Genomic DNA, 288,358 nt, shown 5'->3' on the forward strand with positions numbered 1-288,358 from the left:
GCACCTCACAGATAATGGAAATATTCACCTTATATGTCACTTCATTCTGAAAAGGTATAAAATCAACTAATGTTCATGAACCTGGTCATACAATACAGTAAAGGGAAGCAGAAATCTGGGGAGAACGAGGCTGCAGGAAGAGGGGTGTCCGACTCCCCTGCAACCCTCCCCCAAGACGTGCACCCTGCATGGGCTCAACATGCGGCAGACAGCCCCGCTTCCTGCACCCGCCGCCACTGATGACTGAGCCGCTGCATGTAGCTGAATCTTCCTGCTCGCTGTGTTGTATGTGTCGGACTGGCGCTGACTGTTGGATGTGTACCGGTACCTTGTCATGCCCGGCGGAAGAAGGGGTCCAAGCCGGCAGCAACTGAGCCGATCCGCTTTGCCCTCACTGCAGACTCTGATTGCCGGGACGTGTGGCAATGGCACAGGGTTAAGAAACAGGAATGGCAGCGCTGTTTGGCCTCTCCGCCCCTCCAATAACCGCCCTGATCACCCCCGAGCCGGTGCGTCACTGCCGCATCCCTGACCTGCCGCTGGACGGGAGTCTTCTTTTCAAGTTCCTCTTCTTCATCTACCTTCTGGTGTCGCTTTTCATCCAGTACATAAACATCTATAAGACGGCATCAGGGAGACTTCAGTGGAAGCAGAGGAGCGGATCCCGGGACAGCGTATCTCCCGACAAGTAAGCAGATGTGCCGAACATCTGTAATCTATTCTTCACTGTGTTTTTCACTGCGTTTTTCACTTAAATGATCCTGTGTTCACTGTGTTCACTGTTTTTATTCTATTCTTCACTGTTCTTCACATCTGCTAACTTGTCGGGAGATAATATACGCGCGGAACAGTGAAGAATAGATTGCAGATGTTTGCATACATCTGCTAACTTATCACAAGACATTCTTTTTCAATTAAATAACACATTTTATTCCCGAACCATGGTCCCTTTGAAAAATGCTCGGGTCTCCCATTGACTTCAATGGGGTTCGTTATTCGAGACGAGCACTCGAGCATCAGGAAAAGTTTGTCTCGAATAACGAGTACCCGAGCATTTCAGTGCTCGCTCATCTCTAGTTAATACCCCTTGGTTGAATTCCCGGGTGAAGATGCTTATCATCCATCCCCTGTCTATACTTCTATCAATTGTCTAGCTATCTATCTCCTATAATCTGTCCATTTATATATCTCGCTTTTTCTCTATTTATTAATCAATCTTCTATTTCTCTACTACTGTATTTATCTCTCATATCTATCTCCTGTATATATAATCTACTATATAGTTCTGCATCTAGAAATCATCTTTCGTATTTATCTTCTATCGTAAAAATTATTATGAATAATTCTTTATTTGTATAGCGCACACAGATTACGCAGTGCTGCACAGAGCTTGCCAGATCAGTCCCTGTCCCCAGTGGGGCTCACAATATAATCAACCTACCAGTCATTTTTTGGGTGGGAGGAAACGAGAGGACCCGGAGGAAACCCACACAAATACAGAAAGAACATACAAACTCTATGCAGATGTTGACCAGCGCTGCAAGGCTGAAGTGCTAACCACTGAGCCACGGTGCTGCCCATCAATCTCCCTATCATCTATCTATCTCCTATAAAATTCGCCCATATTATAGTGTGTTTTACCATACTAAAGGAGCCTCTTCCTGACTGTGACTGGTCATAAAATAGTTTTATTTTGGGGCCCCACTTTTAGTTTTGCCCAGGGCCCCACTTTGTCTAGCACCGGCCCTGATGATTGGACAAGTGCAGGTGTGGGCAATTCCTTCACTATGTCATTCTCAATGAAGCAGATTAAATGCACTGTGTTGATTTGAGGTGTGGAGCTTGCATTTTGAAGATTTTACTGCGGTCAAAGGAACTTTCCATACAGGTGAAACAGGCTATCCTTAAGTGCTACCACATCATCTGTAAACCATAGAAGAGGTAGTGAGATGGCCTGGGCATGGCTGACACTGGGTCAGATGCAGCCGGATGAATTTAGAGGTATTCAGAGACATACTGGGACACATTTACCTACCCGGTACAGCGGAGTTCACGAAGTGCGGACTGTCCGGCGAGAATGCACTATGCTGCGATTCATTAAGATGGTGCGCCCGATATCCTGCCCGATATCCTGCTTCCCCTCTCAGGTCCGACAGAGTTCACCTGCTTCTTCCCGGTGCATGTAAGTGCTTGATCTTGCGACACAATTTGAAAGTTTAATCCTGCGCTCATTCCGGATCAGTCGGACACAATCCAAGCGCAAATCCCTGTCTTAGCTGCTCAAATCCTGAAAACCGTGAACAGTCTGACGAAAGTGCAATCCACAACCCTTAGTAAATAAGCCCCACTGTGTGCTCAATTCCAGCCAAATGCAGCTAAACTGATTGGTCGGTGTTTCATTCAGATGGACAATGACCCAAAGCATAAAGACAAAGCAACCCAGGAGTTCATTAAATCAAATAAGTGTAATATTGTTGAATGGCCAAGCCAGTCACCTGATCTCAACCCAATAGAGCTGCATTTCACATGTTAAAGAATAAACTTCAGAAAGAAAAGGCCACAAACCAACAGCAACTGAAAACCGCTGCAGTAAAGACCTGGCAAAGCATTAAAAAGGAGGAAACACAGCAATGTCCAAGACTTCAGGCAGTCATTGCCAACAAAATCTTTTCAACCAAGTATTAGAAATTAACATTTTAGATCAGACCCAGTCGCATTATATTTCCCAAAGGGGGTATAGAAAAAAGTTTGAAAAAATAACAAAATCATGTTTTTCTCTATTGCTAGAACGGATATAAAAGTAAATAAATATTATCATTAACATGTTAAGTATCACAGCATCCCAAAATGCCTAATTTACCAAGGACTATTATTCCCCTTTATGACCCCTTTATAGTACCCACGTGTCCAAATCCCCAATTTTTCACATAACAATTTGAATAATAATTTATAGAAAGTTCATAAAGTCCCCAATATATTCTGCTCGTCCTGCAATAAAATTATACTTCACATAGGGAAGTAGATTGTTCTCCTGAGTACATGATAAAGTTATTTTTGTCAGAATAGTGTAGAATTAAAATAAATAAATGTTAAATCTTATAAAACCTATACAAATGTGATCCTACTAACCCAAACAACAAAGTTGAAGCGTCATAAAATGTATTATTTTCCGTCAGACTTGTCAGGGGAGCTGACAGGTCCTATATACAGGGTGGATGATATGACATGGCTTAGTTGCTTGTGTCCCAGTGCTCCGACTACCCCTACAGAACTTGTGAAGGCTTTGTTCTGGTGCACCGGGTTACGCTGTCGTGCCATTATTTCCGTAGACATAGAGTTAGTGTCAACATCTGTAAAATTAAAGCACTTATCTTTCTGAGCAGTTATTGCGGCCACACGTTGTAGAAGTGACGGAGTCGTACATTGTGCTGTATCTTATTCAGATGATCACTCTGATATACAATAGAGAAGAATGAGCTCCATTATTGCGCTGTCACATTCTGCTAACCACACCACTCTGCCTACAAGCAGATATCATCGCTGCCACTCTCTAGTCATGGGGTTGGCATAACCTTCCCATTACTGCCGAACAGCCAGGTATAATTTCCATTAATAGCTAACTGCTCCATTCACAGACAGATGAAAGCAATTCTCCTCTCAGAAAAGAGAATTTGCTATTTAAAATGGCAAAGGTACCTAGATTCTGGTACAATGAATCAGTTTTTTTAACCATAGTTGTGCGCCAATGTATTATTATCACAAACATATGACAAATACTATAGCAGTATTATATTACCGACCTTGGTGTAGAATGACTCACAATTAACCTTCCATCATCTGAATGTTGACTTTTCCATAACTTGGAGCATTGTGATGACTATGTCTCTGAGAATGGCTGGTCTCATACAGCATAGTGCAGCTTTCTGCGCCCAGTAGCTCTTTGCCTCATGAAAAAAGTCATCAAATAAATGTCATGGGGTTTCTTTCACTCCCTGACATGCTCCATTTTGAGTGAAGTACATTGGAGGAAGGAGAACAGTTGGATTAAGATGGCCATGGCCCCCGGGCTGTATGAATATTACAGCCCCTACAAGTCTGCAATTCACTTTCTACATATTGTACTAGTACCAAGCTTCTTGGGGAATGGGGGTTGTGACTGCTTTCATTCTGTGGTTTGAGGACCTTCAAAGGTCCAAAAATGGCTTTTGGGTACATATGTATTGAGAGCAGAAATAGATGTATGAGGATTTCATGAGTGAATGTCCTTCTGAGTATAACATTTGGAGTGTGGTTTGGTTGGCTATGGACCCCTAGAAGGCTTGGTCCCTGGGCTACTGGCCAAACTGGTCATATTATAATCCACTACGGAGAACAGAAGACATCATTCACTGTTGTAATACCTTCCACTGACTAATGATAAAGTCATTGGCCATCCCATTAGGTCAAGTAAGTATACACTTTTTCTATATATACTATTTTTTCTATATATAACATCTGTTGAATATATTCCTGTACATATTCTGTATATAAAATAAGGCCCTAGTGCAATAAAGTACAAGTATATAATTGCTTCAACCTTATAGTCAGCTTATCCTCTCTTTTATTCTCTTCTACTGTTGAGGAGTCCACATGCAGAAAGTTGTTCACAACTGCCCCATTTTTATCAAGATTGCTCAACCAAACTGCTACAAGGTCAGGAGGCGCTGTACACATTTGCAAAAAAGTGGGTGTTATCCTGATCACTTCGTGTACCACGTGCATGATATGCAGATATTGAAAGGTATGACGTATGGATGGCTGTTATCTTCACATCTACATATAATGTACCGGTGTTGAGAATAACGCAATAAATCTCTTCTGTGTAAATACAATGTTCCACATGTCTGCACAAGTGGACATGTACCATGAGCCACAAGTTGACTGGACAAGGTGGGGGATAGCATTGCTCACCAGTCCCTTCTCCGGGGTAGTTGACCTGCCACCCCACAAATGTGGACAGGAATAGGACGTACCCTATCGTTAGCGGTGCAGCCGCCTGGTTGCCTGTGCATAATGTACGTCTACAGTGGCTGGAGGTTTTTTCGACTTTCTCACAGCCGTTTGTGGACATGTGCATGGAGCCTAACGTGTACTTAAATTAGTGCCTGGACAAAAATTGCTTATCTACTGTGTAGCTACAAGAGGTGTAACTTGAAGTCCCGGGACTGTAACAAGGAACGTTTCAACGCTCGGTCTTTGTCAAGACCAATTGTTGACATGTTGCGTGTATTTCTGATGAATAAAGAAAAAACTTGATTCACTGGATTACAAGGCAGTAATGTTGCTTTTTCCTCAATTGTATCTTCCTGGACCCATGCACCTGGGGACAGGCACCCACCACAATGTAAGTAGGCCCAGATTGGTCAAATTTGGACGTTTTTCTATACGGTAACAAGGGACTGCTGTATGACTTCTGGTCCAGTAGATGCATCCAGAAAACAGGAAGGGGGTTCCTGAGGGGCTGTGACAGGAACCGGAAGAGGAGGGATTAGTGTGCACGGAGAGATTTAAGAGACTGAAGTGTGTTGTGAATTATAGCTGGAAAACAAATGAAGGGAAGGACTTGCCATGTGCCCTGGTGTAGAAGACCAGAGAAAGCCAGCAGGTCACATCTATAAATAGGCGTGGACATGGAGGGAGTCCCCAATCCCACAGTCAAGCCTGCAGCATCACTGACTATAAAATTATTCATGCATCCCTGTTATTTTACATTACTTTCACATTTTTATAACAATTAACATTGGCTGTTAATTTTCCAGTAAACTTCAATTAAACCTTAGTACTGGTGTCTGTTGTCTTCCCTGCAATATTACAGGAACACAATGCAAAATCTGTAAAAGGCTCCCAACTTTATAATATGGTTTATAGTACTGGTCTCATTGCATGGCTAATATAAAGATGTCTAATGGTTTCCCTATGTATCCTGGGCCCAGGTTCATCTGTCCCCTCAGCACCCACCAAGTTACTCCTTATGGTAGCTGTCATAAATTATGGATTGGAATGCCCCCTCTCTGACAGTCAGAGAATTGGTAATTGGTTTTCTCTGTCCCTTCAATAGAATATTAATTGACCTGGATGTCATGACTCCAACTGGCTACTTAAGGATATGGCAAAATTATACTTCAAAGAAAACCTGGTCATAAATACAATATTTTAATATCTGGTCAACAAATCTGGATCAGCATCCTCTAATAGTCCCCGGATTGTGGTATTGTTATATTTGTTAATTCATGCTGGGAAATGTGATGGGCAGGTCTTCTTCTCAGGAGACCCTTGGGAAAAGATACTGTATAACAGAAATGAGGAAATATGTCCCTGACTTTCCATCTTCATTCTGTTGTAGCCATGCCCTTCTCACATGACCAAGGGGGCGAATTAGGTGGTTAGTTACATTTAGCATGACACCATTCAATTCTTGTTAGTCTATGGAGAATGCATTAAGCTTGTAGGACTTTTAAAGGGTTTTTGCGGTTTCTCCACCGCAGATCTCTATGCCAATCCAATTACTATGAAGTTCTGTTTTTTCTTTATTTTATCCCTTTTTATTTTACTGTTATGTATGCCTGTTATTTCACCATTTTTGTAACTATTAAGCATTGTGCCTATTTTGCATATCAAATAGTCCTTCAATAAGTTTTTCCTTGTGCTGTATACGTTCCCATAACTCTGGAGAGGTGAATTACCGCTAAGCCTTGTTACCTTGTGTGTCTTTGTATGCTAACAGTAGCTATAGGCAGTGAGTGTCTGTGTGCTAGCAGTAGCTATTGGCAGTGAGTGTCTGTGTGCTAGCAGTAGCTATAGGTGGTTCCAGGTGATCTGTACGGCACCTAGAAAAAAAGTGTGTATCTGGGTGTATGTGTGCGGTCCTGATGTGGGCGTCTCGTGAGCCGTAATTACAAATGGTGGCAGCAACAAGTTGTATGGAATAAATGGGTGACTGTATAGGGGTGCAGAGTGGCTCTGTGCAGTAGCATTCCATATGCTAGTAAGTTGTAGGGTGTACATAGTGTGGTTGTGCGCCCCCTGGGCAGTGCATGCTTGATGTGTAGTGTCTGAGATTTGGATGTGTTTTGGTTTCCCTTACATGAGAATTGAGTTGAGTAGGTGTGCTAGGGGAGTAGAAGTTAGCGTAAGGACGCCATTTTGTGTGAGTGGGTGGGGTTTAAGAGCTAATTTGCGTGGTTCCTGGCATAAGTGCACCCCATGTTTGGACTCCGGTGAGTGGGGTTTGTGACAGTAGCCATTAGGTGGAGTTTATGATGACTGGACACCAGTCATGATACCCTCCCTGGTGGCACACAATAGGTCACTTGCCTGTTGTAGAAGTCTGCTATAGCCTGTACCAGGTTTCTGCCCCACTGACCGTCCCGTTATGCGCACTTGGTGTGAATGCTTTGTGGGTGCTCTTCAGTGCTCTTATGATAAATTCCCCCTACTGTGTTCTTACGACCAAGACCACTCCTGTCAAAGCATCTTTTTAGAAAAACAGTACACGAAAATTGCTAAAACTGACAATCACTTGTCAAAATACATAAAGCTACAAAAACCCTGTGGAAAATATAGTCTCCTAACAACTGAGAAAAATGTTCCTGCTACAGAAAATGGTGATAAACAAAATTACAGCAATTACCAAAAATATAACCCCCCACTGATAGAATTAAATCCAAGTACTTGGGGTAACTGCATGAAGGATGTCAGAACATTATGTGATGAATAACTTCTCTGTAATTGTAAGTATAAGCAGCCCACAGACTGGGCACAGAGACTTTCTATGAAGATGGGGGGTGGTAGTAATCCCCGCCGTCTATACTATACAGGACCAATCTCACTGCTGCTACTTATATAAATCTTCCAACCTGGGAAATAACATGCTACGCTCTTCTCATTCCAGGGGTTACTTATCGGACGTCGCATCCGCACAGAGACAAAGGGGTGCCACCGGTAATGATTGGATTTTCTGAGATAAAACTTTACTGTCCGCGTCCCTGTAACCGGGCCGAAGAAGTGATGTGTTGATTAAAAACTGATCTTTATGACTTTACAGCAAGAGATACAATTTACACTTGCCAGGGCAGAAAATATATATGTTTTATGCAAAGGGTAAACCTGTGGATCAGACACCTGCGGACAGAGGCCTCTTCAAGCCTCCAGACTCATTTTCCATGAGCTTTCCGAGCAGTCACTAAATTACTGATCAGCACTCCAGCTTAATCCTCTCACTTGACTCTCCTGTCTCCAGCTTAGACTGTACCGATGCAAGCGACTGACTTCATCACTGCCTGGACAAGCTCCAAGATGGGAGGGTTTATTTCCCCCAATAACTTGTGTTCAAGCTAATTAACCCTTTTCTGATACAAAGAACATAAGATTTCAGTTGCTTTCCTACAAGAATGGCCTCGAAGAGTTTCCACGAATATCGATATTTTCTGTTACATTGTTGCTCACTTTCTTTCACCCCCCTCTACGCTATTTCATTTCTGACAAGGAAAGAGTTAAATATAGGGCAAAAATAACTGTATATGAAGAATATACTGTGTATGTCCTTTGTTCTGTCATCTTCTATAGTGTCTGTGAGACTGATCTTCTCTAACACAATGCACTTCTAGCACTTCACTGAATTCAAGACTACCTAATGCCGTCCTTGAAGAGAACCTGTCACCTCTCCTGACACGTCTGGATTAGTAAATACCTGAATTCCACATGAAATAAGAACTTGAGGTATCTATTCTCATAACTCTGTGTCATACTGTTACTTTGTTATGAATCAGTTTTTTAAAAAAATGTATAAATCATCTAACAAGTGGGTGTTTTATTTATCACAGAGGTGTGTCCTGCCAAGTCTTACATTGTCCGCCCTGATTGGTCAGTGTAAGGCTTTGCAGACATGTAGCTAACTAGTAACACCCAGCTGTCAATTTATTCGTCATATTCTATGCAATCAACAGCATTTGGCAGACTAGGAGTCGCAGAAAGTTCATTTGCATTGCAGATTAGACCCATTGCACCAAATACTACTCCAACAACAGAGCATGAGAAGTGACCGGTATAGCCAGATCTGCTGCCGGACCACAAGGCTTCAGAACTCCTTTTTACCGAAAGCCATAAATTTCTACAATAAATGGACTCAAGGAGCAGCCACATCAACTTAATTATCCACCTCTTCCTCCCCCCAAGGCATATTGTACGTCTTATTTCTTGTGCTACATCTGTCCTGTCAATGTCTGGCAGATTTAGTCCGCTACCAATTGTGCCACTTCTGCCACTTAAAAATATGACAGAGGCCTGTAATTGACATCATAGGTAGACCTCAACTATGCGCCAAAATGTGAAAACAAATCCAGAAAATCACATTGGCCCATATTTATCAAAAATAGTGCAAACTGCATTATGTGCAGTATGCCTGTAGAGGGTGCAGTGAGCAACAGATTCATGAAATGTGTCACAGATTCTGGCAGGATGCACCATTCTTTTCTGGTGCACTTTCTTCATTCTGCAGAATTGGGGTGCTGACACAATTGTGGTGCACGTCGGACAGAATTGTGGCGCACAATTCAACTGTGCACCGGAAGGCCCCTTTCGCAGCACATTTTTTCTGTCACAGTGCAGATGGGACACAAAACTGGTGCAAACACTTTATAAATACGTGTGCAAGCAGTTTGCACGTTCTTTCTTGTGATGAGTCAGATAGAAAACTGGCACAAACACTTTAAAAATCAGACAATGGCCCATATTTATTAAAGAATCAATTTGCAAATTATGGTGGAAACTATCAAAAGTTCATCTCAATACTTTGTAATATATCCTTTGTTGGCAATGACAGAGGTCAAATGTTTTCTGTAAGTCTTCACAAGGTTGGCACATGCTGTTGCTGTTTGCCCATTCCTCCATGCAGATCTACTCTAGACTATCACTGGGCAACACTGACTTTCAACTCCATCCAAAGGTTTTCGATGGGTTTGAGATTTGGAGTCTGGCTAGGCAAGGGCGTACCTGCCATGAAGCGAATTACACATATATATGTGTAATATGTGTATATATATATATATATATATATATATATATATATGAAATACGTGTATATATATATATGAAATACGTGTATATATATGTAATATGTGTGTATATATATATATATATATATATATATATATATATATATATGTGTGTGTGTGTGTTTGTATATGTGTATATATATGTGTGTGTGTGTGTTTGTATATGTGTACATATGTATGTGTGTGTGTGTGTTTGTATATGTGTACATATGTATGTGTGTGTGTGTGTTTGTATATGTGTACATATGTATGTGTGTGTGTGTTTGTATATGTGTACATATGTATGTGTGTGTGTGTTTGTATATGTGTACATATGTATGTGTGTGTGTGTTTGTATATGTGTACATATGTATGTGTGTGTGTATATATGTATATGTGTCTATATGTATATGTGTGTGTATATATGTATATGTGTCTATATATGTTTGTGTGTGTATCTGCTGTATCTATAAATGTTTATGTGTATATTTGCTGTATGTGTATGCAGCATTTGTACTACATGGCGGTACTCTGTATGCATTTCATACTACTTGGTGGTACGCTGTATCTATTTTATACTACTTGGTGGCACGCTGGATGCATTTTATACTACATGGCAGTATGCTGTATGCATTTTATATTACATGGTGATACGCTGTATGCATTTTATACCTCATGACAGCATGCTGGATGCATTTTATGCTACTTGGTGGCACGCTGGATGCATTTTATTCTACATGGTGGTACGCTGTATGCATTTCATACTACATGGCGGCAGGCTGTATGAATTTTATTCTACGTGGTGGCCGTCTGTATGCATTTTATACTACATGGCAGTAGGCTGTGTGCTTTTTATACTACATGGTGATATGCTGTATGCATTTTATACTACATGGCGGTACGCTGTATGCATTTTATACCATATGGCAGTACGCTGTATGCATTTTATACTACATGGCGGCACGCTGTATGCATTTTGCATTGCTTTATTTTTACACCAAACCAATATGACGGATCTAGTCCTAACACTTCCTAGGTGTCCCTGGTTCAGTCCTGGACTCAAGTGTTGATATTGTATGGGAAGTGTATGACATGTTCATAAATCATATAAAAGATATGTAGTGATACTCCAGGCCTCAGTAGGCCCCTTGGCGACAGACTCTCAGTAGGCCCCTCCGCCTCACAGCGGCATTAAAAATTCATAAACTAGAACAGTCTCCTGTTCCCTAAAATATTCCTTAGTCAATCATACCAAACAGCTCCCTCATGGTCTTTTTATATAAAGCCCCCCTCAACCCTTATGGGCACTTGCCAGGGATATGCCCAGTGCTGATGCCGGCCCTGAAGATATGTATCTGTAATACTGATGGACTGTCTTTTAGGAGGAACAAAAAACACATACTGTAAGGCAGGATTTTTCAGAACTTGAACATTCTACATAGACATGAGAGGAAATTTTGGGATTGATGAAAGTGTTTCAGAAGCTGGTTCCCTATTACCAAGGCTACTTGTGTCTTCATCCTAGTGTCCTTTACTTGACTCCATGATGAATTTATGTCCTCTATCTGCCTCCGAACTCACCCACATGAAAAAGCAGCATAGTGTGGAGGGCACTTTATAGGATGCCATGGCCAAGCCAGTTTTCTTCTTTCTGCAAGTCATGTACTATGTTTTATTTCTTCATTAGACGATACAATGAAGGATCTGTTCTAGGCCCTAGATGCTGTTATTATCTTCACACATTTGCGTCTTTCCTTTAGAGTAAAACTGTTGAATGAAGTTCAGGAGACATTTCTGTGATCTCTGTAAGGCTGGTCTAGCTACAGGGAGTCTTCGAGTCGCTGCCAAGTACATTGAAACACTAAACAACCTCCTCCTTCCTTCCAGGGTATCATGGAAGATTATTATTACCAATTAAAAGTTCTTTATATCATTGCAAGAATGGAACACTTTTTTTTATAATCCACTGTAACGGCTTAACATTAGAAATGAGCGAACATGGCATCTCGCAGCTTTAAGATTTTGGGCGGCCAGAAACAGAGCCAATCACAAGCCAGGAGACTCTACAGTACACCCAGCATCATGTGGTACCCTTACATGTCGATAGCAGTGGTTGGCTGGCCTGATCAGATGACCCTGGAATATACTAGCCCCTGCCCGCGCTGCTCGGATCATTCTCTGTATGGATGCAGTTAGGGATAAAGCTGCTGCTGGTCAGGGATAGCGTTAGGGTGTTCTAATAGATTACTGTTAGGCAGGAGTGATTCTACAAGAACCTTACTGTTAGGCAGGAGTGATTCTCCAAGAACCCAACAGCCCTTGTTAGGGCTACATTAGCAAAAAAAACAAAAATATATATATATATTTTTACAGTTTTTATATTTCTGTTTTGTCTATAAAATAGACTTTAATTTGAAAATGTTGAAACCGAGGGCTAAGGGTAGAGGACGAGGGTGTGGACGTGGGCATCCAATTACTGCAGGGGTCAGAAGCCGTGGTCCTGGGCGGGGTGAGACACCACCTGCTGATGAGGGAGCAGGGGAACGCCGCAGAGCTACACTCCCTAGCTTCATGTCTCAACTTACTGGGACTCGTGGTAGAGCACTGTTGAGGCCAGAACAGTGCGAACAGGTGATGTCGTGAATTGCTTACAATGCTTCAACTAATTTGTCCACCAGTCAGTGTTCCACGCAGTCCACCCATGTTACCCAAGTGAGCACTCCTCCAGCTCCTCTACCTCAACCTCCTTCCCAGTCTGCCCCTCTCCCAGGAAAATTTGGCATTTGGCGGGCATACGCTGAGGAACTGTTTTCTGGAACCTTCCCAGAGTCACAAACCACTTGTCAGGTTGCTGCTGAGCTCTTTCCCAATGCCCAGGTTTTCCACCGGTCGCAGTCTGTGGGTCATAATGACCTTCTTGACGTAGTGGAAGAAGTGTCTAAAGAGGTGTCGGACGATGAGGTGACACGGTTGTCAGACAGTGGTGAAGTTGTTGTCAGGGCAGGAAGTCCGAGGGGGGAGCAGACTGGGGGATTGGAGGATGATGAGGTGACAGGACCAAGCTGGGTTGATAGGCCCGGGTGATGACAGTGCTTCTGAGACGGAGGCGAGTCCTATACGAGAACAGGTTGGACGGAGAGGCAAGGCCAGAGCTGGTGCATCTGTTGCAAATGTTTCATGTAGTGAAGCTCCCGTGGCGAGGGCTAGATTTTCTGAAGTCTGGAGGTTCTTTAAAGAAACAGCGGATGACCGACGGACTGTGGTGTGCAATCTGTGCCTGTGCCACACCAGGATCAGCAGGGGTTCCACCACTACTAGCTTAACCACCACCAGTATGCGCAGGCATATGAATGCTAAACACCCCACTCAATGGAATCAAGGCCGTTCACCTCAAGCCGGGCACACCACTGCTCCTTCCCCTGTGTCATTTGCTGCCTCTGCTAGTCAGCCCCCTGTCCAAACACCTCCCGCGCGAAAACCACACCTTCGCCTCCACGATCCTCCACAGCGTCCACCAATGTTTCCATGTGCATTTCAGAAAGTCGACCACAGATGCTGCCACTCTCAGGGCAGCGCCGCCTCCAACTGCCCGCTCACCAACTGTTGTGCGACGTGCCCACGAGGTGGAATTCAACATTAACCATGTTATCCAGAGTTTACCAGCAGCGCAGAGCGATTGTAGACTCCTAGATGTCATCTTCCACCAGAACTGGTAGTCAGATCAGTCAGCTTCCTCAAGTCTACAATGAGGAGTGGACGTGGATGTCTGATATCTGTCAGGTGCTGAGTAACTTTGAGGAGTCAACACAGATGGTCAGTGGCGATGCCGCCATCATCAGCCTCAACATCCCGCTGCTTGGCCTGTTGAAAAACTCTCTGGTCAGCATGAAGTCGGAAGCTTTGCGCTCGTCACAAGAGATGGGGGAAGAAGATTCCCTTGTTGATAGCCAGAGCACCCTCAGGTCTGTTTCTCAGAGCATATCGGAGGAGGTGGAGGAGGATGAGGAGGAGAATGTTGGCGAGACAGAAGAGGGGACCATTGCTCAGTCCTTCACTGTTCAGCGTGTATGGGCAGAAGAAGAGGAGGAGGAAATGGAGAGTCAGGCCTCACCCTGAGCTGGTGCACAGCATTTGCTGCTTATACCCACCATCGGAAGTCGTGGGTTTCCTTTCATTTTTCTGGAGGGCCACCTACCCGCTCCTCTGTTTTGAAAACTTTTTGGACTGCCACGTACAGGCACTATCCAAATTTAATTGTCTTCATAGCAGCCTCCACATGTCGTCTCTATAGCTGCCTCCATACGTTGTCTCCATTGCTGCCTCCATTGCTACCTCCACACGTCGTCTCCATAGCTGCCTCCAAAAGTCGTCCACATAGCTGCCTCCATACATCGTCCCCTTAGCAAACGAGCTGTGTCCGGCAAAATTTTGGGTTGTTTTAACAGCTTCCACATCAAACTTGATAACTTTGTCGCCACCCTGCTGTGTTATCCACAAAATATACCGCCAAACTTTTATCATTTACCGATATTATTTCAGTGTTACTTGCGCATCTCTTTACGTTCCTCTCCCCCACCATAACCAGGCCAAATACTTATAAGAACAGTACTACACTTGATCTTACACAAAAGGTTTTTAGAAATGCTGTTTGTAGCCACCGCCTGCTTTGAAAATTACAATTTTTTCAAGGTAAACGCTTCGGGCCCCCAGGTCCATTTTGGGTGGGGAGGAACAGAGAGACAGGGGCTTGGACAGGCGAAAGCTCGCCTGGCAGCGGACCACCAGCCCCATCCCAAGATCCAACTAACATCGTTTTAACTGCAGCAACCTTTAACCTACAACCTATAACCTTTTACCTCTAAAATCTATCTTTCACTCCTCTTTTCTCACCTCCTTACATTAACCTCGGGTGCCATAACCGTCCCCATTGCCTCCACACGTCGTCTACAAAGCAGCCTCCACACACCGTCTCCATAGCTGCCTCCAGAGGTTGTCTCCATAGCAGCCTCCACATGTAGTCTCCATAGCTGCCTCCACATGTTGTCCCCTTAGCAAACGAGCTGTGTCAGGCACATTTTTCGGGTGTTTCACCAGATACATTAGGGAACTTCATCACTCTGTCGCCGCAATGCTGTGTTATCGACTAAATATACCGTCAACCTTTTGTTCACATAGGAAATCATTTCAGCGCTTCTTGCTCACCTCCTTTGGTGTCTCTCTGCCGCCAAAACCTGGTCAAATACTGATACGTACAGTGCTACATGTTATCCTCACCAAAAGGAATTTTTTAAAATGGTTTGAAGCCTGAGTCCATTTGGGGTATGTTGCCATGCCACTCTCTAGCCTGCCGCTGCTGCCGCTGCCTCTGCATGCCGTCCCCTATAGTGTCAGGGTCAATTATTGGATGTTTTAGATGCTATCTAGCCTCATTCGGTCACTCTGTCATGGCCATGCTGTTGCCCATAATTTTGGCATATGGTGCGATTAAGCAGCCTCAGAGGCATCCATGCATGCTGCCCCTGCTGTTTCCTGTCCATTTCCGTGGTGTTTCCATCCTTTTCTGAGGTTCCCAGGTGTTTGGCCAAGCTTCCCTGTGCAGAACCTTGGTCCCCTTGAAAAATGCTCGAGTCTCCCATTGACTTCAATGGGGCTCGTTATTCGAAACGAGCACTCGAGCATTTTAGTGCTCGCTCATCTCTACTGAACATATATGTGTACACATATATACATATACATTTGTTTCACCAGATAACACAATGCTGGGGGATAGCGGCTGCTGCATTACTTGCTAAAATGGAGTAGTTTCGCCACCTCAGGGTCCCCAGCTTACTGTAGGTTCAACTACAACCTCTTTTTATATATTCTACCCTTTCTCCACAGGCTATGGTGTAATGTCTTTGTTACTTAGGTTATTGTGTAATGGCTGTGGGATTTACTCCAGTGCTAAGTCTCCAGCTATTGCACATGCATTAGAGATCAGCCGATAAGGCCATGATTTTTGCAAGCCAGGTGGGTCAGAGATCAACCACTGCATAGAAAATGTTGTTTTCAGCCCCATAATTCAAAGGAATAATTGCCCACAGTGGATAGTCATACATCCCATACACTCCATGCTGTGCTGTATTATGCCGTTTAGCAAATCCACAAGAAACATGCAATGGGGCACATTTGCCCCACTGGTTCACTACGAACAGTGAAATCTGCACTATATGCAATTTGTCTGTGTAGTGTGCAGGGGGCACCAGATTCACGATTCACGATTGCTGGTGCACATTCTTAACAAATCTTTTGCTCTCTGCACTGCTCAGACAGAGTGCACCACTTTTTTGGTGCACCTTAAACATGGGGCGTGCAACAAAATTCTGTCTGACTTAGCATGTTTAATCTGGTGCACGGTCCCACTGAGCACCAGAACGGAGCCTTCCTAAATACCTGTGCAAGCAGTTTGCACGAGAAAGAATGTGCAACAGAAAACTAGCGCACTGCCCTTAGTAATAATTTTTCAGCACTTTGCAAACAAAAACCTCCTTCACTGGGTTCATCCCATTGCTTGTTCAAGCCTTTACACTGCAATACACTTGCTCAGTTAGCGCATGCTCAGTTACATACAGCCGGGTCCTGCCAGGAGGCGGTGTGAAGGAGAGTCGGCAGTATTGGGGCACTTGCGGGGGGAGAGACCGGGGGGGGCACGATCCACGGTGCCACGGTGGGGACACTTACACACCACGGTCATGCTTGACTGCAGTGTGTAAGGGGTTAAACACCGTGGATCTGAGTTTTTCGATCCCGGGTGTGAATGGTGGGTCTGGGCTGTGATATCACAGCCCCACACCTGCACCAGACTGATCCAATGTCCCTAAATCTTCTTCTGACGCGCGGCCATAGAAAGACGTCGCGTCAGAAGAAGTACCCTTAATGACCACCGTAAAAAGCTGATAGGGCAGTCATTAAGGGGTTAAGGATATAACCTCTGTGACTCATTTACATGAACTTTCATGTGTATGGGTGTTATGCTGTGTACTGCTCTCTTACTACCGCGATCTGGATCTATTCCTATAAGTTACTTGTTATTCACAATTGTCAAGGAAATATTAATCTTATATGTGTAAGATTTGTGTAACAATTGGGCAATTACCAACTTTGTTGAACTATATGACAATTGGCGTCTATTGAAGCGTCCAGGCAGCTTTAACAACATCCTGGAGATCCTTACCACCTGATAAACTCTGACCTGAGAATGTACTGTGGTGACTTCAAAAGCCATTTGGTCACCTCTTCTGTGCACCTACTCCAATCCCTACATCTGGATTGGAAACAAAGGACTGTTTAAATATTCCTGGACTCTCCACCTCATTAACACTTTGTCCAATCCTGAATGACCCAGTGGACTAATTAATCAATGGGAGGTTCTAAAACCTGAACTAAACATATTTCTCCCACCTCCAGGGATTCAGGATTTACTTTAAGTTGTAAGTTTCTGTTATTTTTCTCCCTTTTTAATTTAAAACTGTTTTGCCTTGTGTGTGTAATTTTATTTAGTAATTCATTTGTTTTTAACATCCTTTTTTTGAAGCTGTATGAGGTGTGGTTTATGCTCAATTTGTGTCCTAAGTGAAAGGTGAGCGTAAGTTTGAGTAGGCTAAATTAACCTGTACAGTTGCATCCTGAGTCACGTGACGATGTTACACAGTAGTGAACATCAGAAATGTCCATCAATGTGGTTATGAACATTTATGGTGCTTGTTTGCTTCAATTATTATCTGAGCTCCCTCTAACTGCAATGCATATGCTCAATTTATCCATTGAAATTTATTTCTTTACATCTCAAATCCATTAAATGAATGGAGGAAATGTGCAAGAACAAGGAGTATTAACCCAAGAACTGAGAGAGGATGGTAAGAGACTTAGGCCCCTTTCACACTTGCATTTTTCACACGCGTTTTCTGTGCGTGTTTTCGACGTGCAGAACTTGCATTGCACTCTGACCCATTGTAATCAATGGGTCTTTTCAGACGCATTTTTTTTAACGCGCGTTTAAATCTCGACATGCTCTACTTTTGCAAGTCACGCGCGTGAAAAATGCACCATACAAGTCTATGAAGATGCATCAAAAACACATTGGGGCAGATTTACTTACCCGGTCCGTTCACGATCCAGCGGTGCGTTCTCTGCGGTGGATTCGGGTCCGGCCGGGATTCACTAAGGTAGTTCCTCCGCCTTTCACCAGGTGGCGCTGCTGCGCTGAAAAGCATCCGGATGCCCTGAAATTCACCGACCCGGACCAAGTGAAGGTAAGCGTGTCCCAAGCGACACATTTTCCGTTTTTAAATGCGGCGGTTTTTCCGAATACGTCGGGTTTTCGTTCGGCCACGCCCCCCGATTTCCGTCGCGTGCATGCCAGCGCCGATGCGCCACAATCCGATCGCGTGCGCCAAAATCCCGGGGCAATACAGGGAAACTTGCCGCAAATCGGAAATATTCGGGTAACACGTCGGGAAAATGCGAATCGGGCCCTTAGTAAATGACCCCCATTGCACTCTGAGACACGTGCAAGTGCAATGCGTTTTTCACGCATCAATTGCCATAGAAAAGATAGAGCTCAGTCCTGAGTCCATTTCACGCGCATTTTCTGCGCGTGAAAAATGCATTGAAATTGCATTGAAAATGTGCATGAAAAACTGAGACAATTAATTAATTAAGAGACAAATAATTAAAAACTGGCAACTTTCATGTCATTTGGCTTCCTGAATGTCATGCTTGATTCTAAGGGGGCTGCCTTGCAAAGTAGCAAAAGAGGCGTGGTTTTCCTAGAAAATGTATTTGCATATTTCCCAGAATCCCCTAGTGGAGCATCAATGGCTAAAGGTCTCCACACGCCGGCAAAAAGGCCTAGTCAAAACCTTCTCATTCAGCTAAACCAGTTCCCTTCACTGCACTTAAGGGACGCAACCATGCCAAAACCTTTTGGAATAGATATACTGGTTTGGTTTGCTTGATAGTAATGGAGCTGCCTTACTAAGGAGTAAAAGAGTCTTGCATGTTTAGGAAAAACTTGCAATTTTATTGTAAAACAAGACCAAAGTTCTAGTAAAAATTATTAAACAGACATGAAAGAAATAGTAAAAATGAGGTAGAGAAAAAATCTCTAAGTAGTTGTTTTCTCAAACATACCAAAAAGAGAGAGAATAGAAAGTTTTGTGTTTCGAGAGTCTGGGAAGACACGGTAGCCCCCGGGAGCCAGCATCACCAGATCCCTGCATTTACATATACAGCTCAGGGCTTCTCTGCATGTCTTCCCAGTAGAAAAAGGAAACTATTTTTTGCTCACCTGCATTGCCTCAGTGTTCTGAAAACCTGTCATAGAACAAATATAACTTTCTCTCATGGGTTCTCCATCCCATAGAACCAAAAATCAACAAGGCCCTGGCATCAGTAAAGTGAGGGCTTTAAGGCATAGCTGACATTCTGCTTAATATGAAAGCTTAATCTGCTTGTAGACTTCATGCATTCAGAGTCATCCGCATAGGCACAGGCCCTAACTTGATGCACCTCTTCCAGCCTTCCTCTTGATGTACAGTCACACCTCCTTCATCCAGTAGCCCTTCGCACACAGTTATAGTATGTCCCCACCCACACTAAGGCTAATTTCACAGAAACGTGTGCCCGCCATACCGTAGTGCCCGCTGGTGCGTCAGCGCCACTGACCACCTCCCCTCTCCATAGAGAAACATGGGGCATGGCGCCATATTATGGGGAAAGATAGGACATGTCTCCCGGCTACGGAACTGTATGGTGCCGCACGTTCGAGGCACCATACCGCACTGTGCGCCCATTGCCGTCTATGGGGGACGTATATACGTTGGCCATATACACGTCCCCCATTGTGAATGTAGCCTAGGACAGAAGGTTCTGAAATATTATTACGGACCTTGGATCACAAGCTAAGAGCTACATAAAGCTATAAGTCTTTCAGAGCTCGGAGAAGACATGATAGAAGCTTATGTTGCTGACTGGTGCTTGGTGTGGGCATATATACCCAGTGTCGGACTGGGGTTCCTTAAGCCCACCAGAGAAAATCAATCTGGGGGCCCACTCTTCATTATCCCCCAGGATATACTCTAGCAGCCTCCAAATTGTGTTGTTTTCTGATTGACCTCTGGGGTTCATTATTGGATTGAGCCAGGGCCCACCGGAGGATCCTCTGGTACTCTGGTGGGCCAGTCCGACACTATATACCCATCATGCTGCAGTTTATACAACAATCAATAGTATCTGCATCTTTAAGGCGGAAGCACTTTTTATTATAAGATGACTGAAGCAGGGCTCTTTTTCAAAGCCTCTTCCCGGTGTCCTCACTGAAGCAGAAAACAGGATGATGTTTCACTGTCCATACTTACCCATCAGAAAGCATCAGAGCAGTAACAGACAAGGACTTTTCCGGAATGTAGTTAAGGTAAGTGGTTTTATTATTTGCATTAGGGGACATACTATGTATGTGGTAGTGGAGCTATGCTCTATGTATGAAAATTCAACAAGGTGCTGTATTTATGTAATGTAGCTTGGTTCTGGTAATAGATCTGTTCTGGCACAAGTTGTTAACAGTAGTATTGCAGTACATGGTAGGAACTATAAGACCATCTAGGACTAAATTACCCTAGATGGTCTAAGAAATAGTGAAGTTTTTTTTTTTAAATGTAAAAAAATGATAAAATATAAAAAATTCAAATCACCACTTTCCCAAGAACTGATATACAACATAATGAACAGTAAAAATCACAGACATATTAGGTATCGCCGCGGCCCAAAATGCCCGATCAAAATATAAAAACGGTTATTGCCGTTGTGGCCTCCATAAAGGGAAATGGCGCCCAAATGTCCAAAACGCGACTTTTACACCATTTTACATCACATAAAAAATGGAATAAAAAGTGATCAAAATGTCACACAAACCTCAAAATAATAGCAATGAAAACGTTGGCTCCGTACACTAAAGTATGAAAAGTTCTTAGCGTCAGAAGATGGCATAAATGTTTTTTTCTTTTTCGTACACATTCGTTTAATTACTACAGCCTATTCCTACAACCCAATAAAACCTGTATAGATTTGGTATCACCGCGATCACACCGAACCAAAGATTAAAATAGAGGTGTTATTTGGAGTGCACAGTGAAAGTCGTAAAAACTGAGCCCACAAGAACGTGACGCATATGCGTTTTATTTTTTTTCAATTTACCACATTTGGAATTTTTTTCCAGCTTCCCAGTAGTCGGCATGGAATAATAAATAACATCACGGAAAAATTAAAATTTGTTATGCAAAAAATAAGCCTTCACACAGCTCTGTACACGGAAAAATGAAAGTTATGAATTTTTGAAGGTGGAGAGCGAGAAATGAGCAAAAAAAAACCTGCGTTTTTAAGTGGTCAATTCACTGAACTGTGTGGTTTTGCTAAAAAAACAATGATAACATTATGATAATGATGTCTCTCCTTTGGCTGCCCCAGCCCTTCTATTCATACCATAATTATGCACTGCTCCAGCCTTCTCCTGCCCAGTATAAGCCGAGAATATGTCATCACTGTGTTGTCTCTGACAGGCAGAAGTAATCGATTGCTGCACCATCCCCCAACTGTTGTGTTTGAGTCATCCAGTTCAGGCAGATCCGTGTAAGTGGAAGTAATGTGTTTATGTATGGCAGCCAGGGCACACAGCTTTCTCAAGGTCCTGAATTTTATAATTGTTTTTTGAGCAAAACCACTCATTTCAGGGATTAAACAAGATACATTTCTGCATCAGTGTAGCTACAGAATTCTCAGGGTATGTTTGGTTCACAATGCATAAAAACAAATGGTAGGTTTCCTTTAACTGTGGAATCCTGTTGGGTTACATGTCTTCTTTTAATGGCCCCCACAAAACTGAAGAAAATCATTACTGTGGTTACAAAATATAAAATTAACATGATATTAGGATGAAGCTGAGTATATTGTTACTTGGCATTAATTATTAGTCATTCTGTGTGTATATAACTCAGACTCCAGGTAGTATTTTGTCACTAGCAGATGTTGACGTCTCTGACCTGTTCTCATGATTCACCTGCATTAACACTAAGGAAACAAGAGTCTGGTATCAGAAGTTTTCATCAGGAATTTATGTTTTTAAAGGTATTATTTTGACCAGGAATAGGCTGTAGTATTTTAGGAGTAAATACACTAATCAGAGAGAACTTACAATACAACATTAACCCAATTCATCTTCATGTTTACAGTGGGTACTGAAAGTATTCAGACCCCTACAAATTAATTTGTTTCAATGGAGCCAATTGTTATTTTAGCTGTGTGCTTAGGTAATTGTCTTGTTGGAAGATGTACCTTTGGCCCAGTCTGAAGTCCAGAGCACTCTGGAAGAGGTTTTCATCCAGGATATCTCTGTACTTGGCTGCATTCATCTTTCTTTCAAGTGCAGTTAGTCGTCCTGTTACTGCAGCTGTAAAACATCAGATTAGATAATCTAATTTCTCAAAGTCTGGGAGTCCTTCATGTGTTTTTTCCAAATTGTATGTGGCTTTACAGTGTCTTGCACTGAGGAGAGGCTTCTGTCAGCACACTCTGACATAAAGCCCCAACTGGTGGAGGCTGCAGTGATAGTTGACTTTTTAGTTGCCTTTTTAGAACTTTCTCCCATCTCCATGCTGCATCTCTGGCGCTCGTCCACAGTGATCTTGGGGTTCTGCCTTGCCACAATTCAGTCTCTGAGCTACTTGGGCAGTTCCTTTAGCCTCATGATTCTCATGTGCTCTGACATGCACTGTGAGCTCTTATATACACAGGTTCTTAATCAAGTCCAATTTAATTAAACACAGCTGGACTCCTCTAAAGGAGTAGAACTATCTCAAGGAGGATCAGCGGGAAATTAAACTTTGATTTGAGTCAACTTGAGAATAGAACTGGCTAACGGATGGCAGGACTATACCTATGTGAAAAAGGGAATGAAGAACTTTTGTAAACAAAACGTTGGGTTTGTGCTAAAAACCCCTTATACAATGTGGCTATTATGTTTTTCTGTAGTTTAATTACAAAATTATTCATTTGTAAATAAATGACAAAAAATCAATGATACATGATTGTTCCATGCTGCTAATTTTCAGGATTTAATTGTGTACTTTAATAATGGGGATTGTGGTATACGGCTGTAGTTGGGTTGGGTTGTGGTGACACCTAGTGGATGCAAAATTTCAAGCAGTCCACATAGCCGCACACCTATACATAGAATAGCCCTATGCCTATGCCCATGTCCTGGACTGAAACGCGTCGTTACTGATAAAAGAATCCGTATATATCTTCACGATTACTTTGTGAAGTTGATTCCATCTAAGCGCAGCTTTGACCCACTCCAACTTCGAGTTCAGCATTTTTCCCACAGTTCAAAACTACCTGTCGGCTTACTCCTGGACGGAGGAAGGTACAAGAATCGAAGACTTGCTACCAGGAATTTCATTATATGCACATTATACACTTCTATGTACATATGTTTTTGCAATACTTCATGAGGAGAGCGCCCCTGTCTTTTGTTTGGTCTCTCTGACTTTCACTGGAGGCATAGGGTCTAAAGGTCATAGACCCCCTAGCCCCCTGTCTTTCACAGGTCGTTTCACTAATACATTTGAAAACCATGCATCCGTTGGCCTGTGGCCTACAAGTGAGTTTGATGTATCAAACTGTTACCAAACTCACATTGTGTGCTTTCAGCAAAGTCTGTCCCAAACGTTCAGAAACCAGAACTGAACTCAGCATGTCAGTACAGTTCAGTTTCTGACCGTTTAGGCGGGAGATTTTAGCAAACACATGACGCAAGTTTGATGCATAAATCTCTCTCGTACGCAAGAGGCCTTACCAAAAGCTTGTTGCATTCATTCATTTAATTTGCCAAAAAGTGTAATAGACTTGAGACCTGCCTCCCCCAATTTAAGGTAACCTGTCACCACATTTTTACCATAGAGCTCTATTAACGGATACCCTTCATTTAGCTACAAATAATTTCCTATTCATCCAAACTGAGTACAGTGGCTCCTCCCCCATGCCTTCTTCTCACCAATTAGCACTTCAAGCCATGTGACCAGGGTGATGTCATCTAAGGTCCTTTACCCACTAACATACCCCATGTATGTATCTGATCCCAATCACAGAACGCCTACATGGAGAAATAGAAGTCCATAGAGGCTGTTATTATGTGACCAGATACATACATGGGTTCATTTGCAAATGTTAGTGGGTAAAGGACCTTAGATGACATCACCCTTAGATTACATAAAGTGCTCAACGGTGAGAATGAGGCATTCACCAAGCCAAACAAGCCATGCCCACTTTGTGTCCATCTATATTTGCCTTTTAACATGAAGTTGATTTTATGGGATGTGAAGAGGACAATTTTGAACTTAAAAAAAAAGTCGTAATTTAGTTCATAGAGCTCTATGGGAACCTGTCAGCTGTAATTGTGAACAAAAATTTGGTGTCAGATTCACCTTTAAATTCCTTGTTGCCTGATAATACAGGGACAGATATCCGTGCATGGCTAGCTGTGAGCAAGTGTGTAAATAGACCTTTGAAAACAAAGCCACAAAAGTAAGAAAACAACAGGTTACAAATTAAGTATAATTTTCAATTTTATTTATAACAATATTTTGTGTTATTTAAGTTGTAAAGTAATCCAGCAAAAATTATTAAAACTCTTTGTAACCCTGCCTCCCTCAATTCAGCCCGATAAAACCTCTTGAAATGAGTGCTTTTCAGATTTAACAAATAAAAATACTGCATGTTAACATAATGTACCATTTAGAGAGAGTGTGAGAGAGAGAGGGATGATTTACTGTTAATGTTCCAAAATGAAACTAAGCAGAGAAATAGTACATCTAGAACAAGGCCCCCTTGGCGCAGAAGACTTGTTGAAGGGAGTTGCTGGCATTTCCGAAAAATTTATGGAATGTGATTCAGTCTGTCTAATGGAATAAGCTCCGGCGTTACCCAATGAGGAAATGAAATGTGATGACAGTGGAATAAACTTTAATATGTAGTAAGGCTATATAGTGCAACAATATTATCTAAAACAGATTCTAAAACATGATGTGGTCTATAAATCAATGGCTGCTCTGCCTCTCGTTGGTGGAAAGAACATTACCACCATGTGAATGGCCTTCATGGGATGTAAAAGTACAAGATGGTTATATCTTATTGTCTTGGAGATATTAGCATGAGGTTTCATGTTTTTTGTGTATTTTAGGTCCCAATTCCTATATAAGTTAGGAATATCATGGCAATACTTCTTCAGATCTTATCTAGAAAGAAGCCTTGTCATACTTGTAGATGTTGACCCAGATAATTGGGTGCCGAGGGTCATGTTGAGATGTCATCTGTAAGATATTGAATTATTTTATCGTGAAGACCATCCACTAGATTTAATATGCTTATAGCACAATTCTCATACCAAATATGTGCAAACTAACCCCATAATCTTCCTCTGTGGAAAGACCATCATCAATTGCTTTCCACTTACCACGACCTGGTCCCTCAATCGTGCGGCCATCTTGACCGGACTATAACCTTCAACGTCTTTTATGTTGCAGGAGTAAAATTGAAAAGCACAATGAATTTATATAAGAAGCAAATGAAAGATGTAAACAGAAAATTATGATGCCAACTGCGAAAAATAATAGCGCCCATCAGGTCATCACTGTGATGCAAGGCCACCCAGGCACTAAAAGGTTAGTGATCAACTGCGTTACAAACGTACACAAGGTTAAAGTGTAGCCGACGCATGCACACAGCGGAGGTGGCCATTTTGTGGGTTGCACTACTACTCGTGTAAAGGCACTCTACAGTAAACCAAAATCTAGCTACATCACACTGTGCAATGTTACTAGCTTCTACTACACTGATAGGCTCAATATTGGACCAGTCCAAAAATAGCCATCACCCCTGTATGTGTGTCATAGGTCCAATTTAAAAGTGCAGTGCCACAAGGAAAGAAAAAACAAAAAAAAACATTCTTAATAATTTAAGAGATCACTGTTAAGGCCCACCTAAGCCCTTTTTTGTGAGCTCATCTCCTATAGTGTAGTATGTGAACATGGTGTAAGAAAAAAAAAAAAGAAATCTCATCTTTACATAAAGACAATGTAGACTAGTGGGGATCAGAGTGAGAAAGGAATAGCCAGGGTGAAAGTGAGATCCAAAAATGAACGGATCATTATTATTTTTTTTTTTTTTAAAGGACGAAAACATTTGGGGGTTACGAAAGCATAAAACTTATCACATTTTGTAAAACCGCTCTTTAAACAGAGAGTTAACCATTTTATAGCCAAATATCAAAAACACTGTTACATTGAATGTTTTGTTCTATATTGTTTGCTTTTAGGAACTTTGGGGAAGCAAAAAAAATATTTATGGCTAGAAAGAACCAAATATAAAAGGAAAAACGGAACAAAAGGCCCTATGAAGGTAATGTTACTGGAAGCAAGACTTCGCTTCTTCTGGAGCACATTCAAGGGTGGGGGAGTCTTTTCTCCAGCTAAGGTTGTTCTTTCGGCTTTCCAGTAACCAGGCACAATATAATCTATAGAAGCAGCTCTTTTCGTGTCATGGAAGGTGGACGCTGAGACTCATGGGTAGCCTTTCATGTGTTCAAACAAGACGCCATAATTCCAGTCCAATGATTGGCAATGAACATCTACCTGTTCGGCTGCCGATTGCGGTGGCAGTGATGGGGTTGATCCATAAGATGCACGCAATAGGTAAATGGCATGAAAGTATATGCTGCCCACCCCACTTCCAAAAGGCTCAAACAAAAATATCATCACACTCTCTTCATCAAATCATTTAAAAAAATAAAAACAATTTAAAAGTATTATGTACGGTAATGCTGTAGCTAAAACATGAAGCATGGAATGAAAACACAATCAGAAGAGCTCGCTCGAAGCGTTTCCCTCTCCGTTACTCTGTACCGTGCTGGTGACCTCTGAAGTGGATAAAATTACGTAACAGTCTTGAATTAAAGGCCAGCCCTTGAAATAATAAAAGCACCCCCTTTCATGTGTGTGGACGATTCCTCTTCTTCTGAAGACGAGCTGCCTTTCTCGCTTTCTCCAACCCTCCCATCAGCTTGACAAGATCTGCGAGCCGCTAGTGTTTATTGCAGAGTCCTGTTCCAGGCAAGTCCCGAGCACATATGGGCAAAGAGGTGAAGGTTTCAGACAGGTTCCAGAAAATAATGGCAAGGAAAAAATATATTTATAATACTGAGATCAATATAAAAGTAGTCCTTCATTTATACACTTTATACACCGTTAGGTTGTGTGTGTGTTTTCTCCATAATTTTTAAAAGTTTTTTTTTTTAACTATTTTTTGTCTCCTTTTACTAAAATTTTCACCCTACGCCAAAGGGTCTGAGAAGTCGTCTTCTCCTCCGCGGGACAGCAGCTCTCGCTTCTCATCCGTGCTTGCTAGAGAGTTTCTGCTATTGTGAGCTCCCATGTACAAAGTGGCATAGACGGGGTTAGTGAAGTTTGTAGGCTAATGGTGAAAAAAAATATAATACAACACAGGTTAGGATTACAACTTACAGTAGTAGCAGACAAAAACAACTTAGCAGTTGTATAATGGCTCTAGTGTATAGCAGTGATTGCTGGGGGAGGGTGGATACAAATTTAACACCAACGCTTCATGTCATGCTCTGAATATGTATAAGGGTACATTCACACAGCCGCGTAACGCTGTGCGCAGGAGAGGAGGAGGTGGTGACCCCTCCCCCCCTCCATAGAGAACAGCGGCGCACGACCGCACACATGGGGAAAGAGAGCATACTCTATCTTTTCCCTGTGTACGGCGCGGATTGGTGCCACACATGTGTAGCACCATACTGCCACCGGGCCGCCATTGCCGTCTATGGGGACGTATATATGCAGCCAGAAATTTTGTTGCCGCATATATATCCCCCCAGACGGCCGTGTGAATGTACCCTAACATTGCCCAAAAAGTAAATATAAATAAAATAATAAGGTTAAATTCACATCGGCATCAGAACTTCTGCTCTGTAGAAGAAGCAGTAAAAAAATGCAGGACAGCAAGATGATGGACACCATTAGCGTCATTTTTGGGCTACTTTGTGGCTCCATGGCTTCCCTTATTATTCAGAGCAGCTGAATAAAGAGCGAAGTGGAAAGCATAACCTAGAAAAATTCGAGTAGAAAAAGGCAAAAGCATGCTCATCTTAAATGTTTCATTTTTAGGATGAGTTGGGTGTCTTAGGCCATGTTCACAGCCACCAACAAAACAAAGTTACATGAAGGCGTTAATTGAAGTTAAACATGAATCCACTAATGCAGCTCTATTACCTTATCTGGATCTAAGGTGAAGTCGGCATCCAGGAGTTCCCCTACATCATCATCTGGCTCTCCTTCGTACATTTTGTAGGTTGGATTGCCAATTTCTACATTCATGGCTCCATTGGTCATTCGTTGGTGCTGGAAACCTTTCGCTCTGGGGAAACAATATTATACGTAATCCATCGGAGGTTCAAGGCAACCAAGAAAGCAGCCATCTTTACAGAACTTATATATTTACATAGAGTAAAATCAATTGTATCGTATTCATAATGAACTCTTAGTTATTCTTACCCGCTCATTCGATGTCTATACCACAAGAATATTCCGACTCCCAGTATTACTAGCAGCAGTATCAACACAATTGGAATGATAATGGAGGCCGTTTCTGAAAGAGTCAGATCATTTATAAAAAAACATTAGTCTACACAAATATTTGTGAACAATAGCTGCAAACTCTTTACACTCTACCAAGAACAGTAGGACAGGGGTGCTTGGTTTCTGGGTCAATCTGCTATTCATCAATAAATTAAACTAATATTAAAAGTCAATTTTTTATATTCTCCATTGATTTCCAGATTTCTGCTTGCCGACAGTCAAAAGGAAGTTTCATTATTTACTTCCTGTGGATACAAACCTGAAGATGGTCAAGTGATGTCACTCAGGTGCACGGCTCCTTATATTACACGTCTCTGAATTCTCTGATAATCCCTGCACCTGTGTGACTTCACATGACCAGGGGACGGTTTTTATCCACTGGAAGTAAACAATGAAGGCTCCTGCAGAATGACACTGATGTAGAAAACTGTGAATTGATACAGAAATATATTTGAAAATTGTGCAATATTTAATTGCACAAACAAATGTCAATTATTTGCAGAAAATGGACAGCCCGTTTAACAAAAAAAATACATAAGAATCAACAGAATCACCTATACAACATCAGACCATAAGTTAGTCCCAAATGAAAATATACTTACGAGAGGATGGCTGTGTTTGCCCCACAAACAGTTCACACGTTGGACCGGTCATCTCTGATGTGCATCTAGCAAAGAAATTAAAATATGCTTTATCTGACCATTTAAATACAGCATATTAAAAGGATTGTGAAAGGGCCTGGGATCCGGTGAATTGAAAATTGCACGTTGACAAATGTTTAAGTGTGTACCTGGTCTTAACTTTTCTATATAGAAAGTATGTACATACAGCTTCCAGATAAACACGTTCACAGCTGTGTGTACTGGAGTCGATTTTTGTATACAGAAATCTAAGTACTGAAATGAATCAGATTTATGTTGCATTTCCATTATGTGCAAACCCTTTAAAATGGGTTGTCCAGTCACAACAAGTTAGTGGATAGTCCTGTGGATAGCGGCTAACCTGGTCATTGATGGGGGCTCTCAGTAAATTGGCAGGTCAGACATGCATGCTGCCGCTCCATTCACTCTCTTAGGAAGGGTCAGAGTACGGCTCTTGACTATCTCTGTAAGGGCTATTGCGATGAATAGACCCCCACCGATATCCACCCCTGTGGATAGGGGCTAACTTGTTGTGACCGAACAACCCCTTTAACCTATCACTTAGCGTTACTTACTGGCATTCTGGCATCTCTGTTATCCTGTTGATTGTACATGTTCCTCCATTCTTACAGTAATTTTCGCATGTCAAACAAGACTTTGCAATACGCCCGTCCTTGCACCTATACAAAAACATAACATATGATTTGTCTAGAGTAAACTATCCTCCTGTTCCCAGGAAAACCTCAGATGTTTACCAGTTATTTTATTTCCCTGGACATGTTCAACTCAAGACTTACGTGCAGAGAACGTCCCCATTGATCAAACTACATTTGCCGTCTTTGCATCTTGCACATCGTTTTTTCTCGCAACGACTGCCTTCATGGAGGGGAGTACAGCGACAAAGCTTGGTTCCATTTGCACTGAGTTGGCAGATTCCACTATTCTCACAGTATCCTGTGCATTTTTCTACAAGAAGGGAGTAAATATTCACATTACATGATATACACATGGTCGCCCATGCTACTTGCAATCTCGTGACAACAGTACAAGAGGCTATAAAGGACAAAATACCATAGTCAATGGAGATCAATCTAGCACATAAGGCCAAGCTCACACTTTTGTTCATCAGATTCCATTTAACTTTCCGATAACGGTGGAAAAAGATAGTGCAGCACCATTGTATTTGGTGCAGATCCATTTTTACCGCTTGTTCATTGACTCTGTGTGGATATTGGATTGATACATTCCCCTCAATGTAACATCCACGGCGCGGCATTGAATAAATACTAAATTGTAACCGACAGGCAGAAATAATCGATGACAGAGCCCTCTTTCTGGACAGTTGAGTTCAAGTCAATATAAGACTGTTAAAGTGAGACTGTTCCACAATAAGTTTACAATTTTTTTTTTTTTAATTACAAAAAATACATAAAAGTTCATGACCCCCTCCTTTCCTTAGAACTGATATAAAAACCTAAAAGAGTACCGCGCTAATGAATATATTTAACCCCTTAACACCGCAGCCCTTTTTCGTTTTTGCGTTTCCATTTTTCACTCCCCACCTCCAAAAATCTATAACTTTTTTTTTTCCATATACAGAGCTGTGTTATGGCTTATTTTCTGCGTAACAAATTACACTTCAAAAAAATATCAAATGCCGTGAAACTGGTAAAAAACGCATTTGTGCCTTATTCTTGTGGGCTTTGATTACGGGGATAACAAATTTATATAGATTTTATAATGTTTTCAAACATTTAAAAAAATGAAAACCTCCTGTACAAAATTTTTTTTTCGGGATTTTGCCATCTTCTGGCGCTAATAACTTTTTTATACTTTGGTGTACGGAGCTGTGTGTGGTGTCGTGTTTTTTGCAGATTTTGATGACGTTTACAATGTTATAATTTTTAGGACTGTGTGACCTTTTGATCACTTTTTATAGAATTTAAATTTTTTTTTAAAAAATGGCAAAAAAATGCAATTTTTTACTTCAGGCGCGATTTTTTTTCCGTTACGGAGTTAAACGCAGTGAAAAACGTTATTATATTTTGATAGATCGGGCATTTTCACGCGGCGTTACCTGATGTGTTTATGATTTTTACAGTTTATTTATATTTATATCAGTTCTAGGGAAAGGGGGGTGATTTGAGTTTCTATGTTTTTTTTTATTATAATTTGTTTTAAAATAGGAATATGTAGTATATAGGGATTTTACTCCGCATGGGTTAACCCGAAGTAGCCTCGGGTCTTCGGAAGACCCGAGAATACCATGGTGACGGGTCGCCCATGCGTCGTCGTCTTTTTGAAGCGGGAAAACACCGGTAAGCTTTTGCGGCAATATGCAGCAAAGACTTACCAGCTATGGATAGGGCTCAGCCCGTGAGCCTTCTCCATGCACCCGCACCCGGCATGTGACGTAATACTACGTCACATGTCGGTAAGGGGTTAAGGTGTTATTTGGAGCACACAGAGTAAGTCATAAAAACAGAGCCCACAAGAAAATGACACAAGTGTGTTGTTTTGCCAATGTTGAGGGTTTTTTTTTCCCAGGTTCCCAGTACGTGGCATGGAATATTAAATACCATCAATTGTAAGGACAATTTGTTGCATAAAAAACAAGCCTTCATAAAGCTCTGTACACAGAAAATTATAAAAATTATGGCTTTTTGAGATTGGGGAGCAAAAATTGAAAACAGAAAAATGAAAAAAGGGTGTGACATTAAGGGGTTAAAAAAGTATTGTTAGAGCTTATAACATTATATAAAAAATGAGACACTTTTTGGAACTATCGTCTGCATTTGTTCTATTTGCAGTAGAGCATCTGACTTTGTAAACCTGAACTTGGAGTTGCAGCTACAATGTCACCTGGTGGAGGAGCAGGCAAGATTGATCTGGCATAAAAATTATGGGGACAATGGGGGTCATTTACTAAGGGCCCGATTCGCGTTTTCCCGACGTGTTACCCGAATATTTCCGATTTGCGCCGCTTATACATGAATTGCCCCGGGTTTTTGGCGCACGCGATCGGATTGTGGCGCATCGGGGCCGGCATGCGCGCGACAGAAATCGGGGGGGCGTGGCCGAACGAAAACCCGACGTATTCGGAAAAACCGCCGCATTTAAAAACCGAAAATGTGTCGCTTGGGGAGCGCTCACCTTCACCTTCTATGGGATGGTGCATTCCGGGGCGTTAAGATTATTTTCGGCGCTGCAGCGCCACCTGGTGGACGGCGGAGGAACTAACATCTTAAATCCCAGCCGGACCCGAATCCTGTGCAGAGAACGCGCCGCTGGATCGCGAATGGGCCGGGTAAGTAAATGTGCCCCAATATCTTTGGACAGTTACGTACTGTATTGACACTTGTCTCCAATGTAATCAGGAAGGCAGCGGCAGTTTGGTTGGTTGCCAAAGTTGACAGAACAAGAAGCGTTGTTCTGACAGTAGTCCGGAGTGCATACTTGCTCCTGGCATGTGGGACCGGTGAACCCAGTAGAGCAGCGGCATGTTGGTAAACCTAGGAAATAAAATTGGCAGAAATAAAGTTAAATATTCTGTATGTTTGGAGCTTATGTTAAGATTATTCATTAATCTGGTGACCGATACCTTTTAATAATGGATGTTCGTATCCAATCAGACATACGGCCCATTATCACTAATATAGTCTTGGAAAATCCCATTACAGCGAAGGGAAAAAACTCACAACTCCTTTGCTTTTGAAATTACATTGTTTTTATTATACGTAGGTTACCTGTTCGTGATGGAGCACAGTTTCCTCCGTTCTTGCAGTAATCCTTACACTGGTCAATCTCACACCTCTCTCCGTGATAACTTGGTGAGCAGCGGCACTTGGCTTGCTTTCTGGCATTCAGGAAGCACTGTCCTCCATTCAAACACTCTAAATAGCAAGTATCTGGAATGGACTCTAGAGAATAAAGAACAAAAAAATTAGCAAATTAAAACATAAAAGCTGAAATGTGTAGCAGGTAGTTACTTACACATCCCACAGACTTACCATCAGGAGACTGAGTGGGTGACGGGATAGGCACACACGTTCCATTGTCCAGTCTTCTTCCATTCGGACATGTACAGACCGGTCCACTGGGACTCAGCAGACAAAGCCACTCACACTTTTTCCGGTCACATGGATTGGTCACTAAAGGCAGAAACAGAATATGATTTATACTGCCTTCCCTGAGGGTATAATAGCCACTAATAGGGGAGAACAATCTGATTGAAAGGGATACGACTCATGGGAGTTCCCATTCTGACTAATGGAGTGGTCAAGTATTTGTCCCGCCACTCCATTCAATACAATGGGAGCACTGTAGAGCATACCATCTCCAGCACTTCTATATATTATCAAAGAAAGTGCCATAGATCGCCAAGCAATGTACAGTAGTATGAAATGGAGCGGCAGGTTGAAAATGCAGTTTTATATAGACTATATATTGCACTGCCTGCAATTTATTCTGGTCAAAACTAATGATAAAATAACATTAAATTCCTGGCTCAGCACATGGGGAATAACACTTTCTGCCCATTCCATAACAACTTTCTTCTTTGATGTATATCTTATTTGCAGTCCTAACTAAGCTGCTGGGTGGAGACCTAGCTGCTGTGACTTACTGCTCTGCACTTCTATACAAGGAACATCTATGTAATCTGACTTCATAGATGCAAATAAAAGTATCAGTGATTTTCCGTCCATCTTGCTAGCAAGACAAATGTACAGGTGAAAGGCAGATAAGCCAAGTAAGTTGATAAAAAAGCCATTTCTCTGACATGCACTTGCACTGTTTTCCCAGTAATGTCTGTTGAAAAGTTTGTGTCCATTTAAAGGACATCTACCACCAGGATAAAAGATTAGAAACCAGACATACTGGTGTGCGCCCCCTCTGGCAGGATCTGCTCTTCTTTTAGCTTCTTATGCCCTGGTTTTTCCATTTAAAGGAAACCTACCACTTGGGATAGGGCTTATAAGCAGCACATGCTGTGCACCAGCCCAGGGTGAGCTGGTGCCGGCGCTCATCTCCGTTATGTTTTTAAACTGTTTTAAAGTGTTTTAACAGTTTATTACTGTTTATATCCTTACTAGCTTCCCCGCACCGAGGTCCGTGCTCGGTGCACCATGCGCGCTACCACTTCCTGCGCCGAGCGCGGACCTCGATGCGGGGAAGCCAGTAAGGATATAAACATTAATAAACTGTTAAAACACTTTAAAACAGTTTAAAAACATAACGGAGATAAGCGCCGGCACCAGCTCACCCTGGGCTGGTGCACTGCATGTGCTGCTTATAAGCCCTATTCGAAGTGGTAGGTTTCCTTTAAAAGAAGGCTTTTAAAATTATGCAAATTAGCCAGAGGGCTCCGGCCTCCATAGGTGTTAATGGACCTTGGTGCTCCTCAGGCTCTTTTGTATCAACTTTAAAGCCTTTTTTTTCTTAATAAGGGTATAGGAAGCTTAAAGATGAGCAGATCCTGCCAGAGGGGGCACACACCAGTATATCAGTGTGCTTGGTTTACCATCCTTCATCCTGGTGGTAGATGTCCTTTAAACCATTGTTTATGTACAGTATAAGTTTCCTTTCTCTCTAGTATCCTTCCTCAACTACAATTTGCAGGATTCCATCTTTACCTTCAGGTTGTTTATATTGGTGATACAGAACAACATCAGTGACATGGTTAATTCCCCAAGTAAGATTGGTTACTGGGCCATGTCCAAACTTGTGCACTTTAAAAATGAGGTTATTGATGTATGTAACTCCATAGATGTAATCTTCAAATATATCAATGCTGAACGGATGAGTGAGACCTAGAAAATCAGACAGAGCAAAGATGTTACAAGTTGTTATCAATTACAGTTACCGATTACTTGAATCTATTACTTGTAAATATAAAAAGCACTAAAGGGTAAAAAGCATACAACAGTATGATAAAACATTTATACATACTTCAAGGATTGCTCTGGGAAAGAGACAGGTCATTTGTCTGCATTTTGCTCCCAGACATTTTACCTAATAATTTAGCTTTACCGTGTACCCATCCAACGATTCCCCATAATACACTGCTCCTTGCAGAATTTAGTATTATACAAGAAAGGAGAAGAAAACATCTTAGCACAAGGTAAGTGAAGCACTTCCCGAGTTATTGTTCATTCTCTAGCTTTTAACTGAGGAAAGTGCTTCATAAAATGGACTTGTATCTCAATCCATTCTACAGTATGATACATTTACCTGCATCTTCATGAGAACCTAGAGAACGCCCTGACCTGGAAGTAGAAGCCAAAGCCCAGAACTGATGCATAACCTACAGGTGTTTTTGTGGTCAGGATATACTTGTTACCTTTCTTGTTATTGATCACAACCACAGGATCGGTTCCATTCAGACGGATACTGCTGATAATGGATAACTTGGCATCAGCCCAATAAAGGCGCTCATTGTAGTAATCCACAGCCAAGCCTAAAAAAAAGCAAACAATAATCTTAGATTTATACACTAACTGTATATTTTATGGGCATCTTAAAACCTCTGACAAGTTTGATGACGTTATTAGGTCTCCACATGCGTATCAAACATATTATAGGTTGTTTCTTCTAACCTCGTGCAGCTTTGAAGGTAAGGCAATTGGGAATGGTGACTTCAGGAGCTGCTCTCCATAAATCTCCTTAAATTTGGATGGAAGAGTTATAGCCAAACTCTATCCATAAGACAAGGTTATGAAAGTATCATTTCAGGGGGACTGACCACTAGGAAGTGTTGTGATCACTAGAACAGGGTCTCCAAAGCATCTTGTTCCTCATAGCATGAGTTTCACACTTTTTATACTTTCAAAATGCATGGAGTGGCATATTACATGTGTGACCAATGCCTCATACTACAGACCACGCACATTATTGAATTATACGAAGTATTAGCATGTTATAAAACATAAAAAAGATGTTATTTTCTCCTCACTTATCCTAATGCTCTGAACCTACGCATTTCAGGTTCCCTGCTTCTTATGAAAGACCAAGTGAGGAGAACAAGACTTCTTTTAACATTTTTATAATGTTAACTCTGGTTAACTCCTTTAAATTTAGATTGTTATATACAGAATAGTAATTCTTGCATAGTGCCCTCCTATCTTTGCATTGTATACCTGTAGGCCACTGAATGTTCTCTTCTACTAGAGTTTCCCTCATAGTACCATCCATGGCTGCGGTTTCAATTTTCGGGTGGTTTCCCCAGTCAGACCAATACATAGTCCTGGATGAAAGAAGACATTGTTACTTAATATAATCAAAATATTTTCAAAATTCCATTCAAAAACTAGTTTCCCCATTCATTACCCTCTTAATGGATCCACCACTATGGCATGGGGTTCATCAATCATTCCAGAGATTAAAGTTTTCCTGTGTTCTCCCTTCATCTGAGCCACCTCAATAACATCACGGCCAGAATCGGTCCAGTAAATATTTCCTGCCACCCAGTCAATAGCAATACCTCTGGGCATCTTGAGACCAGGGATCTGGGAAGGGGAAGACATTAAATTAATACTCTAGGATACAAGATTTATGGCACAGAGCAAAATAGGCCGATAAGACAGAGGATTTCATTCATCCTCATGACCAACAAAAAGCAAGTTTTATACTCACATCCAGGTCAGTCACCCCCACATCAATCTGACGCTTGTTGCGGTTGGAGTTTGTGGATGAGGAAGGAGTATGAAGCTCTCGATAAGAGATCTTCCCAGTGTGCCAGTTGCTCCAGTAGATCTTGTTGCCCTTCACATAAACATCCATGGCATCAATGCGCACATTTTCATCACCCCGGAAGGTCTGTTCATATGCAGAGTTGGGATTGAATGGGTAGAGGCTTCTGATCTCATTATCGTCAGCAATATAAAGGACTTGATTGGCTCCTGTAAAATCCAAGACAATAGACAACTGAGGATTGCAAAGTGACAATGAACAAAACTTGCCATCTATAATGGTACAATACCACTGAGCCGTGGTGCCTGGTAGTAGCAACTGTACATTTGACAAATAAAACTTGGGCATCATGAAAAAATTTATGCCAAATTTAACTGGCTTCACATGATGTCACCATTAGTGACCATACCCTAAATGAAAACTTTTTTCACACTTACCATCGGCTTTGCAGGTGTGATTGGACTTGATGAAATTCTTAGCACATGTGCACAGGTATGAACCCTTAGTGTTGTTACAGATCTGTGAGCAAGTACCAAATGTCAGGCACTCGTTCACATCTACAAGACAAAAGGGAAACACTGGGTTCAACTGGAAGGATTACTGGAAAGAATCCATACATACTGAATATCACATATGTATATCTATTCTTCTGATACCAAACCTATCTTTTCAATATCACTGTCACCCGTCATGTTACGTTTCCAACACCACTAAAGGAAGATTAACCTCTTCATGACTGCCATACGGCTACATATAGGTACTATTTGCCCATATCCCATGCAGCTAGACAGTGGTCATATGTTCTGAACTGTGGCACCTAGAAACAAACTTCCTATTAAAAAGGAGAATCTCCCCTCTTGTCATTGTGTTTCTAAGTGCCACAGAACCGGAAATGTCCACTGTTAGAAACAGTCCCCTGTTAAAATTGCAGTCAGAAATTTAAAGTTGCAGTAAAAAGAACATTTGTTTCACCTAGAAACACAACCCGATATGATATTAAAGGGAAGATTCTATTCTTTAACTGCTTCACGACCGCCATGGGGCTATATACGTCCTATTTGCACATGCCCTATATGACTGTTCGTTCGACTGTAAAGTATTATTATATTTTTATATCTCCCCTATGATTTGTAAAGTGCTACGGAATATGATGGCGCTAAATAAATAATCATTATTATTATTATGCCCTAATCAGATAGCACACATATACACGTAAAGTGTATACACATTGTCTTACTATAAGTGGTCATATTTCCTGAACCATGGCACCTACAAACACAATTCTGGTGTCCCATTTAATATAATACATGAATATGAATTGTGTTTCTAAGTGAAACAGAACCACAGATATCCACTGTTATAGTTGCAGTAAAAAATGTGATTTTTAAAAACAGATCTCAGGTCCTGACTGTTACTGTAAGAGTGGATATCTCCGGTTCTTTCTCTTTCACCTAAATACACAATCCCGATATGCTATTAAATGGGATGAATGATATTTAGCTGATGGCAGAAGGAGCTGCAGATGACACTTTGCAAAAGTACATGCACCCTCTGCCTTTGTACCTGGGAAAGGCTGATGGAGTGACACTTACATATTTATAATTTATTTTGGTAAAGGTTTATACAATTTTACTGCTTATTAAAAACAACTTTTACTTATGTCTGCTAATTCTATAAACAAAAATAACGGTTAAAGGGGTGTTCCAGGAATCAGCAAAATTCATATACAAATGAGTCAGTAAAATATAAGATAATATGTAATTGGTTGTTATTTAAAATGTTGCTTTCCTTAGCAGATAATGCTGGTGACATACCCTGTAATGAAGAATTAAAATGCTACTGGCCCTTTAATCAGTCCGTTAATTTCCTCTGCGTGGAGCAGACACAGGACAGAAGATGGCCGCTGGTCACATGTCCTGCACCTGCCTGGGCAGGTCATGTGATCACTACTAAGTTTGGCTGTAGTCGGTTGGTTGCAGTGCATCAAGTATGGCCAGTGTTGTGGTGATGTGCCATGATGGCAGTTACACATCATTACTATGGTAACAGAGCAGGACACAATAAAATGGAGGAGGAGTTACTGAGAACTAAAGGATCTTGGGAGTTGTAGTTTCCAGTGGCGGCCATCTTGGTGATAACTCTGCATAGTTTAGAGAGGCCATAAAATTTTTGTGAATCATAAAATCAAACTATTTAAGCTCTGTTTTGTAACTACTGACATTGAGTTTTGTTATATTCATTTATTTATATCATCATGGGTTTTGTGTATCAGACTTTCATATTCCTGGAATACCCCTTTAATAAAATTATTCCACCAAGCTAAAGCCTCACGTGTCGTGGGAAAAAAAAAAAAGTAAAACATTTCTAAAGCGATTCCAAAGATATCGTCATTTAAAGAAGACCAGCACAAAACTGCAAAAATTGACCTGGACATTCAGGTATCAATGACCCTCGGTCACGAGGGGTTAATATGAAGACCTTCTACACATTCATGAACAGGTCTCCCTGCTTACCTCTGCATGCATTGCCCGTGGTCTTCTGGAAGCCATCTTTACATGTGCAGTATACGCTGGTCTGTGTCTGGATACATTTCATCTCTTCTCCGCAGATGGTGCTATTGGAATGGCAGCCATAGTTCTTTGTATCTATGAAGTAATGAGAAATTCTATATATACTTTGGTTTAAGGAATAAGGATAATTATTTGTGATTGGGAACAAATTCTCTACACAGACGTTTCCACCATTAGCTTGAATACATTTCTCATGATACGAGTTTAATCTAATATCGCTTTGGTACTCAGAATCTATCCAGTCTTTATGGCTATTGGGATCATCTCAGAATTTTTTTTTTGACACACAAGTCTCAGATAATTAGTTCTATTACCAACATTTCTCTATGTGCTACAAGACTGTCAAGAACATAACTCCACTTATTTTATTATAAGTGGTCTAAAATGTGATCCATCAAGGTTAAAATTCTCATTGATTCATGTATTTTCCTGTAGTCTAATGAATTCTTATTATTACACACATTGAAGAACGTGGAGTGGAAGTGACACTTACTATGAGGACAGTTTTCTTCATCCGAACCATCTCCACAATCATCAAAGAGGTCACAGAGGAGGCTGGAGCTGATGCACTTGCTGTTCTTACACTGGAACTCCATCTTATCCAAGTCACAACTCTTAGGCTTATGCAAGTCTAAAAGAGCAATTGAAACATAAATGGGCTACAGGTCCTGTGAATGTCATTAAAGAAGGTCCTCCACCATTTTATTACACACGTGAATTCAGAGTAAAGTTATGTAAGTGCTTTACAAACTGATTATACACTTTGTATTCAAATTATAATATTGTCTGATACACAATTGTAGTTTTTGTAGAAAATTTTTTTTTGCACTTTTGAGCACTTTTTACATTGAAATCCAAATGGTTGCTCCTTTACCAAGCAAATACTTCTAATAAAGGAAGGGGAGCAGAGAAATGGAAACCAATGAAAGGAGAAGGGGATTAGAGGTTTGTTCATTATACTGTGTGTGCATATTAGGTGGGTAGGATAAGGGGCAAGACAAAGGGTGTGGAAAAGGGGTATTATGGAAAAAATAGGTCCCTCTTTCTTTAATCCAGAGGTTGGGAGGTATGTGAAGGTCAGGGGGATCCAGCACTGACCCTCTTGACCGCTGTAATGCTCTCTTTCTCTCCTGGGTGTCCAGATATGGTTATTACGTACAGGACCGGTAGTGATGTCAGAAGCATGTAACTGATCACATGCTTCCTACATCATTCAAGGTCCTCATGCTGCCAAGGATGGTGCAGGAAAATTAAATTAAATTAGAAGTTAAGGACTGGGACAGGGTGAGAAGAAGAGGGGGTGGTAATTGTGTGTGTTTCTGTGTATAGCAGTGCCCAGTGTTTTCCTTACGTGTGTATAGCATAGCTTTGTATTTGTGTTGCTGTGTGTGTTTCTGTGTATAGCAGTGCCCAATGTGTTCCTTATGTGTTTGTGTGTGTATCAGAGCTGTGTGTGTTTCTGTGTATAGCACTGCGCTGTGTTTCCTTATGTGTGTGTATAGCAGAGCTGTGTATGTGTTTCTGTGTATAGCAGTGCCCAGACAGCGAGTGTGTATGTGTGTACATATCAGTGCCCAGTGTATGTAGCAGTGTGTTCTTATGTGTGTATAGAAGTGAGAGTGTGTTCCTATTTCTGCTCATGTGTGTTTGAATGAATGGATGTTGCAGAACTATTTATGTAAATGTATGTATGTAGCAGAGCTATGTGTGTAAATGTATGTAAGTAGCAGAGCTGAGGGTGCTGTGCTGTGCTGTTGTGTGACCAACAGTGATATTTTAATTGATGTAAAATATATATTTTTGGAAGACTAAATCTAGGGTGTGTCTTCTAGTAAGGATTGTCTTAAAGTCTGAAAAAGATGGTAATTTCTCTGTGTACAACATGGAAAATCCAAGGCCATCAACTATATCAGTAGTGCCATTTCTCCAGAGTTAGGCCTCATGCACACAAACATGTGCATATTACTAGACAGAGATGGCTGTCCTTGAAACAGCGGATAGTACGCATCCCCAACATATGTTTGTGTTTAGTTGGCTTGACCAAAAGAGAAATCTTGTGCATGACTGCTCCCAGTCCATGATGCTCCTAATGAACATCTCTTGCATTGCTGTGCAGCCCTCACAAATGTTTGTTATAACCAAAGACAAAGGATATGTGCACTATACAAACTTTAGCGCTTAGACTCAATCCTATACATAACCGGGGGATTGTCTGTTGCTGGTAACTTTTTACTCTGAAGAGGATGGGGATTCTTTAACAGAAGTTCTTCTCTCTGAAAATGCTCAATAAAGACTACTTTTCTTTTCCTTCAACTTAATTTATCTCCCAATTCCTAAAAATGTCTTACAGCATTTCCTTTTTTTTCACTGGTACTCACCACAATTCTCTTCATCTGTGCCATCACCGCAGTTATCAATCCCATCACAGATGCGAGACACACTGAGACATACCCGGTCATTCCTGCAGCGGAACTGTCTGTATGGAGGACAACTGAACTTCACTGCAAGAAACACAAAAAAACCCTTTGTAAAATGTCTAATTATAATGGACACTAAGCAATCAACCGAATTTCCTTTAAAATGACAAAAGCAGCACTTAAGAGTAGTCTCTTTTTACAATGGAGATCATTGCATCAGTTAATAATCTCCAATAAGGAGATGGTTGACCTGCTTCCGGTCCTGATACCATGTCTCTTTACGGTAAAAATGGGAATGATAAAGTTAATGAGTACAAAATGGAACAAAAATTCTCTCCCCATGTGGCATCACATTACTTACAGCATTCTTCTGGTTTCTCATCGGAGTTGTCACCACAGTCATCTTCTCCATCACATCTCCAAGCCAAAGGTTTGCAGAGAGTGTTGTTACACTGAAACTCGTCCATGGGGCAGGTTCGGACTACTGAAGAGAGGCAGAATTCTTAAGTATCTGGTAGTTATTGTAGCCAAATAAACACTCCAGATCTATTTTATTTATGGGTGATACCACAAAAGAAAAGAGAACAAAGTATGGAAGCAGTGTCCACAAATAAGCTGTATATGGTTGTGCATTCATATACTACCAGGTGAAAGGAGCAGCCTTACCTCTTGTGCTACAGTTCACTTCATCACTTCCATCCATACAGTCAGCGTCGGCATCACATCGCCAGCGGTGTGGAATGCAGTGGCCATTTGAACACTGGAATTGGTCGAGCTCACATCGTAATTGACAACCTTTCTGTTTAGAGAAACCAAAGTGTTTTGTAAACTTTAATGCAACTACCTAATGGCCTTCACTAGCCGGCAAGGCATGTTCTTTGGCAAACATTGGTAAATACAGATGTATACGTGTGCAATATCTTGAGTTCTTACCTCATCTGATCCATCAATGCAGTCATGATCTCCATCACACTTCCAACGACCAGCAATACAACGGCCATTGGCACAAGCAAATTCACTTTCGGAACAAGGCCTTGGAGCTACAAGGAATAAAAATTACATATATTTTAGTACATAAGTTTCCTATCATTCTAATCTTTGTACCTACAACTTGACAAGTTTTTCCCTTGGATGTAACTATAGACTAAGGGATCATGCAGACAGGTGTCAAGTTATCCAATGTTGATGCTTCTTTAATGCTGATCAACAGACATTAGACTGGGTACAATAGTAAAATAGGGGGCTGCACATGAGGGCTCTCTGCATGCGCCATGCATTATGGTTGTACTTGCAGCTTCAGAGCACAACATATCAAGGCAATTGTCAATGTACAGTAACAACTAAGTAATGCATGAAAGTTCTGGTAATGGGGTTCACACATTGAGATAACCCATTGTTCAAATACTATGTTGTTGATCAAAGGTGTCCTCCGATCCATCCATTAATGATTGTAATGGACAGTATACTGCAGATGCAGGAGGACCAAAAATGTAGGAAAAGCAAAATGTTACCGTTAACTTATTCACTTTCTACTGCCCTCATGTGCATCATTTCATGACACCCGTGTGCCTGAGCCCTAAAGAGCAAGTCAAGGCAGATGTCCATTGTTCTGTGGAATCTACTCAACTAATACTTGATATTACAGGTCCCTGTGATCATACTGAAACATAACTCCAATGATACTGTAAATGGATGGGTAGTTTGGATAATGTGGGGTAAATATCTGTCTGAAAGTATTAAAACATAATTTAGATGAATATTCATATGACTTTGAGGGGAATACCGTAGTATTAGGGAAGAGAAGAATGGGATCTGGCCAAGGTTCTGAATGCATATGTTTAAAGGGGATTTCCTATATTAACATTTATCCCCTGTGCACAAAAAAGGGGATACATGTTTGATCGCTGGGGGGGCCTATCCATCAGACCCCCAGAGATCATAACAGGGGTCCACGAGGGCCCAATCTAAATGTATTGCTGGTTCACAAACCCGTCTAGAGTAACATTTACTATGAAGAGGCAATAGATGGCTGGAGTGCTGTACCACTGAGTAGGCCCTCCAGTTCAATAAGTACCCATGTTTGACGACAGAGGGCGTTCCTTAGGGAAGTTGGTGTTATCTTCGTGTGCTGCTATTATCAAACGACGGCAGGACAAATTGCAGACTGATTGATTGGTTAGTTTGGATTTGGCAGCCATTTGAGTAAGACATGTTTCGTCTTACTCAATGAATGGAAAAAAACAGTATTGTTTGGTTTTTCTCTTTTTGTTTTTTGGTGGGAAAAATTAGAGGAGACAAAAGCAAAGTTGAATGCTGTTTATGGGGACACTTGCCATCTATGACCACAGTTAGATATTGGTTCAAAGAATTTAAATGTGGGTGAAAATACGTTTTTGATGAGGAACAACCAGGACGCCCGGCAGAGGTGGTTACCGAGGAAATCATTTAAAAAGTCTGCGACATGATACTCGCTGATCGGCAAACGAAAGTGCGTGAAGTAGCAGAGGCCGTAGGTGTGTTAACTGGAACGGCAATTAATGGTTTACATGATAAGGTGGCGGCTGCATTTGGCGAAAAAAACGGTGCTGTTTCAACACAATAACGCACCAGCACATGCATCCGGAGTTGTCGCTGCCAAACTGCATGAAGCCGATCTGGCTCCCTGCGACTTTTTCTTGTTCCATTACATGAAATGGCTCGCAGGAAAAATTTTTTGCACAAACGAGGAAGTCATCGGCGAGACAGAGGCGTATTTTGGAGAGTTTGACAAATCCTATTTTTGGAGGGGTTAAAAAAATGGCAGGAGATGGGAGAAGTGTATCTTTCTAAAAAAATGTTTTTGAAAAAATGATGTCTTCATTTCTAACATGAGTACTTATTGAACTGCCCTCGTAAATCTATATATAGTGATAAAACCCCTTTAATTTATTGGTAATTTTTTATAATCATAGTACTTTCTCATATACAGACCACAAAGAATGACCAGAGAACGGAAAAAACATTTTCGCACAATGCAATAATCAACCAACCCTCTCAAGACAATAAAAATAAGAATTGTATAACATGGTCTTATGATGTCAGTATACTGCAGAATAATGGAGCGTTTCCTGCAGATCTGTATGACCGCAAACAAGAAAGGAAATTATATTTTCTGTGAATATGGAGGTCAGCAGAGGTCAGCAGGACCAGGTGATTTTGGCAGGATTTTAGCAAACCTTTATGATCGCTTTGACTCTGTTATTTACAATGCAGCTAGCTACATAGGGCCAACCATACACAGGGCAGACTTCATAATATAAGATCCAATAGCAAAAGTTTTATTGCTCTGAAACTCTGAGTAACACTAGCGTTACCAAAAAAAAGACAACATATTAAAGGGGTTGATCGGATGTTGAAAAAATGTCTGCCTTCTTCCAAACAGTGTGCCAAATCCAACCATGGTTTGTGAAGCTATTGTAGCTCAGCTGTTATAAAGATGAAAGGGGCTCTGTTACAATACCACACACCAGCCATGGTCAGGAAAGGAGCACCCCATAGGTAGACATATGCCACAGACAATTCCAGGTCACCCTAAGAAAATACAGCACCTTAAAATAATCAGATTGTGAAGTAGGATTCTACTTATCACAAAAATAGAAAAATTGCGGACTTCTTTAACTTTTATCATAAAAGTATATATCCAGAATGTTATACGAATTAAATCCACTAACTAAAACAATTCGGTGGAGATTTATCAAAACTGGTGAAGGTGCAGGTAACGAGTGCACCCACCCAAGTTGGAAAGTTAGAGACAAGGTCAGACTGGATGCCAAAGACACCTGCACAATTTTCCTGTTTCGCTAGTATTGGTAAATCTCCCCCGGGATGTTTCTTGTTATGTTGGCATTTCTTTTTTCCCTTCCCAGGATTTTTAGGAGGCATGCTTGGGTTTGTACTGTTAGGGAAACACCACACTAAGGGTAGAGAAGAGGGCAGGATGCACACAGCAAGGGGTACGGAGGAGCAGTATGGTTAGTCGGTGTTATATGTAGAGATTGTTCTGCACCTACCTCTGGATGCCCCAGGGACGACAGTGTTAAAATGGAGAAAAACATAACATGAGGTGAAATGATACCAACACAAATACACAACATGTGAGAACAAGAGGTGAGCTGCTACACTGGAAGAACCGTCTACGCCCCAAGACTGATGAAGAAGGAGAAAGATGGATAAATAGTTACAGGAATGACTGATTAGAAGGAAAGATGGAAAAAGGAGAATGTTATGCAGCGGACAGTAAACATGACCTCGGAGTGGGCAGAGGAACATTACAACACAAGCTGCCAATAACATCAGGCACATTCATTCATAGCATTGCTGTGGCCCAAAGCAACCAACCTGTATGGTGACATGTGGACACGTAATGGCTACAAATTATTTCCTAGGCACAAGCTTTAATAAATGGCCCCCATAGCTCAAAGTATTCCAAAAACAAAGATATCAAACCTCTACTCATACCAATTTATTAGACCTGTTCCTATGTGTGCTCTAGTGATGGACGTCTCCCTGCATCCCTAACACAACAGCTGGAGAGAAGCTACTAAATGTTCAATACACATAAATTTGGAGTAGCACATACTGCAAGTCTCTTCATCCGAGTTATCCCCGCAGTCATTGTCATAGTCACACTGCCAGCGACCAGGGACACAGCGGTTGTTCTTACAGCGGAACTGATAAGGTTCACATGTTCTCTCATCTAAAATCAGAGAAACAAAAAGAGGGAAAATAAAATCATAACAAGTCCGAGACATGTGGAGCCTTTAGCATGAAGACAGAATTAGGCTAACTGTAGAAAAGGACATTAAAATATAATAACTTTATTGGTATTCTATTAAAAAATACACACACAACAAAAGTAATGGGGCTATCTGTGAAAAGAATAGTCCGACTAAAATAGGCTGGATAGGGAAATTCCTGGGGGCCACAGGAGATGCCCAAGGGTGCCGTGTACACAGGACGTGTTACTTAGGAACAGTGTGTTGTTCTCCAGCACTCTTATGATCTGTGTCAGAAATTCCCATTAACCCAATGGAAATGCACACAAGTGATCTCTCCATACAATTTCACTAGAGAGTATAATCACTAGTACAGGTCCTTTGTCATAAATCTGCCTAACGCGTTTCCCCACTGACGTACATACAGCGGTTCATCAGAGGTTAATTTTAGACAATGGATGAATGAGATGAAACATCCGAATTGCAGAGGTCTACAATCTGATCGGAGTTCACCTCCTTGCAATTAGTGTGCAATATATGATATAGGGGGTCTCCCTTCTTATCAGCTGGCAATGAATCAACTGGCCGCTGTCTGAGTTTTGCTTTGAATCGGACTAGCGTTGTCTAGGATTCACTATTATCCACAGCCAGCTATTATAGAGGATCACCCAGAATTACTAAGAAGACATAACACTTCACTATAAGGAAAGATACAATGTGCTCTATGATTTCCATACCACATTCTTCTTTGGGCTCATCTGAACTGTCACCACAGTCATCTTCTCCGTCACATTTCCATCGTGCAGGGATACATCGTCCCGAATCCTTACACCGGAACTCATCCACCCCACAAGTCATCTGGGCTGAAGGACGATACAACATTGCTATTTGAGTATTCACAGATAAACATCTACAATGGTTTATGTGTTATTTCCCCACAATAGAAGATAGTCTTCAAGAAAGAGCAACTAGTAGTTAAAGGGGATGTAGCAACTTTGATTGTTAACCTATATCCTGTGCATAAGGGATAACAATCTAATCAGTGGGGGTCCTGTTATCAATAATTGAATGGTCCTGCCGCTCCACTCAAAACTATGGTAGCACAGGAAATGTCCAGGGCTTGGGTATCTGTGGCACCCTCACAGTCATTGGAGATGGCCACATGCTGCGCTCTGGAATTTCCGACAATCCAAATGAATGGAGTAGTTGGAAAACTGTTCAAACTGCTGTTTCATTCACGTAGGGAGAACTAGATTTCCAATGATCTATCAGACCTCCACCAAAACCTTTAAGGTACAGAGTAGATGTAGTTAAAGAGGGAGTATTGTCCTAAAAATGCAAGTACTTTTGTTTCCACAACAAGTATGAAGCCATCCCATATTACTATAATTTGATATCACTGCAGCCATAGGGCAATATCAGGATCAATGCCAATGCACCATTATAAAGCTCTGTTGTAATTTGCATCACAGCTTCTGTTCTTAACAATGAGATCAAAAGATTCAAAAAAACCTTAAAAAAATATCAACAAACAAGCCCTTACTGCAGTTATGAGGTTCATCGGAGGCGTCCACACAGTCATTGTCCCTGTCACACACCCAGACCCGGGGGATACACCGTTTGTTAATGGCACACTGGAACTGATTTGGTGCACAGGTAACTTCAGCTGAAACAGTGAGAGAAACAAGAAGAAGTCAAGTGTCCGATATGTTAAAGAAACAGGCAAGGACTAAATGGGCACAACACCGTATCGGGGGCTGTGACAACTAGAAGTATCTGAATGGACAGGAGATGGACTATGCTTAGGGTAAGGGTACTCACGACAGTCCTTTTCATCTTCTCCATCACCACAGTTATCCTGCCCGTTGCAGCGGAAGATGCCAGGTATGCAGCGGTTGGTGTTGGTACACTTGAACTGACTTGGTAGGCACACATGGACATCTGAAACAATAGACCGTAATTTAGCTCCAATATAAAGAAAGGATCTCTTGACCTCAGCTAATACATCATACAATCATATAATGATACTGTGGCGCCATTCTGAAAGCCATGTAATCCTGCTAGAGTAGCGCAACTAGAAAACGTCAACCCTAGTCTGTCTCAAACTACAATCTAAATCTAAGATACAAACTACACAGTCTTGTACTAACCGCAGTTGAGTTCATCCGAATTGTCCTGGCAGTCATTGTCCCCATCACAGATAAAGGCGGGATTGGTACATATTCCTGTGGAGCACTGGAACTGCCCTGGGCGACACTTAAAGTCAGCTGTAATAAGAAGGGAAGAGAAGTAAATCAGTAAAAACAAGGAAAAGAACTCCATATTATGTGTGTTTACAGGCAATATTATTCATGAAGATTTTTGTTTTATCTCTACAATTTTTCTCACCTCAGATAAACCCTACTTAAAAAATGGTCTGATCAAAGCTGACCACAGGATTAGGGATTTTTTTTCCTAACTCCTTCACTCATATATACTCGAGTATAAGCCTAGTTTTTCAGCACAAAAAAATGTGCTGAAAACCCAAACTCGGCTTATACTCGAGTAAAAAAAAATATAGGTTTTACCAGGTTTTTGTGGTAAAATTAGGGACCTCGGCTTATACTTGGGTCGGCTTATCCTTGAGTATATACACTAGGCTGATTGTGCGTGTTTGTGTTTTATAATGGGGAGAGGGAATGGTGTACAGTCATTACTCCTGGCAAGTTTGTTCCTCAGGGGTGGAGTCAAGAGACCGCCATATACATAATATTATCAGCAGGTGTCCCAGTAGCTGGTGGTTTGGCCACATTTTGTAAAATGTGTATGGACAGCAGAAAATGGGAGTGTACATACGGCAATCTGAAGGCTCATCTGACCGGTCTCCACAGTCGTCTTCTGTGTCACACTTCCACCAGAATGGGATACATTTGTCATTTTTGCAGACAAACTAAAGGTAAGGTAATGTACGGTTAATAGCAGAAGAACCCACTCTTCTTTAATCAATATTAGCAATAATACAGAAATAAATATATCATACATATGCATTTTCCTATTCATATATTCATGCATGGCTAACTTACCTGACTGGCAGTGCAATTGGACACACAGTTTTTGCCATCTGCTCCAAGGTAGAAATTGGAGGGACAAGCGCACTTATGTCCTCCAGCGGGTGATAGAAGACAAAGGTTACTGCAACCTCCATTATTAATTTTGCAGGGATGATCAGGAACTAAAAGAGGAAGACAGATCATAACTGTCACACAGCACATAAGCGCCCCCCAGTGGTGAGCATCTAGAAGTGCACCACAGCTCAAAAAGTTGTAAATGTATTGAAAACTAGAAAAACTTTTCATTATACAAACACAAACATTTACTTGCAGAAAGTGGAAAACCCTTTGAACTACAAAGACATAAGAGAGCCCTGCAAACAGTAAAGGTTATTGGAGCTGTACTCACCGTCAGGCTGCCGGTACAGGTGATAGATGTGTATGTCCATTGGTCGGTGAAGCGTGCTGATGAGCATGGTCTTGTTGGCTCCGGTGGTTTTGTGCGCTCGGTTAATTGATTTGGTTTCCCAGTCAGTCCAATAGATATAGTCTTCAAAGAGTGTAAGAGCAAATATATGTGGGATATCTTGACTAAGCACTGTGGAGAGAGAAGGTAATACAATTATGGAACAACTGTATACACTGACGATAATGAATAGACTGACAGATTAAGGGCCAAGTCCTAATGACAGATTAGGAATATGAAAGCCAAGTTCTTTGTTAAGTTAGGAAAATTGTTACTTACACAAAAAAACCTTATCATAAAAATGGACAACCATCATACATAGTCTGGTAATTAAAGGGGTTGTTCACTTTCAGTAAATAATTGAAATAGTTTGTGTAAGGAAAAGTTATACAATTTCCCAATATACTTTTTTGTTCTAGAATTGGGGTACACAGCACCAAAGGTATAGGCCCAGCTGCTAGGAGGCTGACACTAGGTACCTCCAACGTTTATCTCTCCAGGACTAACACTCAGTTGAACAGACCTTGCACCCTGGACCTGTAAAATTGCCCATCTGTCCTTCATATCATTACATTGGAACTTCATCGGAAATTATAACAACCCGAGATGAGTGACCCTTCTCCTGCTCCTCCTCCTTTGTTTCCCGGTACCATCTTCGACAGAATTGGTCTGATGCCTGTCTCCGTGGTCCTTGATTTAACTTTTAAAGAATTATTGCTGTTTGTAATTTTGAAATGTACCTGTAATGGATTTACTATCACACACTTGTGTTGTCACTATATGAAAGAAATGTTTTTTGACTTATCTGCACCATCTACGCCCATTACCTGTCATTATTTACTAGGTGTGACGGCTGTGGTTTTATGGCAGTGGGGGTCCCCACAGACTGTACCTCAACGGGGGTTTGCTCTGTACCTATAGGTTAACATGATAAACATGTAATTTTAACATCTATATGAATATGCGCTATGCTTGTAATCTGTAATTGTGAGATCTCATGCTTTTTGTCCTCTTGACTTTAGTTTCATGCGCCGCATTGTGGATATACTGTATTTACATAATGAGAACCTTCGTATTTAGGCGTCAAACATTGGGACTGTGCGACTGACTCTTTCACGCATGTGCGCCCAAATTCGAACTAGGCGCTCCTGTATACAGCGCTTCTCAATTGTGCGCATAAAAATATTTTTTGCTGCTGCCCGTGTGCCTAAATTTGAGTCAGGCGCTCCTGTACACAGCGCGTGCACATAAAAATATTTCTGGCGCTATTTGTGTCGCACACGTAATTACAACGTCTGACACTTCCGGTGCAGTAACCGGATGTGAACTGAGCAGCCCGCAGGTAAGGGGACTCCCACTGCTGTTATAAAAGCCGCCACACCGACTCAGCTGATTGCTCTCCCCTGATGAAGTCACCTTAGGTGACGGAACGCGTGGGGCATCACGACCCCCTGGCTGTCTCTGGTGTTGTCTGGTAAATTACCATGATTTTGTATATATATGGGTGATACACAGTGCCTTATTCCTTATGATTGTTATGTAGGAAAAGTTTACTATACTGTTGTGTTACCATGCACTTTATGTAGCTGATTCCCTTTGGGAGCTCTTATTGTATATTCATCAACACCAGATAAGATTTGTTGTAGCCAGGGTGGTTTTCTTGGGATGACTTGGACATTTTTCATCCCATTGAGTCCTGTTTGTGTACTTGTTACACGTTTTAAGTGTTTTTAAATTGGTCAGTGTTTGTCAAAATTGCATATGTGTAAATAAAGTTTGATATTTTGTTTATAGTTTTGTTGTATTGACACGCTTTCTTCTTGTATACAATTGCTGGCATTTTTGTGTCTATAAAACAACCGGTGCATATTGGCTGTGCAGGGCCCACACCCTTCTTTTGTGAATTTGTAGGTATAAAAAATGGTGGTGGCTCCACCTCAGTGGTCTATACCCTCACCACAGGCCTTATGCTGATCCGTTTTTAGCCTAGCGTCTGTAGGAGACAAAAATGACCTGCAAGCCGGTCTGCTGCTTCTTTTGTTATAGGGCCATCTTTCTAGCATCCAATAACTGACTGTGCCTTTTCAAGATCCAACCTTCTTTGCTGCAAACTGATTGTCTATCTCAACCGTCAAGCAGTGCAAGAAGCATCTTGTTCCCTAAGCTGGTTCAAGATAAATGATTTTGCCATTTCAGCAGTCCACATTTCAACAGTCGACAATTGGATGGCAGATTACTTATGCCACACCCAGTTGGAACAGGGTAAGCTGTCCATCCGGAGATCTTCTGCCTACTTTGTAAGAGGTGGGGACGATGGACGCAGACTTATTTGCCTAATATCTCTATTACAAGCTCCCCGTTTATGTGGCCTAGGCAAGGGATCCTCAGGAGATCACAGTGGATGGCTTGGTTGTCTCCTGGATGCAGTTCCGGCTTTACCTCATGTCCTCAAGCAGATAAAAGCAGAGGCCCCGGATTAGCTGCGCAGGGCTTGGTATACAGATCTGTTGTTTCTCCTGGCAGATTCACCCTAGAACCACTTCATCCCAAACTGATTTCCAATGGTCTGGTAGTCCACCCAAATTTACCTTGGCTGTGTTTGATGGCATGGCTGTTGACACCACAGTGCTAATAAGAATTTAACTTGAATTTAGTTCTGGAAGCTCTTCAATTGCCTCAATTAGAGCCCCGGTGGAAAGTCACCTTGTGCTTCCTTTCTTAGAAGGTTGCCTATCTGATGGCAATAACATCTTTATTCAAGGTTTTAGAACTGACCACTCTTTCTTGTTCTCCCTACCTGGTGCTTCATAGGGGCAGGGTCGTTTTGTGCCCTGTAGCAACCTTTCTTCCAAAGGTGGTATCCACTTTTCATCTCAACGGGGACATCGTCTTGCCCCTCTATTTGTCCATTTCTATCAAATCTGCAGTAGATTTCTCTACATAAGCTTGATGTGGTCTGGCATATCCAAACTTATCTGGCTGTCCCTCAGCCCTTCCAACATTCGGATTCCCTGTTCATGATGCCTGAGGGTCCGCATGCTTCAAAGACCACTATTTCCAGGTGGATGCGGTCATTTATCAGGGAAGCCTACATAGCTCATGGTCGTACTCCCCCCTTTTGGGTCACCACTCATTTTACCTGTGTGGTTAGAGCCCTCTGCACCATTTGGCATCAGGCTTCAGTTACACAGATGAGGAATGCTGCCACCTAGACCTCTGCCCATACTCTAAGTTTGATCATATTCATTTCCTGGAGTCTGCCTATGCCAGCCTGCCTAAGGTGCTTCAGGCAGTTATGTGCTTGGTTGAATTTATTTTATATTTTTTGCTCCTACTACTGAGGTTGAGGATATAGCTCACCGGGTGTCAGACACACCTTTTTTCTCCTACCTAGTGACAGCCACCTAGTAACCGGGCCTATACCCATGGTGCTGTGTCAATGTAGCAACGAGAAACAGATTTACAAAAGTACAAATATCCTAATTTCTGTACCAATTCCTCCTCTTTTTTAAGATCTCTGCTTGCTGTCCTTCTATAGAAATCTTATACTTCCAGTAGAGAGAAAATTGCCTATGGTCAAGTAATGTCACACAGATGCACGAACCGTTATTATGACATGGCTCTGATTACCTTCTGTGATAATAATGGCTCCTGTATGTGCATGTCCAACACAAGACCATGGACAGATTTATATCTACTGGAAGTAAACATAGAAAATCAGCAAACAGAGATCTAGAAAACCGTGCAGAATTGATACAGAAAGTATATTGGAAATTTTTATAACTTTTAATATACTCATAACTTTACATAAACAATATCAATAATTTGCAGAAATCGGACAACCCATGAATGTATTGGCCGCATATAATGGAATCTGTATACCAGATATTTAACAAATAAAGCTGAAAACTTAAAGGAATAAACTATTACAAAACATCTAGAATAAAAAAAAAACTACGTAACTTTTTGAAAAATGTTGATAAAGGATTTTTCAGTTGTGTGTCTACTTTGGTTACAGAATCGGTGCTTCCATGTGTCCACTAACCCTAACTTTGTAGGCAAGCAAGAAATATGGGGCACATAAAAGTGCAGGATCAGACAATTTAGTTTGTTTGTAGTCTGTTACCATGCTAATAGATTGTAAATAAAAACCATTTTTGAGAAATGCTTAATGCATCAGTTAATATACATCGGCTAATGTATGTTCTGCATGGCTATAATAAAACATATCCTAATAATGTTTCATAATTAAGGAATTCTGACATTGAAAATACCAGGACCATCAGAGGACCTCACCTGTGTGTCGTTGGGTTCCATCAAGGTTAGCAAACTGAATGTAATCCTCTCTAGCATCAGCCCAGTAAATTCTGCTGTTGACATAATCCAGTGTCAGGCCATTGGGCCATGTTATTTTGCTGTCCACAATGACACTGCGGTTGGTGCCATCCATACCGATCTTACCAATCAAAGAATTGTCTCCCCAGTCTGTCCAATACAAATAGCTGAAAAAGCGCAATATAGTAAAACATCATATTATAGATCTTCAGAAATCATCAGCATAAACTCACAATCCCATAACACAACACATATGCAAACGCTTCTTACCCATGTTTCACATCTACAACAAGAGCACGGGGTTCCCTCAGTCCAGAGTTAACCAGCACAGTACGGTAAGCACCATTTAACTTGGAAACCTCAATAGTATCTCTTCCTTTGTCGCACCAATACAGATTTCCTCCAACCCAGTCTACAGCTAATCCATCAGGGTTACTAAGTCCAGTACGATGAAGGACCTACAATAGAAATATGGATCAGTTTTGTTATTTGCTATAGAGTATATCCTATTTCTGCACAGTTTATTGGAGTTCTGTAAAGTCTGGAGCCTATTAGGCTAATGGGGTTCAAGATGGTTAAACTTACTTAAACTCCAAATCACAGATCTAGCAATAAAGGGTTGTCCATTTCTTTTAAAAAATAAACACGTTAGTTGATGGTTCAATTTTAGAAATTTTGGATCAATCTGCTTATCTCTTTTCTTGGTGGTCTCCACATTTGCCATGACACTTTAAGCCACAATTTTTCCAAATATGCAAAACGGCAATTCGGGAGAACCAAAGTATGATAATAGGTCGCAGCCAAGAATGATCTGTTATTGAGGACATATCCAATGAGTCAATAATCTTCAAAAATGTAGACCACGTTTATTTATTTAGCCTCCAAAGAAATCAAATCCCTCCCCTTTTTATCAGCAAAAACATCAAATAAGTCTAAGGCCGAATTCAACCGACAGTATGGGTGATGTATATACACGGGAAAAAGATGGAAAGCGCATGCACAGCTGTGCAACTCTATGGAGAGGGGGCACCCCTCCTCTCCATCATGCCGGACAGATGCCCGCATGGCTACGCCCGGCAGCTATACATTTGTGTAAATTCAGCCTAAAATATTGCCTTTTCTTATTTTCTGTAGTCAATGTATTGCCTTGGGTCCTGTCTTTCAGCCATAGAACAATGTAATATGTGTAAGCTAACAAGCTGAACTTTTTAATAGTCTACCTGGACATTGCTCCCATTGATGTGCATACGACGAATCATGCTGCCCTGAGTGGTGACATCTGTCCAGTAAATCATCTGTTCTCTGTAATCAAAATCCAACGCCACTGCATTATTCAGGCCCTGTATGAAAGACCAGTGAGATTTGATAAAGGGAATAATCTTGGAATAAAGCAAGAATAAAAAATGCAGAACAGACGTCCATTGCTGTTAACAAGAGCCAACATAATTTAGACGGGGCTCCGCTGTGTTCAATCTATTACATAGACATTTTAAAGCTGGACACACACATACTGAGCGCCTGCCAATTCCAACGGATATCACTGCTATACAGTGCCAAAAACCATAAAAAAGAAAATAAAAACAAAACCTGAAGGTTTCAATCTGTATGTATGAGGTCTGTAACCGACCACACGCACTGAAGATCATAACATTAAAAAAAAATAATCATCCATATTGATTCACTGCTCCCCCCAGTTATATTCTCCCTGGGTCCCTATGGTTCTTGTCTTTCTCCACACCGGAAATGCCCACTTGGCCAATAACTAGCAACATTGGTGCCCTGCTGCAGACACTGATTGGCCGATCGGAAATTTCCTGTGTTTGGAAATGGGACCAGGATGAAAAGACCATTGGGCAGCATCAGTATAGGAGTGGCAGTACTCTAAAGACAAAAGTATCACCCCTTTAAATCATACATTCAACTACATCTCATTACAAATGTAATTGAATGAGGCAAGGTGAAATGGCCAACACGGCATTTAGCTGTTATCTTTTATCTCTTACTTTAATGGCTTTACCAAACAAAATAAACTTTCCAGTAGATTGGTTGTGAAAGATTCCATTATCTGCATACTTACACTTGGACATGAAGAAGAATATTTATATAGTGCAGACAGATTACGCAGCACTGAACAGAGTTTGCCAGATCAGTCCCTGCCCCATTGGGGCTCACAATCAAATCAACCTACCAGTATGTTTGCAGATGTTGTCCTGGACTTAAGCCCAGGACCCCAGCGCTGCACGGCTGTAGTGCTAACCACTGAGCCACTGTGCAGAGTTGCAGAACCTAAAAGAGGACTGTGGAAGGACATACATGTACACAATATACTTTCCCTTACCTGCTTCAGTAACGTGTAATTGGTGCCTCCCAGACTTAGTTTCCGCAAGTAGTATCGGTTGGCAAAAATTAAATATGGCTCTTCCACTGTTAAAAGAGAAATGTAAAACCTAACCACAAATGCAATAACATGATTTATATGGTGTTCTCTAATGACATTTATAAAAACCGAAAAACTAAATTTTATTGTATGTTTTCAGGATCTAGGAAGTTAGATTTGCTCACATTCAGTCGAACCGGCCACCTTGCAGCTTGTACTGTCATTTGCTCGCATTTCATAGCCCTCAATACACAGACAGCGGAAACTCCCAATAGTGTTAATACACCTTTGGCTGCAAGGGTAAGTGGTGGTGCACTCATCAATGTCCACACAGGTTTTACCATCATCCTTCAGCCTGAACCCAGGACGGCATCTGCACTGTACGGGTGACAAAATAAATTGTGAGCTATAAGAAAACCGAGTTAAAAAAATGCAGCAGTGTAATTCAAGTTTATTGTACATGAAACCCTAAAGGAGTATTCACAACTTGTAAGGTCACCCTATATCATTAGGATGCACATCAAATTATAATCTGTGGGTGTCCAACTTCAACCAGAATGCATAGCAGAAGAATTTTTACAACCGAGTCGGAATCGATCCAATAAACCCCTGAAGGGTGTGGCTTTTTTGGGCTGTAAGGTGAATACTATTTTTGTTTCCATTTCAGGTTTAATAGTTTTAAAGATCCATAACTTTCTAAATGAAATGTATAAATAGTAGATTTTATTAGGTTACCTAACTCTACTTATATTCGAGTGTGTAAAAAAACCAAAATGTGTACTCACCTTCCCCGGCTGTCCTCTTCTTTCCATTGATGCTCCGGTTTCGTATCTCAATGCGGTGGCATCGCAAGCACCATAACATCAGCCACTCACTGACATGAGTATGTGCTTATGGCGGCACACACTATGATGTAAGTGAGCGGCTGACATCACAACCTGAATGACAGCCGCACGCGGAGACACGGAGCCAAAGCCGAAGCATCAATGGAAAGAAAAAAATATAATCAAATACGCAAATCAGCCTCTGTGTTCAGATTGAGGTCCAGCAGAGGTTCCTGGTCTTTGTTGATCTTTTGCCAATATGTTAGTGCTTTAGCCAATCATTTGCATCGGTATAACACTTTCTGTCATCACATAACAATTATTGGCTGAAGTGGTGACATGTTGGCCAAAGGTCACAAATCTTCAGGACCAGAAGAGAGCCTCTGCTGTACCACTGGCCAAATGAAGAGGTGAATACGTATTTTGTGAAGGTAAATCTTCATTTCTATTATCCACAAATCTTATTTGCTTTACAGCCATGTTGTCTGCTTCATATTTAGCTTACCTACATATAAATGAGGAAGTAGCCTAACCAGCAGTAATCAGCATAATACAAGAACAAATAATGTAATGTAGGCAATAATATGTATGTCTGGGATATCTGCCAATAATCACAAGATGTAACCACTTTTATTCTGTAATGTCTAAGGCTATATTCACACTGCCGTTGCCCGTACCGTAGCGGGCAACGGCAGTGCACGGGGAGAGGAGGAGGAGGTGAGCGCAGCTCACCCCCGCCCCTCTCCATAGGAAGTTATGGCGCACGGCGCCGTACTACGGGTAAAGATAGGACAGGTCCTATCTTTTTCCCGGGTACGGAGCGGTACGGTGCCGTACGTGTGCTGCACCGTACCGCTCCCGTAGGGCGCCGTGCGCCCATTGTCGTCTATGGGGGATGTATATCGGCCGTATATACGTCCCCCATACGTCAGTGTGAATATAGCCTAAGATTAACTTGCTCCATGTTCTTGATCATTTGAATTCATTGTATTAAATGTACTTAATTGGATCTCATCCTGTTATACCTGTTGGAGGTCATTGGGATCCCCCGGATCAATCAAACCTTACAATATTTTACCATGTTAACCCTCAATACTTTTCCATGACTTGATGTGTACCTTATAGCCAATCTTCAGGTCCTCACACTCCTGACTGCAGCCACTCAATCTCTTGTTCTGACACTCATTGATAAAACAGTTGAGCTCATCGGAGCCATCATCGCAGTCATTGTTGTTGTCACACATGAGATGCTCTGGGATACACCTTCCGTTCTTACAGAGGTAGAACGTGTCATTGCATTTGCCTTCTGAAAAAAGTAGTAGGGAAATAAAATTTTCTATATATACCAACTCTATGCCATTTAACTACTATACTGTATAAAAAAGCAAGAATTCAACAATTCCATTGTTCAAAACCATAAAGAAATTCACATTACTAACATCTCCTAGGCTTACCAGTGCTGGTACAACGTGGATTTTTCGGTGCCTCATCTGACTTATCATGGCAGTCAAATTCTCCATCACATTCCCACTGCTTGTTTCGTAAGCAACGGCCATTTGCACATCGGAACTCTTCAGGACCACAGGTAGGGAACTCTACATTTACAGAAAGAAATAAGAGACAGAACGTAAACTGTGCGTACATCAAATTGTGCTTTACCTTTACCGTCTTACAAGGATCTAGTAGAAGCAGATTAGACAGCATGCAGCAGCTTACCACACTCCGGAGACTCATCTGACCCGTCGCTGCAGTCAGCATCGTGGTCACACACAAACTGCTTAGGAATGCACTGCTGGTTCTGACACATGAATTCTTTAGAGTCACAGGTATTGTTGAACACTGGGATAAAAGAGAAATTGACTTTAATAAGAAAGTTTTTCTAGATCACTTAAAAATAAAGGTCTAGTAGTGTATCCAGGGGCAATCGCTACCAAATAAAATTTTGACATGGTTTTCTCTTCTCTATCACTTGGCTGAGTGGAATACTTGGGGGAGTCACGAGAAATATAAGCTATTCAACCATAACCATTTCCTGAATTATATTTCAATATATACATAAAGATATACATAAAATAATACTCCTGTGTGAACACTAGTCAAAACTGTGGCACAATAGCACAGTGATCATTACACAGAATATGATCAATATCCATACATTATAAGGGAATAAAAACCCCAACTTAAAAAGCTAATCTTGATCATACATTTTATCGCAGTTCTGGAGTAAAATATATGATAAAAGTTGCAAATTGTAGAGCATGACCATTTTTGCACCCAAATTTGAGGCTTTTGCACATTGTTGCCCCTCACACCTGCTTACCAATAAATGGGCATGTCAGGAAAGGGCCTCAGAGAAAGGAGAGCAGCCTCTTCCTGACCAACAGATTTATAGTATTTTTTGAGAATTATAGATCAATTCTATATTGAGTTCCCTATGTGTATGCTACATCACAAATTAGACCCAACTTCACCCAGGCCCAGGGAGGTGACATGTGTCTCAGGGAAGCGCCACTGTTGAAAAATGTCCCCACTTTGGAAACAATACACTCTACATATTAAAGTTTTTAAAAAAAGAATTTGCAGGTACAATAAGCTGACACTATAGGGTTACTGACCACAGCCAGCATGGACACTTTCATCTGCTCCATCTTGGCAATCTTTGTCGCCATCACACAGCCAGCGCCGGGGTACGCACACATGGGTACTGGGGCACTGGAAGGCTTCAGGGCTACATGTAGCAGATTCTAAAACACAAGTAAAATACTGTTGTCAACATTTGCAGTTTAAAACGAGAAAAAAAAAAATTGGGTGTTGACTTACGGCAACGGATGTCCTCGTCAGATTTGTCCCCACAGTCATCAGATCCATCGCAGACCCAGTGTTTGGAGATACAACGGTGGTTATTGCACTCAAACTGCATTGAGGTACAAAACTTGTCTGAGAATTAGAGAACAAGATATAAGTCTAGACATTTGTCATTAACCGATGAAGACAATAGGCTGTATCTACTGTTTCTAAATAAATGTATAATAAGGCAACCTAGTGGCATCCAATTAGTTGCGTTTCTTGGATTGGGCCCTTGAATTACACACTGCAGTTCGGATACATGAATTACCCCTTAGAAACTCCTTTTTTTTTTTACTTTTGCATTCCAAATGGTCTTACTTTTCTTTTGACTTTTTGGGCCTTGCTTATTATAGTAGAAGTTTCCAAAGATAATATTCAGATGTACATACCATTTTTTTACCAAAATTTTCTAAATTAATAGTTTTGTCTGCTATGGACAGGTGGATATCAATAATGTGCACTTGATTTGTAATTGTTTTAAATTTTTTAACATAGTTAATCATTTGTATACATAATTGGTTTTCCTTTTTTAAAATTTAGTTTACGATTAATTTGAGTCCAGATAAGTCAAATATCTCCTAATTTGGAGATGCCAAATAGAACTACTAACACAGAAGACCCAGGGAAGCCATTGTTAGGCCCATCCCAAAATTTTTTTGAAGGTGATAAGGACAATATCAGATTTAAATGGATCAATATACTGTATGTAAGAAACAACCCATTTAGAAGTCACTACAACCCCTCCCTTTCTTACCGCAATGGGTTTCATCCTCTCCATTCTCACAGTCATTCTCCTTATCACAAGTCCAGCTCATAGGTATGCAGCGTCCGCTTGGACAGGCAAAGTAATTTACTGGACACCGTGGCTTGCGAATACCTAAGGAAAGTTGTTACCGTTTTACTTTTCAAAAAAATAGATAAATAAAAATAAAGAAGCCATTCGCCATGTTGGTGGCTTCCTTACCGAAGCACATGTCTTCAGTAGAATTCATTTATAGCTATAGATTTTCATGTATTGATATGGTATTTACCTGGGCAGTTCATCTCATCTGTGAAGTCACCACAATCATTGGAGCCATCGCAGACCCAGCTGGGGATATAGCAGAGAGAGGTCTTCTCACACTTCTGGAACGGCCCTCCTTTCACACCCAGTTTAAAGAAACTGCTGCAGTCAGTGATGTCTAGGGTACAATAAAACAGGAGTAGTTAGGACGTTATAGAAATATACACAGAGATGAGTATCCAATAGTTTAGTGAGTAGACCTGACTGTGCAAACATATACAAACACTAAAAGAATGGTCAGACATAAATAAAACAAACAAAAAGGTGAAAAACCCCTCAACTCCATTATTTCCCTCTACTAGCTACAATGAAGATGGCTTTATAGTCATAGCCCGAGTACTAAGACCCTAATGATCTCTACCATGAAGGAGCAATAGTACCCAACTAAGTGCCTCTAATAGGCTCCTATCCGAGAGAGAAGACATGTTGTACATGCTCACAAAAAGTCTGTAGAGGAATTTATCATTGTCACATGGCTTTAAAAAGCTGGACATTATTTAGACTTTTTGCAAAAAAAAAAAAAATAATAATAATGCAACTTTCCTCCAGTAAAAGGGTTATCTAAAATGTGGAATAACATAAATAAGGACATATAAGGACAATCTAAATTTATCAAATAAATCTTAATTTTGCTGCAGGTAGCCTTTAATGTCAATGTAGCGAAACGGACTTCAAAAAGTCCAATCATAATAAAATCCCTCAATCTACCCGTTTGGTGAAATGGTTGTGCACTACAGTGCTTCTTCACTCTACGGCATTAAATTCATGGCAGCTGTGCCAGTATACGGATACCTTCGGAGAAGTATTTAATGAGTATGTATTGATCTGTGCAATTTTACTAAAAAGGCCGCTCATACATACACACTCAGATTTTTTTGCCACTAACATATCCTATCTGCGGTTATATCATTTGGGTCCTATGACCGCTAAATAAAAGCTAACAGAACACTACAGCCCCCCCACCCCCTGAATCTGAGTGTGTGTATATGAGTTTAATATATGTGCCCAAGGCACACAAGTGTGATTGCGGTTGGATACCTCTTCTTAAGTGATACAGCAGAGATAGAAAGTGAGATTGTCTATATTCCAACCTCCCTACTGTTGATACAATTACAGACAGTCCCCGGGTTACATACAGGATAGGTTCTGTAGGTTTGTTCTTAAGTTCAATTTGTATGTAAGTTGGAACTGTATATTTTATAATTGTAGCTCCAGGCAAATTTTTCTTTAGTCTCTGTGACAATTGGATTTTTAAAAATGTTGGGTTGTCATAAGAACCAGGAATAATAATAAAGCTTAATTGCAGACAACTGTGATAACTATTATAGTTCTTTATTGTAGCACAAGGCTAAAGTACATTAAATGACCAATTACCAGAGGTCCGTTTGTAACTAGGAGTCGTCTGTAAGTTGGGTGTTCTTAAGTAGGGGACCGCCTGTATAACGTTATTTATCAACAACATTATTGAGAGAGAACAACGTTGTATCATTTTCACTAGATACAATTGACAAATGGTGACTCAGGACTGACACCTGCTGTCTCAGGAGAAATACTTAGAACCTGTCTGCGATCCAGTGATACTTTTCTCTCTACATATTGTTTCAAGATAAAGTTGACACTGTATAAAGTAATACACCACAATACACACCACTCATGCCACTAATATATGAAGAACATATATCTCCACAATTGTATTGATCACTCTAGGTCCTGGTGATTGTAGATTTTTTTTAAAAAATCACAGTTTTTGTAGTGTTATTCACATTATAATTTTAAAGAGAATAAATAAAGATAAGCTTTTATATACATGCACGTTCTGTCTTGACCAATGGGCCTCAGTGAGGCCATTTTTGTAAAATTACCCAGAAATAAATGTGGACCCAGTCAAAATATATCCGTGTAGTTGTATTGATCTGTGACACATGACTTACTGCAGTTCATCTCATCAGAGGCGTCATCACAATCAATAAGTTGGTTGCAGCGGCTTGAGTTACCAACACAACTTCCATCCCGGCAGCGGAACTCTTCTGGGGCACATGAGGTCTCTGTAATAGACAAAATGGGTGAGTGGTAACGTACAGTAAAAAGAGGTTAGATACTGAGAAAAGTCACTTTGTAGCTTTGTCGGACACAACATATAGCAGGAGTAAAACAAGGGTTGGCCACTGGCCAGGTTGGACATACTCACTGTTGCAGGCTACCTCATCCGAGTTGTCACCGCAGTCATCTAGACCATTGCACCAGTTGGCAGTAGAGATGCAACGTCCATTTACACAGTGGCGGAAACCCTTCTTACAGCGGCGGTTAGCTGTGGATAAGTGGCAGCGTATTTCATGACTTTCATATTGGCATCTAACATGTCATGTAACAAGCAGTATGATTTTTAGAGCCTGGCTGCGGACCACTGGTGAACGGATATTTAAATGGGATGCATTAGCAGGGCGAAATATTAAACTATGATCCCTGAACATTGTGTTCTGTATACAATATGTTGTTCCTGCTGGACTATTTGTATTGTTCAGGATTAAAGCACTTGTTAAAAAGGCGCCACAACTAATCATAGGAACATGGAATGGTGAGTCCAGCAACCAGGCACTGGAAACGACCTTTTTCTTTCTATGGTAACAGAATCACTTGAAATAAACAGGTTTTAAAGAACAAATTTTTTTCCCCAAGTGCCTGATTGCTGGACTCACCCTTCCATGTTCCCATGATTCGGCACAGTTTCTTTGTGCACCGGCATCTTTTTTTGGGTAATACAGGCAAGTGAAGTGAAAACGAATTTTTCATTTTTCATGTACACAACTAATAATAACTGCACATGCACCAACACAGTTTTGGGATATTCCTATAGGGCAGATTTCACAGTGAGTGCAGTGACATTTTTGAGTACAAAAATGATCTTCAGAGACCTTGAAACACATTGGGGGAGAATCTTTATGCCTGCTCTGCCATTTGCACATGAATCTCCTACTCCACTTTTTGGCTTGTCCGACCCATATGCCACTTTGTTAGGGCAAAGAGTGGACGGGGAGCGGAGACTAGCAAAAAAACTCTGCCAGTTTAGACGTGGTCTACAGGTCGAAAGTGGTGGAGTTTGCATCCATAACGCCCAAGGGGATGGAGCCTCATTCAAAACTCCAGTCTGAATGAATTTCTCCACATTAGTAGGTGCTGATGGAGTGGCTTAACCCCAAAATATTATATAGAATAAAGAATTAAACAACAAACTTGGTTACGCTGCTTCTGTGCTGAAATAATCATTGTATGTCTTGTGCAGGATCACATCACCACATATATCTCCGAAGATGCTACGCATCCAAAAAGAATACAATCAAAAGGCAGACATTAGAAGTGTATACCCACCACAGTATGAGTGCTTCTCATCCGCCTTGTCTTTACAATGGGCCACAGTATCACACGTCAGGCTGTAGTTTATGCAGTCACCATTCCCGCACTCAAACTCATCATGAGGATTGCAGGTGGAGTTCGGGGCTGTTAAGGAGAAGACATAACTGTTAATATAATATATCTGCGTATATTAATACTATGTCTACAATATATCCCCCCCCCCCTATAAGGAGGCTGCAGCCTATAGGATTCATTTTAGTCCATTCATTTCCATTATTAAAGGGTTTTGCTGCCTTTAAGGTAGATCCTCAACATCAGATTGGTGGTGGTCTGATACTCAGCAGCACCACCATCCATTAGTTGTTTAAAGATGGTGTGAAGAACACCATGCATTCTGTTCACAGGCCGGTGGTGGCCATACTACAACTCACTCCTATTTCAAAAAATGGTTTTATGGTCCCAGAAAACCTCTCGATAAATGACTACAAAGGGTTGGGCAAGGTTTTCACTAAAGATCTTGGCCTCCTAAATTTGCCTTGTATCCAGAAGAATGTTTTGTACTGGAAGAAACTACTCTACCTTTACATGTGAAGTCATCCTGAAGTATCCGGTCCCCTCGGCAGGTGCAGTTTACCCTCCCGTCAGCAGTGAGCAAGCAAAGGTCTTGACATATACTGGTGTTGGTGTTGCATGGAGACAACTCACCTGGGAAAGAAACCAAATTGAGACTTATTAATATTAATTATTATTAGGAAGGAAGACTAGACCATGCACACAAAGCCTGGAAGAATCATAAACAATCCTCTAAGAAGGGGTGAAAACTTTGATGATCATTTCAAAGGAAATCTTCACTGATGTAATGAGTGTGACCCTTACTTGCACTTTGCTTCTGCTTTTTACAATGTAATAAACTTCCTTCAATAACATTTGTAAATATCCCTTAATGATATAGTTTACAATCCTATAGGTGGCGCCAAGTACAAGGAGCTCACGGCATGGAACAATTTTCTCATTTTAGGAAACACTTAGGGCATAACCCAATCAACTTCCATCACATCCACTTAGATATATCAATATGTGCATATCAAAAACATAGTTAGGCTACATTCACACGATGTATGCCCGCCGTACCGTAGTACGCCGGGCATACATCGGCGCTGCGGAGAGGAGCAGGGGATGAGCGCTGCTCACCCCCGCCCCTCTCCATAGGGAGATACAGCGCACGGCGCCGTATCACGGGAAAAGATAGGACATGTCCTATCTTTTCCCGGGCTACGGAGCGGTATGGTGCCGCACGTGTGCTGCACCGTACCGCTCCCGTACAGGGCCATGAGCCCATAGAAATGTATGGGGGATGTATATCGGCCGTACATACGTTGGCCGTATATACGTCCCCCATACATGTGTGTGAATGTAGCCTTAATGTAATAGGGTAGCAGTCAAATAAAAATGCTGCTATAGCCAGTGTCTCATCTTGTCGTTACTCTGTGATTGGCCATTACTTTCTATACACTTGGTACTTACAGCTGTTTGTATCATTGGCCACAGCTATGATGCCCATGGGCTGCTGTGGTATGTCGCCTCTCAGGAGCTTCAGGTCGGAGCCATCGTATTTATTAGCTCGCTGAACTGCTCTTCTAACCCAGTCAGTCCAGAAGATGTAGTCACCATACACGGCTAGACCAAAGGGGTGCACTGGGTCAGACTTCAATATCCACTGAAATAAGAACGGAGTTATAGAAATGAGGCTATGATATGGGAAGAGATCTGCAACTTTAATAATAAACCATTATACAAGCAGGAGGCCCGATATATAACTAATAGTCTTACTGAAATGTATATGCTACAGGAGAGATGTCTGAAACAAAGGGATAGTTGTGATATGCTGGATTTATGGGCCAGTGCATTATCCTCAATGGCGTGCAGAAGTAAGACCTAAGAGGGAGGAGTGAATGTCTCAACTTAAGACACTTACATGTCTGTTGGTTCCATCATATTCACAGCGCTCAATCTTGTCCAGGGTGGCATCTGAGAAGTACAGCTTCTCTGCCCTGTGATCAATTGCCAGTCCATTCGGGGTGCGGATGTCACGGTCTATGATTATGAGCACATTGCTGCCTGATAATGTAGCCCTCATAATACTGGGGTGCTGCTCATTCCAGTTGGTCCAGAACATAAAACTGTTAAAAAGATATATATATAAAAAAATATTACAAAATGTAACTAATGGCATCTAATATAGTCACTTCAAATCCTTAAAAGACCTTATTCCTATAAAGTATTAATGTAATTTTTTTATAGATTATATGAAATGCAACAGACGGCGCATCAATTATTTAGCCAATACATGATTCATTATACTGTATTGTATGTGCGTGTCCAACACAAAATCAATCTTCTCAACTGGTGTAACTTTGATTTATGAATGGATTAAACATAGAATTTGACTTACTTTTGACATTCATCCAGGACAAAGGCACGCGGGTGATCATCTCCAGACATGGTCACTACGGTCTCCCTCTCAAATGCCCCAAAACGGCTCTGGTCAACAGTGTGACGGGTGATGGTGGAAGTGGTATAACTGGTCCAGTACAGGGTGTCCCAGCCACGATGGTATGCCAGCCCCTCTACAGATCCCACATCTGTCATAAGGGAGAGATGGGTTAACAAATAGCACAGGATTATTTTGGAGGAAAACAAATACAAAGTTTTTATCATTCTAAATATAACACCTGAAAATGTTATCCTATATATATCCTAGGCTGAATAACCCTTTAAATGAACGATGCATAACCTTGCCGATTGGGGCCCCCTCTTGCTCCGGACGCTGCGTTGCCCTTGATCCTAAGGTAGGCACATACAGCCAGCGACAGAGGCCAGAGCAGGAGATACCCAGGAGTGGTGAGTACATATCAGACATACTCACTGCTACCCGGTCTCCTGCACCAATGAGCATTGCCAGCGTTCAGGCCGCATTTGGCCTAAGGTTTGTGCTTTAAAGGACATCTACCACTAGGATGAAGGATTGTAAACCAAGCACACATACATACTGGTGTCTGCCCCCTCTGGAAGGATCCACTCTCCCTTAAGCATTCCATGCTCATGTTTTTAAGAAAAAAAAAAGGCTTTAAAAAGTATGCTAATAAGCTGGACAGGCTCCAGGCTTCATTGACAGCTATGGAGCCTGGAGCTCCTCAGACTCATTTGCATAATTTTTAAAAGCCTTTTTTGTAAAACCCAGGGCATAAGAAGCTAAAAGAAGAGCAGATCCTCCCAGAGGGGACACACATCAGTACATCATTGTGCTAATCTTACAATCGTTGATCCTGTTGGTAGATGTCCTTTAAAACCACTATTTAACATATGCTGCTAACCAACAGAGTATAGAGCATGTAGCCAGTCACTTACTCTCCACTACAGTCTTGCGTCCTGTGCCATCATTGTTGATCTGCTGAATGTTTCCAAAATGGATATCACTGTAGAAGATACGTGTTCCTCCTTTGTCACTTTCCCGATAGTCAAAGGCCAAGGCAATGACGTTCTTCATATGATCGTGGTCTTCAAAGGGCTTAACCGGGGCATTAAGGCTGCTCTCGTCAGACAGATGTATACTCTTTAGTATGGTGCGTTCTGAATACAGTAGGTAGCCATCATACTCTCTGCAGCTCAGGCCATTTTCTGCAAGCATGCCATGGGCACAGGCACAAGTACGTTGACCTCCGCCTCGATACAAGCACAATTGTTGGCAGCCACCATTGTTTTCAGCGCACACATTGGTTCCTAGAATGTGAAACATAAATAGAACTTGATGTAAATCCACGATTCAGCAGATTTCAACTTTGTTTTTACACACAGAAAACTGAGCACATTTAAGACCAAAGATGAAGTCCACAATTTTTTTAAAATTAATTTGAGAAAGACAATTTAAAGGAAAAAGGATATCAGGGGCACGGATAGAGGGTCCGATCTTTAAGAACTAATGGCGTTTATGACCATTAAAAAGTAACTAAACTTTTAACAAAACCACATCAATAAATAGTGCCGAAGACTATACATTGTAATATACTTTATTAAATAAATCTTCCTTATTAAGCAGTTTGTGTAAATCAATTTTATGTTCTGTATCCACTGACAGCTGAGAGAAGCCTGATAAAGTGTCTTATGACTTAAAGAGGACCGGTCAACACGAAATAGCCCCCCACCAAATGTGCCCCCCAATGACCCTCTCCCTAGCCCCATTTTTTTTAAATTTATGGTCGGAAAAATGGTTTAAACCAGTGGTTCTCAACCTTTCTAATGCTGTGACCCCGCAATACAGTTCCTCATGCTGTGGTGACCCCAAACCATGCAACTCGCAGTAAAAACACAGTAAAATTGCGGCTCCGATGGCTTTAGGCGACCCCCGGTTTTGGTCGTTCGACCCCCGCTGGGGTCCCGACCCACAGGTTGAGAACCACTGGTTTAAACAGATCCAACTTCTTACAAAATATATTGCATAATCGCTGCCGGCTTGCCGCACTAACAGCGGCGCAGGGCTTATTCACATGGCCGGACGCGCTGCACTGACAGTGGATGCGACCGCACCGGGCTTATTGATAGTGCTGGCCGAATGTTAGATATATTCGGCCGGCACTGTCAATAAGCCCGGCCGCAGCCGCTGTCAGTGCAGCGCGTCCGGCCATGTGAATAAGCCCCACGCTGTTGTTAGTGTGGCGCGGCCACATCGCAGAGAGCCGGCAGCGATTATGCAATATATGCGATGCTTCTCCTATAGGTCCTAGCTGACAGGGGCGTGCTGGGGGAGTGTCGGCCGGCCCCCTTATGAATAAGGCCGACTGCAGCCCACGAGATATGAGGATCCAACCTCTTATTTTGTAAGAAGTAGGATCTGTTTAAACCACCTTTCCGACCATAAATTGAAAAAAAAATTGCTGGGGAGAAAGGGGCTAAGGAGAGGGTTATGGGGGGGCACATTTGGTGGGGGGCTATTTCGGGGTGACAGGTCCTCTTTCACTCTTTACTAAGAGTCATTGCATCGTCTAACCAGAAAGCTGAACCATCAATCATGCTCTTGGCATGGAAAGAGTTAAATATTAGCCTCCTGATCTTATTGTCGGCTTTGTTCAATTGACTGCTCACTACAGGAGAAAGGAAGAGCAGAAAGATGGTACAGGGAAATAAATTTTCTCATCAACTGATTAAAAAAATAGCAAGTAATCTGTTATTTGACAGGAGATTGCTTCTTAAAACTGCAGGTTCATAGTATCTCCTCATAAAAATAATAAATTGACTTGGGATACTGTTAAGTGGCCCGTAACACCTGCAAGAACCCATAGAGGGGAGTACAGTAGGTTTATAGAATGTCCTTATATGGAGGAATAAGTCTGTACTCTGTCGGCTTATTACAGATGTATATTATTTACCCTTCTGTCGATTTTTGTTGAACACCTTGATGTCCTTAAGTTGTACTCCAATTCCAGTCCTGAGAGATACAGACTCTGTAGCGTTGTCTTTTTGTCCTCTCTTAATAGAGCCATTAGCATGAGTCCTGCAAGACAAGAACACAGCATACACATCATATAGCATATATGTATAGAAATTAGAATGGTTACCCGCTTCTATATTACTCATATATATCTCTAGTCATTACTAGGAGCCCACTCTGACAATTATTGGTAAGACCACTTCCTGCGTGATAATGGGGGATGTGTGCCAGGATATGCCACCAACATACATGCCAAGCTCAGGGCTGTGTTATGTAGAAGATGTATCCTCCTGGCACATAACTGGTAATCACTGATCATGGCATATGAAAGGAGTGAATAAAAGATGACAAGTCCTTTCAATAAGCCAATGACTTGGTAAATCTTGCACAAATTTCCTCACATCAATGATAGAGATTAACATAGACTGGGAAGGTGAAATGGACTTGACAAGTAGAGAGAATGGATTAGAAGAAACATGGGGACATCTGCGAGAGTCCTCACCTGTCACTCCAGTAGATGTAATCTTCAAAGACAGACACCGAGAACATGTCCATGTTGTTGTTGGACAGCACAACCTCCCTGTTCTTTCCGGTTTCTAAATCAATTCTCTCAATTTTATCAGTGCGAGCATCACACCAGTACAGCTTTCCTTCCTGCAAGACAAGTAATGCTGAGATTTATCATCTGAAATAGGTTGAGGTGTCATATGACCAACAGGAGCAGCAAGCCTACATGTAGCTGAAGACTAGCATCTTGTGAGCACTATGGACTGTAGATCTTAGCCCCAACCCACATTAAGCTAAATAACGATTGTTCGGAAAAGGTTTTTCTTCATTTATTATCCAACAATGATCACTACTGTGATCAGTTTTAAATTAGAAAATTAGGAATAGGTGTATTATATTATGCAAATTATAAATAACGGGAAGCATGAAGGAAAATCCAGCAAATATCATAACTAATATTCATGCTTCCTTCATTCTTGCAATAGTCGCGCAAATACTAAATCTGGTGCAAACAATTATAAATAAAAATGGTAGCCAATATAGCAATGCGGCTCTCAGATTTTCCTGACCACTGCAATTTAGCACAATGGCTATAGCGATATACACTAACACTATTGGGGAGATTTATCAAAAGTGTGTGAGGGCAAAACTGTACTAGTTGCCCATGGACTCCAATAAGACCTCAGCTTTCATTTTCCCACAGCAGTTTATAAATTTAAAGCGAAGCTCTGATTGGTTTATATGGGCAACTGGAGCAATTTTAACTCAGACACTTCTGATAAATCTCCTCGTATGGGTATAAAAAGTGATGATACCACTCGTACCTCATAATCTATGGAGACTCCATTGGGCCAACTGATGCTGACATCTACTAGGACAGTTCTCCCACTTCCATCCAGGAAAGACCTTTCAATTCGAGGGAACTGACCCCATTCAGTCCAAAACAGATATCTAAGAAGTAGAAAGGGAAGGAAAAATTAGTAACATTGAAAGGGAAAAAAACTGTTGAGACTGTTCAAAAGGTTTTTATAGGGCATGAAAAACAGATCCTACTCCGTAAGAGTTCATTCAGCTGGCCACTGAGCCAACTACTAAGTGAAGTAGTGACTACAATCCTCTGCCAGCTATTAGCTGAGCAAACATTTCCTGTGTATCAGTTACCATTACCATTTGTTAAGTTTATATGTCCATGTTTTGCCATTTTTCATCTATTTTCACAAACCGGTACACCCTATTAATACTAGCATTGAATATTATCGAACGTTACCCTTTCTCCGGATGCACAGTAATGGCCCGGGGCTTGTCCAGTCCTTTAGATATCACAACATAACGGAAGGAGCCATTTAGACGAGCCACCTCAATAACATCAAAGCCTTGATCTGTCCAGTAGATGTTGCCTGTTAAAGAACGAGTCGCAGACAATGAAATCGTCAATAACAGAAAAAATTAAAAATTAGAATCCACCAAATGGGATTGTACAATAGTTATTGGGGCACATTTACTATGGACCTTGCACCAGATTTCTGTCGGACTTTGCACATTCTTTTATGTGCAAACTGTTTGCTCATGTATTTAAGAAGTGTCTGCATCATATTTGTGTTGCACACAACCATTATGTGTTGCGTGAAGAGTAGAGCAGCTGCAACACAAAAAATTTTCGTCACTGAAAGGGGTGTTCCCGTGCACATTTATTACACAAAGATCGACAGAATCTGGCGCACCCTGTGCAGTTTGCACTGTTTTTAGGAAATGTGCCCCAATGTCTGGTAGTATGCAGCGCAGAGACATGATTCTGTAATAGAGCTGCAGTTCTCATTCTTCCAGTCTTTCTCCATGGCATGCTTATAACACAAAGTCCTGATATTTTCAATTCAAGTTCTATCCCCTCAGGACTGTAAGATAAGCACAGGGTTTATGCCAGGAGCGTTCCTCTAAGGGAATAATAATAAAAAGCTGGAAAATCACAGGAATATCATTTATCACCAAAAAATGTCTGCATCCAGACAAAACAATAATCTACAATTTGTTTTCCTAATACATTAATCTTAATCTTTAGCGAGAACGAAAACCACCCCTAGAAGGAGCTATCAAGCTACATTGCATACTGTTATGATACTCTTTAAAGTATCAATACTATTCAGAACACTGGTTAACTGTCTCTTATGGCCAATCTATGAAAGTGGCTGTACCAAGTTTGATGGTTATCCCCAAACTACCAATTGCAGAGCATAGCACTGTGCCATCTCCAACACTGCTACTGTCTATGGGAGAGCCAGGAGATAGTGTTGTGCTCCGCACTCCCAAAATATTCAGATCTCCAATGGATTTGGAGATCTGCATCTGTGCACATCCTCATAAACCTACCAATCTCTATGGATGGTGAAAACATTTGCTTCTGCCAAATACAGAAGTAATTTACATATTTCCTAATAACTGTAAATTCATAAAATATTTCCATTTCCAAATAGTGCCCCATTGCTTACAGCTTAATATTTCAGAAGATGTTTCTATAACTGTAGACAATTTATAACAAAACATCCACAAACTACAGAAGTCACAGTGTAACATAGGAATAAATGTTTATTGGTTCAGTTGATCAGTATTTTATGGATCTGGCACCATGAAAGAGAGAAGCTATAACGTAAGTTTTTAACAGAGACAAGAGTCATGAGAGTAGATTGGTGCACAATACCAACCTGCGATCCAGTCCACAGCGATTCCTTCCACTCTCCCAATGCCATTAGTGACCACGTCCTCTCGCCAGGTCTGGTCTCTTTTGGCTCTACTGATGGTACTGAGTCCCATGTCCACCCAGTAGATTGTGTCATTTTCTAAAGAATCAATACATTATTCATTATTATAAAAAGATACATATATACACACACACAGACACAGACACACACACACATCGGTCAGTCCCTGGGTTACGTACAAGATAGGTTCTGTAGATTTGTTCTTAAGTTGAATTTGTATGCAAGTGGGAACCATATACTTTATAATTGTAACCCCAGCCAGAATTTTTTTTGGTCTCTGTGATAATTGGATTTTATAAAGTGTTGAGTTGTCACAAGAACCAGGAATAACAATAAAGCTTCATTACAGACCCCTTTAATAACTGTTATAGCTGTTTATAGTAGCCTAATGCTAAAGTAGAGTAAATTACCAACATCAAGAGGTCCGTTTGTAACTAGGGGTTGTCTTTAAGTCGAGTGTTCTTAAGTAGGGGACCCCCTGTATATATATATCACTGTAAACACATATGAGATCGGGCCGTGGCCCACCCCTGTGCACTACCGTTTGTAAACACAGCGCTAGTGGCACGTGTAACTGCATCCTCAGTCACATTCAAGGCAAAGATTTGGGGATATTGAATGCTTCTTTTCCTGACATATGTATCAAGCATCCCCCTTAATATGCATTAGGGTTTTTTGTGGGATCAACTGGCATGTAATAGATGATACTTGGATGAACTAGGACACAGGTCACAATATACAAAAGAGATGACCTTACCGGCATGGAAGTCCATCCCAACGGCCAGAGATGTGCCAGAAACTGGTACCAGAGCATCAGACTTATCAGATGGGTCCAGAGGAATGCCTCGTATCCCTTCATGTACAGAGTACAGCAGGAAGGAGCCAACTCCTGTAAGAGAGTGTTACGTACAATATATAAATGTTCATTCTTATGTTATATACAGTATCCTGTACAGAGACAGAAACGTTTTGTGTTATTGGGCTGCGAACAACTGATCGTTTTTTGGGGGCTTTTTTTGCAGTCCATGCATCATCATTAGAAAGCTGTATGTCCACAAAGACAGTAGGTGTGTCACCCATTTGTAATTTAATTTTGTGGATCTGTAAAAGAAATTTTAGGTTGGCAAATGAAGTCATTTAGCTTGTCCTGACCCCTCAAAGGGTCACATGATTGTGTCATCTATAATAAGATCTACAAATATGGGCGGCTCGAGGATGACGTCTGTGTGACATCCATTGTTTTTGTGTTCCCATTTACTTTTATGGGAGAGCCTGAGACGATGTAAGTAGGCAGCACTCACCCTCACATGTCTGCTGTCCGGCCTTCAGGCTATAGCCGGCAGTGCACATACATGATCTTGTGGTAGCGGAGGTAGGAAGGCACAGTTGGGAGCAGTCTCCATTATTAAAGGAGCAGTTGTTGGTTCCTAGAATAAAAGTATTATGGGTAGATTAGTGAACAAGTATGTAGAGTAGTTAACCACATCCATTATAAAGGTAAACCCTTGTACCCATAGTATAGATAATGGATCAACACCCCCTTCCTACCTTTCTGGATGTCCTCATCATAAACCTTCATGTGCATGACTTGGTTGGTGTTTTGACGCAAAACTCTGGGGTCCGACCCATCTTTCTTATTACAAGTTCCCATTTTGTCAGAAGCATGGTCAGCCCACCACAGCTTGTCACCTACGGAGAACAGAAAGTCCTGGTGATGATGTACAATAATGGCAGTAGGATTGCACACAAGATGAGGCTTCAAGGAGGGGATTTTAAAAGCAACATCAAAACATTAATCTTATAAAGGTTTGTGATTAGTAGAATTAAAATATATTTGTACATACCCATTATAGCCAATGCTGTTGCTTTTCCCAGATAAGTTTTCATGGTAAGAAGAACTTCCTTTCCGTTCCCATTAAGGCCACATCTGTTAATGGTCCCCGCTCCAGAACTGATCCAGTAAAGCTTTTTCTCAAGGTAATCAATTGATAAGCCTGCAAAAGCAAAAATATTATTTATATATTTTTTGTCTCTGTGACAATTGGATTTCAAAATTTATTGCTGCAATGGGACCAAGGATTATCAATAAAGCTTCATTACAGACACCTGATCACTGCCCAGAGGTCACAGTGGGCAGAGAGGTACGTCTGTAAGCAGGGGTCGCCTGTAAGTTGGGTGTCCTTATGTAGGGCCTGTATTTGCATTTTAAATCTCTTTTAAAGAGTTAAATACTTTATTTTTTTATTTGAATTGACATTGTGAATGCAAAGAAAGTGAACTAGAAGGGGAAATGTGTGTTAAAAACTTACCAACTGGTCCCTTCTCTCCAGTAAAGAGGACTTGTTGCTCTGTGCCATCCATATTAGCCATGCTGATGTTGTCACCATCGGTCCAGTAGAGCTTTCTGAAAGAACAAATCAGGTTATTTTCCATCCAGACTGGCAGATTCATGTAGCCAGAATAAGATGAGCCATGCCCATCACACCAAGACATTTACCAAAAATAAACGCAGTCACAAACCACAACCATTACTCACGATTACTGCTGGCACTGCGGCTACGAACATAGCAAGAAAATACCCACCGACGGAATAGCTTCATTTACTCCAGAGTTACACAGGCTAGACTAATGCACAGTCCTAGCTTATTCCTTACACAATATGAGCTCTCATGTACCGCAGGTGGAAGAGCACCAAGATATCATCTTTCACACTACTAATCAAGGCTGCTATTTTTACCATTTCAAGTAAAGGAAGCACTAACAGATAAGGTGCAGACACCAATGGAAGCCATCAAAAGAAATTTTTACAGGTCTGTTAGACTTCTGTTATCACCGTTTTAGAGATAGGCGATAATAATATTGTCCAAAAGTAGGTGTGAACTGGGGCTAACATGTATGCACACCAAAAAAAACATATATGCACACTCTAACATACCTACTACTAGATAAGAAGAGGTAGAGAGAGAGCAATGGACAGATAGCTAGAGAAGGGTAGCACTCCAATTAAATACCAACGTTTCAGGAATCATGGAATTAAGAGACTTCAGAGATATTATTTCAAATCTTTTATCGGAGTGTTGCTTTATTTTTTTTTATTTTTTTGCTATTGTTGAAGGAAGGACCTTTTGCCTGGTCCTTTTTTAGTGTGTACCCTCTACCACCATCTGTTGTGCTGTTTGGACTTTCCTAGTGTAGAGATAGATAGAACAACAAAAAATGCATTTTTTCAAAGCAAAAGCACTGCCACCAATTTACAAATCTTTCCAGTAGTTTCAAAGAAAGTATCAGTCTTGATGAATCAGGAGACAATTCTACACCAGGTATAGCCTTCTCATGTACATGTTCAGCCTTGAATGGGCACAGGGTGTAGGGAGTGCGCAGGAACACATATACATATACACATATATACATACATACACATATATGAGATGGTGCTGTATGCTGTCAGGTTCCACACAATTAGGATCCCAGTGATACATTAGATAAGATTAGGTACATAAATGTCCAGTGAATAAATCCAAACATGGCATTTTCTCATCGTTGCTGAATCGAATAGATCCTCTAATCTCCTCTTATATAATCTGAACATGAGCCAGAAAAGAAACATGAAGCGCCCTCCCCTCATCACTATGAAACGTGTAGGTATGCTATTCCTCTATAAGTTTGGCAGCTGAAATATATTAATAAATCCCACATGTCCATAATATAATGTGCATAATATGTGCAGTTTTTCTTGCTCTATTCATGCTCTATTCATTGAGGTTGGATTGTGGTATGATCCGCTAAGCATCATTTTCTTATAAGCAGCGAGTGAATTCCTGGATCCGTTTTGGGGTCTGCGTGACATTATCACCATGTATGATCCACCGTTTCCTCGCATTAACTTCCCGTAATGAACCCAGCTCTCCCACACACATGGCTCTGCTTATTTCCACATTACTGGAAACTACTTTGGTCCACCCCCGCATACAGGCCGGCCAGGGACAGAAAGTAACCCGACATAGTCATATTCTCCTGTGTAATACTGGCAACGCTTTACCAGAGCAGAGCCCCAGCAGGCAGAAATGCTGAACTGCAACAAGTCTGTTTGTAGAAATAACAGCGATGAGTTAATAGTGGAAAAACTTCTATGCATGCAATGTCCAAGCCAAACTGTGTACAACCTCCTGTGGACTGCTCTGGGACTGAAAGTGTTTGTTGAAGGCTTTCATCCTGTTCTTATAATAAAAAATCCAGCTTTTTCATTCAAAGTCCTGGCCATGGCCATTGAAATATTCAACCAAGCATCTGAAAAGCAAATCTTGCTATATCTGACCCCATAGCTTCAACTTCTGACGTTATCTGCCTGATCAACATTTATGGATTTATATGATCCTACAGAGAACGACAAAACTTCCAGTAAAAAAATTTTTTAATTGATTTATGAAATGTATAAAGTTATTATAAAAAGTTATCTGACATTCCTGAAATAATGGAAGAAGCTTGGTAGAAAAAGTGAAGGACCTTACTTGGCTCTGCACATCATTAGGATTTACAGTAATGATAAATTCTTTTTTATCAAGTGTGGAGGCAGCTGCCCAGGAGAAGATGCCAGTCTCCTAAAGCAATGGCTCCAGATTTGTTCAGATAAGCTTAAGTTATCATTGACTCCTAATCATCTGAAGTTTTCAATACAGTTAAAACTTTAAGCCTTCATTTTTTTTCTGTCAAGTTCTTCCGATATCATGATAGAACTCAAGGAAGCAGAGGCTGTCCTAATGCCAGGCATTCACCTTATGGACACTCCATCTATAATCTATGGAACGCTATATCATTTTCCTCTGTGATGAATCCGAGTTTATATCTAAAGGCCACCAGCACCATCCAAGGCCTCCGAGGTTTTGGCTGACCATCTGGGAGCCTCCTGACTCTCCTTAACTCAACTTATACAGCAGATTTTTGGAGAGATGGAATTAATCTTCCAATCCAGCACGTAAGCAAAGTCACAAGAAATACTGGAAGATGAAAGAAAGTTGAGTGGACAGTTTCCTCATATATGGGATTTAAGGGAAGTAAGGAGGCCATGGATAAAAAATGTAAGAAGATTACCATAGTCACAGTGCCTGGATCTATGAGTAGGTGTCTAAGATTTATCATGAAGGATTGTGCTCCATAGGGAGAAAAAAGTGAATTAGGCAAGTAGCAGAACTAATACTGGGATTGTTGACTATTAGAATGTTGTTTTACTGGATAGGTATCAACCCAAACACAATAGGTATTAACCTAACAAATATTGTCGTGTACACCCAGCTAAGCTAAAAGTATCCATGATCCTGTGAACAAAAGCAGTTTCCAATACCTATCTACTCCAATTACAATGCTTTCATACTCCACAGTACGCTCCTATATAGAAACATACCCTTCCAGGGGATTCACCACAAGGCAGTGGGGTTTGTCCAAGCCCTGGATGACGGCATTCTTGAAGGACCCATCTAAACGAGCCACATTGATTTGCTTCTTATTAGCATCATAACTTGTCCAATAGAGGTTCCTTGACACCCAGTCAACAGCCAATCCCTGAGCATTTGGTAAATCTGCAGGTTGAAAAGCAAAATAATAAAAAATACAATTCATTAACTATAACCAAAAAAAGTAAGCAATTAAAAAATATTTTATAAGTGAAGAGGTTATTACCGGCAGATACCACAGTCTCTACCCCAGTGCCATTGATAAAGGCTCTCTTGATGGTTTGTGTCCGGACATCAGACCAGTAGATACGTTGCTCCATGGCATCATAATCTACTACAGTAACATTATCGATATCAGGGACTGTGAAAGAGATTATGTAGTTGTAATATGGGTTGTCAATGTCAACTCCACGGATTTCCATCTGGCGGGCATACAACAAGAACCTTCTGGATTCTGAAAGAGATAAAAAAAAAAATAAAAAAAAAAGATCAATTACTGTCTACATTTAACCCTTTAACCATGTTAAAAAAAACAGGTCCCAAACATGTAATTGCTTTTGTGTTTGTAACCACTATGCGTTTTGTATAGTACAGGAACATTATAGCTGTCTGAACATGACCCAACACATATAAAACCTGCCCAGTCAGGACAGGCCACATCATAAAATTCCTAGGAGTTTGTTAGTAAAGGCTGTGACTTCATATGCTTACCAAGACAAGTCTGTCTGTCTGAAGACAACTTCATGAGATGAGGGCAGGCGCATGAGAAGGTCTGGTTGTAGTTAATAAGGCACAAGTGACTGCAGGGACCTCTACCCTCATTTGCTGCACATGGATTTGGAGCTACAATTAAGGAGAAATAAAGTAAGTAGTTGGAATAAGTACAAGAACATTCATCATAATGATCCGATCTGTGAAGAATAAAAGCACAAACTTGGTTACAAAAGGGCCGATTCTTACCTAGGGGTTGGCGTGAGGGGTGGTAAACCTGCAGGTCAAAAGGCTGCGTGTTGGTACGTTGTACAACCGTCACATTGTGACCAGTCCATTTATTTGCCTTTGCCAAGGTGTTTGTTCTCCAATCAGTCCAGTAAACTTCACCACCATAGAGTGTGACAGCAAAAGGATGAGATAAGTATTCGTGGCCTTTAAGTACTTCAATGTGTCCTGAACCATCATACTTCGCAGAGTAAATTGCATCTGATCTAAGGAGTGAACACAGCTAAGTAACCAACTCCTAAAACACAACTTAAGTTTGACAGATCACTTAGTGCTTCAAACTAAAAGATGAAGTTACACACATACTTGTAAAAAGGCAAATTATTATAGAAATTGGAATTGTCGGTTGTGTAGGACCTCACATCACAAATGTCAATGCACTACCAAATAAAAGTTCTGAAGCAGTGGCCCTCTTCAAGATCAAAAAATTATATTTATATTATAAATTTATGGCATTGACTGGTCTAATATTACATAATATATGGCAAATAGTTGAGCTGTACCTGGCATCGATCCAAAGGATGCGCTCCTCTAGGTAGTCCACAGTAAGACCATTGGGCCACCCTCCTGATCCAGTCTCTTTATGAATAGTCCTGCGCCCTTCTCCACTCATGGAAGCAGCTTCTATGCGAGGTAAACTGGAATCCCAGTCAGTCCAAAAGAGAATTCTATAAAAAATGGGAAATAAATTCATATAAAAGAACAAAAAATGAAAATATACAGGACCTACAACATGTGACTAGTTCTCTGAAATACTTGACATTGCACTCCACCAGCCATATCTGCAAAAGACTCCACTGACATTGTGGTTACAAATTTTCTAAGACTGAATAAATTATTTTTTAGAAGTTAAATAACACATTTGCCATTACTTGTAGATACGGCAAGCACAACAGTAGTGAGACCAGTATGGCGATCCCCGTTATCAGCCCTACCAGTCATGTCAATACGACAGTTTCTAAAAACATGCTTATTTGTATAGGTCGTTTAGCAAATATGTGAAGTTTTGCAATTCTATTAATTGTTTTAAATGATTAAATTGTTTTAAACACCATTAAAGTTTGACATTTTCACTTGTCAACAGAAAGTAAACTAAATGAGCTTCCAGAATAGAAGCTGCCCCTTGAAGGGACACTGTCACCACGTTTTACCCCATTAAACTACTAGCCCCCTGGGGTAGTCTATGAAATGTTCTTTCTAGCATCCATTTTACATAAAACAAAAATAAATAAATCAAGTCGAAAGTCACAAATGAGATAAGAAGAGTCACTTTTAGAGGCTAGAGAGGGAGTCTCAATTCAGGAGCTCTGACCTTCAATTCTATAGGCCTGAGAAACATTGGGAATTCCAGCAGCAATTAAAGACCCCATTCCTGTCTATGTCTTTAACTGCCTGTACCTGCAGTTTTGTAGTCAACCGAACTAGAAGGTTCTTGGTACTATAGAGCCAAAGATAAGTGCATCTAAATGGAAGCTTCCACTCCAGCCTGTAAAAGTGACTCTTCGTAGGGGATAAATGATTTATAACTTTATTTTCGTGACTTTGGAAGTATTTTTCATTTCATACCATACCTGAGGGTGCTAGTTTAGACGGGTAAAAGCTTTTATACCCTATAGGCACATACAAATATAAAAGCAAATCCTAAATTCACACAAGCAATCAGTCCTAGCACAGAGCACAATGAGTGTCTGCAGAAACATTTGCCAAGTGCATTAACGGATTTGCTTTTTGCTTGTGAACCCCGTGTCACTTTCACCATTACAGCCGACGTCTCTCCTAGTTTATGTGTTTTCAGTAAAGCTTTGGCATTCCATTCGCATTCTGTTTCATAACACTTCCAAGAACCTCCCGCTGGACTGATCAAACACAACTATCAATTACAGTCCCACAAGCTTATCTTTGGACTCTGTCACTGGAAAAAAAATGTCAGATGAGCCAAAATTATGCAGAAACTCGAACAGTTAAACCACAAGTGTCTGCAGAGGACTGCGCCTTTCAGATAAAAGCAGCTACAATAGAAAAACATATGGCTCTTTTCTCCATTTTCCATGAATGTCATCCGATAGCTGAAAGCTGTACTTTGCAAACGCTTCAAAGGAATCATTAGAGTATGGAACTAGTCATTTAGAGCAATAAACGTGCTACTGGATACCACAATTGTTGGTCTTGCACAGGCAGTCCGAGAGAGTAATACCCCTCAAGTGACCCTCTTCTCGGACCCGATTCTCTGTGTGCTTCCAACAGAGATGATCCAACGCCTTGATACATAAAGGTCTGTCTTCTTCCTCACTATCTGATTTAGTTAATTTTTTTGTGGCAATGTGCTTTTTTTTTGCAGAAAAGCAGCACAATTCCATTATTCCTTTTTGTAAGAGCTTGCAGACCACCTAGCTCTGGATATTTGTACATGGTTTCACACTTAATCTTGCTATTTACGACTAAGTTGAGCAGCACCTAATCTTGCAGGAAAAAAAACTGAAATATTGTCTCCTACACATTCCGTTTGTTAATAAAAAGAAAAAATACAAACCCATTGCGAGGATCTAGGGCAATAGCACGAGGATGTTCAATGTCTCCAGCCAGAAGGGTTGTCCTCATTGTACCATCCAATTTGGCCACCTCGATCTGATCCAAGTTGCTCTCTACCCAGTAGATATTTCCAGCAATCCAATCTACAGCCAACCCTTCAGGGGTGGCCAGGCCATACTGGATGATGACTTCAAAACTGGTAAGGGCTAAAGATGGAAAAAGTGATTCAATATTTGTAAGAATGAAACATCTTGATGTTAAGGGGTCTCTTCTCTTACATGGCCAGGCTCTCACCATGTAAATCTAGTACATATACAAGTGTAGTAGGAGTCAGGTGGTCCATGTATGTGGGACCTTAGAATGGGGTATACAAGGAATTGGTCAGCAGTTTTGACCATACAAAGCTGCTGCCAATGTTATTTATTGCCCTGGAGAGATGTGTAATAAGAACTCTGAGTGCGTTGTTAGTAGCGACAGCTCCTACAAGGGCTCTGGAAGGTATTTCAGCCTGAAGAGCTTTCTGCTTTCTGAGGAGAGTGCACATCTCTGCAGGGTCTATACCTAGCACTGTCTGCAGTTTATTATGGTCAAAACTGATGACTAATTGTTACTAAAACAAGGATGCGCCCACCAATTGGTGCCCACCATTAAAATGTACTAAAAATAAATATTTTACTATAAGTTTGAAATGTTTAATTCAAAAACCATTAAACTTTATTTAACATTTATTAATATTATTTGTGAGGTAAACTGAGGAGAAGAGAGAAGACGTTAGTGCAAAGACAAGCATCTTCACCATGAGCTTCAAAGTTTAGCACCCTCTGATACACCAATGGCTGAAATAAGTACCAGATTGTTACTAGACTTTTTAACGAAGAATAAGGAAATCTTCTATGGCAAACAACCTAATATTTCTCCTTATTGGATTCAAGAAGATGAGCACCAGGTAAACATCCAAACACATTTTTTTGGATCGTGGAGCCTATACTCTATTATTTAAGCTTTTTAACAGAAACATCTGGGTAAAAATATATTAGCTCTGACACACAAAGATACAAGAAACATCTACCGCAGGCGACGAATAGAGGCACAGTAAAAGTGCCGATATATATGTGAGCCCCATTGGGGACAGGGACCAATTTGGCAAACTCTGTGTATTATAATTATTATTATTATTATTATAACATGGTAGCCATATGCCTTCAAGCCTCCAGGTGTACAACCCATGAATCTGGAGAGTAAGTGTCTGTGTCGGAGAAGGAATTACCAGAACAGTGGATGTCTGTGCAGTAGACCTACTTACATACCACTAAGTGAGAATTAGCATTTTGTTTTCTCAGTATCCTCCTCTTTGTAATTGCCATCAGACTATAATTAGCATTAACAGCAAAGCTCCGAATGCTAATTAACTCTTGTATCATGATGAATGTTTTCCGGCTACGAAGGGTATCATTAAGAAAAGCACGATGTGCAACCCAGACCAGACAACTCTCTAGGCGGGGTGTTTAACTGTGGCACTAGACATACATGCTTCATTGCTGAGGGCACATTAAAAAAACACTACTGTATAAAAATCACTCAAGTAATCTTCATCTGCAGGCCAAATGTTATAGAGATGGAAGCCCAATGTGTAAGCAACATGTTACAGAGCAGGAGGAGCTGAGCATAGCGAGTCTCTATAGTGTCTTATCTGCAAGTAGAGTGCTATAGAGCAAGGGGGCTGGCAGTAGAGGGACATGCTTCATTGCACTTAAAAAAAAACACTACTGTATAAAAATGACTGAACTAATCATCATCTTCACTATAGTGGAGTAGATTATACATAGCAGAGACAGTGATCATGTAATAAAACCTTATTCATTGGACATTTTGGTGGGTGTCTTAAAGAGGTTGTACGGTATTAAAATTGCAAAAAAATTATGTGAAAGAATAAGTTTCTATTACTATACTAGAAACAAAAAATAGATATCCAGTCTGTAACAAGCTTCTTGTTTATGGACTGGCCATATCGTTTCGAAGGATTTGTCTGTATTGGTACAATTGGCAGCATTAACATGTATGTGGGTCTCAAAACACTTACTTTTACTCTAATTGTGTATGGATTTCTCCATGCCTGATACCTTTTGATCTAAAGGGTGACAAAAATGTCTGGCTGTAGCTATTGGCAGTAGCTTCTGTTACTCCTTCCATCTGATCAAGCTGAACATACACCTGTATAGAGCAGGGGCTCAAAGGATGAGCTGATGGGGAATCATCAGCCTCATATTATGAAGTTGTAAAAGTTTACATTATTTCTCGAGAAGAAGGCTCCCAGGTCTTCCAAGAGTAAAACATGGAAGAGGCAACAATCAGATACCTCAAAACACTTTGGGGAACATTTATCAGTGCCGCTACGCCAGTTTTGTTTTTTGCAAGAATTGTCATTATTTTGCATTATTTTGTAGTTACGCCATCTGCATGTGGGCATGGAGGTGAGGTGGAGGGGCATGGCCACCAGCAGAGAAGGTTAGCAAAGGGCTGTCCTGCCCCGTGTCTACGCACTTTCTAAAATCCTCCAAACATTTGTTTTTACGCCTCGCGTCCGGAGTAGTTTTGAGCGGCGGTGCGACTGCCTGCCGCATACATTAGAAAGGCTAAGCCTTTTGATGTACCTACCAGGACAGGGGTGCAGTGGCCTTTATCATATGTCGGTGCACAAGTGTATAATAAATCCCCCCATATGTTTCTTCAGTAGACATCCAGCCTTCTTTATGGTTACCTAGATGTTTACTATAAGTGAGACCAGCTCACCAAGCCACGTGCCACTTACCACCACTGTCAGACAACTTCCCACGATAGATCTTATCTTCTACTACATCAGTCCAGTACAGGGTACTCTGGTTCAGGTGGAAGTCAAGGGCAATGGTGTTCCTCAATCCTGGTACAAGGACGCTGTAATCTCCCTTATTTAGATCGATCCGGCGGATTTCATGGCGGTTTGAAAAAATGATGAATGGTTTAAAGGGATCTGAAGGAAAGGAGGAAAGAAAGGAGTCAGGAGTATAGATATCCATCACTTGGATACTTGGTGTTGAGTATTTTGCCAGATTTCATTTATTTTATAATCACTTGTAACTTACATCACATTTTTTATTTTCTCTGCTTTTAATACTGTTTAACATATTTTAGGATAAAATCTAATGATGTTTAAAGATGAAGTATTAAGAGTCCTGTCCATAAAAGTAAGCCTGGCAGCCATCGCTCCTACGTAAGCACAGGCCAGATGAGGTCCACTGAAAATATTTATGTTCCAGAAGATCATAGGTGGGATAAGGTCATGGAAGATGTATATTGGCCGCCAGCGCTTCCCACAGTGTTTTTCAAGCGGTTGAAAACACAACTGCACATTTCCAGTGTAGTCCAAGTGCCATAGCCTCAATACAAAGCCTGGGGACACCCTACTAATGGGGTTATAATTCCTTCGCAGAGAACATTAAAATATAGACTATAGTCACACATATTTGGATTGGGAATACATAGTTTTAGGATGTTCCAGAACAGATAGGGTTACAAAGGCAGGGAAATCGGGAATACAAAAGGAAAATGCTTTGCACATCTTCTGAGCAAATAAAAACCCTTGGTCTTGGCACCCAGTCTTTCGCACAATGGGGCTATTATAAGGGTCTGTTAATATGCTGACTGCGCCTCGCTGAGGACGACAAGAGCTGGATGAATGGCTGTGTCACTGTTTCCTTTGGCACACGTCTGGAGCACACTGAACTCATTTGGATAGGACTGGTGCTCCCAGGTCATGGGATAAACAAAGATGCCACATGTATAGAAATGGCACTTTGCTGGGTGCTGATGTCCTAGATTCTAAGCTTAGGATGGGGAGGATTCTGTTTACCTTCCCTTCTTCAAGACGTCTTAAATACCACAAAACCAGAAAGATTTTACTGTGCAGATGGGTTCATCGCCCTAGAAAGCTCACAGCTGCAGTCTGTTTTTCTTTTTTTTTAAAGGATATGTAAAATTTGTCATACCTGCAGCTTTAATAAATAGTATATTGGTGCAAATTTTTTGCTTTAAAGTGGAACTGTAACCAGGGAAATGTTTTTTATTAGCTGGCGACAGGTTTCAATAGCTTATGCTAGGATTTTATAAATGGCATTCACAAGTTTATTTCACATCACCTGGCTCACTGCCAGCAGCTTGTGGCAAGTCCCTGGAGAGGGGACAGCTGCAGCCTGTGTGTGCCTGCTTCAGTCTCCTCTCCCCCATGCAGCCCCTTTCCCACTTCCTGCCATATGCACTGAGCAGGCAGGGGAGGGAGGGGGATGGTGTGGAGATGAGGAAGAATGTATGAGGATACACAGGCACACACAGGCTGCAGCTGTCCCTTCCCCCCTACCGGGACTCACCACACACTGCTAGCAGGGAGCCGGGTAATGTGAATCAAACCTATATAAAAATATAGGGATAATAGGTAATCCGTCAAAGTGCAGGATGATCAGTTACACGTTGGGGTCACTTTAAGTTACCAGACATGTGTTTCCAGTTTAGGGTTATATATACAGATGAGTCATTATGGTTTTCAGAAGTATACCAAAATATTCACTTACAACAATTATATTATAACATTCACTAATGCAGCTTGTACATCAGCTATTCATAGTTTACTAAATCTTTGTAAGCCATAATCATCCTACACCTTTAGGTTCCAGGGGATACCATCTATGCTGATAACATGGTCGCATGTTCACATTGTAGCAATCAAAGTAAATTTTTTTTTTTGATGATTACGAGTGCTGCCTCTTGCTTGAGGTTTCCTTACACTTAGTTAACAGCATTTGGTAATATGCTTTACAGCAGTCTCAAGGTCATGGGATGCAAAAATCTTAGTGCCATTCTTTATGGTTAATGGAAAGTTTCCTAGGCATGCTCTTGGCACAGGTGGGAGTAGATAAATAAATATATGTTTTGCAAAACAACGTAATTTAAACAGACAGGTAATTTTCGGGTGAAAATATTACAGGGTTATTTGGATGATAAGGCTTTTAACTTAGCATTTCCGCATTTTCAGGTGTTTCTGCCCCAAACACTACTTAAGGTGTGATAGAGCAGTTTGTGGAGGCTTTCCTTTTGCATTCCCTTTTGAACACCCTGGCCTTTAGATTGCTAACTGCAGAGGCTACTGGGGCGTGGAGTAGCCTGGCCAGGGACTGGGAGCTAAGGATAGTGCATGTGCAGTAGCCTCTGCAGCTAATTTACATATTACTAAAATAAAGTTATTAACAATTTAGGTTATGTTCCAGGATTATTAAATTTCAGATTAGGGAAGAGACAGGCAGGAGGAACTTCTGGGCCAAAGTTAAATTTTGTCTAACCCAGCTAAACCAGTTATATCCGGCGGAGAGCATCGGGCCACCATTTTGGTTTTACTAAGCACCTCTTAGTTATAAATTCCGTCCAATCCCTACATTTAAAACAGGCTTGTGGTGATATGTTAACTGGGCACATAAAATGGATGTCAAAGAATGGCACAGATTACTTAAAAAAAAAAAAAAAGTGTTACTCCATGAATGCGGAAACCTTAACGTATATTGCCAAATGTAAAGCAATCAGGAGCTTTCATGACACATATAGCAGATGTTTGGACTGCAATTCACCATAACTTGGAAATAAACCGATTTAATGACATTGAACAGACACTGTGAAAACCTTGAGGGGAATTGATAAGTTCCAGTGGGTGGTGGATGTCTAAAAGCAAAGTTTCGTCAAAGCATTCAAAACAACAACCAGAGGAGGGATACATTTTTCATGCCACGAGAAAATATCATAAGATTTCTCCATCTTCTGATCATGTTGTTCTCTTACTGTGTTTTCACGTGTTCTTGGCATTGTGTAGTTTTGTGTACCCTGCCAGTCCAAACTATGTACATACATACCCAAACTCTTGCAGGAATCATGATCAGGTTCCAGAATCCAGCCGTCATAACAGGAGCACTTGACGGTAAACTTCTCCTGCTCACACCTCTGGCTGCAGCCAAGGTGCTTGGGACAGTTATTCTGGATTTGGCATGTCTTGTTATCCGGACCAGTCTCCATTCCCAATGGACAGGAACAAACAATACCTTCTCCGGGGGCCACAGTACAGTTGTGGCTACAACCACCATTGTTCAATGAGCACTGATCTGTTCAAGAGAGAAGTGTGAGATATTACAGTCTAGAATTGGGAAACCACAATTCAATGGACTGGCATGTCTCTAGTTTAGGTGTTGTCTATTAAGCTCTGGATTGACTGCTTTATATGGCAGAACCAAGAATATGATCCAAATTTAAGACCCTCTTAGATAATGCTACAGTCATGCAGGGAATGTTGAATTAAATAAATTCCCCGGCAAACACTTAAGTAAAATTTTGACAGCTCCTTTGGCAGTATCAATCTTCTCATTATGTCAGGGTATAATTATTATAAAAATGAAGGCCGAAAAATTACTGAAACTACATCCAATCTCCTGCCTAACAATAGATCACAGAGAGATCATAAGACAATGATGGCGAACTCAGAGACCGAGTGTCCAGCTTCTCACGCTTCCTACAGTCCCAGGCAGCCCAGAATAGTGCTGGCACGCCCGCCCCTCTCCATAGCTATACATGGTGCACGTCGCCGTAACACAGGAAAAGATAGGACATGTCCATTCTTTTCCCGGGCGTGGAACGGTAAAGTGCAGCACGTGTGCTGCACCGTACCGTGTGCCCATTGCCGGCCTGAGGGGGACATACATACGGCGGCCATATACATGTCCCCCAACGGTTGTGTGAATATAGCCTCTGTTAATCCAGAACGGAATCAAATCCCTATTAGAAGACCAAGTCTAATAGTGCTACACACATGCAACAGCACATGAAACCAAGAAGAAGAAAAACATGTGTCAAGTAGCTGCAGAAAATAGTAAATACTTTATTCAAATACAAACAATAGAAAAATCAAATGGGGCATTGCCTGGACTCCCCTTGGACCTCCACTTCACTCGGGTAATCTCTTTATCTTCGATTTTTGTATGCAGCAGTTTGGATTACACAGTCCATCTGGATTTCCAGTGGATTACTCATTTTCCTCCTCTTGTTTTGCAATGTGCGAAGGGACGACCTCATATATATCATCTGCCCTAATTGGCTATTGTTATTACTTTGGATTTATTAATCCCTGCACACTGTATTGCATTGTATTGTGTTGTATCATATGTTTTCTGCATTTCTGCAATCCATTTCGGCGCATACTGGGGTACACTAGTGATTTTTCTATATGACTTCAGTGATGTGTCCTAGGGGGTCTTGTCGCATGACTTCACCTGCCATGTTCGGTCACGAAAGCAGTTGGTCTGCTTTTTTTCGTGTTTTAATTGGTTATATATTGTCTGTCCATTTTATTTTTCTATTATTGTTTGTATTTGAATAAAGTATTTACTATTTTCTGCAGCTACTTGACACATGTTTTTCTTCTTCTTGGTTGAATATAGCCTCTGGCTGAGGAGATCTGCGTGACCAAAGAAAGAAATCTGGGTGCCACCTCTGGCACCCAAGCCATAGGTTCGCCACCACTCTTCTAGTGCATGCTGGGTGGCATACTTGTGTACATTGTGTATAAATCCTATTATTCAGAAATGGAAAACATGGAAAGAACGATCCAAGAAATCTAACTTACCACAAAGTTCTCCTTCATCGGAGTCATCGCCACAGTCATTGTTGCCATCGCACAGCTTCTCAGGAGGTAGGCAGATAGAGGTGTTGTGCGCACATGTGTGAGAGGGAGGCTTACACACCAACATATCACAGTTCTCTTCATCAGAATGATCCTCGCAGTCTGTATCACCATCACACACCCAGGCTTTACTGATGCACCTGGCTGTGGTAACACAGGAGATATTAGCACTAGAAGCCTATTGCAAGACTCAACATACAGGTTATCTGTTAACTGGTCCTCACCAGAGTCCTTGCAGCCAAACTTGACATTGGGGTCACAAGCTTGCGTCACGCCATCGCAGTTCTTCTCATCACTAGTATCCATGCAATCTGTATCTCCATCACAGCGCCACCGGTTAGGAATGCACAGGCCATCAAGCCGACACTGAAACTCATCAGTATGGCAGCCACCGGGTGGTCTGGTGGCTATTCACATACATGGAAATAAAATTCAAAATTTTAAATAGCTTCACTGAATACGGATTCATGAATTAATTTATACTGCAAAGTAAGCAGAAGATTTTACTTATTGTGCATGACAACACACACAACGTATAGCGTTAGCCATACATATTACGATACTTATCTGACTATAATCAAATTATATATTTCAAACTTAATTGGGTTTTCACATCTTCTGTTTTTATGACCTATCCACAGAATATCCAGACATGTACTTATCTCGAGAATGGGGGATCACTGACACCCTATGTTTCTGTCCATATGCTTGGCTATTTTCCACACTCCCATGGACATAAATGGAGAGTGACCAAGCAATATGCAAAGGAGGTCAGCAGACCCTTGTTCGAGAGATACGTGCAAGAGTCTGCTGATGACCCTGGGAATATCCTGAGAATACGTCATAAATATAGACAATGGGAATACCCCTTTAATTCAGGCTCCAACGCTGTATGATGAAAATATGAGATTTGAGCCACTCACCTTGGTTAGTACAGTTGGCGTGTGTCTCATCGCTGTAGTCCCCACAGTCATTGTCCCCATCACATGTCCAGTGCTCCGGGATGCAGCGGCCACTGTTACATTTGAACTGAGTACTAGAACAGGAGTGACTGCAGCCGTCCTCATCGCTGTTGTCTCCACAGTCATTGTCTGAACAGAAAAAGCAAAAAAATACATAAATGGCATTATCCCTACCAAGAATCAACACCGTAAACCTGACATACAGTCCTGAATTCACTGCAACAAGGATCCTCCAAATATTGAGTAAGAGTAATAGAACAACAGGAAACAATGCAAGTTAAAGCTGCAAAAGGAAGAGGAAGAAAAGAGTAAGCAAAGGACAACCAGGTTCAAGACTATTCAGTATAGATCCTCAAAGATCTTGGTCGAATTGGTCGATCTTCTGTGTTTTATATAACAGAAAACTCAGTCACTCCCCCAAGGAAGCAAAAAGTGAAAGCTGTCTGGAAGCATAGCGGACTCTTAAGCAGCAGAGATCCAGATGGCAGACACAGGATAATTTATGGGAGTCACGGTTTAGGTCATATTAGGTTATTAAGGCTCTGATCACACATTTTGTCATATTTGAAATAGCACAGAGTGCAGTACATTTCTTTTCATTAAATTGACAACCACTGCAGAGGAACCTGACACAAGCTATTATTTGTCAGTCGTGCCTGTAATGTTATTGTGAACAAAGCCGTAAAATTGCAAAGCTGATCCCGCCATCTTCCCTTAAAAAAAGTATAGCAAAAGCTCTAATATCTACATATAGGTAAAAGAACACAGAAACTGCATAGATCATTACATGCACCATATCTGTAGAATAACATTGTAAGCTAAAATAGGCTACAAGTAAAATGGACTTGAAATCGTCATCAATATTCTTTTATTGAGTGTCACATATTGCAAAGCAATCTGTAAAATTTTGTCCCACATGGTTGATCATCCATGGCAGTTTCATTGAATTAGTCCCAGAGGTCATGGCATGCAGAAGTCATGGGTATTAGGGTAAAAATGGAGCCAAGCCCTCCTATAAATGTAGACCACACTGCAGATTGCCTTTTAGGAATTAAGAGCTAAAACTCCTGGTATCTTAAGATTAAAAATGTATGGGTGTGGTTTTGTCTAGAGAAACATCGCCCCTCTTGGGGTGTGTAAGGCATTGTAGCTCTGCTCCATTTAATTTAAAGGAAACCTATCATCAAAATCAAGTACACTAAACCAAGGGCACTTACTCATAGATTCGGTGACTGTGGTAATCTTAAATATTTAAATCATGACCTATTTCTTCTGCTGGGTGTTACCAGAGTCATTTCTTGCAGAAACTTTACAGGCTGTTACACTGTGCATGAGCACTCTCAAACAGTCTGCTGAAACTTCCTTTGCTGCCTGAGATTACAGCAGGCAGAAGGGGAAGGGAAGTGAAGAAGGATAAGGGGGCAGTGTAACAGACTGTGAAGTTGCAGTACGAAGAGGCTCTAGTAACAACCCCCAGAGCCCTTGTGGCTTATAAGCATTCAATTAGAAAATGATTTTAGAAATAAGGAGGCCTTAGATAACAAATAGAAGATTACCATAGTCCCTGTGCCTGGATCTATGAGTAAGTGTCCCTGGTTTATCATGATGGATTTTAATAGCAATTTTATTAAATAGAACCAAAACACAAAACCAAACAGCGCTTTAAGCCAGTTGCCCACGAGTAGGTTGGTTTCCGACCAAACAGCAATTAATAAAGGTTGTAATAAATGTATAGAGAGCTGCTATGCTTTGTTTCTCCAAGCCAGAAGCAGCTGGAAGACCGGAGCTAATAGGAGCCATTAATGCAAATGACCTTTGATAAGAATAAATGAATGAACGATGATTGCATTAATGATGATTAGAGCCGGGGGTTAATTTGATGCATCAAGCTGCTTAGCTAAGGGTTTGCTTGTCTGATGACCTTCACTATAGGATGTCAGAATTCGGGGTCTACAGCTTTTATTCATAGTGTACGAGACACTACTATATCCCTGGCTGGCTGTATGGTGCATGTTGACCTATGCACTAACCGGTAGACTGTGTACAGTTCTTTTCGTCAGAGCCATCCCCACAATCCTTTTCTGAAACAAAGAGAAAGCAACCAAAGACAAGACATACGAGACATTAAAGACACAGAATGGAAGAAATTACAGACACAAACATGAGACAAACACAAACTGCACAAAAATGAACATATAGCAACGACCACAGACTTGTTTCCTTTAGTCCTCTGATCAAGTTAATGTGATGGAGCAGGGAAAACATTTTTAACCAGTTCTGTTAGTTACATGTAGTCATGGCACAAAAAAGACAAACTATTTAATATAACATATAACCTTATTATCGTAACCTAATACTATCATAACCCATATGCCCAAGTGCCCTTATCCTGTGCCACAATGCTTGAGATTGTGTCATCGTGGAGGACATTCTTCTTTTGTTGGCATGTCATAAGTTAGCGTTGGGATACTTCAAGTGCCAATCGGTAGATATCCAACCGGTTGAACACTAACCCCCCTCCCCCCCCCCCTCTGTATTCTACCACCATGAGTCTCATTCACCTCTGATGGTAGCATCTGTGACCTATGTTGTGAAAGCTCAGATCACACATCATCTTCACTGTGTATCTTAATGTTGGGCCATCCACGTAAAGGAGTCTTTGTAATCACCCACTGTTCTAACTTTAAGGCATGTCTAAAATATTTGATCCACTTTATTAGAATATGGTCTGAAATACATCTTATAAAATGGTCAACCGCTTTTATCAAAGACGATTTAGAAGCTCCTGCATGAGGTAGAGAGTAAAGGAAATTATAGTCAAGTTAACGATGACCCTATAAGAACATTATATGATATGCCTAATAATTAATATACTTATGTTTGTCATTTGCCCCCAAAGAGGACAACACAGAAAACAACTACACTTACCATTATCACAGCGCCAGTTTATGTTGATGCATCGGCCATTGGTACAGGTGAACTGAGTAAGAGGGAAACAGGTTGGGTAGGCTGTCAAAAGAAAAAGTGAAAATCTCAATAAAAAATTAAGACCAAATAAACGGAAATGTAGAATTTTGATACTGATGACTGATCTTTGCGACGGGTCATCAATATAAGATTGGTGGGGGCCGAACACTTGTACCCCCATAGTCAGCTCTGAAGTTGTATCACTCTTACAGCACCGAGTTTTCTTCTTGGTAACCAGACACAACACGGCTGATGGCTTATTGTAATGCCCACCTAGAACATTAACATGGCAGCCGACATTCCAAGCAAAGCTACACAGAAAACCAACACTGTGCCTATGGCAACATTGACATCCAATGTGTGGCCAACAATACTAAACTACAGCTTTACAAAAGTAATAATAGAATTGTGGAGTTATTCTGGAAAACCACAAAATCAGAAATGGTTTATCTCCAAGAAACATGTACTTACATCAGGAAACACTTCTGGAGAAAGCAGTGTAACAGACGGTGGTCAAAGATTGACATATCTGGCCTAGGAAGAGCGTCCAAGACACTACTACACTGTACTAGCAACTGTTTAGGAGGTCATGGAAGTGTATATCAAAGTTATGTTTGATTTAATAAAAATTATTATATCCTATCATCTTATAGCCAAAGTATGTAATCCTACCCTCCTCTAGGCCTGAACCTATAAACTGTTAATACAAAAATATGCCTTAGGCCCTACATATTATTGTGTATTCTTAATTTTAAAAAAATGCATAAAGGGGATCCCTCATCAATCATCTGTCTTCAGAGAGGAAGTCAGTATTCAGTTTCAGTTTGCAAGAGAAGGTAGGGGATTTACACAATTGTTTGTGGTTCCAGAAATCAGGGTTGCCCTAACATTGGTGGGTTCTAGCCAATTATCCAAGGCCAGTTGTTATAATAAGCAGGATACTTGCTAGCATTCTCCCTCTTGCTTTACTGTCCTCCTCCGCAGTATGCAGATGTAGCTATGGTAGAACCATTGGGGGGAACCTTGTTTGGTGCCACGAGATAAATACACACCTTATTGTTATTGTGACTATTATCCCTTATCGAATCCAAATATAATTGGGTTTGACTGCAGGGCCCCAAAATCATCACAAGAAAGGAATCCCGTTCTCGCAAATTGATGGAATGGCAGTGGAGCATGCATGCTTCCACTCTATTTAATAATATGGGAGTGCCTTAAATTGCAGAGCATACTGTGTGGCTTTCTCCGGCCCACCCATTCACTGTCTATGAGAGCACCGGAGATAACTTGGCACTTTCTGATTATGAGCTTGGCAATTTCCTACGCTTGACTGGAGTAGTAGGATGAATGCTCATCTTCCTACTCAATCAGTAAGGATTATCATGATCGTCGTGGAGGTCCCAGAGGTCAGAATCCTATTGATCAAATTGTTAAACCATTTCGAGTGGATAGGGAAGAACAATCAATTGTTCAATTAATTATTTGGGTCAACCCTGTGTGATTAAGGGCTGTTCCTCAAGGAAGATAATACAAAGCCGTATATTATCAAGAACACACTTTTATAGGAACATTCCAAATAATGTGTTGATGGGATGGATGGATGATTGCATTATTAAAAAAAATTAGAGGACTCAATCTGCCCTCTCCTTTACTGAGGACATAATGATAGGAGAAGGAATCGGTGCAGTATAACACTTTTATTTCTTAACAGGAGCAGTTTTAAATAATAATCTGGAGCTGTTAGACATTGGATCCATTACACAGCATTTATGTTTCTTTCCAGTGACAGTCACATTGGTATAATACTAGTCCAGCAGTCTGACTAGTTACCGTATTTTTCAGACTATAAGACGCACCCCAGATTTAGGCTTCCAAAAAAAGGAAAAATCCATTTTTACTCCAATTAAAATATCCCTGTTGGTGACACTAAAGCATAGCACACACAGCCCTGCATCATCCATACAGTTACACACACAGTCCTGCATCATCCACAGAGTTACACACACAGCATTGCATCATCCATACAGTTACACACACAGCCCTGCATCATCCATACAGTTACACACACAGCCCTGCATCATCCATACAGTTACACACACAGAGCTGCATCATCCATACAGTTACACACACAGCCCTGAATTATCCATACAGTTGCACACACAGCGCTGCATCATCCATACAGTTACACATACAGCCCTGCATCATCCATACAGTTACACACACTGCTCCCCTCTTCCCGTGCAACATGTCCCCATTCTCGGCAGTATGTGGTGATGTAAGAAGCATGTAATCAGTCACATGATTCTGACATCACCGCAGGTCCTGTAGTACACCTGGGAGAGGAGAGAGCAGTACGGAGGCTCTCCTCTCTAGGAGATCGGGTGTAGCTTTATATCAGGGCATCACCCGATCTCCATTACAGCGGTCAGGAGGGTCTGGCAGTGCTGGATCCTCCTGACCTTCGGTCTATAAGACGCAGGCACCTTTTAGCAATATTTTTTCTTGCTAAACAGTGCATCTTATAGTCCAAAAAGTACTGTATTTTCTCTTCTTCCCAGTTGGTTTTCTAACTGTATCATCTGTACAAGAGATGAATAATGAGTCCATCCTCTCATTACTATTTCATCACCCAATTCCCAATCACTGGAAATCCAGTCCTTATTGAGTGCCATATTACTACTTTTTTCTCTCCAACTTCATTATAACCTCATACAGAACCATATTGGATCACCCACACTCAGCACCATAAGTATCCTCAATTCTTACCCTATAATAAAATTCACACATGTAATCCTTGCAATCAGCTGACAAATAACTCATCCATCTTGTGCGGTTATATTGTTATATTGATGCAAGCTACTTGTACAGCTACTCCCGAGTCTCTTCTAAACAAGTCTAGTCTCCTATATTCAACAGAATTCCCCATTTGTGCCCATCTTGTGTCTACAGTTGAACTATGATAAAGTACATTCTAAAAGTCCTGAATATATGGGCTAGAGTCCACCATTAATCCATTAATCTCTCCAAGAAAAGTAACCACAACGTGATGGATTGTCTTCCAGACACATTTTGTTAAATGTTACAGCAAATAGTTATAGTAAGAGAAGGGAGGAGACATTGTGGAGAAGACATCCATAAAAATGAATGATGAAGACAATCTGAACACTCTCACAAGCACTCCAGAATACAGATAAACCCCGACAATGTTTTCATTCCAGTTTAGCAGCTCGATAAGATAGAAAATTGCGCATCACATTGATTTTTATTGTGAATGCGGAGGCTCTACTAGACTGGTGAGCAAACTAGTAATTATGCAAAAGTATTAATGAGGCCAGTTTAAAAAAAATCCTATACAACCACTCAATTACCATGACAAAAAAAAAAATTCCACAAGGGATTGTTACTTCTCCAATTCAAAGGTAACATCATATACACACATATCATATATATATATATATATATATATATATATATATATATATATATATATATATATATATATATATATATATATATATATATATATATATGGGAGGAGTGGAGTTGTGACTTATCTTCTTACAGTTTATAACAACATGATATATATATACATCAGGATTAAATGGACAATTGGGAAAGGACATTGGGAAAAGTGTAAAATATATAAAAATACATAAAATTCAGTTATGGACGATTTAGATGGCCCTTTTGCCTACAACCTTCCCCCACCTGACCTATGTTAGTGTTACATGAATGGATCATATGACTATGCTTCAATATCTAGAACATGTCCCATTTAACTCCATCAGCATTCCCACTTGGCCAAGTTTGACATCATAGATGGGTTGAAGAAGCAACAACTCACCACATGTAGAGGATTCGTCAGAACGGTCACCACAGTCGTCATCCAAATCACAAGTCCAAGAAGTTGGGATACAACGGCCACTGGCACATGAGAACTGGTTAGGAGGACATGTGCGGGCTGTAAAGAAGAAGGATAATGTCAGTGATTGCAAATATGATCCTTTTTTTTTTTTTTTTTTACTTCCAAAAGTAGTGTACAACTTAAATCAGGTGACCATATGGTTCAGTCTAATGCTTAACTGGCCAACAATAATCTTGTCTAGGAGAAGGGAGAAAGTCAGTGATTTATCTCCCCGATAACAAAAGCTGCCTAATTTTCCTCAACATTTGCATCTTGGAAGAGTTCAGAGTTACCCATCATCGTTAGTTGGTCAGACAGACCTACAGAATAGTCAGGTTCATCCGACATACATCTAATGATTAAAATGAGCTTTAGGAACCAGTAAAATATAATGTCTTGTCATATTTAAGGTTTATATTCACCTGAGCATGTAGAGTTAGATTCATCTTCTCCATTGCCACAGTCATTGTCACCATCGCACAGCCAGCGGTTGGGAATGCATCTGTTGTTCTCACATTTGAAGCGGTCAGAGGGGCAAGTGTGTTGATCTGGATAAAGGCAAGAAAGTTTTTGAGGAAACATCTGAACCCTTCTGTACAGAGATGAGCATGTGTGAACTATTAACTAGAAATAACTATACATGGTATAGAAGATGTGCAGAGTATACTTCACTCACTGCTTGAGTAAGGTGTGCTTGCGGTTAGCAATGGCTACTTACGGCATAAATCAGGAGCCTCATCACTGTTATCCAGACAATCATTGTCTCCATCACACTTCCACCGTTCCTGGATACACCGGCTGTTTTTGCAGGCAAATTCCCCAGGCTGACATTGAGGAGGAGGGATATATGATGGGTTGGCTTGAAAAATAATAAAATATAGGGATGAAAAACTTAAAGAAGACTGCAGTTATGAGAAATATTAATACTGAATGAAAAATGTATTAAAAAAATACCAAGGTTACAAACTTTCCAAAACAAGCATTTCTGTTCATTTATTCAATATACTAAAACATAATGCTATGGATACAAAGTAATTAATGTTAACCTTCCGGAAAGACCACTAAAGCGGAACAGCATCTCCATTGACCATTTTGTCAAGAAGGTGTCTCTTTTCAATCAAGGAATAACTAGTGCACAATAAACCACTCCAAATGTATCATCCCCTGAATCAATAAGAGGCCGCAATGTCTGCTGTTTATTAGGCTTTATTTATGGATCTGGGTCAGTGCTAAATGAAAGGCTTTACTTGAATTGGGGGCCAAAGCGCTGTCAGAAGCTTTCAAAATATTCCAACCCAACATCATGGACAGCTATTTCTGCATTCTCAATCAAGAAATACATTCAAAGGCTATTGGAGCCAAGCAGCGAAACACAAAACAACCTAAAAGTTAAGGAAAAAGTGAATTTAAAATGGAAAATAAATGATTTTACCAATTGCATAATTTTGGGCCATTTTTGTAACTAAGGTCTATAAAAACTGAAAAATAAGCCTCGTGATCTAAAAAATGGTGAATGTCCACGAGGGAAATTTCTGGAAACCGTGAAGGGCAGAGAATTAGCAAACAATGGAATACAAATCGGGCCTTTAACCTCTTAAAGGAATAAAAGTATGTGGTACCTTTACAGGTGACATTGTCATCATCCAGAATCTGGTCTTCAGCACAAGCACATCGCCTGCCTCCAGGCACTGCCAAGCAAAGGCTACTACAGCCACCATTATTGACACGACAAGCATTGGAGCCCACTTAAAAACAGACAAAACATAATTACATAAAGCATCAAATATTACAAAAAAAAAAGATAATATTACCTGCTTCTCTGACATAATATAGTGATGGTTACTAAATAAGATAAAAGGCATGAAGACCATACAAAGCTTTAACAGTTACGCAATGGTATAACCTATAGATTTTTCTTTTAACATCATTTTTTTTATGTGTTATCATTATGGGGAGAAAAAAAATTAACATTTTGGAATAAAATTATCAGATGGTAAGAAAAAAATCAAAATCAAGTAGTTAGACAAAGAATTTAAAAGCCAAGCTATGGTCCTTAGAGCCTTTTATCTACATGAAACGTATATATCTTACAAAATGAAAACACCAGACTTAAAATTTTAAAAAATGCAGAAAGGAGCAATCCAATTATGAAGATGTTATGTTTGGTGTAGTAAAAGCACAAAACAATTTGTTGACAAGAGGCGTAGGGGGAACACTCCAATCCAGACAGTTTAAGAACAAAGCTGTGACTGAGAGGCTATGACAAAGCATAGCTATACATTGTTCTCAAAGCCCGGTCTCACTACTCCTCCGCACTTGGCCCAACACTCAATTGTCTCATAAAGAAGGCTGCATTTGAGCTTCAACAGTTAGTGTATACCCACCTTGCTGCTGCTGAGCATCATACATTCTAATTTCAAAGATTGGTGGCCTCTCATTCCTCAGCAGGGTAACTGTTTTTGTGGCTTGATCTAACCGGTAAATGCTACCACTCCTGTACTCTGTCCAGAACAAGTAGTTAGCATAATGGCAGAGACCAAAGGCATGATTCAACTCAGAGCCTTCATAAACTGCCTAAAAAAACAAACCAGAAAAATACATTTTAAACAATAGATTTGATAGACAAAAAATAAAATTAATGGTAAAAAAAGTTCCTACCTTGCGGCCAGTGCCATTGAGGTATATCATTTCAATACGGTCATAAAAGGCATCTACCCAGTATAACATTTTTTTTGGGATGTCTATGCTTAGTCCGTTAGGCCAGAGAACAGCCTTCGATGTGACAAAGACGTTCCGGTTTGAGCCATCCATCCATGCCCTTTCAATCTTTCCACGTTTGCTATCTTTAGGATCTTCTTCCCAATCGGTCCAGTACATCCACCTTTAAGAATCAATGTTATCTAAATGTCAGTAATCAATGTAAAAATGATCCCACAAGCAAATTTAAGTAATCAATAAATGTTATCTTACCCATTCAGTGGATCTACCACAATGGCTCTAGGGTGAGTCATTCTGCCCTCTACTATGGTTTTCCTGGTTTGAGATGCCTTCTCTAAGCGAGCAACACATATTGTCTTCTTTGGCCCATCATCTGTCCAGTAAAGATTGTTTCCCATCCAGTCTACAGCTAAACCTTCCACATTGTGGATACCTTTGAAAGGGGAGAAATAAAAAGTACAATTTATTAAAGAGCAAGAAAAAAAGGAATTAACTAAGTAATTAAATAGTAATGTGTTATATGCAACCATACTTGAGAGACGTTTGTGGCCCATTTCACCTAGAGCCACAAGAAGAATAGGACCTGCCCTATCTTTTGTGGCACGCTTGCCCATCTCGGTCACTCACCACGACCGTGCACAATAGACCTCAGTATACGGTTGTGTACATGAGGCCTAAAAGCATAAGTAGACACTAATTAGAAAACTATCATTAAACAAAAAGTAGATAAGGAGAGGCTCTCCAGATCCATTTCTGTAATTGCCCAAATACTGTGGTGCAGGCTATGCCAAATTTTTCGGTATGCCAAAATTCCTTGATACAAATAAAAAAAAACCTGATCCAAATAATATTCCCAGATATAAATGTGGAAATCTCGCTGAGCCAAAATGTAGCAAAGCAACAACATTTACTCCATGTATATCTATTTGCCCCGAATGGACTGTGACGGCAAATCCAGATAAAACAATTAATTTTATTGTAAGACTAAAAAAAATACATATATGAAAAATGAGTATGGGAATTGAGAACCATTTTCCAAATTGATGAGATTCTGTTCTTGTGACCGTTGGGGATCCCAGCTGTGGGACCCCTCAGACTTGAGTACAACCCCTTTAATTTGCTTCCCAGTCAGAAATAACATATGTAACTATATATTATATCCTCTGTTTCTAGGTGCCCTAGCTACTATAGTGCAACTTTGTCTATTCTAAAAAAAAAAAAAAAACTCAAAGGTCAGAGTCTTCTTCTGAAATGCTGATGCAGATATACGGTAAGATATGTCCTCCCCATTATCCTGGACTAGGACAACAGAGGGGAATGACTGTGACACACAGCTTCCTTGTAGATGACAGACATTTAAGATGGAAAAAAGGGCACATGGAATATTCATGTTGAATGTTCAGTCAAATTTTTCTTTTGGGCAGAAAAATCACATTCAAAAATAATTTAGACCCCCCACATTACAATTTTTCATTACAATTATACAATCATAAATCATGCATTTCTCAAACATATTCCATTGAGCTATCTGGCTGGGGAGGGAGGGAGGCGGGCAGAAATGCCAAAATGAGCTGTGAATAATTAGCAGGCGACGGAGCCAGAAGGGGCTCATCTATTGTCGGTAGCGGAGGGAATGATGGCCTCACACAGCAGATCCTGGCCCATGTAATAATTCCTACAGTTTGTTTGGAAAGCTGAGACACGTCGTAGAATAGAAAACATCAATAGAAAGGACAAACAGATGAACAATGGAAGATTTATCTCAAAAATGTTTATGGCGGTTTTACTCCTCAATACAAAATCTTCCCCTGGAATGAAGGAAAGGACAACGTTCCCGACTATAAATCAAGTCATGTTATTTGCTTTTCCTTTCAAAAAAGATTAAAAAAAAAGGAGCAGCAGGCGACATCCACAATGTCAGGCAGGACCATCGCACCTAGTTAATTATACCAGGCTGGACAGCTCATGTCACACAGAACAGAATGCTGAAGCCTTCGGGAATTGGGGGCTGGAGATTGGAGGAGAATGATTTGATTTTTTTTTTTAATTTCCAAGTAAGAATCAGACTAGAAATACAATCCTGCCAAAAGAAGACTTCTCCTACTGAAGACTAATAATCAGGCAAATAAAACTGAAGAACCCTCATAAAACAGAATGGCCATCACTGATACTATTGTGAGATTTGCATTCTTGGAAATATTTCAAATTCACATCACTAAGCTAACCGTCACCTTCTTGGAGAATGTTTTCACGACCAGTTCCATCAATCTTCTGTCTTCCAATCAAAAAGCTTGTGGTGTCCGCAAAATACATAAACCCATACTCTGCATGAAAGTCCAGAGCTCGAGGGTTCATCAAGTTCTCAATTGGTATCATGTGTTCATCAGGAATATTGGCTCCCATATCCATCCCTCGGATGATGCCGGGGCGTCCTCGACCATAAACCAGAAAGAGTTCGTGTTCTGGCTCTAAAACATGAAAAGATGTCTTAATCTTGTGTTAGGAAATTTCTTATGTACACATGTTGGAACTATTAAGCGTCTTCCTAAAATAATCTCCAAGATTTTGGCACATACACAGGGTAGGGGCCTCCATGGTAGTAAATGGTTAGGTATTTGTTACAGATTTGACAATGGATCTGTCAACAATGATTGCATCTGACGATGAAAGGATTCTCTCACACATAGTGGAAGTGTTAAACTCTTGATGTACATTTTAAAGTCACAGCTAAATAAAGGATCTGTTTACAGATTTTGCACCAAAATCTTGATTGTTAGGGTTGTTTCACACCTGTAAACTTGATGCGTTTATTGGCCAGCCTCAACAACATGAGCCCCTCTCTGCTAAACAGAACTTGGCATATACATTTGGGCTAATAAATTCATCTGAAACACGGAATAAGGTGTATACAGTAAATTAAGCCACATGAAAGTAGACATAAAACAGATCATTGAGAACGGATGAGACTCTGGAAACTTCCTACCCAGTAGTAAAATTAACATTTTATTGTCTATCACAAGTCCAAAATAACTGGATAAATTATTAAAAACTAAAACATATTATTATTAGGAGATAGAGCAGACCTGGGCAATGTGTAATACATCCAGCCCTCTAATTATCTCTGACCGGCTGGTGATGGTTGAATAATTTGAGGTCCCTACCCCATTAATAAATAATGATGCAATTAGGTCCTCCATATTTTCACTGAATCATTGTAATGTTTATTTTTTTAATGTAGGGATAGGTTATATACCGAATACAGTATATAGGTATTGGGTAGAACTAAATATATTAGTCCAGCCCCCTAAAACTATTGCAATTTCTCATGTTGCCCCATGGGAAAATTAATTACCCACCCCAGAGACAGTGTCAAAATACATTTTTGACACAATTTTCATAGTAAGTACACCAGCCTCATCAAGTCAAAGTTTGTAGCATGAAATCTGGTGACAGATCCTCTGGACAGGATTATCAGACCTGTTCCGGAAAAATCTGTGCCTCCAGCTTATTTTTAAGGAAAGTCTATTTCATTCTTTAACAAAGGAAAATATTTACACTGATAAGTTAGGCCGCGTTCATGTCAGCGACGGAGACTCAATAGGATCTTGTGGGCAACATTGGCATCAATTATAGAACAATGACCAAAGTGTAAAATCAGGACAAAGGCAGCCCCCACATAGATGTGAACACTGACGTATTATCATAGGCAATGTTCTAACATTATTGGTCAAACATCTTTTCCTTAAAATCCCAAACTTTACAGTTTTTACACATTTCGGTTTGTCTAATGTAAGAACAGTAATAAAAGCAAAACACTAGGGTTAAATATACATTAGAGAAAGATTTTCATTCATTGTTAAAAGTATTCTATAATACTAAATATATGAAAACCAGAGATTAAGAGAGATTAGATGGAGTGCATGTTTGAATAACAGGGAACAGAAACTAACATGTTTAGGAAATGAAAAGTTAAGTATGCATGAAAACTAATGTCAATCTCCCTCACACACCAGATACGGAGACATATTGCATCTGCCCGAGTGGAGCTTACTTTTGCATGACTTGCCATCACTGCCAAGACTGAACCCTGATCGGCAGCGACATGTTCTGGTTTTGTGATTGCTGCCAAGAAGGCAAATATCTGAGCATCCTCCGGGCTTCTTATACTGATCCAGTTCACAGGCGTGGCTCCGGACTGGAAGGAAAGACAAGAGATCAGGATGATGAGGGACATTATAAGGTCTGCAAATAGAAAATGAAGATGTAAAGAGACATATCTCCATTCTTTCAGAGGAACGGTGAATTGGTTTTACACCACATTTACTGTATCTTGGGCAGTATTTATTATAATTTGGGTAAAAACGCAATTGGATACATATTTTTTAAACTAATTTTTTTTTCTGATTAAAGATTTTTACACTATTTTTATTGAGGCTCAACCATCTCACCACAGTTGCAGTTAAAGGGGTTTTCAAAATTTTGAGGACTGATCTTTACAATATCAGATGGAAGGGGTCTTAAACATGGCCAAATATCAGCTGCGAAAGCGTAGTGGCCACACTATGTTACTGCAGATTGACTCCCATTGACACCGCGGGGGTGAGCGGCGCTCTCCCATGGCACTGCCGTGTGCCCGCAGTGCTACGGTACAGCAGGCAACCGCAGTGTAAATATAGCCTAAGAGAGTTTACATTCACCAAAACTTTGGAGATTTAATGCTTTTTTTAAAAAAAAGTCACATGAATCTGAAAAAAAAGAAGACTGATAAAAAAAAATAAACAGAAAGTGAAAGAAGATCAATTGCCTTTAGCTACAAAGCCAAGTCTGGTAAACAAGTTTCAACATGTTCCCGTTGTTTTTTTTCCATAGTCCAGCTGTTTGAATTTTTATGCAACAACACACCCTGATACAACAGTCCCCGAATGTCAAAGGAGAACAAAGGGAATCTCTATCAGACGAAATAAGTTTTTATTAGTGCCACAAAAATGTTTACCGTACACCTTTATATAAAGGTGTTGCTAAAATTATATACATAATAATACACATTTCTAAAATTAAAAAGAAAAAAATCATTGCATTGCTCGAAGAGCATTAAAAATTATCAAACGCAACCTCAAAATGTCACTGCACAGGTAGCAGAGAGAAGCACAAAGCGTGTTGATGCCGACTCCCCAGATCTAGGTTAATGGGATGGAATGATACTTTAGCATCTGGATGTGCTTATTCTTTAATGCTTAGCAGAATGTGGGTCAGATTTACAGTTGGAGACTTTAACGTGTCATACGTATACCAGCGGTGTTGTGTGTGGCTACATGCGCTGTCCTACACCTCATTCTCCTTGTTTAAAAGTTCATTTACAGATTTTACCAGGATGTTCTACACAGCGATATCTCAGAAGACAAGACATTGAAAAGTCATTAGTTAAGTTATTAGTGTTGTTTCTGTGTTGTGAGTCAAGAGGTCGTACCGAGTTTACATGTTGCCCTGTTTATAGGGGATAATAAGACGATCAGTGAAAGTATAACTGCTGGGACCCCCAGTTATCTGGAGAACAGGTTACTGTCCTTCAGTAATTGACAAAGCAGCAGATACATTATGCGCCCTGACACTCCATTCAGTATTATGGAAATATGAAATTGGATGGGAGTGCTGTGCTCATACTAACTGTCTATACAAGTGCTGGAGAGAGCCAAGAGCTGAGCACCATAATTTCAACACTCCCAAACCACCAAATGGAGAGGCAGGAGGCATGTTCAACCTGCTACTCACACAATAATGAGAACCTGTCCCCCTCTCCGGCTCCCGGCTTGTCCCATGCAAACTTGGTAGTTTAAGCTTTGGGCATAGACATATGTATTTTTAATCTACACATGTAGCAAACATATATTGGCTAGGGCTGTAGGGCTTATACAGTGAAGGGTCAAAAGTATTTGATAAAAAGCTGAGCCATCACTGCTGGCCAGAGGCAAGCAACGGCAACTACCTAAACTACTGTTGTGGCAGGTGCGAGTCAGTGGTCAGGTATGGTACCGCCAGTTTTTGCTTTTAAAAAAAAAAAAAAAAAAGGTCGGCTGTGACAGGGGACACCATGGGAGTTGGGTATAAGTAGATTATTGTTTAAGCCCAGCCCCTTCCCCCCACCATACATCAAATTATTTTAGTCTCTGGACAACTCCTTTAATACACACTTCAGCAAGTACACTCCCAACATTTTACAGAAATAGAAGAGATCTCTGTATCATAACTCACTATTATGCAGAGCAGATAGTTTGGTTTTCATGGCTGTGGTCAATCTGAGAAGAGTAGATGCCACTCAGACTATGATTCTCATAAAAAAAATCATGTGAACCCAGCTTTAAAGGGCATCTACCACCAGGATGAAGAACTGTATGCAAATAAGGGCCGAGGGGCTCCAGACTCCATAGGTGTCAAAGACGCCAAGAGCACCTCCAGCTCATTTGCATACAGTCTTTCATCCTGGTGGTAGATGTTCTTTAAGGTGTCAGTTACATTTAAATGAAGAATATCCACATCTCCATCATGTTCTTATTCTTACCTGTTGGTTGTCTGCGTTGGTGATAAATGTGAAGTGCTCCACCCTTGTCCACCCTAGTCACTACCTGGTGCTCGGAACTGTTAAAACGGTTCACACGAATCACACTGGTTTTTTGTTGAACGTTGGCATGGTCTGTATTGGTAGCATACAAATAGTTCTCAAATACGGTGAGACCATATAAATGTTCAATCTGTGGAAAAAGACAACAAAAGACACAACATTAAAGAGCAAAAAGTAAAGTGTGAAATAGGAATCCTGCTGTTTAGGAGAGCACAATAAGTATCTGCTCTTACAGATCTGATACATAACAGTAGAACACTTATATTTATTAAAATAATTTACTTTCCTCCAATTACATAATAAAAAGAATAGACAACACAGACAGTCTTGTATTGATGTGTTCCACATATAAACCCCTTAAGGACGCAGCCATTTTGTAGCTTAAGGCTCAGCCCGATTTTTTGGATTCTGACTTGTGTCGCTTTATATGGTTATAACTTTTGAACACTGTTACTTATCTAAACGATTCTGAGATTGTTTTTTCCCCACATGTTGTACTTCATTTTAGTGGTAAATTTTGGCAGATAAGTTTTGTGTTTATTTACAAAAAAAAAGAAAATATGATACATTTTTTGAAAAATTTGCCATTTTCGAAATTCAAAATCATTGCGTTTTAAGGCAGATAGATTTACCACCTAAATAAGTTGCTGAATAACATTTCCCATTTGTCTACTTTACATTTTCATAATTTCTGAAATGTTTGGATAATTTATTTTGATGTCACGCGGCTTACAAATAGAATATCGCTTTTCCGGATTTTCAGAATTGACTATTTTGGGGATAAATACAGTTTTGAATGAAATTTTACATATTTAGCATCAAAACCCCCTATATAACCAACCCATTTTCAAATCTGCACCCCTCAAGCTATCAGAAACAGTTTTTACGAAGATTGTTAACCCCTTGAGATCTTCATAGTAATTGAATCAAAATGGAGGTGAAATTTAGAATGGTCATATTGTTCCCTTATACGTTCATTTAGCCCTAAAATTTACATATTTCCAAAATATAAAAAGAGAAAACCCACCATACAATTTGTTCTGCAATTTCTCCTGAGTGCAGCGACCCCCCACATGTGGCCGTTACTTGTTTTATGGGCGCACAGCGAGGTGCAGAAGGGAAGGAGGGCCCTGCAGCTGCCAGGATTTTAGTTTCCTCATTGGCCCCTTTTGAAGGCTATAAAATTTTTGCTTTTCCGTTATTTGGGCCATGTGATGCCATTTTTTTTTTGCGGGATGAGATGCTTTTTCCATTGTTACCATTTGGGGTATCACCTATTGTTGAAAATTTAGGAACTTTTTTTGAGGGCAGGAGTAGAAAAGCATCAATTCTGTACTGGATTTTTTACTTTTTTTTTTTTTGTGTTCACCGTATAGACTAATAATCATGTTATCTTTATTCTATGGGTTGGTACGATTACGGGGATACCAGACATGAATATTTTTTCTTATGTTTTACTAAATTTGTCAAACAAAACCCTAATGTGGGGAAAAATCTATCATTTATGTATTGCCGTCTTCCAAGTGACATAACATTGTCCCTTTTTTGGCTACGGAGCTGGTTGATGGCTTGTTTTTTGCGGGACATGTTGTACTTTGCACTGTATCATGTCGGAGTACATATGGTTTTTTTATAGCATAGCATATGGTATCACATTTTATAGCATTTTTTGTGGGATTGAAAAGGTAAAAATCATAATTTTTGGAGGGTTTATAACAGTTTTTTTTTACGGCGTTTATCGTGGGGGCTCAATAATGATTTACTTTTATTCTACGGGTTGTTACGGACGCGGTGATACTATATATGTGGGGTTTGTGTTATGATTTAGACATTTTTTTGAGTTTTATGTCTCTTTATATGTTTTGGGGGTTTGGGGCATTTTTAGTGATTTATGACTTTATTTTTTTATTGAATAACTTTTTTTTTTACTTTTTCACTTTTATACCATGGGACATGAACAAGCAATCATCTGATTGCTTCTTCATGATAATATTCTGCAATACCGATGTATACACTTGCATAGGCTGGCACTGTGCCAGTAAGATGATGTCACAGACGCCATCTTACCGGCAATTCTTTCAACGGTTCGGGGGGCCGATCGCGGGGGAAAGACCCCCCAGATGCATGTTAGATGCCGCGGTCGCGCTATCAGTCACAGCCGGCACCCAGTCTTTCCTGATGCTGGTTCGGCTCAGATCTTGAGCCAAACCGGCATCAGCTCAGCGTCCGATATATCGGACGCTGAGCGCTAAGTCACTGAGCTCAGCGTCCGATATATCGGACGCTGAGCGTTAAGAGGTTAAAGGACATTACCACCAGGATGAAGGATTGTAAACCAAGTACAGTGACATACTTGTGTGTGCCCCCTATGGCAGGATCTTCTCTTCTTTTAGCTTTGTATGCCCAGATTTTTTCCAAAATAAGGCTTTTAAAAGTATGCAAACAAGCCTGAGGGGCTCGATAGGTGTTAATGGAGCCTGGAGTCCATTAGGCTGATTTGCATAATTTTAAAAGCCTTTTTCTTAAAAATAAGGACATAAGAATATTAAAGAAAAGCAGATCCTGCCAGAGGGGGCACAAACCATTATGTCAGTGTGCTTGGTTTACAATCCTTCATTCAGGTGGTAGATGTCCTTTAAGCATTTGCCACACCAATCAATATACAGGGAACTGTTTGTACATGTATTATATGCAGGTGACTTACACCAGTATATACAAATCCAATAAATAAGTTCAGTCTAAAGCTAGTGCTTTACATTGAAGAGAAGTGTGTGTGTATATATAACGTTAAAAAACTTCTAATCTTACTCATATTGTACACAGCTCCCTAGGTGATGGTGAGGCACCCATTGTTAAAGAGCCAAACCCATGGTACAACACAGATTTCTGGGAGTTTTTTTCTTTATTTTAATTCACGTGGCATCTGCCTTCAATTTTTTTTTTTGTGTTTCTAAATTCATGAAGAGATATTAGTAACTCAGCACTGCTTGCTATACAGGCTAAGTGAAACACCATAATATCCGGCCTTAAAGGACATGGTCTGAGAGGTTTTATCCACTTGACAAATATTTTTAAGTTTTGGGATTTGATTAAGGGTCACTATATGTCAGGATATACTGGGCCAGTCACCAATTTCTATGACACTATACAGTATCCCCAGAATACTGTCCACCAGTGGGTATCACATGACTTATTGCTTTATTAAAGATATCTGACGAGGTACAGACTCCAATAAAAGGAAGAAAAACAGTCTAGGACAGTGCCTCATAAATGGAGCAGATGGAAAGCAGACTGCTACCAGGAGAAATCACAACACAGCAGTCACGCGATACAGCAATACAATCGCTAAAATTAAAACCCGTGATAACATGTGCAGATCGTTAGCAAGACAAATATTTTTAGTATTATAATAGGTTTTGTGAAAAATAAAAAAAAGGTAGCTACCATTAAAAGATACTGCAAACTGCATATAATGACCTCTCAAGTACTAAAACAGAGCTCTCACTTACCAGCAGTCCCTGAATAATCGTGTGCCTGTTCTTGCCTTCATAGTCAACCACTTCAATATAGTCCAGGTACGCATCAGCCCAGTACACCAAACGATTCACCAGATCCAAGGTGATGCCATGTGGGAAGACAATCTTGCTGTCCACCAGCTTAGTTCTGTTGTGGCCATCCATGTCACATCTCTCCACCTTTGGGATCTGCCCGTAATCCGTGAAGAAGACCTTCCTGTAATAGACAACTCCTTATTACATACATCAAGTCCGTAGTAGCAACATCTAGGTAACGTAAGGTTATAGGCGGTGTAGGTTTAAGCTTTACATTTGAAGTCTCTAAAAAGCACAGTGCATAATACAATACAAATGAGAGTACTATCTATCCATCACCAAAACGCGGCCATCACTGTTCTCAGCTGGTGTTAATTACATGCACATTAATCTAATTGTAACTCATCAATGTCTGTAATATACTATGCGAACCTAGCAATAAAGTCTTAATGAAGGAGAACGTAAGTCACGCTCTGGTGGATATAAAAAAACCCCTAATACTAAAAAATGGGAAAGAGGGCTTAGATTAGGTTTGCAGTGGTTCTGTTCACATTTGTGCGGTCAATTAATAAGATTTGACACTGATGGCGCTTTTCTTGCCATCAAAATGATAAAGACATATTGGTGGACCCTATCCCAACCTACCCCATTGTATGTAGACTGCCTGAACAGATTACATCAAATGCCAGAAGGATGGTAAAAGCTATGGCATCTATTTAAAACATGAGAACAATTCACAATTCCTTAAAAATATTATTTAAAAAAAAAAGGGTATGAATGCATATAAAATTTTAGAAACAGGTTTGAATCATACATAATAGGCTACTATATTTACCATAGATTACTTCACCTACCATAATATAAATTCAACAAACACGGCTTGTTCTAGAGTCCTATTGCTAAATATTCACTTCTCCCCTATTAGAAGAAGGAGCCCAATGGAAGCAACACAAATGTCAGAGTTTAAAAGGAAGCGGTCACCATATTTTCATTAACAGCACTATGCTAGTTTCCTAACTTTGTAATACTCCCTGGTCCCCTGCAAGAACAAGCAGCGAGTCCCAAGCAGTGTGTTATTTATGTGAGGCAGTCAATCTCTCAACTCATGTGTGCCAGCATGTCCCTTCTCCCGCCCCCCCCCCCCTGCTGCTCCTTTGGGAGGGTTCCAGGTATTCTAATAAAGTTTATTTTCTGGGGTTAGGAACTATGCTTTTTTTTTTTTTTAGCTAAAACAATATGGGCAAGAGTTAGTACAATGCAATAGGAACCTGTCATTAAGTTTATTAGTGAAAATCTGGTGGCAGTTTCCCTTTATAGGTTACCTCAGCTATCATGAAATCAAATGTCCAGATTGTATACATAAGGAATAGCACTGGTTCTATCCATTATGTGACCCGAGATCTACATTTTCCAGGAACTTCCCCTCCACAGTCTCTGTCTGTAAATTTGCTGTGTGCTTTCAGCTACAAGGATAAAAGTTTGATCCTGAGACTCATTTCTCCCGTGTCACATTTTGTAAATATACGAATAATCCGTCTAAATAACTCAAAGCAAAACCAGAACTAAATTGGTAAAAATAAACCTTAACGCTCTCAAACGTTTAAACAGGTTAGGTTTTTACAACCCCTTTATTGACTTAACTCTAATTATAAAACAATTATAGGACAAAAAAAAAAAACTCCAAAAAATATTATGCATTAAGTATAATTTTAATGCTTAATGCAGTCGGTAAGGGGAACTGTCTACTTCCATTACATTATTGCATGCAAAGGAAAATTTTCCAACTGCAACTAAAGCATCTATAAATATAAGATAGGCTCTAATAATTGGGAATAAGCTGGGAAGTAAGGTCACAACCTAAATTCAGCCAAGTGTAACATACATCAGAGTGACATGTGGCTCTGGCTAGTCCATGATTTGGAAACACTCTTCACGGAAATTAATCACGTTTTTCCGTAGCAATGGAAAAAAAAATCCAAAGACTTAGTGAAACAAAGAAATAGGCTTTATCTATTTAATTATTTTCCTACAAGCAACTGCCCTTACATATTTCTATGTAATCTTATTTTAATTTATGTGGCCAAAACTTCACTACAAAATCTAGCTAGCTACAAGGGAGACAGATCACAACACAATCAGAAAAAGGCTAGAAAATACTAGTCACAGAGTAAAATTTTCCGTCACAACATTGCTGTGCAGTTAATCGAGAAGAAAATGACCCTGAGCAGTCAGATATTGTGGGCAATGCCCCCATCGGGCACCCTCCTAATCAGTTGTTCAAGACTGCTGAACTGTGAAGCAGTGCCGAGAGAGAGGAGCGGCACAATCTGTGTATGATATGATGGCTCCAATGATGTGAAAGTCCTTGATTTTCTGTCCTATGGCTTCTGTGTCACATAGTGGGAATCCTATTATTTTCATTTATATTCAAGCCCATTTTATTCTAGGCCACTCTATAGGATTGTACACAGAAAATAAGAGGAAAAATACAAGTACAATAAACATTAACTAAAGTCACAAACATTAGTCCATGGGCAAAGATGGACACATTTCTGAAGGTTTTGTGAAGGGAGAAGTGATATTGAAGGTTATAAACTTTCTTAATGGGAACCTGTCAGCAGAAAGTTCCCTAATAAAGCATTACTAAGATGTTGGCAAGCTGATTAACACCTTTAGGATGTGGTAGCATCAATCAGAAAATCAATTTTGAAATATATAATCATGAAATAAAGTCGGAGAGATGGCAGAGAGAGTTCAGTACTAAAGTCAAGCTCTCCCAACCTCAGACCGTGATTGACATCTACCCAAGACTTCAGTCATTCCAGTTATAATGTCCCAAAATGCTGGACTGTCAAAAAAGTGAAGATGACATTGTGAGGCAGCGACTTCAGCACCTTGACTCTGACTTTATACAACCAATTTACTCTGAAAAGATTTCTGGATGAGGCCCCCACATTGTGCCATGAAAGAAAGATAATTTGAAAGGTGTTGAGATATTTGACAATATACTGAAAGTGGTTCATTAGGTCCATTTTTTCTAACAGGTTCCCTTTTAAGAGCTATATTTTAAGGTCACATATTGAAGCCTTTAAAAGAAGGTGAAAACAGCTTTGGATAAAAGCTTGAGAATGGAGATATTCAGGAAAAGTCTTGGAGATGAAAACATGAGCAGGAGAGATTAGGGGAAAAGCAGGAGGTCTTGGGTACACTAGGAATGCCATGTGGGTAGGTCCCACAAGATTTATAGAGGTGACGCAGATGGCTCTGTAACTCACTGTTAATATTTAATATTTGGAACTTAATGTTTGGACCATGTCTGGCCAAGGACAGGATTTGCAGAGAGGAGAAGTTGTAAAGCAAAGAATGGAAAGGTGTATAAACCATGCAACAGAATTAAGGATGGATTGAAGAGAAGAGATAGTTTTAGATGGGAGGCAAAACGCAAAAGAAACGGGTATAGGACTGGTATTTCTGTTGAATAAAAGACAAGAAATAGGTGCACTTGGTGCCCCAGACTGTAACTGTTCCCTTTTCAAGTATATGCGGCTTTGGTAACAACAATAGGAACCAAAATTATTTGCAGCTACTCTATAGGTACCATCATCAGAATATATTATACTTTGTGTACCTTAACCATCGGCTGACTTACAGACGGACCTCTTGGTACTTTAAGCATAATCAAAAGGTGCCTGCATTGTTCTTATGACAACCCTAAATTTTGAAAATCCAATTGTCACACTTAGTATGTAAGTCGGAACAGGGTTTTTTTCTAATTCAACTTAAGAACCTATCTTGTATGTAACCTCCTGTACACTCCACATATTCTACAATTCTAGACTTTAGATTTCCACCATGAGATACACCAAGCACCATATCTGTGGCCAAGCTGATAATCTCTGATGACTATACCACGGTTCCTATGGGAGGAACATACAAGCATTTCGAGCACCGCAATTTGGAACATAAGGTTCTTCAGACTATTTTGTAAATCATAATAAAAGCTAAAAGACCACCAGATGTTTTCCTGTGAAGCAATATTGTTGAACATCTTTGTCCAGTTTCGAGAATTAGAAAAAACATTTCCCAAGTACTTAAAGTGAATTAAAAAAAGAAGAAGATCTGAATAAACGGCTTATGCTGAAAGTTTTGCAGCGCCACATTTTGTGTACACTTACAAATCTGCTTGCATAAGCAATGTAATAGCGAAGGAAAACATATTTTCAAACTCTAAACTTATAGTTTTGATATATTTTTAGTAAATATAGGTTTGTCATTGTGCATAGAAGCCTACAAAGGTTAAAAACATTACAAAGTAGAGAATTCATCTTTTATGGGGGTTCATGGTTTCTTTCTGACCTAGGTTGCTAAATAAGAACATTTTCTGATTAATACTGGAAATGTTTGACCACATTTCTATTCTAGGCGGCTTAGCTGTGATTCATTCATGTTAAAAAACAAAAAGAAGAAGTTATTTTGAGGTCATTTGTCTTGTTTTGCAATTGCTTTGAGTTGCTCAATGTTTAATTAATTTATTATTTTAAAATAATAGAATGTAAATGTAAACTCAATAGAACTGTTGAACATGTTTGTAAGGTTATGTTCAGATCTCGTCTTTGCCCTCCGTTGTAAGCACACTCAATGTATCCGTACAACGGAAGGTAGCATCCTTGTCTTTAGCGAATCCCTACTGAAAGTGGGAGGGGCAGCAAACATCGGCAGCAGCAAATCATGTTGTCTCAGTATATGGACAGTTGCGTCATATACCCATATACACATGTCTATATTGAAGCGAATCACTAGCTCAGTAATATATGACACAAGACTAGAGATGAGCAGACCCAATGGTCGAGGTTCATCCGCCTGACCCGGGTATATCCCCCTGTTCAGTCATAGCCATGACTAGATATGATGGACGTTAATTTGCCCCATTTGGCTCTTCGGCCGCCAATTCCAACCATTATGTCATCATTGACATGATGCAGGTCTGTAAATCCCTGGCATGTAGCAGGTTTAGTTCTCACACACATATTCCATAAGGTTATATACAATATACAAATACTTCTGTAAAATATAAGTAGGCATCATTGTAGTGGGAAAGTTCTCAGCATGAAGTGAATTTAGTGGATTAGGGTAATACACATTGATAGACATCCCTGAACTTGACATACTTCTAACCAGAGTAGCTGCTGACCTCTGACCTCAGGCCCACTCCAGTTCTTCACACAACTACAATGAGGCGTGAATGAAGGCATTTACTAGAGCATTCTGACAAAGTTCCTTACCCCACGGTGGGATCCAGAGCAATGCCCTTAGGATTATACAGCTCCCGATCAAGAAGGGTGACGCAGGTGTCACCATTTTTATTGCACACAAAGATTCGGTCATCAATGTCATCTACAAAGTAGAAGTTGCCCGTCAGCCAGTCTATAGCCATCTGTTCCACATCTGAAAGATAAAAGAAGTTGTCAAATACATAAGTCTGCTTCATTTCACGTCACACGCTGACAAGCTGCAGTGTTTATATGCCTTGGTCCTTGTATAAAGAATATGTGTAGAAATATGAACGCTTTCCATAGAATAGTAGCTAAAATGAAGAATTCACCTACTTGGGAAAAAAAGTGCGAATTTCAGAATAACAGATTAGAAACCTCAACTTTGAGAATTGACACACCGCTTTTTATCTTGTTCTTTACTGCACTTCCCTGGGTATTTTTTTTCCCTATTTTTACAATCTATATCTCGATTTATTTCTTTTTGTAATCACTCCATCAAGGGTAGTATTATATTAGGACAGCAAACTTGTTTCTAAGGAACCACGGTGGAGACTGCTCCTGATCATTAGACCAGACTTGACTTGGTCTTAAGCAGTCAAATCTGGCAAAAATCACGGTAGAGTAGCAGCCGAAGACTTAAAATCTGGTAGAGGGAACGCTGGTGAAGGGGGGGGGGGGGATAAAATTAAGCCGCCAGGGATTTTAAAATGCCAGGTTAATGGTTTACATAGTTTATAGGGTTGAAAAAAGACATATCCATAAATTTCAGCAATCGTCACCGTCAATGTTGTTTAGATGTAAAAAGGCATCTAGACCCTTCTTGAAGCCCTCATATTTTTTGTATGGACCATTCATATATTTATATAAATTAAAAATATCCCCTCTTAGTCGTCTCCATTCTAGACTAAATAAATCTAGTTGTTTTAATCTTTCCTCATAACTAAGACCCTCCATACCCCTTATCATTTTTGTGGCTCTACGTTGAACCCTCTACAGCTCCAGGGCATCCTTTTTATGGACCGGTGCCCAGGTCTGGACAGCATATTCCAGGTGAGGCCGACCAATGCCCTGTACAGTGGTAATATTACATCCCTAGCCCGAGGGTCCATACCACTTTTGATACATGACAATATTCTACTGGCTTTAGAGGCAGCTGATTGACATTGCATGCTGTTATTTAATCTATCATCTACTAGTACCCCCAGGTCCTTCTCAACAAGGGACTCTCCCAGATTTACTCCCCCAAAGACATATTTTGCCTGTGGATTATTTGCCCCCAGGTGCATAACCTTACATTTATCCATATTGAACCTCATTTGCCAAGTCGATGACCAAACACTCACTTATTCCAAGTCATTCGGGTCTACATACTTTGTGTATTAGAAGTTTATGAATATTATCTATTCATTGAGGAGACACAATTGTTCCATCCTATTAACTAAATCAATAATAATATTTTTTAGTAATTCCTATAGAAGAATGTTAAAAAGAACTTGGTAGAATAAAGTAAATAATAAAGAATAAAACAAAACAGAGTGCAACCAAAGGCTAAAAAAAAAAAAAAAAAAAAAAAAATAATCAGGTGGCCTGGAGTAGATTTTGTAACACAGCAGCTTGCCTGTTCCACCCATGCTGACTCAGAGGCAAAAGAATTGCCATTTTACTAAGAAAGAGCCAACACATTTCCAAAGAAACACTCTGCTATTGTTACTAGCGTCTGATATACGACACAAGTAACAAGAACCAGAAGAAAATAATATGTCAGATATTATCATATGCAGATGTTCAGAATGCTTACTAGTATGGACAGTCATCGGAAATCTAACCACTCACATGTCACATCTACCAATATAATCTCTCCAGACCTATATTTAGCTGAACCAATACTATATAAACATCACACAAACACATATAGCCTCAGCTCATATGGACTTATGGGTAACGAACCATCTTGTCTTGATCAGGAGGAACACCATTATATATGTCTATCAAGAAGAAGACTGTACCAAATGCAAACAGCTGTAAAATGTAAGATATTAACTGCAATGCGATTCCTCCGCTTGTGGTGCCGACATATCCCACATCACAGACATTAGGGGTTCTTAATTGATATTCCAGATTATTGTAGGAGTATGAAGTGAATTTAACAGATGTTCAAACATCAACCTGCTTCTATCTCATGTATATAACAATCTTAAAGGAGGACCCGTCACCCCCACCTGTACCAACTCCAACTATGCATTTATAAATAGGTGTACTCCACCACAGATGGAAGTTTTCCTCCAACCCTCATCATTCCTCATCCATTTATGCTGTTGGTTTTACAACCCAATACACTGCATTGGTATTAGTATATACCAGTCATTGGTTGCAAAGAATCGAAGTTGGTATAGTTGACAATGAATGAATCATTCCATACCGTTCCAGCACGGCCAGCCTACCTGCCATTGTAATTTGGAGCAAAAATATGGTATCTTAAATCTCTGAATTAGTTGATTAAAATATTTAAGAGAATTTGAGTTTCCAAAGAAGAGTTAAAAGCCTCAAAACTAAACATGGTTGCTCATCCCCTACATACATTCTCTTTCAGTGTAGAACTCTTAAAGAAAATCTACATTAAACCAAGCATGATAATTCAGGGACACTTACTCATATATCCAGACATTGTGACTGTGGTAATCTTCTTATATTTGTTATCCATGGCCTCCTTACTTCTAAAATCAACTTTTAAAATTATGCTGATGAGCCAGAAGGGCTATGGGTATGTTACAGTGGCTTCTGTGCTCTGGCTCCAGAAGCTACAGGCATACATGATCATAGACACATCCAATAAAGGTGTAGGGTTAGCCCTAATTATGACCCGGGACAATGCAAATTCTCAATACAGGCAGTCCCCAGGTTATGTACCAGGCAGGTTCTTTAGGTTTGTTCTTAAGTTGAATTTGTATGCAAGTCGGAACAGTAAATTTAACAATTGTAACCACAGTCAAAAATTTTTGGGCTCTCTATGACAATTGGATTTTAAAACATTTTGGTTGTCATAAGAACCAGGATTAACAATAAAGCTTAATTGCAGACAACTGTTACAGCAGATATTTATAGCTCAAGGCTAAAGTACAGTAAATTACTTTATCCAGAGGTCCGTTTTTAACTAGGGGTCGTCTGTAAGTCAGGTGTTCTTAAATCAGGGACCACCTGTATTGCGAATGCAAAAACATAGCATTTCAGCAAACGGAATGATTGGCAAACACGTGACTTGACACAAGAAGTTGACTACAACCGACTTCTAAAATACGTTAGAAATGACTCAATCCTACACATTGTGTAAGCGACTGGTGAACCCGATCCCACATCATGATAATGGTAACCAAAGTTAGCATTTCACTCTACATTATGACTAATGATTAACAATATATTTTGTCATCTTCAATTGTAGCACATCTTAAAATGTGTTAACCCAGCATTAGTCCTGCTTGTTATGATGCCATCAATGGTATAAAACAAATATCTTAAGTCTAAGAAAGCTGAATTATTTAGGACATTTGCTTTGGAAGCATTTGTCTATGAACTGATGCCTGGGAGTGTCTATAGGAATACCAAGAGGCAGTGAAATGTGAGTAATCTTTCTAAATCGGAGGCATATAAAATTGATTTGCATGACAGATCAGATCAGTAAGCCAAAATCTGTCCAAAGTTTTTCCTTTGTAATGAGCACACGTATAAACAGGACGTGTGCTCGGCAACTTAAACATGTCAAGACGCAATGCACAAGATGGCATCTACTCCCTTCCGCTGTCATAAACCCGTCATATATCAAACCTTACATAAATTACAACAAGAGAGAAATCAGCATAGGGATTCCTTTCTCCGATAAGGTTTACTAAAGAACATAGAAGATATATATACTGTAGCACCAAGTCTGGTCTGCCATGGGGTATAGAGTGGCATTCCCAGATAATGCCCAACACGGATAAAAAAAATTGCTGTTGGGCAACTGCTAAAGAAGTTGTGGTAGAAATTTACAGTAAATGACAGTTTTACTAACACTTTAATAGCAAGTACTGTGCAGAAAGAGATGGAGGTAGGTGGCGGCTTCCATAATGTAATTGGATTATAAAATCGGTCCCTTTGAATATTTATATTAAACAACCTGAAGAGGGAGCGCATAGCATCCATCCTTTTTACACCATGTGTAACAACCACAGACTTGGATAAATGTAGAGTCACACAGTGTTATATTCTGAAGAAGATCTCGATTGTTCATAATTTACTTCTTTGTAATTCACAGTATACCGGTAATTCTTTTGGTGTGTCTCTCTTGTTTTGCTTTATTTCTATGTCCAAAGAGTTGCAAATCCAAGCATGTTGTCCCCCTCGTACCACAGCCCCTTGTGCATATTTTTTATGCATTATGGGGCGTTCCGGTGTCCTAAAATGAATGCTTTAACAAAAACAGTTTTTTTTTTTGGGGGGGGGGGTCTGGGGAGTCCAAAAAATATATTTATCTCAGTTCTTGTTGTTAAAAATGAAAAAAATAGGTAAAAAAAAAAAAAAAAAAAAAAAGGAAAGCAGACAAAGGCAAACTATTTTCAGTATGATGAACATGCAATTAAGGATATGAATTTAGAGTAACAGTTCTAGCCCTAGTGCAACAATTTAACAAAAATGATCCCTTGTGTAATAGCATGTATGGTGATATTTTTTCAAAGCCTTTTCATTGCTCCTTGCACGCATATAGCCAGAAAGAAGTGTGATGCACTACTGTAGGTGTTCATTTTGCAATTGACCCTATCAGCGACTATCTTCTTAATACATGATACAATAAGCAATGTCTAGCAGTCCAGCTCGGATGTAATCATTATTAACACTCCCAAGGGAAAACATTGGGGGAGAAGCTGCCCAGTAGGAAAAGGAGCCAAGAACATGTTGTTCCAAGCTGCAGTCTAGCAGTATGACACATGCAGTCACATGTACTTTATGTAACATGTATTAATCTCTCCCTGGACATTTGGGGTCAGACGTCCCGGCGTGAATACCAGATACCTTAACTGCATAAATAGAACCTGAAAACAGACTCCTAATGCACCACGGATGCACCAAGCTGTAATAAAGGGTCCGGAAATATGGGTCATCTCCTGGTAGCCTGCAATGAAGTTTCTGGAATGTTTTACAACCAGCCCAGCAACATAGGACAAACTTCAGCTGTATTCCCCCCTTCCCCGGGCCAAGGCATCACCGGCTTAATAGACGACGCTCGCCGTAAGGTTTTCGGTTACAGTGCTAAGCTGCTTTTCTGTTAAACACAGATTATGGGGGCTAAAGGTAGAAAACAAGAGCACAGTTCTTAGAGAGATTTCAGCAGTGTGGACAGGTTCCAAGAAGTTGGTAATGACTTCCATAATTAGGTGTCTGCCTGGACAGGAATATTCTAGATAACGTACTCAATATATGCAAACAAACAAGGTCTAGGAAGGAAATGAGGGCATTAAATGTAATCTGCGGATACCGGGCTGCCTCTTTATTAGACAAAAACTAGACGCCACCTCGAAGAATGACCCGACTATCAACTCTGTTGACTCTCCTGGACAGTCTTATCATGCTTTCCCACTCGTCTGGCGTAGAGAGGAAGCATCTTACAGAAATGTAGAGAGTAGAAGTAGGGAACATATAGTCAGAATGTAGTGAAAGTGCCAAAAATATAGGAGTGTGTGCCGAAAGCTTTATAATTGCCAAATAATACCTAAAGAAGCTTCAGGTGGAAAAGATGAAACTATTTTTTTAACACTTAATACAGAATAAAAGTTATATTTTAGACACCCCTTTTCCTATACCCCATTCAATATCGTCACTTAAGATGGTGCATACCTGGGGTGTCGTTTTATCTTGGTGTGTACAGCAAAGATAAAATAACTCTATCCTACAGTTTTCTCATAGTTTTGCAGAAGATTTTCCCTATTGATGTGGACATAAAAAGCTGAGTGTCAAAACAGAGCACAATTTTAACTATGCTGTTAAAAACTATGCAGTTTTCAATGTTCTACAAACATTTCCCAGTTAAATTTGATTGCTGGGGGTTGACTCTTCCAGTAGACCAAACCCTCACTGAACAGATTGTTATCCTGTGGATATAGAATAACATGCAAATATGGTACAACCCCTGTAACAATAGAAAGGGCAGGGATCTAACTTAAAATGTAATTTAATCAGAATTCCTCCAGTTCTTTATACTGATGCCCATAGACTAAATAGCAGTATTTGGTACTTTTACAGCCACAGTGTACCGACAACCTTCATGACCAATCATGTTAAGAATAAAGGCTGGAATAACAGCTCTCATCTCTACTACCTTAGTCACCTTGGGCAATCTGTACAATTCTAGCTTTAAGAATACTTTATGATATTTCCCATATTGCAATATTTAAAAGAAATCTACGATCAAAATCCATCCTGATAAACCAGTGATACTTCCTCATAGATCCAGGCACCGCAACTATAGTAATACTCTTCTTTTTGTTATCAAAGGCTGCCTTCAACTTTTAAAATTAACCTAATGAGCCAGAAGGCCCTTCTGTGGTCTAGCTTCTCAGACTGTCACACTGTTACACTGTCTCCCCCTGATCCCTCCCTCACCAACCCCCTATCTTATTGAAGTTTAAGTTCACAGCGGGATGTACAGTGTCCCTAGATTTACAGACTGTGCATGTCTCTCCCACTGTGTACTAAAACTACCGCTGCTGAGAGATTACATCAGGCAGAGGGAGGGGAAGGGGGAGTGCTGAGGGAGCATGGGGTAGACATTGTAACAGCCTGTGAAGCCAGACCAGGTAACACCCCAGGGCCCTTCAGACTCATTAGCATAATTAAGACATAATTTTAGAAAGAAGAATGCCATGGATAACAAATAAAAAGATTACCACAGTCACGATGCCTGGATCTTTGAGCAAGTGTCTCTGGTTTATCATGATGGAATTGATAGATTTCACAATACACTTGGACTATTACAGATGAGGCTTATCATGTCCACTAAATATAGCTAACGGGATGCTACAATTTTCTGAATTCTAGAATTTTTAATTGACACTAAATTTACAGTGATCACATACTTTTGGCATCTCATTTACATAAAAGAAACAGGATTATAACCTTAGGGGAAGCAAAGGGTTAGGCTTGCACCAATATTATAAATAACACATTATAGGTAGGGTGTCTGGTACAGTTTTTGCACCAGTTTCACGTTGTGCCTTTCAAACTTAATATAATAACTGAATGCACCTCTTCTGGCCAAGATGATAAAAATATTCTAAACTTGCTATAATTGATAAGAAATAAAACACTAATTTATGTCACAGCACAAGAACACAGTGTCCTGATCTACACCACAATGTAGTGCAGGGGAGTAAAAATCAAAAACAAAACTCCCAAAAACTGGTTGGTCTTCAAGGGGAAGGAGTCAAGTAATTAGCACTGCTCGAACTCTTAAGCTGTACAGTAACCATGTTGGCTTTGGTAAGCAGATTTATTGTACAGAGCGTGCCTGCGGTACAATGCAAACCCTTTATGCCCCAGAGAGTTAGAGAATTTTATCCCGGAAAGAATCTGGTTTGGAAATCATGGCTAAATTCCTGAAGTTTAGCACCATGATGGGCTAGGGGTAATTATAGACATACTTACGCAGATCTAAGTATTTTAAGGCGTGGATCAGCAAGTAATACTGAATAAAATGAATCTAACAATATGAAAATGGAGATTACTGTGGCTCTAAAGTAACTAACAAAATTCAATTAGAAGGAAGTGCTACAAAACAGTAAATCATGTCATATCAGATAATATAACAACCATGTAATAGGCAATAATAATATTACCAAGCTGTCAGTATATCATTCTTCATTTATATTTACATTAGCAGACTACTAGTGAAAAAAATAAATTATGAAAATAACCATATAAATATTACAAAAGTTTAAAGGACATCTACCGCCAGGATGAAGGATTGTAGACCAAGCTTACTGACATATACTGGTGTGTGCCCCCTCTGGCAGGATCTGCTGCTCTTCTAGCTTCTTCTGCCCTAGTCATTTGCATAACCATTAACGTCTTTTTTTCTTAAAAACAAGGGTATAAAAAACTAAAATGAAAGCAGATCCTGCCACTCCCCCTGGCCGGTTGGCATGCCCGCACAATGCTGCAGAAGACGGCAACGTCACCCGGCTCCCCTTCTGCTTCTGTTTAAATTCATTTAGAAGCACAATCTTTATATGATATTAAAGGGGAGATTCTCCTCTTTAAAGGGGTTGTCCGTGACTTAAAAAAAACAGCTATGTGTTTCAAGGGGCACAGCATGGAGAGACCACGTGTTTGACATCAGGAGGGACCGAGGAGGCGAGTGTGTTTATATTTTTAAGTGGACCTGGCCACATAGCTGTATTTACAAGTCTCGGACAACCCCTTTAAGAGGACAACAGAATGTGTTCATAGGAGTTACACTTTAGAAGAGATGTCCGCTTGAAAATGAACCCCTATGCAGCCTGTCAGCTGAAAGCCAAATGCTCGGTGAACCTGCATAGAAGTCCAAGTGGCTGTCGGAGTTTGCCATAGCAACTCAGAAATATTGATTGTTTTCTATGGGCAAGATTATATGTTCACATATGGTCTCAAACAGACCATCACAGGGATGCAAAGTGCACTGTCACAGGCTAATGCCATCTACCCTGCGGCAACCAAGAGCTTTGCTTTGTGCACCAGATCTTTGTTGCGCAGATGAGACAACCTCGACCATAAAAACGTGACCGCTTGTGTTGTAAGCCTGAAGTTTTCTGCGGAGGATAATTCTTAATCTTTTAATTAAAACAACAACAACATTAATTGAAAAATTAAATTACATTTCAAGGATGAGGGTTACAGTTGACTGGTCGTTGTTCACAATTTACCGTATTTAACCAGAGACAATTGTATGATGACCTGGAGATGCCTTTTTACTTCATGGGTGTTAATTTGGATTTGTATCAAAGAAAAGTGGAAGCAGTCAGTTTTATTTTTTTACATAGGGGTGTAAATGGCATGATGCTGAAAAAGTTAGCTAAGAAAAATGCTGAAAGCCGTAAAACATGAAAAGTATTGGAGAACCCAGCCTAAAGCCAAAAGACTGGTGACAAACCACACATTTTTCCAGGGTCTTAATTTACCTGGGGAAAAAAAAAGAGGCCATTCAACTCTAAGGCTACATTCACACGGACGTATGAAAACGTCCGTATCTGTACCGTACCGTACCGTTTTTTTTACGGATTACATACGGCCACATTCATTTCAGTGGACAATACGTCTGACCATTTATATTGCCGTTGTTAACTCCATTCCGTACCGTACCGTATACTGGCCGTATAAAAATATAGAGCATGTCCTACTTTCTCCCGTATTTCAGTTCCGTATGCCCTAGAAGTCTATGGGGACGTATAAAATACGGGTTACATACGTGCTGCATACGGATGAAAAACGTCACGTATATACGGCCCCTAAATACGGGACTGGAGAAATCATACGGTCGTGTGAATGTAGCCTAATAGTATAAAATGTGAAGGTAACATCATTAACATACTTTTTAAAAGTTGATTTTAGAAGGAAGGAGGCTATGGATAAATATAAGAAGATTACCACAGTCACGGTGCCTGATATAGGAGTTTTTGGTTTATCATGATGGATTTTAATAGTAGATTCCCTTTAATAGTTATCCCCCCCCAATATATTTTTAAATCATAAAGGTTGTCTTACACAAATAAAATGTATACACGTTTATAAAATTCATGTGTATAGCAGTGAGGCTGCCAGCTGTAGGATTGAGTTAAACATGATATCTGGCTCCAGTAATAATACCGGATTATAGCACATAACTCCCTATTGCTGGAACAGAGTATAAACAACAGTGCAGGCCCCATACAGAACAAGCAAGAAATAGTGAAAGGAATTGTAGAAAGCAACTGGAGAAAACCTTCTTCCAAAAACAGAGCCACAATGGAACCTGGGTAGGGTGTGGTATTGAAATTCTGTCATTTTTTTTTTCCCTAGGTGAGAGGCAATACCCGTACACACCAGTGTCATGTGTGGCACCGTTTTTTAAATAAAGCCTAAAACCCAATTAAGTGCCACAAATTAAGAACTTGATAGATCCAGGATTCTCCTGTCAACAGACAGCTCCGAGTCCAAACAGCCCTGAGATAGTTCACTACTAAATGTCCTGCCATCGTCTGTTTTGGCTGGGTTCACGTGTGAAGCACTGAAATGTACTCTAAATGACTAAGCTTAAGTTGAAATCATCGCCTAAGTCTTCGGCTGCTGTCTGTACAGATTGTCTCTGTATTCTGCCAGTAGCACGCAGACCAATGACACATCCAAACTGGCATTTAAGCAATCGCCCAGGAAGCGCAGCTGGGGAACCCCTACAGCCCAGTGCATTTACATCTCAAAAAGACTCATGCACTTCTTCCATCTTACAACCATACTATGAGACAATCATAAGCACACTATCATATATAAAAAAAATACAACTATAATGAAATAACCAAATACGCCACTTATAATAACACATTTCCAGCATATTTTATGAGTGTCTTTTTTTGGGTAATAAGCTGCTGGAAATTCTGTACCCAAGCAGATGACCTGAGGATCGTGACTTTATAGACTTTTGGGTACTCAAGAATGTTGATAAAGTCTAAAATTCTAAGAAGAAATTATGTATTTAGTGTCCATTCACGGTTTTTTTCCCAGCTTATAAGCTTTCAGCGCCATTAGTAATAGTACACAATGGGGTGGATTTACTTAGACTGGAATTTTAAACGCCAGCCTACATTGTCCCCCCCTGCCAGCATACCACATGCCGGATTTACCAACAGGCTCCCGCCTCTTAGTAAATCTAATAGGGGAGTCCTACGCTCTGCCCTGCTTTCTGCCAGGTTTGACTTGTTTGGCGTAAAAAGCAGGTGAAGTCTCCTATGTTTTTTGATGGAGACTTCAGTAACTTTGGCAGGTTGGGTGTTCTTGTCCCTACCTGTTCACCGCACACAGCAAATGGGGTTTGCCCCATTCCCCCCCCCCCCCCCCATTTTCTTGAATACCGGTATTCTTTAGGTAGAATCTAGCAATTTATAAATAAGTAGACAACTGGGTGTTATCAGAAGGTGTACAGTCTGATGCTGACCATCGCCCTTTTTGAGAAGGAGAGTAGTAACACCAATTTGTCAATTTACTAAACAATACTCAGAGGAAGGTTGGGAAAGATGGCTTCTGAATTCATATTTCATGGGAATACAGTATTTACTTAAAACATACATGTCATGAGGGATGGGATTGATCCTTTCTCTTGAGGCCTTCATTTATAAAAATGTATAGTCTTCAGTATGTACATATGTATATATGTGTTGGTATATATCTATATATTGATATACAGGCAGTCCTGGCTTAAGGACACCAGACTTACAGATGCCCCCTAGTTACAGACAGACCTTTCCGCTCACTGTGACCTCTGGTGAACCTCTCTGTATGATTTACGCTGTAATGATCAGCTGTAAGGTGCCGGTAATAAAGCTTTATTGATAATCCTTCTTCCCATTAAAGCAAAAAATTTGTTTACTCTGGAGTTACAATTATAAAATACACAGTTTGGCTTACATACAAATTCAACTTAAGTACAAGCCTATCTACCGGGGCTGCCTGTATATGTAGATAGAGGTAGATATTATTTATACACACACACACATACATACATATACACACACATACATATATATATATATATATATATATATATATATATATATATAATTTTTACAAGCATTTTTCACCAGCATTTGAGATGATGCAAAAAAAAAAAACCCAAAAAACTGTAAAATGAACATATATTATATTAAATTAAACAATGGAGAGAATAGGAGAGAATTTGGAAAATGTCCTACATGAAGCAATGAATGATGATGGTTTTGTGTAAGAAATCCAATACAGTGCAGAGTCCTCTTTTGCCCTACAGAAAACTAATGAAAGCTTAATATATAAAGAGACAGAAGCCTTCTGCCGTGTTGTCAGTAGAATAAAATGTTCCATTCTTTTCGAGACATTGCTTCAGCATGGAACATGAATCAAATCTGACCGGTCCCACACACAACTCCCTTATAGGGTAAAGACAATAAGAAGAGAGTTACATTTCCACTGCACAGTCTACTAAGAAACCTATGGCAGGTATACCTCTAGATGTCCAGCTTATGCATTACCTAGCGTCTTCTCAATTCCTCTGTATTCCAATAAAACACAATCCCATACCACTAAAATTGTTGATGTGGTACATAATAATTTATACTCCCAGATGACTAAAGCCAATATTGCTTTCCAAAATTGTAATACTGGTTCATAAAGACAACTTTTTTATCTCATAGAGGTGAAGTAAAAGAACATTCTAGAAACTTTATAGAAATTACAATTTAAAGCAAAACTATAATTTTTTTTTCTACAACATTAGCGTAGAACACAATGGGGGAATCTTTTAGGTAATCTTTTCATGAGGGGCTATATTCAGCTCCTCAGAAAGTAAGTCCTATTAAAGGAAATCTACCACCTGATGCCATCTGCATCGAGCCAGATGACATCATAAGTGACGGGGGCTGGGACAGAGGAGGCAGTGGGTGGGTTAGAAGGGCCCTTAAGCCTAATTTACATACACATAGAAGGCTTTTTATCGATTATCTATAATAAAGGAATGCTGGGGTTAAGCTTTTTGACCTCTACAAAACACTGGTGGTGCTTTATAGAAGCGGTTAAGTCAGGTGGTAGATTTCCTTTCAGTTTCTTGAATTTATAGCATGGACCTTACTATCACTTTCTAAATAAAACAAAAGAAAAAAGAATTAGTATGAACTTACGGTGAAGACTTAGTGAAATGTTGATGGTGCGTTCTTCTGTAAAGCCCTTCAGATTTGGAATCTTGGCGCAGTTTAATGTTGTTTGGGATGGGCTGTCTCCCATGTTGATCCAGCACACCGTCTCCTCAGCATAGTTAAAATCCATTGCTGTGGTTTGCTTGGTGCTGGTTGGGTTAATTCCTTGTACCGGTGCTCCATTCAGGTAGGTGGCCAAGATGTTCTGTGTACTGGCAATAAGCAGAACTGTGGGCCTTTCCACTGGCTCTTAAAAAAAAAAAAGAAGAAAATGCTAACATTTTAATAGCAGCAACTTGTAAAACATCCTGAAAATATTTGAAACATTCACAAAAGCAACTTTTTACTATGTTTGCAAAAACATAAAAACTGCGTCTAGTGTGAAAGCATGGAATCTGAATGATTAGGGTATGTTCACTTTTGCATAAACGGCACAACTAGGAACATCCATGGAAGATTCCATGAAAAGTCACACCACAGAAATCCAACAATGGGGCCTATCTGGAACCACTTATGTCTTTCAGAATATAGCTCACTTGTACCATTTTTTCCCCCTCCCACTACCCCCCCCCCCCCTCACCCCCTGTTTTATAATCAGAGCAAAGTTTTTGAAAAGACATTGGGGCAGATTTATCAAGCAGTCTGAAAGTCAGAATATTTCTAGTTGCCCATGGCAACCAATCACAGCTCCCCTTTAAAATATTCATGAGCACTGGTGAAATGAAAGCTGAGCTGTGGTTGGTTGCCATGGGCAACTGGAAATATTCTGACTTTCAGACTGCTTGATAAATCTGCCCCATTATGTCACCAGTAAACTAACTCTTACTTTTTTAGTTTTAGAGTGTGGAATATTTTGACAACTACTTAATCCGATTTGTTTGTACATGTTGCGGTTTTGAAAATGAATAAAAAGATTTCAAAAGATAATACCTAGTGTAATGATACATCTAATTCCTGGCTACTAGAAGGAATGGGGGTTACAAATGATGGACATACACACAACCTAGGCCAGTGGTGGCGAACCTATGGCACTGGTGCCAGAGGCGGCACTCAGAGCCCTTTCTGTGGGCACCCGGGGCATCTCCCCAGAACATCAGACAGGACTCAAAGAATCTTCCTGCAGTTCCAAGCCACTTAAAAGATGCTGCTTTCGGACATATTTTGAAACTTGCTTCTCTACTTAGAACTGTAGGAAGAGGGAGAATGAGTTGACAGGGCTGAATTATCTTTGGGAGGACCTCCTGCTGGCCTCACAATTCTCTGTGTACAGGGGGACACTGGAAAGAAGCTAAAGTGATGCAAATTTTCCATCTTTCTACTGTGGTGCTGTCCTCAGGAGGCCAATATGATTGAAAGTTATTGAAGAACAGGGAGCAATAACTTACTGCTTTAATTTTTGGTTGGCACCTAGTGATAAATAAGGGGGGTTTGGGTTGCAGTTTGGGCACTCGGCCGCTGAAAGGTTCGCCATCACTGACCTAGGCTCTTGGAAATAATTGATAGGTTGATCTTCCACTGAAAGTAGATATTACAAAAGAATGATTGTAGTACCAGAATCTTCACTCTATGGATGTACAATTATACAGTTGTGCAACACAGCGGCCATGCTCTACACTCCACGCTCTACACATGTGTATTAGATGTGTTGATCCTTCACCAGATCGCTCTGAGGAGTCTACAGTACTTTTAGATGAAACACATAAAGGAAGTGATGGTGGGCCCTAATAGGAGAGGGGCAGTTTGGGGACTGCCCTTGTAAATGTGGGAGTCATGGGGAAAAAGTAAGGACAGAAAAGGGTTTCCCCAGTGCCCTGCATATACCCATTTTGGCTCCACTTGGTGAGTAATCATTTCCGCTTGTACCAATTAATCTACATGGGCTTATTGGAAACATGGCAAGATATTATTCTCTTTTAACATGAAGCTGGTTTCGAGTAGGAGAATAATATGTGTTTGTGGATGTAGGATGTATTAAGGGCTACATATACATATCCATTTCGGGTGTACCTAGGTTTGCAAACCCATTATGCTTTATAGCGATGGGTGCAGATAGAATTTTAATTTATTTTTCAATAAACTATTGTGTATCTTAATCTGTACCACTTAGTTTAATGTTGTATTTGAAGGCAGATATTACTGAAGTTTTTTTTTTTTTTTTTATTGAAAAAATTCTAATAAACATGTACAATACCATTCCTCAAAAATACATATGTACAAACAAATAAATACCATATAAATTATACAATATTGCACATAGTACTAAAGTGCGATCTAAACTTATGAAACCCATACCGCCCCCCTACCCTCCCACCCCCTCCCCCTCCCACCCTACCAAGAGGATGATGGGGAGACTCGAGACTGACCATCTAAACCAGAACTAAGCAAGAGAGGAGAAAAAAAAAAAAAAAAAAATATGAAAAGTAAATAAAAAGAGTAAAGCATAAAAATAAGATAAAAAAATAATAATAATAGTAATAATGACAAAAAAAACCTGTCTTATATACCCACACACCAGATCTTCTTCCATTTATTTATAAATCCACCTCTTTCTGCGGTAAGTTTCTCGTAGCTTTTACATTTTTGTACCTCTGCCATAAATTCTCCGCAAGACGGGGTTACTGCACTACCCCATTTCCTGGCGATAATCAATCTAGCCAGGAACAGAAGTTTGTGGACTATCAACCTTTTCCTAGACTCATCTCTCCCCAAGTCTATGAGACCTAGGAGCAGAACCCGGGCTGAAAAAGTAAGTCTCAAATTGTAAGTACCATTTATAAAGTCCAGTATCTCACTCCAATAGTCCCTCAACTTCTGACAACCGAAAGCTACATGAAGAAAGTCCGCATTCTCCAGGGGGCACCTCCGACATCTAGAATCGGCCCTAAGTTTCATTTTGAATAAACCCCTGGGCGTATAATATAACTGGTGAATAAAATTAAATTGAACTATCTTATGATTCCAAGACTGAGAGGACAATCCGATACCTTTATAACACAGTTTCCAGTGCTCTTCCGATATCTCCCCAACTTGCATGTGCCATTTATTTCTCGAGGGATGAACCACCCCTTTCGCAAACCCGTGCATAACATATTTATACATCTGTGAAGTCACCTTCTTCCTAAGACTAGTGCTAGTCAAAAATTCTATTCCTACATCAGTGCATAAGGTAAATCTATCTTTACACCTCACCGCATTAAATGCGTGCTGCAACTGCATAAATCGAAAAAAACTCGAATCCATCCCTGTGAAACGATTCCCAAACATCATATAATCACATAATTGAGACCCATCCAAAATCTGTGAAAAAAATCGAACCCCCTTCTTAAACCAGTGCTCACTATCTGGAATAGATTTAAATTCATCAAAGTGAAAATTCTCCCATATTGGGGTAAACCACAAAATACCCTTTATACCCTTTAACTTTTTATATGTTCCCCAACATCTATCCAATAACTTCGCCATATGAATATTCTTATAATTGTTAAATCTAAATTCCCCACTTTCTAACAAAGAGAAAATGGAATCCCTGCTTCCCACACTAAGCTCTATTAACCTACCATAGGCACTGCAGTTCTTTCTTATAACTAAAAAAGCAAGTTGGGAGGCCAAAAAATAACCAAAGAAATAGGGAACCCCCAGCCCCCCATCCTCCAGAGAACAATAGAGAGAGGGCAACCCGATCCGGGCCCGCCTTTTCCCCCAGATCAAATCTCTGACCAAACCTTCAAGAATTCTGAACAGTTTCCCGGAGAGCCAGATTGGGGACACCGCTAGAGGGTAAAGGAGCTGTGGGAGGAGGATCATTTTGACAATAGCTACCCTATCAGCTCTAGAAAAGGGCATTTTTATCCACCCCGAGATATTCCTTCTTAACTTATTAATGAGCGGGGTTATGTTTAATTCCACAAACCTCCCAAAATCCCCGGAAACCCATATACCTAAGTATTTAAAGGAAGCACCCCTTTCTAACCGGGAAATAGGGAGGTCTTCCTCTCTTCCCACTCCATCCAACGGTAGGAGGACTGATTTGCCCCAATTGATCTTTAATCCTGAAAAGAATCCAAACCCATCCACCAATTTAATGGCCTCCTTTATAGAGTCATCTGAACTCTGGATCGTCAACAAAATATCATCCGCATAGAGCGAAATCTTGTCCCTCTCTCCCCCACACCCCCAGCCCTTGGGATATTACTGAAGTTACACTTAAATTTTGGATCTTTTTGAGTCACCTTTGCACACATAAAATATCAATATGCAGTCCCTCCTTTTAACAGTGAATAAGAAGTCACTTATAGAAAAATGGTGTTCTAACCAAAGTAACCACAACTATAAAGGAGTCAGTCTATCTCATAAATCAACGAAGGCCAAGCAGAGAAAGAATTTAGAGAAAATATCCAATCAAAATGTGTCTGCAATTAAGATGTATTGATGTATTGTTAATTCTGGTTCTTATGACAACTCAACATTTTTAAAATCTAATTGTCCCAGAGACCAAAAAGAATTTGGCTAGGGTTACAATCATAAAATATAAAGTTCCGACTTACATACAAATTCAACTTAAGAACAAACCTACGGAACATATTCTGCCCAGCAAAGGATTCTGCCCCATTAGGCAGTTATTTGTGAAGATGTTCTCATACAAAATTGGTTTATGAGAACTTGCTCTTTTAAATCATGGCCTCTGCTGTATTAAAAAAAAGTAAATTTCCTAAAGTCAACCTAAATGGGAGCATGGGGTATGCTATGGTAAAGCGAACATCTGATACCCACATTATTGGGATCACAGCCTAGCCTAGCACCTTAGGCTGGTGACCAACATGAATGTATCTTGGATTAATATTCTTATGTATTTATCTGAATTTTACTTACCGTATATACTCGAGTATAAGCCGACCCGAGTATAAGCCGAGTAGTATACAGCCCTGCCCCGTGTGGTATACAGCCCTGCCCCGTGTGGTATACAGCCCTGCCCCGTGTGGTATACAGCCCTGCCCCGTGTGGTATACAGCCCTGCCCCGTGTGGTATACAGCCCTGCCCCGTGTGGTATACAGCCCTGCCCCGTGTGGTATACAGCCCTGCCCCGTGTGGTATACAGCCCTGCCCCGTGTGGTATACAGCCCTGCCCCGTGTGGTATACAGCCCTGCCCCGTGTGGTATACAGCACTGCCCCGTGTGGTATACAGCACTGCCCCGTGTGGTATACAGCCCAGCCCAGCCTTCCCCCGGTAGTATACGCCTGCCCCCAGTAGTATACAGCTTGCCCCAGCATTAAAAAAGAAGAACAATGGCGGCGCCCTGCAGAAGAAAGAAGACGGGCGCGGAAGCCTGAAGACGAGTCGCGCGGACATGGGGGGAGCAGCGCTGCACATCGGGGCCACCGGAGGGTGAGTATATACGTTTATTATTTTTTAAGTATTTTTAACTCGTATATGACTGATGTATAAGCCGAGGGGACGTTTTTCAGCACATTTTTTGTGCTGAAAAACTCGGCTTATACACAAGTATATACGGTATTTTTTTCCTACGGTTTGTTGATATTTTTTATAGTAATAAAATATAATGACCACAGGCGGTGAGGTACACAATACTTACGATTCTTAGCTTTGCAGGACTTATTGTCAGGCTGTAGCAGATAGCCCTCTACACATCCACACGTGTAGGACCCTTCCGTATTCTGGCATGTCTGACTGCAAGTCCCATACAGCGTACATTCATCAAAGTCTGGGGAGAGAGTAAAGAGTTACAAACCTATATAAATGGTGGAGCATCAATGCCTATAAGACTCACACGCCGATAAGGAGTCCCCGTAAGGAGAAGTCTTACCTCCTGACTCTATATAAAATACAATTTCTGTAGGTCTGTTTAACGCATAAACTTGTTTGAGAACGTATTTTAATTTACTCCATAAACATTGGCTTCTGCAAAGGAAATTACTAAGCACAACAATCTCATGAAAATAAACCATGAAAAGATTTCTAAAAACTCTTGTTGCAATCGAAGTCTATGAACGAATGGCCATGTAAATATAAATATATATTAATAATATTTTTTTTAATTTTTATTTAATTTTTTTTTCTTTCTAAAAAAAAAAAAAAAAAAAAAAAAAAAACAAACAACAGTCTGTGGGGGTGGGAGGAGGTTTGTTATGTTTGTTTTTTTCGTTAACCAAGTGATAATATCCCAAACACCAGAGAAACCCATCATGTGGGATATTGTGATCACAAGGCACTTTCAATTCCTTCTTATTTTAGTCTCTTGTTGCCATGGATTGCACATATGAGTAACCGATTTTCTCACATTTAAAAAAGGGAAATCTTTCAAGCTCCCCACTATGAAACTACGGCTATCAGCAAAATGTTATTTTTTCCAATACTCAGCAAGTTAAAGAGGTTTTTTAAAAGCCAGATAGGAGTGGGCTCAATAGTTGTTATTAAAAAGAAGACGAAAAAGGATTAGCACCCAGATTACAACCACTGATCTCACCATGCTGGTTTCCACTTCCTGTTTTCAACTTGACACAACAGGAAATGACTGGGCATGACTATGCATGCTGGATGCTGTGACTCAGGTACCGCAAAATGATAGCGAAGTGGGCATTCCCAGCCACCTCGGGACCCGCTCCCCTCTAAAGAATGCAGTCCCCTTCTCCCAGCAAAACAGAATGGAGATTTGCTGCGTATGCGGAACCTTTCTTCATTCAGCTCTACGGCAGCGCTGAAAATACCGAGTCTATTTATTATTTTAATTTATTAATGTTGCTTGAAAGGAGAGTCACCACACATAGCCGCAAGCTCTACATTAACCCCAGCTTTGGGCCATTTCTTCAGATGGGTGCTTGTCTCAGAGCAGGGCATCATAGTTACGTACGGTAATTAGTAAAAATACGTCCATCAAGTTCAACCGGGAAAGAAATAATGAACACAATTCTACATGATTATATCAACATAAAAATGTTTAACCATTCTGAAAAGGAGCATTACTGACCTTTACAAGACTTTCCATCCTCAGCAAGCTGAAAAGAGGTGTTACAGTAACATACAGGTCCATTCACAGTCCGTGCACAGTGGTGCTGACATCCAGTTATGGTGCAGTTGTGAGCATATTCTAGAGAGAAGGGGGCACATAATATAATATTAGATTATCAATAAAAAGGCATAAAACAACAAGATAGACAAAACGGTTTACTAAAGTAATAGTCTATACAAAATACTTGTTCCAACCTCCTTTTATATGGTTCTAATTTGGTCCCAGGGTTGGAAAGTCATATCATATCATTGAGGGGCATACTTGAAGCTCTCAGGCTCCTGTAGTCAAGCGTTTATTACGACAATAGCATTCATCTCTACCATCCCGTATCTGGCAGGACTGTCCCAGATTTCAGGTATGCACCGGCTCCTTTGTCCCTCTTTTCCTGTCCCAAAAGTTGGCAGGTATTCCACAGCCATTGGGTTAAATAAAGCCAAAGCCAATTATGGAGTTTGAAGGAATGGAAACATAAAGGTAGAACTTCCACTTGCAATACTTGGTTTAGCATGGATATAGAACATGGAAACCTTCACACTTTAAGTTCAGGAAGTCCCCGACTTAAAGCCACTGACCCCTCATTACAGACGGACCTTTCTGCCCACCATGACCCTAGGTGAAGCTCTCTGGAGGTTTATAAATTTACTGTCCTTAAGTCCAAGGCTGCAATGATCAACTGTAAGTCTGCAATAAAACCAATTTTTGTCAACCCAAAATATTTGAAAAACAATTGTCACAAGGAGCAAAAAACTATTTGGATGGAGTTACACCTACTGAATATACCAGTTCAAACTTGCATACAAACTCAACTTAAGAACAAGTCTAACTTTTACGTTACTCAGGAACGATCTGTATGATTTTGGCTAACTAAAATAAATAAAAATAACCAGCGCTATCATTTTTCAAATTTGTTTTGAAAAATTTAGTTGGTTTTGGTTCTTTTTCATAAAACAATTCCTAGTAGCACCGTATAGTGTTCTAACGGCAGATCTAACCAAAAATAGAATCAATGGGAAACCCCTCAATTTCAACACACGTAAGGCATTTCACTCCAGAATTACCGTAAATGACAAAAAGAAAAAAAAAATGTTGTATTGTAACCTCCAAACATTTCTTGAGTGAGAGGTATTCAGCGCAGCGGCACTACAGCACACCCATAGTATGTAATAGTGATGCCCGAGGGTTTATTTATCTTGTCCTTGGCAGGTAACTCATCATAAATGAAGCAAGGGAGGAAATGGCTTCATCATGTCTAGCTCTCAGTGTACACAGAAAATAAATCTCCCTGGGGTTCATATGCCGAGCGTTCCACATGCAGAGAAGTTAATTGGACAGATTAATTATTATGTGCAATGATCCCATAAAGTGTGACTGTTCCGCAGCTAAAGTAATTGCCACACGCATCAGCCTTTCTGACTAGCACTTTTTACATGACTGGCAAGGGATTAAGGGAAGGTGGATGAACTCAAAGCAGGTCCCAAATCCTTTATCTGAAATGGAGGCCAGATTTTCATTATTTCCAGACAGCGGTAGCCTGATATACATCACTGGGCTGTGCTGGTGGCGTCACCATTTATCTTGGTTCAGTTAGTTTACAAAACAATCATTCCTCAAAATTGCAACAAACCCTCGAGACCAAAAAGGTTTGGAAAAAAAAAAAAACCTGCAATGCAAGAGTTTTAACTTCCTCCGGAGTGCTAGCCTGTACAGTATACAGATGACTCGTGTCTCACTAGTCACTTCCTCTGGACCACCACAAATATGTCTCTCTACGTGGTAGTGTACAAGGAGCTGACCTTTCCTCAGCATCGGAACCATAAAATAACCGCATCAGCATGTTCCAGCTTTCCACGGACGTTAACCTTTCACCACAAACAGCAGGGTCTACACACGACTTTCAGTATTTTGTATTATTAGCCAAGTTTCCAATTTTTGCCCTGTTTTCACAGAACCCACATGTTTTCCTGACAAGTCTCCATAAACAATAATTCCAGTGCTCATTTCTCTTCAAGGGAACCTGTCGCCAGATTTGATCCCATTTACCCCATCTCAGGTAGGGTATGAAATATCCTTTCTAGGATGCGCTGTTTTATGTGATCTATTTATGTGATATCTCTCCAGTTTACCTGAATAAAACTCTTCTCCAAAGTAATGTGAGAATGAGGTGAGAAGAGTCATATTTTGCCTGAGATGAGTTAAGTTTAGAGGTTCAGGGAAAGCGTCACTTTAGAATCTCATCTTTCAGATCACATCAGGCTTGAGCTACAAAAATGTGAGTTACAAAAATGGACAGACAGTTAAACAAAAAGGTGGGAACTGGTTCTTTATCTTCCATTAGCATCTGAAATGTGTCTTTAACTGTCTGCATCTCAGGTTCTGTAGATCAAGCCTTATGCACTCTTAAGGACAAGATTTATATCTTTAATTTGAGACCAAAGACTGTTTTAGGTACTAGAGAAGCAAAGTTAGGGGGGTCTGATGTGACAATCCACCTGCTGCCTATCTCAAGCCGAATATAATTATTCTCAGTTCATTTTTACATGACTTTGAATAAGTAAACAGTATTTCTTTCTAGAAAGGACATTTCATCCCCTACCTGAGGATACTAGTAGTTTAATGGGGTACAATCTATTTACAGGCTGTGGTTTCATGTGATCAGATACATACATGGGGTAGATGTTTGCAAATGTAACTCTCTCAATGCTCAAATGCTCTCAATATTCCACACAGCAGCATGTTCTAGCAGTGAGACCTGCCAATCAGGAACAAGGGCAATGCAAGTAAAATTTACTATGCAGGACTCACATCAGGTTAGTTGATGTTTGTAATTTTGCAGCCATGGAAAGGAACCATCAGGGATATGGGCAATGCTTTTTAATCATAGTTTTTAATGTTTTATTTAAGTTTATTTAAGTATTATTTTTTGGGGGTGGGTTAATATAAATGGCAGGTTCCCTTTCAATTGGCTTTTTTCTAGGTTTTGTGCTCTTAACTAGGTAAAGCCGGATTGTGGAGGATACTAAATTCTCCACTTAGCATCCATTTTTGATTCATCTGTCCATTTTTAACAGACAAACTGATGTTTTTTTTAACATCCATTTAAAAAAAATGATTATTGTTACAGTAAACTTTTTGACACTCAATCGTGTATCCCAACAATCAACCATTTTTTTCCGGGTGGCACTCTAATGCTATTCAAGCGCTGACCTCGTCTTGCACCTAGCATATAAAAATTGCAAAATAAACAGAATTGGTGAATGATGAATCAGAGGTTTCCAACTGTGTATATTGTGACAAACCAAACTCCACCACCAAACATGCTGACTAAACAGATGCTACCTCCAGAATTGTGAAGTTCAAAAAAACTGAAGATACTCATCATGGGTGATCCTGAAACTGACCAGAGACGGGTCTATTAGATAATTATTTGAAAAAAAAATCTCTTTACAAACCTTTGTACATGACCATCACCAACTACAGAAATATACACTGTAATATCCAAGATATTATTGGTAGTTAAGGGCTTCAGTATGCTTCTGGTCCCAGGACAACCTTGTCACTACAGTTCCCCTCGTCCAAAAGTAATCAACTGAGGATAGTGGGGCGTGGATTAGCCTCTCGGCGCAGTGTGAAGAAAGGCAAATCCACGCAGTGTGAAGAAAGGCAAATAGCCTCTGCGATCCCACCTGCCTGCGTGGGCTCAGTCAACACCCTGGCTCTTCTGTAGCTTCCGGATCCTTCTTAGTTCTGTGCATGCGCAGTAGCTCTAAAGGAGCCAGACCACTAAAGAAGAGTGAGGGTGCAGGTAGGTGGCATCGCAGAGACTAGTGGGTCGTGGAGTAACCTTTGCTCCCATTGGCCGGGGAGGCTACTCCACACCCAGTAGCCTCTGCCAATAATTAGCATATTAGTTTTATAAAGTGTAGTTTAGTTTAGAAAGTGCATTAGGATTTGATAAGAAAAGCTTAAGGCTAAGCACGTTACTAACAACCTACCATCAGATGTACCTTTAACTATTGAGGAGCATTTTAAAACCTAATAACACCTAAACTGAAGGCTTTACCACTGGATATATGACAGTCTGTAATTACAGATCACTGGAGATGTGTATCCTATAAATACAGTGCAATATGCATGGATGGGGGAGGGTTAATGGAAATCTGAACTAATGACCCTAGTGTCCATTTTTATTAATTGAGTCCATAGATGGTCAAGTATTTTACACTTGTGTGCCAGCCAAGTGTACCTAGAAATGATTTTCATTCGCTGGCATTTTGTGCTGTATGTCAGAGTCTCCATGAATTTTACATTGGAAATAGTGGATAAAACAAATGTTTACCTTGTAAAAGAAAGACTACAGTGCAAGGGAATTAGGACCATCTCCAGCTCTCTGGGACATCATTAAAGAGTAGAAGAGGAGGATGTTCTCCGAGAACACAAAGTGGCCATTGTGGCAGGCCCGGCAGCTGAGTGCCTCTTGCACTTGTACTGTGTCAAATCAATGTAGCCCGGAGAGGCCTGATGAATCGTGATGAGAGGGATGGCCACGAATCATTTGCAATTCTTTCATTTAGCTTTCTGCAAGTTCACTCCGCCATAAAAAGGAAAGTACGATCTCTTACAGGAAGAGCTGCTGGCTGTGGCCCATTGCAATTAAAAGAGGAATAATTGGTAGTCTCAAGGGGTGCGGAAAATTCAGGGCATGTTATCAGCACATGGAGATCAGTGGATCTTAGGGGGACAGATATTAATCCCATACAGCATGTGTGAAGCATGTATAGACAATATAATTTTCCTGTACTATTGGATGTCAAAATCTACATTGCCACAGAATAGGATAAAAAAATGACTAATATTTGGATAATTAATATTATTATTGAAAATCCATGTGATTGAAGCCAGTATTATTCTAAAAATACTTTTATTGATGGCTACTGTTGGAGCTTCTCCTGGCCACCCTTCATTACTAGATCTTTAGTAACAGATAGTGGAGATACCCAACCACCTAACTGATTCAGCGAATGAAGGAGTCGAGAGAGAGAACTCCTAAAGGAGGGGTTAATGAGAGGGTTGAGAGACAAGCCGCTTCCTTACTCAGGAATTCTCTTTAGCAAGTCACACAAACACAGCTAGTGTCCCTTTCAACCACCTCAATCATCCTTTTAACTCTTTACACATGAGATTAGACTGTGTAAGAGTTAAAGGGTGGTTGAAAGACTTTGGCTGTATTGTGTGCCTAAAGAGAATGATGAGGGAGCATATTTTTCTTCAGTGAGCCACACAAAGCCACCTTCTCTCTCTGCCCCCTTTTAACTCTTTACACATTATTATCCAGCTCTGAAAAGAGATTACACTAAGGGAAATATTCTGTAGGCATGCAAAAAGTTAATATTTAGCCTTCTTATCTGTTTCAAGTGGACAGACATTATAAAGCTTTTAGATATATCTCTCCAGGAGAAACAGCAGAGAAAAATTCCATAGAAGCTTCTGTACTTAAAAGGACACCTTTCATCAGGACTCTATCACTATTTCTGTCATCTCTAGCTGTTGGAGCAGCTCACAAGGATCCATTCCAGCCTTTATCTAGTCAAATCATACATTAATCATTCTAAAATCATATTTTCTTTATTATGTAAATGAGGCTGGTCACATGGTCAGAGGCAGTGATGTCACCGCTGTTCCTCCTCCCGTCTCCTCCCCCTGCTCATGTCTGTGTGTAATGTATAGTAAAGCATTGCTAGTGTCTGTGCTTTATCTGTTGACATGCTCTCCCTCCTAATACATGTGAGAGACACAGACATCAGCTACACAAGTACCTGACATGTTCTGCTATAACATGGCTGCCTGAAGCTGTTGTATCACTCCTATACACACACAGGCTGCAGAGGCTGCCAGCACCAGGAAGCACACGGAGAAGCCATTACACAATTTTACAGGCTGTCAGTCATGTGTATAGGAGTATCACATACACACACAGGCTCCACGGGCCACAAGCGCCAGCACCAGGAAGCACATGGAGGAGCCATTACACCATTATACCTCACATCATTATACAGGCTGTCAGTCATGTGTATAGGAGTATCTCATACACACAGGTTGCAGGGGACGCCAGCACCAGGAAGCACATGGAGGAGCCATTACATCATTATACAGGCTGTCAGTCATGTGTATAGGAGTATCTCATACACACACAGGCTGCAGGGGGCGCCAGCACCAGGAAGCACATGGGGGAGACATTACACCATTATACCTCACATCATTATACAGCCGGTCAGTCATGCACTGGGGGGTGTGGCTGTTCCTCCCACTCATGAATAAGCTGGACAGCATGAATATGATAATGACTCATTGGACATCTCACAGGTCATTTGCATACAGCTTTAGGACCTGATTGCTTAAGTTTACAGGCATGTAGAGAGACAATGAAGGGATCAATAAATAAATACTTACCAAACACACACACAACATCACTACAAACAAAGACTGTTACACAAGTGACATCAAAAACTACCCACATGACTGATTTCAGGAGGTGAACAGCTTAGGCGAGAAAGTGGCCATAGTGGTCATGGCTTGCCAGCACCTCAACTCAGACTGGTGGGAAGCACCAGAGGTAGAAAGATGGGGCGTTTCTACCTTTGTCTCAATTTTTCATTTGGCTCCCATAGCAGTCAAAGGGGGACCTTTCCACATACACTGCAATCATTATAGGGGTTGACAATTTTACCTCATGTTTTTTTGTAATGTGCCAATACGCATCTATGAAATGTTCTACAATTTTTTTTTTCAAGTGTAAAGAAAAAACCCTGGTTCAGAAATCTTTTACCTCATCAGTTGCCATTCCTGTCCGTAAAATGGCTGAAAATTGAGGGTCGTCTGATCACGGTCCATGACTTATCTACCTTCCAGGACCTTATAGAAAATCTACCAACAAAATCCATTGTGATAAACCAGGGACACAGGAATAAGACATCCTTAACGAGAATCTACTCACAAAATGTCCTGATTTACCAATAAATAATCACCCTAATATCCTGCCCCACATATTATTACACAAAACATGAGGAAAAGTGACCAATCCCTTTAAATTGGTGGAATCTTCTGACATCTCTCATATCTCAAGTATAAACCTAACCACTGACAATATTGCAGGTAAAATGTGCAGTAGTCCTTTAAGAGGTTACACAAGGCATATCTTATTACCCATCCAGCAGAATAATCGCTTGTTTATTACCCACAGTTCTATGTAATCTATGAAGTGGTTTTAGGAGCTGATAAGGATCCCTTACGGCATGCTAGGATGAAGTCACAAAGATTTATTCCTTTAACCATACCCACATCATTAATCACTCTCCCTAATAGTGTATTTATGCCAACTTTTATTACATGGAAACATGTGGACCTGGTGCCAAACAAGACGCATAACAACCTGCTGTAAAAAAAAAGATGAGGTGCTGTCCAAAACCACAAAAGCCACAGATAAAACAAGTCATTAGAAACAAAGGATTTTCTGATGGTACATTCAAGGAAGACTCTCTAGAAACAAGCCCATGGGCCATGCGTGTAAGGTGCACTCCGAGTCCAACCAGAAATGACTCAGCTTTAACCAAAACCATATCAAAAACACTGAAGACTTATTTTAAAAAAAGTGTGCAACAAAAACTGCGTGCCCTCTAGATTTAAATGATTCCATGGGCCTCCTCATTACCATTTTACATGAGCAAAGGTTGGTGAAAGATGAAGCCAATTTTCCACTCATTGCAAATTTATTCATAAATTTATCTTTATCAGACTAATTAAAAAAGAAAAACATATTTTTGACTAGCTAGAAAAAAAATCATAAATTCTATTCATCACAAATGATTACGAGGATCTATCAGGGATGAGCTGCAGCGACACCAAAAAATTTATTTTGGAGCAATTTGTAAAGAAAAAGGAAGGGGCTGTGCTGTGTCCCATGAAGAGACCTCACACACCTGTGCACCAGAGTGCTCAAAGTCCAGCTACAATCCCAGAATACAAATGAAGTCCTGCTGCTACTAAAAGCACACAAAGAGATATAGTTAAACAGATCTCCAGGAGTGTTACCTAACACTGTGTGCAGCTTTGTATGGTGACATCTACTGAAGTAGATGCTGTTGATATGTCATTGTTGATCATACAACATATTTTGTCTCTCACTTTATTATATGGTTAGGTTGGATTTATTTTGCTTTTTATGATGTGTGCCCAGTCTTGATGGTCATCAAAAAGATATCCTGTCTTGGTGGCCGTCAAAAACAAATCCAGTATTGTGGCCGTTTACCAGATATCCAGTACTGGGGGGCCAACTAAAATTTGTCATGGTTTATGGACAAGAAAAGAGAATGTTTTCAGTACAACAAATTACATCTGGTAATTGTCTATTGATGCAGATGAATAGCGCTCAGCGCACGAGAAGTACTTTACATATAATACATTCAGGTGGCAGATTGTATTCTCTTCCATACAGCCGGCTAAAGTGTCTTTCAGGTAGAAAAATTTTTACCCTGACAAAGACTGGCTAAGCAATCAGAAGAGAAAGAAGTCCATTCCACTCAATGGGGGATATGTATCACAAAACGCTTCTAGTTGCCCATGACATTTTCCAACAACTGTTTATAAAACTAAAGAAGAGCTCCGATTGGTTTCCATGGGTAACTAGAATAGTTTTACCTCAGACATTTCTAAAAAATCTCCCCCCATGTTACCAAAGATGTGGAATATACTGGACAGCTGGTCCAATTCTGCACTAAAATTAGAAATATTCTTAATTATGATTATCACAACAAAAACAGAAGTTACTGAAAACCATCAGTTGATTTGATTTTTTTCCTTTCAATAAACCCTAGGGTGCCTAATAGCTCATAGAGTAAACAGCAACACTATAGGCTACTGGTGGTCATATCAACTAATTGCCACCCACTTCCCTTCTGTTTAGGAGCAGTAAAGTTTGATAACTGCACCTAACAGGTTAACTTCTGCAATCGGCACCAGCATAATCCAGCAATACAACAGACACCTTCCCTGAAGCCTTTGCGCCATCATTATGCACCCTTAAAGGAAATCTAGCATTTGATTTCATGCATTACAAACTAAACATACCTTGAGGATGTTGTAGCTATACTGATGCAGAAGCATATCTTACATATCTTGCTGAAAAAGCAATTATGACATTCAGGATTGCATGCTTCTTCCAGACAGGACTAATCAACCTGAGCTGGATGATTCATACACAGCAGCTGGGGGACGGTGCAGTGTTTGATTAATTCTGCCTGTCAGTAATTACATCATTCTCCTGAGCAGTGTAAGAGGAAAAGCACTGGGCCAGGCAAAGGAGCGACAGAGACTCATTATTTTTATCATTAATTGTTTTTTTCAGCAAAACCACTCAGTTCAGGGATTAAACAAGATATATTTCTGCATCAGTGTAGCTACAGCATTCTCAAGGTATGTTTGCTTTACAATGTATGAAAGCAAATGGTAGGTTTCCTTTAAGGCATGTATGTATGTCGTGGTACTGTTAAAGTGTGAAGGAATTGATTTTAATATTTTATATGTAAATAAATATATTTCGATATTTCTGCATTTATATTTCAGCTTTTTATTTTTAAAAGTTAACAGACAGCAAAGTGCATAAAGAGATCACCAAAAAGACCACCTCCTTGAGCAATCTAATTCTACGCATAGAAAGATCAGAAATGTAAAGGGTTAAATAACAAAATTATACGGAAACATAATCCACAAAACTGTATATCAATATGTTCACCGCCTCTTGCTCTATAACATGCTGCTACCCGCTAGACTGCATTTTTATGTGACTACAATATAAAACACTACCTGCAACCCCTTATGAGGGAGCTCTCACGTTAAATAATAAGAAATGGAACAAATAGAAATATCCTTATCCAGGCTTTTTGTCCGTCTTGTCAAGGCCATTACACATTTCAATCTTTCAATTCAAGTGCCATCAATGGGAAAAAAAGGAAAAGAAAATATGAGCACACCCCTTACCCCTACAAAATGGTCCTTCATCGGAGCGATCTGGACAGTCTGGATGGCCATTACAAAGCTTACTCATAGGCATACAGATTTCCGTGCCTATACAGTTATGTTCGTTGGGTTGACACTTCGATATCTTGCTTTGTGGACCTATTTTGATAAAAATGGGAAAGAAAAACTAAATTAAAAGAAATTAGGTCATAATTAAAAAAATGTAAAAAATATTTAAGTTTAGAAAACCTGCTAAAATTGGACATAATAAATAGGAAATGTTACAAATTGAGCAGAGAGTGGCCCAATATTGATACAGAAAGTAAATAGGAAAAACGTATAATTTTTCAGCATGCAAACAATAACAATAATTTGCTGAAATGTGAATAAGCCTTAAAAGTAAATTTAACCTGGTAGATCCTTTGCGAGAATCTATTTGATCGTAGATTTGGCACAAAGCCGTGCTTCAGGCACCGAAGTGCTTCCCTTTGGACAAATCTTGTAAAATGGTGGCTAGCTACTGCAGTCATTCATCCCAGAGCTAAAGGAGGGGGCTGGTCGAAGGATTTGGGAGTTTATGAAACAACTGAGCTTTAGAGAACTAGAGGGGTTATTAACCAATTTCCAGGACAACTGTAGCAACACTGGTAAGGACAAATATGGTAGATTAGGGGAGGAACCAAATATTTTCAAAATTTAGCAAAGTGAACTCATCTCTGTCATTATCGGACACTTGGTAGGCCCCAATACATACTAGATAATCATAATTGTACAAATGACACCATGGTAATGGAACACTAACATCCCAGAGGAAATACTTAAAATTTGTACTCCAATTTTCCAACACAATGCATCCCCTGTACATACAGTGCAGAGATGAAACAAGAGCTGGGCATATAGGACCAAGTCTGGTACAATAAAGAATGATGAACATACAAGATGGATGATGATTGTGCAAAAAATAAAAGTGATAAAAGTCAAAGAATGAAAACTCTCATTAGGTTTGAACACCAAGGGATGAAAATAAAAGGTGCTAGTAGAAGGCGTCGCACAGAAATCCCAGCTGAACCGCAAACCGCTATTTAGCATAGTTTCCAGACAGCATCTTCCCATTCATATAGTCGCCCCACGCTCCCTCCCTCTCTCCTCATATAGGAAGTCTCCACAGAAAGTATTGGGAAGAGACTAGATACCCCGTGTATGACAGGTCAAGGATACAGCACCTGCTGCCTTAAAACAAAAGAAAATGCAAATAAAGAAATCTGTACCAAAGATATGAAAAATGGATCAAGTGATGATACACAAAATTAATAGCTATGAACACCAACTATACATAACTGTCAATAATAATAATCTTTATTTATATAGCGCCATCTAATTCTGCAGCTCTTTACACATTCTGGAAACATATACAAATATAATATTAAATTACAGAGTAATAACAGTCATATAGAACAATAGGAGTGAGGGCTCTGCTCACAAGAGCTTACAGTCTATGAGGATGATGGGGAGACACAAGAGCTTACAGTCTATGAGGATGAGGGGGTGACACAAGAGCTTACAGTCTATGAGGATGAGGGGGGTGACACAAGAGCTTACAGTCTATGAGGATGAGGGGGTGACACAAGAGCTTACAGTCTATGAGGATGAGGAGGTGACACAAGAGCTTACAGTCTATGAGGATGAGGAGGTGACACAAGAGCTTACAGTCTATGAGGATGAGGGGGTGACACAAGAGCTTACAGTCAATGAGGATGAGGGGGTGACACAAGAGCTTACAGTCTATGAGGATGAGGGGGCACACAAGAGCTTACAGTCTATGAGGATGAGGGGGCACACAAGAGCTTACAGTCTATGAGGATGAGGAGGTGACACAAGAGCTTACAGTCTATGAGGATGATGGGGAGACACAAGAGCTTACAGTCTATGAGAATGAAGGGGATTGACACAAGAGCTTACAGCCTATGAGGAGGAAGGGGGTGACACAAGAGCTTACAGTCTATGAGGATGATGGGGAGACACAAGAGCTTACAGTCTATGAGGATGAGGGGGTGACACAAGAGCTTACAGTCTATGAGGATGAAGCGGCTGACATGAGGTATAAGAGCTTGTGTAATGGCCCAGCCATTCTTTTTCAGGTAAAAATATAAAATAATTAATTCATTACTGGCATATGGAGATACACTGGTTTAAGAATATAGAAATTATATACATACACACATATAAAAGGGGACAGCAGCACCTGTTCTAGACAGGTGACTTGGGTGTTAATCCTGGAAACTTGACAGGGATAACACGAGGAACACACAATGCAAAGAATTGGCAGCACTCCAAGATTAAAGGTGAAAAATTAAGATACTTTTATTTCCATGTGTGTGTATATATATGAGAGAGAGCGAGATAAAGATAGATAGAGAGAGAATTCTGAGTAGAACATATGAAGGTTTTGGCATTAAGCTAAAAGCGGACACCCTCTTTACTATAAGATGCTTGAGTTTCTGACACCTGGAACGCCCGGGAGAGCGGTGGTTCTTGTACATGGCGCAGGTATTACAGCTCAGCCCCCTCACAGACATCAATCACAGCACTTGCAGTACATTTGTGCAGGTGTCAGATCCCCAATATCTGATATTGATAAGCTCTCATAAAGCTCGGCTGATCAAATATTTTCAGGAAGGAAAAAATTTAAATACAGTACTGTTGTAAACAGATAATATACTCCAGTATAATCTTTAAAAGAGGTTTTATAATATTTCTAATAAATGCCGAGGTTACATACCTGAATACACACATAAATCCAGAGAGGCTTACAGACATTCTGAAGTCTGGTCCATAGGGTGGGTGCAGCTTATAGTAGCATCAAGCACTATAGTATTGTCTCATAGCACTACTCCTGCTCTGTGTTCTCAAAGCATTACATTTTTTTAATTGTTTATTTTCCATTAATTTACATTTCATCACATTTTGTGTACATCTTGGTGCCGTTCTCCAATATGAGTGCCTCTCCCCTCTTTGGATACTATACTGTCAGGTGAAGGAACATCAGTGGCATAACTAGACCGGCATGTTTTCTTCTGTCAGGTGTATAGACTAACTTTTGTACCTAATCTGAGTAGACACAGATTTTTTTTTTTAATACCTGCAGACTAAAAAATGTGAGGTCTGCATTGTCTCCTGCTTGACCACTAGATGGCAGCACATATGACAGGTGGATACTAATATAGAGTTATAGGGAATCTACAATTAAAATCCATCATGATAAACCAGGGAAAATTACTAATAAATCCAGGCACAGTGACTATGGTAATCTTCTTATATTTGTTATCCAAGACGTTTAAAAAATTATGCTAATTAGCCTGAAGGGATCCTAGGGCGTGATCAGAGTCCCTCAGTGCTGCAGCTTCACAAACAGCAACAATGAGTAAAAGATGTCTCACCAACCAGCAGGAGGTGTAGGGGGATGGGAAAACTTCTCTTATCAACTGCCTGTGAGCACTGAGGGGCTCTGGTAACACCCCACAGAGCCCTTAATTCGCATAAATGGTCATGGATAACAAATATAAGGAGATGACCACAGTCACGGTGCCTGGATCTATTAGTAAGTGTCCCTGGTTTATCATGATGGATTTTGATGGTAGATGTTCTTTAAAGCTAATGCACTTAGCAGCATTTAGTAGGTTACACCTTTTGTTGGTGGAGAAATAGTGCACCAGCCTATGTCTTTGTTTCCTGCTATTAATAACAGATATGTAATGAAGCGTCCATCAAAGTCTATGTGGAATGGATGGTTAACAGATGGCTTCCACTTAAAGTTTCTGTTATGTTTTCCTTAAACTGAGATTGTAAAGATAAATCCAGACACTGGTCTGAACTGGGTCTCAAACAGCTAAAAAGACAGAGGAAATGCAAAAAAAATAAAAATAAGGAATATTCAGAATAAAATTAATAAATACATTTACTTTACCTATCAGACACATTGACATTACTGTAAACATTTGTGTTTACAAAACGCATCATAAACGCAGTGTTATGATTGAGTTAACATATGTGTTAACCAAAAGCACATGTTAACACATTGTTAACGTGTTCATTAGCATCGCACTTGCATTGCATTTTGTAAACGCAAATGTTAACAGTAATGTAAATAGGCAAATCACCTCTCAGCGTTTCATAACACAACGTGTGACCGCACATCTAATAGGGGGCACACACATAACAGCCCTCATCTATGTCCTTTAAGTATAGGAGAACACATTAGAAACATTGCTATCCTCAGACTTTCATTTCCCAATGTGCTCGGCTCCAATGCCTGGACTTGTCCGCTCCGGGCTACACATGTTTACATGGATAATGGTTTGCTATTTAAACTCTTAAAGAGAGAATAGAAACTTTTTTCACATTTACACAAGTCATAAAAGGGATTGGGCCCCGCTGACACACATAATGTCCTGCCAAACACTCTGTACATAGATTGCGTGTCACTATTGACACAGCAGAATCCCCCACAGCAGGTCAAAAGGTAACCTTTCCCCTCTCCGCTAATAAAGTGCCCATATGGTCCACCACCAGCATAGGGATCTGCATGTGGATACAATTTCACAGCCCGGGTTTTCTGAATTACACCCTGGGTCATTCCTTTAGACAGATCATTACACTAAATCCAATCCACGCCATACAGTAGGCAAGGTAGTGAATGACCAAAAAAGAAGAATTTTCATGTGACAATAATAAATATTCGCCAGCCCTGTACACATCATGGTGGTCACATCCAAACAGAGTAATATGAAGAAGGAGGAATGAGTGACCTGCTCGCAAGAGCTTACAATCTAAAGCGGGTCTACAACCACATTTGTAAAGTAATGTATAACCAGTATCGGACTTGATTCTACCTACTGCTAAATGGGAACATTGCATTCATAATTTTAGCCTAGGCTGAAATTATGTGTTTCCAACTGTGGTAATCCTCTTAGATTTATTATCCATGGTCTCCTTCTGTCTATGGGGTGGTGGGGTGTTACCAGAGCCCCTCCATGATGCAGTTTCACTATGCAGGAAAATGTTAGCCCCTCCCAATGTGTGAGATTACAGCAGGAAGAGGAAGTGGAAACCTGCTCCTGCACAGTAAACCAGCCAGTGAAGCCACAGAAAACACCCAGAGAACTTTTGGCTCATTAGCATAATTTTAAAAGTTGATTTTAGAAGGAACGAAGCCACGAACAAATATAAAGAGATTACCACAGTCACGGTGCCAGGATCTAGGAGTAAATGTCCCTGGTTTATCAAGATGGTAGATTTCCTTTGAGGGGTCCCATATATTTTGGCAGCCAGAGGACTCCTTATATTCTCATTTATATTTTAATATACTTATTATTGACAACATGAATATCAAACATTGTGTATGTCTGACATTTATGTTATCAATAATAAGTATATAAAAATATAAATGAGAAAGTAAGGAGTAAAAACTGGTTAAAGGGACAGTTTAATTTTACCTTCATTTAGCTGAAAGATTAATATCCACCGTGTTATGTAGTGAGATTTCTCTGGGACAATTACAATACTTCTCTGTTGTAAAAGCCCTTCATGTGATGTGGGGAGCACTTCCTGAAGCAGATTACATGTGTAGTGTCAGCTGAGTCCTCAAGCTCAGAGATTTGCCACCTTAATGCCGTCCATAAATTGCATGTTTACAGCCAGAAGACTGAACTTTGTTCTAATTACCTCCATAAGACGTATATGTTCTTAGACCCCGGGCATAGAGATTTCTTCATATAGACTGGATTAATTCCATCATTGTAAACATTCCTGTTTCTACTAAGCAGTGGTCATTTAGGGAAAGCCATTTTCTTGACGTGCTCCAACATGCGTCTCTTGTCACATTGCAGAGACTAGAACAGCTGGGTGTAGAAGACGCTACAGATTTTCTTTCTCCTTCACTTATTCCCCAACTGTGTCCATCCAGCAGACAGCGGAGTCAAAGTGTGTCCTCAATGTGTGACAAGCATGTCAACTCATAACATGAGGAATGCTCAGCAAATTCTCTAACGATGCCATAAGCACCACATTTCTTACAATACTGGAGGATACATCTGGTGCTTGTTTGTCTCCAGTAGCTTTACACCTTCTACAAAAATTGTAGAAAAATTTTGACACAACATAAGTATAGAATCCTTAGAATATTCTGGATTTATATAGAGCCATCAAATGCTGTAGCACTTTACAGATTCTGGGTAACATATACACATAAAATAAGACATCACAGATTAATAACAGTAATGTGAAACAATAGGAGTGAGGGTCCTGCTCACAAGAGCTTACAGTCTATGAGGATGATGGGGAGACACAAGAGGTATAAGAGCTTGTATAATGGTCCAGCCATTTTTATAAATAAATAAAAATGCTGCTGCTTGAACCAACCATCAGCCACCATTTTATATAGAGAGTCCCAGCAGAGAAGCATTTTTTGGATAACAGACAGAGGGAGTACCCAGAGTTAGTTAATAAAGAGTTAAAATTGTAAGCAGTTAGCGAGTGTGATGTGCCTGCCTAAATAAATGAGTTTTTAGAGCATGTTTGAAGCTTTGGGGGTTGGGTATTAGTTGGATAGACTGGGGTAGAGCACTCCAGAGAATCGGTGCAGCTCTGGAGGAAAAGTCCTGGAGACGTGCGTGGGAAGTTCGAATCAAGGAAGAGAATAATCTAAAATCACTGGCAGATCGAAGAGACCCTGCTGCTTCACCCCCAAACCCTACCATCTTGTCAGGCTAGTCCTGAAAGTTTATAGTAAGAGGAATTTAGCCAAGGGGTTTCGATTTTCCTTTCTGTACATTGCTACAGAATTCTATCATTAATTGTAATTCTGCCCCAGTGACTATGGAACCTGTCACCAGGAATGTCATGTTTAGCTGGTGACTGGATACATTATCCTATGCAATGCAGCTTTTAAAAATTACTCTGAATCATTTAATTCATTTATAATAGTTTGTTTTACACTCCCTGGCTCCCTGTGTCCCCCTGAGTCCCAGGGGTGAGGCAGCTGCAGCCTATGTCAGTCTCCTCCACACTCAAGCAGCTCCCTCACCCCTTCCCACTTCCTGTCATGTGCATTGAACAGGCAGGGGAGGGAGGGGGATGGTGAGGAGAAGAAGAATGCATGAGGAAATAGGCTCACCGGAAGATTCATCAACGCTTCAATGCCATCTTTTGGCATAAATGCGTTGATATCATCGCAAATTCTTGCATGCCGCAAGAATTTTCTATTATAATAAAGCCTACACCACCTCAATGCCATGTCGGTGTGGAGGGGTGAGGCAGCTGTCGGAGTGGGAGGGCAAGGGGTATTCCTATGTACTTGTTTTTACACAAAACTATGCCAGGTCTGACCTGACATTGTTCGCCCGGCGGCCACAACACCTACAGGATACATAGATAAGTGTATTAGGTGGGACACAGGGGGACATACGTGTGCCAGCATATGATAAATTTCCCCATGGACTGCGGCAGCTGTAACCCCCCTAGGCCTCACAACATGCTGCTAGCAGGGAGCCAGGTTATGTAACATAAACTATTATAAACTACTGAAATGATTCAAAATCCTAATAAAATTATAAATAAATCAGCATACCATAGGCTAATGGATCCTGTCACCACCTAAAAATCGCTTCGCTTTAAATGAGCACAACTTTTTTCTGTATCTTTAAATACATAGAACTTTGATCAGAAAAAAAGGAATGACCTGCAACAAACCCGTTTTCACAATGCTGATAGTGGAGTTGTCCAAGTATTGTCATATGTAGCTGTGTTTGAGCCAGTTGTTACAAAGTTTTCACCAATATGCTGTTGTATGAAGACTTGATATTTCCCTATACCACATGTCTGCTTGCAATCAGGGAACTGGAAGATACATACAAGCAGCTTACTAACATATATAACAGTGAGAGAAAGTTGAGGTAATGTGTAAAATACTATTAACGTGGCTGGAAGTATGAAGAGGGTGCTACCGCTAGGAGAGTGCAGGGTGATCTAATCTAATGACAGCTGTACCCCTGGGCCATTGACAAGGGAACGTCTCCTCTAGAGGAAGGACAGTCTAATCATCACCAAAGCCAGGGATTCTTTACTGTAAGGGCAGTGAGACCGACTCAATGCCACAGAATGTCGTGAAGGTTGAGATGATCACTAGGGGTCTGGATGTGTGTTCATTTGGTTTAGCCTCTTGTTTGTGTCCGAGAGGACATTAGCATTCACTGGTCTTAATACATATATTTTATACATAGTTTATACGATTGAAAAAAGACACATGTCCATCAAGTTCAATCAATCAAAGGAAGGAATTGGACGAGGAAGGTTTTTAGGGGAAACAATTCTATTTAACATATCAGTCAATGTTATTTAGATGAAAAAAGGCATCTAGACCCTTCTTGAAGCTCTCTGCTGTCCCTGCTGTGACCAGCTCCTTAGGCAGGCTATTCCACAGATTGACAATTCTCATAGTAAAGAAGCCCTGTCGCCTCTGGTGCTAAAACCTTGTTTTCTTCAAAGAAAACATCTCCCTTCTTAATCGTCTCTTTTCCAGACTAAATAAATCTAGTTGTATTAATCTTTCTTCATAACTGAGACCCTCCCTACCGCTTATCATTTTTGTAGCTCTTTGTTGAACCCTCTACGGCTCCATGGCAGCTGCTTGACATTGCATGCTGTTATTTAATTTATGATCTACTAGTACCCCCAGGTCCTTCTCAACAAGGGACTCTCCAAGATTTACTCCAAAGGACATAGGTTGCCTGTGGATTATTAGACCCCAGGTACATAACCTTACATTTATCCACGTGGAATACTGACACTTGTCTATTTTATGCATTTATTTATAGATTCCAATCACAATTTTTTTGGTTTTGTCTGAATGATCTGTGGCAGATGGTGACAGTTTTGAGCCAATTTTCACATAACTTTAGAACAATTTTTTTTACAAGGAAAAGGATGAGTTTTCACATAAAAGAGGGAATTGTAGAAAGGTGTAAAATCTGGGGAAAGGCTCCCTTTAAATAGCTCTGCTTGCAGTCAATCAATAATCTGTTTACCAGCTTAGCTGGGCCTATTGTTCTGGGACCTATGTTTAAAGGGTATCCACAGGATGGGGCCTAACTCGCTGATCGGTGAAAGTCTCAGTGAAATTATGAGAACAGGGATCACCAAGACCCTCTCCAATCAGCAAGTACGGTCCTATCCTCTTGCTAGGGCCGAACTTGATTTGTGGGAAAACCCCTTTAAGCTAGATATATAATATCAGATTAGGGGGTCCAAATATAGCAACACCCATCAGATAACTGAATGAGTCTTTCATGCTCTGGAAGCACAGCTCTATATCTTGTGAAATGGCCATAAAATTGTAGTGAAGCTCTTCCTGAATTAAAGGGGTTGGACACTTTCCGATAAATCCCTGCCCTCTGAATATATACAGAACTTCTGGTTTCTCACACCTTCAGGTCTTTCCTAGTGGTGTCACCAACTGCACTTCCTTCTTTCACAGTATATCTCAATGAGAGTCATAATCTCCTTCTGCAGCTCCTCCTATTTATCAGTGCTCAGACATGTAAACACCAATCCACGGAGAGTCTGCAGAGAGCACAAATATAAGTATTAGGACTGCCGAATCACTTAAAGAGGACCGGTCACCCTAAAAAAACGCACTAAGCGCTGCTTTCTAAAGTAAGCTGCTCCTAGTATTACCCCAGGTGTAGCCTCCACGGACCGCCCCCTTATGAATACCACGTCTGCTGTGAGCTTGGTCCAACTTTCTAAAGGAACAGGAAACCCTGCCACATCTGGGGTGGCGCCAGGAGCTGCTTACTTTAGCTGCTTTTTTTAGGGCGACAGGTCCTCTTTAATGAACATTTAGGGATTATCTACAAGGCATTAAAGGCACATGAGCAACTAATGTAAAAGTGTAGCCAACCCCTTTAAATGGAAAAAAGTTGAAAAAACCATTCACTGCCACATAGCTCAGCTTCTTTCAATGCTCGATTAACAATACAGCAGCTCTTTCAGTAAATTGATATTGATGACCAAATCCAAAACTAGATCACTTATAGTAAAAGGAACCGGTCATCAGTTTTTCACATTTTAACCCAATGTAAACCAAATGTAGCAATATTCTCATACGAAACAATTGAGTACCAACGACAACCTAAAACTTTATACCCTTATCACTACCTGGCAAGAGGGCGGTTTAAGCCACACATCACTTGCAAGTGATGTAGCCAAAAGTGAGGGGTGAAGAGGTAGCAGATAGACTCCGAGACTCCCACAGAATTTGTGTGTCTGTCCTGGAAAGGTTTTAGGAGCAATGGATTTTTATTCTAAAAGAAGACTTTAGACCAGTCTGAATATTTCCACAGGAACATTGATTGGTGAACATTGGGTGAAAACCTGATGATAGGTTCTCTTTTAATGTAGTGAAAAACCAAAACAGATTTTGTAAGCCAAATGTATTGGACACACAGCGGCAAGCCCTTCTACAAGAAACCACCACTGTGGCATGTCCAGGGCTTATCTAATCCTATGGATTAAAGAAGTAACTTAAGTGACTGCAAAAGGATATATTGACCGATAATGGAAAAATGTTATTAGAAAGTGAATAATCTTTATTTGCTGGAACCACTATGCACCTTTAAAGCCACGGCAGGCAGTCAGAATTTAGGAGAAATGTCCATGGGAATGATGAATAACTGTGCAGTGTATAGCGAGGGCTGCCGCCTGTTTGTTTGTTGTCCCATATTTATTTTTGACATAACGTGCAGTTCCCGGTCCACAGCCTACACGTAGCACACTGTGGCTTTGTGCTCAGCACTCCGTCACAGGCTATGGCCGGCAGATTGCTCGCACCAAACACCAGCTAACATGAATGAGACACTGTGAGATGGAGCTTGTGAGGACTGAGGTCTCTAGGGTGGATACAGCCACCAATTACCAAACACACAGACAGGCTTAATCATGGACTTTCTTCCCAGGGAAGGGTGGGACCAAAGGCTATCTACTAATGAATGACCCCATTAACTTCCAGCTTCTTATGTGCGACGCCCTCCTCTAAAGGTTCCACCCCTTGGCCCAAGATAGTTTATAATATATATCACTTACATGAATATATAATGTGATACGAGTTATATAAAATATGTGCAGAATAAGCCACCACGACAGCCGAACCAGGCAGTAGTAAACCAACTAATCCATATATCCCTCTAAAACGGACTGTCTGGGGTGAGCTAGGAGACCCCAATATACATAAGCCCATGAGAATCCGGAACCATGTGGCGACCTGCATGATGGAAGGAGCTGACGCAAAACTGCCTGACATCTATACTGTAATGTAACCACGCTTGAGTATTACACAATTGTTCCACGGAGATGCAGGGACTTCTTGTATTATCTAGAACTATGATGCCAGGACTCGCATCAAATAAGCAATGTTTGGTCTGTGAAAGGCGGCCACCACACAGTCCTAGATTCACTGGCCAAGCATATTTACGTACTTCAGCCCTAATATGGGTGTCCCAAGCCATCAAACATACATCATACAACACAGGTTGATAACGTATAATGCATGTATAATAAACTTTGTACTCTCCAATCAGTAGAGCCTGTTAGACAATGAAATCTCCATTGTACAATTCCCTTTTCTGTGAATGCTCACTCTTTTACTTTTAAAAGAAAAAAATCTCCAAAGCTATACGTAAAACAGCAGAGATGAGCCATATTTTCACTAGGCATGAATAAGAGCGCTAAACGCTTGAAATGCATTGGTTTTGGACTTCACAGAACTGTTCTAGTAGAGCTCACCTTTCATTGTCCCACAACTGTTTATTCATTTGAAGCTGCGCTCTAATAGGTTGCCATGCTGTCATACACTTATGATAAATATCCCCCTATGTCTGTCTTTGGGGCCCCACCACTGTCAGATTAATTCAGGTGGCTTTGGCCTTTGATCAATCTGATTGTAGTGTTTTTATGCTATGGGGGGTTGTTTACGACTGTTGCATTAAAAAAAATATATAGAAAAATTGTGTCACAAGTCGCAAAACATAGACCTTAGTGGGGACGCAAACGAGGATGCAGTGGCAAAAAGATATTATATATACATTATTATAATTAATAAATATATACTGAATAAATTTGATATACAATACGTTATGAAAATATTCTCATCCTCTCTTTCTTTTGCCCCACATGCAGGACCCGTGCGGTGGAGGGTCTCAACAAACTACTGACTGGTGAGCTGAAAAATGTTCCAGGGGGAGTGTTACTACAGAAGCCCCTTATCTTCATATTTCTGGGAACTATAGAACTGGTTTCAAGATGAGAATCTCATCATTCAGATCCCATCAGGCTTGTCATTCTATTGGTAAAGAACCTGAGATACAGACAAAAACATAGGCAGGATCTTTGTAACTGCATTTCTAATTTTCTAAACATCTCTGGTGTTTAGCTCACAGAATCACCAGCCTGCTGTTATCTGAAATACTAGAGTCTTATCTTTAACGTGACACCAAAAGCACCTATTTCTGGTTACAACCAAAGAGGGGGGCATCTGAATTGACACTCTCCCAGCAGCCTCTGAACATGACTCACCTTAGGCAAATATGACTCTTCTCTGACCATTTTCACATGACTTTGGAGGCGAGATTTCACATAAAAGTGGAAATTCTACAAAGGAAATGTTATACCCTACCTTAGGCTGGTAGTTGAATGCGGTAAAATCTAGTGAGAGGTTCCCTTTAATTTGATCACCACATTGATTTTCACTCTATAGACATTTATCCGCCATCCTCAGGCCAGGCAATAAATGAGTGAGGGGTAAAGAGAAGGAAGCCACATTGTTCACAAAAAAATGCCTACAAATGCCCTAAAATACCCCATGCTAATGGAGTGATGCGTGCTCAACCACCTCTTCTATAAGCTCAGTAGACTGAGAGCTACAATCTTTGCTCTCCAAACCCCCCCGTCCCCTAAATTTGTATCTATGCATGATGGACATGGCATCCACTTACATATTTCAGGAGCCTCGTCAGATCCATCAGGACAATCCTTCTCGCCATCACACCTCCAACCTTTTGATATGCACGTTACCTGGTCCTTGCAGGCAAAATGTTTAGGGCTACAGGTTTTTGGAGCTGAAAGACAAAATTCAATATATTATTATTATTATTATTATTATTATAGGGAAACAAAAAATAAAAAGCTGTAAATATTATGAAACCAAATACCAAGCTTTAGGGCATAGTAGAAAGACAGCCGGATCTACCCAATGTGCCCCACAATAGCTTTGCAATCTGTCAGATTGGCACAATAGCATACAGGAATGGGAAAAAGAAAGTAGTTCTTTGGAAAGTCTTAAAATTAAGTAAAAAGGAGCACACATGAACAATTCCATAGTCCATATGAAAAACTAGATGAAAAGCAATGTTGGAAAAGTCCAGCACATGTGTCTGAAAACTCAAATGCCCTTCATTAGTTGAGAATCAGCAAGTCTGACCACCTTTATAAAAGCAGACAGTGTGGCATTCAAATGCACAAAGGAGAGATCGCATTTCCACATTGGCCCAGACTTTAAAGAAGAATGCAGGTGGCTTTACACGCATTATAGACTTCTGTATAGGCGTTTTTGCAATCTAAGGCCTCTTTCACACGAATGTATTATAACGGCCATGTGCTACCGGAACCCTGCTGTTTTCATAGGGGCAACATTCACTACAATGGACAATACAGTGATCCATTTAAGTGGCTGTATTGCCCACCGCACTGCACTGTAACGCAATAAAATATAAAGCATGTCCTATTTTGTTCTGTATATCCGTTCCATACACCCCATAGAAGCCTTTAGTTCTACCATCTGCTTTAAAAGTTTACCAAATCTTTGTGCGCTCCTTTCTAATTTTTATCTAAAATGAAGCTACAACACAACAGAAAATTTTCTTAGGGAAACATAAGCGCATTCATAGGTTAACAATTGTAGTAAAACTCCTGTATAAACTAAACGTTCAAAAACAAAACTTACAGTTCAGATCTTTGTAGAAGAACAAAGTTAAGGAAATACTATTTACATTCAGGAAACCATAACCTCGCTTGTACCAGACTCCCTATACTTCAAGTGTTTTTCTATGGTCTCCGCTGTTAAGGAAATTCCACCCTTATCAATAATGCACTGTAAGCCATTCACTGCCCAGTGATAAATGACTGGGAGACTGAAGTACAGCCTGAACGTGGTCTACAATACATGAACCTTCATCCAATGGCAGCTTCTGGCTTGTTTCCCTACACTATCGGTGGCAGATTATAATTTTACAAATGGGGCTATTGTTAGAGCTCTGGTGTCACAGAGGGCCTATTCTATCACAAAGGTGCACAAGTACACTAGAGGTGAGGGTCCAAGAGGGGGTGTATAAAATCAAGATAAAGGCAGTCCCCGGGTTACGTACAGGATAGGTTCTGTAGTTTTGTTCTTAAGTTGAATTTGTATGCAAGTCGGAACCGTATACTTTATGATTGTAACCCCAGGCAGAATATTTTTTTTTTTCTCTGTTACAATTGGATTTTAAAAATTGAATTGTCATCAGAACCAGGATTAACAATAAAGCTTAATTACAGATCTTTAATAACTGTTATAGGTGTTTATTGTAGCCAAAGACTCAAGTACAGTAAATTATCAATTACCAGTGGTCTGTTTGTAACTACGGGTCGTATGTAAATAGAGTATTCTTAAGTAGGGGACCGCTGTACATTTCTAAAAAAGTACATGTATGAAGAGTAGATGTCACAATACTAATACATGGTGTGTCTGCATGATAAAGGTTTATTAGATGGGAATCAGATTTCCGATGTTTGCCGGGGGTAAATAGCCAGTCCACTAGATCTTTCCTTAAAGTTGGCTACAGAAATGAAGGGTGTTTACAATGCCTTGCAAGATTTGGTAGATATAAAAGTAGGGTGGCACTATTCCATGGTCATGTTTGAGTGTGACGACATACTTCTTTCTTTGTGGCAAGACCTGACAAGCGAAGTGGGGTGGTGCTCTGATTCCAAAAAATAGTGTACTTAAGTCCCAATAGTAGTTTCAAAAAACAGTGAAAACGGCACTCACCAATCTTCTTCCTTAAAATGTTGTCTTTATTGATGCATACTCACAAAAACTCTTAAAATACAGACGATTAATGGCAGGGGTTAGGGAGGACACAAGTAGATTCACGAGACGACCAAACACATGACAGCTGTTTCGCGCTCACAGCGCTTCATCTGACCTGTTTGTTAACACACTAAAGGTAATGGCTATTTAAACTCTTGGCTCCTCCTATTTCCCTCCCTTCATAAATTCCTATTGGTGCAAAGATCTTCACTGTTAAACTTGAATAGCATATTGCATAAATTGTATATGTGTACTTCAGCTGCCGCAACTATCTAAATATCGCTGTCTCATTAAATGAGAACATATTATTTATTATTATTAGTAATAGTGCAGGAACCCGTCTCTGTTCGCTCATATGAACACGTGATGCATAGAGCTGCTCTGCCAACCTCAAGATGGCGGCGATTCACGCTATGTGCTGTCACGTGCCGCCAACCAGAGGGCGTGCATGGGGCTGGGCTTGTCGTAACGGGGGGCGTGTCCGTCATGACGCGCAGGTTATACACTTGCTGTATGTGAAAGTTTTCTTCTTAAAGTAAGTCATATTGTATCTGTGAGTGCGGCCATATGCTGTGTGTTTAGGTACTGATTAAAGGGAAAAGAACGCGCATACTGGGAGAACGGAGGGGCAATGGGTGGAATAGGAGCTAAAAGTTGGCCTATAGCCGTGACATATAAACAGTTAAAATACTGGTAATGTAGTGTTACCATGGGATGGGAGCTAACCTATTGGGGGTATCTACACCTCCTTGGTTGCTCTTCCCAAAGATTATCTCTTAGTGCAGTTTAAAGTTCGAGAAGGACAAAGTAATGTTATTTCAAAAAATCTGAAATCAGGTAATGGTTCTGACTCTAAAGTGGTCTATAGAAAAACGCTCATGTCTAATTTATCATTTAAACCTGCAGGTCCCAGGGCTCCTGTCTTTAATATCCATCTACCCTCTTTTTGGAGGAGTATGCGTTGCCTGTCCCCTCCTTTTTTCATGACAGGGACTCGTTCTATCCCCATGACTCTGAGGACTCTTGGGTCTGAATTATGGTCATTCCTAACGTGCTCTATTAGTCTCGGAGCACCATTCCCTGTCTTTATTGATCTCAGATGCTCCCTAAATCTGACATTCAGTTTTCTTATGGTCTTCCCAATGTAAAACCTTTCACATGTACATGCGATCTTATAGACTACAAAGTCTGTTCTACAGGTGATCAATTGTCTGACTCTGATCTCCTGTCCTCCACACTGAACCGTTTTGGCTTTCACGAACTGCGAACAGTAATTGCAACTCCCGCAGGGAAAATTGCCCTTTGGGGTGTTTTTCTCTAACCAATTTTCGGTTTTCGGATCAAGACCACTCGTGACTAGCTCTGATTTAATAGTTCTGCTTCTACGGAACGTGATGAGGGGACCTCTCTTGGCTATTTCATTGAGCTCTCTATCCTGTTCTATAATGTACCAATTTGATCTTATGGCTCTTTTAATTATTTCTGCTTGGGGAGTGTAGGAGAATGAGAATGTAAATCTTTCTTCTTTTCGTCTGGTATTTTTTGTGTGAGTGTCTCGGGTTATCCGCTTGAGGCTTCTGTTATTTTCCACCCTTTGGAACGCTTCTTCTATTAATGTATCTGGATATCCTCTAGAGGATAGCCTCTTTTTCAATTCCTCTGATTGAGTTATGAATCCCTCATCTGTGTTGTTAATGCGTGATATTCTCACGAATTGACCATATGGTAGGGCTTTTTTGATGTAATATGGGTGGTAGCTCTGGTAATGAAGCAATGCATTTTTTGCTGTATTTTTTCGGAATACTTTTGTCTCAATACCAGACTGTTTTACCTCCACCAGGACATCAAGGAATTCTAGGCGTTGTCCACCTATATTATAAGTGAACAACATGTTCATTGTGTTATGTCCATTGAGATATTCCACCATGTCCTGGAAGAGTTGGTCTGATCCCGTCCAGACGATGAAGACGTCGTCCACATAGCGTTTGTATACGCGTATGTAGGCTAGGTAGGGGTTACTCTCTGAGATTATGTATTTGTCTTCAAATACGGCCAGGAAGAGGTTCGCATAAGTGCATGAGACGGGGGTCCCCATAGCGGTCCCTTCTTTCTGGCCGTACCAGATCCCATTGTGTTGAAACGCATTATGAGTGAGTATGAATCGTAAAGCTTCACATACAAATTTGGTGAAGCCTGCATTCTTATTTGCTTTGATTAATATATTTTGTATGGCTTGTATCCCTACGTCGTGGGGTATTCTCGTATACAGGCTTTCAACATCTATGGACATTAATTTATCACCTGGTTGCCATTGTACATCTTTAATAATGCTTAAAAAGTGCTTAGTGTCCTTAATATAGGAAGGTATGTTAGACAATGCTGGTCTTAGTAACCAGTCCAAGTATTGAGACAATGGTTCTGTTACCGAGCCTATGGCAGCCACTATCGGGCGGCCTGGGGGGGCTTCTATGTTCTTGTGTATCTTGGGGACAAAATACCAATTTGGTTTCTTTGGGGTGAGTGGTAGCAATTTTTCTGCTATTTTCTTGGAGAGCACACCTTTCTCCACGCTCTCTCTCAAGAACGATCTCAATTGGGAGATATATTTGGAGGTGGGATCCCCTCTAAGTTGTTCATAGGTTTTTTGGTCCCCTAGTAATCTTGCTGCTTCTTTAAGATAATACTCTTTAGTCAAAAGCACAGTCCCCCCCCCTTTATCCGCCTGTTTTATTATTAAATTTTCTTCCTTCTTTAAGGTCTTTAAAGCAGCCCACTCAGCTTTACTAGTGTTGGGTTCATCTTGTTTGTACAGAAGGGATTTTACTTCTTTTGTAACTTGTGTTTTGAAGATGTCTATTATGCTGCCGGGTTGCGTGTGGGGATTAAACCTAGATGGAAGGCCTCCTCTAAAAGGTGTTATGGACGGGGGGGAGGAGGAAGGTTGTTCTTCATCTTGGTCAGTAAGGAACATGAGGCATTCTTCTTCTATTTCTGTTAATTTTTGCTCGATGAAAAACCCTAATGGGCTAATTCTAAGGGGGATTTCCGCCTCTTCTGGTATTGTTTCTTTTCTTTGCATCTGAGAGAACATTTTTTTCAATGCTATCTTTCTTGTACCTTTAAATAAGTCGATTTCGAAATCGACACTGTCAAAAGTGTCCGTTAGACAAAAGTTGAGTCCTTTTTGTAGTAAAGTTTGGTGTGCCTCTCCTAGTTGTACTTCTGATAAATTGGTGACTAGGTTGTTTTCTGGTTCTATTGCCAAGATACTTTTTTCCGCTTTGGACGTTGTTTTCTTATATTTTTTGGGTCTCCCTCTTCGTGTGCCTCGTCGTTTTTTTGTTGTTGTGTTTTCTCCACAGGGGCTTGTTCCTTAAATTCCACATTCATAGATGCTCCTTCGTCCGAATAACTCGATTCTTCATCCGTCGTCCAGTAGTCTTTTCTCTCCTTGTTCTGACGTTTCCTCTGCGCTGATTGATTGTATCTGCTAGATCTTGGTCTCCTCTTAGTGGTCCAGCTGAAGATTTGGTTATCCTCATAGTCTTTTTTATCTCTCATGAATTTATCCCTTTTTCTTTCTTTAATTAGGGCTTGCGTTGGAACTAGGGATTTTTCTAAGCTTTTCATGAAGGTGTCGGTCTGCTGTACAGTCTGTCTTTTACGGAGCTCCAATTTCGCCTTACATAAGTCAGCTGTCACTGTCTCGTATTCCTGAATGTTACGGGTCAGGACTAATTTCAACAGATTTTTGGCATGTTCATGGTGTAGCTCCTCCCAGGTTTTTACGTATGTATTGTCATCTGCAAATTGGGAAGGTGGTCTATATGACCTCAGACCCCTTGGGACTCTACCACTTGCACTGTATGATTTCAGTGAGTTCACCGTCCAAAATAGCCTGACTTCCTTTTCAGCTAGTGTCTTTGTCTTGAATTCAAGACTTCTGGTGCTTATAACTTGAATGTCCTCTCTTTCATTACACTGCACAAAAAACGAACTTGCGTCCTCCCTCCCCTGTTTAAGCAAATTTTCTTCGTCTGGTCTTACATTCGCCATATCTGTGTCTGATTCACTATTCATTATCCTTTTTGTCTAATGATCCTACTGGGATGTGCTCTACCCTGTTGGAAAGGAGGTTGTATCACATGCAAGATTTGGTAGATATAAAAGTAGGGTGGCACTATTCCATGGTCATGTTTGAGTGTGACGACATACTTCTTTCTTTGTGGCAAGACCTGACAAGCGAAGTGGGGTGGTGCTCTGATTCCAAAAAATAGTGTACTTAAGTCCCAATAGTAGTTTCAAAAAACAGTGAAAACGGCACTCACCAATCTTCTTCCTTAAAATGTTGTCTTTATTGATGCATACTCACAAAAACTCTTAAAATACAGACGATTAATGGCAGGGGTTAGGGAGGACACAAGTAGATTCACGAGACGACCAAACACATGACAGCTGTTTCGCGCTCACAGCGCTTCATCTGACCTGTTTGTTAACACACTAAAGGTAATGGCTATTTAAACTCTTGGCTCCTCCTATTTCCCTCCCTTCATAAATTCCTATTGGTGCAAAGATCTTCACTGTTAAACTTGAATAGCATATTGCATAAATTGTATATGTGTACTTCAGCTGCCGCAACTATCTAAATATCGCTGTCTCATTAAATGAGAACATATTATTTATTATTATTAGTAATAGTGCAGGAACCCGTCTCTGTTCGCTCATATGAACACGTGATGCATAGAGCTGCTCTGCCAACCTCAAGATGGCGGCGATTCACGCTATGTGCTGTCACGTGCCGCCAACCAGAGGGCGTGCATGGGGCTGGGCTTGTCGTAACGGGGGGCGTGTCCGTCATGACGCGCAGGTTATACACTTGCTGTATGTGAAAGTTTTCTTCTTAAAGTAAGTCATATTGTATCTGTGAGTGCGGCCATATGCTGTGTGTTTAGGTACTGATTAAAGGGAAAAGAACGCGCATACTGGGAGAACGGAGGGGCAATGGGTGGAATAGGAGCTAAAAGTTGGCCTATAGCCGTGACATATAAACAGTTAAAATACTGGTAATGTAGTGTTACCATGGGATGGGAGCTAACCTATTGGGGGTATCTACACCTCCTTGGTTGCTCTTCCCAAAGATTATCTCTTAGTGCAGTTTAAAGTTCGAGAAGGACAAAGTAATGTTATTTCAAAAAATCTGAAATCAGGTAATGGTTCTGACTCTAAAGTGGTCTATAGAAAAACGCTCATGTCTAATTTATCATTTAAACCTGCAGGTCCCAGGGCTCCTGTCTTTAATATCCATCTACCCTCTTTTTGGAGGAGTATGCGTTGCCTGTCCCCTCCTTTTTTCATGACAGGGACTCGTTCTATCCCCATGACTCTGAGGACTCTTGGGTCTGAATTATGGTCATTCCTAACGTGCTCTATTAGTCTCGGAGCACCATTCCCTGTCTTTATTGATCTCAGATGCTCCCTAAATCTGACATTCAGTTTTCTTATGGTCTTCCCAATGTAAAACCTTTCACATGTACAGGAGGGGACAGGCAACGCATACTCCTCCAAAAAGAGGGTAGATGGATATTAAAGACAGGAGCCCTGGGACCTGCAGGTTTAAATGATAAATTAGACATGAGCGTTTTTCTATAGACCACTTTAGAGTCAGAACCATTACCTGATTTCAGATTTTTTGAAATAACATTACTTTGTCCTTCTCGAACTTTAAACTGCACTAAGAGATAATCTTTGGGAAGAGCAACCAAGGAGGTGTAGATACCCCCAATAGGTTAGCTCCCATCCCATGGTAACACTACATTACCAGTATTTTAACTGTTTATATGTCACGGCTATAGGCCAACTTTTAGCTCCTATTCCACCCATTGCCCCTCCGTTCTCCCAGTATGCGCGTTCTTTTCCCTTTAATCAGTACCTAAACACACAGCATATGGCCGCACTCACAGATACAATATGACTTACTTTAAGAAGAAAACTTTCACATACAGCAAGTGTATAACCTGCGCGTCATGACGGACACGCCCCCCGTTACGACAAGCCCAGCCCCATGCACGCCCTCTGGTTGGCGGCACGTGACAGCACATAGCGTGAATCGCCGCCATCTTGAGGTTGGCAGAGCAGCTCTATGCATCACGTGTTCATATGAGCGAACAGAGACGGGTTCCTGCACTATTACTAATAATAATAAATAATATGTTCTCATTTAATGAGACAGCGATATTTAGATAGTTGCGGCAGCTGAAGTACACATATACAATTTATGCAATATGCTATTCAAGTTTAACAGTGAAGATCTTTGCACCAATAGGAATTTATGAAGGGAGGGAAATAGGAGGAGCCAAGAGTTTAAATAGCCATTACCTTTAGTGTGTTAACAAACAGGTCAGATGAAGCGCTGTGAGCGCGAAACAGCTGTCATGTGTTTGGTCGTCTCGTGAATCTACTTGTGTCCTCCCTAACCCCTGCCATTAATCGTCTGTATTTTAAGAGTTTTTGTGAGTATGCATCAATAAAGACAACATTTTAAGGAAGAAGATTGGTGAGTGCCGTTTTCACTGTTTTTTGAAACTACTATTGGGACTTAAGTACACTATTTTTTGGAATCAGAGCACCACCCCACTTCGCTTGTCAGGTCTTGCCACAAAGAAAGAAGTATGTCGTCACACTCAAACATGACCATGGAATAGTGCCACCCTACTTTTATATCTACCAAATCTTGCATGTGATACAACCTCCTTTCCAACAGGGTAGAGCACATCCCAGTAGGATCATTAGACAAAAAGGATAATGAATAGTGAATCAGACACAGATATGGCGAATGTAAGACCAGACGAAGAAAATTTGCTTAAACAGGGGAGGGAGGACGCAAGTTCGTTTTTTGTGCAGTGTAATGAAAGAGAGGACATTCAAGTTATAAGCACCAGAAGTCTTGAATTCAAGACAAAGACACTAGCTGAAAAGGAAGTCAGGCTATTTTGGACGGTGAACTCACTGAAATCATACAGTGCAAGTGGTAGAGTCCCAAGGGGTCTGAGGTCATATAGACCACCTTCCCAATTTGCAGATGACAATACATACGTAAAAACCTGGGAGGAGCTACACCATGAACATGCCAAAAATCTGTTGAAATTAGTCCTGACCCGTAACATTCAGGAATACGAGACAGTGACAGCTGACTTATGTAAGGCGAAATTGGAGCTCCGTAAAAGACAGACTGTACAGCAGACCGACACCTTCATGAAAAGCTTAGAAAAATCCCTAGTTCCAACGCAAGCCCTAATTAAAGAAAGAAAAAGGGATAAATTCATGAGAGATAAAAAAGACTATGAGGATAACCAAATCTTCAGCTGGACCACTAAGAGGAGACCAAGATCTAGCAGATACAATCAATCAGCGCAGAGGAAACGTCAGAACAAGGAGAGAAAAGACTACTGGACGACGGATGAAGAATCGAGTTATTCGGACGAAGGAGCATCTATGAATGTGGAATTTAAGGAACAAGCCCCTGTGGAGAAAACACAACAACAAAAAAACGACGAGGCACACGAAGAGGGAGACCCAAAAAATATAAGAAAACAACGTCCAAAGCGGAAAAAAGTATCTTGGCAATAGAACCAGAAAACAACCTAGTCACCAATTTATCAGAAGTACAACTAGGAGAGGCACACCAAACTTTACTACAAAAAGGACTCAACTTTTGTCTAACGGACACTTTTGACAGTGTCGATTTCGAAATCGACTTATTTAAAGGTACAAGAAAGATAGCATTGAAAAAAATGTTCTCTCAGATGCAAAGAAAAGAAACAATACCAGAAGAGGCGGAAATCCCCCTTAGAATTAGCCCATTAGGGTTTTTCATCGAGCAAAAATTAACAGAAATAGAAGAAGAATGCCTCATGTTCCTTACTGACCAAGATGAAGAACAACCTTCCTCCTCCCCCCCGTCCATAACACCTTTTAGAGGAGGCCTTCCATCTAGGTTTAATCCCCACACGCAACCCGGCAGCATAATAGACATCTTCAAAACACAAGTTACAAAAGAAGTAAAATCCCTTCTGTACAAACAAGATGAACCCAACACTAGTAAAGCTGAGTGGGCTGCTTTAAAGACCTTAAAGAAGGAAGAAAATTTAATAATAAAACAGGCGGATAAAGGGGGGGGGACTGTGCTTTTGACTAAAGAGTATTATCTTAAAGAAGCAGCAAGATTACTAGGGGACCAAAAAACCTATGAACAACTTAGAGGGGATCCCACCTCCAAATATATCTCCCAATTGAGATCGTTCTTGAGAGAGAGCGTGGAGAAAGGTGTGCTCTCCAAGAAAATAGCAGAAAAATTGCTACCACTCACCCCAAAGAAACCAAATTGGTATTTTGTCCCCAAGATACACAAGAACATAGAAGCCCCCCCAGGCCGCCCGATAGTGGCTGCCATAGGCTCGGTAACAGAACCATTGTCTCAATACTTGGACTGGTTACTAAGACCAGCATTGTCTAACATACCTTCCTATATTAAGGACACTAAGCACTTTTTAAGCATTATTAAAGATGTACAATGGCAACCAGGTGATAAATTAATGTCCATAGATGTTGAAAGCCTGTATACGAGAATACCCCACGACGTAGGGATACAAGCCATACAAAATATATTAATCAAAGCAAATAAGAATGCAGGCTTCACCAAATTTGTATGTGAAGCTTTACGATTCATACTCACTCATAATGCGTTTCAACACAATGGGATCTGGTACGGCCAGAAAGAAGGGACCGCTATGGGGACCCCCGTCTCATGCACTTATGCGAACCTCTTCCTGGCCGTATTTGAAGACAAATACATAATCTCAGAGAGTAACCCCTACCTAGCCTACATACGCGTATACAAACGCTATGTGGACGACGTCTTCATCGTCTGGACGGGATCAGACCAACTCTTCCAGGACATGGTGGAATATCTCAATGGACATAACACAATGAACATGTTGTTCACTTATAATATAGGTGGACAACGCCTAGAATTCCTTGATGTCCTGGTGGAGGTAAAACAGTCTGGTATTGAGACAAAAGTATTCCGAAAAAATACAGCAAAAAATGCATTGCTTCATTACCAGAGCTACCACCCATATTACATCAAAAAAGCCCTACCATATGGTCAATTCGTGAGAATATCACGCATTAACAACACAGATGAGGGATTCATAACTCAATCAGAGGAATTGAAAAAGAGGCTATCCTCTAGAGGATATCCAGATACATTAATAGAAGAAGCGTTCCAAAGGGTGGAAAATAACAGAAGCCTCAAGCGGATAACCCGAGACACTCACACAAAAAATACCAGACGAAAAGAAGAAAGATTTACATTCTCATTCTCCTACACTCCCCAAGCAGAAATAATTAAAAGAGCCATAAGATCAAATTGGTACATTATAGAACAGGATAGAGAGCTCAATGAAATAGCCAAGAGAGGTCCCCTCATCACGTTCCGTAGAAGCAGAACTATTAAATCAGAGCTAGTCACGAGTGGTCTTGATCCGAAAACCGAAAATTGGTTAGAGAAAAACACCCCAAAGGGCAATTTTCCCTGCGGGAGTTGCAATTACTGTTCGCAGTTCGTGAAAGCCAAAACGGTTCAGTGTGGAGGACAGGAGATCAGAGTCAGACAATTGATCACCTGTAGAACAGACTTTGTAGTCTATAAGATCGCATGTACATGTGAAAGGTTTTACATTGGGAAGACCATAAGAAAACTGAATGTCAGATTTAGGGAGCATCTGAGATCAATAAAGACAGGGAATGGTGCTCCGAGACTAATAGAGCACGTTAGGAATGACCATAATTCAGACCCAAGAGTCCTCAGAGTCATGGGGATAGAACGAGTCCCTGTCATGAAAAAAGGAGGGGACAGGCAACGCATACTCCTCCAAAAAGAGGGTAGATGGATATTAAAGACAGGAGCCCTGGGACCTGCAGGTTTAAATGATAAATTAGACATGAGCGTTTTTCTATAGACCACTTTAGAGTCAGAACCATTACCTGATTTCAGATTTTTTGAAATAACATTACTTTGTCCTTCTCGAACTTTAAACTGCACTAAGAGATAATCTTTGGGAAGAGCAACCAAGGAGGTGTAGATACCCCCAATAGGTTAGCTCCCATCCCATGGTAACACTACATTACCAGTATTTTAACTGTTTATATGTCACGGCTATAGGCCAACTTTTAGCTCCTATTCCACCCATTGCCCCTCCGTTCTCCCAGTATGCGCGTTCTTTTCCCTTTAATCAGTACCTAAACACACAGCATATGGCCGCACTCACAGATACAATATGACTTACTTTAAGAAGAAAACTTTCACATACAGCAAGTGTATAACCTGCGCGTCATGACGGACACGCCCCCCGTTACGACAAGCCCAGCCCCATGCACGCCCTCTGGTTGGCGGCACGTGACAGCACATAGCGTGAATCGCCGCCATCTTGAGGTTGGCAGAGCAGCTCTATGCATCACGTGTTCATATGAGCGAACAGAGACGGGTTCCTGCACTATTACTAATAATAATAAATAATATGTTCTCATTTAATGAGACAGCGATATTTAGATAGTTGCGGCAGCTGAAGTACACATATACAATTTATGCAATATGCTATTCAAGTTTAACAGTGAAGATCTTTGCACCAATAGGAATTTATGAAGGGAGGGAAATAGGAGGAGCCAAGAGTTTAAATAGCCATTACCTTTAGTGTGTTAACAAACAGGTCAGATGAAGCGCTGTGAGCGCGAAACAGCTGTCATGTGTTTGGTCGTCTCGTGAATCTACTTGTGTCCTCCCTAACCCCTGCCATTAATCGTCTGTATTTTAAGAGTTTTTGTGAGTATGCATCAATAAAGACAACATTTTAAGGAAGAAGATTGGTGAGTGCCGTTTTCACTGTTTTTTGAATTTACAATGCCTTGTCCACCAATTAATGTAAAAAGCCCCATTTTTGAAATCTTTGTTGGATTTCTGATTTGCACGCCATTTTGGCCATGACAGTGTGAAGAAGCAGAGACAACAGCGCAGCGGAGACTACAGCTGTAACATCCATCAGTAGAAGAGTATGAAGGAAGATCAGACAGTATCTACAGGAGCAGATGTTGACCTCAGCAATAAAGAAAATGAAGAATATGGTGATCGGCATGAGCAGGGGTTCAGTGATCCGTTTCATTACCCAGGGTACACTACATAACATTTACAAAACCTGACCACAGAGGAATGGCAGACACTGTGAAATTCAGTTTATTTATACATTTTATATATCTTGATTCACAGGACGCATGTCCTGGACTGACACTAGTGTCCTAAGAACAGGGGCTCGCATGTTCATTCACGATTGCCATGTGTCTTAATGCTCATTAATGGAGCAGATTTTGGCACCTATAAAATCTTGTAGAGAACACAAACTTCTTCCAAACTATTGAGTAAAAATATAACAAATGTTATCTATATTCCATCAGATAAACCTATTAGAAAGCCTATTGCATACAGTTCATTAGACAAGTAGGGTCCTCCCAGAGGATAGATCCTCACAAGTTCTACAGACAAGTTTTCCTAAACCATGGTGAGGGGATAACCAAGATATCCCTTTAAGACATTTTACCAACACTTGGTGCTTATGAGTCCTTAAAAATTACGACGGAATAGTCATCCCGCAAACTGACTGCTGTGTAGACAAAACTACAGGATTTTCCCTTATTAAAGTCAGATTTTATTTATGTCTGTTTCCTTTCTCCTGCAGTCTTAAAACTTCTGCACTTCAAAAGCTATGATCCAAATGGCTTGTGTATGAACAAATAACAGCTTTCCTAAGAGACTTTTACACAATTCGTTTTGCGTTTTTCTAAATATTATTGAGGGTTTCGTAAAAATTCAATGTCTTAACATAAATGTTGGCAGACCCATTTCTCTTCTCCGTTTTCTTTCCAGATCCTCTCGGACTTGTTTAGGCTGCACTTTGGGCAGTCAGGGGCTATAAATGCTGACACTGGCAAGATGACTGTTTAGGTCACTCCATCAATTCAAAATTAATGATGTCGCACTGCAGTAATGATGTGGGTCAAGAAGGTGAGAAACACAAACTCTACAGCGAGAAATAGAAAGAGTCAAAATTGCATAGGAGGCCACCTAAAGATGAAAGGTCAAGACCATCTTCAAGAGGAAGGAAAACAAACATGGAGGCTTATTGGATACACACTAAAATATGTTAGCAACTCGTCCAGTCTTGCTTGATGGGGGCCCAGATGTCAAGAGCCACTTGATAAGATGAGCGTATATAGTCTTTCTACAGATGGATAACTTCCAAAACAATGCCCATTTACTTGTAAAATGACCAATATATCAACGATTGTTACCAGAGAGGTCTAAAAGAGAGAGATCTAAAAAATAACCCCACTGATACAGCTGGATTACCAAGAATTAAAGGATGTTTCAACAAAATGCCCAGCAAGGTCTCCCAACTAGAGATGAGCAGATCTGAACTATAAGCTTGGGTCCACACACACCCAAACCCCAAACTTAAAGAGAACCCGTCATGCAAAATAACCCCCCTAAACTAAATATATTTTCATAAACTGCCATTAGAGAGCATTGCCTCTATCCCTTCATTGTCCCTCTACATGCCTGTAAACCTAAGCAATGAGGTCCTAAAGCTGTATGCAAATGACCCGTGAAATGTCCAATGAAGCATTAGCATTTTCAAGCTGTCCACCTTATTCATGAGTGGGAGGTACAGCCACACCCCCAGTGCATGACTGACAGCCTGTATAATGATGTGAGGCTGTATAATGATGTGCTTCCTGGTGCTGGTGGCCACGCCCCCTGCAGCGTGTGTGTGTGTGTGTGTGTGTGTGTGTGTGTGTGTGTGTGTGTGTGTGTGTGTGTGTGTGTGTGTGTGTGTGTGTGTGTGTGTGTGTGTGTGTGTGTATAGGAGAGATACAGCAGTTCCAGGCAGCCATGTTACAGCAGAACATGTCAGATTCATGTGTAGCTGATGTCTTTGTCTCTCACCTGTATATTAGGAGGATGCAGCATGTCAGCAGATGCAGCACACACACTAGCCATGCTTTACTATACATTACACACAGACATGAGCAGGGGGAGGAGAGGGGGGGGGGGGGACAGGGGTGACATCACTGCCTCTGACCATGTGACATCACTGCCTCTGACCATGTGACCAGCCTCATTTACATAATAAAGAATAGATGATTGTACAATGATTAATGTATGAAATAACTAGATAAAGGCTGGGATGGGATCCTTGTGAGCTGCTCCAACAGGTAGTAGTGACAGGACTAGTGACACTGATGACAGGTGTCCTTTAAGTTTGGATCTACTCATCTCTACTCCCAACTCCAGTCTTCAAGTACAGCACTCGCTATCTTATTCATTTGTCATGAATAGTCAACAGAACCTTCTCCATCAGGTCTGGTCCAAAACGGACCGTGACTTCCTTAAGAAACCACTGAAGAAGTCAGTGGTCATTTTAGAAGAGACATGACAGGAAATTGACATCTAAATAAGAACTGAGGGCACCGGATTGTTTTCTGGGTGAAGGTTTACAAGAAAATATACTTATGGCCTATCAACAGAATATGTTCAATGGAGTTTACGTAAAATCTTGCCCACTAGGTGGTCACGGGACTCATTACAACCAATAAATGGCCTTTTCAGACCAGGAGATAACTCAGGAAGTGAAGTCCCCTGGAATACAAAATCAAAGTCCTGTGGTACACGGAGGAGAGAGATAAAGAGGGTCCTGTGACCACGTTAAACTTTGGCCCGGACAGAGGCCCAAAACCAGGAGTTCTGGCACAAGGCTACACACAAGGTCTGCATTATGTGCATAGTTTCTGCTGTGTAATGCTGTACATTTGAAAACAAAAAAATGGCCCCAAGCAAATTGCAGATTCTGTCAAGGTGCAGATGTTGTCAAATAAAATAAGCAGAACGATGCCCCTTCCTCCATTCAACATTTACATAGCATTGACCCGAGTGCTAATGTCCTGATGATGCATAACACCAAATGAATGATATATGTGCAGTGTTGACCACCAAAGTGGTTGCAGATTTTTGAAGCATGCATTTTTGTTTTGTTTTGTGGTTTTTTTTGGGGGGGGGGGGGTTCTTCTTCTCTTAGAAATCTGCAGATTAACCAAAATCCAGAAAATCCCATAAATCATCAAGGTCTGGTAATCCAGTACGTAATGTTAATATTTGTACAGCAAAATAACTATGTTAGAGGTTGAACTGTCCTTTGGCCCTGCGCTTCCAAGAACTGATCAGTGCGCACAAAGTACAAGTTTTGGATGATTCTAAAAGCCAACAGTAACATTTTAGGAGTTTTACAATATTTAGCAATCTAGTAGAACAGGAAATGAGAACCTTATAACCAAATACACAGTCAGGCATTTTTCTTTGTTTTGTCTTGCTGTATGTGTATACATTTCCATTGACAGATCAGTTAGAGGCAGTCACCTGTTGGGACAGGTCCGTTTTATTACATCTACGTATTCTATATCTTCCAACTTTTCTTTAGCATTTTAGGAATTCTTTGGAATTCCTTCTAGAAACGTACTTAGCCAAGTGGGTGTTACCATTTGAGTGTGTCCCCACACAATTTGACATCATCAAAACTGAAACTGGACGCTACCCTGAATGGCCACACTCACTTGGACATCTGCTAATAACATTTCTAGGAGAACATAGAGATACAAAAACAGAAGCTTCAAAACTGTTATTTCAACAGGAACGTATGCATTTACCAAAAGAAAGAAGTAGGGAGAGGTGAAGGACTATTCAACAGGACCAAAAATATTCAAGTTTCTTCTGCAGCAGCCATCATGATCAAGGTTTTCTTTATAACGTTGAGTTATACTCTGTATTGTGTGTGTGCCAAATATATATATATACCCACCAGAGCTCTGGTGGGTATTTCCAGAGCCCCTCAGTGCTGTAACTTCACAGGCTTTTGATACGAGAAGTTTTCCCATCCCCCTACTCTTCCTGCTGCTACTAGATTACAGAGGGGCTCTGGTAATGCCTCCCAGAGCCCTTCATACTCATCAGCATAATATTAGAATGCTGATTTTAGAAGGGAGGAGGCTATGGACAAGATAATATAAAAAGGATTGCCACAGTCACAGTGCCTTTTGTCATCCATGTGCTTCTTCCTTGTAAAATCAACTTTTAAAATGATGCTCATGACCCAGAAGGGCTCTGAGGAATTTACCAAAGCCCCTCCATGCTACAACTTTACATACACTGTGCAGGAGGACTCCCCCTCACCCATTGTATGCTAAAACATCCTTTTGTGAAATGAGATTACAGCAGGCAGAGAGTGTGGAAGTGTTCCTGCACAGTATAACAGCCTGTGAAGTTACAGCTCAGAGTGGCTCTGGTATAATTGGCATAATTTTAAAAATTAATTTTAGAAGGTAGGAGGAAATGAATAAAAATATAAGAAGATTACCACAATCATGGTGCCTGAATCTATAGGCAAGTGTCCCTGGCTTATCCATTCTTAATTTTGATTGTAGATTTCTTTTAATGTCCTTTTATAATTAACTTTAAGACAATGCACATAAATAAAACCCATATGTAAATTTTTAGGGGGTTAATGTGTGACCTTGGATGAGAGAACAGATGATAAATGTAACTCTAACATGATAATAACTGCTACCTTACAAAAAATAGCACATGCCCATAAGACTACATTATGCAGGGCGGCAGTGACGTCACACACTCCGCCCGCCCACCAGTGCCAAAGGATGACACTGAGGGAAGAGAAGATTGGCACGCATTGGGGGAACGAGGGAAAGCGAGTACAATTTTATTATTTTACCAAGTGCTGTATTTAGTTATTGCTGGGGGTGTATATAGTTCTTATAGGAGGGCTGTATATAGTTATTATAGGGGAGCTGTATAGGGCTGTATATATATCTGGGGTGTCTGTATAAATTTATTACTAGCACCATTTACTTTAATATAAAAAATTGTGGGGAGGGCTGCCGCCAGTTTGCACCCAGGGGCCTCCACCACCCTTAATCCGGCCCTAACATTACGAATTGTCTTTAAGCCATTGTGTGAGGCGGATAACTGGGTCCCCCTTTCTTTTCACTACAGTGCAGAACATGTGCATGAATGATTGACAGCTGATGAACAAGACCTCCAATCTCGCCACAGAATAGAGGAGAGCAGGCCTCTTGCAACCCTTGAACATTATTATCCTCTCTACTCGCTGGCAGGAGCTGCAGAGCAGACGTGACCAAAATGATAGACCTTTGTTTAACATTTTGGTCACACGCTCCGTGCTTCAAGTCCATTTGTGATGGCTGGGGAGAAATTGGAGATGTTTAACAAAGCACAACGGAGCAATGAGCCTCTCTTCTTCATGGAGAACAGAATAACAAAATCCGAAAAGGGGCCAGTTTGGAGAAGGAAACTAGAACTTGGCAGATCCTCAAAAATCCCTTCACCCCCTGCTTTGCTGGAAATGGTTTGTTTTCATCTACTAAATTATATACAGAAAGGGGGTAAATGTGCTTTCATCTTCCTCATGTCTAATATAGGTCCGACTTAGATAATGTATGGAGAAAAGCTGTATGGCGCTGGACTTGTCTCTGCAGAAATCCCAGTTCAATGACATGGAGGTCTATTATTCTGTAATCATCCACGAAATGCTATTGTTATAAAACCTGAGTATGTGTAGAGGATGTATACGACATGGGCCGAAAATTCCATGAAAGCAATAACAGAAGAGCAATTACGTAGCTGACAAGCTCATAATGTACTTAGGTCATGGACTCCTCGACTAGAAATGGAAATGACATAGCCGTTTCAATTATTTTTCATTAAGCGCATACAATGAAAGCGTCATAAATTCCAGGCAGACTACAGGTCCCGCTGACATTTGGAGGAGGACATGTTTAAACATGTAGTGCCGTTTTATGACATAAAGGGTGACAATTATGAACAAATCCTTTGTGATGGGAACCTGAGGAGGTGCATGTTCTCATTGTCTGATATTATGAGAGAATCTCCCCCCCCCCCCCCCAAAAAAAAATCCATAATCTTCTTAGAACCAAGTATCAGGGACCAGGATGCTTGTAACGGATCTAGGACAAGAATTTTATATGATGTTAATGGATTAGTACAGACTCCTAAGTGGATTATGACATGGAATTCTACTGTACACTATGTTACCTACTCACAGTGTATGTTCACCTTTGAAATATAGCAGTAAAAAGAAAAGTGTAGACTTTGTTGCTAGTTATTATATAGATCATTAAAGGGGTTGTACCAACATTACAAGTTATCCCCTGCCTTCAGTACAGGGGATAACATGTTTATCGTTGAATCCCAACTGCTTGGACTCCCACCAATAATGGAGGTCCGGGGTCCCAACAATGGGTGGAGCATCAAGTTGAACAGGTGTCTTGCAGCTCCATTTAATAGTATGGGAAAGTCGGAAATTGCCGAACACATCGCTCAACAATCTCCGACATTTCCATTCGATGTGAGTGTCGAAATAGTAACCGCTAATACCTGAGATCGTTGGGGGTCCTAGCAACGATCAACTTGTTACCCCCTATCCTGTGGAAAGGGAATATCTTGCAAAGTTGGTATAACACCTATAAAAAAAATTTTTAGTTGTCAAACAAATAATATTTCCTCATCACCAGTGAAGAGGAAATTTCTGGGCATAATGACTGCTTCCATTCTACATTTTGCACAGTCAAGACCTTTTTATATGGATTTAAAGGGCATTTACCCCCAGGATGAAGGACTGTATGCAAATGAGACTTAGGGATTCCAGGCTCCATAGGTGTTAATAGAGCCTGGAGCCTCTCCGGATAATTTGCATACAGTCTTTCATCCTGGTGGTAAATGTCCTTTAAGAGCAAATTTATAAATCTCGGATTGATCCTGAATTACAGTAGATCCGATGATATTTAGATACATTACTGAAAATCTACCATGGTGGTATAGAACTGCAAAAGTTACATTCATGTTAGGGAATTGGAAATGGATTTTTGGCGACACAAATTTTTTTTAACGTAGAACTGCATTCATTATTATATTGGTTCCACAGCAGAAATCGCCCTATATTTCTTACTGCTCCAACGTCCACAATAAACTTACGACCACTGTACAGTTTATTACATGAAACAGGGACTGAAATGGGGTGGCATAGTCAATAACAACTCTTTTTTTTAAGTGAAGTATATTACATTTTAAAAATATTCTTGCAGAACAACCTTAGAATTTATGTCAGAGAGCAGTCCGACATCTGCTGACCAGTCGAAGACGATGTCCCCTGAGCCCACTCTTATAAAACATGGACTGCATATTACAGTTGCTTTCTCTCCCTCTATAAACAAGATGCATAGAAGAAAGAAGTCAGGATAGACTATAAACAGGTTTTGGGAGAAGCCTCATTACAAAAGCAGATGTTTTTTTGTAAAGAAAGGCAACCAAAAAAAAAAAAAAAAAAAAGAAATGCAACCACATTCCTCCTCTGAAGCTGCGTCTACAATGTTTCTTTTCCAAATATGAATAACAGGAATAGAATGAGAAAAACAAGCTTGTTTTCATGAAGGTCCTGCAATGAAAAAGCAGCTGGAAGATTACAGCCTTGGATATGGACAAATGGCTTTCTTTACAGAGAAACAAAACCGTTTCTCGTCCTATTAGCATACAGAGCACCCGAAAAGCAGGAGACCCTGGTCAGCCCCACAGCTGTTAACTGTGCTGGGGAATGGCCTCCATCAGGTTCCCATCAATGACGCCGGAGCTTAAAGCACATCTGTAAGATATACTTTGCAAAATAAGTTCACATTCTCTGTTGACACAAGTGGGAGTTAAATATTGACATTTACAGCCGTTATAAAGAGGCATTCCGTGCGCACAAACTTTTTGCTTCAATCCAAATAAAAAAAAAAAAAAAAAACTTTTTGACAATTTACAAGAATAGCCATTGGAAAATGTACAGACTAACTAGCTATCTGTAAAGGAATGTTTTAGAATAGTTGAGAATTACCAACTATTTTTAACAAAATAAAAATGCAGACTTTATAAAAATAGACTGGAATAATAAAAGTATTTCTGGTAGATTTCAAAAACAGGCAATATATAGAAACAGTCTGAGAAATATGGCAACATAAACAGGGTGATCTCGTCTTCATACCTCAGATCCAATTCATTACACACCAATCGGCCTAATGGGACCTACATAACTCATCTCAGATTCTTCCTTTCGGTAGGTATGAACCACTATATATTTGTGCTTGTATAGGGTCATTCACTGTTACCTTAAAACTCCCCCCCCCCCCCCAATATTGTCCAAGTCCTGTTTAGTCGTGACAATGCCTTGTAAAGGCCTCTTAGATCTCCATTTTTCCTTCTTTCAAAAAAAACAACTTCAATAACAAAATCTCACAACAGATATTTACCAAGACTAAGGTCACATCCAGAGAGTCCATTCTACAAAAAATTCCCAATATATAGACCTGCAGGCTGCCATCTTTAACCAAGTAAAAGAAAAACAAAACAAAAAAAAACAGACATCTTAACCGGAGCCTGGAGGACAACATTATAGACAGTCTTCTGTACACCATTGGTGTCCGTTATTTTACATATCACAGGTTTTCCTTCCCAAAGAGCAAAAATGGAATAGACAACGGCTATGTGAATATCAACGTTTCGGTGGGTGCTATGTGGGAAGTGGTGCCATTATTTATGTGAAACTATTCAAAAGCTTAAAAATCCCTTTAAAATTATCCAATAAGATACCAAAGTCTAAAATTCACCCATCCACCCATGAATGCCATGGCCATTAATAGCTTGGTTTATAAGAGTATATCACATGGAAGGCCACAAGAAATAGCAAAGCAATAAAAAGATGATTGACATGACGATAACATTTCATGAGCAAGTGGCAAGTAGTTAACTCTGTATTTATGTCAGCCATTAAGAAACAGAAGACAACTATGAAGAACATCCTTGCCCATACCATTGGCATGGTACCTCAATTGGCCTACACAACGTACTTTGCCGATTCTTGTCCTTCCTTGCCATTGCTTATATTTAGTATAATGTCAAAGTAACTTCAGTACACATTGTTTCACCCTGAGCACAGAACACCTACATAAGAGGAATAAATGTCATCCAACAGGCTGTAATGATGGACACAGCTCTGCGGGGCATTCACAAAGCTGTCACTATGTGTAAGAAACGGCCGTGAAGGAGTTGGCCAGCAGGGAAGAAAGTCAGAATCGCAGAGTAAGGCAGCCACGGGAGTTTAAGTTTATTACTATTATTGTATTTAGATTGAGAGACTTACGAATTTAAGCCGTGTAAGCCCCCACAGGGGAGCTTTTATTTCGTAACTAGACTTTATTACAGATATGATTATATTTGGCGTACATTCCTTGGGTAACATTAGAACTGTCGATAGGGCACAGAGTACAGATTTTGCACCCGAAAAAAAACTTTGTTAATATTACAGAATCTTACCCATTGCTGTGTCCAGACAATGGAAAAAGGGTATAAATCATTTTTAGGACCAATAATGTGGTATGAGGTCCATATAACAAATTACCTTCCAGCTTTATTACAGCTTCCCTGATTATTCATTTACAGATTTTCAGTAAAAGGGCTTCTTATTGTAAAAAAAATAAAAAATAAATGATAAATACGGTAAGAAAAATTAAAGAATGATAAAAATGAATTGTAATGAATGAGTAAAAATTTGTGTTCTTCCTAAGTAATTCTAAATTGGAATAAAACAAACCCTGCAGTAAGGTTCGATTTTCCTGACCAGATGCCTGTGCTACAGATCTAAAATACAACCTAATTATAGGGAACCTGTCAACAGGATCACATCTTTTCAACTAATGACAGGTTCCCATAGACTTTTAAATACAAATTCCCAATTCGTTTTTATAATTAACATTACTGGCTCCTCTCACTATTAAAAGCATAACTGTATAAGTATAACTGGTTCCCTGCTAGCAAACTCAGACCTGGGGCTTATTTACGAAGGGTCCGCGTATCTCACTTTCGTCGGATTTTTCGTAATTTTGGGGATTTGCGCCGCTGTGACAGATAGTTAACTGGGGATTGTGTTGCAATTTCGCTGGCTTTCAGGCGACAGAAATCAGGGGCGGGCCATCGGACAGTCTGACTGATTCGGACTGAGCACAGGATTTAATATTTAAATTGTGTCACATCCAATGCAATTACATACACCGGGAAGAAGATGGTGAGCTCCGGCGGACCTGAACAGGGAAGCGACAGATGCAGGAAATTGGGTACACAATCTTTGTGAATCGCGACACATCCATTGATGTTGGAGAATGCACTTCGGGTGAACTCCGTCGGCCGGGTAAGTAAAAGTGCCTCAGTGTGTCGAAAAATGTTTGTGTGTGACGCTTGGCTGGGATTCGAAGATATTTGTCGATTTAAAATTTGGAGAAAATGAAGATTAGATTTTGCTGCCAACTTATGTCATGCTGGATCAATGTTTGAGGGCATGAGGGCATCTGTGTAAGGCCCCATGCACATGTCAGTGAACGGGAAGGGGAAGTGGGTGAGCGCTGCTCGCCCCCACCCCCTCTCCATAGAAAATATCAGCTGCACGGCTGTAGATACTTCCAAAAGTAGAGCATGCTTTATCTTTTGGGGCTACGACTTGGAACGGTGAGCGCAACAAGCCAGTGCGCTATAGCTGTCTATGGCATACGTCCCCCCCGATGGTCGTATGCATGGGACCTATGGCTGTTAGTCCATGTGTCATCATCATTCTCTCCTCCAAGATAGCTTGTCCTTCCTCCTGTAGCCTGTGCTCCAAGCAAGTCTCTGTCCACTCTCGTCAGCTTTTCCTTATTCCCACTCCCTTCTGCAGATGTGAACTGACAGATATTTGTTTGGAGCACGGGCTTCAGGAGGGAGGAAGAGCTAGCAGAGCAGAGAGGAGATGATTATGATGACACAGGGATTTGGATGCACCCATGACTCGATCCAGTTTGCTAGCAGGGAGCCAAGTATACTTTTAAAAGTGAGAGGACTAAGTAATGTTAATGATAAAAGAAGATTGAAAATTAGTATTAAAAAAAAGGCTTAGGTAAAAATGTGCGACTCCAATGACAGGTTCCTTTCACAATTTTTTTTAACCACAGTAAATTGCAAGGTCTCTGTAGGAAAAACTTGTTTTTTGGACTACATTGGGAGGGGCATTTTAAAAGACATCTACCACGACGATAAAAGACTATTTGCAAATGAGCCTGATGGGCTCCGGGAGCAATCTGTATACAGCCTTTCATCCTGGTGGTAGATGTCCTTTAAACCCCAGCCTTTATTTTACCGCCCCCCATCCCCCACAAACGTACCTCATGCCAGATTGGGATAAAGACTCTGGCCTCTTGGTAACTCCAAAAATGTGATCCGTTGCTTTTTCCCGATTTCTACCAGGTATGACGGGTGTAGACAAAGTAAAACTTGGCCTAAAATCAGGAGCAGTCCCCCACCCCCACAACACAGATTTTAATTAGCCCTGTCCCCGGAAAAATGGCCAGATAAGGCTCAATAAATACTGCCCACTCCAAACTTGGGAATTTTTTTTTTTATTTTGGCATACAGTTGAATGGATAATAAATCAGACAACTTTCCTCCTCTGCAAAGAAAGCTCATTCTTTCATGAATGTTTTACAAAAAAAAATTCTGCTGTCTGTTGTTTTTAATGATAATAAAATGCAAATGTATTTAAAATACTTAAAAAACAATAATTCCAAATGATCCTCAAGGTGGACACAAGAATTCCTGAAAAAAATAATTCCTGGAAAATGGATTTTAAACATGTGACAGCTTGACTTGTACGTGGCTACAGTGTATATCAAATATCATCACATGGAAAGTGAAGAAGAACTGAGATTTGCATCAGAAACACAGTAACCGGAGCCAAGAGGAAGTGGAAGGTCTCCATCCAAAATACTTCATTACCTCAAGTATCAAGTTTCCAGCCACAGGAATAAGACTGCTAGCAATTACTAAATCACTGCTTCATGTACACTAAAGTACCAAATGCTATGGGATTATATTTGGTTTCCACAAGCAATGGATAGTAATACTTTTAGAATTCAAAATGTATCAAAGAAGCAAACAATCTAGAACTTAATTTTTTAGCTTATTAATGGATTCTGGAAACCAAAAGTACTCATGCCAAATGTACTCATGTAAAATTCATGTGAACCTACAAACCTACTTTCAACACAGCCAACTCCAACTGGTACCTAGAAATATATTTTTCTCCTTGGTGGCCCATATCCGATCATCATAGTCCATGGCCATCACCCAACTTTATCTGGTCACGGATCCCACTTCTCCCTGCTGACTTTAGCTACTGTTCTGACTTCCCTCTGGCTCATAAACCAGCTGGGCGACAGGTTCATGGAGATTTATTTATACTCCCTATGCCAACACAAGGGCCTAGTCCTTGAGATTTTAGTTACTTGTTATCTTACTGTTTATTACTTCCTTGATTGTAGAGTGCTGGGAAAGATGCCATCACTTTTATAGATTATAATCACTATATTGTGTTTTTTATAAGTCATTTATTTTAGAATATGTCTATCCATACAAACAATACTCTTCCTGTAATGTCTGATCGCTATTGTTTTAGTATTACACCCTTCTGTCTGGACATGGATGGACAATCATCTGACTGTAGGCAGGGGAGGATGGGGCTTCACATATATATGGAATTTCCTCTGAGGACATTGGTTCGCAGAGGACTTGTTAAGTAGAAGTCCTCTCCTTTCAGCAAACTGTGACTGCACATATTGACGCTGACCTACCAGACAAGCTACTGTCACATTTCGCTGTAAGGCTTCATCTTTCTCAGTGCATTAGCAGCTCATATTGGAAACCAGATGCTCTAACTCAGAAGAGCAGACAGAAGGCAGAGTTACAGTGTCAGTAGACAGACATGACAGGAAGGGTTTCGGGCAAACCGGGGATCTGAAGGCCAAGCCAAGTATCAGATGGCATGGCTAACCACAAAAATCCAAAGCACCGGATGGCATAGATGAGCAATGTTGACTGTCGGCCCAATCAGAAGTGACTATAGCAGCCCTCCACCTTCTCCCTAAGGGGAAGATTACCAAAGTCACAGCTATCTAACTGCAGTCTCCATTTAATTGTGGTTTCCTTTCCGACCTAGGCTTCTTATCAAAACAGCTAAGTATTGGGGTCCGGGCACAGTCCAGAGAACTACTACATTATGTGATCTAAATAATAACAGACCTTGGGGAATACATATAAGGAGGAGGAAGGTATGGAGAGCTCTATCGCATGCAAAGAGCGGGCATAGAGTCTAAATATAGCTCCAGCCCAGTCCTGTGTCATTCCTGCAGATGCCATTCAAGTGCCCTTTGCAATCAGAGATAATCATAGCCACATGGACTAATGAAACCTTCTAAGTCTCAGCAGACAGTCAAATTACAGGGGTAGATAAACATCTCCCTACCCTTCCAGAAACATTCTATGCTAGGCTCCAAGGACTTCTCCAGTTCTGGCCTATAGATTAGTTGGCATTTATTTCTATTATTTTAATGCACTCCTGATTTTATATTCAAAAAAGGTAATAAAAAATATCCCAAATGTGAAGAAGTATAAAATACATATGCACAATTTTGTATTAAAGTCTCAGTCCCACTTTTACTCAAGTTGAAAAGAAAACCGAGTAGATGGACCTGCTGAACTTTCTGACATCACATCCCATGTTTCATCCTGACAGTCCTGTATCATGTGGGTGCAGCCCGGCTATTCTCTCACTCAGACAACATTCCTACAAGTGCTATCCTCCATTAGTAATCTATGGGCAAGCTTTAGGCTATTACCCCTGCCATCTGTTATCTGTCATTAAGAGCTGACATCATTAGAACCTTCAACGACTAGAATAATTGTTTCCACTTATTACGGTAGGCCAAAAGAAAAACTGTTTTTGTCACAGTGTTCACAGGGCAAATCAGGATATTGCAGAATGAACAAACCCCAAATAGAAATGATCTGGACGAACAACTTAGAAGTTAGTTGGCCAGGACTTGCAATTGATGGTCTATCCTCAGATAATCCGGATTTCACCTGTAACAAGCTATTGGTTAATCAATAACAAATTAATAGTTATTAACAGTTTTATCTTCAAGTTTCCGAGAAGCTAATCTATGTGAAATATGTACACACGTAAGTAGGGCTTTAGAAGTATGTTAGATGACATTCCCAACCATCTTAAGAGTATGGTGTCCCCCAGACTTCCCCATATCAATAGAGGTCAAGGGTAAGGACAAGGAACATGCAATCGGATTTCAATAAATTTTACTTTCCACTCATGAGGGATTCATCTTCAGAAACAATGGGGCTCATTTACTAAGGGTCCAAACGCTGCACTTTCGTCGGGTTTCCCGAATATCTTTTGCCCTGGGTTTTTGGGGCACGGGACCGGATTGTGGCGCATTGGCGCCAGCTTGCATGCAACAGAAATCGGGGGCCGTGCAGTCGGACAACCCGACGGATTCGGACAAATTAAAAAAGGAAATCTGTCGCAAGATCTGCACTCATATGCACCAGGAAGAAAAAGGTGAACTCCGTCGGACCTTGGCGCAGCAGCGACACATGCAGGAACTCGGATGCATGATCTTCTCGGGTTTCATGTCAAGCCAACCACACCTTTACGGGGGAGCTAGATAATAAAAGTTTATATCCAACTTGCTAATGTAAATGGGTCCCCCTGTCTTCCTACACCAGATGTTGGAGGAGAGAAAAGGATTTGAGTGGGTGATGGTACTCTTCCAATGGTACCAGCTTCCTCTTATTCCTTTGTTACAAATATATGCATTGCTAGTCGAGCATATATGTAGGGGTTGGGTTATAAGCCCATAGCCATCGGCTAAGGATTCCTTACGCCATACACGAAGGAAGAAAAGAAGCAATGACTATTCTGGCTGCTGCTGTATCTGCAAGCGTTTTACTAATTTATGGCAATTCAATGTCTTGGGTTGGAATCCTCTTTAGATGGAATGTAATCACAATAAAGCCACAATCATCCTTTCTTTCCGGATGCAATGAATTCAGGAATACATTTCCTCATTCGCTAATGAAACTACAGGGTACTTCATTGCCGAATAATGGCACAATACCAGAATTGTTTGTGTCTTTGGAGCAGTATGGCCAGCCCAGGCAAACGGACCACATTGGTCTTTATTCATTCAGCTATATATTAACATAGTGTTCTCAAAGAGCAGCTATCTAAATATACACAGATTTCAATAGTCAAGATGGAAGACTAATTATAGCCTGAGAGTTGAGAGTCCAAGTTCAATGAGTTTATTTATTGAAGTGACCATAGAGATTGGATTCATTCAGACCACTTGCTGCTCCATATGACAGATATTTTATGTCCCGCATGTTACAATCTCACACAAAGATATGACGTTGTTTACTTGTAATTCCTATAGGTTGGACTATAAGAGGTTAGTGGACTTTTACATGCAAAACTAAAGAGTTTTTATAGCAACTTTTCTAAAGTATCTTACACAATCAGTGTAGATAATATCAGACTGTAGGCAAGAGGTGAGTAAACAACCAGTCATCAAAAATAACCTAAAAGGAAATCTACTATTAAAATCCACAACGATAAACCAGGGACACTTACTAGATCCAGGCACTGTGACTGTGGTAATCTTCGTATATTTGTTATCCATGGTCTCCGTCCTCCTAAAAATCATCTTCTAAAATTGTGCTAATGAGCCATAAAGACTCTAGGGGGCGTTACCATAGCCTCTCTGTGTTGAAGCTGGACTCTGTACAGGCTGTTACAGTGTGCAGGGAGCACTTTTCTCTCCCACTGTGAGCCGAAATTTCCTCTGCTGCAGTAACATTACATCAGGCAAAAGGAGTGGGAAGTTCTGAGACAGCAGAGGTGGAGGGTGAGACAGTGTAACAGCCTGTGAAGCAATAGCATGGAGGGGCTCTAGATACAACCCCCAAAGCCCTTCTGGCTCACTAGCATACATTTTTAAATTTGATTTTAGAAGGCAGGAGGCCATGGGTAACAAACACAAGATTATCAAAGCACCTGGATCTTTGAGTTAGTGCCCTTGGTAAACTTCCTTTGAGAGATTTCTACAAAAAACATATCATGGGTTCTATTCACACTTTCCATTTCTATTATAGCTGCAATGATAACAGGGTACCCAACATTGTATAAAGCATTATATGACTGTTTTTTTGCATTTCTTAGCAGTTTTTCCCTCACATCTTTCTCTCTCATCTTCAAAGAGTAGCAGGTGAATGTATAAAGCCCCAGGTTAAACAAGACAAGTTTGGAGCTAAATTTCTTAGAAAAAGTCTGATTGATTAGTGAAGGAGGGAGGGGGGAGAGGAAGAGCCTGGCAAGAAAGGAAAGTTTAAAGATATAGGGAGAGATTTTTTCATGCAAACAGTCAAAAGACAAAGCCAAAAGTTAATAATGTGGCAAAAAAAAAAAAAAAATTGTTTTGGTGCAAAAAAAAAAACATTATTGATTATAGTGCCACAGAGAGGGGGTAGGGTGACTTCCAACCAGAGGCTAGTTTTGAAGACATGAAAGTAGGCCATTTTAATATTGTTGTAAAAGGTTGTAGTAAATGTGTGGTAAGCAGAGACAAATTGCAGCCACATCTCTTTTTGGAATGGTCGTATCATAGAACTAAAGATCTGGAAGTCAGAGGAACCATACCATGTATTTCACCAAAAAGCATTATAGGGGCAGCTGCTGGGATACTGTAGTCAGGACTCCAGCACGTCCACACCCCAGGGAAGGTTTTTTGTGGGGCCAGGGGGGGGGGGGGGGGGGTTCTGGTGGAAGAGTGTGTACTGCAGATTCACTCACGCCTACTGACTGTGTGCCACCCCTCTCAAGACTCCGCCATCTGCCACCTGAGGCAAGACGCTCATCTTAGCTCATGGCAGATGCGGCCCTGCAACTTGGCATGACACATTTATGGAGAAGATTTGGTATAAACTGGAGGGTGGTTATAACATTTTATAAAGTGACTGAAGATGTACACTTAAGAGTAACACTAGACACTGCTGGCCAAAAGCCACATTCCAGACATGGCAGTAATGGCTCTGAACGGCCAACCATGTGCAACATCCCCCACCGGGGCCTAGCCCTTGAGGTGAGGCCTGGAGACAGCCGGGGCCCGCGATACCGGAGTGGCTGGCGGTTGCGGCCTAAGCACGCTATTGTCACGGTGCTTGGTACGGGGGAACCGGAGGGCTGTCCTACAGCCTGGCAGGTCTCCAGCAGGGTGGTGTTGGCAAGAAATGATGAGGGAGCGGCGGCTATAGCGGATCTCCCTGGGGCAACCCCTTAATGTCCCGAGTGTGAGTCTCTGGGTGATGGACAGGGTGCCTCTGATGATGGTAGTTGTAGTAGCAGGGACCAGACGGAGACAGAAGTTGAAGAAAACAACTTACAGTTCTTTATTGGAACCGCAGGAACATCAGCAACGTGCCTTTAACAAGATGGTGGAGTACTGGAGAGGTATTTGGAGGGAGCCACAGGATGTATTTCACCAGCCTGGATGTATAGGGCAGGCTGGGAGGCAGCTGTGTCCTAGAGGATGCTTCAGCTCGGTCCTGGATCTCTTCAGGTATCACCCTTGAAGGTAGGAATGATACCCCTTTTCCTCACTACACTACCTCTAGTCTTATCTTCCACTTCAGGCAGGGGCTAGGCTCTTCCTGCACTGGTCTGGTATGCTAGAGACTCTGAGCTGCTGCTCAGCTAACTACTCTCTGCTTGTGTCCTACAGACCCAGAGGGCCTGACTAGGACCGGGCTATTCTCCCTTCTGGGAGAGAGTGCTCTCCTCTCTCTCCTGAGAGAGACTTCTCCCTTTCTCCTCTAGAACATTCCAGGCTAGGGGGTTTTATTACCTCCCTTTGGTCAGGTGGTGGCTGCTCCTCCAATTACCTCTCAGTGCACAAAGACAGGATGTAACACAGACATTGGTTGACATAATTACATCACAGATTAACATCTGCCTTGCCAGGCAGGATTAACCACTGCAATTTCCCCTTGATCCTATAAGGACCATGTAGTGTAATGTGGTGTTACCTACAGGTGGGACGTATTCGCAAGCACTACCTCGCCATTGCATCGGCGAGGGTGTTGCATATGGCTCTACATAAGTAGTATCTACACATACAGTAATGTTATGTATAACCCTATCAGTGGGTTACACATTTACTTTGGGATCCATATCAGTGGATAGGACCAGACAGTTTGCTTGCCATACATAACCACAAACCAGACACGGCAGTAATGGTTATATCATTCAGGCTGAATAGCAGTACTGTAATGGGACAAATCCAACATTACTAACAGGCCAAGGCACGCAGAAAACATTGAATACACAATGTGATTTTCATCAGAAAATAGATCCAGTTTCAGTGGTTTCAGCAACGTATTAATATCACAGAAGCCCCACCAGTCCGCTTAACCAGGGCCCACCGCAATATAGCTGTCACCCCGTGTAACAATCACAGGCTTTGTGGCAGATCCTTAAATAATGTATCCTAGGTTAACACTGGAGGACAGAGCTCACTACTGGCTCTGACTTCATTTATCACTACATCCTTTCCCCCGCTGCTTCCATCTCCCTACGGAATATCATTTAGTATGATGGAATTTCCTCTGCATTCCTTTCACAATGTTTCCACCCATTTCATATGCAGAACGGGTAAGTTCGGAGTATAATGCGCTCACAGTCTGTAAGGGCCAAGTATTAACCCCATGGCTGTTACACATGCATACTCTGTGCCAGGGGCAAAATCCATTGTGCTGTACAAAGCAAATGCCAAAATGAGGGAATCTGCACAGATTTTACTACTGCAACCATATTACTGTATTACTGTGTGAGTGATGTGTAGTCTACAGGTAAGAACTGGTGGGGAATTGGTGCGAGGGTGAAAAAAATACATTTTGCATATAACACATTGCTGCTTATTCCTATAAATATATTGTAGGTCATTCACATGGAGATTAAATTTGCTCAGGTATTATCCAGCTTAAGCTCCCATCACATCTGTCTTCAGGCATCTGTCGCAGATTCAGTACAAAATGGCAGTAAAGTATTGTCCAGTATTAGAGTACGATACAAGGGCTGATTCCATTATTATAATTAGGGTCAATCTTACACTGGTTATGTCCTATATGTGATAGATAAAGTACCTCTGTCATTTTCACCTTTATGTACAGAAAAATGGAAATACCAGTGCAGATGTGAATCCAACCTTAAAGTGTGCCTGTCACTAGGAATGTCATTTTTAGCTGGTGACAAGTTCCAATAGCCTATGCCAGTTATGGCGAACCCATGGCACGGGTGCCAGAGGTGGCACTCTGAGCCCTTTCACCCCAACAAAGAGTTTGCCAGCAAGGACTAAAGGCTTTCTCCTGTGATCCATTACAGCCCAGGACGTGCCATGCTCTACTCTGCTCTATTTGGCTGCCAGGACTAAAGGAGGAGCAAGAAGGTGTGGATAGAGATGGATTGTTATTGGACCTCCTGCTCTGGGTCCCCTGATCCTTCCTCTTCAGGAACCCTGGTGGGAAGCTACAATCCAAATTTCTCTATTATCTTTCTATTGTGTTGGTGAACTCAGGACGCCAATACGATTAAAACCTGCAAAACAGCAGGGATCAATCAGTTACTGCTTTGTCATGTTGGCACTTTGCGACATATAAGTGAGTTTTGGTTGCAGCTTGGGCACTCTGTCTCCAAAAGGTTCGCCATCACTGGCCTATGCTATGCCAATTTTGAAAATGCCTTTGTGAGCATTCTGAATACTGACACTACTTTATAAAACTATTTCACATAAGCTGGCTCCCTGTCAGCAGTGAAGGATATACAGGACAGAAGATGCTGCTGGTCACATGACCTTAACCTGCCTGGGCTGGTCATGTGATCACCTTTATGTTTGGCTGTGGTTGGTTGGTTGCAGTGCATCCAGTATGAACAGTGTTGTGGCGAGAGGTCATTTTAGTGGGGCAGTAAGCAGTGATAGCCGTTACACACATGATTAAAATGGTAAAATAGCAGGACAGTTAGATCATCATTGGGAGCAGATCATGAGAAGGAGGAGCTGTTACTGAGAACTGAGAGATTATGGGACTTGTAGTTGTAGACGGTGACCATCTTGGAGAGAACACCGCCTACTTTAGAAAGGCCATAAAATTTTGTGAATCATAAAATCAAACTATTAAAGCTCCATTCTGTGATGAATGATATTGCGTTTTGTTGTATTAATTTATTTATAGGTTTATGGGTTTTTGTATCAGACGCTCATATTCCCTGAATAACCCTTTAAGTTTTCAGAGCACAATTTCATTCAGAATTTGAGAAGACAAAAGTACATTGGGCCTCTTGTGGAAGAACAGATTGTAGCGGATACACAAAAACAGAGCTCAGCTTTGGGTTTCTCAGCGACATTCAGATAATTAAAGCTGAACTGGTTGATCCTGTACTTTTTTTCCTAGGTAATTTTTCTACGTTGTAACCACAATGGAATAGACAGAGCCATGGAAAGCTGGCAGAGAATGATCACTGTAGGATTCATCTAGAAATCTAACAAACTGCATAAAAGAGACATTAAGCTAAATTATGTAGATGTTTTATAAATAACACAAAAATGTTAAAATAGATAAGAAAAGAAGAAAAAGACTAGACGTAACTAGAGGAACATCAGCACCAAACCATAGTGTTTCTCTGTTATTCCTCCAGAATATTTATGAATTGACAACTGGGTGTTCACTTTTTGGGGGTATGTCCTTAAAGAGAACATTTCTCCAGGTTTTACCCCACTAAACTACTAGCACCTTCTAGTAGGGTATGGAAAGTATTTTCTAGAAATCCCTCTTTTGTGAAATCTCAACTGTGTAACTATTAAAAAATATCAACCCAAATTCGGGGTAATAGGACTCTCCTCCCCTATCTTATGTTCTATACGACTTACAAACACTTTTTTGTGTCATATAAAAGAATCTCATGTTTCACATCACATCAGGCTTATGGCTTTGTGAGCTACAGAGCCTGAGATATAGTGTAATCTGCAGATAAAATCCTGTTCCTGCCTATTGTTGTAACTGCCTTTATGTCCAGTTCTGCACCTCACAGAACCAGAAGATGGATGGGATCTACAATGAGATTCTTATCTTTAATATGACACCAGCAGCATGTTTTTATGTAATATAGAAAGGTATACAGGGGTTTCTGAATGGATACTACCCTTGTAACCACTAAACTTGACTAAATGGGATGAAAAGAGTCATATTTGCCTGCCTTTGGGGGAGAATGAATGATATTTTACAAAAAAAGAGTGAATTCTAGAAAAGACATTTCATCCCCTACCTGAGGTGGAAGTATAAAGGGAACCTGTCACCAGGTTTTAGCCAACTAAAGAGTCAAACACCATAATGGGCTAGGAACAACTAGTGTTTAACATATTAAGACATGGAATTACAATAGAATGACAACGGAATTAAATTATTAATTATCTAATGTTTATTCTTTCATTTTCTAAAACTGATATGTCAACAGAAGCAAAAAGTCCTCTTTGGAAGACTTTGGATGTTACAGTGACTAAACATAACACATCAAACAACAACTATATAAACAAAAAGGATAGACTTTAGAACATAAAAGTTCAGTGAAAGTAAACAAGAGGAAAAACAAGTAAAATTAGGAGGGGGGTAGGTCTAAGGAAAGTCAAAGCCAAGTATTCATGTATCAACCTCAGGCTGTGATAAGGTTGCGGCTATATGGCAAATAACCCCCAAGTCTATATATGATAATATACATAGGGGCCAGTTCCTCTGACAGCAGTGAATACACAAGATATACTGTATAGTGAACTATAGGGAAAGCAAAGCCTATTACTTAATATCGCTGCCCACATCCTCTCTCAAGTTTAGCGACCCTCCACCTAGAATGCTATATGAACAATATTTACAGCTTAAAGGAGTGGAGTGCATCAGTTCCTATACACATGTATAGATAAAATACACGCTCTAGATCTCTTGGTGAAGGGGCAGATTTGCAGGATTTGGTGTGGAGGATAAAGCAGCTGCAGGCAGCTAGTAATAAATGAAAGCCCAGAGGTAGCGAGGGATGGTATGAGGCTTCCATCTGAAAGTGTTCACCACTCGCAGAACATCCCAGTAGCTTAAATCAATGCATTGGGGAACTATAGAGAACCTCGCCTGACAGATGGCTATTTCAGGCAACAAGCGGATAATTGATTTCCGGACAGAACTGTACATCATGCAAGTGCCAAGACTGGTGTAGTCATGTCTCATGTCTCACTTTACCTATGAAATGAGACAGAAATGTGCTGGCGGACTGTGCGAGGATTTCGGAAAAAATTAAAAAGGATGTTTTTTACTTTCTCAGTTATGCGTACACAAGTGTGAGGGAATGTGCCTTGTGATAATCACCGCTTTATCCAAAATGACCATTAGCCAGAAAAACATTTCAACATTTGCGATTAAAAAAAAACATATAATTAATATAATATAATATATACATATATATATATGGATGTCTTTATTATTATTCTGTCTGTTATATCTATTAATAATAACCTTTTTTTATATAGCACCATCATATTCTGTAGCAATTTACAAATCATAGGGAACATATAGAAATGAAATACTAGACTACAAACAGTCATATGGAACAATAGGAGTGAGGGCCCTGCTCGAAAGAGCTTACAGTCTATAAGGATATTCAGTTTAATCCTTATGCTAATAAGGCAATTGGTGCACACTGCACCCTGGGAGTCATCAACACCCAGAGCACTACTATTCCCACTTATATCATGGTTGTCTTTGTAATAATAATAATTCTTTATATAGCGCATTTTATTGCAGCGCTGCGCAAAGCATGACAAATGAGTCCCTGCCCCCATGGGGCTCACAATCTAAACAACCTACCAGTATGTTTTGGAGCGTGGGAGGAAACCGGAGGAAACCGGAGGACCTGGAGGAAACCCACGCAAACAAGAGAGAACATACAAACTCTTTGCGGATGTTGACCTGGGTGGGAATTGAACCCAGGAGCCCAGCGCTGCAAGGCAGAAGTGCTACCCACTTAGCCGCTCTTCTACCACGGTTTGTCCTTTCACGCTTATCTCATGGGGAGAGTAGTGGTCCAGACTGAAATTGCAGTATTTGTTATCTCATGACTGCAGTGCACCAACTACCTTATTAGCATATAGAAATTACTAAGAAACATTTTTGTGGATGGGAATAATAAAGTTATATTTTTTTTTTTTAAATCAGTGCATTGCCAGAAACCCCTTCTAAACTTACAGCTGATCAGTGTGTAGCTTAAAGGAACGCTATAGCCTGATTTACCCCATATTTCTCCTCTCTCTGGTTCTGTAGTACCTGGAAACATGCTTTTAGAATCAAACTGAAAAAGAAGAATCTCTTTCAGATCACATCCAACTACAGAACCGATGATAGGGACAGTTAAATAAATGGGCAGGAACTGGATCTTTATCTGCAGCTCACATTTCCAACTGTCTTTACCCACCTGGATCTCTGGTTCTGCAGCTCACAGAACCACAATCCTGACCTGAAAGTGGAGATTCTTAATCTTTAATATGAAACTAAAGCATGTTTCCACCACAGTGGCATTCCGCCTGCAGTCTCTAAACTTGACTCATCTCAGGCAAAATATGACGCTGCACATCTGATTTTCTGTAGGTAAACAGGTGAGATTTCACTAAAAAGAAGTTTTTTTTAAAAAGGACATTTCATATATACTTGCCATAACTAAGCAATACAGAAGTCAACACAACAACATTGGCTCATTATGTTCCTTTAGCTAACCTGCAGAATTTCTGCTGCTTTTTCCTCAATGGGCGCATGTAACCAAAAGCTCACACACCATCACAAGTTCTGTGCACACCCTGCAGTTGTATCGCTAGTTACTGTAACTTTTTGAGGAAATTTACCATCAAAATCTAGCATCGATAAACCAGAGACACCAACTCATAGATCTTCTTATATTTGTTATCCGTGGCCTCCTTCCTTCTAAAATCAACCCTTCTAAAATTATGATAATGAGCCAGAAGGGCTCTGTGGGTGTTACCAGGGCCCTTCTGGCCAGGTGCTGGAGCACTTCTCCCCTGTATGGGATTGCAGGCAGAGAGAGGCTGGAAGTGCTGAGGGAGCAGGTGTATCCCTGCACAGTCTAACAGCATGGAGGGACTTCAGTAACAACCCCATAGCCCTTCTGGCTGATTAGCATCATATTTAAAATTGAATTTAGAAGGAAGAAGGCCTTGGATAACAAATACAAGAAGATCACCACAGTGACAGTGCCTGGAACTAAGAGTAAGTGTCCCTGACCTATCATATTTCATTATGATGATAGATTTTCTTTAATGGAACGTAACATTTTGGTCAAATCTTTGTATAAAAAAAGTTGGATTTACCCATCAAGCTATTGCTTTGTGGCCCAGAGATGAGGGGACAAATAAATACAATGTAAAGCAATGGCAGAGCAGGGAGTAGAACTACAATTATAAAATATACAGTTTTGACCTACATACAAATTCAACTTAAGAACAAACCTATGGAAGCTATTTTGCACGTAACCCGTGTATAGGATTTATCTCTCACTAATCATCTCTGACTAACACACAGATTTACCCAACAACCCAGTATTATACATGGATTGTTGCCAGCCTTGAAGTATGTTATTGTGACACGAGATCCATGGGTTTCTGTGAGATTCCTTTCACAATTATAAGGCCGTGTCCATAAGAACCCTTTAATTGTCCTCTTATCCCGCTATTAGATTTATTAGTTACACAGAAGCAGTGCCATTTTTGTCAATGACAGGAAGACATTCACAAGATTTATATCCCATGGCAAATGTACAAGGCCCTCAGAGCAGCCGCTAACTCAGGAAGTTATTGCATTGAGTATTTCCTTGTCAAAACAATAAAAACACTACTAAATAGTTCAAACAAAGACCGTCCCTCCGAGATGGGTAATCCCTTGTATTTCCTGACCCAGAGGACTCTGGGCACATTGCCCAACTCAGAGTTTATTTCCAAAATCAACCACTTTGTCATGCCACCCGACATAGACTAATACATGATACGAGCTGTAAAAAAAAAAAAAAGTGATACAAGAAGATTGTAAAAGTTTCCTAGAAAGCAAAAGTACTCCAAGTGTGTACAAAAGTTATGTCAACTTAAAAGTTGTACCTACAAGCACAATGTTGGTGTTATGTGTTGTGAAGAAGTGGTACAGAGGGGGTGAGGGGTGGGGATTTGGGAAGGGGGCGTTTTGTTGGGGGGAGAAGCTGGATGCTATACATCACATCTTGACACCAGAACTTTAGGAGGATAACAAGGATGCTACAGTGTGTGTTTATAAACGTAGCGCTAGGGTAAAGGGGCAGGCCTCGGCCCCAATCGCTTATGTGTTTCTATGGAAACAAATGCGATCGGTAACTAGAACCCGTTGTCTTGCTTTAAAACAATGCCGCCCCCATACCCTAGTGGTAGTTCTAAGACACATATACATGTCATATTTTCATTAGTAGAATAAACCGCTGTATCACCGATTTATAAGTTATATAACATTTATCTCGGCGCACCGCACTTTGGCACGGCGCACCATGCGCACGCCCGATTCTGAAGTGCTGGAGAGCCGGTGACGTCACCGAGCTCTCCGGCACACGCGCCGGGGAAACAGGCTGTGCTAAGTTTCGCAGGCGCGCGTGTGCCGGAGAGCTCGGTGACGTCACCGGCTCTCCAGCACTTCAGAATCGGTCGTGCCCTAGTGCGGTGCACCGAGATAAATGTTATATAACTTATAAAATCAGTGATACAACAGTTTATTCTACTAATGAAAATATGCTCTGGCACCAGCTCACCCTGAGCTGGTGCCATGTATATGTGTCTTAGAACTACCACTTTTAAGTGGTAGGTTTACTGTAAACTACTTTTTCCATGAAGTGAAAGAACTGAGATTTCAGCCGGAATTCCATTTATACTGTTAACCTTTTCTTTCCACATTTGATATTTCAAGTTATCACTGTAGATTCATTTTAAGACTATAAATGTAAGTTAGTGAATATATGTAATGGATGATAATAGTAAATTGTGCAAAATACTTTATTAAAGAAATATCTTCCCGTGTTATTCTTTTTCTTAAATTTTAAAGTTTGTGCAATTCAGCTTTCCGTCCTATATCCACTAACAGATCCGTCCTGTATCCACTGAAGACAGTCCCTGGATAAACTACTCTCCTCAGAGAGTCAATTGTTCTGGCTGGAAAACATAATACCTCTGTACCGTATATGAGCTTCAGATACACTGCTCACTGCAGGAAAAAGAAGGAAAAATGGCACAGAAAAACTGCTTTATTAAAGCCAACCTGTCACCAAGAATGTCATTTGTAGCTGGTGAAAGGTTCCAATTGCCTATGCTATGCTGATTTTAAAATTACTTTTGTCAGCATTCTGAATCATTTAAGTAGTTTACAGTATAATAGTTTATTTCACATTACCTGGCTCCATGCCCTCCTCTCCAGTGCGCGGCTATATGCTCACCTGTGCTACGGCCGGATAAGCATAAAGCTGTGTGAAAGAAGTTTATCATGCTTGATTTTGATGGTACAAGACAAACCCCATACTTTTCTGCCAACTACGTTCAGTACTTGCTTATCCCTTATATCCTTCCCAGTATACAAAGACTGTTAATCCCATTATAAATAATTATGTCTTTGATGGCTCATGCACATGAGTTCATTCAAGGACACGGAGGGCAATTAAAATGTGCAGAAACCATCACATCTAAAAACTTCTCACTACATCAGTGTAATCCTCCTCTCAGCCAATATTATAGAACACAACACATTGAAACCACACAGACACATCTGTATTGGTATTGGGCATACTATACGTTTTGCTTCCTACCCAAGAAATGGATATTACTGTATACATTGAGGTCTTTCCCATTCTACATCTTCGGGTTCTGCAGGTTGTGATGTGGTCACTCCTAAGGATTTCTTTGCTAATAACAAAATGGGAAGAAATGTAGTTTCTCATTACCATGCATATACCTCAACCTCACATATGTGAAAGAGGTTACTGGAATATCACATTGAATCGGTGTTCACATGGCAACATATTCCCGCTATCTTGCATCCTGCCAAGAAGCAAACAGCTGTTATTCTTGCAGACTTCAAAGACCTAAATCGCTCATGCAGTCTCCCCCCCCCCCCCCCAAAGGTTCTCTGATATACTAAGAGGTCAAAAAGTGAGGCCTGCTTTGCACCTATAGTAATTCAGATATGCGAATCTGTAAAAGATAACACAAAATAGATGGAGACTGAGCTCGCAGACTGGATTTCCCCTTTAAAATGCAAAAAAATTATTCAGGGAAAGCAAAGTCAGCATCTGGAAGAACGGCTGATGGAATTTTCCACGGCAGAGGAACTTCCGCCCATAATACAAAACATATTCAATATGATTTGGTTACATAACGAAAACTGATGGGGAAGAACCAGCCAGTGAACCAGACATTAGGAGGTACCTAGACTTCTGGAAGAAATGCATGTTTTTGAGAATTTACAAGGCAGCACCCTGTGTGTAGCAGGAAGCGGGTCATGGGAGAAAGAATCCAATATTATACGTACAAACATCTAAATCTAGAAATAAAAGATAAAAATAAAGATGATCCTGTTATAACTCTTATTAGTCATTTACATTATTTTGATGCCCATAAAGCAAACACTTTAGAAGAAAATCTGTAAGAAAAACAGGGTTACATTGATTCCATTATCAGCCGCAGCTACTGATACTACAGGTCCCCATTCCCGTCATCACAGGAAACACTAGGGGTTACCGATCAGTCAATCAGTGGCCAGAAAGTAACCTATGAATGTTTCCAACCCCTATCAAGTCCTTTATTTACATTTCACATTTTAGCTGCTGGAAAGTACCGTCATCCAAAAAATTTGCCCCCAAAAATTTTCATGAGTGCCAAAAGCAAAGGTGCCCACAAATCGGTTTTGTGTGCCAGCACATGGCTTGCTAAACATAATACTTTATAATGGATCAGGGCCCACAGACAATATTTTAATGGATTGGCCAATTTATTAAAAAGAGTAAAGCATGTCGTAGCCAGAGCTATTTACAGATCATTTACAGACTATAGTTTATGAGGATCAATTTAAAAAAACCTTGGCAGACCAAAGTAAATCAGGCATGAAAAATAGTCGTCAACATGAATTTTTTATAGGAGATTTTGGCCAAGTTTGTTATCCTGCTTCCATTCCACTATTAATAATGGATGAAGAATGGAAGATAATGGAAGGTCCATTAAAGTCTATGGTGGATGGAAGGTGAACAGAAGACCTTCTGGTTTCTGTGGAGCTCTCCTTAAACTGAGAGTGTAACAGAAAACTCAACTGGAGGTGTGAACTGGGTCTTAGTATGTTTTTGTAGAAAGGTAAATATATATTTTCTTGAAGTGATGTAGAATCCTCTACAAAACCCGTGCTTTTCTAATTAAATTCTTGTCTTCAAGACACCTCCAAGAATCCCTTCGTGACTCATCTAGGTCGGTGATATTTTTAGGATAATGCAATCCAAATTGGAGACTAGAATTAACAACCATCAAAGATAGTACATGGTCATTTGTGTGATTTAAGATCTCCTTCATGGAACATTGCTAAATTGTGATTTCATATTTTTGCACATACATATTTTTATTGCAGATGTAAAGTCTTAAACCATTGTACAATGAAGAAAAAAAATTTGTTGATATTCTGAGTGCCACAGCACTGGACATAAAGGTCCACATCAGTGGTGGTGAACCAAGGGCAGCGGTGCCAGAGGACAGTGTGGACCTCTCTGTGGACAGTGTTTGCCAGCCAGAACTCAAGAACTCCTCCTGCAGTCCCAGGACTTACCACGCTCAGGGGTATTTTAAAGGGACACATACTTATCTGCCTGGGACTGCAATATGAGAGAAGAGGTTTGGATACTGTTGGATTATTATTGGAGCTGCTGCTCTAAGCCTCATGATTCTTCCTGTAAAAGCGGACAATGATAACCTGAATTTCAGCTACATTGGAGTCCTCAGGATGCCAATACGATTGAAAGATGTGGAAGTGTAAGCAAAGCTTTGGGGCTCATGCACAGCGCTGCAGTACAGCTGCTAGATGAGAACTCCTTGCAGAAAATTGTGTGCACTTCATGGGGCCGTGCCGACTTACGGGCAGGTATCCACAGGCTCCGCATGTTTGTGCACATGAGCCCTTAGGCTGTAGTTAGGGCACTTGGCCTCCAAAAGGTCCATCAACACTGCACTGCATGGTCACCCATACATTTCTTCTAGAGATGAAATGTAAGATTACATGTAAAGCATCCAGGCCCATCCATGTCATGATCTATACTGTATTCAGATTACAGATTTATTTTATGCATTCTGACCTCTTACAAACACACAATAGAAAAGAAGGCTGTTTTTTCACACAAGAGATCTGGGGAAAAAAACAGCTGAAATATCACCAAAGCTGCAATTTCCCAATTATATGTAATGCAATTTGAAGGCACTTTATCAAAACTATCAGACTGGGCTGTTAAAATGCTTACTGAATAACCCGAACAATGAAAATCAATAGGAAAATTTTTGGTCTATCCAGTCAGTTAGGCAGTACCAAGACTCCGAAGTACAGAAAGGTTTTCTGAATTTGAACAATCTACTTAGCTCCTTCTGCTCTATAACATGCTGCCCATGGATAGGACACTATGTATTATCTGCTCAGCTTTTCCTGCTCTATAACATACTGCCCATGGATAGGACACTATGTACAATCTGCTCAGCTCCTCCTGCTGTATAACAAGCTGCCTGTAGATAGGACACTATGTATTATCTGCTCAGTTTTTCCTGCTCTATAACATGCTGCCCATGGATAGGATACTATGTACAATCTGCTCAGCTCCTTCTGCTCTATAACATGCTGCCCATGGATAGGACACTAGCTTTAACATAAGAGAAAGAACCTAAATGGTTAGTTGCCAATTCCAAATTTGCAGTTGCACTGTTAAACTGGCTGCTGGTATTTGCCCACATTTAATCTTTACTCATAGAAAGTGTCTTTCTACAGAAATGTTGAAATTGATTAAGTGGAACCTACCACCACGACCACCAAGCAGCTGCAGGGATTAGATACACATGTAAAAATGTATTCCACTTCCATCCAAGCCCCAACTTTCTGCCAAGATAGAGCAACACTGTACGGTACCATGCAGAAACATACCACACACAAGGAAGATAGAAAACAAGGCTGTCGATCCTGATGAAGTTATTAGATATTAAAATGATAACTATCATATATAATAATGTAACAAAATGGATCTACTGAAAATAGTTGCAAAAGAAAAAGCCAGAAAAAACCCACAGGTGATCCTGAAAAAGAATCACAAAAAAAAGAAAAAGAATGTGATCCCCCCCCCCATATTGTATGGTCATAAATGTTGTCAGATCCCCCATATTATTGGTAATTCTATTGACATTAGTGTTGAGCAGCTCCGAACCGTAGAGTTCAGGTCCATGCCAAACTCTTTGGGTACAGGTCCTTCAATCAGAAGTTTGAGCTGGGGTTCAACTCAATAACACCTACCAATCACAAGTGTTATCTCTTTAAATTAAGCCAACAAAGCCACCACAGGCATTTAAATCGTTCATCACTAATGGCCAGTAGTCACTTATACCAGAAAAAGTTGTAAAGATGTAGATCAGAACCTCACGGTTATTTTCATCTCTCAATGTGAGCCAAGAAGGTAAAATGTCACCTATGTACAACTCTACTTATCACAAGGATACCAAGCATCAGCTCCTCCTGCTCTATAACATGCTGCCTGCAGATTGTCCTGCACTGTCATCTGACCATTGCGGATATCACAAGGATACCAAGCATCAGCTCCTCCTGCTCTATACCATGCTGCCTGCAGATTGTCCTGCACTGTCATCTGACCATTGCAGATATCACAAGGATACCAAGCATCAGCTCCTCCTGCTCTATAACATGCTGCCTGCAGATTGTCCTGCATTGTCATCTGACCATTGCAGATATCACAAGGATACCAAGCATCAGCTCCTCCTGCTCTATAACATGCTGCCTGCAGATTGTCCTGCACTGTCATCTGACCATTGCAGATATCACAAGGATACCAAGCATCAGCTCCTCCTGCTCTACAACATGCTGCCTGCAGATTGTCCTGCACTGTCATCTGACCATTGCAGATATCACAAGGATACCAAGCATCAGCTCCTCCTGCTCTATAACATGCTGCCTGCAGATTGTCCTGCACTGTCATCTGACCATTGCAGATATCACAAGGATACCAAGCATCAGCTCCTCCTGCTCTATAACATGCTGCCTGCAGATTGTCCTGCACTGTCATCTGACCATTGCAGATATCACAAGGATACCAAGCATCAGCTCCTCCTGCTCTATAACATGCTGCCTGCAGATTGTCCTGCACTGTCATCTGACCATTGCAGATATCACAAGGATACCAAGCATCAGCTCCTCCTGCTCTATAACATGCTGCCTGCAGATTGTCCTGCACTGTCATCTGACCATTGCAGATATCACAAGGATACCAAGCATCAGCTCCTCCTGCTCTATAACATGCTGCCTGCAGATTGTCCTGCACTGTCATCTGACCATTGCAGATATCACAAGGATACCAAGCATCAGCTCCTCCTGCTCTATAACATGCTGCCTGCAGATTGCCCTGCACTGTCATCTGACCATTGCAGATATCACAAGGATACCAAGCATCAGCTCCTCCTGCTCTATAACATGCTGCCTGCAGATTGCCCTGCACTGTCATCTGACCATTGCAGATATCACAAGGATACCAAGCATCAGCTCCTCCTGCTCTATAACATGCTGCCTGCAGATTGTCCTGCACTGTCATCTGACCATTGCAGATATCACAAGGATACCAAGCATCAGCTCCTCCTGCTCTATAACATGCTGCCTGCAGATTGTCCTGCACTGTCATCTGACCATTGCAGATATCACAAGGATACCAAGCATCAGCTCCTCCTGCTCTATAACATGCTGCCTGCAGATTGTCCTGCACTGTCATCTGACCATTGCAGATATCACAAGGATACCAAGCATCAGCTCCTCCTGCACTATAACATGCTGCCTGCAGATTGCCCTGCACTGTCATCTGACCATTGCAGATATCACAAGGATACCAAGCATCAGCTCCTCCTGCTCTATAACATGCTGCCTGCAGATTGCCCTGAACTGTCATCTGACCATTGCAGATATCACAAGGATACCAAGCATCAGCTCCTCCTGCTCTATAACATGCTGCCTGCAGATTGTCCTGCACTGTCATCTGACCATTGCAGATATCACAAGGATACCAAGCATCAGCTCCTCCTGCTCTATAACATGCTGCCTGCAGATTGCCCTGAACTGTCATCTGACCATTGCAGATATCACAAGGATACCAAGCATCAGCTCCTCCTGCTCTATAACATGCTGCCTGCAGATTGTCCTGCACTGTCATCTGACCATTGCAGATATCACAAGGATACCAAGCATCAGCTCCTCCTGCTCTATAACATGCTGCCTGCAGATTGTCCTGCACTGTCATCTGACCATTGCAGATATCACAAGGATACCAAGCATCAGCTCCTCCTGCTCTTTAACATGCTGCCTGCAGATTGTCCTGCACTGTCATCTGACCATTGCAGATATCACAAGGATACCAAGCATCAGCTCCTCCTTTTCTATAACATGCTGCCTGCAGATTGCCCTGCACTGTCATCTGACCATTGCAGATATCACAAGGATACCAAGCATCAGCTCCTCCTGCTCTATAACATGCTGCCTGCAGATTGCCCTGCACTGTCATCTGACCATTGCAGATATCACAAGGATACCAAGCATCAGCTCCTCCTGCTCTATAACATGCTGCCTGCAGATTGCCCTGCACTGTCATCTGACCATTGCAGATATCACAAGGATACCAAGCATCAGCTCCTCCTGCTCTATAACATGCTGCCTGCAGATTGTTCTGCACTGTCATCTGACCATTGCAGATATCACAAGGATACCAAGCTGCACTTAGCTGAGAAATCTGTGTTTTAGGAAGTAGCTATAAGAGCTGTAAGAGAGTGGAGCTATAAGAGGCCGTGTGCAGGGGAGGGCTAGGAGAGTTCACACTTGTCAATAAGTCTTTGTCACACATGAACTGCACTGATAATGGTGACCTTGACACATTTACTAGACGCATAACACGCCAATAATTAGAAGGCAACACGCCAAATGGATTGGCTCAAGAACAATGGGAGTTCCTCACCATAATCTTAACTTACAAAAAGCAAATAGTTTTGTATTTAAAGTGACTGCTCTTAGTAACAATACGAGAAATGTATAACCAGACAGACCCCATTAATACTAGAGATAAAGGACTAAGCCGCAGCCAGACACCATAAGTAACTAGAACCCTATATATATGGTACGACCTCTGAGAATTCCTCCAAATATCACCGCTCACCTACATGCTTCACATAGTATTTTTACAAGCACAGTTTATGACAAGCCTTTTCCTCCAGTTGCTAACACATTTTTTTGTGTCCTCAAGTACATTCATTATTGCAAATCCATTTTTCTATGATTTTGTCAATACTTTTATTGACACAAATTGCCACTAAAATACTGAAAAGATTTCCCTTATCCATCTATATAGTACAGAACAGGTTTCTTTTTCATAGCGGGCGGAGCTCAATGCTGCAATCATTGGTTTTTTATAAAGTGTTTTTTGATTGTTTTAGTTACTCTTTAACTTGTATACATTGTGTATACAGCGATCAGGAAGATGTTATGAAACAGATCAGCCGGCACCCTTCTCTTGCTGTATTTATATATTTAGTTTTTTGGCTATAGAGTACATAACAAAGTAATATAGATAGAATTAAAAGATTGCAAGCTCTTGTGATCAGGGCCCTCATTTCCATTTGTTCATATGACCAAGTTATTACGGTAGTGTCTTATTTTGTTTGTATATGTCCCCCAAGATCTGTAAGGCCCTGCAGAATATGAAGGTGCTATATAAGGAAATAATAATAATAATGGAAATTCAAAAAGGTATGCGCAAAAAAAATAAAAAAGAAGCAAAATGTATAGCTGCCAGTTACATTATAGAACAATTTTAACAAAAAAAAAATGAAATCTCATTGGCTGTTTTAATCGTTCTTCACCATTTATTTCACAAGTTAAGTTACAATAAACATGTAAGATCGTATATACTTTAATATCAGATAATCTGACCTAAAACAACTGATACGATGCAGAGCCTATACAGGGTCTAGTAGTGTTAGTCTATAGCTAGAAGTATAAAAAAATAACTCAAGAGGCGTGAAAATAAGAATAAAAGCAGGCGACGTAACCGGATTACATTATAGTTGAAGTATTTCCTGCGCCTGTCAGAATGTAACAGCGTGTTCTGCCTTCCCCATGTTGACTACCGGCCAAGTGATATCTCATATTCTGCAGCACTTTCTGCAATGCTCAGACTCTTCAAAGGGTTTCACCACAGCAGAGGCTCATGCGTGCATTGTCTTCATGAGAAATTGCTTACGGCTGGAATCACACCTGCAGTTTTTCATGCAGTTTGAGGTGCAGTTTATTATTCAGTTTTTTGAGCCGCAGCCAGAAAGGAGAAGTCTGTCCAGGAATCTTCTCCTTTACCACTGGCTTTGCCTCAAGAACTGGTGTGATTGGAGCCCAAGAGTGTGCACATTCCCAAATTCTACAGCAAAAAGGCATAATAGGTTTTTTTTGGTTCAATGAGCAAACATAAGGGAAACAAGAAAACAATAGATCGAAGACTCGAGGGACAATAAATGAAGCCTTCAGAAGAGGTACCATCAAGGTACGGTCTACCTATAGCACAACTTACGCAGTTCCATGGGGCCGAGACCAATTGTTAAATGGAACCTGGAAGCAGAAATTTACCTAATAAACCACTATTGGTATGTTGTCAAGTGGATTGACACCTTGAAGATCACGTTTATTTCCTGGCACAGAATAGAGGCATCGTCCAGAAAATTAGCTTAGAAGTGAGATGTAAATTGGTTGCAAGTCAAGGATGAGCCTTGAAGTCAAGCTCTCCCTGACTCATTACGATCCCTCTTCTGTGATTTACATCACTATCCAGACTTTTAGAGATCCTATTAGTGATCCTTACCTCTCCACCCTAATGACTTTATACAACCATTTTACATCAAGTTCAAAAATGATTTTCTGGATGATGCCATCACTCTGGGCTATGAAGGAAACGTGAAACAAGAAAAGAGTTTAGATGGTTGAATATGATTCAGTAGTAGTTTGTTAGGTCAGTTTCTGCTCTCAGGTTCCCTATAAAAAGACAATCGACTTCAAGAAACCAAGAAGACACTAACCTGCATCTTCCATCTTTTTTTTAAACTATGTTGGCAGCCACAGGGTGCCAATACAGTTTAAAGCTATAGCAGATCATGGTGCCGTTCAAAGCAGAGCTCTACTGAGGTGACTGACCAAATATAACTCGTCCATATTTAAGTGCATGGAACGGAGACCCCCAGCAAGCCCACTACACAATGGATGAAGAACTTTACTTCCAGCTTCCCTGGGAAGTTCTTCAGGCAATCAAGAACAGTTCATATGAAGGGGTGCATTGACAGGCATTAGACCCTACAATAGGGAATTTTTGACAATTGCACAAATCAAGGTTTCATGACACATGTACTCTTAGAAATTTGTGCAACTCACCAAAAGAATTGCTTCATCATCACCAACTTACAACATTGGCACACAGCCCCCAGCCCAAACAGCGTCAAAGCGGACTATGATTGTGCCACCTTTGGTAAGTCAATTGAGCCTTGTTCCAGAGCAAGTGTATACAACCATTGGTAAGAGGGTCCTGCTAAATAGACCACAAGTTAAGCAGCTGTTTTGTACAACACACTGCACAAAGGGCGTTGAGTAGCCAACATCATACCATAAAACATGTATCCTGGCTTAAAACAGAGAGACAAACAATTCTTATTAAAAACTGGATGTTTTGACGGAAACCGAAAATAACATTACAGGATTTCTAAGGGCCATGAAGTCATCAGAGACATGAGCAATAGGCCAGGCAGCTGTGCCACGCTGAAAAACAACTGGCACGGCTCACAACCAGGACCAGCCTGGGCACGTAGATGAAATCATCACCACACCGGCAGCCACACACAGACCAGGGTGCCTAACTATCTACACTTATCATGTATATAACCGGTTTCCAGAGCTGTTTACTTGGACCAACACAAGCAAATCGACCAAAAGTGCAACCAATGAAAGCAGAGCACTCATTATGAAGTTATTGTTGCTATGGATAACAGACATTTTACATATAAATCCAAATTAATAGAAAGACAAACGTTAAAAAGAAACCTGTCATCACAGAGATCCACCATTAACCACAAACACTACCTATTATTGGAGTATAGCCCTATGTACTTACCCGCCCCGACGCGATCCCCGCCATGCGTTGTCCGAAGAGGATTCGGGTCTGCCCCGATTCACTAAGATCGTGCGTCCAATTTCCTGCATGTGTCGCTTCCCCCGCTGAGGTCCACCGGAATTCACCTGCTTCTTCCCGGTGCATGTGAGTGCTTGATCTTGCGACATAATTTGCTTTTTAAATTCCACGGTTTGTCCGAATCAGTCGATTTGTTTCGCATGCAAGCCGGCGCCGATGCGCCACAGTCCGATCGTGGACGCCAAAAACCCTGGGAAATTCAGGGCAAAACTGAATAAAATCGCGAAACCCGACGAAAATGCGGTGTTCGGACCCTTAGTAAATGAGCCCCACTGTGTTCTGAACACTCCACTCATAGTTACTGTTTGTGGTTTATGTGGGAGATCTGTGTGACGGGTTTCCTTTAAGAAAAAAAAAAGTTCATAGGAAATGTATGAAATAAATTGGGGAAGATTTATTAGAATTGTTCTAGTTGCCCATGGAAACCAATCAGAGCTCAGCTTTCATTTTCCCACAGTTGTTTATAAAACCTAAGCTGAGCTCTGATTGGTTACCATGGGCAACTAGAACAGTTTTACCTCAGACACTGATAAATCTCCCCCTTTTGTCTGCAGCAACCAATCACAGCACAGATTGTATTTCTTACTGTACTCTTACAATTAAACCTAATGGGTTGCTAAGGGCAACAAAGACTTTCTAAAAGACCGTTTGATAAATTTGCTGTAGTTCCACATGACAGGATCACATGCGCCACAAATTAACCCTGTGGTTTCTAAGGCAAGCTGAGGGTTTTTAAAACTGCCTGACAATATTAAGAGTCATTGAATTAGTGAGAACCCTCTTCTCTCCATTATTTATCTCCAAATGCCCCCCTTTTTTTAAACAGCCATTGGGAGGAGGGGGAGGTCTGACAGATTCTGTATGGCTGGTATCAGACAGTACATATACCAAGGTGGTCCAAAATCAATAATCTAGATGTTTTTACTTCCAATTTACCACATACTTCTACAGTATACAGATTCCAATTGAAGGAATAATTTTGTTTACTGTCTATTTAAAAAGGTATTCCAAGATTACCAACAACTTATCCCGATGGATCTCAACCACAACTCCATTGTCTATTGAGAGACCTCTGTTCTCAATTCCAGAAATCGGACTCCAACCAATTATCATGTGTCCACAGAATAGAATATACGGTATAGTATTTTTAGGACTATAAGGCGCACCATCAATAAATGCCTGCTAAAACGTCTAGGTTCATATATAAGGTGCACCAGATTATAAGGCGCACCTGATGACCAGCAGGTGGCAGACCTGTGCACAGTTCAAGGCAGCTGTTGTCTGTAAGTACGGTTCATTTTCCCTTTAAATGATCCCAGTCACACTACTAGATGTCTAGGACCAGAACATTACCAAATGACTATAGGTTCATTGTTGACTGTACACAGGGAAATCTTAGCCAAATCCAAGGAAATTACACTACAGTCGGGGAAGCTGGGCATTAGGACCACAATATTATACATTATATATCAACAAAAACTAATTACAGAATAGTAAAGGGGTTAAACTTTCCATGTGGCAGATCTCCATAAATATTTTATTATTCCATTCCGATGAAAGAAACCATCATCGAACATTTGTGAAACTGAGGGAATAAAAACTCATTCACTGGTAGATGTTCTGCACCCAGTTTCACAATGGAAACATATAGTAAATGTAAAAAATATGTGTACATGGCAGGCGAATCGTAACTGACGAAAGGTTTTCTCCATTGAAAAGTGATTGGTCCTCCCTGCTATATATTACACAAACCACAGCCAATCATGTGCCAGAGACTAGCCAAGGTGCCAATTATACAGGACAACATTGCTATTGGCTGGTGAGAGAATCAGTTGAAGGGAGCAGAAATTTTGGCATATCCTGCTTAGCAAAATTTTACATAAAGGGGTTTTTCCAGGAAAAATGAAGTTTCGATGGCAGTACAACCTTTAAAAAGACACATTAGACAGAAATGACTGAGATACACCTCAATCATTTCTCCAGTCTACTGGAGGAGTTAAGAATATTTTATTGCTCTATACTTGAAGATTTTGCTTGGTTTGACTAAATGAAAAGAAGCAAGTCTCACATCCGATGTTATGTTGTTGCTAAGGAATCCACCTTTGTCTGGAAAGAAACTGTGGTCATCGGATGACATATTATTGTTGGCTGAAGGTCTGATTTTAGCCTCCTTCCAGTAAACTATTGGCTGAATGGCAAATATTCTTGGAATATATAAGATAGATTCAAAAATTCAAAAACAAGCAGCTCTCCAATATGTAAGACAAGTCAAGTACTTCATTAATCCTAACTATGACATCTGGGCTCACGCTCATGAACCTTTCCCCAACCGTAACCATATGTGAAAAATTAACTGAATACAGGCGGTCCTCTACTTAAGAACACCCGACCCCTAGTTACAAACGGACCTCTGGATGTTGGTAATTTACTGTACTTTAGCCCTAGGCTACAATAAACAGCTGTAACAGTTATCACAGGTGTCTGCAATGAAGCTTTATTGTTAATCCTGGTTCTTGTGACAATCCAATATTTTTAAAATCTAAATGGTCACAGATACCAAAAAAATTCTGTCTGGGTTTACAGATTATACAGTTCCGATTTACCTACAGATTCAACTTGTATGTAACCCGGGGACTGCCTGTATTTTGTTTCTATTTTTTAAAACAAAAACCTTATTCGATTAATAAATCTCTATTCAGGTAATAACTCGCTTATTAAGTATTTTACAATATACTATTACAGAAAAACCATTTATCTTGACGCGCTCATCCCAACCCCAGAGAATCCCATACGGAAATAATAATTTCAGAAATACAGAGATTAAGCCTCAATTATCTCATATCATAAACAAGTATGTGTGGCCGGACTAGGAATACATTCTATTGTTCAGGGCAGTGATGTTGGGGGTTATCATTTTCTAACGTGTTTTTAAAGGAACCAAAATCCTAGAACAAGAGATCAGAGAACAGACATAAGGTATTTACATCCTACATATCCGTCTCCTCCTGGAAAAGCTGTAATTAAACTGGAATAAATTGGTCACAGGGGTATAAATTAATAATGCAGGTCTTCGCACAGAAAGTGCTTATTCACATCTGCATTTTACACATCTGTGTCAATCCCATTTTTTTGACATTGAATGTTTCCTTTTTATTTTTTACATGCTGAAACTTGTATGAAACGCTTGCATCCCCTGGGTTTACAGCGTTGTGCAAAGACTTGGGTGCAATTTCCTTACCAACTTTACTACAGTCCAAAAAACGGGTGGAACCATAGGTCTGCTTTTCTATCCGTTTTCTGGCATAAGTGATAAATGAATGGCGGCATTGTACGTGCACAGTGATGGAGAATCCACTTAACTTTTGACAAGGTACAGAATTTAAAAATAGAATATGGAAACCAGAGTAAGCTTGGCTCATTAATAACCTTAAAGGGGTTGTGCCAACTATCCAAAGGGGTTGTACCAACTATTCAAAGGGGTTGTCTGGAGGTTCAAAAACGTGGCTGCTTTCTTCCAAAAATAGCGCCACACCTGACCATGGTTTGTGCTGGTTGCTGTAAAGACATGAATGGAGCTTAGTTTTAATAACGGGCACCACCCATGTTCATGTTTTTGTAAGAAAGTAAGTTTTTCAACCTTTAGACAACCCCTTGGAGTTATCCCCTATACTGCAGATAACAGACTGATTAGTGAGGTACCATGTACTGGAACCTGCAATGCTCAAGAGAATGGAGCCCCCAGCAATCCAGGAAACAGGATTGCCGTTCTCAGTAATTGATGGCAGACTGAGAATGTATCCTGACAAACCATTCAATTGTATAAGTGTCAGAAATTGTTGAATTGTTAATTCTGTATCTCCTGTATATTGTTATAAACTTACCAACCCATTACTGCTCTTTGTATTGTTGGCTGAACACTTGTTTGACCCATGGATATCCTACCACAGAAGAGAACGCATGTTTATCCAGAGAAGTATCAGACATTCTGGCAGTGGCTTATCAGCTGGCATAAAAAAAAAGGTTTTGGCATGCCTAATCCTTGTTTTTATCTAGAACCCATAAACTGAATGGTCAGTAGTATCCACCAACACTAAGGCCACTTGCCCACTATAACGCGCACCGTGGCTGAAGGGATTTCCCAGACTGACCCTCGTATCACTAGACTGAACTCAACATGTCAGTTCAGTCCAGTGATTCGAAGTTCGGTCCAGGAAATCCCTCCAGCGCACAATGTGCTTTTCTCTGACTGCGCTCGCTCGTGGGAAAGTGGCCTAAGGAGGAAAGGCAACCATTTGACCTAAGACTTAACCAGTCTTAGCAAAGACCTCCTGTTCCATTCTTTTCATATAAAATAAATATTATTAAATCAGTTTCTAATAATTTTTTTTTTTTTAAATTTAAACATTTAGAAAAGATCGTTTTGGTAAATGGAGCTGGTAGATAGTGCTCCCAATCTCCAGCTGCCCATTCAATGGCATCTAAACCTTAGGATACCAAGAGCATCAACCACAGCAGGGTGTGGATCTCCAAATTGCCTGTACTCAATGGGTTTGGTTTGGGAAGGTCAATATTCCTACCAATGAGTTAGCTCATGTACTTGATTGTCCAGTCTTACTCCTTTGGAGTCCATTTTCAATCCTATAACTTAATGTTTATTTTCCTCCATGTCCTATGCACTTTTTCCAGATGGCACACTGACATTCATTTCAATGGACACATGAATATGTTTTTCACAGATCCATGTGGCAGCTGTAGAAAACTCAGAGCAGATCCTTTGCTGCCCATGTTTGTGGCAAGGGCCTTCACATTGACGTTTATGGGTACGTGAAAAATGTGGTTGTCATCTGTGCGGCATCAGTAGCTGCAGAACACTTTCTAAGCAACACAACTGGGAGGCCTTCACGAGGTTGGGACAGACCAGTGATATTATTTGCAAACCTTCTGTATGTTTCTTTTTTTGTCAGATGCGCAAAAATGTGACCCGGACCATTTTTGTGGACACTGAGCTCGGCAACTGGTGGCACATACATCATAACACGTTTATGTGTATGTCGCCTGAAAGTTTTATTTGGCACTGCTGAAATTTTTACAAAACAGTAGCAAGATGTGATTTACCCCAAAGCCTTTCTGTATATTGCAGTCACTTTAGAAACTTTGTTGCATCTTTGTGTATCGTCCTTTCTGCCAGACTGGTATTATCAGATAACAGAAATATTACATGACAGAGGTGTTTTCCCTGCTGGACTGACTAAGAGCCATAATACATAGCTCCAACGTATCATTGCTTACACAATCCCTTCAGCGCAGGAGCTTCACAGTGGTTCCCCTCACATCTGGTTTGCAAACACGTCCCTCTCCCATGAATCTCCCTTTCTCTTCCTGCCAGTGTTAAATGCCATGTCACGCACTGAAGGCGCACTGCAGCCTCGCTCTATGGAGGAAGCCGCTGCTCTGCCTGCAGATTAAGCCTGGGAAATGCAATGGAGATGCCCTCACAAAGTCAGCCTTGTCCTCCAGCTCTCCAGCCTTAGAGTCAATAATAGATAGAAAAAAAACACAGCGTTTATACATAGCACTTCCCATAGGCACTACCCATTCCAATGATCAGCTCAATAGGTCCATCTGTATTCATAGATTTTACATCTGGAGATCACACCATTGGAAGAGGAGTAATAAATACCAGAGGGGGAGAAGTACATATGGTGCAGATCCAGGCTGACATCAAGGCCTTCCATAGGAGCAAGAACAAACATCACTTCCATCATATGAATTCAACACAATAGACAAAACATCTGCACCGAATGGATATCAAGTAACAAACATATATGTATAATACTGCTATCTGCAGAAGGTTAAAGGGAACCTGGAGACTGTCTGGGACATGATGACCCCATCACTGGGAGGTATACACAATGATCCCACCATCAGTATATACATCACCACAAGATATATACAAAGACCCTACCATCAAGTATGTATATACAAGCCTCCATCATTAGGAAACATACACAAAGTCCCTACAATCAGAAGAGGAGAACAATGATCCCATCACCAGGAGACATATACAGCATACCTACAATCACAAGAGGTGAACAGGGACCTCTATAAAATATCCCTATAGAGGAGAACAATGATCCCATACCAGGAAACATCTACAAAGGCCCTACAATCAGAGTACAAGGACCTCCGTCACTAGGAAACATACAATGTCCCTACCATCAGATGAGGTGTACGAGGATCTTCATCTCTAGGACACATATACATCAGTCTCAGAAGAGGGGTACAAGGACCTCACCACCAGGAGACATATACATTGCCCCTAACATCAGCAGAAGGGTTTCATCCATTTGTGACAATGATGTAAGATGAAGGTCCCTGCATAAAATGGCTTTGATTGAATGGTGGATTCTCTAGAAAAGGACTCACCCATCCCCCATTGATGGGGGCACCTTCCTAAAGACATCACATCTCATTGTTACCACAATAGACCTGATGCCTGCTCACATTCAGGGGCACAGCGGGGCCTTTATTTCAGGGTCACTTCCAAAACAGTAATAGGAATGATGGGGATAATGGAACCCACAGCATGAGCTATGGACATATATTGTCAGATCCATGCCTGGCCTGCTCGCCATAGCCTGGGCACCCCTGTCCTGCTCGCCATAGCCTGGGCACCCCTGTCCTGCTCGCCATAGCCTGGGCACCCCTGTCCTGCTCGCCATAGCCTGGGCACCCCTGTCCTGCTCGCCATAGCCTGGGCACCCCTGTCCTGCTCGCCATAGCCTGGGCACCCCTGTCCTGCTCGCCATAGCCTGGGCACCCCTGTCCTGCTCGCCATAGCCTGGGCACCCCTGTCCTGCTCGCCATAGCCTGGGCACCCCTGTCCTGCTCGCCATAGACTGGGCACCCCTGTCCTGCACGCCATAGACTGGGCACCCCTGTCCTGCACGCCATAGACTGGGCACCCCTGTCCTGCACGCCATAGACTGGGCACCCCTGTCCTGCACGCCATAGACTGGGCACCCCTGTCCTGCACGCCATAGACTGGGCACCCCTGTCCTGCACGCCATAGACTGGGCACCCCTGTCCTGCACGCCATAGACTGGGCACCCCTGTCCTGCACGCTGGGCACCACTGTCCTGCTCGCCATAGACTGGGCACCCCTGTCCTGCACGCCATAGACTGGTGCCCTGTCCTGCACCCTGGGCACCACTGTCCTGCTCGCCATAGACTGGGCACCCCTTTCCTGCATACCATCCCCTGAGCACCCCTTTCCTGCATGCCCTGGGCACCCCTGAAATGCTGGAGAGAAGCCAATCCCCTGATGGGGAGACATGTGTGCTGGAGCCATGTTATACAGCACATTGCTCAGGTTGCAATCATCTGCAGGGCCTGCAGTATAAAGGTGCAAGAAAAGAAAACGCATCCCCTCTCCCCCGTGTAGCGCATATGACAAGGTGGCACTCACCATCGCTGACAGAGGTGGCATGGACGTGCAGGGCACAGCACAGCAATCCCAGGAGCACGGGCACATCTGTCCTGAGGGGCGGCATTGTGGGGCCCGGCACTAGCGGGGGGCTCCGGGAGGGAGGGGGGTCCCTGTGTCTCCCTCCTCCACGTCCTGCTGCTATGTGGATCAGCCGCAGTGAGGGGGCACCAGGTGAGGGGGCATGCAGTCCCTGCTCCTCGGCTTCTCCTGCAGGGTGTCCCCCCTGATGATGAGAATCCAGCAGTGTTATTAATGAGAAGGGGAATGGCTGGAGAGGGAGACAGAGAGAGAGGATGTGTGGGCAGGAGAGCGGGAGGAGGCAGGGAGGGGGCGGGGATACCACCATGCCCCACCCCCTGCCCGGGGTCTGCAGGGGCTTCTGCTCCGGTGTACCGGCCCCGGGCGTGCCCACCATATCCTGCTGGCATCTCCAGGACCTGGCACGTTATGTATACATCGCTGATCAATGATGGACACTAAAGCCAGCCTGCAACCATGGAAAAGCAGTGCACTCTGCAGGCAGCATGTTATAGAGCAGGAGGAGCTGAGCAGAGTGTACATAGTATAATTACAGCAGGCAGCATGTTATAGAGCAGGAGGAGCTGAGCAGAGTGTACATGGTATAATTACAGCAGGCAGCATGTTATAGAGCAGGAGGAGCTGAGCAGAGTGTACATGGTATAATTACAGCAGGAAGCATGTTATAGAGCAGGAGGAGCTGAGCAGAGTGTACATTGTATAATTACAGCAGGCAGCATGTTATAGAGCAGAAGGAGCTGAGCAGAGTGTACATGGTATAATCACAGCAGACAGCATGTTATAGAGCAGGAGGAGCTGAGCAGAGTGTACATGGTATAATTACAGCAGGCAGCATGTTATAGAGCAGGAGGAGCTGAGCAGAGTGTACATGGTATAATTACAGCAGGCAGCATGTTATAGAGCAGGAGGAGCTGAGCAGAGTGTACATGGTATAATCACAGCAGGCAGCATGTTATAGAGCAGGAGAAGCTGAGCAGAGTGTACATGGTATAATTACAGCAGGCAGCATGTTATAGAGCAGAAGGAGCTGATCAGAGTGTACATGGTATAATCACAGCAGGCAGCATGTTATAGAGCAGGAGGAGCTGAGCAGAGTGTACATGGTATAATTACAGCAGGCAGCATGTTTTAGAGCAGGAGGAGCTGAGCAGAGTGTACATAGTATAATCACAGCAGGCAGGATGTTATAGAGCAGGAGGAGCTGAGCAGAGTGTACATGGTATAATTACAGCAGGCAGCATGTTATAGAGCAGGAGGAGCTGAGCAGAGTGTACATAGTATAATTACAGCAGGCAGGCAGCATGTTATATAGAAGAAGGAGCTGAGCAGAGTGTACATTGTATAATTACAGCAGACAGCATGTTATAGAGCAGGAGGAGCTGAGCAGAGTGTACATAGTATAATTACAGCATGCAGCATGTTATAGAGCAGGAGGAGCTGAGCTGAGTGTACATGGTATAATTACAGCAGACAGCATGTTATAGAGCAGGAGGAGCTGAGCAGAGTGTGCATGGTATAATTACAGCAGACAGCATGTTATAGAGCAGGAGGAGCTGAGCAAAGTGTACATAGTATAATTACAGCAGGCAGCATGTTATAGAGCAGGAGGAGCTGAGCTGAGTGTACATGGTATAATTACAGCAGACAGCATGTTATAGAGCAGGAGGAGCTGAGCAGAGTGTGCATGGTATAATTACAGCAGACAGCATGTTATAGAGCAGGAGGAGCTGAGCAAAGTGTACATAGTATAATTACAGCAGGCAGCATGTTATAGAGCAGGAGGAGCTGAGCTGAGTGTACATGGTATAATTACAGCAGACAGCATGTTATAGAGCAGGAGGAGCTGAGCAGAGTGTACATGGTATAATTACAGCAGACAGCATGTTATAGAGCAGGAGGAGCTGAGCAGAGTGTACACAGTATAATTACACCAGGCAGCATGTTATAGAACAAAATAAGCTGATCAGAGTGTACATGGTATAATTACAGCAGACAGCATGTTATAGAGCAGGAGGAGCTGAGCAGAGTGTACATTGTATAATTACAGCAGGCAGCATGTTATAGAGCAGGAGGAGCTGAGCAGAGTGTATATGGTATAATTACAGCAGGCAGCATGTTATAGAGCAGGAGGAGCTGAGCAGAGTGTACATGGTATAATCACAGCAGGCAGCATGTTATAGAGCAGAAGGAGCTGAGCAGAGTGTACATGGTATAATTACAGCAGACAGCATGTTAAAGAGCAGGAGGAGCTGAGCAGAGTGTACATGGTATAATTACAGCAGACAGCATGTTATAGAGCAGGAGGAGCTGAGCAGAGTGTACATGGTATAATCACAGCAGGCAGCATGTTATAGAGCAGGAGAAGCTGAGCAGAGTGTACATGGTATAATTACAGCAGGCAGCATGTTATAGAGCAGAAGGAGCTGATCAGAGTGTACATGATATAATCACAGCAGGCAGCATGTTATAGAGCAGGAGGAGCTGAGCAGAGTGTACATGGTATAATTACAGCAGGCAGCATGTTATAGAGCAGGAGGAGCTGAGCAGAGTGTACATAGTATGATCACAGCAGGCAGCATGTTATAGAGCAGGAGGAGCTGAGCAGAGTGTACATAGAATAATTACAGCAGGCAGGCAGCATGTTATATAGAAGAAGGAGCTGAGCAGAGTGTACATTGTATAATTACAGCAGGCAGCGTGTTATAAAGCAAGAGGAGCTGAGCAGAGTGTACATTGTATAATTACAGCAGGCAGCGTGTTATAAAGCAAGAGGAGCTGAGCAGAGTGTACATAGTATAATTACAGCAGGCAGCATGTTATGGAGCAGGAGGAGCTGATCAGAGTGTACATGGTATAATCACAGCAGGCAGCATGTTATAGAGCAGGAGAAGCTGAGCAGAATTTACATTGCATAATTACAGCAGGCAGCATGTTATAGAGCAGGAGGAGCTGAGCAGAGTGTACATGGTATAATCACAGCAGACAGCATGTTATAGAGCAGGAGGAGCTGAGCAGAGTGTACATAGTATAATTACAGCAGGAAGCATGTTATATAGAAGAAGGAGCTGAGCAGAGTGTACATTGTATAATTACAGCAGGCAGCATGTTATAAAGCAGGATGAGCTGAGCAGAGTGTACATAGTATAATTACAGCAGGCAGGAAGCATGTTATAAAGCAGGATGAGCTGAGCAGAGTGTACATAGTATAATTACAGCAGGAAGCATGTTATAGAGCAGAAGGAGCTGAGCAGATTGTACATAGTATAATTACAGCAGGCAGCATGTTATAGAGCAGAAGGAGCTGAGCAGATTTTACATAGTATAAATACAGCAGGCAGCATGTTATAGAGCAGGAGGAGCTGAGCCGAGTGTACATTGTATAATTACAGCAGGCAGGATGTTATAGAGCAGGAGGAGCTGAGCAGAGTGTACATAGTATAATTACAGCAGGCAGCATGTTATAGAGCAGGAGGAGCTGAGCAGAGTGTACATTGTATAATTCCAGCAGGCAGCATGTTATAGAGCAGAAGGAGCTGAGCAGATTGTACATAGTATAATTACGGAAGGCGACATGTTATGGAGAAGGAGGAGCTGAGCCGAGTGTACATTGTATAATTACAGCAGGCAGGATGTTTTAGAGCAGGAGGAGCTGAGCAGAGTGTACATAGTAAAATTACAGCAGGCAGGATGTTATAGAGCAGGAGGAGCTGAGCAGAGTGTACATAGTATAATTACAGCAGGCAGCATGTTATAGAGCAGGAGGAGCTGAGCAGAGTGTACATGGTATAATCACAGCAGGCAGCATGTTATAGAGCAGGAGGAGCTGAGCAGAGTGTACATAGTATAATTATATCAAGTAACATGTTATAGAGCAGGAGGAGCCGAGTAGAGTGTACATAGTATAATTACAGCAGGCAGCATGTTATAGAGCAGGAGGAGCTGAGCAGAGTGTACATTGTATAATTACAGCAGACAGCATGTTATAGAGCAGGAGGAGCTGAGCAGAGTGTACATGGTATAATTACAGAAGGCAGCATGTTATAGAGCAGGAGGAGCTGAGCAGAGTGTACATGGTATAATCACAGCATGCAGCATGTTATAGAGCAGAAGGAGCTGAGCAGAGTGTCCATGGTATAATTACAGCAGGCAGCATGTTATAGAGCAGAAGGAGCTGATCAGAGTGTACATGGTATAATCACAGCAGGCAGCATGTTATAGAGCAGGAGGAGCTGAGCAGAGTGTACATGGTATAATTACAGCAGGCAGCATGTTATAGAGCAGGAGGAGCTGAGCAGAGTGTACATGGTATAATCACAGCAGGCAGCATGTTATAGAGCAGGAGAAGCTGAGCAGAGTGTACATAGTATAATCACAGCAGGCAGCATGTTATAGAGCAGGAGGAGCTGAGCAGAGTGTACATGGTATAATCACAGCAGGCAGCATATTATAGAGCAGGAGGAGCTGAGCAGAGTGTACATAGTATAATTACAGCAGGCAGGCAGCATGTTATATAGAAGAAGGAGCTGAGCAGAGTGTACATTGTATAATTACAGCAGGCAGCATGTTATAAAGCAAGAGGAGCTGAGCAGAGTGTACATAGTATAATTACAGCAGGCAGCATGTTATGGAGCAGGAGGAGCTGAGCAGAATTTACATTGTATAATTACAGCAGGCAGCATGTTATAGAGCAGGAGAAGCTGAGCAGAGTGTGCATGGTATAATCACAGCAGGTAGCATGTTATAGAGCAGGAGGAGCTGAGCAGAGTGTACATAGTATAATTACAGCAGGCAGGAAGCATGTTATATAGAAGAAGGAGCTGAGCAGAGTGTACATAGTATAATTACAGCAGGCAGCATGTTATATAGAAGAAGGAGCTGAGCAGAGTGTACATGGTATAATCACAGCAGGCAGCATGTTATAAAGCAGGATGAGCTGAGCAGAGTGTACATAGTATAATTACAGCAGGAAGCATGTTATAGAGCAGGAGGAGCTGAGCCAAGCGTACATTGTAAAATTACAGCAGGCAGGATGTTATAGAGCAGGAGGAGCTGAGCAGAGTGTACATAGTATAATTACAGCAGGCAGCATGTTATAGAGCAGGAGGAGCTGAGCAGAGTGTACATAGTATAATTACAGCAGGCAGCATGTTATAGAGCAGGAGGAGCTGAGCAGAGTGTACATGGTATAATCACAGCAGGCAGCATGTTATGGAGCAGGAGGAGCTGAGCAGAGTGTACATGGTATAATCACAGCAAGCAGCATTTTATAGAGCAGAAGAAGCTGAGCAGATTGTACATAGTATAATCACAGCAGGCAGCATGTTATACAGAAGGAGGAGCTGAGCAGAGTGTACATAGTATAATTATATCAAGCAACATGTTATAGAGCAGGAGGAGCCGAGCAGAGTGTACATAGTATAATTACAGCAGGCAGCATGTTATAGAGTAGGAGGAGCTGAGCCGAGTGTACATTGTATAATTACAGCAGGCAGCATGTTATAGAGCAGGAGGAGCTGAGCAGAGTGTACATGGTATAATCACAGCAGGCAGCAAGTTATAGAGCAGGAGGAGCTGAGCAGAGTGTACATAGTATAATTACATCAAGCAGCATGTAATAGAGCAGCAGGAGCTGAGCAGAGTGTACATTGTTTAATTACAGCAGGCAGCATGTTATAATACAGGAGGAGCTGAGCAGACTGAACATTGTGCGCTATCTGCATGCAGTATGTTATAGAGCAGGAAGAGCTGAGCAGATTGTACATAGTGTCCTACCTGCAGGCGGTATGTTGTAGAGCAGCAGGCGCTGAGCAGATTTTACATAGTGTCCTATCTGTAGATGGCTTGTTATAGAGCAGAAGTGGAGAAGGTAGTATATAGCAGTGGTGGCGAACCTATGGCACTGGTGCCAGTGGCAGCAATCAGAGCCCTTTCTGTTGGCACCAAGGCCATTGCCCCAGCACACCAGACAGGACTCAAAGAATCCTCCTGCAGTTCCAAGCAACTTAAAAGATGCTGCTTTCGGTCATATTTTCATACTTACTTTGCTACTTGGGACTGTAGGAAGAGGGAGAATGAATAGACAGGGCCCAATTATCTTTGGAGGATCTCCTGACGGCCCCACAATTCTGTGTACAGAGGGACACTGGAAATCAGCTAAAATGATGAAAATTTTCCATCTCTCTAATGTGTTGGTGTCCTCAGGAGGCCAATATGATTGAAAGTTGTTGAAGAACAGGGAGCAATAAGGTACTGCTTTAATTTTTGGTTGGCACCTCGCGATAAATAAGGGGAGTTTTGGGTTGCTTTTTGGGCACTCGGCTGCTAAAAGGTTCGCCATCACTGGTATATAGTGTCCTATCTGCAGGCAGCATGTTATAGAGCAGGAGGAGCTGAGCAGATTGTACATAGAGTCCTATCTGCAAGCTGCATGTTATAGAGCAGAAGTGGAGTAGATGCTACATAGTGTCCAATCTTCTGGCAGCATATTATAGAGAAGGGATTTGTACATAGTATAATTACTGCAGGCAGCATGTACATTGCAGGTGGATAGATAGTCAGTGTCATATCTTCAGGCCTACTGTTATAGAGCAGGCAGAGCTGTGCAGATTTTACATTATGTGCTATAGAGAAGGAGGAGCTGGACAGATTGTAGAGAGTGTACCATCTTCAGGCAAAATTGAGCAAGTTGTACATTGTAAATATCTGCAGGCAGTGTGTTATAGAGCAGGAGGAGCTGAGTAGATAGCACATTGTATTATATCTGCTTGTACTATGTGATAGAGCACGGGGGCTGTGTATGTACATATTGTTCTGTCTACAGGCAGTATTTTTTAAAACTGTATTGATTTAAACTTATGCTTTTTAGGTTTGGATATAATACTGATCCGTAACATGCCGATAGGACATTATGCTCAATCCACTCAGCTCCTCCTGCTCTATAGCATTCTGTCTGCAGATTGGATTGCATTTTCATGGTAACAAGCTCACTGTATGCTCCACCTGCTGGCATCTGCATGTTATCTGAATGGTATCTGGCTTTATGAACTACAACATTTGGAGCTCGATATCAGAAGTTATGTATTGCTAGGTGAGGAAATGCAACACCCCTGCCAATGCATAGGCAAGATAGTAGTTGCAAATAGCGCCCTCTCCATGTCAGGAGCTGTTAGGGAGACTGATTACCTCTCTAGAAAGTTTCTAGATATTGGAAAACTTAGGGCGCGTTCACACGTTGCGCTTTGGTTGCGTTTTAAAACGCATTACAACAGCTGACATGAGGTGATTTGCCTAATTACATTACTGTTAACAATGCGTTAACACATGAATTTTTTACCGCATGTGTTAACATTGCGTTAACAAATGTAAACAGTAATGTAATTAGGCAAATCATCTCTCCTCAGCTGTTGTAATGCGTTTCCAATGCAATGAAAACGCAGGACAAAACGCAACTTGTGAACGCGCCCTTAGTAGTTGTAGCTGTAGTCACTGCCTGGTAAGGCAAGAGTTAAAAATACCTAATCCTACTGCCCAATGATGTTCTTGTAAACCAAGCTGGAAGCTGATTGGAGAAGTGCTACCACCTGACCCTGGTGGGCGGGAGCACATGGTCCTATATCTTCAGTCATGATCTTCTGAGAGAATTAGACCTCATGGCAGTGAGCAGTGCATGACAGTGCTGCACCAGTCAGTGTCCTAATACCAGGCCTCAGGCACCCTCTCTAGTACCCAGGGCAAGTCAGGAGACTTAAAGGGGTTATCCGGGTTTTAAAAATTACTGAGGGCTGGGGCGGGCTATTTAAAACTGATAAACGTGTACTTACCTTGTCCGGCGCCGCGGCCGGTCTCCCATCCGACACCATCTCCCAGCGCTTACAACGCTGAGAGATAGGGATGGATGGGAGTAAACAGGGGCACGGATCGAAGGGAACGCAGCGCCGGACAATGTTTATTATTTTTAAATAGCCCTCCCCAGCCCTGCCCTCAGCAATTTTTAAAACCTGGATAACCCCTTTAAGCCCAGAGCTGAGATCCACCACCCGGACTCAGCTTCATTTCTACTAGCCCAGTCTGAAGCTACTTCCAGGCTGCATATAACCTTCCTGAGGACCAGCTCTACATGACTCTTCCAGCTTGCTAAACCTGCTGCTACTGTTTGCCCATTGCTTGCTGTTAAAGGGGTTATCCGGGTTTAAAAAATTTTTTATGTCCGGGCTGGGGAGGGCTATTTAAACATAATAAACATCTACTTACCTCCTCCGGTGCTGCCGATGTCCCGCGCCGCGGCCCGTCTTCTCCGTGCGCCGGTTTCATTACACCAGCGCACAGGGAGCTTCCGGCCTGCCGGAAGCTCCTATGCGCACCATCTCCCAGCGCTTACAACGCTGAGAGATAGGGAAGCATGGGAGGAGCCGTCCACATCGCGGACCGGAAGCTCCCTGTGCGCGTCTTCCGTGCCCCTGTTTGTTTACAGGGGCACGGATCGAAGTGACCGCGGCGCGGGACATCGGCGGCGCCGGGGAGGTAAGTCCATGTTTATTATGTTTAACTATTCCTCCCCAGCCCGGCCATAAAAAAAAATTTAAACCCGGATAACCCCTTTAAATAAAGATCTGTAAATTGATTTGTAAAATGTTGCCTACGTCTCATCGCTAGATTAGGCTGCACACCACCACGGGCTCCCCATCCATCACCCAGGGACTCATCCCACAGACACCTCAGGGTTGCCCCAGGCCTCTCCCTCATCTAATTTTTTGCACACACCATCTGCTGGAGACCTGCCAGGCTGTAGGACAACCCTCCGGTCCCCATACCAAGCACCATGACACTAGCGTGCCTAGGCCGCAGTAGCCAGCCACTCCGGTATCCTGGGCCCCGACTGCCTCCAGACCCCCAAGAAAAGGCTAGGCGCCGGTGGGGGATGTTGCAGAAACATAAAGGTGAACTTATTAGAATAAGGTAAATAGGTGATATTAATGATAGAAATGTCTATTGCTTTCCAGTTAGGTCCAGTTATATTATTGTGTCTACTTCATTTTTTTTTTCTAGATTTGCATAAAAAAGGGTGTTTGTAGCTTGCACATGTATTTATTAACCCCTTACCCACATGTGAAGTACTATTACTAGTACTATCCCCACCGGGGGTGTCTGGAGAGGGCTCCATACGGGCTAAGCCCTCTCTATACAAGGTGGGCGTCCGCCATCTTGAATCCAACACTGTCTCCCCACCCCCACCCTGGAAGGTAATTGGGGTGCGGTGATTGGTTGCTGTGACAGCCTCAGGTCTTACAAAGACCTGAGGCTGTCTGGTTTTAAGCTATTCATTACAATGTGCGATTTCTACATTGTAATGAATGATGAGGAAAATCCATTAGAAAAACTAGGATTAAAGTGTCCTAGGGGGTCTATAAACCCCCCCCCCCTTCTTTCCCTAGATCTGATATAAATATAAAAAACAGTAAAAATCATAAACATGTTAATTATTGCCATGTCCCAAAATGTCCAATAAAAATACAGCAACTGTTATTCCCAGCATTTAACCCCGTTAAAGAAAAAAGCGGTCTAAGCGGTCTAAAATACCACTTTGTTGCCACTTTGAAAAATCTAAAATATTCAATAAAAAGTGGTCAAAAGGCCGTACAGTCCTTAAAATGGTAGCATTGAAAATTTTATCAAAAGTCACAAAAAAATGACACCACCCACAGCTCCATACACCAGAGTGTCAAAATGTTATTAGCACCAAAAGATGGTAAAATGAAGAATTTTTTTTTTGTATAGGTTTTTATTTTTACCATTATTATCATTATAAAACCTATACAAATTTGGTATCCCCGTGATCGCACTGACACAAAGAATTAAGTAGACATGTCATTTGGGGCGCACAGTGAAAGCCATAAAATCCATGCCCACAAGAATATGGCGCAATTGCATTTTTTCACTAATTCCAATGCATTTTGAATTTTTTTTCCCCGCTTCCCAGTACATGGCATGGAATTTTAAGTACATTTGAAGTGCAAATATACCTTTCTATTTTCTCTAAGCATTTCCATTACCCTGACAGGATCCTCTCTTTAGTCCCAGGGGCTGGGCTTTGGTTTGGATGCAATTCAAAAAACATGTGACTTATCTGTGCTGCTCACTCCTCAGCTCTCAGCCCCCATCTTTGTGCTCCTGTACAGCTTCTCCCTTTCCCACTGATGTCAGCTCAATACACAGTGAGCTCTGTGAAGGAGCAGGAGGGAGGAGCCGTACAGGAGCACAAAGGTGGGGGCCAAGAGCTGAGCAGTCTGCAGCACAGACAAGTCACATGTTTTTTTTTTAAATGCATCCAAGCAACCCCTGGGACTACACAGAGGATTCTGTCAGGATGCAAGGTAAGTAATAACACACAATTGTATTGTTATGCAAATGCTAAGAGAAATGCTTCTGTAACCTGTCTTTAGTGAAAATGAGATCTCTAGTGAAAGGTTCCCTTGAAGAAAATTTAAAATCTGCATGTTAAAATCTGCAAGGAATTAATACACTATAGAATCACCTTTAAAGGGGGTTTCCCACAAAGCAAAGTTAGTCCCCATCTACGGGATTAGGCCTAATTTGCTCATCAGTGGGGGACTCAGTCCTGAGACGAGGGGTTCGTCGGATTAATGCAGCAGACTGCCGTGCATGACCACTCTGCACCATTAATCTCTATGGAGTTGACGGAAATTGCCGAGCGCCGTGTTCACCGATCTCCGTCAGCTCCAAAGAGATTAATAGAGAAGAACTGTGAGGCGTAGCAGTCTGCTCCATTAGTCTGAGGAGCGTTGGACCCCTTGTTTTCGCGATCTGTGGGGTTCTCAGCACTGAGACCCCCACAGATCAGCAAGTTAGCTTTAGTTTATGGGAAAACCCCTTTAACACTTTCCTCTTTCACTGTACAGCATTGATTAAGGGGGAAGTGCTGAGGGAGCAGTTGTTGAGGGGGGAGACATGTTCTTGCACAGTGTAACAGCCTATGGAGCTACATCACAGAGGGGCTCTGGTAACGACCCCTAGAAGCCTTCTTGCTCATTAGCAAAATTTTAAAAGTTGATTTTAGAAGGAAGGAGGCTATGAATAACAAATATAAGAAGATTCCTACAGTCACGATGCCTGGATACTTTGGTAAGTGTCCCTGTTTTATCATCCTTTAGCTATTGGATAGATGGTCTCAAATTTGAAGCTCCAGTCACTTAGTATATCCGGTTAGGACCTCCACCAGTGTAGAATGATGGACTTTTTGCAATGCACATATAAAATTTAATAAAACAATTTAATTCTATTGACAATATTTTCAAATAAAAAATTGGAATTAATAAAGAACCTCCTTTATATGATGGCAAAAGTGAAATCACGCGAATATCAGCATCAAAGACCACTCACAGGTGAAGTGAAGAATGAAATCCCAGGACATTGCGGCCCTGGAGCTCTCCAGAAAGGTGGAGAACAGCTCAAGCACTCACTACATGCATAATTTTACACTCCTTTCACAGCCGGAGGTCGCTCTCCTACATGGGAATGAGAGGGAGGAGGAAGAAGCTCCCCTTGAGTTGCAAAAGGTGTGCAAAATTATGCATATAGTGAGCGCCAAAGCTGTTCTCCGCCTCCATCAGTTGCTCCAGGACTGTTGGGTCCAAGGATTTTAAAAGTCTTTTCCTCGGCAAACAAACCGTTACCAGGCCTCATCCTTACAGAAGCTTCCCCTGCAGCACCACAGCAATGTGTAATTGAGCAGTGCTTATAACCACTGTATAGCACTGGGTGATTTCCTTTAGGTAAAAAAAGCTTCTCAGTCAATTTTGTCTTCTGCTTTCTTCTCCTGTAGTGAGCAGTGTTTCTGGAATAATTCTCAGGTCCATACACAGCATATGTATTCGGACTAAAGGCTAAAAATCAACTATTTTCATCATTCGAAAATATTTTACTTTATAATACAGCTCTGCAAGAAGATAAGTCTATCCAGTGACTGTCTGTAAGGAGTTAAGTCATTAGAAATTTCTCCTTATCTATTAACTGTATGAGTACAAAAAGGAAAGCTGATGTGTACACTCTGCTAACTGCAGAAAGAACTGTGGAAGTAAAAAGGACACTGGAAGATAGCTCTTTAATAAAGTATATTACGGAGTTTACTATTTTTATTACTATTGATCTTTTCAATTTCGTAATACTTTAGTTATACTTTGCTAAAAATCTGTTTAATTCCCACTGCGGAAAGAAAAAAAATCTACACCACTTGTTTATTTCCATGCACATCAAAATACTGCATGCTTTATGTATTTAGAGACGCTATCTGACCCTTGTTTTGTAGATATCCCATTAGACCCAGCAGCTTCCAGGGACACTTTGGCTAAAAAAAAAAAGAAAATTTGGGAAAACAGCCTTTCCAAGAAGGAATGTGTTTGTGACATGCACTGAACAGAAATGTGAATGAAGCAGGTAACATTTATGAGACATGACAGAGCAGCTCCAGGCAGGCTGTCCTGAGTAATTTCACACAGGCTTTAATTCAGAAACACAAAAGTCTTCTCTCCGCACACGGGTGTTAGATTCTCCAGCAGCCGAGATGCCTCGGTCAAGGGCAATGTTTCATTAGGTTGATAATGAAGGAAAACTTCCTGTTCTCCACAAAACTTACTTTGGCCAAATGTTGTGTAACATCTGTACCGACCTCATCCTCTGGCTATAGGGTACAGCTGGAAATGTGCTTAAAGGGAACCTGTCATCACCGTTTTAACAATACAGCTAGTGACAGGTTCCCATTTATTAATTAATTGACCCCCTTCTTTTAGCTAAAAATTGTTTCCCTCACGTCCCCATAAATCAACTTCATCTTATATTATCATCGGAGGAGAAGGGGTTGGCCAGACCCTCCCATCTAAGTCTCCCCATGTCCTATGCCTCTTCTCAGCATGTCATGTGACCAGGGTGATGTCATCTAAGGCCCTTTACCCAGTTATATTTGTAGCATCTACCACCAGAATGTATCTGATCACATGGAAGTATCATGGCATGATCACAGTATGCCTCCATGGACTTCTACTCCTCCCCATGCCTTAATGGAGGCTACTACCCCATATACATACATGGGGTAGACTGTGAAAATGTAACGGGACCATTGATGATGTCACCTTGGTCACATGAAATGAAGTGGCCAATGATGTAACAGAGCTCTCTCTCAATGTTTGACATAGCAGCAGTTATGTAGCAGTAGGACCTGTCAATCCGGAACAAGGAGGCAGGACAATGCAGTAACCAATAAATATTCAGGGCTTTATTGGACTCAGGTTGTGTTATTGGACTCACATCAGGAGAGTTGCATATAAGTCTGCAAACTGATTTTTTATCATTGCAGACATGGAAAGGAACCATTTAGGGATACGGGCAATGCTTTTTAATCACAGTTTTTAATGAATTATTTATTTTGGGTGGATAAATTTGCATGACAGCTTATCTTTAATGTGTCATTTCGCTCTGGCATTGCTGGTGTGAATTCCTGTTCTTCAGTAATTAACATTTAGTTATTAACTGTATTCCTAGCCGTTAACCTTCTGTATCAGAGCCATTATTCTTTTATAGGCTTCTCCTGGTCAAACCTCTGTGCTTGCTTTAGACTTAATTGTAGTGTGCTCCTAGGTTCTTGGTTTTCTTTATCTCTGTATTCTGGTATTCTGACCTTCTGCCTGTATTCATACTGTCCTTCAGCTTTGCAATTTGGTACTACATTGCCTTTTTTGTTGTGACCCAGCTTTGTTTTGTTTTGTTTTGTCTTGTCTTTGTTTTTTGCAATTTGAGGCAGGAAGGGAATATTAGTTGTCCCTTACCACTGAAGTTTCCAAGTCAATTAGGTGGTAAAAGCTGAGAAGTGCATTTTGTGTTAGGGTACACTTTATATATCTACTGTTCCCAGAGTGGCATTATGAGTTGACTATTTAAATTCACATAAATACAGATATCTATTGAGATCTAAACCTAGATTAATACATTTGCACAAATCACACGAAAAGGAGCAGAGTCACATTTCATACATTTTTGTCATCCTTTACGTGACTTATAGGCCAGTGGCACGCGACCATGGGCCAGTACAGAGTATAGGATTCTGTGCATTATAATGATATTAATTTAACCCCTTGACACTCTGCGCCATACATGCACAGCGCAGAGGAGTGGGGGTTGTAAGAAAAGTGCTCACAGGCTGAGCCCTCTTCATACAGAAGTGGGGATTGCTGCATATTACAGCATACACCCACCTCTTATAGCCGCATTTTGGATCTGAACCATGTCCATCATCAGTCCAAAACAAGTATCCACTATTTTAAACTTTTTTGTGGGCTAAACATCCATGACATACATGGTGAATAAGCTCTATATTTTAGTTTGTTAGTCTGTGTGAAATGTATACTCCAGTTTTTAGCCAAGGAGCCGTAGTGGATACTTTTTTCCTATGGTCAGCTGAACCAGTGCTTTCTGTATCATCTATTTTTGGTCCATCTGTACTTCTGATTTCCAGATTGCTGATTCTCCCTTTGTGTTGTTTGTCTTGTTTCGTTTTCACACTTTGTTGCAAGGAGGGACAGTCTTCGTGGTTGTCCCTTATTACCTAGGATATGCAGAGCCAGGCTGTGAGGGGGAAGAGGGGCTGGAGGTTTAGGGTTCACTGTCTTATCAGTTGTCCCTGAGTCCAAAGTCCATATTACAGATAGTATTAATGCAAAAAAAATCCAATATAAAAATTACGATACTTTTTGCTAAGCATTACTGTTTGCACACAGATGGCCTGGAGCCATGTTTTGAAAGACCTTGGAACAGATTTCTTCATATCTTCATTTTTCTCATTTCTTATGAACTTGACTAATCTTTTGACAAAGGAAGTGAAATTAGATAATCCATATTTCATTATGCAACTTTTTTTTAAAGAAACTCCATCTGTTATCTGTATAACTCCCGTGTTATCTATGTATGGGGAAAAAGGCATCATAGGGTTAAAAATACATGTTCCTTTATTGAGCTGTTTTTCAGCTTGGTATGATCACAGCCCTAGACATGTGATTGGCAGTATGACTTGTTAATTTATACTCCCTACATGTATGAACCTTAAGTCAGTCAGCCACAGTCCCAAGCTGTACATTGCAAACTCTTGGTGGCCACAACACTGTCCAATTCTCACCAATCACTTGTTTCTCCTTCTCCATTGCCTGCTTTTCCAACCTCCTGTCAGCAGAACAGAAGACGGATGGTTAACTTCTCCTGACTTGCCAATCTTCTCCTCAATTGATGGTGAATAAGGGTTGGAATTAGAGATGAGCGAGCACTAAAATGCTCGGGTACTCGTTATTCGAGACGAACTTTTCCCGATGCTCGAGTGCTCGTCTCGAATAACGAGCCCCATTGAAGTCAATGGGAGACTCGAGCATTTTTCAAGGGGACCAAGGCTCTGCACAGGGAAGCTTGGCCAAACACCTGGGAACCTCAGAAAAGGATGGAAACACCACGGAAATGGACAGGAAACAGCAGGGGCAGCATGCATGGATGCCTCTGAGGCTGCTTAAATGCACCATTATGCCAAAATTATGGGCAACAGCATGGCCATGACAGAGTGACAGAATGAAGCTAGATAGCATCTAAAACATCCAATAATTGACCCTGACACTATAGGGGACGGCATGCAGAGGCAGCGGCAGCAGCGGCAGGCTAGAGAGTGGCATGGCGACATACCCTAAATGGACTCAGGCTTCAAACCAATGGGTGGCAGAGAGGAACCAAAGGAGGTGAGCAAGAAGCGCTCAAATAATATCGGTACATGATAAAAGTTTGCCAGTATATTTTGTGGATTACACAGCAGGGTGGCGACAAAGTTAACAAGTTTGATGTGGAAGCCATGAAAACAACCCAAAATACTGCCTGACACAGCTCGTTTGATAAGGGGACCATGTATGGAGGCAGTGAACTAGTAGTAGATTAAAGGTGCTGCAGTTAAAACTATGTTAGTTGGAAATTGGCATGGAGCTGGCGCTCCGCTGCCAGGCGAGCTTTCGCCGATCCAAGCCCCTGTCTCTAGGCTACTCCCCAAACAGCACTTCTAAGAACCTTTTGTATAAGATCAAGTGTAGTAGCGTTCTTATAAGTTTAGGATATGGCGGGTGAGGGGAATGTAAACAGATGCGCAAGAAGCGCTGAAATAATATTGGTAAATGATAAAAGTTTTCCAGTATATTTTGTGGATTACACAGCAGGGTGGCGACAAAGTTAACAAGTTTGTTGTGGAAGCCATGAAAACAACCCAAAATTCTGCCTGACACAGCTCGTTTGATAAGGGGACCATGTATGCCTACAGTTCATGCCAGTTGCTGCACTGGCTGCCAGTCTCCTTTCGAATACAGTTTAAAATAATAACCCTCATCCATAAAGCTCTGTATAATGCTGCACCCCCCTACCTCTCCTCTCTTATCTCAGTCTATCGCCCAACCCGTGCTCTTAGATCCGCCAGTGATCTTAGATTAACCTCTACCCTAGTGCGGACCTCCCACTCGCGTCTCCAAGACTTCTCTAGAGCTGCACCAATTCTATGTAATGCTCTGCCCCGGACTATCAGACTAATACCTAACCTCCAAAGTTTCAAACGTGCTCTTAAAACCCATTTCTTTAGGCAAGCCTATAACACTCATTAACTGCATGAAGTTTTAACTCTTCTACTAACCCGTCCTGTGTCGTCCTCCCATCTGTTATCCAGCAACCAACAGGCACCAGACTTCTCTGCAGTCCCATTCACCCTGGACCTGGTATATAAGATGACGGCTGAGTGGTTCAAGCGACAGCAATTCCATTTATTATATTTTGTTCTATTCCCTAAGAAGAATGGCTTGACCATTAAATATTCTTTTACCTCGTGTTACCCCATCATCTTCATAAACCGTAAGCTCTGGCGAGCAGGGACCTCACTCCTGTTGTTCCATACAAATGTTGTGCTCTGTTACATTACATTTGTATTTGTTTCCTATGATTTGTAAAGCGCTACAGAATATGATGGCGCTATATAAATAAAGATTATTATTATTATTATTATGGAGGCAGTGAACTAGTAGTAGATTAAAGGTGCTGCAGTTAAAACTATGTTAGTTGGATCTTGGGATGGAGCTGGCGCTCCGCTTCCAGGCGAGCTTTCGCCGATCCAAGCCCCTGTCTCTAGGCTACTCCCCAAACAGCACTTCTAAGAACCTTTTGTATAAGATCAAGTGTAGTATCGTTCTTATAAGTTTGGGATATGGCGGGTGAGGGGAATGTAAACAGATGCGCAAGAAGCGCTGAAATAATATCGGTAAATGATAAAAGTTTGCCAGTATATTTTGTGGATTACACAGCAGGGTGGCGACAAAGTTAACAAGTTTGATGTGGAATGCCCTGTAATAGCTCTTGGGCGGTGTGCCTTTTATCGCCTAGGCTCAGCAGTTTGAGCACCGCCTGCTGTCGCTTAGCGACGGCACTGCTGCTGTGCCTAGAGCTACCGACTGATGGCGCCATGCCCACGGATGGTAATTCGGAGGTGGAGGAGGTGGAGGAGGGGTGGGAGGAGGAGGAGGTATAGTAGGCCTTTGAGACCTGGACCGAGGTAGGCCCCGCAATCCTCTGCGTCGGCAGTATATGACCAGCCCCAGGGTCAGACTCGGTCCCAGCCTGCACCAAGTTAAGTGTAGTAGCGTTCTTATAAGTTTGGGATATGGCGGGTGAGGGGAATGTAAACAGATGCGCAAGAAGCGCTGAAATAATATCCGTAAATGGTAAAAGTTTGCCAGTATATTTTGTGGATAACACAGCAGGGTGGCGACAAAGTTAACAACTTTGATATGGAATCCATGAAAACAACCCAAATTTCTGCCTGACACACCTCGTTTGATAAGGGGACGATGTATGGAGGCAGCTATATGGACGACTTTTGGAGGTAGCAATGGAGACAACGTGTGGAGGCTGCTATGGAGACAATTTAATTTGGATAGTGCCTGTATGTGGCAGTCCAAAAAAGTTTTCAAACCAGAGGAGCAGGTAGGTGGCCCTCCAGAAAAATGAAATAGATTGAGTGCCTGTATGTGGCAGTCCAAAAAAGTTTTCAAACCAGAGGAGCAGGTAGGTGGCCCTCCAGAAAAATGAAATAGATTGAGTGCCTGTATGTGGCAGTCCAAAAAAGTTTTCAAACCAGAGGAGCAGGTAGGTGGCCCTCCAGAAAAATTGAATAGATTGAGTGCCTGTATGTGGCACTCCCAAAAATTGTTTAAAACAGAGGACCGGGTAGGTGGCCCTCCAAAAAATTAAATGCATAAAGTACTATAGCTAGAGCCAGTGGGCCCTGTCAAAAAATAGCCAGTTTCCTCTGCTTTAGTGTACAAAGAGGAGGAGAAGGAGGAAAATGAGGAGGAGGAGGAGTGCATGAATTATTCAGGTTGAGCTTCCTTCACCTGGTGGAGATTGGAAATTATGAGAAATCCAGGCTTTATTCATCTTAATAAGCGTCAACCTGTCAGCGCTGTCAGTCGACAGGCGTGTACACTTATCGGTGATGATGCCACCAGCTGCACTGAAAACCCGCTCGGACAACACGCTAGCGGCAGGGCAGGCAAGAACCTCCAAGGCGTACAGCGCCAGTTCGTGCCACATGTCCAGCTTTGAAACCCAGTAGTTGTAGGGAGCTGTGTGATAATTTAGGACGATGGTATGGTCAGCTACGTACTCCCTCACCATCTTTCTGTAAAGATCAGCCCTACTCTGCCGAGACTGGGGACAGGTGACAGTGTCTTGCTGGGGTGACATAAAGCTGGCAAAAGCCTTGTAAAGCGTACCCTTGCCAGTGCTGGACAAGCTGCCTGCTCGCCTACTCTCCCTCGCTACTTGTCCCGCAGAACTACGCACTCTGCCGCTAGCGCTGTCAGAAGGGAAATACTGTTTCAGCTTGTGCACCAGGGCCTGCTGGTATTCATGCATTCTCACACTCCTTTCCTCTCCAGGGATGAGAGTGGAAAGATTTTGCTTGTACCGTGGGTCCAGGAGAGTGAATACCCAGTAATCGGTGCTGGAATAAATTCTTTGAACGCGAGGGTCACGGGATAGGCAGCCTAGCATGAAATCTGCCATATGCGCCAGAGTGCCAACGCGTAAGAATTCACTCCCCTCACTGGCCTGACTGTCCATTTCCTCCTCCTCCAACTCCTCCAACTCCTCTTCTTCTGCCCATACACGCTGAACAGTGAAGGACTGAACAATGGTCCCCTCTTGTGTCTCGCCAACATTCTCCTCCTCTTCCTCCTCATCCTCCTCCACCTCCTCCGATATGCGCTGAGAAACAGACCTAAGGGTGCTTTGGCTATCAACCAGGGAATCTTCTTCCCCCGTCTCTTGTGACGAGCGCAAAGCTTCCGACTTCATGCTGATCAGAGAGTTTTTCAACAGGCCAAGCAGCGGGATGGTGAGGCTGATGATGGCGGCATCGCCACTGACCATCTGTGTTGACTCCTCAAAGTTACTCAGTCAGCACCTGACAGATATCAGACATCCACGTCCACTCCTCATTGTAGACTTGAGGAAGCTGACTGACCTGACTACCAGTTCTGGTGGAAGTTGACATCTGGCAGTCTACAATCGCTCTGCGCTGCTGGTAAACTCTGGATAACATGGTTAATGTTGAATTCCACCTCGTGGGCACGTCGCACAACAGTCGGTGAGCGGGCAGTTGGAGGCGGCGCTGCGCTGCCCTGAGAGTGGCAGCATCTGTGCTGGACTTCCTGAAATGCGCACAGATGCGGCGCACCTTCGTGAGCAAATCAGACAGATTGGGGTATGTCTTGAGGAAACGCTGAATTATCAGATTTAACACATGGGCCAGGCATGGCACATGTGTCAGTCTGCCGAGTTGCAGAGCCGCCACCAGGTTACGGCCGTTGTCACACACAACCATGCCTGGTTTCCGGTTCAGCGGTGCCAGCCACAGATCAGTCTGCGCCGTGATGCCCTGTAATAATTGCCTTTTATCGCCTAGGCTCAGCAGTTTGAGCACCGCCTGCTGTCGCTTAGCGACGGCACTGCTGCTGTGCCTAGAGCTAGCGACTGATGGCGCCATGCCCACGGATGGTAGTTCGGAGGAGGAGGTGGAGGAGGGGTGGGAGGAGGAGGAGGCATAGTAGGCCTGAAAGACCTGGACCGAGGTAGGCCCCGCAATCCTCGGCGTCGGCAGTATATGACCAGCCCCAGGGTCAGACTCGGTCCCAGCCTCCACCAAGTTAACCCAATTTGCCGTCAGCGATATATAGTGGCCCTGCCCGGCAGCACTCGTCCACGTGTCCGTGGTCAGGTGGACCTTGTCAGAAACGGCGTTGGTCAGGGCACGGATGATGTTGTCTGACACGTGCTGGTGCAGGGCTGGGACGGCACATCGGGAAAAGTAGTGGCGGCTGGGGACCGAACACCGAGGGGCGGCCGCCGCCATGAGGTTGCGAAAGGCCTCGGTCTCTACTAGCCTATAGGGCAGCATCTCCAGGCAAAGCAATCTGGAGATGTGGACATTAAGGGCTTGGGCGTGCGGGTGGGTTGCACTATATTTCCGTTTCCGCTCCAGCGTCTGGGGTATGGAGAGCTGAACGCTGGTGGATGCTGTGGAGGATCGTGGAGGCGACGATGGGGTTTTTGTGCCAGGGTCCTGGGCAGGGGGCTGACTATCAGCTGACACAGGGGAAGGAGCAGTGGTGTGCACGGCCGGAGGTGAACGGGCTTGGTGCCACTGAGTGGGGTGTTTAGCATTCATATGCCTGCGCATACTGGTGGTAGTTAAGCTAGTAGTGGTGGAACCCCAGCTGATCCTGGTTTGGCAAAGGTTGCATACCACAGTCCGTCGGTCATCCGGTGTTTCCTTAAAGAACCTCCAGACTTCTGAAAATCTAGCCCTCGCCGCGGGAGCCCTCGCCACGGGAGCTTCACTACGTGACACATTTGCACCTGATGCACCTGCTCTGGCCCTGCCTCTCCGTCTGGCCCCACCACTGCCTCCTCCAACCTGTTCTGGTCGAGGACTCTCCTCCGTCTCAGAAGCACTGTGTTCACCCGGCCTCTCAACCCAGCTTGGGTCTGTCACCTCATCATCCTCCGATCCCTCAGTCTGCTCCCCCCTCGGACTTCCTGCCCTGACAACAACTTCACCACTGTCTGACAACCGTGTCTCCTCATCGTCGGACACCTCTTTACACACTTCTTCCACTACGTCAAGAAGGTCATCATCACCCACAGACTGCGACTGGTGGAAAACCTGGGCATCGGAAAATTGCTCAGCAGCAACCGGACAAGTGGTTTGTGACTGTGGGAAGGGTCCAGAAAACAGTTCCTCAGAGTATGCCGGTTCAAATGCCAAATTTTCCTGGGAGGGGGCAGACTGGGGGGGAGGAGGCTGAGGTGCAGGAGCTGGAGGAGTGCCGATTTCGGTGACATGGGTGGACTGCGTGGAAGACTGACTGGTGGACAAATTGCTCGAAGCATTGTCGGCAATCCACGACATCACCTGTTCGCACTGTTCTGGCCTCAACAGTGCTCTACCACGAGTCCCAGTAACTTCAGACATGAACCTAGGGAGTGTAGCTCTGCGGCGTTCCCCTGCTCCCTCATCAGCAGGTGGTGTCTCACCCCGCCCAGGACCACGGCCTCTGACCCCTGCAGTAATTGGATGCCCACGTCCACACCCTCGTCCTCTACCCCTAGCCCTCGGGTTAAACATTTTGAAAATGAAAGTTATAACTTTGATTTTTTTTTAACTTTTTTTTGTGTTTTTTTGTGTTTTTTTTGTTTTGTTTGTTTTTTAGTTTGCTATCCTATTGCTATGGCTATTTTCTAGCCAAGTATGAAAGCACACTGCTATGCCAGATGAGATGACGCTGAGTTATGAAAAAATAAACGTAAAATAAAAAGGAAATGGCAGACTGTGCCTAATTGAAATCCAACCCCTAATAAATTTTCCCACTTCGGTCTTTGCGATGGATATGTGCGTCACTAAGCGCTAAACACAACGGTCGCAAGTCTCACTACAAATTCCTCACAATATGGTAGTAGATGCACTGCAGCAAGGACAGCCACCAGCAGATCAACCAGAAATAAAATATATATAACGCTATTGTAGGCGTAAGTAAGCCGTTTGGATTCTCCTTTGGCTATTTTCTAGCCAAGTATGAAAGCACACTGCTATGCCAGATGAGATGACGCTGAGTTATGAAAAAATAAACGTAAAATAAAAAGGAAATGGCAGACTGTGCCTAATTGAAATCCAACCCCTAATAAATTTTCCCACTTCGGTCTTTGCGATGGATATGTGCGTCACTAAGCGCTAAACACAAAGGTCGCAAGTCTCACTACAAATTCCTCACAATTTGGTAGTAGATGCACTGCAGCAAGGACAGCCACCAGCAGATCAACCAGAAATAAAATATATATAACGCTATTGTAGGCGTAAGTAAGCCGTTTGGATTCTCCTTTGGCTATTTTCTAGCCAAGTATGAAAGCACACTGCTATGCCAGATGAGATGACGCTGAGTTATGAAAAAATAAATGTAAAATAAAAAGGAAATGGCAGACTGTGCCTAATTGAAATCCAACCCCTAATAAATTTTCCCACTTCGGTCTTTGCGATGGATATGTGCGTCACTAAGCGCTAAACACAACGGTCGCAAGTCTCACTACAAATTCCTCACAATATGGTAGTAGATGCACTACAGCATGGACAGCCACCAGCAGATCAACCAGAAATAAAATATATATAACGCTATTGTAGGCGTAAGTAAGCCGTTTGGATTCTCCTTTGGCTATTTTCTAGCCAAGTATGAAAGCACACTGCTATGCCAGATGAGATGACGCTGAGTTATGAAAAAATAAACGTAAAATAAAAAGGAAATGGCAGACTGTGCCTAATTGAAATCCAACCCCTAATAAATTTTCCCACTTCGGTCTTTGCGATGGATATGTGCGTCACTAAGCGCTAAACACAACGGTCGCAAGTCTCACTACAAATTCCTCACAATTTGGTAGTAGATGCACTGCAGCAAGGACAGCCACCAGCAGATCAACCAGAAATAAAATATATATAACGCTATTGTAGGCGTAAGTAAGCCGTTTGGATTCTCCTATGGCTATTTTCTAGCCAAGTATGAAAGCACACTGCTATGCCAGATGAGATGACGTTGAGTTATGAAAAAATAAACGTAAAATAAAAAGTAAATGGCAGACTGTGCCTAATTGAAATCAAACCCCTAATAAATTTTCCCACTTTGGTGTTTGAGGTGGATATGTGTGTCACTAAGAGCTAAACACAACGGTAGCAAGTCCCCCTGCAAATTCCTCACAATATGGTACTAGCTGCAAATAAAAAAAAAAAGTATAACGTTATTGTAGCTCTAAAAAGGGCTGTTGGGTTCTTGTAGAATCACTCCTGCCTAACACTATTCTAATTGAACAGCCTAACGCTTTCCCTGACCAGCAGCAGCTCTCTCCCTAGCGGCATCCAGACACAGAATGATCCGAGCAGCGCAGGCAGGGGTTAGTCTATTCCAGGGTCACCTGATCTGGCCAGCCAACCACTGCTATCGACGTGTAAGGGTACCACGTCATGCTGGGTGGAGTGCGGAGTCTCCTGGCTTGTGATTGGCTCTGTTTCTGGCCGCCAAAAAGCAAAATGGCGGGAGCTGCCATTTTCTCGAGTGGGCGAAGTATTCGTCCGAGCAACGAGCAGTTTCGAGTACGCTAATGCTCGAACGAGCATCAAGCTCGGACGAGTATGTTCGCTCATCTCTAGTTGGAATCTCTATTCCCTTCCTCAAAATTATTTCTGAACTACAATATATTACTTGACCCTGATCTCTCTCTTCCTTTGAGCCACTCACAGTAGAAGAAGTGTCCAGGCTCCTCTCCTCTGTTCACCCAACTACCTGCATCAGTGACCAAATCCCCTCACATCTGGGGGATCCCTCGCTATCCACAGTGGTCACTTTTCATCTCACTAAAATATTGAACCTCTCTCTCTTCTGGTGTCTATCCCTCATCCTTCAAGCATGCTGTTGTCACCCCATTACTATAGAAAGTTTCCCTGGACCCATCCAGTGCTGCTAACTACCAACCATCTCCTTCCGAGTACAGTATAAATGAATAACCCTCATCCACAAAGCTCTTTAAAATGCTGCACCTCCCTACCTCTCCTCTCTCATCTCAGTCTATCCTCCAACCTGTGCTCTTCAATCTGCCAGTGATCTCAGATTATTCTCTTCCTTAATTCGAACTTCCCACTCAAGTCTCCAGGACTTATCCAGAGCTGCAACAATGCTCTGGAATGCCCTAACCCTAGTCTAGTTGACTAATTCCCAACCCCCAAAGCTTCAAACATGCTCTTAAAACTCTATTTTTTAGGCAGGCCTGTCACACTCATGAAACTCTATACTAACCAATTTTGGGTACTCCCCCAGTCTATTATCCGGAAAATTCTTCTCTGAAGTTCCATTGACTTTGCAACATCCCCCACCGGGGCCTAGCCCTTGAGGTGAGGCCTGGAGACAGCCGGGGCCCGCGGTACCGGAGTGGCTGGCGGTTGCGGCCTAAGCACGCTATTGTCACGGTGCTTGGTACGGGGAACCGGAGGGCTGTCCTACAGCCTGGCAGGTCTCCAGCAGGGTGGTGTTGGCAAGAAATGATGAGGGAGAGGCTGCTATAGCGGATCTCCCTGGGGCAACCCCTTAATAAGACAAAAATATGTAAGAGCTGTATGACAGTTGGTCGCTGACGCCATTAAACCGAACTGTACAGTAGGAAAGGTGTGGTGTCATGTCCTGTAATCCACTCCTTGCACCAAGGCCTGTATATTTGTTTAATCAACACTTCTTCCCTGGCGGCAATTATATGGTGTCTATCTGCATTGCATGAGCATATGCGACACGAGTACCTCCTGACTGACAACCTTACCCATATATGAGTGGCATCCAGGTGCTAACTGTGTAACACCCCCGGTCCCCTAAAGACCCGCAGTTTACGGACTACCCCCATGTGCAAACCTCGGTTTGAGGGATCAGGTAGCGGTCAGTGTTTTACACATAAAAAGACGGTCCGACACAGCCACACTACAACCTGAAAAGCCTATGAAAGGGTTAATGCATACTACTGGCAGATCTTCTGACAGTGTGCAACAAGTTAGCAAAATCACATTGGCTTAGCAGCCCAATGGGTACACATCTTATAACATAACGTTACAGATAGATAGGCTACTCAGAGTAGCACGGTAGCAAATGTCTCTTTCCTGCAAAGAAAAGGCATAAAAAAGTGCAAGCAGAATGTCCATACCTAAAAAGGAAGGCATTAAGTGCAAAATGATAATAAATTACATTGCAACTTTTCCTGGAGGTTGGCAAAAGTCTCTCAGAAGGTCTCTAGTAACAAAGTCCATCTTCTGGGTACAGCCCTTGAGGTGGGGAAAAGTGCAATGAAGAAGCAAAGGGTCTCCTCTTTGTGCAGAGGGACAGAGTCCTTTGAAGAAATCTCTGCTGTGGCAGAGGAAGAGGTGCTGTCATAATACATGACAATAATCAGTTCAAGGTATGTCTCTTGACTGAGATAAATAAGGGTAAGAGTCTCAGGACTGTCTCTGGCTCTTTGGGGAAAATGGAGATATACACAATATTTACAATGGACATAGTACCTGGAGAGGGCGACAGCCCTTCAGGGATTAGTCAGTATCGCTGGGTTCAGCAAAGACAGGATCCAGCTCCTGCAGGGAATCCTGTGCGTCCTCAGCGGGAGTAGGTGCCGGCTGGGGACACCCAGTGGCAGTAATGGGTACTGCAGGTGCAGCAACATCCTCCGGACCTTCAGGGGGAGGAGCGCTGTCGCCCGGGGTGTCGGCTGTTCCAGCCGGGGGCTCAACTGAGCCAGGGACCACGGAGGGGTCCAGGAAGAAATAAACAGAGTCCAGCGGCCGCGCCGCGGCTCCTTCCAGCTCCGGTTCTTCCGGGGCCGGGTCATCACCCCATTGGTAACCGGCAAGGGGAGATGCGGGCCTAGATGGAACCTCCGGACAAGGTTCACTAGCCGGGATGTCTTCTCCCACAGAAGAGCCGCGGGACCTGGCAATGCTCCCGGCAGGGGAGCCGGTGGGGGTGGCGCCCTGTATCATGCCCGGCCCATGGATGGCAATGGGACCCGTACTCACAATTACTGTGGATGGGGCATTCACGTGGGTCACCGCCCGGGGACTTGCCGCCGAGGAAGAAGAGGTGTTCGGAGACTCCGGCCACTCGTCGTCCTCATACCAGTCATCCTGCGGGAAGTAACGGTCCTCATCGGAGTCGGGGATCCGGATCACACCAGCCGCCCAGGGTCCTCGAGGTCCTTCCTGCAGGGAGAACTCGATACACTCTCCCGGCTTCAGGTTGTGCTGGCTCTCTGGCAGATCAGGCCTCTTGACAGACCGGCGGGGTATAAATACTTCCCGTCCGGTGTAGTCCTGGGTGGCGAAGCCATAGCCCTTCCGCTTGTCAAAGAACCGGACCATGCCGGTGGTGCGATTCTTCTCGACCCAAGCTCCCGCTGTGGATCTGCCGGCCATATACCGCTGGGCCTCCTTCTCTCGGCGTCGCTGGTCCGAGACAGCGTCTCGGAGTCGCCGGCGGGCGGCCTCACCTCGGCCTTGAGGCTGCGGAGGTTTCGGTGCTGGGGCTCGTGGCTCCGGTTCAGGCTCGGATCTCCTTGGGCGACAGGTAGGTGCCGGAACAGGAGCAGGAACCACCGGAGGGTCAGGAACCACCACAGCGGGGCTAGCAGGCCGCGCAGCAGGAGTAGTAGGCCTCGGAGCAGGTGGAGCGGCAACACTAGGCCCAGGCGTTGGCTCAGCAGGAGTCGGGGCCTCCCCACGTGGCGCCTCCACGTGGACCCGCGGTACCGGGATGGTAGCCGGGATAGGGACGAGGAACCGCCCGGGTGGGATTTGGTACTGCGTCACCGTTTGGTAACATGTCCTGGTGACGAAGGCCCGAGTCAATCCTCGGTGCAGCCGATGTCCAGCGGAGGGTCTTCGGACGGGCTGCGCAGAGACCTCGTAAAATTCCGGACGCTCCACAGGAGGGAAAGGCGGAGGACCCCACATGGTGTTGTCCTCACTGTCCAAAGTCCACTCAAGTTCTGGCGCTTCTCTGAGGCAGGGCAGGAAGTCCGCCTCGAGCCAGTGGGAGGAGTCCAAGTCCTTCCCGCCAAGAGCTGGGGCGGGCTCTAATTTTTCCTGCGCCACAGGAGGCGGGGTTCGCGCCCTTCGCGCGTGGGTGGAGCTTGATGCGTCATCTGGATTTCCCGCCAGTGAAAGTTTTGGCGGGCTGGAATTACTTGCTGCGCCACAGTTTCTGAGGTAAAAACCTTCAGGCGCGGCAGCGCCGGATGTAGCAGAGCTGGTACAGTTCTTGCCAGGATTAACCTCTGGAGTGCTGGAGCAGCGCTCGGCAGCACGTGGCAGCAGTATAACACAGTTCAGTCCAGAAACACACAAGTACTTGGGCCTAAACCCGGATGGCAGCAGGGTTAGGCAGCACAGTCTTTTAATAAAGGAAAGTCTTTAATGCCGTAATAAGGCACAGAAGTATCAATCCTGTTCGTGACGCCACTTGCAACATCCCCCACCGGGGCCTAGCCCTTGAGGTGAGGCCTGGAGACAGCCGGGGCCCGCGGTACCGGAGTGGCTGGCGGTTGCGGCCTAAGCACGCTATTGTCACGGTGCTTGGTACGGGGAACCGGAGGGCTGTCCTACAGCCTGGCAGGTCTCCAGCAGGGTGGTGTTGGCAAGAAATGATGAGGGAGAGGCTGCTATAGCGGATCTCCCTGGGGCAACCCCTTAATGTCCCGAGGGTGAGTCTCTGGGTGATGGACAGGGTGCCGGTGATGAAGGCAGCCGTATTAGCAGGGACCAGACGGAGACAGAAGTTGAAGAAAAACAACTTACAGTTCTTTATTTGAACCGCAGGAACCGCAGCAAACGTGCCTTTAACAGGTGGAGTACTGGAGAGGTATTTGGAGGGAGCCACAGGATGTAGATCACCAGCCTGGATGTAGGAGCAGGCTGGGAGGCAGCTGTGTCCTTAGAGGATGCTTCAGCTCGGTCCTGGATCTCTTCAGGTATCACCCTTGAAGGTAGGGTGATACCCCTTTCCTCACTACACTAACTCTAGTCTTATTGCTCCACTTCAGGCAGGGGCTAGGCTCTTCCTGCACTGGTCTGGTGTGCTAGAGACTCTGAGCTGCTGCTCAGCTAACTGCTCTCTGCTTGTGTCCTACAGACCCAGCGGGCCTGACTAGGACCGGTCTCTCTCCTGAGAGAGATTTCTCTCTAAGAACCCAGAACATTCCTCGCCAGGGGGTTTTATTACCTCCCTTTGGTCAGGTGGTGGCTGCTCCTCCAATTACCTCTCAGTGCACAAAGACAGGATGTAACACAGACATTGGTTGACATAATTACATCACAGATTAACATCTGCCTTGCCAGGCAGGATTAACCACTGCAATTTCCCCTTGATCCTATAAGGACCATGTAGTGTAATGGGGTGTTACCTACAGGTGGGACGTATTCGCAAGCACTACCTCGCCATTGCATCGGCGAGGGTGTTGCAACTTTATATATAAGATGGCAGCTGGGAATTGTTATTATATTCCAGGTCTTATTGGCCTTTGTTTAGTTTCATGAACATTTATGTTTTTCTGTTGTTCTTCTTGTTTATATGGATCATCACTTTACAATCTTTCTGCATCAATAACTCATCTATATTGAAGTATATGACAACCTGTATAAAAATTACGTGTGATTTTCAATAAAATTTGTTGAACCATAAGATGTCGGCTGATGGCTGGTTTTATTTATTAAATTATTTTATATTGTTCTCTTATAAAAAATGGCTGGACCATTATACAAGCTCTTGTACCTCTTGTGTCAACCTCAGACTGTAAGCTCCTATTGTTTCATATGACTGTTGTTACTCTGTAATATCTTACTTTATTTGTATATGTTCCCAAGAATCTGTAAAGCGCTACAGAATTTGATGGCGCTATAAAAATAATAAATTATTATACTATGAATAATAATTATACTGTACAATATATTATTTTTGAAATACAATACTATATATCATGTATAGTATTATGTGCAAGTAGGATAGAGAGGCAAAAAATGGTTGGTAGTAGCGTATGGAGAGCTTGTTTTGGTTTATGTTTGTCTACGTAGTAGGGAGAATACTGGAAATCAGTACTGGGAAACTTAAATAAGTTGTTAATATGTAGACGTCCAAAAGATGTCTGGACAGCAGTTTCTATGGTTACTTGCGGCTGGAAAAAGTCCTTTTTGTGGCATGGACCAGATGTAGAAAGCACTAAAAGGGTACCACTCCAATTATAGAATACATGTCCTGTACCATGATCATGTCCATTCTTCAACAATATTGTAAAAATCCAGACTGCAGGGATTTTTTGTAGAATTGGTGCCTACCACCATGTACGGTGTCAAAGTTTCAATGTTTTATATTCTACCTCTTCCAGGATCGCCCTGATACACTGGTTGTACTTATCTTTATGGCACTCTAAGCACATATGTGAAAGGCACACACAAAAATACAACCATTCAAAAATATGTCAAATTTAATTATAAAAATACAATGGCAGTACAATGTATGCAATGTATTCAGTCCTGTGTGCCCTCAGTTCCAATATTGTCCTATATAAAAATAAATTGGGTAGGACACTTGATAGGGTTCATTGATTTAAAGCGGTTATCTGAGACTATCAATAAATTAGGGATGGGCTTGGGCGGGCTTTAAAAAAAATAAACATGTACTCAGCTACTCCATTGTTACCGATGTCCCGCGCTGTGGGCTCATTGTTTACAGGGGTATGGACACCGGGAGTGACGGAAGAGATGAGTACACATTTATTTTTTTTTAAAAACCCGCCCCAGCCCATCTCCTAATTTATTGGTAGTCTTGAATAACCCCTTTAACTCATGGCTTACAGAAATACAGGGGTGTGGCTACTCCTGCCGGTACACTCATGTCAATGGTCAGGCCCTGGTTCAAAAATAAACTAATTTGCATAAACATAAGATATTTTGGGAACATATAAGGTACATCTTATAAAGTGCTCTACTTTCCATTGGAGTAATTTGCGAATCCAAAGTCACAGAATACTGGGTATTACAAATGCTGATCATGACCTTTGCACGTTCAAACATACTGTTCGTACTCTTATACAACACAAGTTGTACCTCCTAGATCTACTCATTGTACAAATATTGGATCATTTATCTTCATACTTCCCTTTTGTAACATGCAATAGGGATTTGTTTGGGTTTATCTGTGCAAACATTAAAGGGAACCTGTCACCAGGAGACCCATTTTTAGCACTCCCCCAGTCCCCACATACACTGCCAAAGTGTTTTTGTATAAAAAATTGGTTTTACAGAAAAAAAGATATGTTATATTGTACCTTTCATTAGCATCTGCTGTGTGACTAGGCAGTTGCCAATTGGGAGGGGCTGGAAAGGAGCAGTTCCCCCACACCCTTGTATGTCCTGTGCATGTTCCCTGCTCCTCCATGTGATAGAAGCTGCCAGGCTGTCACCATACACATCCTGTATGTACTGTACATGTTCCCTGCTCCTCCATGTGATGGAAGCTGTCAGGCTGTCACCATATACATCCTGTATGTTCTGTGCATGTTCCCTGCTCCTCCATGTGATGGAAGCTGCCAGGCTGTCACCATACACATCCTGTATGTACTGTACATATCCCCTGCTCCTCCATGTGATGGAAGCTGTCAGGCTGTCACTATATACATCCTGCATGTACTGTACATGTCCCCTGCTCCTCCATGTGATGGAAGCTGTCAGGTTGTCACCATATACATCCTGCATGTTCTGTGCATGTTCCTTGCTCCTCCATGTGATGGAAGCTGCTAAGCTGTCACCATATACATCCTGTATGTACTGTACATATCCCCTGCTCCTCCATGTGATGGAAGCTGTCAGGCTGTCACCATATACATCCTGTATGTCCTGTGCATGTTCCCTGCTCCTCCATGTGATAGAAGCTGCCAGGCTGTCACCATACACATCCTGTATGTACTGTGCATATCCCCTGCTCCTCCATGTGATGGAAGCTGCCATGCTGTCACCATATACATCATGTATGTGCACTGTACATGTCCCCTTCTCCTCCATGTGATCGAAGCTGCCAGGCTGTCACCATATACATCCTGTATATACTGTACATATCCCCTGCTCCTCCATGTGATGGAAGCTGTCAGGCTGCCACCATATACATCCTGTATGTACTGTGCATGTTCCCTGCTCCTCCATGTGATGGAAGATGCCAGGCTGTCACCATACACATCCTGTATGTACTGTACATATCCCCTGCTCCTCCATGTGATGGAAGCTGCCATGCTGTCACCATATACATCATGGATGTGCACTGTACATGTTCCCTGCTCAGGGCCAGTTCTATGGGTAGGCAAAGGTGGCAATTGCCCAGGGAGAAAGGGGAGAATCTCTTCTTTCAAATGAATCTTGAATTTTGTTTCTAGGTGCTATGGATCCAGAGATATTAAGGTTTAAAGTGAGAATATCAGGTGCCATTTTTATATATAAAAATCACTCCCAACAGCAGTTTAACAGTTAATATCTCCGTACATTTTAGAAACACAAATTTAGATTCATATAAAAGAGGAGACTCTCTTCTTTCATAGGAAAAAATAAGTAAGGTTCTATGTGTCACAGAGCAGAGATACAGCCCCGTGACATTAACTCCCCTTCCCAATCCAGATTCTTAGCCATCAGGCTGCAGGGAGCATTTGCTGCACACAGGAGCTGCTGCACCTCACAGATAATGGAAATATTCACTTTATATGTTACTACATTTTGAGAAAGCATAATATCAACTAATATTCATGTTTTTAACCCTTCTCTATGCAGAACTATCTACGAACACACTTTGGGCCACATGTATTAATTGTTTTTTTCTGTTGTTTTTGCGCCTTTTCATTCAGGCGCACCGTTTTTGTGCCATTTTTGCGACTAAACGCCAAACTAGCTGCGCAGAAAAAATAACCAGCTTTCCCTCATTTATCCTAGCAATCCAGATGTTTTGCTGCGCCTAATGATATTCATCACTTGCGACTTTTCATTTAGGCGCAAAAACGGGCGCAAAAACACTCCAGCCCGAAGGTGGTGTTAACTGAGAAGAAAGCACTGAGCCCCTTTGCAGAACAGCTAATTTCTAGCAGCAAAGCTCAGCCAGGCACTAAAACAGATCATACAGACATGAGCTGCAGACTCTATTTACAGTTCATCATCTTCTATTTACAAAACATTCTGCAAACTCCTGAGCTCAAAGCAAGAAAGAAGAGAACTTTGCAGAATGTTGCACATATTACTGACAAGTGTCCCCCATGTAATTCTGCACAGTATCACCAGTGTGTCTGAGGGGGATACTGTGCAGAATTACAGGGATGCACCAGGAGACCAGCACTGGGGGATCCCCTCCAGGAGAAGCCTCTGCTGAGGAGGTCACTGGGTGCTGGGTGTCACACACCTGGGTGCTGCTGTGAGTGTTATCTTCATGCTGGGATGTGGGAGAAGCAGAGAGGAGCTTGTAGCAGGATCACATGTAAGTGCCTGAATCTAACATTGCGTCTAAACTGCGCCAAAATTGCGCCTAAACTGTGTTAAAGTAAAGTGATTAATAAGAGGCAGAAAATATACTTATCACAGATGGTTGTAGTTTGTGATAATTCTGGCAAAACAGTGCGCCAGAATTTAGGCGCAACTACTACACTTAGGCGCACAAAAGTGATAAATGTGTCCCTTTCTCTCTTATTCCCTTTTATTTTGTGATTATTATTTTTTGTTGGGGATATTCACTTATACGATGAACATTCAATCCTCTTCGCCTAATGTGACTACACGCGACCAGAACATGTCCATAAAGTTATATGTGACACCAAAAACACACACATGTCCTGGAATAAAGTTTTTATTTCCCACCATCCTCCATTACTTACACAAATGTTATGTTCTCACTCTCATTCTTATGAAGCGCGGAGGGTTCTGTTATTGTGATAATACAATGGCGCACATCTAAAAGTGACTTTTATTATCTCATTAGAGAGGTTTATGGATATATAGTTATTTATTTGGGTTACACATTGTCTAAGGAACATACAATGATACGTCTGTGTGAATTTTCTGCAGTTCCCTTTGCTGCATATTTTGTTGAATACAGTATATTGGTGTGGGGTATGTATGCTCTCCTCACATCTTACTGTTTTAGGAAAGTATATTTTCTTTATATAAGTATCTGGATTTGTACATATTTTAGAGGAAATTTTGAATGTTAATTGCCAAATGCATCGCCTGGTTGTCTGCTTTCAAAATTATATAGGTTTTTTGGCGCCTTTGCTTTTTATTCTGTTTTATTGATATATTTTGCAGGTTGTGACTGTCTAAAAATGTCTAGCTGAAAAGCAGATATCTAGTTATTACAGTGTTAGTGATATTATGTGGATTTATTTATGTGAACATATCAATATGAGGCATTTGTGAACTCTACAAATGTCCATGTATTACATTTAGGAGATGTGAAGGTAAACATTTTCTGTTTGGATCAAATTTTTTGCCATCAAAGTCAAATTTTAAGTATTTTTAATAAAATGTTTCAATTTGAATCAAAATTGCATGAAGGCGCCTATGTCTATAAAATCTTTGATGCAATTTTGAAAATGGGGCAAGTGTCTGCTTTCAGAAAATATCGGTCCCTCTCCCCAATGGGCCTCACAGTCTAATCAACCTACCAGTAATTTTTTGGAGTGTGGGAGGAAACCGGAGGACCCGGAGGAAACTCACACAGACACAGAGAGAACATACAAAATCTTTGCAGATGTTGACCAGCGCTGCAAGGCTGTAGTGCTAATCACGGAGCCACCATGCTGCCCATAAATCTCCCTATCATTTATCTATCTCCTATAAAATTCTCCCATATTACAGTTTGTTTTACCATACTAAAGGAGCCTCTTGCTGACTGTGACTGGTCATAAAATAGCTTTATTTTGGGGCCCCACTTTTAGTTTTGCCCAGGGCCCCACTTTGTCTAGAACCGACCCTGTCCCTGCTGACAGCTGCCAGGCTGTCACCATATACATCCTGTATGTTCTGTGCATGCTCCCTGCTCCTCCATGTGATGGAAGCTGCCAGGCTGTCACCATATACATCCTAAATATGCAGTGTGCACTGTTCACTGGATTTACTTGTGGGAAACTAAAAGGGTTTAACACTAAATTACTTTAATAGAGAACACAAGGCATCATGGCATCTGTTGGCAAGCTAACTGGTCTCAGCCTGAGGGCATAGGCAAGTTAAACACTCTCAGAACAGAAAATGCCATAACTTTGGAAAGAAAAGGGCGAGCAGCACAAAGTAGGCATCGTTCACAAAGGTGGGGGTTTAGTGCTGAGGAGGTAGCAGCACACACAAGTGAAGTGTTTTTTTCTTAAAGGCATCTAAACCAAAATAAACCTGGAGCTCAAAACAGGATTCTTTAGGGAGGGGAAAAGTTAAAACGCACAATTATATTGTAATGCAAATGCTCAGAAAAGGCAGAAAGACATCTCTGCAATCCAGCTGTCACAAACAATGAACCCTTAGAATGCACACATGCGCATAACACATAACAGCCAATGGGGCACACCTACTTCCCCGGTCCGCTGGAGTTCACAGAAAGTGCATTGTCCGACAAGAATGCACTGTGCCGCCCGATATCCTGCATGTGTCGCTTCCCCGCTCAGGCCCGCTGGAGTTCACCTTCTTCTTCCTGGTGCATGTAAGTGCATTGTCTTGTGACACAATTTGAAACTTAAATCCCGCTCTCAGTCCAAATCAGTCGGATCATCTGACGTCCCGCCCCCAATTTCTGTCTCATAAAAGCCAGCGCAGCTGTGACAGAAACCGATTGCGTGCAACACAAACCCAGTGCAGACACCTGTTAAATACCTGTCAAAGCCGTGCAATCCCCGAAAACGGCAAACAGTTCGATGTAAGTGCGGTCCGCGACCCTTAGTAAATAAGCCCCAATATGTCCAGGCCATAGAAAGAGTGTTAAGAAAGTTGTATCAAACGAATCCAGCACAATATTAATTTTAGAATCCCTTATTTCATCCAAAAAATTAAAAACATAATCACGTCAGGTTAAGGTGCATGATACAAGACTGTATCCATTAATGAAACACTGGAATGACACATTTCAGGCAATATGATTCATGTCCTTACTCATGACCAAGGACATCAATCATATTGTCTAAAACGCGTAGGTAATTTAATTTTTTTCTTTATGGATACAGGCCCGTATCATGCACCTTAACCTGACGTCATTATGTCTTTACATTTTTGGATAAAATAAAGGATTCTAAAATTTTTTATATGACGAGTGCTGGATCGTTTAATACAACTTTTTTATCACTATGTTACCAGAGTCGGCACGGTCTGCTATGGATCTCGGGCACTGTTCACACAGACGGAGGACAGATGAAGAGTAAGGATGTCTTTCTACATCAAAAAGTCTGTCTAAATGTATGAATGTTTATACCTCTGTATCAATGTATAAATTATGGCATAAAATTCTGTATGACACCAATAAAACCAAAATAAAAGATGGTCATGAAATTGATCATTGAATAGTGACAATAACTAAGCAGTAACTGGCAGTATTGCCCGAGAAAACTAAAACATATAGAAAACATTATAATGATATACACTCACCGGCCACTTTATTAGGTACACCTGTCCAACTGCTCGTTAACACTTAATTTCTAATCAGCCAATCATTTAGGCATGTAGACATGGTCAAGGCAATCTCCTGCAGTTCAAACCGAGCATCAGTATGGGGAAGAAAGGTGATTTGAGTGTCTTTGAACGTGGCATGGTTGTTGGTTCCAGAAGGGCTGGTCTGAGTATTTCAGAAACTGCTGATCTACTGGGATTTTCATGCACAACCATCTCTAGGGTTTACAGAGAATGGTCCGAAAAAGAAAAAACATCCAGTGGGCGGCAGTTCTGTGGGCGGAAATGCCTTGTTGATGCCAGAGGTCAGAGGAGAATGGGCAGACTGGTTCGAGCTGATAGAAAGGCAACAGTGACTCAAATCGCCACCCGTTACAACCAAGGTAGGCAGAAGAGCATCTCTGAACGCACAGTACTTCGAACTTTGAGGCAGATGGGCTACGGCAGCAGAAGACCACACCGGGTGCCACTCCTTTCAGCTAAGAACAGGAAACTGAGGAAATGAGTTCACTGTACTCAAATGGCCTCCACAGTCACCAGATCTCAATCCAATAGAGCATCTTTGGGATGTGGTGGAACGGGAGATTCGCATCATGGATGTGCAGCCGACAAATCTGCGGCAACTGTGTGATGCCATCATGTCAATATGGACCAAAATCTCTGAGGAATGCTTCCAGCACCTTGTTGAATCTATGCCACGAAGAATTGAGGCAGTTCTGAAGGCAAAAGGGGGTCCAACCCGTTACTAGCATGGTGTTACCTAATAAAGTGGCCGGTGAGTGTATATATAAACACTGGAATCCGGTCAGTGTTTCAGGACCACAACTTACATCATTAGTAAACAGTAGATCGTTATTCCAGTGTGCATATCGTTTGCACATGCTACAGTATAAAGAAGATTTTAACAACTTTGGAGTTGAAGTCCTGCAAGGCTGTGGAGAAGTCCAATGCAGAGAGCTAAGAGCACAGGGTTGTGAGGACATGCCCCCAGCGCATTTATAAAGACTACAATCTACAATCATACATAAAGATATGATTACACAGCTCTCTATTGATGCAACCTAAAGTTTACCGGGGTAAGTACAATCACCTATAGGGTACATATCTGAATACATTTTCCCCTTGTTTGTACGAGCTATGGGTCAAGTGACACACCGCCATGTACCAATGGGACTACCATTAATGTTCCGTGTGTTGCAATTCAAGGGGCTGAGCGCAAACCTGCCTAGGACATCCACATGCCCCTATAACCAGGGACATGTGAGTAATGTTAAAGGGAACCTGTCACCACATTATTCACAAATACAGCTAGTGGCAGGTTCCACTAGTAGCTAACTGACTCTCTTCTTTTAGCTAAAAATGGTTCTCCTCAGATTCCCACATATTTAACTTTATAATCTTAGCTGGTGTCCACGTATGTATATAGCAATTTTTTTTTAATATGTATTTTTATATATGTATATAGCAAGTCGAGATGGACGTGGCCTCCTCGGCCTGAATCCAGCAGCTCCTCCCCTTGCCATCTCTGCATGCAGCTGTAATGTTATGTGATCAGGGTGACATCATGCAGGCATGCTGTGATTTCTTTATGTGGTCAGATATGTGCATGGTGTACAGTTTGCTAATGTTAAGAGGCAAAAGGACCCGTGTGTCAGGCTTCAGGGGTAGTGGACCCACTAGACCACCGCGGATGATGACGTAAGCCGTACCCTGTGATACCACCAGGTCGTTCCACAGGTGCGAATTTGTCCGTGGTTGCAGCCAATTCGAGGTACAGTGACGTTGAGCAGAATCGTAGTCGGGGGCAGGCAGGAGGTCAGGACGGGCAGCACGGGATGCGAGTTGGGGACGTAGCAATAGGTCAAGGCAGGCAGCAGAGGAGCGTAGTCAGGAATGGAACTGGGGTCAAAACAGGAAATCACAATAACAGCACAGGGCATGAGACACAGCTTTCTCTAAGGCACGGGGCACAAAGATCTGGCAGGTTGTGTAGGGAAAGTCAGATTTATATAGAATTATGGGAAATGGCCAGCGCCAATTAACGGTGTGCTTGCCCTTAACATTTTCTGAAACCGGCGTGCATGCGCTCTAGGAGTCGGGGACTCGCGTGCACAGCCCAAAGACTGGGATCAGGAGCAGTAACTGGAAAGAAGCGTAAGCGCCATGCTATTGTGTTCAGAGGGGCACGGGTGAGCCTGCGACCCGAAATATGGGGCACCTGTGACACTGTGATGGTGTCTCACTGGTCACATGATATTAGACCACGCCCCCTCGACTCGCTCTAAAGATATCAGGCAAGTTTAGATCTCTGAATCCGGCGATTCACTTAGGTAGTTCCCCCGATGTCCATAAGGTGTCGCTGCTGCGCTGAAGTTTGTCGGAGTGCACTGAAGTTCACCAAGCCAGGCCGTGTGCAGGTAAGTGCGTGTCAAGCGACACTTTTTTTTTTAAAAGCAGCTTTTTTTCCGAATTCGTTTTTGTATGGCCATGACCCCCAATTTCCATTGCGTGCACGCCGGCGCCGATGCACCACAATCCGATCGTGTGCGCCAAAAACCCTGGGGCAATTCAGGGAAAATCGTGCAAAACGGAAAAATTTGGGCTGGAAAAACGCAATTCGGGCCCTTAGTAAATGACCCCCGGAATCTATATGGACAGTGAAGTTGTATGGAGCAATACCAAACAAGCAATATATAAATTCTATAGGCAGCAGTGGAATAAACATGACTGCAGAGTCGTCATAGATCAGGGGCACTTTCCCCACATAAATTTGACTCGGAAGTGCTCACCTTATACTTGGCGGTCTAATGATAGCTGTCTGACCACTCCCATAACAGGTTTCAGGCGGCAACAAAATCTCCTTTTCTGTTTAATCTATGACCGGGAGGAAATACTAAATGTCAAACAAACCTCAGAAGCACAAATCTTGATTTTTAGTATTTCCAGTCATTCATTATAAGCCATAGATAAAGCGATTCAACACTTTATTCTGTATTTTATGTTGTGACTTCTTCTGTAATAGTTTGCTACATCTTATTTAGTAAAACTGTATCAAATTGTCTTTTCTATAAGCCAGACGCAGAAATGTTTAATGCAATGCAAACAGTGCTGGAAGGAAGAATTGATGAATATTTAAAGCCCAGTGATTTTGGAGATCAAAGACGGCAGCTTCCATAAAAGGGGGAAACAGATGCTCCCCTGGGTATGATTGATTCTTTAGTGTTAGGGGGAGCATTTTAAATATGTTTTCGTTATGGCACAAAATATGCAGAAGAGAAAAATTCTCAAAGACAAGACAAATAAACTCGAAAGTTTACACATTAAAAACCCTTGTAGAAAATGAAAAGTTGAAGGTATAAAAAGACTGTGCATCTACTTCTGGAGTACTGACTATGTGCTGTTTTATTTCTTCTATACAAAAGTGACATTTTTTTCTAATGTCGGAAAATCTATTTCTACTGCTTATACTGAGGATCATTAATTGGGATTTCAACTGGCAAAAGTCCATACTGCCTTGTAAGGTTAAGGTTTAAGAAAATAGAGATTCCTTAAAGTATATGCACATGTTGCAGATTTATATCAGCGGTAATCCTGCAGCCAATCTACAAGTATAAGAAACCTAGGACAATTGGCTGGTGTTATGATTCGTACAATGCAGTGATCCACAGCATTACCCACTTAATGCATTATTACGTAGATATATGTCATAATGCCATTTAGGATGTATGACGAGGACTTACGGGCTAAGCCTTTATAGGGTGTTTGCTGCAATGTGGTGGCAACCATTTAATTAGTGTGGGAGGCTTTGCCAGCGGCACTAGGGATCCACATTTTTGATAGAATTGTTGCTTCCTGATGATGTCATGTTTGTCCATTCCCATGACAGCCTGGAGTCTTTATATGTTTCCTAGTTCCTATCATTTAGTGAGAACTATAAAAGTCTGCTGGAGTTTTAGATCCTTAGCATATTCTCCTTTTGCCGCAAATGTATATGGTAGGAGCAATCAGAACCGAACCCCTAGGCCTAAAGTACCCTAGGAGGCCTAAAAAATAAAAGAAAAAAGGTTAAAAGAAAAAAATAAATAGCTAAAAATTCAAATCTCCCCCTTTCCCTATAACTAATATACAAATAAACAAATAAATCATGAACATGTCAGGTATCACCATGTCCCAAAAAGACCAAATCTATAAAAAATATAAAAACGGTTATTAGCAGTCAGCTCATCCAACAAAACATTACACTTTACAAAGCTCCGTAAACTGAAGTATGAAAAAGTTATTGGCATTAGAATAGGGCAAAATTAAGAAATCATATACCTTTATAAATCTGGTATTCCTGTGGTATTAGTGCACAGTGAAAGCCGTAAATGCATTTTTCTAAAATCCCCAAAATGGTATCAATGAAAATGTCAACTCAAGTCATCAACTCTGTATGCGACAAAATAAAAAAATGTACAGATTATGAAAGAGAGCAAGTGAAAAATAGAAACACAAAAAAAAAATGGCCTGGTCCTTAACCTGCAGATATAATTAATCCCATATTATGCATCATATTTTATGTAAACAATTTTTTCTTTTTTATGAAATCCTGCCTGCTAACCTATAAAAATGTTAATTTCAGATTAGTTAATTTTAGAGGCTAGATAAGGAGCATCATCATTATCTTAGATATAGTGGCTTAGCTCCATGTATAATAGACGCCTCTACAATATTGTTTGCATACTAGCGGTACAATGTAAGAAGTGTTTACCCTCCAGTTACAGTTTATCTTCTGATGTCTTTTCTGAATCTGGTGAGAAGGGAATCAAAGGAGAAGACTGTAACCCTTGCAGCTGCATATTTCTCTATGGCACCAGTCAGTTAACTGACTATTTACTAATTTACTGCTACTTTTGACATTAAAGGTTGATGTTCTCCTTAGAGTTGGGGGTTAATACAAATGGCAACTTGCTCTCAGAAATATATGTGTACAAGGTAAGATTGAAGGTTTTACGATAATTCAATTGTTGGAATTCAAGTGTTGTACAGAGATTTGTGTCCCCACCGGATTTATGGGCTTATCGGAGACCTGTACAGTTGCGCCACTGATTCTGGCTCTATGAGAGAGAATAATGGAGCTTCAGATAACAGCCAATAAGTTCCCTATGATCAGGGACAGCCTTTATCCATAATCATTTACCTGTTAAAATCATGATACAGTATGCAGATGCCCGGAGTCTGGGCTGTACAACACACATACACAGGCATTATTGCACTGTGTGAATAGCATTTTAGTAATTTCCCTTCAATAACATTACATACCCAGAATATCACTTCAGAAACTAAAACCTTAATAGTTGTAAATATGGGCTGATGATCATGAAATGCATCACAACAGAAATGTGTTCTGCCTATAATGTATTATATAATGATTATTTATTACCGGGTAGCACTTCATTCTTCTATGCTGCAGCTCCTAAGCTATTGCAGATCAACTCAAGCATATACTACTGATGAGAATTCATGCATGGGAGCAGTGAACTAAAGACAAGTCATTAAAGATTTGCCATACATTGCTTTAGCAATAGCAAGCCTGCTATAATAACAATCAGAGATGTGTATGCTCCACGCAGTACAGTACATTGGACAATGGCAATAGATGAATGCTCCTCATACACTTCACAATAGCAGGGATTACAAATGGAATGAGCGCCTCTGTTTGCTTTCCTCTTCCGTATGTTTTCATTCATTATCTTCGGAATATAAACTCCTATCCAGCACATTGTCCTTGTCAGGCAGACAGCTGTGGCGGTAATGTTTGGCGATAAATTCAATGTTTTGAAATATTTTTACGGTGAGCTGAGGCATCCACAATAGATTACTATGATACTATTTCACGCATAAATCGCAAAACTATTGTGTTTTATTTACTGGAATGATAATATATCTGAGAAGCTTTTAATGTATATTCAATGTTTCATTGAATGTGCTCATTTTACTGTTGCCCAGCAATCTGATGGATATTCTGACACCCACATCTTACTCTAAAATCTCCACTGACCCTCTTCGGTAGCGTAGCCAGGCCAAACACAGAGTTTGCCAAGCATGCAAGGCCACTCTCCATTCAGATAATAAGATAGCGAGGAAAATAGCCAATGCTATATGCAATGTTGCAGCTCATCAATAGAGCTATTTTTAAGCATACTCTATTGGCATACTCTATTGATGAGCTGAAACGTTGCACCTTTTGCCATGGGTGATAAAACACTTTCTGGATTTTCATCCGTTACATTCCTTTGGAACGGGATTGTTGGAGGCTTGCACCCATACTGGGCTTTGATCCATTGGGGTAGATTTACTTACCCGGTCCATTTGCGATCCAGCGGCGGGTTCTCTGTCGAGGATTCGCTTCTTCCGGCGATTTACTAAGGTAGTGCGCCTGATGTCCACCAGGTGTCACTGCTGCGCTGAGGTCCATTGGAGTTCACTGGAGTTCACCATCCGTTGCTGGGTGCAAGTAAGCGCGTGTCGAGCGCTTAAAAATACGGTGTTTTTTCCGAATCTGTAAGGTTTTCCGACGGTCACGCCCCCGATTTCCACGGTCACGCGATTTCCGTAGCGTGCATGCCGGCGCCAATGCGCCACATTCCGATTGTCTGCGGCAATTCAGCACAAAGCGGTAATTTTCGGGAAGCGCGACGACAAATAGTGATTCGGGCCCTTAGTAAATGACCACCGTTGCATTAGCTGTGCTGCTCCAGATTTTTTCATTGCTTTTTTATTGGTGAAAATATAGAGATGTTGGCCAAGATTTAATAAAGGCTATGCACAATTATTTTGACTTTCTGACTTTGCATGCTATTTTCAGTGCAACTGTATTTATAAAGTGTCTGCAACACATTTGTGTCACGGCTGCACTATGCCAAATGTGACACAAAATTCTGCACCGAAAGGGGCGTTACTCACCAAAGTCTGACCATGCGCCACATTTATCATGCAATCAGAATTGTGTTAAAGGAGTACCACGGTTTTGGAGCAGCACAGGGTGCCACAAATCATGAACCTGTCACACACTGCACACTTCACAGGCAAACTGTAACTAGTGCAGTTTTTGATACATGTGAGTCGTAGAGTTGCTGACAGGGTATGCAACCCATGTAAGCCAGAAAAATTTCAGTTCAACCAACCAATTTTGGCAGGATCATCGAACCATGTAGTGTGTATAGTGCTCTCCCAACTCTCCTCTGCTGCAAATGTTGGGGGAAGAGAATAATCTCGCAGTTAGATGACAACATTACTGATCCTCTTGTTCTTTAGGCTGATATGCTTTGGCAGTGGAATTGGTCACAAATTGTACACTGCACCTGCTGTGATATATACAGGTGATCCCCTATTTAAGGACACCCAACTTACAAAAGACCCCTAGTTACAGACGGACCTCTCAGGTCACTGTGACCTCTGGTGAAGCTCCCTGGATGCTTCACTTTAATCCCAGACTGCAATGATCAGCTGTAAGGCGTCTGTAATAGAGATGAGCGAGTATACTCGTCCGAGCTTGATGCTCGTTCGGCTCGAAACGGCTCGTTGCTCGGACGAGTATTTTGCCTGCTCGATAACGAGCTTTCAATTAACGAAACACAGTGAAGAACACAGTGAAAACAGTGAACACAGTAGAATACAGTGAAGAACACAGTGAAGAACACATTGCAGATGTTTCCGTACATCTGCTAACTTATCCGAAGACACAAATGCCGAACGGTGTTCTTCACAATAGTATGCGAAGAACAATATGTGTGAAGAACACATTGCAGATGTATGCAATGTTCCGTACATCTGCTAACTTATCAGACACATTTTATTGCAGAGTTTTGGTCCCCTTGAAAAATGCTTGAGTCTCCCATTGACTTCAATGGGGTTCGTTATTCGAAATGAGCACTCGAGCATCGGGAAAAGTTTAACTCGAGTAACGAGCACTCAAGCATTTTAGTGCTCACTCATCTCTAGTCTATAATGAAGCTTTATTGATAATCCTTCTTCCCATTACAGCAACAAATGAGGTAAGCTCCGACTTACATACAAATTCAACTTAAGAACAAACCCAAAAAACCTACACTGTAGGTAACCCGGGGACTGCCTGTATTCACTTTGGAACGTTATTTAACGCTGACAATGGCTCTCCCTGGCCTCTGCCATCGAAGCTTTCCTAGTAGGCTTCCTTTTTTGCATTGTATGTTACTCTCTATGATGAGTTGATCTAAGCAATTTTAAAAAGCTGATTCTGGGGTTGCTGGGTTTTGAACACATCTGACATATGAAAGATAGATCTTCTTTTTAATAATTATGCAAAACTCCTCTGATTTCCTGCAAAACATCTCTAAAGGTGGATGTGTGCAGTAATCAATATGTTATTGTATGTATAAAAGCACAGAGATAGCATTTCTGGCATCGCAATCTACATATCATTAAACTGATCGGGGACCAAAATGATTCTGCACAAAACAGACCATTACACAGTTTTCACAAAAACAAAACTGTTAAAGGGAAGGTATTGTACAAGAGAATTATTTAATAAGATTTTAAAATTCTCAATAACTTTTTTAAACCTGTTTTTTTTTCTATTATTTTCCTTTCCTGATGATGGGGGTTGCAATCATGTGTGAGCCCAGTTTACTGAATTAAGTGATTTTCTTTACAGCAGCCTCATGGCCATACTTATCGGCGGTATCGCAATCATTGAGGTTTATTGGAGTATTTTTGGACATGCTGTGTACAAGGAGGGGGAGTATATAAGCTTTGACATCATCTGTTGTAGTGGATGTGATGATTGGGTTTTGGGTGCTATCTTGTTTTGTTGATGTATTTGAGTCACTGCTTCAAAGAAACTGCTAGAGAAAGGTTTAGGATGCATTTACACTGACGTATACTAAGGAAAGCATTGGGTACGGCCCATAACATGGGCAAAGATAGGACATTTCCCATCTTTTTCCTGTGTACGGAGCGTTATAGTGCTGCAAGTGTGCAGCACTGTATCGCTCTGTGTGGCCATTGCCGTCTATGGGGGACGTATGTACTGCTGCAAGTTTGCGGCAGTACATACATCCCCCATACGGTCGTCTGAATTAAGCCTTAGGTCCACTATTCTAGGCCTAGTGGCAAGGGTAAAAATTGATTTTGTACTTTTTTTTAATTCTTAAAGAAGGGGGAAAAAAATCCCCTAAGACTATTTCCGAAATGCATGTGTCACTCCATGTGTTTTACCCAATAGTTGTGAGCTGTATGATCAATAAACAGGAAATAAGGCAAAGCGCTGGGATTTTTTTGCCTTCTTTATCTGTACTACCTGGACCTCCGGTCTTCCTTGCACCGTCTGATCACCCGGCAGCGAGAACATAGCGAGCTGGTTCTTTGTTTTTCCCAAGGTATTGTTCTTTTATTAAAGATTGTGAAATGGATACATTTTTTAACCTTTAGTAATCCATAAGCAAAAGGTTCAACATAAATATTTTATTAAAAAATAGCTTATTTTCTGAAAATTCTGTTCCATTGTGAAAGTATACCATAAAGAAAAAAAGGGTTAAACCCTCATTATAATACTATCCTGTCTTGATTAACCCGAATATTTATGGTGCTGTTTCAGAGTACAATAGATGATTTTGTAGAATGCCGGATGCTTTCTCTCTCAGTTCGTCCTGAAGCCCACAGGCTATACAAGTGTATTAACCACCGAGAATTAAATTCACAACCACTAAAGTGATTATGAATTGTGATAGTTCTGGTATTATCAGACAATTGAATTTTACCACCACAGCGTAGAGTAACATTTATAACTAATATTTACTGTGGGATATTCTTGCCTATTTACAATTCTCAATACATCCTGTATCAATATTTGTTCCCCTATTTGGCACCACTAAACAGTCCCAATTATCTACTGTATATAAGACTAGATACCGTGCAGGGGTACGGTATGGGAATCAAATAGGAATCCAATATTTATTACCAATATCCTGTTCATTAAGCAAACTATCACTGTATCTGAATAATACAGTTGGCCAAGAAAGATAGCGCATCATTTCCAAAAGTTGCCTGACAGCAAGTTATTTGAAGTATGAAAGGCATATTAATTAATTCTAATTATTCTGGCTCCAGTTGGACAGTCCTGGCAGGGTGTATGTCCTAGACATCAACTCTATGTGCATTATCTGGATGCAGATAGAGTTGAATGCAATGCAATGCTGATACAAAAAGATCACCACCGAGTCTCTTCAGAGTTTGCATACAGAAGAGCCCGGAAGGTGCATGTGATAAATATGGCCAGGGGGAGGGAGGCCTTACACTACTTAAATCACCCATTTCCCAATTAGCCTAGTGGAGCTAGCTAACACTACAAAAGCTGCAGTGGAACTCTGGGTCGGTGGAGGGTAGCTATTAACTAACACCTTGTACAGCCACAGTGACAGTGACCAAAGACTTGAGCTGATTTTTCACCCATTTTGAAACAGGAGACAATGGCGCACATTTACTTACCCGTCCAGGGGAGTTCACAGAAAGTGCATTGTTCGATAATACACTGTTCCGCGATTCACTAAGATTGTGCACCCGATATCCTGCATGTGTCACTTCCCCGCTCAGGTCCGACAGAGTTCACCTTCTTCCTCCTGGTGCATGGAAGTGCTTGATCTTGCAACACAATTTGAAAGTTAAATCCTGCGCTCAGTCCTAATCAGTCGGATAATTCGACGGCCCGCCCCCGTTTCTGTCACATGAAAGCCAGCAGAACTGCGTGACAATCCGATCGCATGTGACACAATCCCAGTTAAATACCTTTCCCAGCCCACACACAAGGTAACTAACTTACTGAACTGCTGATACTTGTAGTGCTACCTTTGTATTTTGTACTTACCTGTTTGACTGTATATATTTCTATTGTATATATTGTTTTGTCTAGTGTGCCCTTAAGGCAATTAAATATAAAATGTAACCTGTGTTGCTCTTTTATCTTGGTTCACGAACCCCACATTCATGTCTCGCTTACATACATGCTCCCTGGTTGGTTCCTCACCCTATATAATCCCATTATGGACCGGGCTTATTTTAAAGGAGAACTGGTGGCAGCTTAATTGGATTTATAAGGTACTGTCTCACTGAGGCTAGTGAAAGCCATTCAGGGTTGGGATTTACTGTTGTGCCATATCTGGCACAGTTGTGTATTGAAAGCAGAACCCATGCTTTCTGGAAGTGTCTATAAAGGATAACTATGTGGCGTTGCGTCACCCTCAGGGGTCCGAAACGTCTCGGCTTCTTTCACAGTGCAATAATGTCATCACATTGCACCTGCCGGGGGTTGCTTCACACAGACACAACAGACGAGGCAGTGCTGATGCAGGGGAATGAGGAGAAGTAAGTAAATAGTGTTTGTCATTTATTTTTCTGCAATAAAAAAAGGGGAAGCAAAGTAGGGGGTACAATAAGAGGAGGAGCAGAGAAGAGGAACTCTAATCCAAGTTTGCAACCCCTGCAAGTGCTCTGGGTGGATCTTTCAACTTGAAGAACTTTCTACTCCTTGAACTGTTCTCCAGCACCTCCTTAGATATATCGACAGCCACATACAAACTGAACAGTGAAATGAAAACCCTTATGCTACAAATAACTCTTATTCTTAACCCCCTGAAACATTGCGTAACCTAACAAGAAGTTTTTGCAGGGTGATTGTGGGGAATGTTTTTTTTTAATTGTAGATAGGAAACATGCATAATGCTTTGTAAAAAAAAAAATAAAAAAAAACTTTATTGGAAAAAAAGCACTTCTTGTTTATGTGGTTTAAAATATAAATATTTTGTCTCATTATAAAAACATACCAAGTCGTTCTGTCGAGGGGTTGGAGAAACTATATGCTAGTCTGGCTCCTGGAAAGTACATGCAATGGTTGAAATGAAATGCAGAATCTATTTATGTAGGTTTGTGGCAGATGTAACTTTTTTTTTTTTTAGGTTTTTACATTTGGCTAATTTTACACATCAGTTAAAGTTTATAAATGTCTTGAGGTACCAAATTTGAAACTGAGGAAATCAAGAAAAATTTACCAATAGTAAGTGCAGTGTTAAAACTTTTATAGAGTTTGGAAGAAGTCAGGTATGACTGAGGTTTATTAAAATAATACGTATTCTAGATGTTCTGAGGTCTCATTTCTCCCTGCTCCCTTTACAGCTTCCACTATACCCAGCCTTGCTTACTATTTTCTTCTTCTCACCATAGCTCCTCCGTACTGTCAGGGACAGTTTTAGACAAAGTGGGGCCATGGGCAAAACTTAAAGTGGGCCCCAAAAATAACTATTTTATGAACAGTCACATTCAGTTAGAGCAGGCAGGGCGCCACCACTGGGAATACTCGGGAAAATGCCGGGGCCCAGAGCTGCTGGAGGGGCCCACATAAAACTGTACATAAAGAATCCATGAAAGTGAAGGGAGCTGTATCTAATTAATCCATTGGGGGTGAGGGGTCTTTACATAAAATAACCATGAGGTGTGTGATAAACTAGGGAATCTAGTTTCTAGGGAATTTCTGAATTTTTAATGCCACCATGTGAGTTCACTGCAAAGGGGACTGCTGAAACCTTGAGCCGACCCTCAGTAAGAGGTTCCTTTAGCCCTGTACAATAATTACACTTTGTAGGTCACAAAGAGTAGAATGGTAAGTATCTGTAATATGGGACTATAGGAGAATTTTATAGGAGGTAAATGATAGGTAGATTGACGATAAAAGACAAATATGAAAAATTATATAGATAGATATTATATTTATAGATGCAGAAATATAAAGTATATAGGTTATAGAGAGCTAGATAGATAGATATGAGAGATAGTTAGATAGATATGAGAGATAGATAGAGGATACAAGATACATAAATATGAGAGATAGAAGATATTTTGATAAATAGATAGGCAAAAAGATAGATAGATAAATGGTTACATAAAAATATATATACATAGGAAAGAGAAAAATTATAGGAGATAGATAAATAGAAGGATAGATGATAGATATATAGGCAGGAGATAGATGATATTCACCTGGAATTTAACCCAGGGATATTAAAAGAGCTATACATCCTCTGTCCACAAAAGTCCACATGCAGGGGCCCTGTTTAGGACAGGGGGCCCAGGGCAAATGTCCAGTTTGCCGCCCCCTAAAGCTGGCCCTGCGTACTGTATATGTACACTTTTAATAGAAGATTTTTGCCTTTATAAAACAACTGAACATTTCAGGTATTATACTTACATTCTGTGATGTCTATGCAACTCTGAGCTTGCTGGCCTTGTGCTTTTACATGCTAAAGTGCCACTATTAATAGTAACAAACAATAGTTACAATACAGATAGTAAAAAACTAAGATATTATAATAAAATAACGACAAAGAAGCACTCTAGGAAATGCTCTTTACTTCCTGTTTGATAAACAACAGAATCCCACAGACGTGTTCTATGTAATTTTGTATAAAGAAATTCTGAAGTAGAATTTACACCTGAAACTTACATCATATAAGTTTCCTATCAGAAGAAGTTAGATGATTTATTGTTGTAAGTGGCTATTTGCCTGGATTTTCACATTTAAATTAAAATGGGAGGGAACAATGGGTTTTATCAACTGAAAATGATGAATGGTGTTCTATAGATTTGAACAAGTTTTTATGAGCTGTGCATTCTTCTAAATGGTCTATTTCTATGGTTCACTGCCTGTTATTTATGGAAGTGCTAAGAGGTACTCAATCAAAATAGCACTCCATATCTCATTACACTACATTTATGGGCTTATAACCTCTTCTACAGGCGGGTAATGAGGTATTCCTGTAGTTCAGCATATACAACAGTGTTGCTTTTGAAATACGGTTTTCAACATAATAAGCATGAACACAATGTAATATATGCCATCCACAGCTATAAACAGTAAAATATCGGCCACCCATGACCAAGGGCATCAGGCTCCTTCCCTTGGGTGCAGATGTACCCTACTCAATCAGCTTCTCCTGGCTCTTAGGGAATGTGTTTGCTACATGAACTAGATTTAAAGGGACTCCTTAATTTTGTTCTCAGTTAGCTCACAAAGGTGCCTATGGCCTCTTTCACACTTGCGTTGCAGATCACGTCAGAGTCTGATCAGGGTGCGATCAGGGTTTGGTCAGTGAAAAACTGACATTTTTTAATCTGAATTCAATCAGTTTTCAGTCAGAGTTTGTTCATTGTCTCAGTTTTTCAAGCGCGTTTTTTCTGTGTTTTCAATGCATTTTCAATGCGTTTTTTGCGCGCAGATAAGGTGCTCGAAAAAGACTCAGGGCTGAGCTCTATCTTTTCTATGGAAATTGATCAGTGAAAAACGCATTGCACTTGCATGTGTCTCAGAGTGCAATGCATCTCCATAGACTTGTTTGGTGCATTTTTCACGCGTGTGACTTGTACAAGTAGAGCATGTCGAGATTTAAACACGCTTTAAAAAAACTGTGCATGTGTGCCTGAAAAATAAAGCAAGTCTGAAAAAAAGCATTGATTACAATGGGTCGGTGCACTGCCGCCTTCCCTGATAAATTCCCAGTCCCTTTCTGTGTCCCCTGCCAGATCTTTGTGCTTCTATGCTTAAGAGAAGGCGTTGTTCCACACCCTTTGCGATTTTCCTGATTTTCCGCTGTGACATCGATTCCGTTCCTGACTCCGATCCTGTGCTGCCTGTCCTGACCTACCGCTACGTCGCGACTCTGATCCTGTGCTGCCTGTCTCTACCTCCAGCCTGTCCCCGACCTTGAGTTTACCTGAAAATTCTGTACCTCGCCTTGACCGCCACCGTGGACAAAGTCGCGCCTGTGGAATTACCTGGTGGTACCACGCCGCAACAAGTCCAACCTTGGCTTGTTGAAAAACGGGTACCACTTAGACTCCAGTCCGAGGTGTTGGCTTATGTCATCGTTCGTGGTGGTCCAGTGGGTCCACTACCCCTGGTTCCTGACACTCCCTACTTTAGGAACAAGAAGTCCGTCTTTTAGCGTGATGCGTGAAATAATGATACCTACTCTAATCAACAATTACAATATTTAACCCATTCCCTACATTTGCGTGCCATTCTATTAGGGAGCATGTTATCGTGCCAACTCACAAGCAGAGCCGGAACCATATAGAGCAGGTGTCAGATACATATTGCAGCTGACATCCTGTTGCTACACCCGCGATTGGGTTCGATCCTCCAATGGCAGGTCAGATTAGAGCAGCGGTTCTCAAACTGTGGGCCGCGACCCCGGCAGGGGTCGAATGACCAAAACACAGGAGTCACCTAAAGCCATCGGAGCCACGATTTTATTGCGTTTTTTGGCACGAATACAATATTCTTGTACACGGTTTGGGGTCACCGCAACATGAGGAACTGTATTGCGGGGTCACATCATTAGAAAGGTTGAGAACCACTGGATTAGAGGATCACTTGCTCAAGCCAACCTGTTAAAAAAAGTTTTAAACCAATAAATAAAGTTTTTTTTTTTTTTAATAAAAAATAAATAAAGTGAAAGTTCCCTAAACACCATCATTTCTCATACCCTTCTAAGTACAAAAACCAAAAAATCACAAAAAATCCTGTATATTTGGTATTGTCGCGTCTGTAACAATCTTTACAATTAACAATAAACATTATTGGCCCAAAACCCAAACAATTTGACCAAAAATCCCCCCAGAAAAAATATGTAAATTTGTCATCAAGTCCCTTCACAAAAAATGAGGTATCACTGTAATAGTAGTGATCCATAGAATAAAGATAATGGGGGTCATTTACTAAGGGCCCGATTCGCATTTTCCCGACGTGTTAAGCGAATATTTCCGATTTGCAACGATTTCCCCTGAATTGCCCCGGGATTTTGGCGCACGCGATCGGATTGTGGCGCATCGGCGCTGGCGTGCACGCGACGGAAATCGAGGGGCGTGGCCGAACGAAAACCCGACGGATTCGAAAAACCGCCGCATTTAAAAAAAAATGTGTTGCGGAGCTTGCACTTACCTTCACTCAGCCCGGCTCGGTGTATTCCAGTGCGTTTCGGGGAACTTCAGCGCACCTGGTGGACGTCGGAGGAACTGCCTTGATAAATCCCGGCCGGACCCGAATCCAGCGCAGAGAATGCGCCGCTGGATAGCGAATGGACCGGGTAAGTAAATCTGCCCCACTATATTATTTTTATGGTACAGTGAATGTCCCCCAAAAAATGCTAAAAATCTAAAACAAGAATTGATGATTTTCTTTTTCTGCACACATTAAAGTGGTAATGAAATTTCATCAATAAGCCTAAAGTATCTTAAATTGAAGTATTTGTACAGTACATCTCACCCCACAAAAAATAAGACCTCATATGGTCAAATTGCCAAAAATATATGCAGATTGTATAACCTTTATAAAGTGACAATTCAAATCTGTTTTACCCCTGTGAAGCGCTTAAAGGGTTAACATACTTCATAAAAGTTGTTTTACATACGTTGAGTGGTGTAGTTTCTAAAATGGAACACTTTACAGGGTACTATCATGTAGGCTTCTCAAAGTTACTTGAGCAGGTCCCATAAAAGTATGATTTTGCGTTTTGAACGAAAATGTGAAAAATCGCACCTAAAGTATTAAGCCTCATACAAAAATGAGAGGATGCTAAAAAAAAAACATTCCAACATAAAGCAGACATTCATTAAATGTTAGTTATCAAGTTATTTTGGTGTTATGTGTTAGAAAAGTAGAAAATGTTGAATTTCAAAATTCTAGATTTTTTCCAGATATTCGCCAAATTTACATTTTATTATAAAGAAACCTAAAATATATCACCTAATTTTTCAACTAACAGAAAGTGCAATGTGTCACAGGAAAACAATCTAAAAATCACCTGAATATGTCCAAGTGTTCCAAAGCTCTAAACACTTATAGTGACACTTGTCAAATTTTTTTATATACTGTATATACTCGTGTATAAGCCAAGTTATTCAGCACAAAAAATGTGCTGAAAATCCTCACCTCGGCCTATACACGAGTCAATAAAAAAAATAAACTTAATACTCACCGTGTCATCAGCGGAGTCACCGCCGCATCATAGTGTGCGCTGGCTGGCAGATTGCATGGACTCGACTTTGCCGGCTATTACAGCAAAGAGAAGAAAGAAGAGGAGCCACGCCGAGTATCGGGAGCCGCACTGGGCATCGGGGGGAGTGAGTATCACCGGAGGGTGAGTATTACGTTTATTTTTTTTATGTGCTTGGCGTACAGGGGGCTGGCTGTATACTATATGGGGCTGGCTGTATACTATATGGGGCTGGCTGTATACTACAGGGAACTCGCTGGCTGTATAGTACATGGGTCTGGCTGTATACTACAAGGGGCTGGCTGTATACTACAAGGGGCTGGCTGTATACTAAAGGGGGCGGCTTGGCTGTATTCTACTGGGGGCTGGCTCGCTGTATACTACAGGGGGCTGGCTGGCTGTATACTACATGGGGGCTGGCTGTATACTACACCCTCGGCTTATACTCGAATCAATAGGTTTTCCCAGTTTTGGTGATAGAATTAGGGGTCTCAGCTTCTACTCAGGTCGGCTTATACTCGAGTATATACAGTATCTTTATACACACAATATAAAGTTGACAATGTACAAACTAAATAGGTGTTACTTGAGCCAGACAGATCACATGATGTCCTTTGCCCTCCACCTGGCTAGCATGGGATTGTATAAGGAAGTAAGGCTCATTTAACACAACCATCAATAAACATTTAATGCCATACATAATGCGGGCTTCAGCTCTATTTTGCCACTATAAATAACAGATGGGTACCGGTAGGGAACTTGCTTATGTTCATGTAAATGGCATCATATAATCAACGGAAGTTCTACCATTTCCTATCAGTTCTAGGTGTCCGGACAGTTTTATGGAGGGCATGTGTAAATTTACACATCCATTTTAGGTCCTCAACTTAAGAACACCCGACTTACAGATGACCCCTAGTTACAAACGAACCTCTTGATGTTGGTAATTTACTCTACTTTTGCTTTGGGCTTCAAATTGCAATAAATAACAGTTATCACAGGTGTCTGCAATTAAGCTTCATTGTTAATCCTGGTTCTTATGACAATCCATTATTTTTAAAATTCAATTTTCATAGAGACCAAAAAAATTTGTCTGTGGTTACAATTATAAAATATAAATTCCGACATACATACAAATTCAACTTAAGAACAAACCTACAGAACTTGTACTTAACCTGGGGACTGCCTGTACACTCATGGATGTGAATAAATAGAGGTTTGATAGGCAGGTTTAATACCTTCGAAATAAACTCATAATTATATATGTAATTTCTGCAACCAATTACAATGACAGTTTCATATATACAGTACAGAGAGTGATGCAACTCAAAGAGGATGAGCCCCATGGCAGACTTATGCATACCCCCCTCTTACTCACTCATACACACATTTATAAACTCATATATACACACATTTCTGTACTTATATACACACACACTTGCAGTCTTATACAGTCATACATACATTTATACACATAGAGAAGGGGGAAAGGGAGCTAGATTGCAGCCCAGCTTCTCCTGGGGTCAAAGAACTCGCTGTACACTTAACAAAAGGCTTGGGGGTGTTATCTGGTTGATTCCCACCCCTGGTTTCAAGCGTCCCAGCTACATTACTCTAGTTAATGTCCAGATTTATGTACAGAGGTTAAAACCAGGGAGGTAGTTGAGATAATGCTATTGGAAGTTGTCCTAATATAGAGTAACCTGTGACTAGCAATAAAAGTAAACCACTACAGACACAGTTAAAGTGTTAGTCCTAGACAGTGGTACTCATTATTATTCTATATTATTATTAATATTCTATATTTTATCCAACTTACATGTTAGCCGAGCTGCTGGCCTAGCTGGCACAGTGGCTGTGGCAGTAATACTGACGACTAGTCCTCGTTGCCACACCAGTCCCATGCGCCACTACTTTCCTGAGATTTCTCTTTCTATCTCTCACAGATCAGGCCAAATTTTCTATGAGGAAGCAAACCTAACAATGATTGGCTAGAACCAATTCACCCAACAAGTGTTAGATACTAGTGGAGGGATTGGTGTCACCCTGTGTGGTGAAAATATAGAACATACAGCAAGAGGCTGTCAGTGTTTCCTGTTTCACACAGACAGTTTCGGATGTCCTCAACCGGCCTTATCTGAATAACGTTATTAACTCTCTGGGAGGTACAGCTTCAAAGAAGTAGACTGGTTGTACTGCCACCAACAGTTTTTAGAGAGTTCCATCCACTTTTTACACATAGACAAAGAATCAGAAATATGCAACATCCCTCACCGGGCCTAGCCTTTTCTTGATGGACTAGAGGCAGCCAGGGTCCAAAATACTGGAGTGGCTGGCTAATGGCACCTTGGCCACACTGTGGTCATGTTGCTTGGTATGTCGGCCGGAGGACTGTCCTACAGCCTGGCAGGTCTCCAGCAGGTGGTGTGTGCAAGAAATATGGAGGGAGAGGCTGATGCAGTGGTTTCTCCCTGGGGCAACCCCTGAGCATCTGTAGTATGAATACCTGGGTGATGGATGGGGAAGCCCATGGTGGTAAGCAGCTGTATCCAGGGATCAGACAGAGGCAATGTGGTGCAAATCAACTTACAGTTCTTTATTGAACAGCAGGCTATGGCCAAAGTGTTAACAGCAGATTCTCAAGCTGGAAGAGTCATGGAGAGCTGTACCACAAAAAGATTACAGGCAGTCTGGTAGTAGGTTCAGGTTTGGCTGGTGCATATGGTGGTGGTGGTTCTGAGTTCTGGACTTAAGTCTCCAGACTTTCCCTAGGTGTTAGGCAGTAGGCCTTAGGCACCTGAAGTTCCTGGAATTAGGACAGTGACTGTGGCAGACAGACCTTGAGGTCAGGTTCTGTCTGCAGACTCTATGATCTGACTAGACTGACTGACCATGTGTTTCCACCCAGCAGAGGTTTATATACTCCCTGGTCAGGTGGCAGCACTCCTCCTATCACCTTCCAGCTTGGTTTACTAGAACATAATTGGACAAGTCACATATCACAATGTTAACTGTTGCCTTGCCAGACAGTGGCTACTGCTGCAATCACTCAGTTCTCCAAGACCTAGAAACTTGCTAGAGAGATGATCATTCCCCCTAACAGCTCCTGACCTGGAGACGGCGCTATTCACAACTATCACCTTCCCCATGCATTGGCTGGGGCGTTGCAAATACAAGAACTCATATTCCAGTTATGGAGTTATGGTCTATCCCAGCCCAAGGCCAAATGCTTATGTGGGATCAGGGCATCAAGGCAAATGCGTACCTGGGTCTCAGCTTGCTGTAGCTTGGAAACTGAGATGTACACAGAACTGTCAGCGGGAGCATAGAAAGTGGATCATGTCTGGTCTCAACAAAATCCAGAGATTCATCCTATTGCTAGAAATTGTTTGCTGATCTTGTCACCTTTATTGAGTATTGTCCTTTATGAAAGTGTCACATTCCTTTCCAATGCAGAGCCACAACAATACAATAACAGGAGGGAAATGGTCATCCCATCCAAATACACACATCACATTATAAATGTTGATTGAATAGAGATATATTTACACCATATACTTAACATTCTGTAATGTCTGAAGCGTCTATTATGACTGCTGAGGCACATTTAGATCTATTACGTTGACCCCTGAAATGCTAAGCCCTAACCTTAACATGTTTTCTGTTCATTACAACAGCTTGTAAGATCTGAGCATCCAGATGGCTTGTCTACATAGAAGCTAAATATAAGTCAAAGAGACATGGCTTTAAAAAATGAAGAAGAAAAAAACACTAATGCCGAGTTGAACACATATATAAAGCACTTTATTTATGGGCTCAGTTACACAAAAATAAAACACATAACTAGGATGTGGAGAAAGAAGATGGATGTGCCGCTGGACTGTGCCTGTGTCTGGACAGGGATGATGGTTTCCACTCTCAAGGAAACATTTTCCTCATCATTGGTTTCCTTGAGAAGTAGTACAGAGAGTAGCCAATTACACAGTAATATGGCAGCAGCCTAGGGCATAAAGCTTCCAGGGGCAATGGCCACCTAAACCACCCACCAAGTTTGATGCTGTGCTGTAGAGATAATAAAGAGAGGGTCCTCAGGTCCTGAAATCCCCAGATATCCATGTCCCAACTCTTGACAAACCTGTATACATGAGAATTTGGTCCTCCAAAGGTTCTCAAACCACTTAACTGAAAGCCAATAAAAAGGAGCCTTTTACTTTCCCAAGGAGCTTGGTTCTGGTACTATATGCATTAAGGCTCGATGTGGTTCTGCAGCTATTGTGACAGGACCAGGCGGCGGACCTCTGTCCTAGGATCCAGGACAATGGCTGCCATAGCAGATCAATCTCTCAAACTGCCAGCAGGACTGAGGTAGACTGTCCCTTCGGAATCCGGGACGGTTGGGAGGTATGTATGTAGGGATTTAATGTCAAACCGTTTATAGAATTAGACCGGTGGGGGACCCCAATTTTGATACAGCCAGACAGGACCTGGCGTAGAATTTATCCAGGCAATGGGGTCTCTACATATACCAGGCACAAGGTGCACCGGTGGGGAAGGGGGGAGTATAAATTCACCCCGTAGTGATAAATTTGTTGCATGTTCAAACTGCCTGTCTAAGCTGAGATTGTCTTAAAATTTTGATTCATTTAGATTTAATTAATTTAGATCTGCCACGTGTGTTATAATTTATTTTATTTATACAACGGTTCTATTGGCATCACACACTTCTCCCCTGTAGTATCTGTATAGGCATTGCAGCCTGTTGTAAGTGTAATGGCACATTTAATGCCATGAACCATTACAGTCTCGAGGAAATGATGAAGTACAGTCGCCTTCCATGAGTGGCATGAGAGCTGCGTACAGTGTTATCTGTGCATAATGTTTGGTCATTTTGCCTTATCTAGAAATAAAGCAGTATGATAGCGCTTTTATTCAATCCTAATCTTTCTGTTAATGTTATTTGCTAGTGATACATTTCATTCACAATAATCATAATTGAAATTGCTCTGTTGTGATAAAAATGTGTGTCATCTATCATTTTATAAGAAGTCATGTAATGCACAATGTGCACTTTAGGATGAGAGATTTGATGCCCTTCACCTGGAATATACAGTGTTTTAGGAGATATAATACATTGCTTTGAATATGTTTATTTTACAGTCTATAAAGATGGATTTCATGGCTATAATTTTTAACCCCTTCCTGACATTTGACGTAATAGTACTGCATGGCGGGAGGTGCGTTCACGCATTTTGTAGTATTATTACGTCAGGCTTCTGGCACCTGCTCCTGAACGAAGCCGATACCAGAAGCACGGGGTGCACCCATCTCTAGCACCCGCGATCGGAGTTTCCTCTGATCACGGGCATTAACCCCTTACACACCGCAGTCTTGTGTGACCGCGACGTGCAAGTGTCCCGTGCGCCAAATCCCCAGAGTCTTCCAATGCTCTGGGCCTGTGCGGCTTCATGCGCAGCAAGCTCATTGTGTTACATAATACAGTGTAATACATCTGTATTACACTGTATTAGGTTAAGAAGAGCTCAAACAAGCGATCAGAGCATCGCTTGTTCAAGCCAACCTGTAAATGTAAAAAAAAAAAAAAGTTAAAAACACTTAATAAAAAAATTTTTTAATTAAAAAAAAACAATTAAATAAAGTTAAAGTCCCCTAAACACAAACATTCCCTATACATATCTAATAAAGTAAAAAAACACAAAATCACCAAAAAACCAGCACATATTTGGTATGGCCACGTCCGTAACAATCTGTACAACCACTCAGTAACATTATTGGACGTGTTTGGTGAACGCCCTAAAACCAAAACCCGAAAAACTTGCCAAAAGTGTACATTTTTCATAAAATCCCTTCACAAAAATGTTCGAAAAAGTGATCAAAAAAAGTTATGTGCGACAAAATGGTATCACTGAAAAGGACAACTCAACACGCAAAAAATACGCCCTAAACCAGCTCTGTCAACCAAAAAATATGAAAGTTATGGCTATGAAAAGATGTCAATACAAAAATAAATGAGAGCTTCAAGAAGGGTCTAGATGCCTTTTTATACCTAAAAACCATTGCTGTTATGTTACATAGAATTATTCCACCTAAATCTCTTCCTCATCCAATCCCTTTCCTTCCTTGGTTGAACATGATGGACAACTGTCTTTTTTCAACCATATAAACTGTGATACTATGACGCCACCTCCCTCTCCAACTTTGGAGAAGGAGGTATCTATCACGGAGGAGGCTTGAATTGATGCCTCTTGTGAAAAGTCACCTCCCTCTCCTGGCAATGGGTGCACAGATTGCTCTATTCACGAGGAAAAGATAGGACATACCCTATCTTTCTCCGTGTGTACGGGTCTACGCCCTCCTCCTCTCCAGTGCGTAGGACATATGTTACGGTCAGACAAGCATACGTTCGTGTAAATGCAGCCTAAGAAGCATTTCATTAAAAGAGTTTTTTGACAGCAACATAATAAAAAAAATACATTTTTAACCCAAACAGGTTTTAATGGACAACCTGTGTTGAACTAAAACTGATCAGACATGTCATGTCTCCTGTCATATGGTGTGACCCTGATATGATGAAACTCAAGTGGGCTACGGGACGGGTTTGTTACTAGAGGCAATTTTACACTGTTTTTGACACATGAGATGATTTTGTACGGAAACTCAACAGAAATTTTGGCATTGATGTGCTGGAAAAGGGAATGTACAGAAATACATGAAAGATCTTTAGCTGTCATGAGAACATCATCATATTCCTATGGCTTTTGGATATGCTTATTTTATGATAATGTTATCATGGCTGTGATTTCTTGTTCTTGCACATCATTTGAACTGCCAAAAAGCACATGAATACACAGTAATTGATCTGAGAAAATATATTAAGCAAAGGAATTTAATTGCAACATTTCCATCTGCTATAAGTAGCTGATAAATAGAAATGAAACACTAAAATGTTTTTTGCCTTCATTTATATTTTTGTTTAACCCATTATTGAAAAAACCTTATTTGTCATTAGTGGTACAATCAATTTATTTTTGACTCTTTGAAATTTTTATTTACCAGTCATTGTCTTACTTTTTAAGGGGGTTTCAAGACAAATATTATAAACGATATATCCTTATGATTGGTAGGGGCGCGATACGCCCTGCCCAACCATAATGATCTGTTGTGTGACACTATGGCACAGTGTCATAAGAGCTTTTCCTGCAGTTTCCAGGGATGCTACTACATTTTGAATTGAGCTGTCCCCTACTGACACTATAGTGGCAAACAGTTTGATAGCACAATGTCAGCACTGATCGCAGGTGTCAGCCGCAGATGTTAGCTGGGTAATGCAGCAGACACCCGCTATGTTTGGCTCAGTTTGTGAGACCACCCCATACATCCTTAACAGACATATGATGTACAGATATGTCACATGTCGTCAAGGGGTTAAAGACATCCAATTTGAAATGTATGATGCTGAATGATAAATCTGCGGTAGTTTGAAACTGTCTTGTCTAACTTTTTGACTCCTATTAGCTGACTTACTTTATCCCCAGAAAAAAATACCAGTATTTGATGCAAAAAAGGCCACATTCCCTTACGAAGGCCACTTTGCTTTTCTCCTTAAAAATCTTAATTAATGTGCTGCATGGTGTTTTAGACACAATTTAAGATGTGTCTTTTGATTTTCACAAATCCCAATCGAACTGTGTGTGTTGTAAAACAAAAACCTTTTTATTGCTTTCAAAACATGTTGACTTGGTTCTAAAAAACTTATTTACAGAAACACATATAATTATTGTTTTATTATTTAAATGGAATCTAGCATCAAAATCAAGCATGATAAAACAGGGTCACTTACTCAGATCCAGGAATCTTTAGTGTCACTGTGCAGGAGCACATCTCTCCCTTCACCCCTGATCTCCCCTCTCTCTGCCTGTTATAAACCCAAAAAGTGGGAGGGGGGAAGATGGAATCCTCATCTTTGCAATTCCATAATGGGGTTTTCTCACGAAACAAGTTAGTCCCTATCCACAGTATAGAGCCTAACTTGCTGCTCAAATGAGACCCCCACAGTTCATTAGAATGGAGGGGTCCGATGTACCCCTGTCAGACACCTCGACGCTCCTTACACATGGTCGGGATGCCCTGTTTATCACGACACTCAGCCATGTGCGACCGGATGCTCCGATCATCTCGGGGAGCTCATCTTTGAGACCATCTCGGGGAGCTCATCACTGAGATCCCCACCGGTCAGCAACCTTGGCCCTATCCTGGGGCAGCTGAGGCATTACACCTTGCTTTCTATAGTCTCAAGTGTTTTATACAAAAATCAGACTGCTTCACAAAATCCACAGAGATGAATCAGGGTACAGCTTGGGAACTGTTTATGGTGCCATAACAGCTTCCACATCTGTGGTGTTTGCAAAAGATGAAACAATTTTTATATTGAGTATATATTTTATGCAGCATAGCAGACACTAATAATTTATTGCAATTTCCCTTTCCAGTCAAGCTTGCAATCTAATCTTGTTAGTTGGAAATAATGATCCATCAACAGTCACAAAGAGCGGACTGCTGAGTTCAGAATCAGGTCTCCAGCAATTTTCCCAGTCAACATGTCTATTTGAAGGTTGGTGATCTGAATGACCTTGCTAATCCTAATTAAACTGCAAAGATCCCATTAAACACATTTCTAACTTCTCTTCCATAATCGTAGTTACACACCATAGCACAAGGTGCAATATATAATTATAAGGTTCTATAAATTCCCTCCCATTACTAGGGCACTATAAGAAACATTTCTATATCAGGATGCAAAATATAACTTCTATATCTTCTTAATAAGTTATACAGAATGTGCTCTAGGATTGCACATTGATTTTGCCAAAAGTTATTGTATATACCGTAATAATAATAATTAATAATAATAATAAAAAAACCTATTTAGTTGCTTATTCGATAATATCTTCACTTCATGTACAATATGTGATTCCAGTAAGATTCTAGTATACTTCTCTCTATATTTTGTAGCAGAACATGGCATTGGCATATTTTAATATGAGGTCCGAGTCATCAATAGCAGACGTTTGCCGTGGGTATAGGCCGAGAGATACTGTAGTGCGGCATCTTATTGCTTAACCTTTACAGGACTCAGCCCTTTTTGGTTGGTGGCGCCCATCTGAAGTTAATATAAGTTCGCGGTCCGTTTTCAACAGCAGCACTTAAAGGGTTAACTGCCACAATCTGTATGAATTATACAGCTGACACCCACCATGTATGAAAAGACAGAGCTAATGCTACGTCCTGGTGGTGTAGGGGGTTACGGTTATAGGCTGGTAATCTAAGGTTCATGATCTATAGCTTAAGGGGGGAATTTATCACTATTTTCTGCTTGTTGAGATTTTTTTTGTGCTTGGCTGGTGTCCTTTTTTGCATCCAACTTATTGTACACTTGGCTTTGCAGTCAAATATTTGGCTTTTTTGCACTTAAAAGGCAGATTTCCCCTTCGCGAATTGCAGATTCTACACAAAATGCACCCAACAAGTCACAAATACTGCCTGCTGGTGAGTTCAGAGGTTTAATCTGGGACATTTGAAGCACAAAACCTAGTGATTCCTGCGGCAAATTAGTAGCGGTGAGGATTATTTGTCTTCCCTCAAATGTTGCAAAGAGAAATAAAACTACAGAAAACAAGCCAAACACAGTGATAAATCCCCCTCTAAGTCTTATTTCCAATATTGTTTAATTAAAATGTACTTCATTCATACTATAACTAAAATAATTGATGCAACATCCTGTTACATTTAAAGAATTATCCAAGATTCAATACATAGAAACTCAGTGAACCCCCTTGTCCTCTAAAACAAATGATTTTTCATAAAAAGCTAACTGCCATTATGAAAGATTCATCGATGGTGAATCAGTAAATATTCAGATTTGGTCTCCTTGGAAAATGGTAGATCGGTAGCAAATCTACAAACAACAAAAAGATCCACTCATCTTTACCTAGCTTAGTTAATTTGTTATTATATCTATCCCATGTGCTGTTTTTAGAATCATCAATACCTATGAAGCAACAAATTAGATGACATGGAGAAGATCAAAAACACACTGGTTGGGTTAATTGTGCGTTAAAATAAAAGATTTTATTAGTTGGATGTAAGGTTGGGGGATGTGAAGTTACAGTAACCCTAAGGGCCGTTCCACACTTGCGAGTGTGATGTGATGAACTCGCATCACACACGCAACGCATGCTGCTCAGAACGCACGGCCCGAACGCTGCACACCAGAAGTAAACTGACATGCTGCGTTCGGGCCGTGCGTTCTGAGCAGCATGCGTTGCGAGTGTGATACAAGTTCATCGCATCACACTCACAAGTGTGGAATCGGCCTAAATCTACTGAATCTATCTACCTATCTCTCTTCTCTCATCTCAGTCTATCGCCCTTCCCGTGCTCTTCGATCTGCCAGTGATATTAGACTAATCTCTACCTTAATTTGAATCTCTCATGCATGTCTCCAGGACTTCTCCCGAGTCGCTCCAATTCTCCGGAATGCCCTTCCCCGGACTCTCAGACTAATGCCCACCCTCCAAAGCTACAAATGTGCTCTTAAAACCCATCTCTTTAGGCAAGCCTATCACACTCGCTAACTGCTTGAAATGTCAACTCTCCCTTTACTAATCCATCCTATGTCCTATCTCCCGTTTATTATCCGACAAACAGCAGATATATACCAAGCTCCAGGCTTCTCTGCAGTCTTTTTCACCTAGGACCCTGTAAATAAGATGGTGGCTGATGGCTGGTTCAAGCAGCAGAATATTTATTTATTAAATTTTTTTATTGTTCCCTTATAAAGAATGGCTGGACCATTATACAAGATCTTTTACCTCTTGTGTCAACCTCCTCATCCTCATAGTCTGTAAGCTCTTGTGAGCAGGGCCCTCACTCCTATTGTTCCATATGACTGTTTGTTCTGTGTAATGTAATATTATATTTGTATATCTCCCCTATGATTTGTAAGGCTACGAATTTGATGGCGCTATATAAATAAAGATTATTATTATTATCTCTCTATCTATTATTAATAACACAAAAAATCTTTATTTATATAGCGCTATAATATTCCGTATCGCTTTACAGATCCCGCAGAACGTATACAAATAAAATACACATTACAGTCTATCTATCTATCTATCTAGAAAAAGTTCTTTAGCTGCACAAGAAAACACAGTTCATTGAGTTGGTGGGTATACACTTACAAGGGCCAGGTTGAGGTCCTCCCAAAATAGTAAAAACAAAAAAACAGCAGTGGTTTTAATCCAAAAGTTGTGGTTTTAATCCATGCTCAATGCGACTTTTTAGCTCATGGAGAGCCTTTTTCAACCTCTCCATAAGCCGAAATGTGGCATTGAACATGGATTGAAAACTTTTTTTACCGGATTTATTGAAGTGCTGTTTTTATCTTTTATCTATCTATCTGTCTATCTACTATTGATCTATTTCAATCCTTCTCAGATCCAGTTGGTAACTGTAGCTGTAAATCTTGATGGTATTGCTTAATTTGATATTAGTGCCTATAAACCGTAATTGCTGGACTTTAAACGATTATATTGGAACTTTAAAAGTTTTCCATGTTGTAAAGTGCACTGGGACTATAACTGTGATTTTCAACACTGAACATTGTAAAACAGACCAGAAAGGGGACCACATCTGTTTCTCATGAAGCTGTCAGAGATATGAAAGCTTTGAGGTGTTAAGGAATGCTAAGAATGTAGGCCCACCCCCAATGGGTACAGCACTGAGGTCAAAGATCTATCTGATGCCCCCCTGTTTCTGTGCCCTTCTTTTCGATAATTAAACCTTTACACTTTCAGTTTGAAGACAGAAATGAGGATCAGCCATAATGAGCCATGGAGAGCCACTGCTGGATATTGAAGGCTCGGCTAATAAGAAGCCCTTACATTAAAACCAGAACATATGTTCCCATGGCAGGCCCAGAAGATATATGGAAAAAGAGATATTTTGGTTTGCAGGAGGTGTGAGGATACATCATGTCTGTATGAGCTATGACTTTTATAATTGTGTTACTTTATTAATTTCCAGCCATACTCTTAATATTTATGATATTTAAAATGGGTTAATAGAAGGTCAGTCACCAAAATATGTTTTATTAAGGAAGGGTCCTCTAATGGCAGGTTTAACTAGAATATTATACCAAACTGCACTAATAATATTGTGGTGTTTAAAGAGAACCCATCAGGCAAACTAACCCCCCTAAACTAAATATATTTTCATAAGCTGCCATTAGAAAGCATTTCCTCTATCCCTTCATTGTCCCTCTTCATGCCTGTAAGCTTAAGCACTGAGGTCATAAAGCTGTATGCAAATGACCTGTGAAATGTCCAAGGAAGCATTAGCATATTCAAGCTGTCCAGCTTATTCATGAGTGGGAGGCACAGCCACACCCCCAGTGCTTGACTGACAGCTGCTCCATGTAATGGCTGCTCCATGTGCTTGCTGGTGGCCACGCCTCCTGCAGCCTGTATGTGAAAGATACAACAGCACCAGGCTGCAGCCATGTTATAGCAGAACATGTCAGTTACCTGTGTAGCTGATGTCTGTGTATTAGGAGGATGCAGCATGTCAGCAGATGCAGCACACACACTAGCCATGCTTTACTATACATTACACACAGACATGAGCAGGGGGAGGAGAGGGGAGTGGTAACGGGGGTGACATCACTGCCTCTGACCATGTGACCAGCCTCATTTACATAATAAAGAATAGATGATTTTATAATGATTAATGTATGAATTGACTAGATAAAGGCTGGGATGGGATCCTTGTGAGCTGCTCCAACAGGAAGAGGTGACAGAAATAGCGACAGAGACCTGAAGACGGGTTCCCTTTAACTAACAGGCACTGAGAGAATCCATTGGACTCATAGGCTGGAGATACTCCATATCTAATCCACTACAATTTACATTAGCAGTGGATGGAAATTCAACTAATCTTTCCCACATGCTACACAAAAAAGTCAGCATTTTAAAGGGACTTTTACAGCACTATACTATCAGCACCCTCACCTTGTAAAAAAATCTCCTCCAAAGATATGTGAAAATGAGAAGAATGACTTTTTGCCTGAAATGAGTCACTTTGAGAGCCTGTTGGGAGTCTCTAAAGATGCTAGAACATAGTTATTCTGTCATTATAAAGATTAAATTCTCATCTTTCGACACACATCATGATCATGGCTCATCATAAACTAGAAATACAGGCAATTAAAGATATAATTGGGATTGGTAGTGTAGATAAATCTCCTAACTTTTCAATGATACTAAAACACAAAATCTTAAAGATCAAAATCAAATCTCTTAATTATTTCCCTATATTTTACACAAAACTCAAAATTTTATCAGTGATATACTTTAACCTATACCCTCTAAGAAACCTTATTAATCACCACTGTGGATGCAATGCACTTAGAAAACACATAATTGAGAACCATGATGAAGAACAGTAATGGGTGGTCTGGTGAGACTATGGTTAGATAATCATATGGCAGGTGTCCTTTACATATTACGTAGTCCACTAGTTTAATAGTTCATAGCATTAGAAGAGTAATCTACACTGCAGACTTGGCCAAAGTTTCATATATTTTTTTAACATATTCATCAGCTGTTTCCTAAATAGTTTTATAAATTCTTCCATCTGCATATGGTTTTTCCATTAGATGGATGGCATGGGATTCTCTATTCGATCATCCATGAATACATGAGCATATGATCACATTGGCTGGCTATACTTGATGCTGCCTAATAGAGAATTAGTGGGTGTGTGGCTGGAATCCTGGTAAATGGAATAATACAATTTCTAATAAGCAACAAGTCATTTGGTGAAGTATTTTTTAGTAAATAGATGTATCAAATGTTAATATAACTTAAAAAAATGAGAAGTCATTCATTTCAATGTTATGTAATGCATAAATGTCCAATCAACAATTGTACTTAAAGGAAACCTACCACCACAAATCTACCTATAAAGGTAGATCGGGTGATAGGTGAATCAATGGGATGTGAGGATAGCCCTTTTAAGGGCTAATCCTCGTGTCCCTGCACTTTTTTGTAAACTTTTATTACCCTAATATGTTAATTTTGTTATGCGGCTACTGGGGCGTGGAGTAGCCGCATCTGAGGTTACACAAGGCGGCTACTCCACGCCCCGGTAGCCACTTTACCCCTCCTACTCACCATGTTCGGCGCGCAGCTGCTCTTAGCTGCGCGCCCTCGTCCGCCGATCCTGCCGTCTCATAAAAGTGAGACTTATTATCAAGCTTTTATTCTAAACATTTATTGCTATATTTGTTTCTATTTCATCAGAAACACTTTTTTATTGTTTTTTTACACTACACAGAGAAGCACTTTCACAAAAGACTTCCTTTACCCTACACAATCTTTTTTATGCATTATTAGATGGTTTGATGAGAAATCTGCAGATTTTTTTTTTTTATATTTGGAAGGTGAGGGTTTTAACCCCTTAATGACCTGGCCCTTTTTAGTTTTTTCACTTCCATTTTTCACTTACCACCTTCAAAAATCTATAGCTTTTTTATTTTTCCGCGTAAAAAGCTCTGTGATGGCTTGTTTTCTGCATAACAAATTGCACTTCATAGTGATGGTATTAAATTTTCCTTGTCGTGTACTGGGAACAAAATTCCAAATACAGTGAAAATGCTGAAAAAACGCATTTGCGATGTTTTTTTGTGGGCTTGGATTTTACAGCTTTCACTGTGCGTCCCAAATGACATGTCTTTTTTATTCTTTGGGTCGGTGCGATCACGGGGACACCAAATTTGTATAGGTTTTAGAATGTTTTCATACATTTACAAAAATTAAAACCTCCTGTACAAAAAATATATATATTTTTTTTGCCATCTTCTGGTGCTAATAACTTTTTCATACTTTGGTGTATGGAGCTGTGGGTAGTGTCATTTTTTGCGACTTTTGATGACGTTTTCAATGCTGCCATTTTTAGGCCGCTACAGCCTTTAGATCACTTTTTATAGAATTTTTTATATTTTTTAAATTGGCAGAAAATTTTCGACTTTGGGTGCTATTTTCTGTTGCGGGTTTGAACGCAGTGAAAAACCATTATTATATTTTGATAGATTGGGTTTATTGCGTTTATGATTTATATATATATATATTAGTTCTAGGGTAAGGGGGGGTGATTTGATTTTTAGTTTTTTTATTATAATTTTTTTTTAACTTTTTTTTTTATTTTTTTTACTTTTCAGACTCCCTAAGGTACTTTAACTCTAAGGTAGGTTGTCTGATCGATCATATCATATACTGCCATACTACAGTATGGCGGTATATGCAGATTTTCCTAATTCATTAGCACATTTTAATGAAATGGTTAAAACGTGACAACCTCGGGTCTTCGGAGGGTAGCGTCAAACCGCGGCAAGATGCCGGCGTTTCCAGTGGCTATCAGCGATATAGCACCGATCGAGGGTGTTATTAGTAAGTCTTTGCTGCAATATGCAGCAAAGACTTACCGGCTATGGAGAGGGCTCAGCCAGTGAATATGGTGTTAAATTAGTTGTCCAGTTTCAGCAAATAAGTATTATAGCTTGAATGATGTAAAGATACACAATTTTCAAATATACTTTATGTATCAGTTCTTCATTGTTTCTTCGCTCTCTACTTGGTGTTTTTCAAACTAAAACTTTATGCTTTGTTCCCATTGTATAAGAATCTGTCCATGGTCATGTGGGCACAGAAGTGCACGGCTCATACAAGTAATTGCTGTCAATGTGTGTTTCAATTTTTACTGAAAATTTTTAACATAACAATTAGTAAAATAATGATATACAAATTTATTAATTTGTGGTGCTAGGTGTGTGTCAGGATTGGTGGTAGTGGACCCACTGAACTGCTGCGAGCGCTGGTGGTAGCCAACACCTGGGAGCGGTGTTTAAGTGGCACTCGCTATACACCAGATATACCAGTATTCACCAGGTATTCGACTTGCTGTGACTGGATACCACCAGGTCGCTCCAGAGGTGCAACTTGCTTGCAGTAATGGCCAAGGCGAGGTACAGAAAGAAGGTACAGGCAGAGTCATTGTCAGGCAGGAGGTCAGGACAGACGGCACAGGAACGGATTTGGGGACGTAGAAGAAGGTCAAGACAGGCGGTAGAAAATTGAGCTCAGGAAACGAAGCAGAAGTCACCACGGGTAATCACAAGAGTCACAATAATACGCTTTCTCAAAGGCAACAAGGCACAAAGATCCGGCTGGGGTCACAAGCAGAGGCAGGCAATATATTAGGGCAGCGATCAGTCCTTTACCGAATCGGCCCTCGGAACCTTTCACCGCTGTTTGAAAAAATTAAGTTGAGGGCAGGTTTCCGTAGAGCCCTTATAGCATAAGGGCAACCTTTTTTCAGCTAATAAGGAAGGAAACAATGAACATTTATTCTCTGCCTGAGATTCTAGCAAGTCGAGGTGGGCATATACATACATGCGAGTCCCGCGGCTTGCTCACACCTCCTTTCCCTACGTCATCAGGTTGTCGGCTGAATTGTCACACATATGCCTAAGGCTGCCATGTGCGGAAGCAGGAAGCTAAGCAGTAAAGCGGCGCATGCGTTGTAGGCATTTGTGTTATAATTCAGCCGAAAGCTGGATGACGTAGGGAAAGGAGGTGTGAGCAAGCCGCCAGAACCACACGTATGTATCCAGACTAAATGTAAATTCTTTCCTTTTATTAGGAATGTTATTAGCTGAAGAAAGGTTGTCCTTATGCTATAAGGGCTCTATGGGAACCTGCCAGCAACTTAATTTTTTCAAACAGCGGTGACAGGTTCCCTTTAAGGTTGAGAAATGCTAACCGGCAGAATCCTGTCTTCTTGGTCCTCTGAAAGACACAGGTTGTCTGCGTTTAGGTTATATAATACTATTAATAGAATAGTAATAAAGGATTGTTATGTAAATGTGCTCCCGGGTCACAGTTTTCCAGGTGGATACAAAGGATGTTAGGGCAGGAAAAAGAGTGAGAGAAAATAAAGTGCATCAATGTTTAGATTGGCCCACCAATCTCATTGCTTTCCCTAATGGAAGTGTTACATTAGTCCTGCTAAACATGTCTACAATGTCAACTACTTAGGGACAAGAGCAGTTTGTATAAAAATACACATAGAAACACTTGGTTGCTCCACCTTCGCACTCTGAAATATTGATAAGTGTCTATTTTTCAGGTTAAGTTAAAATGAAATGACTTTCTCCAGCAAAAATGTTTAACCCCCTCCCCCCAATTGCAGCATTAATACTCGAAAAAGATAAAACACATTGTGGGAGATTTAACAAAGTGTTGATGAATACCAGTGCTGAGTAGTACTCCACAGTCTTGTAAACACCATATAAATCATGCTGGGGGATGTATCTGGAGAAGTTTAGAACTGTGGAGTCGGCTTAAGTCCATCTATCAGTTGGTCTATTTAAGGTGCACAGAAAAAATTTTCTGTCCGCTGGGCTAGACCACGCCCATTTCTCCAGGGCCACACCCCTCTTTAAACAAGTTAAAAATTGTCTAAAATCCTCAATAAATGTGGCACATGGGATTTTAACTGCAAATTACCACAAAATTCTAGCAGAGACAGGTTGATGAATCTCCCCCATTGTATCTAAACTCATCAAAAAATCTGAATGGTGATTCTTCAAGTACATTACCAGATTGTTATATCTTCTTGGCCCACATAACCTAGTGTACATGTAACATCCATGCCGGTGTCATCCTGTCTGTAGAATGCAGCTGTGGGTGCAATGATTTTGTCTTTGTATTTTAATTGTCACAGGTGTCCCTGTGATCCATGCCGTGGATCACAGACACCCCTGTGCCCCTCTCTCTGTGGCAGCGCCCCAGCCCTCACTTACCTCAACATGCTCCTGCTCCCGTCCTGGCTAGGCCACGCATCCATTCCCGGTCTCCCATCCAACCCGCCAGATCTTTGATCTATCAGCCTTAGAGAAAGCTACCTCTGCATTCCTTGTTTCCGTTTCTCTTCCTACTCCATTTGATCTCCTGTTGCTGACCCCAGACTTGAACCTTGACTTTGCATCTCTGCTGCCAGACCTGATAACCTGCCTGTGCCTGACTCTGAGACAGCCTGCTGTATCTGTACCTTGACCTTGGCTGCCACCGAGGGCTAGTCGCACCTGTGGAACAACCTGGTGGCACCACGCCCCAGCAAGACCATCCCGCTTTGTGGCGGGCTCTGGTGAAGACCGGGTGCCACTTAGATTCCGGTCCCAGGTGTCGGCTAGTACCATGTCTTGCGGTGGTACAGGGGGTCCACTGACCCCGAGTC

The 288,358-nt window shown here is 41.3% G+C and overlaps 1 protein-coding gene across 2 annotated transcripts; it reads right to left on the reverse strand.

Annotated features, from left to right (window-relative positions):
- Positions 1-24,709: 24,709 nt before the first annotated feature.
- On the reverse strand, positions 24,710-217,319 carry LRP1 (LDL receptor related protein 1). Of its 2 annotated transcripts, none has more exons than XM_072134915.1 (89): positions 217,004-217,319; positions 159,627-159,749; positions 146,605-146,742; positions 136,534-136,653; positions 135,142-135,270; positions 129,534-129,797; positions 116,644-116,806; positions 111,320-111,542; positions 107,751-107,940; positions 105,246-105,389; positions 103,426-103,662; positions 101,447-101,627; positions 101,135-101,357; positions 100,861-101,050; positions 100,096-100,221; positions 99,195-99,335; positions 98,899-99,024; positions 98,417-98,533; positions 94,534-94,614; positions 91,567-91,734; positions 90,868-91,050; positions 90,587-90,787; positions 88,827-89,072; positions 85,709-85,906; positions 82,901-83,105; positions 80,874-81,038; positions 80,332-80,576; positions 80,083-80,214; positions 79,598-79,825; positions 79,323-79,497; positions 76,234-76,328; positions 75,769-75,918; positions 75,473-75,613; positions 75,226-75,351; positions 74,682-74,813; positions 73,868-74,002; positions 72,439-72,568; positions 71,996-72,122; positions 71,167-71,318; positions 70,603-70,727; positions 68,588-68,959; positions 67,632-67,821; positions 67,155-67,359; positions 66,704-66,896; positions 65,759-65,884; positions 65,195-65,323; positions 64,017-64,136; positions 63,760-63,873; positions 61,797-61,946; positions 61,520-61,642; positions 60,739-60,855; positions 60,534-60,662; positions 59,635-59,757; positions 59,373-59,513; positions 59,037-59,224; positions 57,280-57,472; positions 57,056-57,141; positions 55,938-56,057; positions 54,988-55,175; positions 54,679-54,884; positions 50,326-50,514; positions 49,950-50,098; positions 49,723-49,816; positions 49,038-49,154; positions 48,709-48,828; positions 48,431-48,553; positions 47,625-47,750; positions 46,752-46,868; positions 43,067-43,173; positions 42,800-42,932; positions 42,495-42,614; positions 42,095-42,217; positions 40,210-40,347; positions 39,660-39,791; positions 37,584-37,703; positions 37,090-37,355; positions 36,784-36,962; positions 36,594-36,700; positions 35,798-35,914; positions 35,091-35,267; positions 33,468-33,608; positions 33,204-33,377; positions 32,805-32,969; positions 30,255-30,423; positions 30,033-30,137; positions 29,419-29,483; positions 28,733-28,826; positions 28,451-28,595; positions 24,710-27,629 (listed from the first exon to the last, which is right to left on the reverse strand). In XM_072134915.1, exons 1-89 carry the CDS (start codon positions 217,086-217,088, stop codon positions 27,489-27,491), a joined length of 13,626 nt encoding a protein of 4,541 aa, XP_071991016.1. In that variant the 5' UTR covers positions 217,089-217,319; the 3' UTR covers positions 24,710-27,488. The 2 variants fall into 2 exon arrangements, with proteins under 2 accessions (XP_071991016.1, XP_071991015.1); XM_072134914.1 differs by having other exon boundaries at positions 42,495-42,617.
- Between the last annotated feature and the right edge of the window lie 71,039 nt (positions 217,320-288,358).

This window comes from Engystomops pustulosus, chromosome 2 (genome assembly GCF_040894005.1).
Source record: "Engystomops pustulosus chromosome 2, aEngPut4.maternal, whole genome shotgun sequence".
In the NCBI taxonomy this organism is placed as follows: Eukaryota; Metazoa; Chordata; class Amphibia; order Anura; family Leptodactylidae; genus Engystomops; species Engystomops pustulosus.

Coding starts and splice junctions, on each gene's coding strand:
- LRP1 (XM_072134914.1), bottom strand. CDS start 217,088: ATGCCGCCCCTCAGGACAGATGTGCCCGTGCTCCTGGGATTGCTGTGC. Junction 46,869..47,624: donor TGAGCCCAAAGAAGAATGTG/GTATGGAAATCA, acceptor CTCTGATTTTAG/ATGAGAGAACATGTGAACCT. Junction 42,218..42,494: donor TGAGAAACCAGAAGAATGCT/GTAAGTAATGTG, acceptor TGTTTCTTGCAG/TGAAGTTCAGTTGTCCTCCA.